We start from the raw sequence: 210293 nt of genomic DNA on the forward strand, positions 1-210293 counted from the left end.
AGCACCGGTTCTAAATTTCTAATAGTTGCCCATCTCCTGCCTTCGGAGGAGGCTTTACAGCCTTGCAATGGAAGGATGGCAGCAAGAATGGCACACCACGACTAAGAGCAGGTCCTTGTATAGATTTATACAGGATCTGTATAAAAATCCGCCTCTCCTTCGTTTTTAAGAGCAACGGGAGCCCGAAAATTTAAAACAATATTTGTTTCAGTTCCACCTGGCAGCTGATGAGCTGTGTGTCTGCGGAGAGGTCCAGTCAAATGAGCATATGATGTTTGACTGCCCTGCTCTTGGGGGGCTAGAGACTGGGCCATCCTGGAACTTAGAGGTTAAGGGGAAAATTGCCCGCTCATAAATGGCGAGTCAGTGTAGCGAGAGCCGCATTGTCAGACCATGTGGGAGTTCCTCGATGAGGTTGCGTTGTTCAACCGACATCAGTAGATTAGTTAAGGGTAAAGTATAATGACTCCTACCATGCTGTTGTGGGAAGCTAATCCAGAGATAATGGCTGGCCACCAGCCAGATAAAGTTCCAAGCGCTTTAAATGGTGGACAGGTACTAGCTGGCATTCAGCAACCGAGGCGTGACAGGAAATTACTGTCTTTTTAATATAATAACAAGGGGTCACCTCCATAGTTTAGTTTTATTGTATGACAAGTGAGCGGTTGGTACACATAAGCAGGTGGTGTATGGCACCTTGCTTAGTCCGCTCACGCTGTTATGTAAGCTCACTAGGAGCTATTAGATTATTGGTCCCTAAACTGTTTTTGAGGTACAGTAGCCGTTTTTGGCACAGACATTTGGTCATATGCTCTAAGGCGACCGAATGGGGTGGAGGCGAGAGAAATGCCAATTAACCAATTAATGACAATAGTGCAACATCATGACACATGTATATTATTTCAAATGATCTAGAATCTTTGCCTGTGTTAATGTTAGTAAATAATTTATTTTGGTACCCATTTTATAATTTTAAACATTTCCTTCTTAGCTTCTGCTATAGGAATTCATTTTATTAGACTCCCTTTTATCAGAATAAGAAATTTTTTTAAGTTAAGAAAATTATATCTTTTAAAAATAAAACAAATTTGTAAAAATCAAGAAAAAATGAATGACAAGAATTTTAGAAAATCATCAGAATTTATTCTATAATAAAATTGCAATAGCATTCAAAATATTGCACCAGATTTTCATTATTTACCTTCATTATTTCCAATAATCTTCTAAGCACACTCAAGTTGTTGAAATACTTGCAAGACAAATAAATACCAGCTTCTGTAATTGCACAATAGTAACTTGTGTATATAAATTGTGGTAATTTCAGTATAATAAATGGTCATTGCTTTGATTTTTTCAGTGGAAAAAATTTATGTTAAGAAACTATTTTTATGATAATTGCATTTAATATTCTCCTTATTTGCATTTATGTATTTGGAATTTATCTTTTTTGTTGTAAGAGAATATTGATGAAATAAAACAGTCATTTTCGGTTATTTTTTTAATGTATACTTTTTAGACTGGATATTTTAATAATTTAATGACCAAAGGCATCACAAAGTATGAGTATATAGTACTGAAATTTTTTCAAATCATATTGCAATTTTTATGGTTTTTAAATTCAAACAAACGTGATAACGAATTTACGATTTATTGTAAGATACAATTTGAAATAAATTTGTGAAAAATTCCACAGTAAATATTCAAACCTTATAAAATTTCCAAACTGGTAAATTTTCATGATTTGTTTATACATTATTTATAATATATTATTTTAAAATCTTACTAATCAGAATATTTTTGATTTATTTTAATTAACATTTTTTAGAGCAAATAAAAATTATATGTTTCCTTGTAGACCCAAGTAAAACACCTTTTCTTAAAATCTATTCCATCTTAATTTTTATACTGCTGCAAAATTTAAACATATTCTTTGACTACCATAAAAAAAAAAAAAATCATAATTAGTAGGCTGAGATCTGACATGAATATTTTGGTAGACAGCAACCTTTTTTATCATTATCTTTGCTCATCAGTTTTTACAGTTTATAGAGACTATTTCGTTAGTGTTGTGCTTCTTACAAATACCTCCTGAACATTTAGAACATCTTGCGGTGTATTTCTTGGACACAGATAACATTTTGCCTTTTTGAAGTGCCTGGATCCTGTTCAGGCTCGCGAGTCTCTGTGTCCTCTTCACCTCTCTCCAGACTCTTTGATATTAGAGATTTAAGTTCTCGAGGTAGGTGTGCTGTTTTTGAGATCGCAGAATCAAATGACTGTTTATGAGTTGTCTTCCAAGTGATAAGAAATTCTCACTTTTCCATACAACAATATGGATTGGCAGCGTTGAATACAATCCTGGAATTGACTCCCGTAGTATTCATTATTGCATACCAAGTAGCCATGGCCCACCTTCTAGTGCGACGACCTACCGAATACACGACGCATTTTTTATCTAGACTATCTACTCCAACTTTGGTCATATTGTAAAAATCTATTATATCTGATTTTCTATGTTCTTGATTCTGGAGAATGGATTTATCATGGTACATTGAAGAAATCAGTATTACAGCGCGATTTTTTTTTTTTTGGCACGTAGGATACAAGTGTTTTATCCGCTGTGAAATCAAACTCACTGGTGTTTTCTTTTTTATCAATAAAAAAACTGCAAGGAGCTGTAAATTACGATTAGTCTGGGTAAATGGATCAGCCAAAGACAGTACCGTTTGGGTTGGGAGTAAAAGGTTCTTTTGGATTTTCAGTGCTTTTTCCACAGTATATAATACCATTTACAAAATAACTTCTCCGTGCATCAGCCAAAATATAGATTTTCAAACCATATTTTGCTGATTTGTTTTGCACGTATACACAGAATCGACAATTACCGCAAAATGGAAGCAACATCTCACTGCTGTTGTGCAATATGAGTAGCATTTTGGGAAAGACGAGTGCGCATCGTACAAAGAACTAACCAAATTAGTTCAGGCTTTATCAGATCAGGTAAAATCCCTCACCTCTGCTATTGCAGCATTGAGTGAAGGATAGTTTTGGCGGAAAGACCAACAATGGTATACCAAAAACCACTTCAATTGGCACACCAAGGCATAAAAACTGCTACTGTACCAACACAGCAAACTACTAAGATCCCAATGAAGGTATCTACAAAAAATTGTCGCCTGGTACGGTGTCTCCGGCCTCCCAGGCTTCCGAATCCCCTCCGCCATCTCGAGATCTCTTCGATGATATCGAGGCGGATGAAGTGCCCGAAGAAGCAAAGCATTCCAAAATGTTATAAAAAACAAAAAGAAAGACCGGATAGTACTTGATAAGTAATCTGCACGCAGAGGTTATAACAAGAAAAAGTTTTTTATGGATACAAATATTATTTAATGGAATGTTTGCGGTCCTGTACTCGCCGTGAAGATATCGTAAACTTTCTAAAAGAAGAAAATCCTTTAGTACTGTGTCTGCAGGAAACTCACCTTCATCCCCAGGATGATGTGTCCTTCCGCGGTTACATCTGCCGAAGATGCGACCATCAAAGTGAGGGAGAAGGACGTGAAGGTGTGTCTGTATTCCTGAAGGAAATCGTATTAGCCACTCGTATTCTGCTAACGAAGAATATCTCTGCATAAATGCAGAGAAACTGTAGAAATGATAATAATTAATAAGAATTGGCCTAATTATTGTGCCTAATAATCGGCAATTTTAATGCCCGTCACTATTCCTGGAACTCATCAGCATGTTCTTTCCGAGGCACTACAGTAGATCGACTGAGGCAGAACTTAGATCTCTCCTTATTGAGAGATGGGTCGTACATGTTTATGTCATCTTCATCAGATAGATACATTTTCGTCCATCGATCTTTTCTTGAAAATAGTCGACGTATTTTCACTATACGTCGACTCCTACGTCTCACCTGGAGCGTTTTCCAAAACTTTTTCGAAAATGATCACGGACCTTTGGAAGTATTACCTCAGTCTGTAGTACTGATTTGCCCAGTCAACCACGCAGATAGGTGATTCGAAAAGCGGGCTGTAACGTTTACAAGTAAACATTTGGCCAAATTGACAGGAGTGGTAGCGCGATTCACCAACTTACTTTGTTTGCACACCTGATACTCGATGGCGTAGGTGAATTTATCCCTCTAACATCTGGAAAGCCAAGGCGGCCTCCTGTTCTTTGGTGGGAAAGATTTCATGTGTCCACTAAGGATTCATCGCAGGGCTTTACGTAAATTCAATCGAAGACATACGACTGAACTCCTCTGCGTCTTCCGCAATGCGAGGACTGTTTGCCGTCGAGTGTTCAGGTGTGCTAGACAAAAATCATGTCTGAATTATGTTGATATCATCTCTCGAATAACTTCTATCACCGATTGTGTGGAGAAAGGTTCGGGCCATATGAGGATCTTCGCAGCCGATTAAACTAGAAAAAAAAACGGCATCCTCATTACGACGCTAATGGATGTGGCGAATACATTTAGAAATATATTTATGTCTGTTTCACTTAGATCATCATATTGCCGTGAGTTTATCAAATAAAAGTTGCAGGTAGAAAGTGTGCCATTTGCTAACGGAGATTCGCAAAATGGATTTAATATTACTTTTTCGCAAAATGAGTTAAATAATAAGCCTTGAATAATTCCCGTAACACTTTCCCTTTAAATGATAATTTCAGTATGTTATTTCACCTTCCAGATACTGCATTACGATATCTTTGTGTACCTATAATAGAATATTTTCTGAACACATTTTTCCGGATTCTTGGAGAAGCGGGTGATTCCCGAGATGAAACCTGGTAAAGATAACTCATGCCCCTGAAGTTATCGCCCTATCCCCTTGACCAGTATCCTGAGGAAGGCGATGGAAAGAATCGTAAACCGTTGTCTAGTGTGGTACTGCAGAGAAATTCCCTAATTGCCCCGGAACAATGCTGTTTCCGCCAAGCTATAGAGTCAGCAAGGTATTTCTCTTAAATCTGCCATTCACAACGCCTTCTTACTTTGCCAGCGCCTCATTGTTGTAAATTTTGATTTGCAAAAGGCGTATGACACGGCTTGGAGGAGACGAATCATAAATAAACACCATGAACGGGGTAAACAAGAGAATCACCTTGCATTTATCAGACAGAGGTTTCCTCAGTAGTCGGTCCTTTCGAGTTCGAGTTGGAACCACGTTAACCGAGAATTCTACCCTAGAAAACGGAATACACAGGGATAAGTGTTATCTTATTTGCCGTAGCAATAAATAGTATAACAAATTGCGTGCGAAAATCCGTAATCGGTTTTTTATTTTTAGATGATTTTTTAATTTATGTTGCATCTACAACTTTAGCTAATGACGAGAGGTTGCTCCAAAACACTTTAATCCATCTAGAATCATGGTATAAATAGGCTAGATTCATGTTTTCTGCTGAGAAAATGAATTGCATTTGCTTTTCCGCTTGAGGGAACATGTTTTCTCAACTGTTTTTAAATGGTGAACCAGTTGAAACATGTACGCGGATAATATTTCTTGATTGTGGTTTGACCAACGACTAACACGGAAATACATATAAAGGAGATTAAGGTAAAATGTCAAAACTGCTAGACATGCTGAGAGTTCTAGTCAATAGTCTTTGCGTAGCCCCGATTGTGTATGCATGTTGCGCTTCTACCGAGCTCTGGTCCGTGCGTTGCTTATTCGTCCACACGAATTACCGCTCTTAAAATGCTCGATGTAGTCCATTGTTCACTTGTCCGTCTTGCTACAAGTACATTTCTTTCAAACCCCGTGGTAAGTCTACTGGTGGACTGTGGTGAGACGTCGCTTTGCAATAGATGAAACCAAATTATCTGCTCCTATGTAGCTAGCATTAAAGACAACTAAATATCCTACCTTTAATGCGGTATTCTCCAACCCACATACTCGTATTAATCGATATTAGGAACATCCGAGATCTACTGCTTCGCTTCGCTAGGCATCAGAGCTAAGCGCCTTTTCTTAACTCTAAATATACAATTACCTTTAGTAACAACTGTTATTACCCCCCCCCCCCCTTGGCGGGCCTTCTGTCGTGAATTATTGCATTAGTCTTGGTCAGTATCAAAAAAAGGTCACGAATCCCGTTATCGTACGAAACAAATTTTTTAATATTGTAAATAGCATGTAATAGCATAATTCTGTTGGCAACAGGACGTACATGTTTGACCTTCCCAGTATCGCCAGTATTTTCATCGGGGAGTTGTTTACGATTAACAAAGCCTTAAATATACTTAGCCCAACATTCCGACACGTACTTGTCTGTTCAAATTCCATGAGTGCCTTGCAAGCCATTAAGGGGATGTACTCCAGACACAATTGTCTGTGATACACAGTCTATCATCTCTGAAATGATTCAACGTAATACAGCTGTGAGCTTCTGCTGGATCCCCAGCCATATTGGAATTTAAGGGAATAAGCCGCTGATCATGCGGCAAAAGAGGCTTGTTTGCAGCCTGCTTTCACTAATCGCGTTATTTCGAATAAAACTATCTGTTTTCTGAAGAGTGTGGTTCTTGATGAGTGGCAGAGTGAATGAAATAAAAAATAAAATAAAATTCGTCCAGTTAAGGACACTGTGTCCTTAAAGCTCTTCATGTACGAAAAACCATCGTGAGGAGGTTATTATTTGCTATTTGCGAATAGGACACACTTTCTTTTTCCTGTTTAGCCTCCGGTAACTACCGTTTAGATAATACTTCAGAGGATGAATGAGGATGATATGTATGAGTGTGAATGAAGTGTAGTCTTGTACATTCTCAGTTCGACCATACCTGAGATGTGTGGTTAATTGAAACCCAACCCACCAAAGAACACCGGTATCCACGATCTAGTATTCAAGTCCGTGTAAAAATAGCTGGCTTTACTAGGACTTGAACGCTGTAACTCTCGACTTCCAAATCAGCTGATTTGGGAAGACGCGTTAACCACTAGACCAACCCGGTGGGTTGAATAGGACACACTAGGCTCACTAATAGATATCTGATGACTCATACTGATGCACCCGTTTGTGTCGCTGCGACTGCCAACTGACGGTACACGACATACTAGTGGACTATCTGTTCTGCGGCACTGCGTCGGAAATTTAAATTTAGGCTAACATTAGAAATATATTAGGTAACGCTATGACTATGTTATCGAATGTCTTACGATTTTTTAAGGCCATACATCTGGAATCAAAATTTCATTATTCATACAATATTTTTCGTTTATTTATAACATTTGGCGTATGCCAGATGGTACTTTTGTTCTTTTAAGTTAAATTTTGAATATTGTATTTAATTGCGTTTAATTCGCTTTCAGCATACAAAAAGGGCTTTTTCCATCTATTCTGTTTATGTATTACTTTTGAATAATTTTTAGGTTAATTTTTTAAATTTAATTTTTTATTATATAAAATCGTGTTTGGGCGCTAACGACGACACTTTGTTTTGCGCTCTGGAAAAAGATTAAATACAATACCCATAAATTCCTGACCAAATTTATCATTGTTGTAATCATTATTGATAATGATATTAATGACAATAAGTAAATAAATAAATTTTTTAATTAAAGCGTAAAAAATTACTATTATACAACAAATTTGTATATTTGCTAGAGTTTGAAATCATTCATTTGCTACCAAAACAGAACTAACATAAGCTTAATTTGGACAAATTAATAAGCTAAGTTTAAATTAGAAAAATTGTTACTGGTGTTGATTTAATAAAAGCTTGAAGAGCTAATTTTGCCATTATATCTTTATAGGCTCTGACAAAATAAAGTATGCTGTTCTTTAGTATCAAATGTAATATATAGTTCACTTCTGAATAACTGAGTTTGTGAAACTTGTGAAGCATAGGGTGTAGGGCCACAATGTAAGGTAATAAGAGTAGAACTAACAAAAGTAACCCTTTAAGAGAGTTTTATCTTTTAGTTTGTGTTATAGCGTTAATTGGAGATTGTTTCTCCAAATGAAACATTGTTTCATTTCAATTATGATTTAAAACAAGTGTCCAAAGCCCTTAATTATTAGTCTAATTTACTCAAAAAGCATCATCACCTTTTAGTTCCAATTCATATATTCAGCTTGATAAGACTGTGTTTAGCTTTCTTTTTAATCATTACTTGTTAGTTTTTTATAATAAGTTTTCTTCATTATGATTACTCAGTAAAATAGAAATTGGAGTTTGTTTGAAATTACCTGCTTGCTTTCAAATTAGAGAAAAGTTGTTATTACTTTTAGAGCCTCTTATTACTGCCCACTAGCCACTTTACCTCAAAAAAGAGCTCCATAAGTTATAAGATGTCCTTTGACAGAATAACTTTCATGGATTATGAAAGTCTATAATTCGTAATTTTCAATAATTTTAAATTATTAACCCAATCTGCCATGATTTTAAGAAATAAATCTTCTATTAACTGAACTAGTACTTTTTTATTTCTCTTTAATATGCAGTACTTGATCTGAAATAATAAATTTCACATAAACATTAAAAATAAAATACTTTCTTCTTTTTGTAAATTAATAAATAGCACTCTCAATTAAGGTATTGTGAATGCCAAATAAGATCACTGAGACAATAAAGGTACACACAAATTCATTAAAATAAAGTTAATTTTTACAGAAAATAATGTAATAGAAATTTACTTTTTATTTTAAAAATTTTCATAGAATCATATTAAAAATAGGTTTACATTATTTATGTTATCAAACTATTTTCAGCTTTTAGTTTGTTGCTCATATTGCTAGATGGTAATTACCATCTGCAAAAGGGTACTGTTATTGAAATTGAGTCAACTCTGTGTATGAGTTTGGTCTTCATCCTACTTAATTTAAGCTTGGTTCTTATGCAACTCATGAAAATGTTTTACAGTTCAGTCATGTTTTCTTCAACTAGAAAACTTCTCTTCCTTATAGAATTCTTTTTCTGCCAGTAATTCAATTTTTATCAAGATGACATGAGAAAACAAATAGGATGGAGCAGTTGTCTGATGACAATTCATATTATGTTTGCTTATCGTAAATTTCCTTAAAAATAATACACCGGGTGCCCGATGAAGAAACTGAGAAATTTTAAGGACATATTTTACTGGTGAGAATAATAAAAAAACATAGACATAAGTCTGGAAATGCTTTGTTTTTTAGTCATGGCTAGCGAAAGATTTCGCCCGGATTTCAACTCTTCTAAAAATAAGTTTTTATTTACTTTTATTGACTGTATTTACATTAATTAATTTTTTCAGAATTAAATTCTTTAAAAGTTTTGTTACCAACTCTTCAACATTTATTGTGTACCTAACTCTTCCTTCATTTAACAAAGTTGTACAACAAACCTAAAAATTCTTGTTTTTTGACACCTGAAATTTGTGTTTTACATAGGATATCATAAAAAATACTGGAGTTACTCTTCTGGGACCTGTTTATATATAGATATAAATTAATAAACATTTTACTAATTTATCTTTTACTAAATATCTTGAAAAAAGATGCTACTCTATATCAAACCAGTCAGAAACAAACAAAACAGTCGTGGCAAGTAAAATGATTATTGTAAGCATGTCAAAACTGAGTTAATACAAGCAGTCAAAATATATGTATACAGATATTGGCAAAAGGTAAAGAAGAACAGAAAGTAATTTTACAAAAAAAGAAAGTACAAAAAATAAAAAAATATACTATGTATATTTATTATTGCAACCACCCAATATAATTACATATTACTTTCAAATTACTTTATATATTATATTTTAGGGTATTCAATAAAATATTCAGTAATAAAAATATAATGCTTATATAAATTTAAAAAAGAACAAACAATAAAATATATATGTATAAATAAAAATAAATAATAATTTTACAATTATCACAATTAATAAAATGAAAGATAATTGTATTTAATGCTAAATAATATTCACAAAAATACATTAAACAAGAATCAATAACTGACTAATAACATCATACTTTGTTGGAAATAACAAATAATAAAAAGGATTAAGATTTAAACTGAAAGATAAGTTATCAATAAACATATTATTCAATAAATAACTCAGTATTGCAAATAGATATTATTTAAGCAGAAAAAAATTATAACAGTTTGCAATGAAATGCATGTTTACAATTTGTAATTTATAAAAAAGAAAAAAGCTTATTATCTATTTTGACATAACTTGTATTATTTTGCATTGTCAGGGTACTTCCATACTATATTGTTTATGTTATTTTCATACATTATTTTTTAGAATATCAGTAGTGTTATCTAAGTAATTTTATTAATATAAAATTTACATTTAAAGATATATAAATATGCATGTACTTTTCAAATTAATTTTTATTAAGCACCTTTAATGGAATTCTGAAAGTACAGACATGTCTTATGACAACAATTTTTTATCTATTTGTTTTTCCAGTCTAAAACTGTAGATATTATCTAGGAATGAAGAATTTAATCTGTTTTCACAAGTTTATAATATACCTTGTGTATTACCAAGTTCAGTCATCATATTTTTTTAAGCACTTTGCTTAAGTGGATAACATCAAGAAGAGCATTCAACATTAAAACACACATCAAGTTATATACGTCCAAATAAAAAAAAAACAACTAAAAGAGATGTATATAAAAAAAGTACATATTACCAAGTTTATTTTGATTTTATTGTATCTTTTTACTTCTACTTTAACTTTTCAACTGTGAAAAATCACTTTTAGTACTCAGAAAGAATTATAAATGTATATATCATATAATAATCTTAAACAAAAAAATATAATATTTTTTGTACAAGCTACTTAACAGTATAAAGTGTAGGGGTTTCATAAAGTTGTACAATAGTAATTATTAGCAAACAAATAATTTTCCAAATGACTAAAAAAAAAAAAAAAATTGTTAGTGTTTGTTATAGAAATATTTACATAACAATCTATTTTATTTTATTTTATTGAAATTAATTTTCTTAAGATTCATATTATTTTTGTGTACTGTTAAATTATATTTAAATTCTATTAAATAAACTAGGCAGTGTAGAATATTGAGCTAAGGCATATCTTACCTTAATTTTTCATGAAAGTACTTTCATTCCAAAAATTAATGTAAGATATGTCTTATCACAATATTCTGTACCAGGTGGTTTGTTTAATAGAATTTAGATTTAAAACAATCTGTTTATATTATATTCAAGAGTATAAGAACTTAGAGCCAAAGTGAATTTCAAATTTCATCTAAAAGTTATTTTACATTCTTCATTATTGGCATTTTCTTGGTTTTAAAATATAAATAACGCAATTTTTTTTATACTGTCATCTATCTAATTCAATAAGCTAATTAATTGTGTTATATAACCTCTACAAGATTTTTGTTCATAGATAAAAAAATTTGAATTTTAAAAAGTAATATCTTTTGTCAGTGGCTATTTTATACTAATTTTGACTTTAGTCATGATTTTGTGTAGAAAAATAAATCAAAAGCAATTTTCTTTCGTGCCGTAACAATTTACATTAATTACATATTTATACAAGTTATGTCATTTATTTTTATCATAAACATATTGGTAACATGTAACCACCCATGGCCTTATTGCAAGGTAGCTTATAAACTAAGTATTTATTTATGATTTTTAAACCTTAAATAATTTTTACGTATATAATATAATATTAATTATTCTTACTACATTATTTTAATGAATGCAATGATAATGATGATGATAACAATGCTGATGATTATAAATTGTTTTTAAATTTAATGTATTCCTTCAAGAGGTGAGTATGATTTATATTGATAGAGATCTGGTCCACCATATCCATAAAGTAATTTTCCACGACCATTTTCATCATAATATGGGTATCTGTATTTAGGTCTGGAAAAGAAAACATATAAGTAATTCAGTTACCTATCAAAAAGCAAAAAAATTAAAAATATGAATTAAATTATTAATTTAATTGTACTGTGTAACTTTTAAACAGTGTGCATATATATACACTGTACACTATATATAAATATATATATATATATATATTTTTTTTTGATATGTATAAAACAGATGGGGATTATAAAATAGTACCCATCTGTTTTATAATCCTAGCTAATCCTAACAAGGATTAGCTGGAATTCATGATAATGAATATTCATTATCATGAAACAATTAAATTTCATGATAATTGGAAATTCATACTGAAAATAAAGTAGCATTTTACTTGTAGTAATAACACTGATAAGAGAAATTTGATTTTTAAAGGAATTGTTTTTTGTGCTTACTAACAGTAGAAAAATGGTATACTTAGTATTCTGAGTCATCATACATTTGCTACAGTGAAAATATTTTCAGTATAACAGATTTAGTTTCAAAACCACAATGTCAGAGTATAACAAAGCAACTAAAAATCAAAACAAGAACTTGAATAGCAGGACAGCCAACATGATTTCTGAAATTGAATCTATCATACTTAGTAGGTCCTTGGCATTATTTCAGAGGAACTGTAGTTATTGTTATCTTTTTAATGGAGTTTACACTTATAATGTAAATGGTTGTTTTAGGTACTTAACCATACCAAATAATTTACTTAGAAATCTTTCTAATATAAATGATACAGTAAACAATATTAAATGTTAATTCCACAGAATGTATTCAAATATTTTTCTGTACTATAATGTAGAAACTGTAATGTTTTTATTTATCTATATATTTTCCTTACTGAGTAAAGGTAGTATGAATTAGGCATTGTTTCGCAACCAAAGAAGTGCATTACTTGTTTCATTGTACTCTTTGCCCCAATCTCTTAATAGCTGCAGTGCACATAAAGCACCTGACGTACTGTACAATGAGTTACGCTTTTGATTAATGATTTAGCACAATGCTGCTATCTACTCAAAGAAGAAGGTAATAAGAAACCTCCTATCTTTTTCTTCAATTTTTTCAGTTTCCATCAATTCAATTACTTGAAATTAATAGACCTTAAAAATGTTGATATTTTTATTATTGTTTTTTTTTAACAATTGAATATTTTTTATGGTGTAGATGAATATTTGATGACTTCAATGCTGATGTGATTGGTCAGTTTTTGTTTCTTTCCTGCTTCTGTCTAGAGACAGATAAAGTGAATTTAATAAAACATATAAAATGGCTTTTTCATCTTAAATATTGATTGTATAATTTAAAACATTTATGTCCTTTTGTCTTCTTTAGGTGAAGTGTTTTATTGACACGAGATGTATTTCTCACAAAATAAACTTTAATCAAATTGATACATTAGTACAAATATTTTGTCAATTAAATGTGATAAAACATTTTTTTTAATGTAATTTGTGAAATTTTTGATAGTGCTCATCTACTATTTTAGTGATTCATAATTTTTGTAATTTTTATTTTCTTTTGCTCAGGTTGCAGTTCAATGAAGAAAAATTGTATCAAATATCATACACATAATATTTTTATACAGCATGCTCATGTTCAGTTGCTTTAGACTAAAACATATTTGAATTTTTAAAGTTATTTCCCCCTCTAATTTTAAGAAATAGTTATTTTTTTGTTTTGCTCATCTTTTCCAAGTTAAAAAAGAGCAGTCACTTAAAGAAATTATTCAACTTGAAAAACTTTTGTTACTCATAAATATTTTCCTAGTTAAAATTAAATAGCAATAAGACTAACTATATTTTATATCACAATAACTGTATATCTAAATTGCTAAAGGATTCACAATGAGATGGCTATCAGTCATACTGTCAGACAATATGACTGATACTCATCACTTCCGTTACAAATGTTTATTGTACTATTTATTATCCATAGATACACTGTTAGCATTTTCTTAATTATCAGAACTTTTGAATTGAATCAACCTAATTTCTGAAAGTCTTAATATTTCTTTCATCATTATCAAGTCCCATTTCACATACTTATTATGTCTTGTAACATATGACAGAAATATTGAGCTGTTTGAAGTTTGATAATCCATATAACTCATACATTTATTTAATTATTTGTTATATAATATGTATAATATAAAATTAGTGGAAGCATTGAATATGTACATAGCCATTGTTTCTCTAGGAAGGTGTACATTAATTTATGCTTTACACTGTTTATTCTAGGGTATCTTATGCAACTAATGTGAGGGATCTGAGAGTAAATGGCATTAGGCAAAATTATCTTATCTAAGAGTAACAATAATGTCTATTATTGAGCCACTCAGTCACTGTGATGAAGAGAGAACAAGTATCCCTTGTAGGCCTTCATACTGTATCCTTTGCATTACTGAGGGCTTAGCATGGTTACATGAAATCATATATTTGATACAATGAAGAAGGTTCAAGAAACTACTTCATTTTTCACTAAGTTATCCAGCAACATGGTATCCAAGTTATTGTCTGGTCACCTACAACTATTAGGTTATTATGCCCAACACAAAAGTATGTGGTATTTATAAGTTTAAATTTGTTCATGGATATTAAATTTTTAGATGTATGAAATGTGCATAATGTTAAGTTCTTTTCAAAATAAATGTAACAGAACACTTTCTTTTTAAATATATGAAAAAATGCCTCTGAAAGATCTTTTCAAAGTTTTTATTTTTGCTGTTTTATTGGTAGTTTTGTTAACGGTACCAACTGAGGATGTTAGAAAACTCCTTTAATATAAGGTAAATAATATTTTTAATCTATATTATGTTTTTATGACAAATATGTTATATGTAAATCTCATATGTACATTTGTTGAATTAATGAATTATAATAAAATTAAAGTTTAATGAAAAATATTCCTCCAAGACAGAATTTATATATTTAAAATAAATTTAAGCACTCCAATCAGCACCAGAAACAATCTTTATAAATTTATTGATAAAACAACTGCAGTTTTCAAAGTTTTCACCTAACAAAAAGCCGTAAATTTAACAAAAATAATATAATAATTACATACAGAAAATTTGTCAAGAAACATATTAAACTGACCCTAAATATTTCAAATTTGTTTTCTAAACATTTGTTAAACAAGTTTCCTAACCACCGCAAATGACTGCCACTAACATCATTGACAAATCAGTTTCTTTTATTCATGTAAAAGCTAAAAAATTATTTTCTGGAAATATTTCAATATACATAGAAACAAATATAGAATTGTTTTGTTAATAATTTTTTTTTAGGAAGTTTACTACATTTCATAATGTACATTTATGAATTAATTTTAGCAGTTATTAAATGATCTGTAAAAAATAGATGTATTAAGTGTAACTGTTGAAAGTATTGTATATTAACACTAAATACTAGGTCATTATTATGTATATAATATATATATATATATAAGTCACAAATTTGTAACTTGGATTTTCTTTTACTTTCCCGCCTAGTGCTACAGCAAAGCTCTACAGCATTAGAAGGAAAAGTAATGTAATTGGTTCAATATGGGCATATGCGTTTTTCAACGGATCTTGATGTTTTGACACCTAAGGAACCCAAAAAACCAGATAGAAATTTTCCGGATGTTCTTATGTACGTTTGTGGGTTTGGTGTCACACTCTAAATCACCTTAAATCTTCAGAACTACTGAACCAATTTTGACCAAACTTGGTCAGATCACTTCTATATATGGGGCATTGATGCCATTAAATTTTCAGCTTAAAAGGTCAAGGGAGTGAGGCTGTAGAGCAAGTCACCCTCAATATCTCAAGATTTCACCTAATTAAGGTCTTATTTTTCTTAGTCATATTTGTTATGATCAAAAAATAGTGATATCTGCAAACAAATTTTTAAAAAAATCATACCCCCACTCCAAAAAAATGGTCTAAACTAGTGGCTAAGTGGGTGTACTGCGGCAATAGTACTCCCTGTCACCACTCCCTGTTACAAGGAGCACTAGTGTAGCACTGATTTGGTAAATTAAGTTATGTGTGTATGCGTGTGTAAGCCAAGTGACTGTGTAGGCTGACAACACAGTCGTACAACCTAACTGTGTTGTCAACTTTTTTAAAAACATATAAAGATAAAATTTTAAGACAACTGTGTAAAATGGTCATTTATAAATAAAAAGTAAGGAGGTTCTGCTGTCAATTCTACAATTTACTAATTAATAAAAATAAAAGTTTAGATTTAGTAAGTTTGAATTCAACTTTTCTATAGATAAGAATGTTTTTTTCTTGTCATAGTTAACATATAACATAATTGAATAATGTTGTTTCTGTTTAATTTGTTAAATGTACTGTTATTTAATTTCATTATTTTCACAGTAACTTAAAGTGTTATCTGTTATAGATGCTTTCATGTTTAGTAATAGTATAGAAACTCAACAATTTTTACCCCAAGAATTTAAATTAAAAATAAATAAATTACTTCTAAGGTTCCAAAGTGTGTACACTACCTTTCTGTATTACATGTTACAAAATACTTTTGAGATGAGCCATTTCAAAATTTATTTTGTTGAAAATTTATTTTTGCCTCTTCAAAAGTATTAAAATATTATGCACAACATTTATATTAGATATTTGTAACTACCACAAACACTTTAGACTTTAGACCTCTCATTCTGTGGTAGCCACTCTACTCTTCTCTGCACACATTTAATAAAATCCAATTACAAAAAAAAATCACTCCAGGTATAATTTCAACTGGCACTGATGCACTGATGCAAAGATCTCAATAGTATGTAAGGGGTTGTAAGTCACACCTCTAAATGAAGCATAGTAATAAAACCATAATTTGTTTATGTTTGCCATAACTATAACAGTTCCAATCAAGTTATATGAGTAATAAATCATTCCTGAGAACAGTAGATCCATTCTCAAAAATAATAAGCATCCCATGTCATACTTACTAGAGAAGTGACAAGTGAAGTGGTTTCTCATTAGCCAAGCAAAATTACTGTTTTATTTCTTCTTGCCTAGTCATCAGAGTATATTTAATACTGCAAATGACATCCTTATTCTGTTCACCAGAGACCAGGTGTATATTTAATATCATTACTCTCAGGGTAAGAGACTCAGTATTTAAAATATCAAAATACTTTACATGAATCAATGTTACATGAAAGAAGTAGGACATAGTGTACAGCAAAAAATTTATGCATCAGTCTTTGTTGTAAAACATTACAATTTCCACATAGCCTCAACTAATTAGGGAATGGAAGCATACTACCCATTTTTTAAAATAATTTGATAGGCATTCAGTTTTTAATTATTATGGATTAAATATATACATTTTTGAGTATAAAAAAGTTGTTATTAGTTATTAAATATATTCTGTTTTTATTATTCTTTTATTAAACATTTTTTATAAGCCCTAAGTTTTTATGTAAACTAGGAAAAAGTGAACAATGCAGAAAAATGTAAATGAAATAGTAATACTAGAATGAATACCTCTCAAAATACTGGAAATTTGGTGCTCTAGGTTGGAGTGTTGCTTCTGTGCTTTGAAATGTGGTAATAACCAACATCAATCCAATGAAAATGAGACCCTGAAAAATAAATTAAGAATTAATTTTTGCTGTTCAGATCATCAATAATTCCGTTCAATACCTATGTTTAATATACACTACCTTCATTTATCATTGATTGTATGTGCAAGTATGCATATCAGTATAATGATTAATTTAATTAATTAATTATTAACCATTAATCCCTAGACACTCCGATCTAAGAGTTATGGGATAATTTAGCTTTTACTTTCCCTACCAGAAACATACTCAACATTACGTTAATAAAAATTTGATACATCGAAAGTTAATGTCCTTGTGCATTATATTTCGTTAGTATTATATTTCTAAGATATGATTTATTAAGGTTGATGCTGTTGTAGGTTCTGTTTGTATATTTTTTATCTGTAGTAAAATTCGCATTTAGTCTACCCAGTGAAATATTTAGTGCAAACCATGTAGGAGTATAATTTCCATATTTCTGGGCTATGATTATCAGTATGATCCATGTCATAATTGTTTTATTAATATTTTCTTGACTGATAAATACGATAACCTAAAAATATATGAATTAAACTGTAATTACTGCACTGACTATTATGTATAGCAGACCAAATTCATATTTAGCTACTGTTTCAAAGATAATAGACAAGCTATACACAGAGCAAATTCAACCTCTAAGAATCTATCATAAAAGAGGATACATATACAATCAATATTAACCATGTAATGTAAATTAACATGTAGCATATAAAAGTGATGTAGGCAATATTGAATGGTTAAAGTAATAAAAGCAATATTGAATTAACTGCTGAAACAGCAGTATTATTTAAGCACATTTAACGGGTTCAAACAGTATTAAATTTAGAAATTGAATTTAATTTGGTGAAAACATATTGGATGAACAATGCAATTCAGATGAAATAATGCTGTTCAACCACATATACTAAGGGGTTTCCATATTAAGGAGTTACTTTAAAGTTTCACTTTAGTTGGCACAGTAGTTCATCTATTCACCAACACTACTGATAAAGGAACTTTTAGAGCTGTAATAGCTCTTTTAAAAGTAATTCTAAAAGATCTTCTAGAATTACATTTATGTTTAATTAAAATAATCAATTTGAAATTTTCAAAAAACTCTGATAGTAATTTAAAGTAATACTTTTTTAATATGTTGACTTCCCAGATCATTTAAAAAAATAATAAAAAATTCAAAAATTATAGTTACATAGAAAAATAGAAATTGTACAGATTGTTTACTGAACTTGATGATGTGTTAGAAGCCATTTTTTTTTTCAAATATGATTTCAACCTTAGACATTTTCTTGTATCTTCCCTTTGATTTATTATCAAATTGTTACTTCTTGAGATATTACAAGTGTAGAACTATCAGATAATAAGGTATGAATGTCAGGACTTGCCCATTATCAGTTTTTATTATCATTTTTTAATTAATCCTATTGATAAGGGTTTAGTATATTTAAAATTCAGTGATCTTACTCTTCTTGTGAGCTGGAAAAATTATATGAATTTTTGCAGAAAACATTTTATTTTAAATACATAGATATACAAATATAAATAAATAATAAAACCTGAAATCTGAATTTGTAACTTGCCTATTGATTAGTCGTTTAGAGTCTACATCTACTACTATAGATGCAGATCTATGGTGTAATTTTGAAAAAATACATGGATAGATTTATTTTACTAATTTATTATATATCATTATCTTATATACACCAAAATAATTTTATAGTTGCTGAAAAAATTGCTTATTAAGAGTATTATCCATTAATGATTAAATACAATTATTTTCTCCCTTACTAAATTTTTTTATACATTTGAAGATTTCTCATATGATTCAATTTTTTTTTATTCTAACCTATGGTGTTGGTATTAAAAATAATGTTTTTTTTTTTCATTTTAAAAACACAGTGGCACATAACTCTAGAAAAACTTTTTCTGGAATTATCATCTTACTAAAATTACTCTTGAGTGAAAGTAACTGGATGATCCTACTCATTTAATTGAAATATTTCAGTGGTGGTGTGTACATATCACAGTAATAAACAGACAGATTTCATTGACTTGGTTATGCAAACATATTAAGTTAAGGTATGCTTAATATTTTTTTTTTTTTATTCATTTACACAGTCCAATACTCTAGAAAAAGTAAGGTAAGAGAATACATTGGTAAATGGCACAGTCTGCCGATGGTACTAGTTTAACCTGCTTTTATTGCTTCTTTTGTCTTTTTATACAAATATTATTTCATCTCTCATATGTTCAGTTCTTTTCACTTCTGTTTACTTTTGGTGTAACACCTACTAATGGTATTAATGCATGACTAATAAAATGTCCCTGCTTTTATTTGCAGATGGCAACTGTAACACAACACTCTGTCTTGTGCATTTGATGTTCAACTATTGTCTGAATTTTCTTAATGTTATGAGTGGTACTTGGGAATTAATGTATCTAAGGTATTAGACTTGGAGATCATATTGAAATCACTGCACTCATATATTAAACTTAAATTTAACTAAAATGAACTTAACTGAATATTTAACTTTATAAAAACTTCCATCAAAGATTTTTATTTGTCTTTTCTAGAATTAATCAAACATTTTTAATAGAATAATAACAAAAATTTAATTATAAATTTCTGTTTGCAACCTAAAATTGTAATGTATTTCTACAAATCTTGGTATTAATTTAACATCCTTAATATACATCTACACAACTAGATGGATTCTTTCTTCCACTTTTCAGCTTACAATTTATTCTGCTTTGGATTTTATTAATTATTATTAAGAGGTTTTTTAACATTAATTACAAAATAATAAGAATCTAAATATAAGAAACATTTATTTTTTATAAGATTTGAGTAATTATTCAGTAAAAAAAAAAGTGTGTGTGTGTGTGTGTGTGTGTGTGTGTGTGTGTGTGTGTGTGTGTGTGTCAGTTGTCATGGGCACCATTCTGCATGATCTAGGAATTGTCTGATTTACAAACAAGAAGTAGCTGTACAAGAGATCAAGAGTTCACAGAAAGTCAACTATTTTATAGCAAGGAAAATTGTGCTTGGCTGAACGTCGAAGACTGTGTCAAATGCACAGGTTGCTGCAGGTCCTTCAGCTTCAATTAAACCAGAGGACGTTGTTTCTAAATTGTCACCAGTTTTAGCGTGCATGGTCAAATGCATCAACAATTAAAAATTTAATAGTTGACTATCAAGAGAAAGCAGCTTAAAATCAACACAGAAGAAAGCAGATGCTTCCAAATGTAAGAGTTCTGTGCAACCCAGCAAACCAGTTGCAAGAATAGTGAAAGTGAGGTTAAAACAGAGAAGAAGGTCGAAGCTAAATCAAAGCAGGTTAAAGTCAAAATAGAGAAAATGCCCATTTTAGCAACAATGAGATCAGAAACTAAACTACTAGAAAAGGAGGACTTTGAATGTCCAACGATGCATCCGAAGGCACAGAGGCCTTTAAATGAGAAGGTAGGCACTTCAGCCATTCCATAAGCTTTAGCAGGCAATGCATCGAATCTTGACTCTGACGCACTGCTGACCGCACAATCAGAGCCAGTATCATCTGATGCTGGCAGCAGGAGATCCTCCGTGATTTACTGCAAAGGATCAGAAGAATCCATCTCCGAGGCCTCAAACACCCTGGAATTCGACATCAAGGCCTTCAGAAAGATGGAAAAAAGAAGAAAGAAAGGATGGCCTAAAGGTAAACCCAGGCAATAGAAATTAAGAAATTAGTTGTCTTGTGATTTGATCTAATTTTGTGATTTAATATTTTAATTTATTTTGTTAGTTTATGACAACACTTCATTGGAAATGGATTGAGAGATTTTAAGAGTTTTCTAACACTAAGTGTTTAGAATTGTTTTTTTATATGTTAAATTATAGTATTTTAAGTGGCAAGAGCTCTTTACACCCTTGTCATCTTGTGTTTTCTTTGGGGTTTTTTAATAACCTTTTGATAAGTCTATTTTTGGATGATCTGTTATGACAAAACTAGTCTACTGACTCTGTGGATAGTGTTTTTAACAGGGAGGAAAGAAATTTTTATTTTTTATTTTTGATGTGGAAAGGGGCTAATGACCACAGCAGTTGATCCCCTAAAACTTCAAAAAATTAAAAATTATAATAATAAGATAAACACACTATCATAGTACATGCCAATATTTTATAAAAAGAGAAACTGATTTAGGATGACCTTGTATGCGACTTAGATATCATTACTCTTTTTAATCAGATTTAGCTAAATCTAATTTAGATGGATACCAACACAAGCCACACAATTCTAGCAATGAGCCATGTTGTTCCTTTAGAAACCCTGAACCTATTCTCAGGTGGCTGTTTAATTTCTAGAAATATAATTATATTCGTTTCTTCAGATATCGTCAACAAAAAACCAGTGATGAGTCATGTCTTCCTCCCATTTTGGGTAAAAATCTGCCAGCCTTTGGAGGAAATATGGATAAGGCCAAAATGGGCCAGTCTAGCCAATGGTAGAATTACCAGTCAGTGTCAGGAGCTACCCTCTTGGGGGATTGCTTTATACTGTAGTCCCTCAGTGAATTGATCACTATCTACCCTTTTCTCCTTATCATTGATTCTTTTTTAATTTTGATTTTTTGGAAATAGATCAGACTATACAAAACTATGCTACCATGCTGAGATGTATAGAGTCAGAGATGTAGAGAGTTCTAGGAATCGACTACTGGCGGGGCCTTCTGTGGATTAATCAAGGTACTCTGTTCTCTATCCAATAACTGCACAAAAACTTAATTGTTAAATAACTATTGTGTAAAGCCAGCTCTCCTAATCCCTCCTACATGCAGTGCACCACAGTGCATAAATAAAATGATAATGTTCTATAAAAAACTATCTTTTAAATAAATTTTTAAGGTTAAAGTAGTTATCTCTTTAGAAGTTACCATCTATGAAAAATTTTCAAAAAATCTACCTTCATTTACATTCACTATAAATCAGAATAATCAAATTATTTTGTAAATTTGATTTTTATACATTTAGCATAAAATTACATTCACACAAGCAGATGTCAAGAGCCTGATCATCACAGTTAATATACTCTATTTATTTATAAACCAATATTGTTAACCACAATAATGAAATATATATTTTATGTTTTAAATATAGCCATGATTTATTTTACTTATTCTTGCTCTAGTAGGCCTAAGCCCAGTTATACCAACCAGGATAGCTGTAACTGGACCACATTTCTTTTCTTTTTTTTTTTATTAATTTTGTAGCAAGTGAAAAAATGTAAAGCCTGATCAGGATTTGACTCCAGAACCTTCCAGATGTTAGGCAGAAGCACTATGTTTGTAGCACAGTGTTAATTAATAGAGTGTAAAATAATACAAACTGTTCAGTAAATGTTACTTGTGTGCACAATTATCTAAGATAACATCATATCTATTTAGATGTAATGATATTGAATGATGTCATACATGAATAGTAATTACACACTAATCAGTTAAATTACTTAACTTTGTGAGCTTACCTATAACCATAATATTTAAGTTGTCAGAATGATATGAGAATACTCATGGTCTAAACATATTACACTGTCATTTTCAAATTGCTTGGTACAGACCTATATGAACGTAAATTACTGATAAGTTATAATTAGTTATAAAATTTTTTTTTGTTAATTTAATTACTAGAATTTAGTAGAGGCAATTAATTTTTTATGTTTTAATTATTTCCTTGGTGATAGTTGTTATAATGAGTAGTTCATTTCAGATACTGCAAAGTTGTGTTCCCTTCTACATTGGATGAATCAGTGATTTCAATAAAGCAAAATCATCTACAGGTTTTATATTTTTAGAATAATGAAGTTAATATGCTAGTTAAATGTAAAAAGGTAAATACTCAGAAAAATTGTAATTATCATTCAAAAAAAAGTTTATGTTTGATAGAATTGTAGCATTTGTCTCTAACAAGTCCAGAAGTGAAAAAAAAAATTATCACAAGTAAGGTAAGTTCAGAAAGCCACAAACTTTTAAAACGCTTACTTTATATTAGAAAGTTTTAATAGACTGGTTGAATTGCAGTTTTACTTCTAAAATAACAAATCACTTGTAAAAGATTTCCACAAAAGATTTCATACTTTACTACATAATGGTTTTTTTAATATTTTTTCTGGAGTTAAATATACTTTGCATATATGTTTTTTTATAATTATCTGAAGAATGACAAAAATTACAGGATCTTTTCCATTAATCAAAAGCATTTTCTATCTTCGAAATTTTAAGTATTGTTTTTAGCCAACATTCCTAAACTTATGTAGCATATGAAAATCAATCGAATAATTCCCATGGAAAGTAACAAGGGCTTATTTTACTTTGATTTAGATTTATTATCTTTTTTCTAATTTATTATGGTAAGTTAGCAGCTGCAACATCGTTTACACTAAATGGATTCAATACCCATCTCTTTGAGAAATCATTTTTATCCTCCAGAAAACTTTCCACCAACTGAATTTTTAGCTCATGCAATGCATCTTCATGCTATCAAACTGTGATAGCAGTTTGATAGCATGAAAAAGCACCAAAGACACTTTGGTGTCTTTTCCATCCAAATTTTTCTCAATATAATAAGAAGTGAGTGAAAGCATATAAAAATTTTTGCTTAGAAGGCGAATAATCCAGTTATCAAGCTTCATAATGAAAGCATGAATTCTGTCTGTAATTAATAAAATGTTTTTATCATGTCCTTGTAAATTCACTTTCAAGTTGTTTAAATGTGAAAATTCATCAGCTAGGTAAGCCAACAACAACACATACTCATTATTCTGCAAAAACATTGAGAATGGCATTTGTGGAAAAATATTAATAATTCATCTTGTAATTCCAGTAACCAGGTTAACACTTTCCCTTGTGATAACCATCTGACTTCTATATGGAAAAGAAGAGATTTTTTTCTTTTCGACCATTTCATCTCATAGTTTTATTGTATAATAATTGACTTTTAATAAAATTTAGAGTTTTACAAAGAATTTGTTCGAGATTTTATGGCATATTTTTTGCTGCAAGAACATGTCTATGAATGAAGCAATGCATCCATTTTCCCCTTTACATAAGACAATCTTTTAATTTTTTCAGAATTCACTGTTCTTTCCTGTTATCGCCCTTGGCACCACCACTACATGCTATAATACATTTTGTCCAATCTATGTTATAGTTTTTAGTACTTCATAAAAAACGTTAAAAAGACATTGTTTTTACATCCGGATCATAAAGCAAATGGACGTTTAGATTCCAAGTGTAAATTAATTTTGACAGCTTCATTCTTTCATTGGAGAGGACTTGAAGGCAAGCAACATACTGTGTCTTTCCATCCAATAAGGTAAAACCATAATTTAAATAAATGTCATTGTACAATAACGTCTTTTTTCCAATCAGTTCACTGGATGAAGATGGCGCGCTTCATTTTTTCACAAATTATTCATTTTGCATAAGAATCTAATTGGAAAAAAAATCAGTTACACCATTTAACAACACACTAAGAATCAAAACCTCAATTATTATTATTATTTTTTGTCTCGGAGATTCACATCCGAAATTTCAGTATGAGGGGCCATTGGGGCACACCTCATTCAATGCTGTGGTGCATTTAACACAGTACATACAATCCTGCACGTTTCCAGAATTACCGATTTTTGGCCTTTTGTAATTATGACTTTAGATCCAGTCCAACCTTTTCTATGTACTTCTTTAAATTTTTGTTAATTAATCCATTTGCTGTTATCACAATGGGAATAACTTCTATTGAGTTCAGTCTGTAAATTTCTTTATATTCTATTGCCAGATGGTTGTATTTGGTTATTTCATCTGTTTCAGCCTTATTAATATTGTGATCTGATGGGTGAGTGACATCAATGAGAAGAGCAGTTTTTTCTCTAATGTTGTGTAGAACCATGTCTTGCCTACTTACTGCAACATATTTGTCAGTATGTATGGGGAGATCATAATACAATCTATAATGCTCATTTTCCGATGTAGGTTTGGCCTTATATTCATTATAAGGATAATGCTTCCTGGCATCTACAAGTCCTAATTTTAATGACAATGCCTGCTGAACAGTGTTTACAGTAAGATTGTGGCGATGCAGATATTCTGTGTTAGCCAAGTTGGAGCATCCAGTTATCAAATTACCAATTGTTTCAGATGGTTTATGGCACTCTGCACTCATCACTGATGTCCTGATTTTGTAACTTTTCTAACTTTTTGTAATTGTTTGTCGCAATGACCTGGTCCTGGAAGGAATGGATAAACTCTTCAGTTTCTCCAAATAGAGACCCATACTATAGCCAACGCGTAGATACATCATAATCAGCATTTTCGAGAGAATGGGGAAATCTACCATGGAGTGCCTTAGATTTCCATGCTTGAATCCTATCACTGGTTGTAATGATATTGGGGTAGAAATTGTCATCATTCAGTTTTAGAGGGGAGTAGTCCTTGTCAGATGTAACTATTGTTTTGTGCAATGACGATGTTTCAGACCTGAAAAGAAAATATCTCTTCATTGATGCAATCTGTCTGTTACAAAGTGACTTCAGGTTGAGGAGGCCTCTACCACCTTCTTTACGAGAGAATGAGCATTATTATTATTTTCAATGAAACTATGCTTTTTAAAACTTAAATAAAGGCAACAGATGCGTGCTTCACATTCAGAACTAAACTGACATTCTGCAATTCCTTACGCCTCTTTTATGCTGCTGAGAGCACGATGTGTTCAAACATATCACACGCATGTTCAAACATGACGCATTCACAATGAATATTATGCAAGCAGACCAAATCACACGGAGCTCGTACACATCAGATTGGAACCTGTAAATTGCTCGTTTGTACACTTCATACATGCATGTTCATACCTGTCGCTACCAATGCAACTAAATAGTTTTAACTAGGTTTCATTGGGTTGGGGTTTAAGGGTGGCGAAGTATTCATTATCATTTTTTTGTTTTACTTTTTGGGGGTCATGGAGTTAAAAAGGTTGAGAATCATTATTCCAATTGTAGTAACACTTTTGTTTTAAGTTCAAGTAAAATATCATACCCAAGATAGTAAAGTGACCTGGAAAATTTTGGGATTCTAACAGAATATTTGATAGCAGTGCTTACTTTGTATTAAAATCTTATATTATTTATTCCTATAAAAACATGTTTAAATTTATTTCTTTACATCAGAAACCGTATAAAAAGTCATGAGGTTTTGAAAATAACTTATATTTAACTAGTTTTTAACCATTGAGTAAATAAAACTACACTGTAAAAATAAAAAATCAAACTGAAAAAATCTATTAAATGGATCTGTAAATCGGAAATTATCAATGAAAGCGAAATTAGCGAAATTAAATGAGATATGTGCTAAAACGTTACAGTTATAGTAGGTCTACATGTAGAACAGGATGTTAATGTCACGCTTAGATGTTTAAAACGGATTTCTACTTTTATTTGATACTGTTACATTTAAAATTAAATGCCACTCCTCAAAATAATTTTAGTTAAAGATAGTTCAGTCGTCCCAGAACAGATCAAAAAACAAACCAAAAAATAAAAACGGGACTTAATTATGTAAATTTATAAAATACCTTTACGTACTCGTAAATCTAAAGAATGTCACGTAGAATAGATACTAAAAAAAGAAAACAATAATTAAATAAATAGAAATCAGCCAAAAAAATATTAAATTATTCCTTTATTCAGATGTCCAGCTAATGGTGTATTTAGTGAAAATATAATTTAAGAAAATTATAACAGATAAAGTTAAAAAAAAATGGGTTCGTAAGCAGCATATTTGTTTCGAAATCGTTTTTTTTTTGTGAATTAGGAAAAAAGGCTAAACTACACAAGAATTTTTTTTTAAACAAGGGGAAAAGATATCTCAAAATTTCATCTTCCTGGAAATCATATTACCGACTTCAAAAAGAAATTCTCGTTCGGCCCAAATGTATATATTTTTTTATTCTTATATATGTTTAATCGTTACTGTTCACCAAGCAGACTGTTGGTTTCGATGATTATTTACTTTGTAAATGTTCCCCAAATTTTTTTTAACTTAAAAAGATGTGATTTTTTTAATCAAAAACTTCAAGTGGAAGACTTTTTTAACGAAAATTACTTTATCTAAATACTGAATGTATAGAAATGTTTTGATTTCGATTTTAAAAGTTATTCACACAAAATGTGTTATAAATTTTGCATTTATTTTTTTACTAACTATATGAAAAGATCGGGAAATAATAGAAAGCTGTATCTCAAAGAATTTGTATTTTAAGAAAATTTTATTCATACCAGTTTTTTTTAACTTGTTATAAGATAATATTCCACCAAAAGGCATCCGTGAAATTGGAGCGTTATAAATTTTCTTAACTTTTTCATGTTTTAATTTAGGCCTCACAATTATTTTGTTATTTTTTTCTCTCTAAATTGTAAATTTAGAAAAAAAAGGGAGAATAAATTATTAATTCTTTTTATGTATTTTTTTATTCAAGTTATCTAAAATACTTCTATTTGAAGTGTTTACTACATTTTATTATGACTTCCTAAAAATGAGTCATTTTCTAGCATACAAAGGAAGTCGTTAAAGTTTTATCTTTTATAACTAATTTAACAAATCAAAGTAGATTTTTTCTTCTATATCTTTTTATTTCCTTGTACGAATCGTACAAGGAAGGATTGTAATCGTGAAAAGTTTCGGTTTTCAGATTTCAACGGAATATCCATTTTGATCACCATGAATTCATTTTCACTAGTTTCGGCGTGACGTCTGTACATACGTATGTAAAATCCAAAAAATTTGGATTTTGGACTTTTTCTTAACTGCAGTAATAAGCCTTCATTGAGAGACGTTCGACAATATATCATAAGTGGTACTTATTTTCATTGGTTCAAGAGTTATAGCCAAATAAAATTTTAATTAATGAAATATTTGTTCTTACAAGGAGAAGGCACATCGGTTCAAATCCGACTTCATTTCTTTTTTTTTAAATTTAAATATATTGATTCATTAATAAAATTATTAATCTCTAATTAATAAATAATACCAATAAAAAAAAGAATATGAAAAAATTAGAAGTTATTAATGAAATAAGATTTTATGTACTTTTAAAAATATGTATATGTAATTTAATAGGCGTACAAGGAAGTCATGTGATGTCTACATCAGATTCTTTTTAATGAGGAAATAACTAAGATTTCCTCATTAAAATCCACATCGCCACATCATCGTCACTTTTTTTATTACATAATGAACTAATGTGTAACTTTTACATGAATGACAAAACAGTAAATGAAAACGTGCGAATGCTTCAGACAAGTTGCTCACTTCACCTCTTACACAATAATATACAAAGTGTCCGAGGAGGATTCTGCTAAACTTCATAGGCGTATTTCATAAAAACTTCAAGTGGAAGACTTTTTTAACGAAAATTACTTTATCTAAATACTGAATGTATAGAAATGTTTTGATTTTGATTTTAAAAGTTATTCACACAAAATGTGTTATAAATTTTGCATTTATTTTTTTACTAACTATATGAAAAGATCGGGAAATAATAGAAAGCTGTATCTCAAAGAATTTGTATTTTAAGAAAATTTTATTCATACCAGTTTTTTTTAACTTGTTATAAGATAATATTCCACCAAAAGGCATCCGTGAAATTGGAGCGTTATAAATTTTCTTAACTTTTTCATGTTTTAATTTAGGCCTCACAATTATTTTGTTATTTTTTTCTCGTACGTACGTATTATGAATAACAAAAACGATTAGGATGTTGAAATTTTGGATTTAGGACTGTTGTAACATCTAGTTGTGTACCTCCTCTTTTGACTGCAATCAACTGCACCAAAAGTGCCCAAAAAAGTCCAAAATCCAAATGTTTTGGATTTTGGACTTTTTCTTAACTTCAGTAATAAGTCTTCATTGAGAGCTTTTCGACGATATATCATAAGTGGTACTTATTTACATTAATTCCAGAGTTATAGTCAAATAAAATTTTTATTAATGGAATAATTATATCTTACAAGGGGAAGGCACATTAGTTCAAATCCGACTTCATCTACTTTTTTTTATTTAAATATATTGATTTATAATTAATTATTAACCTGTTATTGTAAAAACGTTTTACAATAAATAATTATTCAATTATAATAATAAAAAAATGTGGGAATAAAATCAAAAGTTATTAATGAAATAAAATTTTATGTACTTTTAAAAATGTGTATATGTAATTTAATAGGTGTGCAAGGAATTCATGTAGTGTCCACATCAGATTTTTAGCTTTGGCGTAAAATAACTGTTATATTGTCAGTAAAACTTAGTTAAATTGATAGAGAATTTAATTCTGAGAAAATTGATCTAAATAAAGCCAGTAGAAAATAAATAATAATGCAAGAAATTATGTATTTTTTAGTATGGAAGATACTGGATTACAATTTTAAACTAAAACGAACCCTATTGTTGGATAAAATTATAAAAACAAACTAAACTTCTAAAACCAATTAGAATAGCATAAGTTTTTTTGCATTATATTAGCTGTTCAAAATGTCCGTCGTCAACCTGAAAATACATTTCATTACGGCGAGTTACAAATGAGGTAGCATTTTCTAGCATTCTTGGGCTGCTTTTAATTTTTTCAGTGGCCCGCGTGATTATTTGTAAAAGTTCATTTGAATTTTCTGATCTTTGTGCATACACTAACGCTTTCATACATTCCCACAAAAAGAAATCCAAGAGATTCATATCAGGTGACCAAGCTGGTCATAGTTGAGGTCCACCTCATCAAATCCAGTGGTTAGGAAATGTTTCATTTAGATAATGAATAACAGGACCATAAAAATGGGCTGGTGCGCCATTGTGTTGGAAATACATTTCAGTTCTTGTACTATATGGAACATCCTCTAAAAGTATAGGCAGCTCATTTTGAAGAAAGTTCAGGTAACCATTACCTGTGTGAGTCTACCGCTGAAACTGTGAAGTCGGATAAGAACATTACCTGTTATCCCACACCAGACATTTAATGAAAAACGGTGAAGGAAATTTGTTTCGATAGTTTCACAAGAATTGTCATGTATCCAAAACTGTTTGTTTCGTGTATTGTTTATCCTACCTCGTGTAAATGTTGCTTCATCTGTAAATAACATCAACGATGGAAGCGCTTTGTTTTGCAATAACCATTGACAATAATTCAGCCGTAGACTGTAATCACTTTCTTCAAGACACTGATCTGATTGAGGATGATATGGATCGAGACCTTCATTGTGTAATGTCTGTCATTACTGTACGAGTACTACTAAGGACTTCGATCTGTCATATGTAAAATTAGCTCATTCACTTTTGTTTCCCGTTCAGGTGTTACATTAAATGTTCCGCTTTCCCTTAGGTACCAGTGAATATCTGCAAATACTTGCCGATTAGGAATGTTTCGATTAGAAAATCTCCGACGATATTCTTCAATGGCTCGTGCAGCATTGCCGTTACAAAAACCATAGATGAAATGAATCTCGGCATATTCCTGATTTGTAAACTTAAACGGAATTTCTCTTTTATTACAGAACAAATTAATTATTGATTATCATCAATAGCTTTTAAAATCAGTGCAAATAAATTACTTAAATACACATAAATCACAAATACACTCTTTACAAATTAAATAAAATTTTATGTTGAAAATTAACTTCTCAATAACAAATACAGCACACTAGCAGAAATCTTAATCATAACAATGTTTGAAAATTTTGTTTGTAGAGCTTTGCTCTCTGTGAGATTAAACACAGACAACTAATATTGTACTGCATTACAGCGCCCCTAATGGATAATTAATGCATTAATAATTAATAAATATCATAATATGCTGCAGGCAAACAAATATGTATTAATATAATTTTTCTGTTATTGTTTCACATAAAAGTACAACTAAATTGCCGTTGTTGGTGGATAATTGTCATTAATTTTCTCAGAATTAAATTCTCTATCAATTAGTAAGTTTTACTTGTTTATTGACAATTTAACAAGGTTATTTTACGCCAAAGCTAAAAAAAAAATCTGTTTTTCAACTCCATCTTTTTGTTTATTATACCCTACTTCGTAGAATATAATGATAATACAGTTCTGGGACCCATTTTTTAATATTTTTCAGGTCAAAAACCATAAGAAAAAACTAAATTTGCCCCTTAGTTTACTTTCCCAGAATTTCAGTAGAACTTCATTTCAACGGAGGAGCAGAAATCGGGACGAAGTCTTTCCCTAGCCATAACTTGCTAACGAAACGTTTTCGGACCAACGTTTCTATGAACTTTTTTCATTATTTTAATTAAAAAAATACGCCTATGAAGTTTAGCAGAATCCTCTCGGAACACTCTGAATAATTAATGGCACAAATATCTTTAATTTATTTTTATTTATTTTAATGGATGTAGTAAAAATAATTCTAGAAAAAACCATCTCGGAAAATCAAATAATCTATTGTTTTTTGTTTTTTTTAATTACAACTTGGTTGGTGGTAACTTACTAAAAATTTAAGTATTTTGCATAAAAATAATTTTTTTTCTATTTATTAACAGATCAGAAATTTCTAATTACGAAATGGATATTAGAAGTTTTATTAGAGAATATAAAAAGTACATAAAACTTTTGAAAATACGAGTATGTAGAAAACTTTTAACTACTTTGATAACATACGTAGCTTCATAGCTCATTTACGTAAATGTGTTACACAATTTACTATTTAATAACCTATGTGGAAACACGAGTACTAAATTAAATTCACAATACATGAAGCTCCTTCCCAAACAACCGAATGCGATTTTTATCATGCTTCAATAACGTAAATGTACATAAATTGGACTGAAATTTAATAAAATTGTTCTCTTCGTAAACTTTCACACCTTTCTCCTAGATTCACATTAAATAAATTGTACTACGAAACCTAAATCCACAATTCAAAAATACAATGGATGGAGTGGTTCCTATAGTTTCCGAATCGCGGCGCCCTTTTTCAATTAAAATTTTTCTATGGCGCCCTACCCTAAGTAAAAGTATGACTGCTCGTAAGAGATAAAAATAAATAAAACTTGTCTATCTTCATTATTTTTTTTTTTTTTACTTTATTAATATTAAATTATAAATGTCTTGGTTCAATTAATTATGAAGTTTTACAATATTTCGTGGCACACCTATGAAGAGGCCGCGGCGCACATTTTGAGAATCACTGGAATGGATATTGATTTATAAGTAATCAACAACGGATCACAGATATGGTTTCGGTATCTTATACAGCATAGGCCTACATATTTTAATCTTTAGTCGTAGTTTTAAGTGATTATTTAGTCATCATCGAATATGATGTTCATATACGTGTAGCTGCTAACTGTGTCACTTTTCTCGTCATCACTGTCATATTTTTTTGCAAATATCTTTATTTACAATTAGAAAAAATAAGCTTTATAAATAATCAAAATATATATTTAATAACTAATTATTAATATAAAGTGTTCTCTTATTTTAGTATTTTTACTGTATTTATTATCGTGGTACAGTACAACTGTAAAGTGTAACAGTACATATAATTTACGTAATTATCTAATTTGTGTAAAATTTTAAAGAGAAGTTTTTTATTAAAAAAAAAGAAGAATAATATAAAATATTAATTAACGATTTTAAGAATTCTTCTATAGAAATGACAGAGTTATGACAGAGTTGGACGATTGTTCAGTGCAGATATGTTGCATAAAACGGATACTAAACTATAGCAGTCCATTTTAAAAACTATATTAAAAAAAAGTTGTAGCTAACATTATTTTATTTATTTCCTAATTTGGAAAGCTAAAGTTCGGAAGCTCAGATTAACACAATTTTTCTATAATTTAGTTTCTGTACAACCATTTAATATTGCCTGCGTTAAAAGCTAATAATCCTATCTAGCTCCCTGAATGATGTATCCACATACAAATATGCTATAAGCAAGCTTAAAATTGACTGTGAAATCAGCTTTAAGGATTCAACCCATAAATAATGGTATCAACCAGTCAGTCGTACATGTCCAACCTCAATCGGGATTCCTCGATCCTCCCCAGTCATATTAAGTTAATCCTTCTTCAGTGGTGAATGTTAACATTATATTCCTGCATTTATAATTTCTTTCTGTTTATCAAACCGACAAAGTAGTATCTTGATCATATTTTATCCTGCTCGCATCAATATCTGCATAACCCGCATATCTATAGATCTGAATATCACTTCGATAACCCTTGAGATATCGGAGGTTTTGCTACTATACAAAACCTCTTTATACTAAAATACATATTTAAAATACAATATACCTTATTTAAAACTTGTATTCTAAAATCGTAACGAATATTTTTACGTTATAATTTTAGATATTTAAGTTGATATGCTTTAGGTATGGTTCTTAGTGATTCTTAAGACAATTAGAAACAAAAATTCTACATGTTGATACATAATAAGAGTTTATTTGTTTTTATAGATTTTTTTAAAGCATTAGCTCCTTTAGTGACAGTAAAGTTTAAACATTTTTATTATTATGTGGTGATATTTTTGGCTTAATATTTTAAAAAATTGCGCATTACCTAGCAGTTGCAAAATTTATAAGTCATCTGAGTGAAACAAAAATATTGTATTATATTACCACAAAAAGAGAATCTGCGAATTTGTTATTTTGATGACTGATGATTGATGTTTTTCCGCCTTAAGGCAAAAATTGTAAGCTAATTACCTCTTTTTCAGAAGATATCTAAGCAATGAATTGAAATAGGCGCCAAAGTATTTGTTAACAGTAAACTTTTCTTTTGGAAATAATTTCTGTACTAGTTTTATAATAAAATTAAAACGAAAAAAACGGTAAACATACCTTAAACGTATAGCTATTATTATGCAACGTTTTATATCTCTATTAATGAATAAAGACAAAGTTAAGAAATCACTGGAAATGACACATTCGATCTAAAAGCTGTTTCTATTATGTAAATTTTCAAAAGTTATTATCACCGGGTGGGAGGGACCAGCCGATGTGTGTGCGTGTTTATGTAGAGGTAGATAGCGAAGAGAACGCGGTATGAAAATTGAGGACACAGAAACTTTTCCTTTCGATGTTTGATTACTACAGCTCTATAACAGACAAGAAGTCAACGCAGGTAGTGGGGTAAGTTTATCGTAACATTATGGAAGGGGTATAAGGTACACACCAGATGTCTGTATGTAGTGGGGGTATGAGAATTGAGGGCAACAACAACTTTCATCATCTTCAGAGTAGTTTACGCCGCACTACATTTTTCCATCTTTCTCGCTCTTCTTTCCATAACTAAGCCTAAAATACTGTTGTGTTATCTTTTCTTTTTTTCTCTGTCACACCATCTTTCCTTTTTCACTCACACTTCATGAAACTTCACTTTCTTTCTATTCTTTCTTTCGATTCCCATTGCTACTTTCCAATTTTAAGTTTCACAGTACACGATTTTAAACGTATATTTGTACATATTTATTACTTGAAGAATAATTAAATTAATTCTCGACCGAATTAGCTCATAAATGATTGTCAAATCCATCAAATAATTTATATCAAGAAAAACTATTGCTTTTACAAAATTTTAGGAACGGTTCGGAGATCACCAGTGAGTTAGTGAATAGCATTACTGCCAATCAATTTTTACAATAGAAGTTGTATTCTACAAGACTTAGGTTCAAATCTATTACGGCTTAGTTAAATCTATTTAAATTCTAATGACCGTCTTACCGATATAATTTTCATTCAACAACAGCCGTGATACGAAGTGAAGACCTGCATTTAACAGAGTGAATTGGTTCATTGAAATTAAGCTGATTGGTTGTCGTCATACAATGAAATAAAAAGTTTGTAAATATATTTTGATAATTATTCTACGAAATTTCATGAAATTAACATTAAAAAATATTTTTCTACTAAGGAGAGTATACGTTAAAAATACTGAAAAAAAGAATTTTCATAAAAACAATTTTTTTCTATACTTCTTTCTTTAAAATTTCCTGAAAAATTGATATATATATTTTTTTCTAAGTTACCTTTAAATAAATGGAAAATTTTATTATAAACCTAAACATCAAAGTGCCCAACTGGAGAATAATATTGGTGCTTTTATAATAGAGCGAAAGCACATAGTAAAACTCCTGGAAAACATAAAGATAATATGAAAACACCGATCAATTTGTTTATTTTACAGAATATTGCCTCTATATATGAATGACTACTCCTTTCAAGATGTAATGGAGGGCTAACCCAAAATTTTAATGAAAGTTTAAATAACTGCATATGGCGAAGATGTAACAAAACCTGGAGCGTTTCTCGAAAAATCGTTGAGATGGCTGTAGCAGAAGGTATTGGTGAGTAAAATCTTGGAAATATATCAATTTTATCAGCGATGAACAGAGCTGGGGTTTTCCTAGGCCGTTCATCCAGTATTCTTGGACGAAATCAGAGGAAAAAGAAAATATTCTTGGAAGAAAAGAAAACGGAGAATCACTAAAATACAGTCAAACACATACCAAGAAAGAAAGGAAGGTTACATTTAAAGATTTAAAAGATGAAGAAAAACAAGTGCAGAAAGAAGGTGTAACATATGAAGCAGAGCAGTTCTGATTCAGGCTGGGTTTTAGTATTTAATTACTGTTTATATAGTTAATTTTATTTTGTTGTTTTCCGCAAATTTATTTTTTCATGTTTTCATTTGGTAGATCAATAATTTCTGTGGTTCTATACTAGGTAGAAACATTTTTTTCCCCAAGTGTTCAGAATTCCTTGATCTATGATATGGTAAAACCAAATATAGTGTTATTGGAAGAAGGTATTTTTTTTTTTTTTTTTTTTTTTGAAGTAGTTACATCAACGAACTTGAATTTCATTAAGAACAAAAAATCTGATGTAGACACCACATGACTTACTTATTAAATTACATTTACCTTTTTTTACAATTAGAGGTTAATAATTATTAATAAATCAATATATTTAAATTAAAAAAAAAGGAAATGAAGTAGGATTCGAACCGATGTGCCTTCCCCTTGTACGATCCAAATTAATTAATTTCATTAATTAAAAGTTTACTTGGCTATAACTCTGGAACCAGTGAAAATATACCACTTATGGTATATCGTTGAAAAGCTCTCAATGAGGGCTTATTACTGCCGTTAAAAAAGTCCAAAATCCATTTTTTTTTTATTTTGGGCTTTTGTGGACACTTTTTATCCAGACGATTGCAATCAAAAGGGGAGGTACGTACGCATATACATACGTACGTGCAGACGTCACGCCGAAACTAGTCAAAATGTATTCAGGGATGGTCAAAATGGATATTTCCGTTGAAATCTGAAAACCGTAATTTTTCGCGTAATGTTTGAGAAATTTTTATTCATGTTGGAAATCGAATTTAAAATCCCGGTCACTGATGTTAAGAACTTTTATCTGCAATTTGACTGTCTTATAGTTTTTATTATTATTATTCATTAAATGGAGAGGATCATGTTTACCTGATAAATAATGATTTCATTTACTGCTCTAGTTTTTTTTTCTTAGGGCGAAAAACGTTTTCACGTTATCATCGCTCGTGCCCTAGTTTTGGCTAAGCTTCAGTTATATAGCGAAATTCAAACCTTTCTTTTTGGTTATAAGTGCGTTTAGGTTCTCTTGTTAAAAATAATAAAACAATAAACGAATAAAAAATTTTATTCGTGTAACTAAACTTGTATTGAATAACAAAAATACCTATTTAAATAAAAAAGCTTTATCATTTAATTTTCTTCTTTGTTATAACTGAAAAATACATCTATCTAATTATCCGGCAAGTCAATGACGTCAGTTATACAGTAAATATGTATAAATAAATATACAAAATGAAAATAAGTACTACTTATCATATATCGTTGAAAAGCTCTCAATGAGGGCTGATTACTGCAGTTAACAAAAAGTGCAAACTTTTTTTTTGGATTTTGGGTTTTTTGGACACTTCTGGTTCAGTGTCGATTGTAATCAAAAGGGGAGGTGTACAACTAGATGATACAGCAGTCCTAAATCCAAAAATTCAACATTCTACGGCTAATCGTTTTTGAGTAATGCGAGATACATACGTACGTACAGACGTCATGCCGAAACTAGTCAAAATGGATTCAGGGATGGTCAAAATGAATATTTCCGTTGAAATCTGAAAAACTGAAATTTTTCACTATCATAATACTTCCTTTACGTCGTACAAGGAAGTAAAACAAATAAACAAATAGTTTCTTGGAAACAGTATGTATTTTATCTGTTCTTAGAGATCAGAAAACCAAGTTAGGCCTTTTAAACGACACTAGTTTTGCTGTTGTAGGTATAATACCAATGAAATCATGATTTCTCTAGCAAATCACTGTTTTTGCCACTTTAACCCCCACGTCAGGGCTTGTAACTACTGGGGTTAAAAATTATGCTAATCATTGCTCATAACTGTTATAAACTTATGACAAAAAAGTATAACCGTAAGTCTAATACTTTAAAAATGGGTTTTAACGTATACTCCGCTCTTAACGTAATAATATTTCAATAAGTAGGAAGAAAATTATTCTGTAACTATTAATATACTAGAGTATAAATTTTAAATATTCTACAGTATTTCAAGTGAATTTAACCGATGTGTAGCATTTAAAGTAAGTCTTGATAAAAAAAACTATAAATACGTATTTAGGACCGCAATGTGTCTCTTCCGACTTGTATCAATGATCAAATCGTTCGATTTCTTTAACGTAACATAAAAAAACCGCAGAAGTCTTTTTTAATTTGAAACTACAATCACATTATTACTTAGGTATCAATAAAGTATTGAATTATAACTAAAAAGTACCGACTTTCTTTAAAAAAATTCTTATAAAACTTATACGTCATTGAAAACATTACCGTTACAGAATAAAATTAATTTCAGTTTTGTACCGATGCGATTAATTATTATATTCAGATTATCTTTTTTAAATTAGACATATATATATATAAATTTATAAAAAGTTTTTAATTACTCACAAAAAATTAAACCAACACTAGATTATAAAACACCAAACCAATTGAAAAGAGGAGAAGAATGAAAGTAGAAACTTAATCAGAACAATTCAAAATAGGAATTCTTTCTAGTTCGGGTAATATCAGGAAGGAAAAAGAATAATTAAAAATAATGCTGAAAGAATTAGTAGAAGATGCAAAAATGAGAGACCGGAAAAAAGTAAAGTTTTATATTATCTAAAAGAAGAAAAAGCTACAAAAATTTAAAAGCATAAATGGGGATGTCGCTTTCGAACGTATTAAACAAAAACAATAAGATGAGACGATAGAAGAAAAATATCAGAATTTTACTAGGAATCGAACCCTTGACAGGCTGATTTAGAAACCAGCACGCTAATTACTACACCAACCGGTTAGAGATTATTGTACAACTAACCAACCAACCAACCAGTTATGGCACAAATGAGGGAATCATATGAGTTTATCATATGATTATCTCATGATTTTCATATGTAACATTTCTGTGATGAGTTTTTGAATTCCTGTTCCATTGCTTTTATGGTGCATCATGAATAAATATTTTCTGATAACTAGGTGAGTTAAGTACATGATGGTAATCATACATTTTGTCTCATTTAACAGTTTTCAGGATGATTCAAAGTTCCAACTTCTAATTGTGGTTTATCCTCGTTTTAAAAATAGAAAAAAAACTTAAACGCAAAATTCCATAATTAGACCGTTAATTTTTGAGTTCTTAAGAACCTAAAAAAATCATATATGTACACCCTATATATATTTAATTTGAACTCGTTACTGAAGAATTTTTCACTCGGATGGATTCTTCTTATCTTAATTTTGATCGTCTAATCATAAACCGGTTCGATTAATGTTTTTTCAGTCTAAAATGCGCAGAAAATTTCGAATATTCCAATCATTAGATTGTAACAAAAAATTCTTATGATTTTAGTAGCTGCTACCTTAAAATGGTGATGAATATCACTATTCTAATACTGCATATGCGTTTTCTAGGAAATGGTGGTATCATCATCATCAGAAATTATTTAATGATTATATCTTTTTACGGTCAGTTCAAATAAGTAATCGATTAGGAATGTATAGTATTTTAAAGAAAACATTAAAATTAATTGTCAGTCTTTTGTATGTAATAAGCGCCCTTTTTTCATAAATTTTATGTTTTATTGAATACGAAATAAACTTTAAAATTCATGGGGAACATATACTTATTTTGTGAAAGTAATAAAGTATTTGTCTTATCTACTTTCATAAAACCTGTACGTATGAACACAAGTTATCTTTTCTTCTTGCACTAAATAAACAAATATATTTCATAAAGTAACGCTTTTATATTTAGTATAACTTAGGGAACCTGAACCTTGAAACAAATATTTTTTCTCTATTTCTTGTTTAATTTTTTAATTTGTTCTCCAGATTTTCTCTTTTATTTGATATATAATGATTTGTAGAAATTACGTTATTACCCTACAAAAAAAAAAATATTGAACAACACTAACACCTGTAACTTATAATTTTTTTTAAATTTCATTATTGAATATCTTTGGTTTGATTTTAGCTAGAAATGTAAATTTTTTCAGGCGAGATGTAATTTTTTTTCCTTTTTAGAGTAGCATTACTGTCGTTTTGTCCCACGTTATCTGCATTGTTATTGGAGGTTTGTTGGTTTTGTTGTCATGTAATAAAGTAAGATAGTTTCTCTAATCTGATTTAGTATTTTTACTTTTTCCATAAATTTACTTTATCAGGATATAAGGAACATATTTTCCAAAACTATTAAAGTTAATAAGATGAAATCTCCAGGGAACAACCATCAGATTAGAATACAACCTAAGACGAGAAGATATTTTGATAAAGTCAGATCGAATGATTTTATAGTTCATTCAATGATGAAAATTCAGAGTATGGTAACAAATCACAATTTTTTTTTTTAAAGGTATATTTAAATGAATATAATAAAATTCTTCGGTTACAATCTTCAAAACAGAATGAAAAAACACAAATGAAAATTTGAAGCAGATTAGATGAATACAAGCTGAGAAAATGTTCCTTGCATTACAATAGGAAAGTTCAGAAGATCCGGGTCCCCTTAAAAAAATTTATTGTGAATATCTCATGACTTTCATATGTAACATTTCTTTGATGAATTTAATTTTTTTTTTTATAGGGAATTCTGAATAAGTATTTCTCTAATTTATGAAATACATATATTAATTAATGTAAAACACAATAATGCAGTAGGCCAGAATAATTGAATTTTTATCTTATTACGACTTTATTAGGCCAATTGCACTCAACATACAGTTAGAACGTTGTTTTGATAAAAGACGTTACATTGTAAACAACTTTCAATTGGATTGTTTAGTACCATGCTAGCTTGATCACAATTTAGTAACACGCTGCTTGACGCACGTGCGTACACGCGTACATTCACACATTACGTGTATATATAGAAAAGAAAATTAAAAATACGCATAAATCACTAAAGGTGAACTTTATAAAAGTATTAATGTGATTACAATACTTTCTTCCCTTATTGAGAGAGAAAGTAAAAAGAAAAAAAAAATAGAAAATCATTTTGACTGTCATCTTGTCAACTGATTTAAGCCATGGAATCGGGCCATTCCGGTGATCATATCCGGACGTAGCCTTTCCAACTTGTAGAATACTCAAATAAAAGTGAAAATTCTCATTTAAAAACTAAAATGAATATAGTGCTGATAATATCATGCACGTTTATGTAAAAATTAATATACTTATATTTTTATGGTAAAAAGTTTGATTTATGCCTTAAATGTAACGTTAATTATTGTCAAGTAAAAAGCTTGATTTATTTGTTTCTTTAGTCGTATATTTAGTTTAGTATGTTTAACAGTAGGATTATCTAAAATGATAAGTTTTATTATTCCCGTTTATTATTATTATTATTGTTATTACTTTTTGATGTTTTCATTTTTATAAAATAAAAAATACAAAACAATTTTAAGTGTTATATAGTTTTTCACTGGTTTAGGCTTATTTCTATCGATTCATATTTAATTAGTACAATACTTTCATTTACTGCATTTTTTTTAAATTTTCACTTTTAAGCTTTCTTCAATTAATTTCCTTCCGTTTTTATTATCTTTTAGTAACTTAATTGTAAAGACATGTTTCTTCATTTTTCAGCGATTTAAATAGTTCAATATACTTCTATAGCCTTTCTATTTTACGCTAACCTCAACACTCCTGCTATGTCCTACATCTTCATTTAGCTATTTTATATATTCTAATATTTATCTTTTTTTTTTACAGTTTTTACCCTCTACATTATCTCCTACAACTAAATCAACCTTAATATATATGGCCCACCAACCTTGTTCTTTTTGTTACATGATTCTACCATAAAAATTTCACTTCCCCGATCCGTATTAAAACCTTTTCGTTTCGTACTTATCTATCTAATTGTCAACGTTCTATTGTACGACCACATTTCTTAACCCGTGATCTCTGCCTTTCACGTTTTCCTGTTGTCGAAGTTTTATTTATATAAAATATAACATTCCATACAAATATTTTTATGATTTTCATTCCGTTTTCTTAATCTACTTATACAAATGATCTTTTTATTTTGACTGTAAAACTCGCCTGGAGTTTGGGCTAACCTGTTTTGATATTTCATTTACCATCTTTTATAATTTTACTACTAAATATAAAATTTTATATCGTACAGTATTTTATGGTTTCCTCCCTCCTTAATATTTAACTATCATTATCTTTTTACATGTAATTTCATTACTTTTCCTTTATTTTTATTGATTTTCTCTTATAAAAAATTATATCTTGAGATTCATAAAAATTACACCTTCAGCGCAAAATCACAATATTTTTAAGTTTGCTGATTGTTCTTAGACTGTTGTTCATCTCTCAAAAGTTATCATTTCTCAAATTCCCTTATTTCTTTTTCTACATAAAATTTAAAAGTGTGTATGACTTAATACCTAATTTTTCCTCGGAGAAAGGAAGTTATTATTGCCTCAACTTTTATCGTATTTCATAACTACACTAAAACTAAATAATCATAACTGGTTTTAAAACAGTTTATAAACGGATATAGAAATCCTTTTAAGATTGATTTTATATGTCGTATAATATACTTTCCGGGTGGTGGTTAACATTTCGTGGTGGCGGTCTAGTCAGAAATGATAAACTGTTGCTGCTCAATAACATAATTATGCATGAGTATTTATTTTTTTAAATGTATTATAGTATTGCTAGAATATATAATTACTTAAATAAGGAAAATTGACAAAAAAATTGTAATAAAAAAAAATTTGATAACTGATACATAGTAACATTACCATAAAAAGAAACATTTAGTTGCTTATTATCCAGTTAGCTATCTGTTGCAATTTAAACTAATATAAATTACTGGTTAATCAAATTGAAAGGTATTCAAGAAGTATGAATATAAACGTTCAGAGTTAATTTTAATAAAAAAATAATATTACCAACCAACCATTCCTGAGATGTGTGGTTAATTGAAGCCCAACCACCAAAGAACACCGGTATTCACGTTCTATTATTCAAATCCGTATAAAATTAACTACCTTTAGTCAAGGATTTGAACCTTAGAACTTTCAAATAACTACATTAGATCCTTCTAAAGTGCTTCAGTCTTCGGTAACGACTTTCTGTAGCCTGTAATCCAAACTTCAAAAGTTACATCACATTAACTTACAATAATACCTGTTCATTGAAAACGGTTTATTAGATGATATTAACACAAAACTGATGTCTACAAGAAAAAATTTATATGTTTTGTCCCATTTCCACATAATTTTTCCTCACCCTATCCTCATTTCATTAAAAAAATATACCAAAAATTACAATTTTATTCATTTTTTAATAACTTGAAATGAACCCTACTAATAAAAACTATATTTTTACTTAGGAATAAATAATTTGGATTAATCAAAGTAAAACCTATGATATATTCTCGTTGTTGCTAATACGAAAAAACTCGATTCCATATCTTCACCTTTGGTGAACCCTTTTCGCCCTATTACAGGATCTAGAAAGTTCATTAAACATATACTTATACTTAGTGAATGATTGGAAGTCTAACCACGTAATATTGTGAAGTTTTACGCTTAACATGACATTAAAACAGACGAATGATAGTAAGAATAAACAAATTGTAGAATTTGGATGTCATGGTATCAATTGCATAAAAAATATTTTGTAATAGTTATGTGCAAGAATTTCCTTAACGAGTAGAATAATTCCAGTGGGCATTGGTACGCGAGTAGATTTTATAAGTAATTTTTTCAACGATTTCATCATTAAAAATAGACGTGTTACTTTATTGGTATTCATTAAACTCAAAAAACTATTTTCTTAAAAAAATTAATTAATTAAAATAATTTCTTGGTTTTTTACCGTGATAAAATATTGTTAGCAGCTTGTAGTAGATAAATGTTAAAGTACAACTTTCTTATCAGTAGACTACAAAATAATAATAAAAGATAGTATATCTTCATGACAGATAGAAATAGTTCACAACAGGTTGAATAACGCTCTTGCAATAACTGTCCCCATTTTTTGTCGGTCTACAATTCGTTATTAAAAAATATGTTTAAGTTAATTGACAAAATTTTGTAAGATCTATTTTATTTAAATTTAGCGTCTTTCATTTTCAACGCAAAAAGTAAACCTGCAATAAAAAAAAAGTATATGTAGTATCTACAATTTTTTATTTATTTTGAAACAATACAACTTTACATTATGTTCAAAAACCAATATCATTGATATGGCCTCGACAGTTTTGATTGACATAGCCAAGTCTATTAACAAAATGTTGCGCGACTCTATCGCACAAATTAGTTTGAATTCTATCAATAACGCGTCGAATATTTGCTTTCAAGTCATCTATCGTTAGTGATTTATTGGTAAAGAATTGTGTCTTAACAAAACCACACAGAACAAAAAGTCTAAGAAAGTTAAATTTCACGATATAGGTGGTTAATTGGACACCATTTTGTGAAATTATCGAATCATCAAACTTTTGAGACAATAATTGAATTGTTTCAGCAGGTGTATAGCATTTGATACCATCCTGTTGAAAACACATCTAATTCAGATCAATATGTTTTAAATTTGCAAACAAAAAATCAGAAATCATAGCTCGATATCGTTCACCATTTGCTGTAACGGCATGTCCTTGCTCATTTTCAACAAAAAAATGGACCAATGAAACAACCAGCCCATAATTCCCGCAACAAATAGTGATTTTTTTCGAATGTAACACTCGTTGATGAATCACTTGTGGATTGGCGTCATCCTAAATACGGCAATTTTGGTTACAAAACTATCAAGCTAAAAATGAGCCTCATCTGAAAATATGTTGTTTTTTTTTTTTTTATGAAAATTTGGATCAAATACGAACTGCTCTACATTCCAATCAGCAAACCGTTTACGAAAAAAAATGGTCCCGTCACTTTAATTCTTGAGTTAATTGAATCTTATACGGGTCTAGACAAAGATTTTGGCGCAAAATTCAAAGGTCCAATTCTTGTGAAATATTTGAACTAACAAATTTCGATTTTCACGAACACTTGCACTTACAGCAGCAATATTATCTTGACTTCTTGCATTTCTTTTGTGAATTGCTGTTTCAACATTAAGAAGAGAAACTTTTTTTCGATTTTTTTAACCGAACGATGAATTGTGATTTTGTTTGGTCTACTATGCATACCACAAATATCGCGAAGTGAACGATTCGCAGCAGTACCAGATTCCATATTTCGATAATAAATTTTTATAATTTGTAAATTTTTTTGAGACGTGTAGTATTCCATGATGATTTGTGATAAACTACTGAAAACAAATTACGCTTGAAATATTAAAAAAAAATAATCAATGTCGCCACCAAGATCTGTCAATTTTTTGTGCTCAATTTGAAAAAACCCTTACAACATAATTCTACAATAAGCTGCAGATAGAAATTTGCATATCAATATTTTGAAGTATTACAAAAAATAATCAGCAGCAATCATTATGTTGCTATAAATAAATTTGAACCAGAAAAATAACAAAACCACAAAATTTATTTACTGTATAACTGATCTGCCGGATAATTAGATAAATTTATTTTCCAATAATGTATTTTACAGTAATAACAAACAACAAAATTAAATGAAAAAGCTTTTTATTTAAATAGGTATTTTTGTTATTCAATACGAGTTTAGTTATACAAATAAAATTTGTTATTCGCTTATTGTTTTCTTACTTTTAACAACAGAACTCAAACGCACTTATAACCAAAAAGAAAGTTTGAATTTCACTATATAACTGAAGCTTAGTCAAAACTAGAGCACGGGCGATGATAACGTGTAAACATTTTTCGCCCAAAGAAAAATAAAACTAGAGCAGTAAATGAAATCATTTATCAGGTAAACATGATCCTTTCCATCTAATGAATAATAATAACAAAAGCTATAAGACAGTCAAATTGCAGATAAAAGTTCTTGACATCAGTGACCGGGATTTGAAATTCGATTTTCAGTATGAACAAAAAATTCTCAAACAAATATAAAAGAATTTTTTACTTCCTTGTACAAAGTAAAGGAAGTATTGTGACCGCGAAAAATGTCTGTTTTCAGATTTCAACGGAAATATCCATTTTGATCATCCCTGAATCCATTTTGATTAGTTACGGCGTGACGTCTGTATGTACGTATGTATTTCGCATAACTCAAAACCGATTAGCCGTAGATGATGAAATTTTGGATTTAGGACTGTTGTAATATCTAGTTATGCTTCTCCCCTTTTGATTGAAATCGACTGGACTAAAAGTGCCCAAAATCCAATTTTTGGGGTTTTTGGGATTTTTTTAACTGCAGTAATAAGCTCTCAAGGAGAGTTTTTCAACAACATATCATAAGTACTTATTTTCATTGGTTCCAGAGTTATAGCCAAATAAAGTTTTAATCAATGAAATATTTGTATCTTACAAGGGAAAGGCACATCAGTTCGAATTCGACTTCATCTTCTTTTTTTTAACTTTTGTTTCTAATTTAAATATATTGATTTATTAATAATTATTAACCTCTGATTGTAAAAAAATGTTCGCAATAAATAATAATTCTATAAGAACAATAAAAAATATATTAAAAAAATTTCAGTTACTAATAAATAAATCAGGTACATCAGTTATTAATGAAATAAAATTTTATGTACTTTTCATTTTAAAAAAACAAGTATTTTAATTTAATAGGCGTGCAAGGAAATCATGTGGTGTCCACATCAGTTTTTTTTCATTATAATCTGGTTCACCAAGATAGCAGATTTTAATTGTGAGAGTACATGCAGGAAACAACACCTAGTTGAGATTCAAAAATTCTGCAAAAGCAGGAAAGGGATTTTAAAAAATTAGATTAAACTAAAAAAATAGTTCAAGAAGTAACAAATTTGTTAATTTTTAAAAATTTTCAGCCTGAAAATAGTCGAGTGACAAGTACCTTACAATAGATTTTTTCATCTGTTTAGGAAATTTTAAATAACAGACTAGATGAACTCATTAATGAATGAACTAACTGTTAAGTATTACGCATAAAGCTAGTTTAGTATTTCATTAAAATGTATTTCATCGTTTATTTAAATGCAATACAAAGCAACCATCCTGTACTACAATATTTACTTTCACCGTGAGTTTTAGAAAGTGAGAAGAGTTGCGTTACGTTCGATGTAGTTGTATTTTATACTGTACAAGTAAAAATTTATTTTTACTTTTATAAATTGAATTTAATATTATTTATTCAATGTAGAGAAAAATAATATTTTTATAAAAACAGATTTCTCTCTATAATTACCCTAAGTGACAACAAACCAAAATAATAATAATTTTACTGTTAATCAATTTTTTTTTAAATATTCACATTATTTTTAATCCACAGTCCTACCTGTGAACGATACAGATTATTTTATAAGTGCATATTTCCGCTATGAGTTCAAATGAATTTTAATTTATAGATTTCTTATGATCTAGTAATATATTTTTTGAAAAAATTATGTAAGCGATGATGGAACTAACACCGATTGAGTGAAATATTTTTAAAAAATCACACATAATATTTTTAAGAAATTTATAAATATATTTAAAATTATTTTTATTTTCGAATAGATTATAAAAGAATAGTATAAGGGTAAATACAGACCTTAATAAATACAGGATACATATTTAAATAATTAATGGTACTGATAAGTTTTCCAACAGCCTTGTTTTCTCTACTTTCTTATTTATCAGGCGAATATAAGCTTTTCTGAATGTTCCTTAAATAAATAAAAATTTATCTTTATTCAAATTTTTAAATATTTGAAATGCGAAATAAGTAATAACTTTAAAGAAATAACTTTAAAGCATATTCGATTTAATTAATCTTTTTATTATAATTTTAGATATAATTTATTTCCATATAGTTCACTATGTTCAGAATGAGAAAAAATAAAAAAATAATTGAAGTAAAAACAATTTAGAACAAGAAATAAAGTTCAATTTTTTAAATTCGCAATTTACGAAGTATGCATTTTTTATATTTTATGTAAAAACACGTAGTTTTTTTTATTAAATGATTTTCTCATTTAGGTCACGAAGTATTTTATTACATTTATGATATTTCAACACCTTATAGCGTTGGGAATGATTTTTTTTTTGTTTTTTTATTCGCGGAGAGAGGACAGTTAAAAACTTTTAATTATAACTTATTTAAAACTACGTTTATCAATCCTTGCAATACAAAAAATATTTCGCAAGAATCAATCTTTTAAATTCTATTTTCTAATAAGAGGGTCGTGCTTAATTTTGTACTTTCACTGCTAAATTTTTGTCTACCTCCCTCCTGCCTGTCTGTCCGTCTATCTTTCTCTTTCTCTCTCAGACACTCTCTCTTAACCTTTACCTTTCGCCATTTATTTATAGTAATTACATGAAAAGTTGTTAATATAACCAGAATTACAAATTCAACCCTTCAAATTGGAATAGATGTAGGTAACGTATTAATAGATGTAACGTTTACCTGTTGCTCATTACTTTTTTAAAGTCTGAACAACTTAAGTGTAACATACAAAATATAAATCATTTTTTGTTTAGTTTTGGGAATTTATCCCAGTCAACATCCACCGAAGTTTGCATTCATGATAAATCATTGGCTAAAATTTTATCGCATCACCCAAGTAAGTAAATGAATGAAATTTTACGAAAAAATTTTTTTTAGGCTTTTCATTATTCACCATTCGAATAGATCAGGCTAATGGGTGTTTATTGATCGTTAAGGTTTATACCACACAACATCCAATTTTTTTATTCCGCCAGGAAAAAATTAATAATTATATGTAATCTAGCCGATCGGGGACTCCAACCTCAGCACCTCCGATGCGTTCGTTATTCTCATGCTTGTAAGGAACTTTCAATTTATGTGCTCGTTCAACCTCCAGGCACTGATCTCTTTCCTTTTTTATTCTTGTTCTTATGAAACCCGGCTACGCTTAGCGGCATTTGATGATCGTCCCATATTCGATCTCTTCTGAGAGGGCATAATGAAAAAGATTAAAAAAACTGCATGGAATGAAAAAAAAATGAATAATGAAAGGGGACGTTATGTACAAAAAAAAGAGAAGAGAAACCGACAAAGAAGGAAGTACGCAGAATTTACAAATGCTTGAAAAAAATTTTCAAAAGGTAGAATTGTAGTTTCTATATTAGTGAGAATATTAAATATTTTACAGATATTCATTAAAGAAAAATGGATTATCATTTCACTTCAATAAATTACTACTGAAATGGTGACAGAGATATAATGGGGTAAAAGAATTAATTTTTGTTTCTTTAATGAATGTCATTAATTCACTACTTCACTCCCTCGATATATGTCTTAAAACCTTCTCTGGAATAACTTGAATTTATCCTGAAAATTTGAAAGCAATCGATCGGTTGGTTCTCGCGTGATGCGAGAATCAACAGACAAACTTTCGGCTTTACTTATAATTCATGTCTATGATCAATTTTTGTTATTTATCGGGTTTTGAAACGTTTCTTTTGAATAGAATTTTGTAAACGTTATATTTGATAACAAATCGCTGGGATGGTGTCCAGATCTAATATGACCTACTTAAACTATTGCACAAATTATGAAAGTCGTGGAATATCGATTTTTTTAGAATAAAAAGAAAATAGGTTGTAAATACTTATTAATTTATTGGCCTATTGATGTAACAAACATGGAAAATATATTAGGATTCTTTCAATCATTTTAATATTTATCTTTCTCTAAATTTTTGTTCAATTTGTAATCATTTTAGTCAGTTTTCAATGTTGCAAATTTGAAAAATGCTTTAAGCAGAACTTTCATATATTTTTCTCATAGATAGAATAATTATCTATGATATTATCTACGTCACATCTCCTAACGCAAACAGTAGACAATAATTACTGAAAAACCTTAATGGCAGATAAAACAATAGCTAATATAAAAATAATATTAAAAGGTAAAGATGCTGAGTTATGTTATTAGATTTTCTTTTTGTTTTTTTTTTTAATTTAATTTCACTTAATGAAGGTGATAACGTATTTGAATAACTTGTTTTATTTGATAAAAATAAAAAATAAACAAATGTATTTATAGATTTTTAATTATTTTAATTAGAGTCTACGAATAAAAATCAGTTTATATAGCTGTTTAGTTGTTATAATAAAATCTAAGTTTAATGGAAATGTTTTCTTTCCTCCAAATCGACAAGGCTATTTAATAAAATCACAGAAAGAATTTTTACACAACCGTTATACAGTATATATAAAAGTTTTACAAACCGTTTAAAATCAAGATAGTTTATTTATAAAATAATTAAAACATTTATTATTATTACATTTTATATTTTAATATTGAAATCAAAAAAATTACGGGAAATTATAAAAAATTGAACATAAAAAATTCTAATTCTTAAAAATTATGCATATTTGAGTTGTAAATTGTTCAAACGAATAATTCAGGGGTAATATTTACTCTTATAAGCAAACTAAAAATCATATCTAAAAAAAAAAATTTTAGAAAGCTTTGAAATGGATTGCTGGGAAAAAGAGCAAAAAATTGGGAGAGTCAAGAAATAGTATACGAACACTGAAGTTTCTATTGGGTAAAAGTTGATTTAAAAGTAATAAACATCTTTGTATAATCATCATTGAGACTATAGATTACGTTTTATATTTTTTGCAAAGATAACTTTCACAAGGGTTCTGTTTAAACTACATGAATAAGTAATACAATTTTTTTTCACACACACACACACACAACACATACTATACATATCATTTAGGTTATTCATTTAAAAGAATTCTGTATCTTACTTACAATTATTTCAATGTTAAAATTCCGTTCATTTGCAACCCCCATTGCACAAGAATGAAATTTTCCGCTAACAACGATGAACTCCTATTGCGCGCTGAACTAGCAGTGAGCACACGCTGCCTCAGCCGGGCTGGCGAAATGCCGGTCTGCAGACACAGCTTCTGCAGGAACGTTGTCGCTTCTACTGGTAGTCGGGTGCGGTGGGTCTGCGATGAATCGCAGGAGAAAGTTTTACTTTCGACCGGTGGACAATAGAAAGCAAGAGTTTTACCCCTCTCTCTTTTACCTTCTCCCCTCTCTTTTACCTCCAGTATAACATCCCCATCACTTTCAAGTTCAACGCAAGCGTCTCTATTTGGAATATTAGTACTGTATATTAATATTTAAAAAAATTTACAGGGAATATAACTGTATAACGTTCTTATTAAATACGCGACTTGAAATTCAACTTCAGCCTATTTGTTTTTACGCGTGCTATGACTAGTTATTTTCTCTTTACTTCCTGATGTAGAGAAACTATTATTATTAAATCACTTAAATAATTAAATTATTATTTTCAAGTTCGAATGACCGATTTGTCACTACGATGGGATTTTAATACTTTTTACTTTATAAAATTCTCTCTCATGCATCAAGAAATACATTCTTAAAAATCTTTCATTTGATAGCGCATCCAAAAATGGAGACAGTTGCTCACTTCCCCAATTTTTTAATCGCAGAATTTCATTATATAAACTGATACGAATTTTGATTTCTTAATTTTTTAATGCCAAACAAACAAAAAATAAATAACTATCTTTTTCTGTCTTTTATTCAAAGATTATTGGTTTTGATCCCAGTCAGGATGACTTTTTTGGAGAGATGTTACGAAGAATGGTCAGGTTTTGGCATGTTTGACAAACTATAGATTTCCCACGTTCAAGCTTTAAATTTATAGCGTTATACTACTCAGCAAAAGACAGTTATTTTATTATTTTGATATATTTCTATAAAACAAAAAATTACTATTAGGATGCATTTCACGTTTTGTACATCAAAAAATGTTCTTTATCTTTCCCTTCTCCTTTACTTTACATCTTCTTTATTTCTTTCTTGACAACAGACCTTAATTTATTTTATCTAAATATCATTGATTGTTTTTCAAGATTTCTTCTACTTGTTCTGCATTTTACATTTCAACTGGATATTATTATTGTAAATTGTATGATGTCAATGTAAGAAAGGTTTCAAAAGTTGGATTAATCTTACTAGGAATAGAAAAGGATTTTATCACGTTAAAATCAATTTTATTGGCATAGTCATTGAAGAGGCTGGTGATTTGAATGGTTTTAAGGTTTCAAAATTTTATGTGCATAATTTATTCCATCCATCATTGTGATTGATCCAATTTTTCCCTACTTGAATATCCTTTATGATAATTTAATCAGATAGACCTGTACATTTTTTGTTACCAATAATTTAATTTCAGATTGTTATGTAACACTCTACTTGGATAACTATACTTCATTATCTTTCATTTTAAATAGAATTACTGAAGTATTTTAGTGACGTGATTTATTTTCTAATGTTTCAGATTATTATAAGGAATGCTTAGGGCTGTGTCCAGAGGCTCAATTCATGGAAGGTAGAAGGGAGGAAGTATAAAACAATATGTATTTATTGTTAGGTATCGCAGTAGTCAACGGTTGCAGTTGTCCAGGCAAAAATTAAAAGTCACTCCTGGAATGGTTTACCAGATTTTAAAAAACAAGCATCCCTTGCCAAACTTTCTGGAGAAGGTGAGATAAGAAGAGGTTTTTTTCACTGAGCTGAATATGAAGTAGTGCATAAATAAACCAAACCCAGAAAATTATTGATCCTTGATCTTGTAAGTGTCACCAGACTTTATACTCTGTTCATCACAGGAGAGGTCTTATAGTAAATATTTTTACTCACAGAGAAGGCAAATCAGAATAATGTCTTATACCTCATATGTGTTTTATATATATATATATATATATATATGTCAGACCCATAAAAAAACAAGGACAGATAGTGTAAAGCAGAAATGTATCCTTTTTTGTGATACAATGCATTATGTACAATGCCTCATCTCAGTACTGGAACATAAAAATGACAATTGGTCATCCTGCTAATTAACACCCTGGTCAAATGCATCAAGTTCTCTCTCACTGAATATTACTTTTAAAAGTCCTCTATTAACTTCATCACATAAATGTAAAAATAAAATGCAGTAAAAATGTTAACTCTTTCCCTCATGCATATCAAGAAAAAGAAACATATCTCACAAATACACTCTATATTATTAGTGTCAGATAGATTCACACGTGACTTCAAATCATCATCATGCATTATAATAACAATATTTTTATAAATAAAGTGATGCATTTGAGCTGTGGTGCTATCGATGAGTGGTGAATATTTCATGGAAGAAGAAAATAACCAATGAAGAAGCATTACAAAGGATTGATGAGGTGCCATGTTTATGGAGCTTATTAAAGAAACTGTGAGACAACTGGATTAGGACATGTACCACGGCATACCAGTTTGTTGCACACCATAATAGAGGGCACAGTTTAAGGAAACAATGCAAGAAGAAGATCAATACTAGGGTATATTGAAAAAACCACACAGGATGTTGGATTCAAAATGTACATTGAAACAAAGAGATTAGCAGCACAAGATAGAACTACCTGAAGAAGGAAGACTGCTGCAAACCAATCCTAGGATTGATTATTAAAAGAAATAGAATATTATGGTCTTAAAAGTTATCACTTAAAAACAGGTCTAATCTAGGTCTGAGTAATTGATCAAATAAAAAATCAAATTAAGCTACTCTATTAATAGTGCAAAAAAGTTTATAGATCAAATAACCTCTATTTGACATTCTAAAGGTGCCAGTTATTTAAATAGACCCACATCATAATTAGCAAAATTTAGATTTATTATAAAATCAAACTTGAACGAAACTTCACTTTCTTTTTGTCTGGATGGATGAGAAATCTGCATTTTGATAAAAGGAAAAGATTGAATATAGGAAAACTACTTAATTATACTGCTACCAATTGTGGTCTAAGGCTTTCCAGGATGCGGGAATATGCAAGCATTAATTTTTATCCTCACTTTTCTAGCTAATTTTCTTGAATTTCAGAAGAAAAATACTTTGATGAGTAAGATATTGACATAAGCTATACATCATTAGACCACAATAATACAATACTTGTTGATGATGAATAAGTGAGAATATTTTCAAATTGTCTGTACAAAAAATTCATATATATAATTTTTATTTAAAAATCTTCCCCTTGTTATAAGGAAAAAAACTTGCAGTAGAATCACTAGAAATTTCTGCAAAATAAAAAACCATCAAGAAAATTCATCCATTTCATACACAGTGACAATACATAAAAAATGAAAAAAATGTGGAGTGAGTTTAAAGCCTCTTTCATTGTTGAAGTTAATTAAAAACCATCATAAAAATTGATATAACTGATTTTGGACTTCCAATACCAGCAGCAGTATCTACTTAATTTATTTTCAGGATATTGTGCTATTTCGATTATGCTATACATCCAATATTTTATATTTAATTAAGCATTAATAATAGTAAGAGCTAAATTATTAAAAATAGATAGCATTTATCATAAAATATTTGTGGATTTTTACTCCCAGAAAAGTGTAAATCAGTAAAAATAAACACAAAAAATTAGAAAATATTCTTCTTGAAATTAAATTTATGTAAGGAAGGTATAAAAAAATTCTTTGGAAGATATAAAAAAACCTCAGAAGGGATGGGATGGAACTGACTTTTGAAATTTTATAGAAAATTTATAGACATCTAACATCATACTAACCTACACCAGTATGGTAAGTTAATTCCAATATAATTGTTTACCTTGGAAGATCTGAAACAATATTTTCTAAATTTTTAATAGTTTTCTATTTTCTTCATGAATTACTTGAAAATATATTTTTAACGAGTTCTTTGTAGCACTGTACATATATGATAAACTGATTCTGATACCAGAAGAGTATCTATATTTCCACCCACTCCTACATCAATCACCTACCTGTTCCTTATCCTTGATATTAACAAATCAATAGTAGGACATGTCATACAATTAATGTGTGCTGTTGCTAATATTTTCATTAATAGAAATTCTGAGGAAAAGTTTTTGTATGTATGTTTAAAAGTAGACTAAAGCAGTTAACGTTTATCTTGCATGTTTAACATCAGAACCTAGGTTACCTAGGAAAAGGAATTGTGAAAATGTAATTAAAATGTTGAATTTCAAAAAAGTTTGCATTTTGCCATGGAAAAGATGCCATTTACCTACCACCATTCTGGTTTTTACTTCATTTATTCACTATCACTCCTACAGTCGCAGTAAATTGTTTCAGGTGTATAAACATAGAGAACTTACTACGTAGCCTTCTTTGGGTACTGCTGTTGAGTAAAAACAAGTGTTTCATCGTTTCCCTCCTTTTACACAACGATACTGAAATGAAGTTGAATTTAATAAAAAACTAAAATACACTGTATAAGTATCATATGTAATATTATTTAGAACAATACACACTGGATAAAATATGATGCTTTGATACACCGCATATTATATTTTATCATCATTGTATGTTCTATATAATGTAGATAATTTAGGACTAAATACAAATATGAGTACTAATTTTGTTGTAGTTTTTATTTGATGTATGATAAGAGAGGTATACATTTTATGGTGTATATGGCATAAGAATTTCATAAAACAAGAGTACACACTGTTCAACATCACATAAACAAATAAATATATTAACATACATATGTCTATGTATATATATATATATATATATATATATATACATATGTCTATGTATATATATATATATATATATATATATATATATATATATATATACATATGTCTATGTATATATATATATATATATATATATATATATATATATATATGTGTGTGTGTGTAGGTAAGAGTGTGTCATGTGTGTAGATTATTGTCTGTGCCGCATACACAGTTTTGAGAATTATCTCATATATTAATGATATCTTTATGTTTCATACAAAACTATAACATAACAGTTGATTAACTAAATTATCAACTAGTAATCTACATATATTGGTAGTTGCTAAAACATCACACATGAGTGCTGAACTGATTTTTAATGAAGTTTATTTACGAGTATCTTAATCTGAAATCTAAACTTTTCTTTTGGATCAAAATATTAACAGAAGACTTATTTTTCTTAATTAAAAATGGGTTTCTTGGGGTTTGTCGCTAAAATACATTTACAAAAGAAACTTATTTATTTTTAAACTTATTTATCTTTTTTGTGTAAAAGTGAGAACTGATAAAAAAATTAAATATTATAAGATACACTTCTTAGCATTTTTAGTAGGATATTCACCTCTCTCCTGGTTAAAGTAATCCAAATCTTATGAATAAATTTTAATAACTTTTGAAGATCAAAAAGTAAACCAAATATAATTTCAAAAACTTTTCATAGAATATCTTTTAGACCATAATTTCACCTGTTGACAAATTTTTTATGGTTAGACTTAAAATATTTTATAACAATAATAAAATGCTGGCAATTAATAATTAACTTTTTGAGGCAAATTTTTTTCAAAGTTTAACGGGGATTTACCTTCTTGATATATTGCAAAGTTGAAGAATGCTAGATAATTCAGCTGGATTAAAATAAACCAATTAATCATAATTTTAATAAACCCTCAATAATGTTAGACAGAGATCTTATTCATTTTAAAATAATCTAAAATAATACTGTAATGTAGCCGTAATTTTTTATTTATTTAATAATAGATATTTTTCATTCTATCTACATAATATCATATAACTAATTTAAATGCTGGTTTCACTATTGATTTATACATTAACCAAATTTGTATAGGTATCAGTTAAATCCATCCCAAGCCCTTATATATATTCCGAAAGCAATTTTTGACTATAAGACTTCTTCAATAAAAGGATTTGAATAATAATGACTTTGTAGATTTTCACCAACAAAAAGAAAATGAAACAGTCTTTCTCAGAGAACAATTAATTTAATAATTTTTTCTAAAAAAAACTGTTATTTTTCTAACTGAACACCCAAATATTGATCAAATCTGATGTGGTACCTAATGAATTTGGTATAACTCTATCAAAAAATGTTCTGTCTAGGTATGTGTCTCTTTTCGGCTCTGAAAATTCTTTATCTCCCCTTCTTGTGACTACCAGTGTCCAGCCAGTCTAACCCTGTAACATAATTAAACAATTTATGCATACTACTTTTTTTTAGGTATGAAACACTTCTTAGTTATACATAAGTATGTATGAATGAATACGTATATGAAAGTATGAGAACATGTTATGAGTACAAGTCATGTGTAATGAAACTTCATAAAATTAACTCGGTGAATAATACTGTATTCTATGAAATAAGGACTTAAACTTGACATAATACTTGTATTTGTTTTAGATTCATCCATATTAAAATAAACTGGATATTAGCAACTGTTAATCGTTTATAAAATAACTCATTGTTAAAAGTAAATTCCTTGTTTTCATTTTCTTTTTTTTTTGTTTTGTTTGAATATAGGTAGAAAATTTCTTATCTTAACAGTTATTAATCTTTATTAAAACAGCCCTCACAATTAGGATTATTTGGATAGTTCATCACTTACTTTTGTTCTGAATTTTTTTATTATGATTTAATAGCGGGCATGTTGTAAATAAGTAAAATATCTTTTCAAAATTGATTAACAATCTAGTCGAATTTTAATATTTAACCAATTCAATGCTTAAAATAATATCACTTTGCTTTTAGTCTTAACCGATAATATTTATTAATCCCTTAGGGTTAACATTAAAAATTTGTTTAGTGACACTAATCAAAATGCATAATTTCTGCTTATCTAAAAAACTGGAAAAACGGACATTATTCGGTCAATCTTGTATTCTTATACATTGGAGGATGGTTTGTTTTAAGATGATTTATTTAGAAATACCTAGGACTTCTCTTTCCCAATAGTGAGTTATAACTGTGTTAAACCTTTACATAAAAACATTTTTAAAATAATAAATATAGATATATGATTCCGGGGAATGAATACTTTTTAATTACGTCTATACAGAGTATATCGCGAAGTTCTCCCGGGATATTTGAACCTCTTCTACTCGTGAAAATAATGGAAAAAGTTCATATAAACATACGTCCTAAAATGCTTCGTTTGCGAATTACGGCTAGTGAAAGAATTCGCTCGGATTTCAGTTACCCCGGTGAGAAATGAGGTCGTACTGAAATTTTTAGAACTTTAATTAAGAGGCAGAATTAATCATTTATTTTGATTCTTGGTTTAAAAAATCGAATAAAATAGGTTCCATCTCTAATTTTTGAGAAATCTGAGCTGAAAACCAATAAATTGGGGTAAAAACCCATTTTTTATTTTTGACATCAATAACGTTAAATGGGTAATAAACACAGAAAACATTGAACAAATCTTATAGAAAATTTAATTTTGAACATAATGGTGTAAGATAAGTTGAATAAAACAAAAAAAGCTAAAAAATTCATATTTTATTTAAAAATATTACATTACTACATTTGTCATTAAAGTACATATTTAATATCAACAAAAACCAAATTCTTTTTTTGTAATTTGGAAAATTTGTAAAAACAAAATTTACTGTTAAAAATTTCTATTAAAAAATTTAAAAAACTTGAGATTATACAAAAATTGTAAAATAAAAATTACATACATAATAATTTTTTATTAATGAAAAAAGTACAAAAAGAAAATTCGAAAAATTATTTCTAATTCACCGATAAAATAACAACACCTGATCAAAAATGCGTAATACTGTGTAATGTTTAAATCATTCTGTAGGTACATTAATTATATCAGGTACTGTGAACTGTGCTGTTCTTAGCGAAGGTTTTCTGTGAATTTTAGTTTGAACGTGATAGGTTTTCCATTGAAGTAATGCTATACTTATTTACAACAGAGGAATACACAAGTATGGTATTTATTTTCTGTGTAATGGTAATTCTACAGTTGCTACAGTAGAATATGAAATTCGTTTTCCGAATCGAAGGATTCCAGATCCCAAAACAATTAGCGCGACTTTTCGCAGTCTTAGGGAACAAGTTCACTATCTAGTATTCGTACCGTTTACGAAATATCTGTTCAACTCGACACTGTTATTGAAGAAATTATTAACGATGCAGTTTAGCGCAGTTCATGCGTCACTACACGACGTCTTTTTAAGCGGATCGGAATTTTGGATTCGATGGTTTGGAGGACTCTTAAACAAAACAAGTTTTATCTTTATCATAAACAACCAGTTCTACATCTACACCCAGGAAACGGTCCGTTTCTCTAGGAGTTCTGTAACTGGTGGAAAAAAAATCGACAACACTACAAGGATGTTTCATTTACCGAAGAGGCAAATTTCACTCAAAATGGCGTCAACAAGTTACGCAATGAGTATACATAAGCAGAAATAAATCCTCGTGAAACGGTAGAAGGCAATTTTCAACACCGATTTAGCGTCAATGAACGGTGCGGCCTTTTTCACAATTACTGTTTGAACTGTTCATATTACGTGGTCGCTTAAATTCTGAGGTCTATTTGTGTTTTCTTCAAGAAGACTTGCCTCAACTGTTTAAAGATGCTCTAGTACTGCTAGATCCTCTAGTACCGAGATGCAAAGTATACTTCCAGCACGATGGCGCCACCTCCCACCTCTCTTGTGACGTTTCCACTCACGTAAATCACAGTTTTCCTAATAAATGGATCGATCGTGGAAGTCCACGTTCCTGGCCACCAAGATCGCCTGTTCTAAAACCTTTCGATTTTTACGTCTGTGGATGAATGAAAAATATTGTATACAAAACAAAAATACATTCTCATGAGGAATTAGTTGTCCGCATTATGAATGCCGCATTATGGATACGGTTGAGCAACTTAAAGACGGTCATGAAGAACTAAATAGAGCAAAAAAGTAAGTACAAAAGCGTGCCGTTTTCAAAACATGTGTTGAAAATGGCTAGCTCATTTTTGAAAATTTATTTTAAACTAGTACGTATAAATGCATTTTAGTCTAGCACTGTTTCTAAATATTCGATTTAGTTAAATAAATACTCGAATTTTTCTAACTTTTCTTTGTTTTATTAATTTATCTTACACAATTTTATTCAAAATTAAATTCTCTACAAGTTATGTTTAAAATTTTTATGTCTTTATTACCCATTTAACAAAATTATTGTATGTCAAACATAAAGAACAGTGTTATTTACCTTATTTACTTGGATTTAACCCCAGATTCCTCAAAAACTACTGTAGATACGGTTCTGGGACCTATTTTATTCGATTTTTTCAAGTCAAGGACCATCAGAAATTACTAATTCTGCTCCTTTAATTAACGTCCTAAAAATTTCAGTACGACCATATTTCACCGGGGTGACTGAAATCCGAGCGAAATTTTTCAGTAGCCGTAATTAGCAAACGAAGCATTTCAGAACATATGTTTATATGAACTTTTTCCGTTATTTTCCGGGGTTATGAAAATCCCGGGAAAACTTACTTGTAGATTCTGTGTAGTCATTAAAAAATGGCTACTGTAAAGGAACTGTCTAACATGAAGGAGGTTAACATTTTGAGAACAGGCGAGCCAGTTATATTTTAATGTTGTATGCTCATTATAGTCTTCCGACCACAACTTTGTTTTTGTGATCTAATTTATAAAATATCCTTATCTAGGAATGTAGCTAAATACTCATTACAAAAACAAGGACTATCTGCTTATTGGCTAGGATTCAAAAAAATTACTCAAGATATATATATATAGGCTTCCATAGTGTCATACGAATCAATGATTAAAATTTTAAACAATAGAATATAGGTAAAAATAATAAAAATACATAATTTCGGCCATTTTTAAATTAGTCCCTGGTTGTTTACTGCGCCCCCGTTTCATTATTCAGTATATAAATGATACGAAGACTAATACTGGTAATCCCATGAAATTTTACTCCTACTGCTTCATAATAAAAAGTATAACTTTCACCTATTCCTTAGTTGCTCGTTATTATCACAGCTGAAACGTGTTAAAATAAATATAATAATATTATATGTCAACCGACTAAAAACTCCCTCACTTGTACTATTATAACCAACTAGTTTTAAATACACCGTTTAAACCTTTTGACCTACTTATAATTATCATCACCGTTAGATTATTTACGCATTACTTATTTACTTGTATAAGCGGAGGTCTATGTTAACCATTAAATGGTAGTATAGTTCAGTAAGGTTATAATTATATTCATTTCATAATTTATTTTATTTTTTTATTTTCTTTTACAATAAAAACAGTTACTCTTCAATCAGTTTAATGTCAGTTGAGTGTAATTTAAGTAGCTATTTATAGATTAAAATCTTTTTTGTAAGGTGGAAGAGGAGGGCTATTGTACAGTGTAAACTTATAGATGCATTATCCTTACAACCTTTTTTCGGTACATCATACAATGAAATGCATCCTTAAAAATGACCCCAAAAAGTACAAGATAATTGTTCTTAAATGTAAAAAATAATTACTTAAATGTAGATAATTGTTTTTAAATGTAAAATAACAAATTTTAAACAAATCCGTATAAATTGGTTTTTTAACAAGTTTTAATGATTAAAGTGAGAGTAAAGTTTACATTTAAACATTTTTTTAATGAAATTTCATGTTAAAATGGGCTAAGTCGCGGATACTATTTATCATCTGCATCCGCGACTACAAAAAAAAATCATTAATCATTTACGTTACATATTTTATACAGTTAAATTTACAAACGTTGCCTATTATAACTAGGTTTTAACATAAAAACTAGGTATATTTTGCTAAAAGTTATTCTCTAAATATGTTTTGCCATTTTTGTATTTTTGTTAAGTTTATTCCAAGAAAAAATTCAGTTAACGACTTTGATTAAATCCAAATGAACTGGGAATCAATACGAGTAGATGATAGCAGATAAATATTTCCTTATCGATTGTTGTATTCAATTTGTTGCATTTGTATAATGTTAATCTATTATTTAGATGATTAATTTTATTATTTAGATGAATAGATTAATTTCATTATTTAATATTTATTTTGATGTTTTCTTAAATCTTCTTTTTTTTAATTTACTCCAAAACTGAGAAGGATAACCCTGTAAGTGGAAGATACAGACAAATAATTTTTATACCTAAAATATTAAAACAAAGATAGCAATGAACAATGAAAAACCTTTTTTCAAAACACCAGTACCTCAATAACATCGTTTTCAGAATTCGAGGATTCACTGTTATTTTTGCCGGAATATATCAAGTTCCAGGACTGAAGTATCCTTTCGTACGAAAAAACCACATAATTATTGTATCTGAAATGAACTAAGTTCTCTTTCACATGTTTACGTACCATATTTTTTTAAAGTGTTCTTAAAGTGAATTTTACGTGAAATGGATGTCAAACCGAAGTTATACTTCTAAGCTATTAATACGTCAGACCCCTTTCTTGTGTCTGATGTACTCAATCATTGCATAATGCGCAGTCGTTTTCATGAACAATTAAATAAATTTTTATCTAATTCTATTCGAAGGTACTTCTTTTAAAGATGAAATATTGCGAATAATGTCTGCTATCAGTATTACAGCAAGCATAACTGCGCAGCCAATCTTTCTACTGCTCAACTCAGGTATTTTCTGCAGTTTAGCGGGTACGCAGTTGCGTAGATATACCTGGGAATATAATTTTTATTGCCGGTTCTTCGTAGTAAATAGTGTTTTAAAACCATCCTTTATAAATCATCCTCTCAACTAATCTTAATTGAAAACACGAACACAAATTTACAAAACAGAATAAAAATTTTAAAAACCTTATATGTTCATCATTTTAGTGTTCAAATAGTTTCCTGCTAAATTCAAAATTCCATTATTAAAATTATTGAAAAAATTCAACCCTGGCTTTGGAAACGTTTTATTTTCCAATTAAAGCCGCTCAAAAATTTTCCTCTTTTTGGCCTCAGATACCAAATAACGCTGTTCTACTTTAACGTGAACGCAATTTATAAGGCTAAATTTATTATTTTTCAAGTAATTTTATATTAATTCACAAGTCGACCCAATTTCATTCATTGATATTTTTTGAGAAATTCCTGAGATGTATTGAAAAAATAGCCAAAAATATAACTTTTTTACCTTTTTGAGAAAAAAATTCAAAAATGTTTCCAATAAATCTTGTAACTATTTAAATCTGAACAAATTTGTGTAAAAGAAGAATCATATAAAAAACGTTGACTGGTCTTAACTTGAAAATAAAGCATTTTTAGTTCCATGATTAAACAACCTTTGTTACATTAATGTTGAGTAATGCAGAAGTAATGACCATGACCCTGACCAACAAAAATTACATAAGTAATGTTTGGCAAGAAGCTCCTGGAGTAGTCTGATATAACTATATAGAACCATTTTATATGACATGCAGTAATGCAGAGACAAGTTTCTATAAAATAACTACAACATAAACTTTCGTATATGTATCACTTTTTTGTATTAATGGATTTGAGCAAACTACGATAATTTGCTCAAAAAAGTATTGTACTTGCTCAATACAGTCAGTGAGATGTAATTCAAGTTCAATAAGTTTGTTTCAAGATTTAATTTAAATGAACTATTGTATCAAACTAAATACAATAGTAATACATTGGAAACTAAGAAAATGTTGAAAAATAGCTCAAAAAGATTTTACTTAAAACCTAAAACTAGATGGTCAATTTTGTTGTGAAACCATCACCAATAGTAGATAATATGGAAATAATATTCGTAAGAAAATTAATAAATAAATGAAAAAATAAAAAAATAGAAATTTTAATTGACAACTTAACAATACTAATAAGCATAATTGTTCATATTTTATAACTGTCTAATTTTTTAATTTAATTTAATTTAATTGTCTAAATTTACTAATTTTTTCTTACGACTCTTCCATCAGAGTCTACTGATTATTGTTATTTAACAATTAAAATACCTATAAAATTTTAGATTTTAAGTAAAATGTTTGGGCACCGTTTTTGAATTTTCTTGTTTTCCAATTCAATTCAAAAACCTTTCAGCATATTATTAATTGTATTAAATATAGTAAGTTTGAAAAAAGAAATTTATTAAACATTTGTACAAAATTATCCAGTAAAAGAAAAAGAGGTAAATAAGTAAATAAAGGATCAGGTTAGCTAATTTTTGTAAAGGTTGGTTTGGTTTCATTCACAACTCACAGAAAGGAAACATCAGTAAATAATTACTTCCTTAAATATTTGGTCCCTCTCTTATCCTTGCTTTAACTCTTGTTTTATATCTTTGTATTTACAAAAAAAAAATGAGCAGTAAAATAAAATAGATAAAATTAATGACAAATGATAAGATTTTTCCCATCAAATTAGGTATAGCTAAGAATAAATCAGTTTTGTTATGTAATCCCTTGATAATTATTGATAAAAAGATAATGCTACCTATTTACTATAGGGTTATTTTATTTCATAAATTTTTATTTGCAATATAATCAAACAATTTATAATTAAGAAATAATTATACATTCTCATTCATTCTTCGACAAAGATTTAGTTTTTTAATTTTGGACTTTCTACCATTTTGGACATGTTAAGCCTATTGGTAGAAGTAGAGTTAAGGAATTCATTCTTTTGTGCACATCAGTAATGAATCTATTTCCAAATGGAGTAATCCTCTGTTTTTATAATTATTTGACCACTAGCATCATTGTTATTTTGTGCATAATTAACAATCAGTTTATTTATTATGGTACCCATTTATTTGTATTTATAAATTTTTATCAATAACTTGTGTAATCAGATTAAAGTTTACTTGATGTTAGATGTTAATGTTTACCTCTATAAGGAACAGAACAAGAAGGCATACATTTTAAAACACCTACTGATGAATGTCGTAATAATGTAATATTCCATTCTGTTATGAAAAACAATTCCATAATTAACAATTAATTAAAACAGAATATTCAATGCAATATGCATTTTCCTAATATTAATAAATAAAAAAAATTAAGAGCATAAAATTAGATCTAGTAAATATTACATTTTTTGAGAAATAGAAGTATTCATTTTGAGGAATAACCACACACTTCCTTCCGAGTGGTGGATTTTTTATTTTAATCTACCAATGTTTTATTAATACAAACTAAAACAATAGTAGAAAGAAAGTATAAATATATTTTTTTAACAATATATTTTTTATCATAAAAGAAATTAAAATTAGAGTATATTTCATGATAAAAACATGAACTCTACTCATTTCATTTGTTAAATGAAATAATTAAACAGATTAGCAAACAATAGATAAAGAATATAATTTATAATAAAAAGGAATATTTTTTTGTAAAAAGTAACAAATTCAGATTTTTTGGATATTGTAAAATAATTTTTGAAATTTGCTATTCTTTTGATCATAATGATGGGCTGTGATATTAACTTTAAAATGCTATATTGGGTAATGACAAGTCAAAAATCTGTTTAATAATTTATTTCTGCATATTTTAATTTGTTTGTGTAGTTTTTTCAGTGTTATGATTGTTGCAATTATAATCAGTTACTGAATTAATCAATTATAAATAATTAAAAATCTTTTATTATAAAAACTTGATTCATAGTAAAAGTTCATAATTTAAAAAAAAAACTTTCTGACTATGAAATTTCAATTCTGTGAAGGAATAATTCACAATACCAGTAATAAGGATAATCTACCAGCCTTTTATTCATTGTTTTCTTTAAAAAAGAAGAATTTTCTAAATTCCAGATCCTTAGAAAAGAACATTAAAAAACTTAACCCCAGTGATCTAGAAAGACTCCTTGCTCTTATCTAACTAATTATATAGAATCAACCTAATTCTTGAATAGTGATATAAACATCCACACCAGTAGATGTTAAAATAAATTTTTTTATCAGTTAAATTGTATAAATTAATTTTGTTTTTGTAAAATCAAGAAAAAGTATATGACGTTCAAAACAAGATTTTTAGACATTTATCATTTGTTAAACTGATTTTAACAATAAATGAAGTACAACTGGCCCATATTGTTACGGACCAAATATATCTTTGGTAATGTCCAATTATCACAAATATTTTTGGGAATTTTCAGTATATTTTTTCACATCTTAAATATATAAATGACAATGTATAAACTGTGCATTTGAATTGTGAGAGGGCAAGAAAGAATAGTAGGTGATTATTATGAGAAAGGCAGGATTGTGGCATTCGGTATTTGGACATAACACTACAATCCGAATATCCTATCAGCATAATTTTCACCCTTACAAATGAGGACAAAGATCGTGTTCCTTTGAGAAGCAGGTAGATAAAATGTATCTTTAAGTTTACATTGTTTCTCAAACTAGCAATGTAAAAAAATATGCTTGGAAAACACAAAAAAAAAACTGGGAAGCAATGATCATTACACAGGTAAAGAAGAGAATTCATTAATTTTTCCAAATTAAAAAAAAGATTGAAAATTAGAGTACTAGTAACTATATAAAAATTTACTTCTTCAAAGCTTAATTAAAATAATGCCTAATAAGATTTATCCCTATTAGAAACTCTTTATTTCCTGAAAAATGAATTTTGAGCTTTTTGCTTAATGAGTTTTGTTAGCGCATTTCCAAAATCTTTAAAAAAGGGTTGGTTGCTTTGAGAGAAAATTATATTTAAGCTACAAAATTACATTATATATATTTTTTTCAGATGCAAATACATTTTTATATTGAACCAATGCCTTACTATGAATTAATGTTCTTTTATTCTAAAATTATATTTAAGTATTTATCAAATAAAGGTGATAGAAAAATAACTTTTTAAAAACCAATTTTTAAACAGACAGTATGTTTAATAAATATTTGTGAAACCAATCTACATAAATATAAATGAATGAAAGCTGTACATTTGGATATCACTAATGAATGGTTTATTCATTTTTAATTCAACATATATTTTGAATCAAGACTAGTTTGCTTCTGGACTTGACTCAAAATTAGTCTTTGCACCGATTAAAATATTCCGAAGTGTGTGACATCCTCTATTCCTACAATAGGAAAACATTAATAAAAACAAAATAGTCAATGTCTTTTGTTTAGAACACTTTCTGATTTATGAGCAGTTTTTGTTATATAGTTTATGGCAACTGGTTTATATTCAATGTTCATTATTATGAAGGTTTGTAATAAATAATAACGTGATGTTATTGTGTTTATTTCTTATTTTTAATGAAATGTTAGTTTTTTCCTTTTTGTCTGTTTTTTCAATTCAAATTAATCTTAAAAAAGTATATCTTTCATTGAGAGAAAGATTTCCTTTTTGTAATTTGTCCATAGCTCTACCACTTTTTTAAATTTTATTTCCATTTGTTTCTTTCCTTTCTGGAGCTAACATATATATAAATAATCTTAACTGTGGTGAATATAAATTCACACTTATGAGAATATTTTTAATTCCTTAGAACTTCTTCCACATGAATCATTGGGTTTCATTATTAATAATTTGTATAATTTTCTTTTGAATGGCAAAATGCCCAAAAACCTTATAGTATTATTTATTTATGAGTTAATTCAGAAATAGTATAATATTATGAATACTTTTATTCATAATAGTGCATATTAACTTCAGTGACAAATGTGAACTGATTTATTGATCTTGGCTTTTGCTTTTGGTATTTTATTTATACTTCACACCCTTCAATTTATAGATTCCTTGAGAAATTATGATGTTACAGTTTGCAAAAAAGTTGTTATTTTTTTATATAAATTTAACTTCTTTCATAATTTAGCAATAAACCATTAGCTTAAAAATCACTCATTCACTTGGGAAACATTAATTTACTTAGCTTCTAAGACCTGCATCATAGTGAGCTGTTATCATTTTTGTATATCATCTGCAAACATAATTAATTTAGACTGTTTCTTGTATAATGACTATAAACTCCCAACTCATTGCCATGAAAGTAATCCTTCCATGACCTAGTAGGATTGGTTAGCCTCTTATCTTACTGCTCTTTCTTTTCCATATCTAGATGCTGCAGTAATTTTCCCATCACATTCGTTTATAACGATATCTTTGTCATTTTAGTAAAATTTAATTTAAAAGTTTTTTCATTCAATTTTATGATTAAAATTATTTTTTTATTACTTTTTCTATCAATAATTAATCAGACTGATCAATTAAATATTACAATTAATAATGAAAAATATTTAAAATAATTAAACTCTAAGTTTTTCAAAGATTTAAATATGTGTAAATTATATTAAGTAATGTTATGTTTAGAAACAGATGAATTAAAAAAAACATCCAGTTTCATAATCTAAGCTTTATACGTTACTATCTAAAAACTTACACAATTGTCTTTAACACAAAAACAGTATAGTAGACATGTTTATCCATTAAATAACAATTAAGGGAGTGACAATAATGATAAAATGAGCTCCAATAAATAAAATATTGAGCAAAAAGATATTAAGAAGGAAGATTGTTCTTGCCAAATATAAAAATGAATTACTCTTGTTTTAATTACAAACAGGGGGAAAACCTGTAGGAATTGTGATATTAATTATGAAATATTTATATGCACTCTGATAATTTTTTTAAGGAACATTTTAACATTTTTCAATAAAAATATTTATATGCACCCTGATAACAATTTTTTTTAAGGAACTTTTCAAATTTTTCAATAATAATATTTTTTAGTATAAGAAAAACAACTTACTTTCTAAATACTTGGAAATTTTCTTTTAAGAGAATTTTTTATTTATTGTAGCTTTTATTCACTTTCTTCAGTGGTGGGTGTTTGATGATACCAGTTTGAGATAATTAGATTCTCATTTTTAGGAGTTAAAAAGTATGTCATCAATATTAAGAAAATTTATAACATTTTTAATATTATAATATTAATATATTAAATAATTAATTTATAATATTTATATCAGATAATTTGCTTTATATATATATATATATATGTAGTATATTAAAAATAAATTATATTTATTTAGATTGGAACTCTAGGGTACAGAATTTAATGCAAAATATTACTTTAGATAATCCATTAACTTAGTTCATACTACGTAGAAAAAAAAAGGCAGTATTTCTGTATTAAATACTTGTATATATATATATATGCACACTGTAAATGTAATGCATCAAAATTTTGATTGAATTGAATGTTAAAAAAATTTTGATGTAATTGATCTAATTTAGTAGTTTTAGTTAGTTTCTCTAATTTATTTAAAATGTATATTTGTTTGTTCTATAAAGGCAATATATTTTAATAATAAATCCATAAGATAACAATCAGTAATTTATAAAAAAAATAAAAGAAGAATCTAACAAAAAGCAGTGACATCAACAAAAAAAATTACAATGAAATTGTAAACCGTATGGTAAATGTCTCAAAGATCATTTCTTCTGCTCAAAAAAAAAATTCTATAATTTAAATAAAACTGTTTTTAACAAATTGATACTGATATCAAAAAAGGTTAAGAGACTACATTTTTATTATCAGAATTTGTTAAAAAAAATACATATTTAATATATATAATAGACAATAATAGATAATACACAATGTTTAAGCATTCCAAATTTCTGAATTATTTACATGCTGTTTTTTTATTGGTAAATCATATAAAAAACTATCATTCCCTAGAATATAATTAAAAATATGCAATTTCTATAAATTTAAAAAAAATAAAAATAAAATTTTTAGATAATTATAAAATGAATAAATCACTTAAATTATTTTAATAATTTTATGGCAGTCGTAAACTTCATCAAATTATAATTATTTTTTTTACCTTTATCAGTTTGTAAATATCAAAGGTCTTATTGATTAACTAAAAAGCTGTTTACAATGTATTTAATGTAAAAACCATTTACAAATTAACTAACTTAAGAAGATGTATTAATTTAAGAATACAGTGTAAATTCAAGCGAGTCGTGTTACAGTAATATTATTTATATTTAATATATTGATTCTTTTGAATACTGTTGTTGATGTATTAAAAATTACTTAACCTAACATAATTGTATGGAAAAACATTAAGAAATTAATTAAATATAAAATTATTAGTAAATAGTTATTAAAATTAATGCAGAAAATCAGTGTTTCAAGTAAAATTAAAAAAAAAATCTTAATATTAATATCTTAATGTTATTGAATCATGTTTTGTTTCAATATGAAATGTATTGTAATGTTTTAAATCATTATTTTGAAATATTGTGGAGAAATTTTTCATTGAGATACATAACATCGTTAGTTTAAACTATGTTTATATAGTATAAATAGTTTTATACTATGTAAAATAAATTCTTCTTTTGCCATTGAAAGTAATATTGTTAATTATTATTTCAAGCACAATATTTTTTTTATATTTATTTGGTTAATTTCTTTCTGATTTTGTTATGTGTTAAATTTGTATTAAGAAATAATTTATTACTGAAAAACGTTTATTGACTTAATTACTTTTATTATCTTTTATACTATTTATTTATGTAATTATGTTAATTGTTATATCTTTTACAAAAGAAAATCAAAAAATATTTGAAGTATTAATTACAAATATTTTGAAGAAAAACTTTGAACTACTGAAAATATTCCCCTAGGATTGGTTAGATTGAAGTTATTCTAGGTTAACTTTTAGACTTTTAGATCTGGGTATACACCCACCGGGTTGGTCTAGTGGTTAACGCGTCTTCCCAAATCAGCTGATTTGGAAGTCGAGAGTTACAGCGCTCGTCCTAGTAAAGCCAGATATTTTTACATGGATTTGAATACTAGATCGTGGATACCGGTGTTCTTTGGTGGTTGGGTTTCAATTAACCACACATCTCAGGAATGGTCGAACTGAGAATGTACAAGACTACACTTCATTTACACTCATACATATCATCCTCATTCATCCTCTGAAGAATTATCTAAACGGTAGTTACCAGAGGCTACACAGGAAAGAGAAAAGAGATCTGGGTATACAGCCATTTCGGTGAAAATATCATCTACATTTAAAAAAGGTACTCATAAATATAAATTTTTTACATTAATGTTTGTAATTAAGAGGGAAAAATACAAAGAATGGAAGATTAAAATGAAATAAGAACAGAAAAACTAAATTATCATACTGAGGAAGATGAATAAAAATCAGTTTACTTTCGCTCTTTTTCAGTAAATTATTTATTAGTATTTCTGAGTATAAAAGTAACTATTATTTCAGTTAACTTCACTTTATATATTAAAAAATAACACATTTACCAATAGTAATAAGCAAATACTAAAATGTAGCTGAATAATAAGGTTTTTTTACTTAAATTTGTCATTAATTACAAGGTCATTTTTCAGTTAGCAGTAATAGTACTGTGTCTAGGGAAATGGGAGAAAAAAAAATTATTTTTGTGGTTTTTTTAAATTTTGTTTAATAATAATTTAAGTACACATTTTTTATTTTTTTATTTCAGGAAATAAAGAGTTTCTAATAGGGATAAATCTTATTAGGCATTATTTTAATTAAGCTTTGAAGAAGTAAATTTTTATATAGTAATTAGTACTCTAACTTTCAATCTTTTTTTTAATTTGGAAAAATTAATGAATTCTCTTCTTTACCTGTGTAATGATCATTGCTTCCCAGTTTTTTTTTTGTGTTTTGAAAGTAAATGGCAAAAGAAGAATTTATTTTACATAGTATAAAACTATTTATACTATATAAACATAGTTTATACCTATTATTACTTCTACAGTAATCCACCAGTCTTTGGCCATTTGCGTTTGTTCTTTTCTGTACAGGCCATTTACCAATGATATCTTGGTATCTTTTTTTCCTTTCCCAACTGTGCATTGAAATCCCCTAATAGAATTTTGGTATGCCTTTTGTTTATTTTGGTAGTTATCTGGTCCAATAGGTTCCAGAAGTTTTACACTTCCTTAGGGTTAGTCCTGTTTTTAATGTTTGTTGGTGCATGTGCGTTGATTAGTGTGTAGAATTGGTTTGCTGATTTTATCATTAATGTTGCGAATCGGTCTGAGTACGCTTGAAAATCGATGACTGAATCGAGTATTGTATTTTTGACGATGAAACCTGTTCCAAACTGCGGGACATTTTTCATGACTTTTTTGCCAGCAATTCCTTGGTAGATTCTGAACCCTTGTGATTCGTAGTGTTCTTGTGTGGTATTTCTCATTTCTTGTAATGCTAATATTACTATTTTCTGGTGTTCTAGTATGTTTGTGAGGTTTTTGAGTTTCCCTGTTTTCATTAGTGAATTAATGTTTAATGTCGCAAAGTAGTGGAACTGTTTTGTTTTAACTGTTTGTTTTTTGGGTGTATTCCAACGCACCGATTCATCTTTAGAAGTTTCTCTTATTTGTCCAGCTTCCCAATCCGATGGTGAGCTTCTCTGGTTATTACCAGAAGGGATATAGTTAGTAATAAAAGAACTTTCCATACTTGAACTTTCTAGGATGTTTCTTTCCTATGTTGTGGGCAAGCCCATGAGTTTACAACTTTGGAGTTTAGCCAAAGTGGTTTGATTTCAATTTAGTTCACTTATGGATATCTCCAGTTCCCATAAGCTATCCAGACGAACCACGTGGAGGCCCGAACAATTTTAAGAAAATAAGATTTTGTATTTGGAGAAGGTTTTAAAATCGTTCCGAAATCACTTCGTCCAATACGTTCACTCCATTTTGTTACAAACAAAATCAATTTTATCATCAAACAAAATCAATTTTATCATTCCACAAGAATTTATTAAATAAAAAACCTAGAGGTTTTGCTTTACGGACAACAAAAATAGTATCAATATCATTAATGGGAATTCTGGCCATGTTATCTGCAATGTTATGTTAAGTTAGATGGTTACAATCCATCTAGTAAATAATTTTTTAAAGCTGCAATTATGCGATTTTCAATTTTATTTAATAATTATCTTTACAAGTAAGTAGTTGTGTTACCTGTGAGAACAGTTATAATGAACGGCTAAAGATTTTGAGGCACATCATTAATAAACAATAAATCAAGCAAAAACGTTTATCTGAGGTGCTCCACATTCTACATCTTGAAGTTAGAACCTAAATTTACATGTGCATTTTTGTCAAAAGATAAAATTTCTACTACCTGTTGACAATTTGTGAGGTACGACTTGAAAAGAAAGTTTCTCCTCCGATACTGATACCACAACTACTAAGTAGTTTTATGGGTATAAATAAATGTTTTAAAAATATTTCAGAAAATTGAAAATGAAATTTTTTTTATCTTAAAGAATTTAAAATATTTTCCAAAAACTGGGAAATTGCTAAGTCTTGTTAGACGTTTGCTAATGGAAACAAAAATTAAATTACCTTATCAATATACTAGTACACCTGCTGTTAAGCTGGCCTGTCAGTACACTGCACAATAATATTTATCAAGAATAAACACATAGCAATATACGTAAAACATACACTTTCTTTTAATTATCACGCATTTAAGTACATTATAATACATGTCTTTCTCTGTTCAAGTAGCATTTGGATAGGTAATACAGAACATACTTTAAGAACCGATTCAGTATATGAAAAACAGAATAAAAATCCATGTATTACCATCAACCATTCTATCTATCTATATTATCAGTCCCTTTTTATTTTTTAAAAATTTATTTCTAATTAGTAAGTTTTGAGGTATCTTAATAATATTTATTACATTTTCAGATAAACTAGTAGATATGTGACAAATACAGCTTCATTTTGTAGTGAATTGAACAATAAATTATGCTCCAAAAAGAGATAGAATAACTACAGTGAAGATTAAATTAAATTGTAAAATGGAATTATTGTTTGCAATAGTATTGAATTGTAATTTACATATAAATTTATAGCAACAATATATGTTACAACCACTATATCCCCATTTTTTGTGTTTTTGTTTTCTTTTTGATCACAAAAGATATGAAGGTAAAATGAAAAGTAATAAATTTATAAGATTAAGAATTTAATATGGTACTTAGAACAAAGTAATGTTGTATGATAACAGAATGATCTCGGAGACAAATGTTAGATTTGAAGGTGTAATAAATCATGAAAGTGTATTTTATATGATATTGCTGAGAATAGATTGGAAGTGACAAATTATGTTGATGGTAGACTACCTCAACAGCAGCTGTAAGGAGAGTTCATTTTTTTCAGAAATTATAGTTTGGTAACAGAAACTTTCCCACCACTATACCTGTCATGAACAACATTGCAAAATGCCAAAAGTTTGATTTAAAATAGAATTTTTCTTTACTAGTCAATAAATAAACTGCCATGATTACATCAATTTTCAATGATTACCTCTTCATCTCATACGTTCTATTAAAATTATATTTTTTGTTTTAACTGTTAAGAATTTTATTATCACAAAATGATATCATTTATTAAAATATAATCTTAAGTTAAGGCAGAAACTACATGCAAGTGCAGGTACACAAATTTTTAGTGGATAACAAAGTAAATTATTTACTACCATAATTTACAGGTAAGTTGCAATTAAAAATCAAGCCTGAAAGTGAATTAATGATTTAAAGGGTTTTCGTCTCTGTGAGCTTTATTATCTTAACACTTATTCAAAAAAAAATATATATATATAAGTGATCTTTGTATGGTTTGAAAATTATAATACTCTAGCAGATTTAGTAAATTCTGGAAAAGTATATTGGTGGTTATAAATATCATTTCCCAACAGTGAAAGTGGAGATGTCAGTCTTACCCCAAAAAACATAAAAAACTTTCTCATGAAAATTAAACATACGTTTCTCTCTTTGGTAGATATATCAAAACCTGACACAATATGCTTCACCTCTTATATGAAGTAATTTGAAAGACTTAACCTGGAACTTCACATGTTATCCAAATTAATCGCTTCATTACTAATATTGTATTGATTATAAAGACAAATTGTTATTCATACAATGGAATTTAATTACATTCATAAGCCTCTACTTAGAGCTAAGCCTTTAAATATTATAATAAAATAAACAAAGATTAGTAGAATCAAGAATCGATGAGTTAATCCCAAGTTTTCCTAATTCTTTTAAATGTTTTCTCCCAACTTAAAAAAACCTATGAAACTTTTTTTCTTTTTCCTAGAGCCCTTCTAATCTTTCCTTACACACGTCTTCCCCTCTGTAAGAGCTGCTGGACATTCTTAAATGTACATTGATGTTACCGCTTTTCTGCATAAAATTTTTAATGGTTTTTACTTATTGCATTGCACGTTTTATATATTGTAATAAATAAATTGAAAACTCACCGATTACTGTTTCCAATCTAATTTGATGAAAATGACAATTCTATTTATGATTAAATTCTGGGATAAAAGTCCTCCATCTGACATTGCTGAAAAAGAAAACTTATAAATTTAGTTATTATTAAATTACAAATAAGTAACAAAGTCTATAAGTTGTATTGGTATAATTTTTTGTTTAATGATATTTAGTTAACACAAAATTCAATCCACCTTAAAATTATAAAATTTAACTTTATGCTTTTTGTTATGAAGAAATTTGGTGAATTAAATTATAAGTGTAAATTAATTCATCAAGACATCTAATTTTAGTCTGTTGTGCTTTTAATATAATAATTTGCCTGCAATATAAGTCTCATAAGCAGACAGATATCACTCTGTTAAGGGGCCATTAAGAAAGTAGCTATTGCCTCAGCCTAAGAGATAAATCCAGAATTTTATCAAAGACAAAGCTCAAAGATGTAATCAATATTCATGAAATCTATTTGGGCAATAAGGGATTCTAATAGACTCAAGGAATCTAGTTCACTATAATAATTAATATTTTTATGTCTCTGAAGGAGTCATAACTCAACAGATAGCCTGACATGACACATATCTATTTCCAAAAAAACGCCGAGCCAATCTTAATAAAAACTGAACATCAATAGTTAGGCTTTCTGAGGAAAATGGATATTTTAATAGTTTTCCTGATGTCTTTCCCACAAAAATTATTCATACCAGCATGAAGCTGACTAAACTGTAGCTGATATTCAGCCCTGAAATTGGTCCTTTCACAGTGTGTTGTGAAAGTGTATTATGTAAAAAAAAATTATAAATTGTGATAACCAATAATTCCTTAAAAGTAGGTTGTAAGACTCAAATACCTCTTCAAAATAATCCTGTTTTTGGAGTATCTTCGAAATAAAAACAATATGACGCCCCCCCCTCACACAATATTTTATATAACACATTATCAATGTGTTATTATGCAGTCCATGAGTAAATAATATAGATCTGAAAGAACAAGTAGTAAACAGAGAGCAGTATTCTCAGTGGGAAAAGATATCTTAATTTATCCATTACAAACCTTTTTTCCTAATATCTTCTGTATACAGGATTTCTGTCTTAAATTAGAGTCTAAGTGAAACCCAAAAACTGAAATTTAACCCTTCCTAATGTGCTCGGTTAAAAATAATCTTTGGTATTTTTCTCACTGACAACAAGCAATTTACTTTGAACCGCTTGCTTAACATTTGCTCCTATTCACCTAATTTATGCGATTCATAATTTACAGTTAACCGAATTTACATTATCTGCATACAGTGCAGAATCAAAAATCTGCAGTGAAGTGGCAAGTTGTCATTTCAGATTTAACATCTAATGTGACAGTTCAGCCGACAATAAATCAATAGATACGAGTATACCGTTAAATTCGCATAATATCAAATATGTTGCTCTTACCTTCAAATGCATCTGATGTAATGGACTGCTTGTACTAAGAATAGTAAGATTACAATATCACTACGCACAGTAAATAATTTGTCGAGCAAACAAATTCAGCTTTATATTACTGAAGTCAAATTAAGTATGCGATGTTAGTAACTAGAACACCAACTTAAGCGCTAGATATTAATTTTTACCGGTTTATTTATTTGGGAATTTTTTTATTCTTTTTTTTAGTGAAAAATATTTTATTCCCATAAAGACTTGCAAGATGTATTATTCAAAATTATTTATGAATAAATTATAATGTATAACCTATTATTATGTACAGCTTGTTTTATTGTGTTCCATTAGATCAGAATATTACACTATTTTTATACTGGCAACCGAAATGAAATTTTTATCCATTAAGAAACAACACAAGGAATAAAATATGTTAAAAACAAAACAATATCCACACATTTCAGCTAGTATGGTAAAACAAAATAACTGGTTTTTACCTGCCCATTCTACTAATTTGAAAGTGAAGATCACAAAAAAATCTAATTGTAACAACAGAAAATTATACATTAGAACAGTCTGCTGATATCGGTTCATTCATAAAAAAAATACTTTAAGGAAATGTAAGCGAATTTATAAGAAAAAGATTTCAAACATTATAAAACATCCCGTGAAAAATTAGCAAAATGTTACAAACTTAGGAACTTCGATAACATGTTAAGACCGTAAAAAAATGAGATTATTTGGAAAGATATTATAAGTATGAAAATACATAATAATTTAACAAACGATAAGCATTACTTATTTACTGAATCACACCCTCTTCCTTAACTTAATAATGCCTGTTCCTGTTCTTATCCATTTTATCAGAACTTTAAGATTGCTACTCCTACACTTTTTTATCTTCATTCCAATTTCTAGATATCTCAGTTCTCCGATAATTAATACTCATTCTCCTAATTGTACAATATCATCTGTGAATAATTTAGATTTCAATTATTTATTCTAATTTTCAATATTTCATTAGTATGATCTGAGCCCCTTTTTTTTAATCTTAAAAGGTTATGTTTTTAAGAAGCCCAAAAGTTGGACATAATAAATAATCAATAATAATTACAAGCTTAGTGTTTTGTAAAGATGCTTCAGAGAAAAATGGTTCACTCCATTTTATTACAAACAAAATCGGTTTTATCATCCCACAAGAATTTATCAAATAAAAAACCCAGAGGTTTTGCTTTGCGAACAATAAAAATACTATCGATATCATTAATGGGAATTCTGGCCACACAATTTGCAGTGCTATGTCTATCTGAGAAGTACAATGTGACAGTTTTATACATATTCTAAGTTAGATAGTTATAATCCATTGAGTGAATAATTTTTGAAAGCTGCATTGTTGAATTTTTAATTCCATTTTAATAATTATCTTTAGAAATTGAAACGGTTGTGTCATCTATGAAAAGAGTTGTAACGAACGGCTCAAGATTTTGAGGCAGATCATTAATAAACAATGAAGAAAGCAAAAAACTTCTCTCTGAGGTACTCCACATTCTACATCTTGAAGCAAGGACCTAAATTTCATTAGTATTCTTGTCAAATGATAAAATATCTACTACTTGTTCACAATTTGTGAGGTACAGCTTGAAAACCAAGTTTCTCCTCTGATACTGATACCACAGCTACTAAGTTGTTTTATCAGTATAAATAAATGTTTTACAAATACTGCACCAAACTGAAAAAGAAATTTTGTTATCTTAAAGAATTTAAAATATTTTCCAAAAACTGGGAAATGGCTATGTCTTGTTAGACGTGTTTGCTAATGGAAATATAAAAATTAGATTACCTTATCAATGTGATAGTGCACTTGCTGTAACCCTGTCTCATCAGTACACTGCACAATAATATCTATCAAGAATAAACATAGCAGTATAAGTGTACACTTTCTTTTAGTTATCATGCATTTTGAGTATGATATTTTAAGTACGTTATAATACAAATCTTACTCTGTTCAAGTAGCATTTGCATAGGTAATGCAGAACATACTTTAAGAACTGATTCAGTATATGAAAAACAGAATAAAAGTACACATTTATTACCATCAAAAGTTCTATGTATATATCCATATTATGTCCCATTTTTAAACTTATAATATTATAAGTAATATTTGATATACATATTACATTTTCTGATAAACTAGTTGATGTGCGACAAATAAAGCTTAATTTTGTAGTAAATTTAACAATAAATTAAGCTCTAAACATAGATAGAATAACTACAGTAAAGATTAAATTAAATTGTAAAATGAAATTATTGTTTGCAATAATATTGTATTGTAATTTACATATAAATTTATAGTAACAATATTTTAAAAGTTACAACCACCACATCCCCATTTTTTTGTGTTTTTTTTTCTTTTTGTTCACAAAGTTATTTAAAGGTAAAATGAAAAATAATAAATTTGTAAAATTAGGAATTTAACATAATACTAGAACAAAGTAATGCTACATTATAACAGAATGATCTCAGAGACAAATGTTACATTTGAAGGTGTAATAAAAGTATATTTTAAATGATGTTGCCGACAATAGATTGGAAGTGACAGTTTATGTCGATGGTAGGCTACTTCAACAGCAGCTGGAAGGTGAGTTCATTTTTTTTAGAAATTATGGTTTGATAACAGAAACTTTCCCACCACTGTACCTCTCCTGAACAACATTGCAAAATGCCAAAAGTTTGATTTAAAATAGAATTTTTCTGTATTAGTCAGTAAATAAACTGCTATGATTACATTAATTTTCAATGATTACCTCTTCATCTCATATGTTCTATTAAAATTATATTTTTTGGCTTAACTCTTAAGAATTTTATAATGACCAAATGACATTATTTATTAAAATATAATTTTAACCTAATTTAAGGCAGAAACTACATGCAGATGCAGGTACAGAAAGTTTTAATGGATAACAAAGTAAATTATTTACTACCATAATTTACAGATAAGTTGCAATTAGAAATCACACCTGAAAGTGAATTAATGAATTAAAGGTATTTCCATTCGGTGAGCTTTATTCTCTTTAATACTCTTAAAAAAAACAATGAAGAGATTTTTATAGCATTGAAAAATTATAACACTCCAGCAAATTTTTTTAATTCTGCATAAGAATATCGGTGGTTATAAAAATCATTTCCCAACAGTGAAAGTGGATATGTCACGCTTATCTCATAAAAACTTTAAAAATTTCCCTTGAAAATTAATCAGATCATTTCTCTCTTTGGTAGATACATTAAAACCCACCAGGATTTGCTTCTTCTCTTATTCAAAATACTCTATAAGATTTGAAATTAACCTGGAACTTTTGATGTTATCCAAATTAATCACTTCATTACTAATATTGTATTGATCTTAGAGACAAATTATTTTTCATATAATGTAATTTAATTTCATTCATAAGCTATGATATAGTGCTAAGCCTTTAAATATTATAAACAATGATTTGTAGAATCAAGAAGCGATGAATTAATCCTAATTTTTCCTAATCCTTTTAAATGTTTTCTCTGAACTTAAAAAACCTATGGAATTTTTTTTAGTTAGATCCCTTCTAATTTTCTTTACATATGTCTTCTCCTCCCTTAGAGCTGCTGGACGCTCTTAAATGTATGTTGATATTACCATTTTTCTACATAAATTTTTTAATGCTTTTTACTTATTGTATTGCACATTTTATGTATTGTAATAATTACATTAAAAACTCACCTATTACCGTTTCCTTTTCAATCTGATTTGACGAAAATGAAGATTTTATTTCTGATTAAATTCTGGGATAAAAGTCCTTCATATCAGTACTCCTGACATTGCTGAAAAAGAAAACTTACCAGTTTAGTTAGTATTAAATTATTACAAAAAAATAACAAACAAGTCTATAAGTTGTATTAATATAATTATTTGTTTAATGATGTACAGTTCACACATAATTCAATCCACAAATAAATTATAAAATTTATCGTTGTTTGTTGTTATGAAGAAATTCAAAGTGAATTAAATTATAAGAAGTGTAAATTAATTCATCAAGACATCCAAGTCTAGTATGTTGTGCTTTTAATATGATAATTTGCCTGGGAAATAAGTTTCATAAGCAAAGAGATATCACTCTGTTAAGGGGTCATTAAGAAAGCAGCTATTGCCTCAGCCTAAGAGAGAAATCCAGAATTTTATCAAAGATGAAGGTCAAAGATGTAACTGATATTCATGGAATCTATTTGAGGAAAAGGGATTCCAATTGACTCAAGAAGCCTAATTCACTATAATAATAATTAGTATTTATCTGCCTCTGAAGGTGTCATAACTCAACAGATAACCTGACATAACACATATCTATTCCCAAAAAAACGCTGAGCCAGTCTTAATAAAAACTCAACATCATGAGTTAGGGTTACTGAGGAAAATGGATATTTTACTTGTTTTTCTGATGCCTTTCCCACAAAAATTATTGCATACCAGCTCGAAGTTGACTAAACTATAGCTGATATTCAGCCCTGAAATTGGCCCTTTTACTCTGTTCATTACATTGACTGGTTATATAGTGTCATCATAAATTTAAAGAAATCAACTTTATATGGTATCACTTATATCTTGCACGACTTGTATAACATAGAAGTCACAGATCAGCAATTTATAGTGTAATCACTTGTTCAACCACTTCTTCATTCTGTTTAGTGCTGATAAAGGAGCAGTAGATGAAAGACATGATATATCGCTGTTTCCAACTGTGAGATATGTTTTGTAATTCATTTTTTGGGAGCAAGCATACAGTGAAACTAAAATCTGTAGATGATAATCTCATGTTTATACTAATATTATGTGACATAGTCATCATGCCAGAAAATCAGAGAGAAGCAAGCCAAACAGATTCAAATGATATTATTGAACTGAAAAATGATTGCCACAACATTTTGGGAACAACTGATTCTACTAGTGGAATTCATGGAACTTGGGACTGTAACGATATCAGGGTCTTATTATGAATTGAAGGAGGTTAAACAAATCAAACGGTGCAGGCTGCTCTTGATGGCTATTATTCTTCAGAATGGAAATGCATAACCTTACTCTGTAGGCCACGCAAAGGCTTTAGTTGTCAGTTCAAGTTTGACATTTTTATTGTTTGGACACTGCTTGAATACCATCTTTTTATTAAGATAAAGATTTGTCTGTTAATCGGTATAATGAAACTAACAAGGGGTTCAGAAATGGATGGGTAGTAGATTTCTAAAATCATTTCTACAAAAGTTGGTATTGTGGTGCAACAAGTGCCTGAGAGTAAAAACCAACTAGGGTAAAGTCTAGTGCAGATAGTTTATAAGATATAGTGATCCAAATAACAAAATATTTAGACATTGTTTTTTTTCTTAACAAAATTCATGTACATGCCATATTTTTACTAAAGTAAAACTTGGCAGTCTTTATTAATTTATCCTAACATTGCATATGAACAGCTGAACAATGTTTTGCAATCAAGAATTACCTTAAACATGATTGATGTTTAGATATTTATTTTAAAGCATGAAAGAGGAACCATAGCTGTTGTGATAATTTTTTTTTCATTTCTAGTTACTTAGGAAGAAATTGTACTTTGAAAAAATAAATCAATAAAATAATTATAGTTACTTATATATATCATTTACCATAAACAAAAGATTGACTGCAACGAGATATGAGATAGAAGTTCCACAAAACGGCATTGCCATTCTCAAGAAAAAAGCATTTCATGCCAGGCTTATTAAGGAAAGTGAGGGCTGAAATGATTATGAAGTGATTATGGAAAGTGAGGGCTGAAGTGTCTTCTACACAGAGTAGGCCAAGCCCAAAAAAATGCAGGAAATCTTCAGCTCTACAAGCGATGCCTTTACTCTGTTCAACACTGGGACTGGTCGCGTATGAAAATCAAAATTCTTAATTAAAGTGAAAGCAGTTGTATCTCTTGCATCTGTTATGCCTTATATGCATCATCGCATTGTGATTGTGACAAATTATGTAATTCAACAACTTAACATACAACTTCTGCTAGGTCACAGAGAATGAATCACAAAACTTATCTCACAGTTGGGAACAGTAACATCATGTGTTTCATCGACTACTCTTTTACCAGCATTAAATCGAATGAAATGATATCATGAGAAGTATACACATATGATGACATCGTTTAGACATCTATTGTTGCCTACTACAGAGATTAAAATGTCATTCAGTTATGCTTCAATTGTCTAAACTGTGTGGTGTGTTCATACAGTTATTAGTGTTTTGCTATATTTTCATAAATTCATTATAATACTGAAGAGATTTTTTCTCATTCATGTTTGCAGGGGCTACATGGCCTCTGCAACATTTGTGGATGTTCAAATCATCCAGACAATTATTGTTACATTAGAGATAAATTTATGCATAAATCTCAAAGAAAGACTTATTTATGAATCGATAAAAACTGCCTATAAATTTTATTTTGACTGCCCACTCAGGGATCAAGATAAAATATGGGCCCCTAATTTTATTTCTATATTGTGCTCAGTAACTGAACAGTTGAAGGGGAAACGACGACCCCTCCTATTTATTGTAGCGATGGTTTGGTGTGAACCTAAGGGTCACATTTCACAGACTGCTACTTTTGTATAACAAATATATTTTATATATTTTCATTCAAAAAAAGAAAGTTCATAAAATATTCAGATGTATCCTCAGGTCTAAACCTGGTACCAGATGGGTAGAAGTTACTTGTACCTGTACCACCATCTAATCCAACATGGCTAGAAAAACAATCTGAAAATTTAGTGGAAAATTTCTTCCTGTGTTCAATGAGAAATCTCACCTAATTCAACAATATGAACTTAATGATATAGTTTGTGATTTAAAGTTATTAAAACAGCAAGCTGAACGTCTAAGGTCTAGACTACAACAGTGGAATCTTTTACCGGAAAAAACAAAAGTTACTATGGAACACGAAATAAAATTTAATTCAACTTACTTTACTATGAAAAATTCATTGTGCGTTTGTACTGATGTCGATGGCCTGATGAAAGAGCTTGGAATATGGGAAAATAAAAGACCTAGATTCGGCTTGATCTCTCTCTCTTGAGAAGTGGCAAGATAGAGGCAATTTGCAGTTAGAGGCAATTGCAACATAAAAATCAGAGTTCCGGCCTACCGGGTGAGCGACCTCTGTAGGGTACGGCATCGCCGGATCCTGCGGAGTTCCGGAAGGTTAGAGGCGTGGCAACCACTAAGGATGCACAACACAGAATGCTGGTCCATCCTCACTGGCAAGGAAAAAAAGTTGTGGCGAGACCGGTAGCCATACCTCCATCAAAATCAACGTCAACGCTTGTTCCAAGGTCGACTGAGAGATGCACGGCCGTAAGAGAATATGTAAAAACGCGATGTCGAACAAATAGGTCTAAAATTTATTTTTCCTTGCTAGTCATAAAAATGTCCAACCCCAGACAGCACTAAAAACCACGACTGTCCGGACTAATCCTGGACGTGTGGTAAGCTTACCTAAGATCCAAATATTTCATTAATTAAAATTTTATTTGGCTGTAAATCTGGAACCAATGAAAATAAGTACCACTTATGATATATCTTTGAAAAGCTCTCAATAACGGCTTATTACTGCAGTTAAGAAAAAATCCGAAATTTAAATATTTTGGATATTTGGACACTTTTGGTTCAGTCGATTGCAAACAAAAACTAGGTGCACAACTAGATGTTATAATAGTCCTCAATCCAAAATTTCAACATCCTACAGCTAAATCGTTTTTGAGTTATACGTTTTTGAGTTTAAGATACATACGTACATAATACATACAGACGTCACGCCGAAACTAATCAAAATGGATATTTCCGTTGAAATCTGAAAATCGAAATTTTTCGCGATCACAATACTTCCTTTACTTCGTAGAAGGAAGTAAAAATTAAAAAAAAACAAAATAAATAAAAATCAATAAAAATGTATTATTGCACTTCTTTCCACGGGAAACAATGCATTTATATGCACGTTTTCAGAATAATAGCGGATATGTTAAAAATTCTTAACATCCTATAAAAATTATAATATTTATTTTAATAAATTTAATTATTTCTTTCTAAAACAGCCATTCTGTTTTCAGAAATATTAACCTATCTCATCAGATGACCTTTAGCTGTTTGATATAGATGTACTGTACTAAATAATAGATGACAGACAGATCTCAAAACTATTAAAAAAAGAAGTAGATTTTTCTTTTTAAAAAAAATATTTGGAGTAAAATAATCTACAACCGTGTCAATAATCTACAAAAGAAATTTAGGAATTATAATAATGTTAAGGGAAACTTAAAAAATATAATGTATTAAACCAATATTTTCTTATATTTTCACTCTCCGTATAATTAATGATTATAATACTTAATGATTATGATTATAATTAATGATTATAAGATTTCCTTGGCAAATTTCATGGGCTGCAGAACCATACTCATAGGATTAAACGGTGCTAACCCTCAAGAAAAAAAAAATGAACGATTGAGAGAAATGAAAGATTTAATGTTGGAGCTTTAAATAATACATTTAAAGATATTTTACAGTCTCTTCGAAGAAAAGTACGGTATTACTTTCGGTCGCTTGGTGTGATTGGTTGGGGGGGAGTGAAAATTAATTTTCTTTACGTTTTGAGGAAAAAGGAGTACGAAAATACCATTCACATAAATTGTGGTTTCCTTATACAAATGTCCCACGAAGAAACGGAGAAACTTAAGGACATGTTCTACTGGTTAAAATAATGAAAAAGGTTCATGTAAACATAAATCTGGAAACGCTTAGCTTTCGAGTTACGGCTAGCGAAAGATTTCACCCGGTTTTCAACTGTAATTTTTAAGACCTAAATTAAAAAGAAACATTGGTGGTTTTTGTTACGTAATTTGAGCTGGGAAACAGGATAAAACAGGTCCCATAACTGTAACTCTAGTAGTTTTTAAGATATCTGACATAAAATACAAAATTTGGTGTCGAAAAGCAAGTTTTTTTAGGTTTGTAACAATAGCTTTGTTAAATGATTAATAAATGCGGAAAATTTGGTAACAAAACTTCTAGAGAATCTAATTCTGAGAAAATTAATGTAAATACAGCCAGTACATACTTTTAAAATCGGGTTTTTATTGAAGCAAAACAGACGACAAATAGACAGAAAATCGTATTATTCTTTCTGTACCTAATAAACATTCTCTTTCGGTGTATCAGCATTTACGATCGCATTTCCAACGCGATCGTTTTATGTTAACGCCAAATAAATCACGGTGTTAATAATGAACATCATGTGATTCAGCAATTTCAGTGTAGCCTAGGCACTAGTACAAGCCGAATCTCATTTTGTACTGGTTTGACAAAAAACAATGTGTGGCACATCCTACGAAAAGAAAACCTTTATTCTTTCCGCCTGCAGAAAGTTCAAAATTTGCGCAGCCAACAGATTATCCCCAGCTGTTAAACTTCTAACATTGGCTTCCAGACAACGCTGACAAGGTAAATTTAATATTATTTACTGATGAAGCCACTTTTACGAGAAATGACGTCTTCAATTCTAAAAATAGTGAAGACATTCCACATGTTTGGTACTGTGGAAACTAGTTTCCAACATAGATTTCACATTAATGATTGTTGTGGTATTATTTATATTAAAATTCTGGGACAATTTTTCCAATGAAAACCTTACGGGAGATACATACATTCATTTCTTGAAAAACAATATGCCGGCTCTTTTGGGGAGGTTGTACCTTTACAAACTAGATTGCAAATAATGATTTTCCAGCACAATGGTGCAACGCCATTTCTTTAGTAGCTAAAAATTACTTGATTTCCGATTTATTAAACTGGATTGGACGTGGCGGACCGATCGATTGGCCACCACGATCACCTTACTTAACGCCACTAGATTACTTCATGTGGAGCCATATGAAAACGCTAGTACACCGACAAAAAGTTAATACTAAAGAAGAGTTACTCATTAAAATACGAAATGCTATTGAATTGATACGGAACGATCCTGAGATGATACGGAAAGCCATCAGAAATATTTTACGTCGGGTAAAATACTGTGTACATTGTGAATGAGGGAATTTCGTACAATTACTGTAACAGGTTTGATATTCTGTTACCATTTATCGCTTCATATATTTTAATTTTTTGTTTTGCTATATTAAGAACAATGTTTATTAGGTACAAAAAAGAATAATACAATTTTCTGTCTATTTTTCGTTTGTTTTGCTTCAATAAAAAATCGATATTTAAAAGTTTTTATTTACTTTTTATTAGTTGTATTTATTTTTCTTAGTTTATTTTTATTTTTATTTTATTATTTTAGTTTATTATTTTCTTTATTTATTTTTATTAGTTGTGTGTATTTTCTCAGAATTAAATTCTCTACAAGTTTTGCTACCAAATTTTTCGCACTTATGAGTAATATAACAAAGCTACTGTACTACAAACCTAAAAAAACTTGTTTTTCGACACCGAATTTTGTGTTTTACGTCGGATATCTTAAAAACTACTAGAGTTACAGTTTTGGGACCTATTTTATCCTATTTCTCAGGTCAAATTACATAAGAAACCACCAATATTTCTCTTTAATTTGGATCGCAAAAATTACTGTAGGGCTTCTTTTTATTATAAAAGCTGGAATTCGGGTGAAATCTTTTGCTAGCCGTAACTCGAAAAAAAAGCGTTTACAAACAAGCCTATGTTTATATATATATATTTTTCTTTCATTATTTTCACCAGTAGAACATGTCTTCAAAGTTTCTGCGTTTCTTCGTGGGAGATTCTATACTATATATATATATATACTATATATATATATATATATATATATATATATATATATATATATATATATATATACTAGCTGCAAGGCGTTCCTACGGCACACCTTTGTAGCTAGGCCCTCCGGGCGAGTTGCCCTGGCGTCGGCGTCTTGGTCGATTGCAAACAAAAACTAGGTGCACAACTAGATGTTACAACAGTCCTAATTCCAAAATTTCAACATCCTACAGCTAAATCGTTTTTGAGTTATGCAAGATACATACGTACATAATACATACAGATGTCACGCCGAAACTAGTCAAAATGGATTCAGGGATGGTCAAATGTAAATCTCCGTTGAAATCTGTAAACCAACATTTTTTTGCGATCACAATACTTCCTCTACTTCATACAAGGATGTTAAAATCATAGGTACAGGTTCTGCTACTTCCACTTTACCATTTCGACTTAGAAAATAAGGATGATTGGAAACCATATTTTGAACATGTAAAAAAAGCTGAAACTGAGTGTAAGAAGATAGAACTGCTAATCAACAAAATGACAGATAAATTTATTATACATCTAGATGTTTATAGTAATAATAAATATTATGCTTAATACTGTGTGCACATAAGTGGCTTTATAGTTAGTGAGAATAATAAATACATAAATGTACTAACTAAAGATAAAAACTTGCTATTTTTGAAGGTAGTTCTGTTAAAACCTTATATGGTGTTTTTAAAATGATAATAAAGTTTTACTAGATTATTAACACGTAAATACAGTTAAGGACTTCTTGTTTGCAACTCTTCTGACCTTGTCAGAGGGTACTATTAAGATTGCATGATATGACACCATAATTTATTTTTATATATTATACTCAAGAAATGAAATATTGGAATCTATACGACTTAGAACTTACGTTAGTATTAAGAGATACAAAATTTGCAGAATCATGTATGAATGTTCTTTATAAGGGAGTACTTAAATAATCCATAATGTTTTAATAAATTTAATTATTAATTATTTTACTGACTCGCAAAAACTGCCTTTAATTCATATTAATCATTTAATTTTATGTCATCACATGATAATTATAAAATTTGAATTACTTTATGTTGCATGAACCGCAAATAAAATCTAAAACTGATTTGCAGAATAAAGTTATTAATGTTTTATAATAATTTTCAATGTAACATGATTAATTCAATACTAAAACATTTTATGTGTATTTTTATCAGATACAATCCAACTTTTTATTTTTAACTCTAAACTATCCATTGCAAACAAAGATAATAAAATTAGACATTGAATACACATTCAGCCACAATTACAAAAAAAAATCCTAGTATTACCTAAATAATCAGAATCATCCTTTACAAATCTCTTGCAAAAAACAGGATACCTGTAGATATGCAACGATATTAACTAGAACACTGTCATAAATATATGTCACAAAAACACATCACACCAATGAAATTTGAGTCTTTTTCTAACTTTTGGTCCACTCCTACGTCATTTTATATTCTATATCATATCAGCCTCAACACAACTTCTAAGTTTTACATACTCAATAATCTGTTCTGTTTATTCAAATTTTTGTCTTCCTTTACTACTTTTTAAATATCATACTTCTTTTTTCAGTCTTTCAATCAGATTCAGCAACCCTGGATTCTTATAGCTCACTGACATTATTCTTCTTTACAACATTTTTGCAGCACAAACTTCAATTTAACTAATTTCAAATCAATTTAATTTTATCAATCAACCTAATCTTGTACCACGACACAAACCTTTACAGAATTTCCTCTGCCAACCACCCAGTCAGTTGTTAAATGCATTCATAAAATCAACATTTTCAAAGTACTGCGTAATTATGCATGAAAGTCCGCGGTGAAGGTAAGACCTTCATCTTGGTAAGGAGATAGTCATTCACTTCTAGTCTGGATGAAAAAAGGATGATAAAAAATTTCCGGCTTGAAATGCTCAAGTTAAGATTTTGCATGATCTGCAGAGTGGGGATATACAGTGTCATGAAAGCATCTTTCATGAATACCTCCCTTTGCCATGTGTTTTGGAATCACCTCTGTAGCTTCTTCTGCATTTTGTAATAAACTTTTGAGATTGTGATACTAGATTTTATGAATTTAGTCAGAAAAATTCTCTTGCCATCACAAAACAATGATCCCATTATTTTCTAACTGAAGATGCCTGATTACACATGGAAAAAGCCAGGCATTACTGCAAGATATTTATATCATGCAGTTAAGCAAAGATTTAGAAATCAACTTGTCGACTGCAAAGCATATCCAGGAGCAGACATTGATAGCGACCATAATTTAGTAATAATGAAATCAAGGTTGGGGTTTAAATACCTAAAGAAAAGATGTCAGATGAATCTGTGGAATTTAGAAAAAAAGAGGAGGAAGAGGAGGTAAGGAAGATTTTTAAGGAGGACATTGCAAGAGGTCTGAGTAAAAAAATTAGATAGAAAATATAGAAGAAGAATGGGAGAATGTTAAAAAGAAAATTCTTAAATCAGTAGAAGTGGATTTAGATGGAACAAAGAGAACTGGTAGAAAACCTTGCATATCAGAGGATATATGATGGTAGTATGGGTACTGATGGGTGAATGTAGAATGTATAAGAATGTTAGTGATGAAGATGGTAAAACGAATAATCAACAATTAAGAAATGCTGTAAACAGGAAGTGCAAATTAGCGAAAGAAAAGTGTTCAGAAGTGGAAAGAGAAATGATCATTGGTAAAATAGACAGAGCATACAGGAAAGTTAAGGAGAATTTTGTCATACATAAGTTAAAATCTAATAATGTGTTAAATAAAGATGGTAAACCGATTTATAATATGAAAGAAAAGGTAGATAGGGTGGTGAAATATATTGAAGAGTTATACGGAGGAAATGAATTAGAAACTGGTGTTATAGAGGAAGAAGAAGAATTCGAAGAGGATGAAAAGGGAGATACAATACTGAGATCTGAATTTAATAGAGCATTAAAGGATGTGAATGGCAGAAAAACTGCTGGGATAAACGGGATACCTGCAGAATTACTGTGCAGTGCAGGTGAGGAAGCAATAGATAAATTACACAAACTGGTGTGTAATATTTACAAAAAAGGGGAAGTTCCATTAGACTTCAAAAAGAGTTATTGTCATGATACCAAAGAAAGCAGGAGTAGAAAAATGAGAAAATACAGAACAATTAGTTTAAATACTCATGCATCAAAAATCTTAACTAGAATTTTGTACAGAAGAATTGAGAAGAGAGTGAAAGAAGTGTTAAGAGAAGACCAACTTGGTTTCAGGAAACGTTTAGGGGGAAGGGAAGCAATTTTAGCGCTCAGATTAATAATAGAAGAAAGATTAAAGAAAAATATCTAACATGCATGACATTTATAAACTTAGTAAAGACATTTGATAATGTAGACTGGAATAAAATGTTCAGCATTTTAAAAAGTTTAGGGTTCAAGCATAGAGATAGAAGAACAATTGCTAACATTTACAGGAACCAAACTGCAACAGTAATAATTAAAGAACATAAGAAAGAAGTTGTAATAAAAAAAGGAGTCTGACAAAGATGTTCCCTATCCCCATTACTTTTTTATCTTTACGTAGAACTAGCAGTTAATGATGTTAAAGAACACTTTACATCTGGAGTAACAGTGCAAAATGTAAAGATAAAGATGCTATGATTTGCTGATGATGTAGTAATTCTAGTCGAGAATAAAAAAAGATTTAGAAGAAACAATGAATGACATGGCTGATGTCCTTCGTAAGAACTACCACATGAAAATAAAAAAGAACAAAACAAAAGTAATGAAATCTAGTAGAAATAAAATAGATGGACCACTGGATATAAAAATAGGACAAGAAAAGACTACGGAAGTAGAATAACTTTGTTATTTAGAAAGTAGAATTACAGGAGTAAAACAGGAGCGATATAAAATGCCTAACAGCACAGGCGAAATTAGGTTTCAGTCAGAAATATAATTTACTTACATCAAAAATTAATTTAAATATCAGGAAAGCATTTTTGAAATATATGTTTGGAGCATAGCTTTATATGGAAGTGAAACTTGGATGATTGGTGTACTTGAGAAGAAAAGATTAGAAGCTTTTGAAATGTGGTGCTATAGGAGAATGTTAAAGATCAGGTGGGTGGATAAAGTGACAAATGAAGAGGTGTTGCAGCAAATTGATGAAAAACAAAGCATTTAGAAAAATATAGCTAAAAGTAAAGACAGACTTCATAGTTGTTCAGCATGACAGACTTCATCACAGCTGTTACTTATAGCAGTATTAATAAAAACATGACAAAATTGTTATTAATGATTTTAGCAGATATATCTTTCCATCTGCAAAAAATGATAAGAGACAAACTGAAAATGATCTACAAACTGATAGAGATAGGTATAACAGATTCTTCAATATTTCATAGCTGCTGATTTACAAACACTAAACAGAATAGATAGCAAATGAGCATATGAGATTATGGATTGATAGTGTTTGTTATATATACTCTGAACAAACAGATTCATTCTAAACAGCCAATCAAAAATAAGCAAAATAAAATTTTCATTTGATTATATTTTTTTATTAACTTAATTTTTATTGTTATGATATGCTTTATGTTCTGTTATGATAGTTGGACTAAGAAGAATGAATGAATGAATGAAGTAACAGTTAAAAAATGTTACACCCTTGATGAGAATTGAATCAAAAATTGGATTATCTAGAAGGCTGCACATTAACCACTATACCAACATTTATAACCATTACACAACTGGCATTTTCAAGTATTTTATAAATAAATATAGAATAGATTTTTCTAATACGTACATATATTTTCTGTTATCTATAATCTTTTCTTTTCATACAAATTTTTCGCTACCTTCTGTTATCAAATTAATTTCTATGCCAAAACATGAAATCCACAAACTAATTGTTTTATAGATTCAGGTACAAACTGAAAACTCTTTTTCAATTCATTATAAACAATAAATAAATGAATGAAGATAATAAAAATATTTTGAATAGCAAAAGGAAACTCACAGTCATTAAAATTTGAAAAGTATTCATTTTCCTTAGTTATAATGAATTAGTAGATATCTTCTGTGAATTCTACGTAGTAAAAAGCACTTGTTATGTTTGCAATATCTTTGCTCTACATATATATTACAGAGCTTGCCGTTATTCAATCTGTGACAGGTAAAATACCATGTTGAGTTGTTTTTATTAGAATAAATCTGAACAGACCAGCAATTTAAATTTATTTAGATTTTAACCTTTTAGATTCTATTTATTTTCATGACATGAAAATTAAATAATTTTTGTAAAAATTACTTTCAGATGTCCCTTCAACATCTTCAACAGACTTAAGTCAAAAGGATGTGAAGTATGGTTTGTGAAGAGGTTGTATGATAATACTCGCAGCTATTTTAAAGATTTTACATCCCATATTTAATTTATAATTATATTTATTTATTTACAAAAAACTGCTACTCTCAAAGTTATCACTATTTACTACGTACGAGATAAAATAGATTAATTTGAATGAATAAATATAAATGGCTGAGAAGAAATACCTGAATGGAGATCTACTTCAAAGTGGTTGAAGGATTGGCCTTGTCACTTGTTAATAGTAATAACAAAAAAAAAATTCTGGTAAGGTATTGTAGATGTTTAAGTTGAAGTGGTAGATCTGTAGGGGTCATAGGGATTCAAGGAATAAATGCAATTTCTCCTATCACTGGACCACTAAGATAATACAGGTTATAGCAATATGTAAATAATAGATTATAGATAAAAGCTTCAATGACATCGTTATGCATAGCTTTTACCTGTTGCTGGCTAGTAACAATATAGATTCAATGATATTACTCTGATCTATAGTCTGATAATTTTAACAGATTGGAAGGTCACATAACATAATTGTAGAACCAACTTTTAATTTCAGTGTATGAGGTGAAAATCCATAAATTTAGTCAAACATAATAATTTTCTTAAGAAGTCTACATTATTATTGAAATTCAACATTCCTCAGACCATTAAAACTGTTAAATAAGTAAGTAGTCGTCATTCCCTTTAATTTTATTATCAAACTAATTTGTTTTTACATATATTACAATAATAATATAAATTGATCTTTTGTACATAAAGACATTCAATTTAGTAAATAATTAAGTAACTATCTGAAGAAGTCTATATTGACATAGACAACAGTTAATATAGACAGTGACATTTGATATGCATGACATTAATTTTTTTTATTTTCCTAATGTGTACATTGTAATCTGTTCAACTAGTGAATAATAAGTAAACCCCATGGCCCAACAAAATGAGGATGTGATGTAAATGAGATGTAGTCTTATACAGATTCAGGCTGAGCATTCCTGAGATGTGCGGTTAAACATGAGATGAACCCCAAAAACCAAAGTGTCTAATATTCAAATCCATATAAAAGCAACTAACTTTTACTAGGATTTGAACCTCAGAACCTGCGACTTTGAAAATCAGCTGTTAAACAACCGATAAAAGCCTACCAGGCTGGTCTAGTAATAAACTTGTTGTTGCAGACCACTTGTTTAACAGCTGATTTTCAAAATCAAAGGTTCTGAGATTCAAATCCTAGTAAAGGTTAGTTATTTTAATACCAGTTATTATAATACCAGTGTATTTTGGGGATTGGGGTTCAATTAACTGCATGTCTCAGGAATGGTCGACCTGTCTGTATATGACTAAACTCATTTACATGTTATTCATATCATCCTCATCAAAATGGGCTATGGGGGGAGGGGGTTTGTGTATTGTTCACTCGAACAGATTGCAACGTACATATGGGAATAAAAAAAACAATTGATTTGAATTACAATTTAACCAGTAGACCAGCCTGGTGGGATGAAGTTAAATTTAAAAAAAGCAATTACAAGTTATTTGTTTATGAGTTATATGGTAGTGAAACTGGTGAGATTTGAACTGTGGTAAACATTCTGGAACAGGAAGATAATGTGAAATACATATCCCCCTATTCATCCCAGAGCCTAGGTAATAGTCCCTTCCTGATGGTTCTTTCTTATTATCCGGCGTGTATTTGTGCAATAGCGGTTATATATTTCTTTTATTTACGTCCGGAATTGTGGAGTGCATTCCACCCTTACTGATCAACGTGCAACACATTACTTGGGCTAACCTTGGAGATTAGCAATGTGTTTGCGTTTCTCCCGGCGCAGTTCCCTTTCAGTCACTGAAAGCTTTCATCCGCTGAAGGCTTTGAAACATTCCCGGGGGTCATAAGAAAGCTACAGTTAAAATTTCGTAATGATTGGTTCTGTAGTTTTCGCGGTTATCGGATCAGAAAAAAATACAAAAGACGTCTCTTTATATAGTAATGATATTTTCATTACTGCTTTTTGATAATAATAAGAAAAGGAATGAAAAAACAGAGTAAAAAAACTACAAACAAGCAAGATATAAGATTATCTGAAATGCTATAATATAATTTAAAGTAAAACATTTTATCCAGAATTATTTAACTAATTTTCTTGAATTTTTGCGTGGAGATACTTTGAATACTAGAATGATATCAGTCTACACATTATTATCCAATACTATCAATTATGACTACAAAAACAGTTTCAAATAGACAATACTGACAGTAAATTTTATTTACAAAACAAAAATTTTCACTTAACAGTAGAACAACATAAAATGGAACAGCCATAGAAACTGCCTCTAAAATAACGGTTGAAATAAGTCTAATATGATGAACATTAGGGCATTGAACAGATAAAAAATTAAAAATAATAAAATAAATAAAACACGAATCGAATTGAAAATTTCTTCCTTTTTGAAGTCCATTAAAACTACATAACGTTTAAATATTTAAGAATTAAAGATAGAAAGTAGGATGTTCGTTTAGTACTACTTACAATGTTTCTTATTTATATGGCACAGGTGTAAGTGAAGAATAAAGAATCGCTGTAAATTTCGCAATTTAAAATTACAGAATAACAATACTAGTTTTATCTACATCAGCGTTACCAAATTGCATAATTTAATAACAGCATTAAAAATTAACGCAATATTATTACTGCTATTTTTTAATAGTTGGCTTTTACTTCAAATGAATTACAATTACTATGATTAGAGTAATTCTTAGTTCTATTGCGCTATATTTTATTTCCAACAGTAATTAGTAAAATTATTATTTAATCTAATCTAACCTACTTTTTGGCAATAATGTAAATCATGAAATACTCTTTACTAGTAAATAATGTTATTTTTACTGAGGAAACTGTTTAACAGTTATAATTATTATAATTGATTAACTACGTGTATAAAACACATTAAACTATGTGTAGTTATTGAAATCCAAAACTGTGTAGAAAAACTAAAATCTTATTCTTACTTTCTGAAGATAACACTGAAAATCCTAATTTACTATAGTTACAATTTTCTAGTGGTAAAATAAATTCTTGATGAAAAGATAACAACCAAATTAACAAAATGACTGACTCATTTGGAATAAAAAGAATCTTGCGCAATTCTGTGCAAAGAGACCGATTTTTTGTTATTTTATTTTGTTTCCAAGTTCCAGCTTGCAGCATCATAACGAACCATGCTTCTAACTAGCCCCGCTCAAATATTTTCGAACTTAAATTGAGCATAACTCAAGAACAACTCAACAGATTTTCACATACACAACTTCAGATACACTACTACAGTATACATAAATTTCAATGAAATTCTTCAAGTATTTTTGAACGTTTTAGCCATAAAATCTTTTACGTAGGCCTATAAATAAATAAATATTCTACCCTAATAAACGGTATTTGTACAGGTCTGTGTACGTCTCCCTTAACTTAGCACCGAAATGTACCGATCACTAGCGGAAAATCCCGATTTGTTCGTATCAATTTCTAGAGTAAAATTTCTAATTTAACTTTATTTACGATTACTAATTTTACTTTTTATGATGAAAATTGATAAATCAACTTTCATCATTCAAAAAAAAATTTTTACACAAAAGGTAATCAATTTTTAACATCTAACAATCCTATTCCAAGACGCCGACGCCAGGGCAACTCGCCCGGAGGGCCTAGCTACAAAGGTGTGCCGTAGGAACGCCTTGCAGCTAGTATATATATATATATATATATAGTATATATATATATAGTATATATATAGTATATATATATATAGTATAGAATCTCCCACGAAGAAACGCAGAAACTTTGAAGACATGTTCTACTGGTGAAAATAATGAAAGAAAAATATATATATATAAACATAGGCTTGTTTGTAAACGCTTTTTTTTCGAGTTACGGCTAGCAAAAGATTTCACCCGAATTCCAGCTTTTATAATAAAAAGAAGCCCTACAGTAATTTTTGCGATCCAAATTAAAGAGAAATATTGGTGGTTTCTTATGTAATTTGACCTGAGAAATAGGATAAAATAGGTCCCAAAACTGTAACTCTAGTAGTTTTTAAGATATCCGACGTAAAACACAAAATTCGGTGTCGAAAAACAAGTTTTTTTAGGTTTGTAGTACAGTAGCTTTGTTATATTACTCATAAGTGCGAAAAATTTGGTAGCAAAACTTGTAGAGAATTTAATTCTGAGAAAATACATACAACTAATAAAAATAAATAAAGAAAATAATAAACTAAAATAATAAAATAAAAATAAAAATAAACTAAGAAAAATAAATACAACTAATAAAAAGTAAATAAAAACTTTTAAATATCGATTTTTTATTGAAGCAAAACAAACGAAAAATAGACAGAAAATTGTATTATTCTTTTTTGTACCTAATAAACATTGTTCTTAATATAGCAAAACAAAAAATTAAAATATATGAAGCGATAAATGGTAACAGAATATCAAACCTGTTACAGTAATTGTACGAAATTCCCTCATTCACAATGTACACAGTATTTTACCCGACGTAAAATATTTCTGATGGCTTTCCGTATCATCTCAGGATCGTTCCCTATCAATTCAATAGCATTTCGTATTTTAATGAGTAACTCTTCTTTAGTATTAACTTTTTGTCGGTGTACTAGCGTTTTCATATGGCTCCACATGAAGTAATCTAGTGGCGTTAAGTAAGGTGATCGTGGTGGCCAATCGATCGGTCCGCCACGTCCAATCCAGTTTAATAAATCGGAAATCAAGTAATTTTTAGCTACTAAAGAAATGGCGTTGCACCATTGTGCTGGAAAATCATTATTTGCAATCTAGTTTGTAAAGGTACAACCTCCCCAAAAGAGCCGGCATATTGTTTTTCAAGAAATGAATGTATGTATCTCCCGTAAGGTTTTCATTGGAAAAATTGTCCCAGAATTTTAATATAAATAATACCACAACAATCATTAATGTGAAATCTATGTTGGAAACTAGTTTCCACAGTACCAAACATGTGGAATGTCTTCACTATTTTTAGAATTGAAGACGTCATTTCTCTTAAAAGTGGCTTCATCAGTAAATAATATTAAATTTACCTTGTCAGCGTTGTCTGGAAGCCAATGTTAGAAGTTTAACAGCTGGGGATAATCTGTTGGCTGCGCAAATTTTGAACTTTCTGCAGGCGGAAAGAATAAAGGTTTTCTTTCCGTAGGATGTGCCACACATTGTTTTTTGTCAAACCAGTACAAAATGAGATTCGGCTTGTACTAGTGCCTAGGCTACACTGAAATTGCTGAATCACATGATGTTCATTATTAACACCGTGATTTATTTGGCGTTAACATAAAACGATCGCGTTGGAAATGCGATCGTAAATGCTGATACACCGAAAGAGAATGTTTATTAGGTACAGAAAGAATAATACGATTTTCTGTCTATTTGTCGTCTGTTTTGCTTCAATAAAACCCCGATTTTAAAAGTATGTACTGGCTGTATTTACATTAATTTTCTCAGAATTAGATTCTCTAGAAGTTTTGTTACCAAATTTTCCGCATTTATTAATCATTTAACAAAGCTATTGTTACAAACCTAAAAAAACTTGCTTTTCGACACCAAATTTTGTATTTTATGTCAGATATCTTAAAAACTACTAGAGTTACAGTTATGGGACCTGTTTTATCCTGTTTCCCAGCTCAAATTACGTAACAAAAACCACCAATGTTTCTTTTTAATTTAGGTCTTAAAAATTACAGTTGAAAACCGGGTGAAATCTTTCGCTAGCCGTAACTCGAAAGCTAAGCGTTTCCAGACTTATGTTTACATGAACCTTTTTCATTATTTTAACCAGTAGAACATGTCCTTAAGTTTCTCCGTTTCTTCGTGGGACATTTGTATAAGGAAACCACAATTTATGTGAATGGTATTTTCGTACTCCTTTTTCCTCAAAACGTAAAGAAAATTAATTTTCACTCCCCCCTCTAATCACACCAAGCGACCGAAAGTAATACCGTACTTTTCTTCGAAGAGTCTGTAAAATATCTTTTAAATGTATTATTTAAAGCTCCAACATTAAATCTTTCATTTCTCTCAATCGTTCATTTTTTTTTCTTGAGGGTTAGCACCGTTTAATCCTATGAGTATGGTTCTGCAGCCCATGAAATTTGCCAAGGAAATCTTAAAACTTATCTGTATTATAATCATTAATTATACGGAGAGTGAAAATATAAGAAAATATTGGTTTAATACATTATATTTTTTTAAGTTTCCCTTAACATTATTATAATTCCTAAATTTCTTTTGTAGATTATTGACACGGTTGTAGATTATTTTACTCCAAATATTTTTTTTTAAAAAGAAAAATCTACTTCTTTTTTTAATAGTTTTGAGATCTGTCTGTCATCTATTATTTAGTACAGTACATCTATATCAAACAGCTAAAGGTCATCTGATGAGATAGGTTAATATTTCTGAAAACAGAATGGCTGTTTTAGAAAGAAATAATTAAATTTATTAAAATAAATATTATAATTTTTATAGGATGTTAAGAATTTTTAACATATCCGCTATTATTCTGAAAACGTGCATATAAATGCATTGTTTCCCGTGGAAAGAAGTGCAATAATACATTTTTATTGATTTTTATTTATTTTGTTTTTTTTTAATTTTTACTTCCTTCTACGAAGTAAAGGAAGTATTGTGATCGCGAAAAATTTCGATTTTCAGATTTCAACGGAAATATCCATTTTGATTAGTTTCGGCGTGACGTCTGTATGTATTATGTACGTATGTATCTTAAACTCAAAAACGTATAACTCAAAAACGATTTAGCTGTAGGATGTTGAAATTTTGGATTGAGGACTATTATAACATCTAGCTGTGCACCTAGTTTTTGTTTGCAATCGGCTGAACCAAAAGTGTCCAAATATCCAAAATATTTAAATTTTGGATTTTTTCTTAACTGCAGTAATAAGCCGTTATTGAGAGCTTTTCAAAGATATATCATAAGTGGTACTTATTTTCATTGGTTCCAGAATTATAACCAAATAAAATTTTAATTAATAAAATATTTGGATATTTGGGAAGGCACATCGGTTCGAATCAGACTTTATCTTCTTTTTTTAACTTTTTTTTTAATTTAAATATATTGATTTATTAATCAATATATTTATGATATTTAATTATGTATAATATTTAATATATATTTATATTAATCGTTATATTAACCTCATTGTAAAAAAAAATTTACGGTGAATAACAAAGTCAATAACAATAAAAAAAAATATAAAAAAATATCAGAAGTTTTTAATGAAATAAAATTTTATGTACTTTTTATTTTTTTTAAATGTGTATATGTAATTTAATACGCGTACAAGGAAGTCATGTAGTGCCCACATCAGATTTTTTACTGTAATTTTTATTTCTGTGATGAAGTTTTTAGATGAATCTTGAGTTTTGGCTAATTTGGTAAGGTCCTTTCACAATTTTTACAATCCTTAGAGGTTTTCCTTTCACAATTTTTACAATCCTTAGAGGTTTTCCTTTCACAATTTTTTTAAAAATTTAACCGTTTTCTTTTTAAAAGAAAAGAGTTTTTTTTAGTTGAATTCTATTTCATGCACGTTCTTTGTTTTTGAACGGATAAAAATAAACTCTCTGTTATTTACCCCTTTTACAAAAAAAAAAAAAAAAACTTTTCTAATTAATAAGATTTGTATCTATTATGAAGGATTTATAACTATAATTGGTTTTTCTTTGTAATTTTATGTCTATTTTCATTAGTTTTATTTAAATTTTTACATAGGATGCTCTTCCTGACTTCTTAACTTAGTGGTACCACTATACGGATATAAAACTGCAAAAATTTCAATAGAAAATTTCATGAGTTTTTATGTACTGTAGTAGAAATTAAAAATTAGGGTATGATTTATATGTGCACCCAAAAGATTAGCGTTACACAGAACATTTGTTATAAAAATTTAATAGCAATTTTTCGCTGTGCTGTCATTTTACTAACATATTTCCTTAAGATGCATGACCTCTCATTACGTGGATTTACGAACCTTAAAACAGGTTTTGGAAAAAAAATTAGGCTCTACGTAATTTGTTCAAATTAGTTTTGTCGACTCATCTAATCATTTTTCTCTTTATTCAACAGGATAAAATTTTAAAATATTTTATGGTAATATATTTTTAAAAATGCATAAAAATGCTGTTATAATGTTTGAATCGATTATTAGAACGTGACTTTTGACCACAAACACGTTGCTAGTTCGAAAGACTGCCAACAGTAATGCCTGCAACATTCACCGGCTTACGAGTCCTGTTTGTACAACCGGTTCGTTCAACTTGAGCTTCCTGCTTACGCAACTTTTGTTTACAGTCTTACATTTGGAATTCAGGCCATCTGTCAGTATTCGTACTAAATACACAGTCACATACTTAAATACGTGCTTAGTTTTTAGTAGATAAGTGAATAATTAATATATATTAATTTATTGGACACACTTTATACCGTTAACATTTACTAAAATTGAAATATACTGTTTGTTAATTGTTTGGTATCGCTTCTTCTGCGATAAAAGTTACTTAAAAGAAAGAAAACATAAATTATTTGAATGACATTTCAGATATTTTTCCTACCGACATGGCCTATTAACTAGTGTAGGCTAACAATCGGTAACGTTTTTTTAAGCGTCACTGCTTTAAAATTCCTTGCGCTCATTCCTGTTTTTATTTGTGGTAAACAGTTCTTTTTACTTTCATCGGTGATACAATCCGGAATAGCCGAGTAGTTTTGGCTTCTAGTAAAGTTAAGAAATGTGTAATGAATCATGTATATTGACAACTCAATAAAGCACATCGATTATAAAAAATTAATAAAAAGAATAAAGAGCAAAAATATTTCTTAAAAACAATTTTCTTTCCGCCTAAAAATTACTAACTTTACCAATACTAAAATACAGATTTTGGCAATCCTCGATTATCAAAATTTTCCATTTGTTTACAGTTCCACTTATTCTACTAAGATATTCAAAATTTTAATTTCGATATAGTATATCATGTGAAGTTTCATAATTTTCCAAATTTCTTACCAGTTAAAACCCTTCGTGTTTCAGTATCGCTTGACGATAATACACGTTCTATCCAGAGGAAATTGTTTTTAGCAATTTTTTGCTGTTTATTTTTTTTTCAAATCAATCTTTCAGATGCAAGTAAAAATTAATATTCCATTAATAAATTTATCTTCAATTAATTAATTAAGTAAAATTAATTTAAATCTGATTTATTGCAGTGGTAAATTTAAAAGAATAGCTAAATGAATTTACACATATTCCCTTTGAAATTTCAGTTTCACTCTAGATTTAACAGTTATGCTGAAATTCATTATATATAATTATTATTAAATATAAAATGATAAGACAAATAAGTAGAGAAATAAAAGGTAGGAAAGGGGATGACAACATGCCTTCATAAAAAAACATTTTTTTCGTATTAATTATTAAGAAAAAAAACATAATTTTCCATGCACAAAAACATAAATGAAGAGCAACAAATGGCATAGAAACATTTTTATAAAAGATAGGAGGCGCTGGCAATATGTTAATATAAAACATTACTTCTTAATACTTTTTGTTGGGCGTGAACACAAAATAACATTTCATTGGTACAAACAAATAACAATTTTAAAAAAAACCGTTATTTTCTCTATTTTTATGAGAGTAAAATTAAACAAGGGAAACAAATAAAAAATTCACATTATCTGTTTTACGCACGATTAGTAGTATTGTATCATTTCTACTTTGAATCAATAGCTGGCTTTATAAAAAATGTTAAAATATTGAGAATGAATATAAAGCTTATTATTAGATTCATCTGAAAAAGATATGCAATTGGTTCAGTATCTAATATATGCTTGATGTCTACCTTAATTTGTCTTTTGTAATTTTACAATCAAAATAACGAATTTCTGCAAATTGTTAGATCCAACCATTTTTTTTCTTTCCGCAGTGTTTAATTTACAATCGCTTTCAATTTACCGGAAGCATAAATAAATTTGAATATCAAAAACAAATGACATGCAGAGAGAGATTTCCATGAAAATTCCTCAGTGAACTGTATATATATATATATATATATATATATATATATATATATATATATATCTATGCATATCTTATACAGTATACATAAATATATAATAAGTACGAACAAAGATGAGTCCAAAGAACATTGATCAAGTTCAGAACATGAAAAGCAACGAAAACACCAAAAAGTATTCTTATCAATCGCACAAAGAATAACTAATCAAGCAAAGAAACAGTGAAACAAATCAAAGGACCAACAAAAGTAAGTGGCTAAACGAAATGAAGAATTTTCACGATGCACAGTATACTAGGGTACACTAGGGTAGTTGATTCACCTCAATTCTCGGAGAACATACAGATCTAATATGTGCAGTCGCTTTAGACGCCTTACGTCCTCGTTGATATCCAGAAGGTTAACCGCAAGCCAGTTCACATGTATGTCTCATTTTGCATATTGTACTGAATCGCTGTATCTCCTCTCAAACGGTTGGCATTTCTAGATAATCGTGTATTTCAGTGCTTTTCGCAAACCAGACGCTTCTGTTATATTTCCCAATTGTTTTTTTCTGGAATCGCTGTACAACTTGTCGTACCCGACAGTTGGATTCCGTAGGTCCAAATCCGTTTCAAGACCGCTGAGTTCTGTTATTTCTTATTACATAATGACAGTTGCGATCTCCTGCCTAGCAATCAGTACATCTCCCTGAACTTAAGTGTTAAGCTGCATCCTCTTCTCCCTGACATGATTCCTTTACATCAGACGGCCATCCAGATGCAGTCATCGGTATCGCGCGCTGTTAACATGCGGGATGAAAACCCCATTAAATAGAAGTCACGGACAGTCAGCCCTCCTCATCGCAAATGTCACATTCGCAGACTTAGCCGGATTAACCTTCATCTTCCATCGAGCTAGCTACTAGTTTATTAGATCCAATATAGTTAAGCAGAAGCTACGATACGGTCAGCAACCGCAGCCAAACTTTCGTGTCATCCGCAAACGATGCAAGTGTAATCCTTTGGAGACTGGAGGTCCACAGTGAAAACAGAATATAGAACCGGAATCAGAACTGAACCCTGAGAAACACCCGATCCAGTATCAAAGAATACAGGCAAGTCTTGGTTGTACTTCAGCTGCGAAAAACTTCCGTCCATTTAACTGTGTAGGAGCAAGTATTACGGTTGAGGAAAGCTCCTTTTCAATTTATAGGATAGTTTTAATAAGGTTTAAAAATATTGAAAGACAAAGAAGAATTTTCACTAAAACTGCAAGGAATTTTGACCGAATTGTAGAAAATGTGCAATAACTTCATAGTGAAACAAAAGTAAGTAAGATCCTGTACTTCATGTAACCGTAGAACTCTTCAAAAACATGTTTTACTCGTTTTTATCACTTAATATTAAATGTATTATTAAATATATTTTTAAATGAACATTATAATACCAAAATATTATAACTCAAATACCTCAACAATGTCCATTAGCGGAAACTCAGGAGAATTGCCTTGGGTTTTTTTTAACAAATATATCTGTGCTTTAACACAGCTAACAGTTTAATACATTTCATATCATAATATTTTACTATCTGCTTATTTTATGATAGGATATACCTTGCTCAATGTTCCTTAATTTATAAAATGAAAAAATAATTTATGGCAGATGAGGTATAATCTTAAAAATTAAATGATGAGTTGATGTAATTGAATAATTTTCGTTATTTCAGTTCAGTAGGTCTTAATATATTAACTGTTACTGAACACTTCAGTGTTCCTTCAACCACGAAGCCCTAGCCTCGTGGTTGAAGGAACACCCCCCCCCCCCCCATAGTTTTAATTTTACTTAACAACTAAATAAACCATAGTACCTCCAGATAGGCCTGCTGTTGCTAGGAATGTTAATAGAATAAACATGTAATATTTTAATTGCGTAAAACAACATAAATTCGTGTTGTAATTAAGACATCTTTTTAAGTAAAAAAAAAATTTAAATATAAAATAATACGTTTGAATACACGTTCTAAAATAAGTTATAAAATATAAATCTACATTAAAAAATATATATATGACAAAGGAAATAAAAATTCATTTAAAATAAAACTATCATTTATTATTAATAATAATCATAAAACAAAATTAACTTTTATTTTGTTATATAATTTTAAATGATGCAAGTTAGAAAGATTTGTTGAACTAGTTTCAGTCACGGTGCGTTCCATCTAATACTCCTTTGCTGCGCCGTTCACCGGCAATAACCAGACCCGACTATCGACCGTAATCTGGTTGCTTACATCTAGTTCAAGGTCGGACAATCCCCGTACCATTTATACTACAGTCCAACGGGCTGCATTACTTGCGCCGTTATTACTTGCGTATTTTATAATCGATCACGATAATAAGCATCCAAAACTATTTTTTATCATCGCTGTTTCTTCAGTTATTCGTTTATTTCATTGATAACAGCCTCAACACATTGAGTTCAAAATGTATTTGATCTTGAGTTCAGGTTATTATAGCAAGATTATTTTGAGTCATATCTAAACTTGCTATAATGATAGATAAAGATAGGTTATCAGATAGAAACGATTAGAGATATTTAAAAAAAAAAGTATATTGATTAAATGTGTTATTTTATGTAAAGCATATTTAACGTAAAACATATAATTGAAAAAAGGTCCAGAAAACGAAATCGGTGAAAATGTTATGATAACATTTGTGAAAACTTAACATTTATCTAATTTTTTATTCGATTAATTTTTACTTCCGTGTACGAAGTAAAGGAAGTATTTTAATCGCGAAAAATTTCGGTTTACAGATTTCAACGGAAATATCCATTTTGATCATCCCTGAATCCATTATGACTAGTTTCGGCGTGACGTCTGTACGTATGTATCTCGTATAACTGGAAAAACGATTAGCCGTAGGATGTTGACATTTTGGAATTAGGACTGTTGTAGCATTTAGTTACCTTCCCTTTTGTTTGCAATCGACTGAACCAAAAGCGTCCAAAAAAGTTCAAAATTCAAAATATTTGGATTTTGGACTTTTTCTTAACTGGGGTAATAAGCCCTTATTGAGAGCTTTTAAACGATATATCATAAGTGGTTTATTAACATTGGTTCCAGAATTATAGACAAATAAAATTTGAATTAATGAAATATTTGGATATTTGGGAAGGCACATCGGTTCAAATCAAACTTCATCTCCTTTTTTTAACTTTTTTTTTAATTTAAATACTATATTGGTTTATTAATAATTATTAACCTCTGACTGTAAAATAAATTTACAATAAATAATAATTCAATAATAATAAAAAGATATGAAAAAATATCAGAAGTTACTAATAAAATAAAATTTTATATACATTTTATTTAAAAAAAAAAAAATTGTATATGTAATTTAATAGGTGTACAAGGAAGTCATGTGCTCCCATCAGATTTTTTTATTCATTTAATTTTTTACATTCAAGTTTTACCCAACCATATGTGAAGTTTCATTTTAAATTCACCTTATATTTAGTTCGCTCTTCAAAATTTTCGACAAAAATAAATGTAAACTGTACACTGAGTTTGCTTCGCACAACCAAAATAAGTTAAATTTTATTTTAAGAAAGTATAACAAGAAAAAGGTACATGATAATTAATTACTTGAAAAAACGTGCCTCTTTACACGAATAGCACGAAACAAGAGAGAAAAGCGAGAGAGAGAGAGAGAGATAGATAGTTGATTACTTCAGTGTACGAGTAATTTCACAACAACCCGATGAACCTTCTCCCACTTTCCTTTTGTTTATGTGATATACTGATGATAGCTCGCTCTATATCAACACAACTACTACTATTCACAACAGGTATGGATATGCTGTATGTTACTTTCCCGGCGAATACAGCTAAAATAACTAGCTACATTAAGGGGGAAAGTATGGTGATCACTTAAAAAATAGGGTATCGGGGGTTTTGCAAATCTTTACATTTTAGGGAATTTTAGAGAAAAATTTATAATATTTAATTTATCAACTACAATAAACAAACGATTTTTTTCAAAAATCAAGCCCCACCTCTCAAAATTGAAATGTATGTTTTTTATTCTTTTGCTCTATCTCACTTCGGTTTAAATATTTTTTGAAAGTTTGTACATCATGTATAAAACTATCAAGAAATGTCTACATTTTTTCATTTTTTTAAATTATTGACCCGGGATCTAAAATGCAGAAAATATATTTTTTAAATTCTTTCTTTCTTTCTTATTTCAGCCTTTATTAAAGGGTTGTATTAGTTTTAGAGAAATATTTGCCTAAGCAAATTTTCATGACTATTCAGCATACCGTGTTCGGCTATGCTAATGGCTTATCCGAAAATTTACTAATCCGAATTTTTTGAACGATAATTTCTTTACCGATGAAGCCAAATTTACAAGATACGCCGTTTACCCACAAGCACATGGGGTCAACTGAAAACCTTCATGCAATTTCAGAGAACAATCATAAATATGTAAATGTATGGGCTGATATTCTGGATCGCTCCTTATTTATCTGTTTTTTACCTGAAACGCTCAATGGAGAATGACATTTATATTTATTGACGGCTGATCTTCCACTTTTACTCGAATATTTACCATAAAATACGCAACAAAGAGTAATTCATGCTGGATGGGGAGCACCGGCTCATTATAGATTACAAGTTCTAGGTCACCTAAATGAAACATATCCAAACAGATGGAGTGGTGGAGCAGGTCCAGTAGCATGGCCTGCAAGGTATCCAGATCTCAATCCTCTTCACATTTTCTTATGGGCCGTTTAAAGACACTTGTATACGACACCTTCGTGTATACCGTAGAAGAATTGCGCGCAAGAATTCTGAATGGATTGAGAGGATTCGTCAGACATCTGGCATCTTTGAAAGAGTCCGGTAATCAACGAAAAAACGTCTGGATGCATGTATTTTTAATGAGGGTTGCCGTTTTGAACAGGTTCTGTAGTTTTTTTATTAATGTTTTTATTAGCTAACACAATAATTTATTGTTGTTAAATAGATTTTAATTGAAAAAAAACATTATATTTAATAACCGGTGTCCATTCATTATACGAAAAACATGTATTACAAATTATTTTTCAATATTAATATTATTTGTTATAATATTTTCACATTTCAATAATATTTCATTTTATTGTAATATTTCCAATATTATTAAATTATTACAATTTATTACACGATATCATAAATAATACTAATCCAGTTGAGATCCTGTCGAGTTATTTCATTTTATTCGGAAAGAAATGAAATTAGTTTTTAATCTAGACTTACTCTCTTCAAGAAGTTTTGCCATAACTTTGTTATTTATAAACAGATTTGAATATATAAGCTTACAATTTTTTTGTTATAAAACACTTAACATTTTTTGTATAACAAAACATTTAAATAAACTAGCGGTTGCAAAGATATTAACAATTAAAAGGTTTAGATGGCCGCCATTTTCAAGTGGATTGGATTGAGAGATCAGGTTCATTATTTTTATACAAATAAATCTCTACGTACCCTAGAAATATACAAAATTGCAGCTCGATACGATTAATCATTACTGAGAAATACACTTTTATATTAAAAATAAAAAATGGCGGATAGCCGATAAAGTAAAACCTTTCTGGACAGGTGTTGATATAAAGTTTTGTCTTTATTTCGATGAGGGTCACCATCCTCTGCGTTATTGAAATGGTCTTTACGAACATCATATATATATATATATATATATATATATATATATATATTATTGATATCACTCAGTTTGAAGTTAAAAAATAGAAAAGAACAATTACAAAATTTATCTCGCTATAAAATAAGAAATCCAGGGAAACGTCAAATATTAAACAATATCCAGGATAATATGATAATTAATCAAAGCTCTAAACATCAATCAAGCTTTATCTCATGGCACATAATACCCAAAATATCAATAACAAAAATCATCATAATCTTTGGATTTCAAAAATCAGAATTTTAGACAAAATACTGCATTAAAAAGCAAGGAGTTGTTATATAGAGCATAATTTTAAAACCGCTTAAAAATCCATTTCTTTATAAGGTATGAGTTTTTTTAAATATGCTTTTATACACATTAAATTCAGATTTTTGTCGTAAATTACAACTAAATGGGCCTTTATCTACAAAATGTTTCCTTGTAGACGATCAAAAGATTAAACTTTTAAAGAGAAATGCGTAAAACGCTTAGTGCAAATTTTCTAGTCTTTCAGAAAACAACTGGTTATTAAATATAACTTAAGTTTTATTCCTGAATATATTAATTTTATTTATTTTTTTTAACTTTGTAAATATTATGTATTTCTGCAGTTGCACGTTTTTCTAAGTTTACGCAAAAAATGGAAAATAACAGCACTGTTTGCAAGTACAGGATGCAACTCTGTTGTTACGATGCTTGTATGTTATGAAAAAAAGTATTGCTGCAGCTGCTTCGTGTCTAAACATATATTCATTAAATTTCATAGTGTAATAAAGCGAACAGCACACATTATACAGTTCGAAATTGATGTATATTAGGATATGTATGGTAAATTAGAAGGACTAAGAAAGAAATTTATACAATTTTAAACAAAAATACATTCTCACGGTTTATTTACACACACAAATATATATGTTTTTTTAATTAAGTTGTACCCAATGGTACCTAATTAATTATTTGTATTAATTAAACTTTATCTCACAAAACCCTACAGAGAACCATAACTACAGTACGAAGATTCTAATTAAATTTAATTTAGCGCAATCCATCCGAGAACAAACCAATCCCTTTACTTATAACGTATAAAAATGAAGTAAAAATAACTTTTTATACAAAAATTAGAAAAGTATGATAAAATGATGTTTACCTTAAAAAAAATTTAAGAAACTATGTTACCGTTATATTAAAATTTCATCAAATAAAACAAAAAAAATATTTGTCACCTCAATATATTTCTATAATACTCGATAAGCTGCTGTCTGATGAACTATTGTCATCGTTTCCCTAATTTATCACAATAGCTTCAAGGATATTTTCATACAACTGTCAGTTTTCCATATTTTATCATCTTTAATTACATATTGAACACAATTTTTCCAAGCATTTTAAACTTTTTACATCACGTAACTTAAATCTTGTATTATTACTCCCGATGTAGCCTTTGACTTGTGCCCATATCAATTCTATCTGGTTAAAATTGCAGTGGTATGGAGTAAGACGCAACACGAAAAAATTTTTTTATTTTCCGATTTCATCTACTTCATAATGAATATATTCTTGTTAAACTAATTTTACTCTCTAAAAGTTCTACTTTTAACATGTCTTCGGTGTACACGATTTTCTTTGATTTTAACCGTCCGGTAATTTCCGATTTTCGTGTCGAAGCGTTTAGAATTTTTTCGTGTTTTTTCAGTGTTACAGCGCATTATCCATTACTATGACAGACCCTTCAGCAACAGTTTCAACAATTTCTTTTTAAATCATTGTAAAAAATTGTCACCATTTACTTAATTGAGATATTCTTGGAAAGATCTGGGTTCAAATCCCAGGGTTCAAGTTTTGGTCAGACGTGGTATTTTTCATACGCTACAAAATTCCTTTTCCATATCCCACGCTACAAGCTTCAAGCTTTTGTGGCGAATCAAGCCCAAAAAAATAAAATAATACCCATATGCAACCGTTCAAAAACATTTTTAGATTTCCTCTATTAACCTTTTACTTTTTCTAGCCGGGGTTCTCACCCCAGTTGAAAATCCTTTCATAAAAACGCCTTTTGGATTCTTTATTTCTTCATTATCCATAAATTTTTCCCGTACATGTCCCCCGCATTAACCCAAGTTTCATCTAGATAAATTGTTTTACCCTCTTCACGAAATTGCTTAATTTAACTTAAATATTCCCTACGCTATGAAATAATATCTTAGCGTTCAATAAATAAAGAATTATTTTTTCTGGACATGAAACGAAATTCATTAATTTTAAAACACGATGTAATGTATTTCTAGAAAAATTCGGTAGTTCAGAAAAAATTATATTCAGCATTTAATATTTTGTTTAAGTTACAAAGCTCGTTATCGAAATAAAACGAATGAATTTTTTTCTAATAGCGGTTTTAGTAAAATCATCCAACTTTTCAATCGTTTTCACATGCTTTCGAATATTTTTATGCCTAACATGTTTACCGTCAATTTTGTGCTTCATTATTATATTAAAAATTGTTATTTCGCTAATTCCTGTTGCACTACTTGCTTTCCGAGCAATGTCTCTGACTGCAGTTTCAGGGTTGTATATACATTACTGATTTTTTTTTTTGGAGCTACTTAACGGTTTTCCCGGTTCATGTTTCACGACAGTTTCACTCATTGTTAAAACCCAATTGGTACAAAAACACAGGATAAATTAAAATTGATGAAAATAACGCTGAATGAAACTGTTATAAAGATGAATTATAAAACTGTATCGTACCGTACAATGTAACACTAAAATATAGACTGGAATACTTTCTTTCATCGATTTAAATAATGGATGCAACATTACAAATAAAGTTATTGTTATTAAATACCAACAAAAGAGACTCAACAAGCTTTTAATTGCATATCATCGGCATGCCATGCGCAAAATAACTGATAGCTTACAGTATACTATTATGCCCATAAAGTAATAACTATTTTATTTCCACGAGGTAATTACAGAATGACTCGGCCTAAACTACTGAGATATTACTCATACATGCTGAATTCATATTTATATCTGCTGCATGGTTTCGTGAGACAAGGTTTAGTTATTTACTTAGTAAAAAATAATATAACTTTCAATTAATCTGTTAATTTTGAACAAAAAATAAAAATGAAAAATATATCTCAAGTTATTATAGAAACTTAGTTCTTGTGCAAAAATCACAAGTATCGCAAAATTATTATTTTTTTTAATTTAAGTATAATAATAGTTTACAATGTAATTTATAAACGCTACAATATTTTATAATTTTCTGTATATTTTATATTACAAAATTGTACTTATAAAATTACGAGGCTAAACCAAAAAATACAAAATGTTAAATGATATTTACTTTAAAAAATTGGAAATCTTTGATATTCAACGAACTAAACAAACTACATATTTTTACACAAGTGAAGTATCCTATATTTATTCATAATTTTGATCTCAGAATAAAAGTGAAATTTATACGTTGAAAAATAAATTCTACGTAAGCCATATTATTACACAGTAATCAATTTAAAAATAAAATTACTAGAAGCATTTGTTGTTCATCATATTTATTACTATTATTAATCGGTAGCGTAATGAAAATGTGGAGAGTAAAATGTTTATTTCTATACTCAGTTTATTATTATATAATAAATACTATTAAAACTTACGTCGATAAACTATTATTATTTCTTAAAAAAATTATATACAATTAACATTATTATTCATAAAAATCAGTCTTCCATAAACAACAAAGTTTACTCTTAAATAATAATTTGCCTCTCTTATTTTATTTATCCATCATAATAAAATCGATTCATACTTTTAATATGACAAGAAAGAAATTAGGACGCAGTAGAAAATAGATTATTATCTTCCGGATAGACATTTTTGAACCTTTAAGCTTTATTTCTTTACTTTTTGTGATATGTCGATGTTCTGTAATGTCTTTTGTCCAGTAACAAAAAATAATTTGAATTAAGTCAATATTTATAAAGTCTTATTACAATTTTTTTTTATTACTGATAATATTTTTACAAGTTATAACATTTTATGAAAAAAAACCAAACAAATCAAAATATATAATTCTTGAAATTTATTATTTTTATTTTCTGTTAATCCAATCATCCAAATGTTTAGTTATCTGAGCACCATTGTAACTATATTATTGAAGTCATACTGTACAATAGTTATTTGTAAATTAACTAATAGATTTATTCAAAGTCAATTTTTTAAATATTTATCGTGGATGTAAGCCTACGTTTCTGAAAAGTTTTACGTTAACTATATATATAATTCCAAGTAGCGAGACATTACTCCAACTAATTTAAGAGCATGTACATGAGGCTGAAAATTTTATAAATCTAAAATTAAATTTTTTTTTTTAAATCAAAATAATTATTGGAATAACAGGAAAACACAGTGTATGCTCTCAATTTTTATTGCCTTAACAGTCGATTGTGCTTATCTTATCATTGTACTTGGATAACGCAATAAAAAAATATATAAATCATGAAAATTAAAATGAAAGTCTGCAACTACCCGTTCAAATAATTTCAAAATTTATGCCTGTATTGCACTATAAATATGAAGCAACAACCGTTGTATGAATTAAAGTTATTATAATCGGTTAAAAATATATAAAATTGCCTAATCAGTCAAAAGTAAACTGGTACAGTTGATATTCAAAATTGTTACTTTTTTAATCAAATTACTCCTTTTGAAAACTACTCATAAATTACTGATGCTCAGTTTTAATAAATTACACAGGTGACTTTATAGACAATATGATAATTTTATTGATTTATACCATGTTTTGTGCAAATTATTACGAAATCTACTGAATTATCCAAATAGCGTGACAACATTTATAATTGGTTACGTAAATGATTGATCGGTTGAAATTGAAATCGAAAATCAATTATACCACTTTTTTCACCCCTAATATTATATAGCAACTGATAACTGATTTTCATGATCCATATAGATACAACTTTCCATTATTCCTCCACCAAAATGATCAACATTTTCCTCCTCCACTATAATCCGTCTTCTTAATAAAAAAAAACAAAAAAAAACAAGTCTATCATTATAGCCAATAAAGTTGATTTTTTACCCCAATTTTCTGGGCCAATAAATGACTCAGAGGCTACAGGTCTTGTGAGCCAAAGGACCTGTGACTCTTCTTGCATATTATTCTTCCAGCCACTTAAGATGTTAATGTAAATTAGTAAAAGAGCTGTTAAACATTTTATATATGGATAAAAATTTAATTCACCATGAAAATAATAATAATAATGACTTATATTTCATTTTATACAGCAATAATCAGGCTATTTCATTAAAATATGTGTTTGTTAATTGGCAATCCATGGCGCAGTAGCCAACTAACCTTTTAGACATTACTTCTGAATAAAATAAAGTAATCTCTTTTTTCGTTTAATTAAAATGAAATATTCATAAAGATTAGATATACTCTTATTTTACTTTTTATCTCATTTACCCTGAATGTAAAGATTTATTGCCTTGTTTTCTAAGATCTAAGTTTTCTTCCAAAAGAAATGCAGCTAAACTTGCATTTTCTTTATTTTTTCTTATCTTCCTGATTGGTTTTATTTTATTGAAATTAACTAAACGTTTTTAGATTAAAACTTAATAACAATCTTTAAATTTAATGATTAAATCGTTTATTGTGTACAAAATAGTAAATAAAGTCACAAAGAAAAATTCTTGAATTACAATAAAATTACGCTATTAGATTAAAAATAATTCTCAGTCACTCACATTAAAATAACAGAAATTCCCTTGAAAATAACAGAATGTAAGTAATTCTGAGAGAATTGCTACCCGTAAGACTTCTTCAGTGATTATTAAACTTAATGCTCTTTTCTTCATGGAATATTAATGAAAAACAAATGACAAAACATGACTAAAATTAGCTTACTTCATTATAAATGAATAGAACTTCAACAATGAAGGTAATGAGGAAAAAATTACCTTCGGTTAATATTTATGAACAACAATCAAAAGGATTATAAGACAAAAGGATTAAATAAGTAATTCTCTCCCACCTCCACAACTGAAAGACTTTTATCATCTTAATGAAATAACAATTAAGAAAAAAAAGCATAAATTAGTTAATATACATCTTAACAGGAATTATGTATCCAAATTTCATTGTTAGGTTACAGTTTAGATAATTTAATTTTTTTTATTTTATTATTAAAACATAAACTAAAATAAAAATGAATAATAATCCACCGGGTTGGTCTACTGGTAAACTTATGTTCGAATATCAGCTGCTTTAGAAGTCGAGAATTCTCAGGTTCAAATCCGAATAAAGATTGCTTTTATACAGATTTGAATAATAAATTGTGGATACCGGTGTTCTTTGGTGGTTGGGTTTCAATTAACCACATGTCTCAAGACTGGTCAGTCTCAGTTTGTTCAAGACTAGACCTGTACAGTGCATTACACTGATAAGTCGCTATTAAGTTTAATTGTTGATGCGACTATGAAAAAAAAACGCACAACATGAAAAGCAACAAAACTGTTTTCTATGCTATTTTTTAATTTGTTAAACAATAATAACCAAATAATTAACATTATATATATATATATATATATATATATATATATATATATATATAATAACAATTATATAAACTATTTATATAAGGTGAATTTTAATTATATATAATTAATATAATCGCAAATTATATATAAAATCTAATTAATTGTTCCTTTTTCGAATTTTAATTCTTTATAAAAACTGTCACCTAACAATTAAATTTTGATATGTAATCCTTTTTAACATCTATATTAACTAATTTATCTTTTTCAAATTGTTATTTCATTAAGATAATAAAAGTCTTTCATTTGCGGAGGGGGGAGATAATTTTTTATTTAATCTTTTTGTCTTACAATTCTTTGGATTGCTCTCCATAAATATTAACTAAACATAATTTTTTCCTCATTACCTTCATTCTTGAAATTCTAATCATTTATAACGAATTAAACTAATTTTAATTTTTTTTCATTCGTTTTTAATACTCGTAAATAATATTCCACGAAGAAAACATAAATAAAGTTTAGTAATCACTGAAGGAGTCTCATGCATAGCAATTCTCTCAGAATTACTTATATTCTGTTATTTTCAAGGGAATGTTTTAGTGTGACAAAATTATTTTTAATCTAATTCTATCTTACCTCAGGTGTAATTTTATCCTAATTCAAGAATTTTTCTTTGTGACTTTATTTACTATTTTGTATATAATAAATAATTAATCAATAAATTTAAAGAATGTTATTCAATTTTAATTTTTTTAAAAGAATTAAATTTTAATTCAAAATTCACTTTTGTACTTTGTACATCGTATAAATATAATTGCTTACTTGTCACAGTTTAAAATAAATCTTGTCTTGAATAACATTTTACGAAACATGGATAACGTATTTTTCGTTAAAGAAGTTATAAGTTCAGATGAGAAAGGAGGAAACTCTTCATATAATTTTAAATAATTCATTATAGAGTTTCGTATCGTGTACGTCACATCCGTATCTCTGGAAGTCCATAGTACATGAACGAAGATTATATAAATTAAGTATCCTTCTTTTTTTGTTTGTCGTGTAGTTGATACTTGCAAATGACCACTCCAGTGTTCATCCAGGCACATTTCTTTCCACTAATATTCATAGCAATTAATAAAGTTTGTATTCCTTAGAAATCTAAAAGGAAACAAATACACTGATTTTTATTTTACTCGATTTTTTTTTCTAATAAATCGAAGTAATAAGAACTAAAGAATAAGTAAAAAAAATAAAATAAAAATTATAAAAAATTGGATAAAAAATTAAAGGATTAAAAACAAATAAAAATGTAACTCCTAACAGAATAAATAAATCAAAGGAAAAATCGAGTTTATTTCATAACACTCGTTTCAAACTGATCCCACTAGAATATTTGTGGCATAATTTGTCTTGACTACATAACACGAATAAATCCTGCATGATGGAAAATTCTTTAGGCGACTTATTTAGTTTTTGTTCTTTACAACAATCAAAACTTCAATTTGTAGCCTAAATCTCGATTGTATACATTATTTTATATTTATTTTGTATTATTTTTATTCTTGCTTACATCAATTAAGATATGAGGTAGGTGAACGTTAATACAATTCCAAATACATATTAAAAGGTATAAAAATAGGCCTATAGGAAATTATCACTTTAGGTGTTTATTAAAATTAATTTCATGGAAATAACTTATATTGTAAAACAGCTTTTATATTCTGAGGAATGGGTTACGTAGCCTACCCGCATTTCCCTAGAGTTTAGAATTGCTTTAGGGCTGTTGAATAAATCTGTTCTACAGGCCTATCGTGCGCCAAATTTTTGATGCAATATATTATTCATCACCTGAGTCTATTTTCATTTTATACCTGTGATATTCAATATTTGTTTAATTCTGCTTGGCTTTGTTTTAAATAAACTATTATAAAAAATAATTTTTGAAATTTCACAAAGCTATGTATACAGGTTAAGTTCTAATTTACTTAAAACATAGCGTAACCTCGGACTTGATCGTTCATCTTGAATGTTACCGTTGTGGTTATCTTCGTCCAGTAATTGGAATACCCTCATCACGTATCGCCTGCTGAATTCGCCGTTCGTCTTGTCGGCCGTCTTCACCCAATCCTAATCTTTCAATCAGACCCATCGATCTATAACCGTTAATTCTTTCAAAATCCACTCTTCTTCTTGCGGCTACCTCCGGATCGAACGGCCAGCTTTGCTTTCTATGAAATTCAGGTTTACCGGCAAAACTTTCACGAAGCAAATTTATTATTTGTAAAGAACTTCTCGCTAATGTTAAATTCATTAATACCACCAGAACTGCCTGAAAAAATAATACATACATATTAAGAAATTATAATTCTTTTACAATTTACAAAACAGAATTTTTATTTAATATAATTAGTGTTTTATCTACATTGTTCAGAGAATTCTTAAAATAATAATTTATTTTAATTTTTTTGGCCCACTATGAATAAATTTTCATTATAAATTGCTAGAAAAACTACCACCTGTGATCTTAAGCTGTAAGAATTATATTCACCGATAATTTCTCATGCAAATTGAATCGACGTCATTATAACTTTATTATCTTCCACACGAAATCGATGAATGTATTCCTATTATTTCAGCAATAATTGAAATACGCTTTCGTGTTTTTCATTTTTGATTTAATATATACTTATACTGCACGCAGTTGATGATTTCTAATTTAAATATATTGTAACACTTAATGTTTTTTTTAACCGGAGAGAAACGGAAAGTATCATTTTAATTTGCTTCTTTAACTTGTTTTAAAACGGCTGTTCATTAAAAAACAAAAATAAAATTACATTCTCAATAACGAAAGTGTGTTTCAATTTACAACACAATATTATCGATGAGTACATGAAAATCTACCTGATTAAACAACTGTAAGGTTTTTATTACCTAATTTTTAATACGTTAATAAAGAATTAACAATAAGCTCAGTGGTTTAACTTTTAAGTGCTGGTATATCAAGTTTTTTCCTACATAATATTAGTTATACTTACCTCTTTGAAAACATTAAAAAAGCTTTAACAAATAAATCTAGGTTATTACAAAACATTATAAATTATACGAAACCGCATCTTTTAAAATGAGAAATTCAGATTCCAATGTCGCCACACCAACCTTCCAAGAGTATATATATGTAATACAGCAGTGCATATATTGATCAATTTTTAAAAACAAATTTTATTGTATAAAAAAGTGAAATTACCAATACCGGAAAAATTAATACGTAACAAATAGACTAAGGCGTTTTTATGGATATATTTGAGCCTATATGTTTTTGTATGTAAAATAATTACGATGAAATTTAATTTTCTAAGGATGGGTCTAAGGAAGCATTTTTTTTATCAATTGGGCTTATCTAATCAATTACAAAAAAATATACGTTGTAAATTTCATTATAATGTTGATTGATTGAACTTTCAATAAAAAATAATTTATAAAAAATTGTCCGTATATTCACACATCCAGATATATTTTTGAAATTATTAAAGATCAATTCTGGGATAATATAAATAGATCCAACTCTTAAAATCAAAATTGAAAATTTTCAAGATTACAATTTTTTTTATTTTTAATTACCAAAAAAATATTTTTACAATTCACTGATAAGTTTCTTTGCATGAAGAAATGAAGTACGAAGTAAAAAAGGAATTATAAGAAAAAAAATTACTTTAAAAATTTGATAAAATTCCGATATCCAATACCAAAATAAATCATCTTTCAAAAAACTTCTGAGCAATTCTTTGATAATAGTTTGGATCCTATAATTTTTTTATTAAAAATATATCATAAAAATATAGCTCGTATATTTAAAATCAAGTTTTACCTAAAAAATATATTTCCACGAAATTTATTTTGCTTAATTTATCATTAGGATTTTAGTTAGCAGCCAAATTTAAACGAAATCGACGGTTTTTTGGATTTTTTTTTTTTTTTCTCTTAATTGGGATTTTTTATTACGATTATAAAATTGACGTATTGCAGAGGAATTATGTCTTCCGTAGGGATTCACTCGTAAATTTTTCAGTACCGATTTTATATTATAGCGAACCGCAAGAATATGGTCTAGAGCTGCAGGCGGCTGACAGCATGACATTGTTATGAAAAACGCATATTCATTTCTATGTATGTATTAATAAGAAGCAAAACTTATTGTTTTCTTCCCAAACGATTAACTTTTTTCGCGAATTAGATTTTTAACAACTTATTTCGTCGCTGTATGCCTACCGATATCCAAAAGCAAGGACTATTTTCGTGCAGTCCGACTTCTGTAAATTAGGTTATATTTTTTATCGCCTCGTAATTTATTAATAAAACACATCAATAAAAATAAACATAACCTAATGGTTTGGAATATGGCCGGCCTCCGTGGTGCGAGTGGTAGCGTCTCGACCTTTCATCCTGAGGTCCCGGGTTCGAATCCCGGTCAGGCATGGCATTTTCACACGCTACAAAAATCATCATTCATCTCATTCTCTGAAGTAATATATAACGGTGGTCCCGGAAGTTAGAAAAAAAATTGTTTGGAATGACATCAAAGGATTTTAATCCACAAAAAAATTAGTATATGAACATTGGTTACACGAATTCTTCACGTGCCATTTAAAGAAATGATAATATATTTCATTAAGAAATATGATAACAATGATTAATGTTTGACCTGAATAAAATTTGAATACTTAAAAATAAAACAAATTTTATGTGAAAGGAAGAGTTTTTATTTCTCCCAATTAGCAGTACCGGAACTGTGTTCCGGCACTGATTTTTCAGGCTAATTTTCCGTATCCAAAATTTTATCTTATAAAATCGGGGAACTTTCAATGTTTTCCTAGGATAGTGTTATGGGCAGCAGAATCCTCCAGACAAAAACAGATAGATATTTAAAACAATAAAATAGTTCTTCAAAACGTGTAATTTCAACAAAAATATAACAAAACGATAGAAACGTTTTTTGTACTAGTTTTAATAATGTAACTTTATTTATAAAAATTTAAATTAACGATAGATTTTTAAATGAACAAAAAGTGAGTTTAATTTAATATAAGACCTTTAATTATTAAATTAACAATGGTAAATTATAATAGTATAATTGATGCACTTCAGAGAATAAAACAACCTTGACCCATAAACAATTTCGTATTTCCCTTTTACTCAACAAAGGTACAATAATGGTATTTGATTACTATATTGTCTCTTTCAATTATCTTGTTAACTTTTTCTTAGACTAGCCTACTTTTGCTCACACAGGTATTTGAAAACCAGTTCTAGGCTTGGTTTCAATAACTAAAATCAACGTAGAATTATTCAAGAATTTTTTTTTTAATAACTCATCTAAACGTATAAAACAAGAACATGTTAATGTACAAAATTTTGAATTATTCCTATAATTACCATATTATTCTTAATTATTTATTTTCTTGTAATTATTTCATGTGGACAGGTTCGTTTTTCTTTCTGTCAGTTCATCAATTCGCATCTTAAAAGAAAAGAAAACATTTAAAAAAAAAAGAAAAGTCTCTTATTTACAGTCGTCTATATGTTTAAAAAAAAAAACTAGAATAAACTTTTATAAGACGGTAAAATATTAGTTTTTTAAAAAAAATTTACTGCTCGATGTCTTTTGAACATACTACAGCTTTTTATTTGCAACGGTTTTCCCCGCTATATTTAAGAGATATCTGCCGTAATAAGACAGCTTCTATTTTATATGATCTAAGAATTTAGAGAAACTAATAGATACATTCTAAAAAAAGCTCTTTTCGGTCTTGTATTTTTATTAAAAGAAAATTTATGACATCTTTTTCAAAGTAATCTAGCAGATTAACAGATAAACTGGTTTTGTATACAATGTGTTTTCAAATATCATGAGTTATTATTTTTTGTTTTCTTTACAATTTCATAAGAATATTATAATTATGAGTGAAGAATGCTTTAATATAATTAGTTAATGAGAAACAATTTGATGCAACGATTCTATCTTTGTGCTGTCTGAGAAGGTTTTTTTATCTATAAACCATAATCGTTTAATAAAGGTCCATTACTTATAGAAAATTTAATTAATAAAAAATAAATTATATTATAAATAAATAAATGTGGGTAGTTCCATAGTAAGTTTTCTCTCGTAACTTCAGTGGATGAGTTTTAAACGAATAATTACATTACCTACATAGTCGATGAAACGTTTTTCATTATTGCATTATGAAAAATATGTATTGTAATTTTATAGTGTTTCAGTGTGATATTAAAAGTAATTTTCCGCGAAAAATCAAGAATATTAGCTGGGAAATATAGAATAAAAAACTAATATATATTTTCGCATTATATTTAATATTTCATTTTCGAATTCTGAAAACTTCGAAGAGTATATATCATTTCACTTCATTTTATTTTCTTATTTTTATCAAAACGCTAGTTTTTCTTTGTCTTTTCATTATTTTTTTTTAAAACGCCTGTTCTTATCTTTGTACTTCAAACCATTAAAAAAAAATTAAATTATAAAATAAACTTTAAAAATTAAAAAGCCTGGCTTTTTAAAAAACGGACTGAAAAATAACATACTTTTAACTTGTTTCAATTTCGACTTTTGAAGTAGCCGCCAAATTAAGGGGTAATAAATAGTTGTTATTAACTGAGCACCGACCTCGACTAATCGAAATTTAAAAAATAATTAAAACATTGTAATATTTTTAATTTTTATTTATTGCAATTTTTAGGCAGGACCTACTTTTTTTAAATTTATTTTAGAACCGTCAGAAAATATATCCGTTTCCACTGTTAAAAACATTTCAAATAAATTATATTTTTTATACTTTAATAATGTTTTAAAAACCGTTTAAAATATCAAAGAACACTTTATTAATTTTTTTTAATATAGTTTTGTATTCGAATATAACAAATAAAAATGTACAAAAGTTATCAAAATATTAACCATTATGTATATGAAAATACGTGCTGTACAGAAGTATAAATTTCGATTTCGTCATAACCCGGTAAAAATAAACAATGATTAAAACTAAAAAAAAAAAAAAAAAAACTATTTTTTTTATGAATTCAAGATATGAAATTCGGTTAATGGGTTTTTTGAAAATATCTTTTAATTGAGGCGAGTTATTTGTACGATAATTGAAAAGACTGTATGCAATCTGATGAAATTTTATTTAATCGAAATCCAACCCCAGTGTGTATTCTTTGTTCTTGAGGAAATAATGTTGTGTTATAAACGAAAATTACCAAACCAAAGGGAGTTGTTAAATAGAACTCTGAAATAAAGAAAGAATACTATTATACATTAATCTGAATGCATTACACTGAACGAGATAACGATACTTAGGATTTTACATCCTAAGTACCATTTTCCTTATATCTCGAACTGTTAATGACTACATGACTTCATTTCATTGTTTCTCTCTCTCTCTTTTTCCCTCCCCCTATCTCACTACTCTGATGAAGTTCAGTCTTATAACCTTTGTAACTATCACCGTTTATATTTATACATAAATATAAACACAACACAAAACACATCGCTCTAAAAACTACCGCAACGCTATTAAACAAGGGCGTCCCGTCGACGTCGTAATACAAAATAAAAATCAAAGACTTCCAATGTTTGAGGATTTGAATTTTGACCAGATCGCACTTTTCTTACTAAGTATAACAACAAAAAATGGACATTTTTCCAATGTTTAACTTTCTATTAAAGTTTTATGCGAGTTCAAAAAGAATAAAATACTGGTTGCGAGTATGAAATAAAAAATTGAAAGACTACGGATTTAGAAGACTTGAATTAATTGTATTTACTAACTACACAGAGAATTCCTGTCTTGAGAAAAGAAAACCATATCAGCGTGTGATGTAGGTTACAACCAATTTCAATCTCTTCAATTGATCACTACTTGAATTTTTATTTAAACTTGACTAGAATATTGCATTTGAGTTACAGCTTACATTTGTTGATTTTAAACCTAATGCAAAATTTTATTTATTTATTTTTATCTTTCAACCGTTTACTTTTCATCTACTTTGAAGCTTTGTTAACAAATAAAACATTTTCAGACTACAACTATTATAATAAAGAAAATTTTATAATAACTGAAGGACAAATAAAATTGTTCATTCCTTAAGGACGCAGGTTTTGTGTTGCTACAAATGGATTTTGTACGGTTTATAAAGTTAACAAAAAAAATTAGTGCGGGTAATTTAAACAAGGTTACTTATGAACCCTAAATACATTAGTAATATTATCGTAATCATAACTATATGCACGAGCCTGCACAAGTAGCCCGAATTAAATGTAAATAAAAGTTATTTATACCGTTTAAACTCCTTTTTTACATCCTAAGTAACATTTTCCTTATACCTCGAACTGCTAATGACTACATGTCTTCATTTCATTGTTTCTCTCACTCACTCTCTCTCTCTTTCCCTCCCCACTCTCTCTCACTACTCTGATGGTGTTTATTTATATATAAATATAAACACAAAACAAAACACATACATTTTTATGTAGGACTTTCCGTAGGAGAAAAGGCCACATATATATAAAAGAGGGCTTCCCGTAAATATAAATGTAAATATATATATAATCTATTAATATACTTGTATGTAAAACCCTCGCTGACTCACTTATCTCTAATTTTCCTATTTCTTAATTAGCTATAAAGATTAAATTTGACATGATTAACTGTAGACGTCTTTAGATAAGTGTAAGATTTCAAATCTATAGCCATTTACAAACAGTGTTCACATTTCGAATTTCAAACTGACTTGAATTATATATATATATATATGAATTCCATATAAAACTATAGATGACAGATGTTTCCTTGAGCTCAAAAGAGGACATATGTAAAAAGAAAAGCTTAAAAATATATTATTTGCTCTTTTAAAGAATGGGAATTTCACGTACCTTTTCCATGTAGCGATGGATACAATAGTCGCTAAATTTATAACTCTAAAAACTGTGTATTATTCTCATCTATCCTTTTTCTTATAATAGCAGATTAGAGTACGGGAGTACCTGGTGGTGGAAAGCAGCGATACTGTTGTTGCATTCAAAAACTCAAATGTATTGTGAGTTGTGTGGGCTGAAGCGTCGTAGTAATGGGGCACCCGATTGCCCTCGCGACATACCTCTATGATAGTAATAAATATCTTCATTCAGACGCTTTAGAATCCAATAATAAAACTCGGCGTTGACAGTTAAACCTTGGAAATTTTGTCCACATTTTTTGAGAATTGAACAGAGTCATCCTCATCTCGCTTTATTCTCCACCGTAGTTCTGCCTTCTTACTAGACTCATTCTTCATCACTGTCATTCCATTGGATCATTCCAAAGGTCTTTGACGCAGATTTACCGAGTTACACAAAATCTGATGTTGACACAAAATCTGATACTATTTCTCTGTTCTTCCTTACGATCACAGTCAAATCACAGTTTCAAATCAATGTTTCCGTGCACTTGATACAAAAATGCGTGTAGGTCAAACCCCTAAGCAGATTTATTTATTCGGCATGCAGATTTATGGTCACTGCTCGCTTCCGCTGTGCTAAATAATCGTGCTGTTCTCTGTATACTTTACAGGAATGTAATAATAATTTAAAAAGACAAAGCTTTTTTTTGATCCAATAATCGAAAAATTTAAGTTCTGTATCTTGTTATTTCTGCATTTTTCTTAATTTTCAATTTTTTTTAAAAGAAAAACTAGGAATTATGGCAAATTACGCAATAAAGTTGACTTTTTTGCCCGTTTTTGTGGAAATTCTTTTTCAATGTTCCATAACTTCTTTAATACGTTTTTATTTCTTTAAGTTCTTTAATTTTTTAATTTGTATTATCGAGTTTAAAAATTAGTGTTTATTTAGGAACAAACTTTCATTTGCCGAAACTTTCATTAATATATTTTAATTTTGGTTTCAACATAGAGGCCAATTTAAAAAATAAAACAATTTAAAACTGGCGAAAATCTCCGCAGGTTATAAGAAAAGAGTTCATGCAATCGATCTCTTCACCTAATGCAGAAATGGCATTGTACTCGACTGAATAACATTTTTCTGTAGAATTATGAGAATCAACTATAACTTTTCTAACAGAAAGCCGAGATTGCCATTAATTAAAATTCTTCTATCGAATTCCTTGTTAATTAAAAATTCTTACTAAACTAGTATAACTAAAACATCTAGTTTATTAACTTTTTTGTTAATATTTAAGAAGAGTTACTCACTAAAATAAGAAACGGTATTGAATTGATACAAAACGATCCTCAGATGATACGGAAAGTCATCGGAAATATTTTACGTCGGGCAAAATGCTGTGTACATTGTGAAGGAGGGAATTTCGAACAATTACTGTAACTGAGGTTTGATATTCTGTTACCATTTATCATTTCATACATTTTATTTTTTTGTTTTGCTACATTAAGAACAATATTTATTAGGTACAAAAAAGAATAATACGATTTTCTGTCTATTTTTCGTCTGTTTTACTTCAATAAAAACCGATATTTAAACGTTTTTATTTACTTTTTATTAGTTATATTTATATTAATTTTCTCAGAATTAAATCTTCTAAAAGTTTTGTTACTAAATCTTCCGCATTTATTAGTCATTTAACAAAGCTATAGTACTACAAACCTAAAAAGTTGTTTTTCGACACAGAATTTTGTGTTTTACGCCGGATATGTTAAAAACTACAAGTTATAGTTCTGGGACCTTGTTTGGCCCAACTCAAATTACGTAAGAAACCACTAACTATATTCCTCAATTTGGATCCCAAAGATTAGAGTAGGGCTTGTTTTTTATTAGAAGAACCGAAATCCGGGCGAAATTTTTCGCCAGCTGTAACTCGAAAGCAAAGCGTTTCGGGACCTATGTCTACTGAACTTTTTTCATCATTTTCACCAGTAGAACGAGTCCTGAAAGTTTCTCCGTGGTATACTCTGTATCTGTTCTTTTGCAGTGATTTCTTCAGATTTTTACTTATCACAATACTCTCACAAATGTTTTGTTGAACCTCGTATTTCATAAATTATTACTATTCATCTAAAAAGCCTGCTTATATTTTTAAAGATTACGTGTAAAATGTGTTATTGCTCACTTATTTACTTCTTAAAATAGCCCGATTACTTTTCTGACCGGAAGGTTAATGTTTACATTTTGTCGCAATGAGAAATTATTATTACGTGGTATTTTGATGAAGAGACAGGTCTTTACATGGAGACAGCAAGCTACAATTTTTCTCTGTATCCTGCTAGCTTCCTATGTGTTTTCTTTCCTTCTATCTTGATACTGTGAATATTTTACTTTGAAACAATGGTTTTCTTATCTACAGATAACCAAATCATTTGTTACGATCAAAATCGTGGAAAAAGAGTAACTCGCCTTTCATTCAATTCATGATTTGAACTACTCATAAAAATAACAACGAAACACATGTTATTGTAACAACTTTATTCAATAACCTAGTTAATTTATTTTATCAGCACAAATATTATTTTGATGATGCGATCCTACCATTAACAGCTACTCAAACATTAGATAACACCAAAAATGTATCTTAATCCATGAGATAGGATGTTTGACCGGATTCCTTTCCTTTATAAGCATAAATTTCAAACAAAATGGTGAATTAGGAAAATAAAAGTGCAAAAAGACATTACGTGCGTCCATTACGTTTCAGAGAATTATTCAATCAGTAAATATACGATTAAAATCAACTTAAAATAGTTATTTTTATTTAATTAGTTCTTAGGCCAATTTCAAAGTAATTTAAGTGAAATAATCATTATTCATAAAGACATCAGTAACAGAATTAACTAGTTTTAAACGGGTGTATATTTAACTTTTGTTTTCGAATGTCGGATGTTGCGGGGATTAATCGTACAATTTAGATACGTCAACTTTCTTTATAAATCTTTATCGACCTCTCGACTATTTGTTTATAAGATGTAGCTATTAAATAACGAGACTAATGCTGCTACAGAAGAACTGCGCATGCGCCAAATTCGTAAGACCGACAGCTGTATAGCACGAAGCATTCTCTTTCGATTGTTGCCATTCCAGTTTATGTACACATATTATTCTGGCCGTGGCCTTCGTTTGGATAACATCTGTTTTTTTTTTGTTTTGCCGAAAAAATGATGAGTGTTTTATTAGAGCAAAGAATTGTCGTGAAATTTTATATGAAACTTGGAAAAACGTCTACTGAACCTTATCTGTTATCAAAAAATGTATATGGCAATGAATGTCTATCACGTCGCGGGTTTCCAGTAGTTTAAGCGTTTCCAAGATAGTCGAGAAGACGTCGAAAATGATATTCCCCCGGGTCGCCCTTCTACGTCAAAAACGGATAAAAATAATGACAAAATTTGGTAATCTGATCCGATCTGATCGTCGGTTAACTATTCTTGTCTTTATTAAAGGTGCTCGGTCATCTCCGTGAAAAGATAAGAAAAAAACTACCCGAATTGTGGAAGAACAAACTACAGGTTCTCTTCATCAGGACAACGCACCGGCTCACACCGCATTGTCTATCAAGACGTTCTAGCCAAGTATAAAATCCAAGTGTTAGACCATTCGCCTTGTTCGCCTGACCTGACACCATGTGACTTTTATCTGTTGCCAAAGGTCAAATCCTGTATTTAAAGGAATAAGATTTCAGACCGGTGAACCTGTGAAAGAAAAAGCGGCATGCGTCATGAAACAACTCGCAGAAGACTTCCAGCACTGTTTCGAACAATGGAAAATTCGCATGGAGCGTTGTAGGAGTAGAGGAGGGGTGGTGTATATTGAAGGGGATAATAACTAAATATATATACATTTAAAATAAAATATTTTACAGCATTAGTCTCGTTATTTAATAGATATTACCTCGTATACTATTAACATTTTTTTTTGTGTTGGCTCACTAAATTTTAACGAGCCCAATAACGTTTTACCAAACTCGAAGAGTAGTATTCTTGTAATCGTGTTCTGTTTTTCCGTAACACAATAAAAGGTTTTGTGAGAATATAATGGATTTTTTAATTTCTCATTTATGACAAATTCTACAGAAAATTTTATATTGTCAAAAATTCAACTTTATCATTTTACAACATTTATCAAAATATTTTTATCGAAATTTTATACTCTCACGGGGATTTTTCATTTATATTTTTCTCTTCGAATGGATTTAATAATTTAAAAAATGATTAATATATATATATATATATATATATTTTAAAGCATTTTATTCACCAAATTTCTGAAATTTTAGCCTAAATCTCTCTCTTAATGAGACGTATGTTTCTACATTTATTTATATTTTAATTTTCGAGATTTTTAGACATAAAAAATTAATTTAAAACATAATTAGGAATATTTGAATCTATACTAAATCCAAACCAATTCTGTTTTAGTAATTTTTTCATAGGAATAACTTTTTACTGGCTCTATAAGGAGGTAAAGTTAATGATACAGTAAGAAGAACTCATCTAAATAAAACTAGTTAATAAGAAATTTAAATGATAATTTATCACTAGACTATACTATAACTACAGAATTAGTTATAGAAACCGTATAAAATATTCTTTTCCTTGGAGCAAAAGACCTTCTTAAAAATGCCGCTACTAAACGATCGGTAAACTGAAGTCTGTAAATATTTAATTTTTTTTTTTTTTATGGGAGAGACAGTTTATAAAATCATAATAAAGAAATATTTTCACAAATTAAAATTACATATTAAAAAAAAAAGAGATTTTTTACTTACCATAAACAGTGTGATGAGATTCATTTTAACAGATAATAAAATTGTTTTATCAGCTGCGAACCGAAGGTAGATTATTTATAATCCGTTTTCAGCACTTAAGTTCATAAAAAAAAAAACTACAGTAAAGCACTACATACACTAACGATTGGAGTATATATTATGCGAGTTGATAAATGACCGAGATGTACTCGGATCGTTAAAGTGAATGCAGGTAAACGAAAGAAACCCACCCGACCCACTGCACTGCGCAATAATAAACAAACACAACTCAGAAAAAATGGAAGGGGAAAGAGGACGTCCTTGCAACTTGCATAATACAAGTTTGTGTTATTTATCAGTAATCAGTCTATTCCCCTGATAATCAATTTGCTTTATTGCAATCTATGTCAGTCCACCCACACTATCTGATACACTTTGTGAAAGAAAAAATACTTTTTGGGGTTTTTCTTTCTTTGTAATATAATTAAAAATTTCATAAATATTAAATTACAATCAAATTATGTTAGAATGATATTCCTAAACAAGTTATTTATTTTATCTGTACTAGATCACAATAACATTTTTGGCATTTTCTGTATAAGTAATCAGTCATAATAAGATTAAAAAAATTATTTACATTTTTATCTTATTATACATGGTTCCATATAATAACAAAAAAAAATTATTTACCTCAAAGTTTGACTTTAAAGGAATATTATTTACCTATGGTTAAAAAAGTACATACATATATGGCCTTGAAATAAGACTAACCAATTCTTGCTGTTAACCCTCAAAGGTTTTTTTTTAATCTGCATAAGTAAATATCCTCACCCAATCAGCCTCATCAAATAGAGACCATCACGACTTCTGATACTAGAAATTTAATTTAAATATAATTTCCATTTTAGTTTTTTCTTTGCTTAAGTAGAATTAAAAAATGATTAAAAAGTAGGTTTCTTGATGAAACATTTAACAAGTTTTTGGGTGATTCTTTTTATTATAATTATGTTTAATCAAAAAGACAATCTTTCTACAGTAGTGGAGAACAAGTATGAAAATTATTGTAACTAATAAAATAAAACAAATATAAATAGATATTTCTCTAAATTATGATGATGATGGCTCACTTCAGGATCTAATACAATATCTGTCTAAAAAGTAACCATTCACCTTGAACGTCTTCTAATACTCACGAGAAAATTTGGTTGAAGTTCTCACTCAAATATTTACATTCACTCTATGCCACATCTGAATTAGAAATTACTGAAGAAGTACATTCTTCTTGCAATTTGAAAAAACTGTTTTGCTTTAAACTGCAGAAAAACATCCAAAATGATTAAGAAAATTCTGAATATAACTCAATCAGTGAAGCTAGGTATAAAATTGTGATACCAACAATTTAAGGATGGTTGCAAACCTGTTGTAAGTGGTTGAAATGTTGGAAGGCTTTCAACAAGCAAAACATCTAAAAATGTTCAAAGCATGTGATTGCAATAAAAATTTTTAAAAAATCAGTGAGCAATAGTAGGAACTGGATCTAGGATCGTAGATTATTGTTTTTGACAGTGTATATAAGCATAATATATGTTACACCAATATTTATTCCACAGCTTATCATAAATTCAAAGGAAATTTCTAGATAATTTTTTATGGGATTTATTAAAAACTGCTTGCAACAATCCAGATTTCTTGAAAGAGAACCCACTGAATTATCTAGTGATGAATTCATCATCGCAAATCAATCAGCTGATTTCAAGGTAGAGAGTTCTAAGGTTCAAATCCTAGTAAAGGCTAGGTTATACTATATGCATTTGAATACTAGATCTTACCGGTGGATCTTTGTGTTCCAGACATCGGTGTTCTTTGGTGGTTAGGTTTTAATTAGCTACCCATCTCAGGAATGGTCAAACTGGGACTGTACAAGACTACACTTCACTTACCTTCATACATATCATTCTCTGAGGTAATACCTTACAATGGTTCCGGAGGCTTAACAGAAAATGAGAGACTTCTTGAAAGAAGTTACAGCCAGAAACAAATCACGGTTATAACCATTAGTATGGTTTTATTATATGACTTGAGAACATGCCATAAACTTGAAACAAAGCCCCAGTCTTCCACTGAATGTGACCACTAACACAATCCTCCAAATAAGGCAACCAAAATCATTTAAGATATTCATAATTACAAAATAAATACTAAAAATTGATAATTACTAAAAAAGGTGTTCTAAAAAGAAGAAAATGAGTACAGCTTTGGGGATTAACTTAGGACTTTTTCAAAAACTAAAATTTCTTTTGATTGATCTTAAACCATGCACAAGATTAAGCACAATGAGATAGCATATACTGACTCATTATTAGACAATGAACACAAAGACAATTTTTAGATTGTTTTGAAAAGTGGAAAGAACACTGGAATAAATTTGTTGGATCTGAAAAACAACTTTTTTAATATGACTAAATGATTATAGTCCTTGGCAGGTTTTATTTTAATTATGTAGTTTACACTCCAGAACAAACACATTCATTAAAATTCTGGAGGTACACTCAATCTGCAGCAGTTTTAGATTTAAACAAAGAACAAGGTAAAGTAAAATATAAAACTTTTAATCCTAAATTAATTTTAGTTCAGGATTCATTTATACTTTTATTCTTTTTCAACTACTTCCATCCCAGCAGATAGTACTATTTAATTTATACTTGGTAATGTATGCTTTAAATAAGTTAACAAAATAATTCCAAGAATGACTAATATTCTGGTTTTATTCAACTGAATAATTTTTCAAGATTAGTTTTTGCAAGAATTTAAGGTAAGCAAAAATCCCACCAAAGCAATTATTCATCCTCAGTAAAAATGTAAACAAAGTAAAACATGATAAAACACTGTAATTAATAGTACTGTAACATAAATAATATCATAAGAAAACATTTACATATACTGTATTCATGGAGGAACTTGTAAACAGATACAGTTAAATATATTTATTTACTTCACACTATGCACACCATTATTTTGTAAAAGATAATCATCAAAATCTTCTGATTCTCTCTCCAATGTTTCCTTAGGTCAGACCTTCTAGTATGCTTCTTCACCTCTTTATCCATGAACTGCTGTTTATCCTTTGCTCTCTCCATATTTTATCCTTTCATCAGATCTTTCATTTTACTCTTCGACTACTTGGTTTTTACTTATTTTCCAGACAAAAACTGTTCTTAAACTTTACTTCAGTCATCACCAATACCACAATTTCTCTCATAACAAATATCACTCGTATTTTCTCTTAAAACAGCAACTTACATAATTTTTTTTAAAGCTGATTACCTAATAAAGTACAGATATTTGATCATATAAATGTAATGTGATGATTAATAAAGCAATTACACATGCCATAAAATTTATGTATAATCAATTCTAGACTTCGTGAACATTTTGCTGCAGTGAAACCAGTCATTTTTCCTGATCCAGACCAGGAATTTGTATTACGAATACAATAACTCAGTTACAGAGAAACCTTAACTTAGATTTTAGTGAGCCTAAAGACCCAAATTTTCAACAACAAATGCCAGTAATTAACTAGCAATGCCTTCTTACGTAAAAAAAATGTTACTACAAAAAAGCTCGAAAAGTAAAATGTTTATCAAGGTTTATTTTTATATTTGTACTTACAGTGATAGAAATACAGAAATTCCAAGGGTAAAAGCAGAGTAATTTTATCTAGAGATATTATTCGGTGTGGATTCAATAACTGGATATTATATAACTTAAATGCAATCATAAAAAGAAATATTTGAAGATGTGAAAATCTGTCCAGCAGGGAAATATAAAAGAGTAAGAAAGAGGCTTTGGATTTTTAGACTGCAATAAAATTTTTAGAATGTATGGATGTGAGAATCATCAATGCAAACTGCACAAATTTTTGAAATTATAATGAGAAAGTATTAATTTGAGCAGTAAGCAGCATCAAACGACAGACTATTTCAGCATTCACTGAGATCCTGTTAAAATGCACTTATAAATATTAATTATCAATTACTAGATGCTATTTTAATCAAATATAAGTTTTAAATACAGTAAAATATTTTATATCATCTATCACCGATCAATTAAAAAAAATATCATTTCTGGCTCTGTAAATAGGTAAACCAAACAGCTATTGCCACAAAAAACACAATTATTATGATACACAAGGTTTTCCTTAGCAAAGACAGTCAATTCTCTACAGTTCTTCATCACATGAAGGAAAATCAATTTATTGCAAAATTAATTTAATAACATCTAAGTAATGATGCATAGATCCAAAGAACTGTTCTGGCTTGGATTTGCATTAAAGAGAAATTGAAGCACCACTCCCTATTGGTTGGTTAGTCTAACAATTTTTTTTACTCCTCCTTCTGGGTTGATCATCTCGCTCTTACTATCCACTCTTTCCCTGAATCTCAATTCCCTTATTCTAAAGATATATATTCTTAATCTAAGAATGTTTCATAGATTTTTATTTGTGGTTTATAAGAATGGATCAATCAAAAAACTCAGTTTCTTACCTCGGTTATACAGAAGCCAACCCAAACCTGAAATGTAAGTGTGTAAATTGTAAAGAAAAATCTTATTTTTTCTATTAAATAAATGTTTTATGAGTAAACACTTAATAACATATTTTAGTTCATTAAACTTCAGTCATAACTCTGCTACTTATTACAGAACAATATACAACAATGCACCATTTCATGATAAGAAGGAGGTATGTTACTTTGTTGTTTTAAATTCACTACTTTTCCAACACGTATTATAGCTAGATACATAAAAAGCACCTTTGGTCCAACATACACCACTGAAAGCTATTTTCTCTAAAATTTTGATATTTACCATATAGCCATCCCGCTCATGAACAGAATGATATATCATATGTAAGCCTGATAACAAACTATACTTTGGTGGACTTACAATGATTTGTAACAGTGTATTTGTTTCAGTGAAAAAGGTTATCTCTTATCACTTATCTCTTTACACAGTAGTAAGCTGTGGCACAGGAGCTAGTTATTGGGCAGAAATTTACCATTCCAGAAATAACTTTTTTCTCATGTCAGGAGCATATAATGGATACAATTAAATGATTGTAATCATTTACAACCCTTGTTTATGAGCAAGATGGCTATATGGTAAATATCAATATTTTAGAGAAAATAGCTTTCAGTGGTGTATCTTGAACCAATTTACTTGTATCATTTACTCCCATTTTCATCCATTAATCCTGAGTTTGAATTATAATATTAAATTAAACAGCTTACCTATAAAATGTACAGTGCCCATGAAATTACTGAAGGTAGACAATACCATATGTAAATAAATAGATAGTTATCAAAAATGTGTGTTTCTGATGCTGGCTACAAAGCCCATAAAAATCTTATCTTTGTCCAGGAAAACTGAGAATAAATAACACATAAAAGGGGTATTATACATAACATTTTTTTAATTGATATGACATCACAACTCCTGAAATTTCTCCAAATTAAACAAAAACATAAGGTAATGATGCAGGAAAAATATACCTAATGTTTCTTATTTATATGTTGGAATGCCAACCAAAAACACCTAGACACGGTTACACCATTCCTGTACTTGTGCAATATGCTCCAGTATTTTTTTTTAATAAATAATCTACCAGATTAGGCAGAACAAAGGTTTATAAACAAAATAGAAAAATAACACATTTTTTAATTTTATTTATTAGTATTCATAAATCATCAGATATATATTTTTTAACGGTATTTCTAAAATAATCAAACAAGAACTGACTGGCCAATTTACACCTCAATAAACCTTGCTGATACTGAACTTGAGTGATAACACCATCTGTGTGCGATGATACAACTTTGTAATTTGAGTTTTCAAATGCAAACGTCATTATACCTTTATTGTTCTAAACATTACAAAAAAAAAACAAATTAAATTAGCTACTTTGCATAAGCAATGTGACATCTAAAAATATTAAAATTAATTTCTGTTCTAGTGAATATGAGAACAAACAGGTCTATACCAGACTCCAACCAATCACTGAGAAAGTGCATTACTGAAGCCATACTGAAATAATTTTTATAACTATGCAATCAATGTCTATATAATCTGGGATTTAAAATGCAGTTTTAATTAACAACATAACATCTATAAAATTACTGATTTATACATTCTAAAACATTTAAGAACTACAAGACATGTTTAAAACATTTTATGTAGACCAGATCAGTTGGCAACATTTTTTCAAAGAATAAGCCAAAAGAATTAAAATTAAAAATGACCCAGTATTATTTTTCTTGCTCATTTTTTGCTGAACAAAATATTTCTTCTAACTTATAACATTTTAAACTGAAACATTACACCAAAAATAAACAAACTAACAACAAATCTAAAGAAAATTGATTAGAAACAAAAATTTAATTTCAATTTAATGAAATAAAAATATTTATTTGCAATCACACCAAACTAAATTTTAAAAATGAGTTGATTTTTTATTCTCACTTTTCTCAGTTGTAAATTGTAATTTTAATCTGCAATCACTGATTAATAATTTTTAGTAAATGGAAGTCAATATTAATAATTTGAATTTGTATTCAGCATAAACATAAGAAAAAAAAATGATTAGTATGAAGGAAGTTAGAAGGAAAACATATTTCCCAAATTAACTGCTGCCTACTTACTACTTGTAGAAGGATAATTTTTAGTTTTAACTGAAATGTAGTTAACAACTTAACTGCTACATAAAACTACCCTAATAAAACCCAACTTCTACCCTTTTCCTGAAATCTGTCTGTAAAAATCGTTTCCTAATGATCTATCTGTAAACAAAAATAGAGTTATTTGGTTTTCCCAAGTAAAAAAGGAAGATCATCACTTAAAATTGATCATCCACTTAATAGGTGTGAAGCCCTCGACGAAAACTATACAATATATGCTGTAATATACAATATAACTGTAATATATGTGCAAATAAGTCATGATCTTAACTGCTTATCTTCCATAACAGCAGGTCCTGTCAGTGCAAGTGAAGTAGATCTACGCAATAACACTTAAAATATAGTTCATAACCATTTAAAATATCAAAAATTATCCAACAAATGATTACTTGGCAACTAACATTACCACAAAAAAACCTTATTTTCACTAAGCTCAAGGAAATATGAAATAGGTATTCCAATACTGTACTGAGAAAAGCACAAGAGTAAGAAACATTCTGAGTTACTCACTTGAAAATAATTCAAGATATTAAACCAGCCCCAGCAAAATTTCTGACAGTGAATCTTTTTGAAAGCTAGGACTGGAAAATGTTCAGCATTTGGTTTACAACTGTGTGAAACCTAACAATTACATATCTTTGCAGTAATGAAAAATGACTTCTGCAGTGATGATTCCAGTCAAATGATGAAGCCATACATTAAGTATAAAAATGTCTACACCACCAAGGTTTGTTTTGTTTCATGAATTCCCTTATACAAGTCCACCAACAAATTGATGACTATGCTGAGTAAAGATTGTATTACGATGTATCTTTTAAACATTTCTATATTCCAGTATTAATGACAAGGAGCTCAAACCTTTTTTTATATTTCAATGTTAAAATAATTTTGATAAGTTAAGAAATGAATAACATTATTTAGTAATTGCATTAATCTTATTCAGATTATTTTATTATCTAACTATTAAAATTTATTTAATATACATATTTACACATACATATTTAATGCATCTAAAAAATTCAAATCATTAGAAAATATCTTATTTTCATTTAAATCTACCCGTAAAAGTACAAATCACTTTTAACAGCACCAGTAAAATAACCAGAAAACAACAATGTATCTATAAAAAGAAATGCTTAACATGAAAAGACTAATCTATAAAAATAAAATTGTTAACTTTATGATTTACCAATGAGAACTTTTATTAAACTAAATTACAATCTACAATTCAAGCAATGATATTACAAACCTGCAACTTTATATGATCTGGATCAACAACAATATTATCTTGATCATCAACCATGCATGAAACAGCAGCAACAACATATTTCATTTCAATGCCAGAATTAATGAGTGCTAAAGAAGTAGCATTCACCATACATGCCAGTAACTATAAACAAAGATACTAAACCATTAAAATTATTTTTTTAAATTATATTTCTATTACATGATGAAACGTGAAAAATGTTAATAATGCATGCCCAAATCAAATAACGCAAAAAAAAGGCTCAACTTTTCACAACGGGTAGAAATAAATGTAACTTTATTATGTAATCAAGTACAAAAAAACTATGGGTAGAATAATAACTTAAGTTATGAACATACTCTTATATAAGTGGATACTGTAAAGAGTCGACTGACATGGCAATAACCGCTTGATGCAAGATTCTTAAAACAGTTGTTTAAAATAATATTCATGTTTCCTTTACTATTTTCAACATATTCTGCATAAACTAGTGCGCACATACTTTTACAACATTTTCGTCATGAACAGCTGTTGACGGCCTCCTGTTTCGTTCCTTGTCATCCAATGACTCTGTACTGTCATTAAACCGCTTCTACCATATGTTTATTGTAGTAAGAGATGGAGCTTCATCACCAAATGCTTGCTGTATCATAGAATAAGTTTCAACAAAAGATTTTTGAAGTTGAACACAAAATTTTACTGCGCTTCTCTGTTCCATGTTGCAAGCTCGCACGAGATTACATGAACACAATGTACGTGGCCGAATATAACTTGAGACTGGAGTAACTGAACGTGATGAAATTTTGTACACACACTCATCAGACATCATACTACATAGTTCCTTGGTTGTCTGAGAGATGGTGCTACTTGTATCGGCTACAGAAATTTAGTTCAGGAACTTTTCAGACATACTATGTATGTAAATCTCATTAAAAAAAGATTACATTTATCCAAAAAGGTCAAATCTATCTCATCTAACTAAATGTAGAAAGGCCAGTGATTTTCATGAGAAAAAACAGAATTATAGCATCATTACACCTAAATTCCTTCCTTATCTTTCAAAATCTTTTAACCCCACAAGTGCCTATACAGTTTCTTTAAAATGCCAAGACTTTTTTGAACTTTTTGTAGTCTTACATTCAAAATCCTTCAGAAAATTAACCATTATGTTCAGCTATATCATATTACATCATTTTGATCAGAAAGCTTTGAAAATTTTATGTCTTATTGTTATTGCGTTTTCATTTATTGTGAAAAAATAAAGTAAAATATATGTAAATTTTCTTACCTGTTATTTTTGGTTGTAGAAGTTTTGGCTCATTTATATCAGACTAAATAATAAATAATTGAAATTCTGAGGTACAAAATAAGCAGAATTTTATGATGAAGAAATACAAATAAAAATCTTATTATTTATCACATTAAAAAAAATATTTACACACAAAAAAGTATCACTTGTCCCTTCATTTGTAGTTTTCTACCAATATTATAGTTACACAAAGACAAAGTATACACAAAAACAAAAACTAATCTATAACTAAACATTTTTCAACTAATAAAATATTCCTTTTTTATGAAATTATTCTGAATTGCTGCTCTCTCTTTGCTTTCTCTTGCTCTGCTATAGAAGCCTCCAGAAGTGCTCCAGTTTATGAAAACAGGCTGGGTGAACACAACAATTACAATCAGGCCACCGATAACAACACTTTCCCCTTTCTTTGTAGGCCCACAAATTGCATATGGCCATTCCTTAAGACCTGGAAAATGGGTCAACTCATGCCAGGAACCGGCTGCTTGAGGAATCAGATCAACTACTGGTTCTGAATTCTCAACTAATGTTTTTAAAATATTTATCATAAACTGTCTTCTTTCTAGTGGTTTTATCGTGTTAATTTTTTACAAACATTTACAAGAGGCATGTCAAGAATATTATAAAATATTTTTTTCCAGTAATGAAGAGCTGCCCTCATACAAGTTAAATGATAAATAATTTTGTCTTTGATGTCAACACCTCCCATAAACATATATTTATTTAATAGTACTAGTTTCACCACCTCTTTTTAACTTTTACTCCTTTTTTCTTTTTCCTGTTTAGCCTCCGGTAACTACCGTTTAGATAATTCTTCAGAGAATAAATGAGGATGAAGTGTAGTCTTGTACATTCTCAGTTCGACCATTCCTGAGATGTGTGGTTAATTGAAATCCAACCACCAAATAACACCGGTATCCACGATCTAGTATTCAAATTCGTGTAAAAATAACTGGCTTTACTAGGACTTGAATGCTGGAAATCTCTTAATAGTAAATCTCTAAATAGTAAATAGTAAATTCGTGTTTATCATTAGACCAACCCAGTGGGTTAACTTTTACTCCTAATTAATTTATCTTCTGCATGGCATGCTGATGTTATCAAATAAACAGGCTTCTAGATTTTCTTCACCTTATAACCTACTAAAAGAGTTTCTTGTTGTCTGGAATAAATGCTCTCAGTTATCCCTAATTTTGTCTGAACGACAGTTTTAGACAAATCTTTAATATTTTTATTTACAGTTCCAGTCAGGTAAGTGGACCTTTCCAGCAGCAATTTGCACAAAGGTAATTTCAAATAACAATTGTCACAAAAGAGATGGTAACCTTTATCTAACAATCTTGCTTTAGTCATGAGATCCATAACAACCTTTTGAGTGAAACGACTTTCAACATTAGCCAAAATGTTTTTCCCGCTGTAAATTTCAGTGAGAACATAACTACCAACACTGTCATTCAAATTTTGAACTTTTTTATCCTCAATCTCACAAGGCGTTTGTTAAGCTTGTATTGAATATACAAAGGCCATTCTGAAAGTAATGATAAAAACGCTCTACAGAAAAAAAATTTATTCAATATTCCAAATCTATAGGCGCTTTTTCAAAGTAACCTCCCTCACTTCTAATACACTTTTCCCTGTTGCCTCCACAGCTATAATAACCTCATGGCTGGTCTTCAATTTCTGTCCCCCGAGTGGAAACTTGACTTTGGGGAATAGCCAGAAGTTGCAAGGGGCCAAATCCGGACTGTATGGTGGGTGGGGCACAGTTGCGATGCCATGAGCGTTCAAGAAATAAAGTAGTGTGAGCGACATGGGGCAGCACATTGTCATGATGCAGTAAAATTTTGTTAATATTCTTGTGCAGTTGTTTTTTTCTGAAAATGACACATTATAATCAAAACCGATTTGTAATAATCTGCCATGACGGTCTGGCCTTGAGGGACAGCATGTTGGTACAAAAAACCCTCGAAACCAAAGAAGATTATCATCATAACCTTATCGGCGCTGCAACTCACCTTTGCTTTTTTCAGAGGTGGCGACTGCACCCTTTTCCATTGGGAACTTTGTTGTTTCAGTTCCGGATTGTGGTGATACATCCAAGATTCATCTACAGTTATGATTTGATTCATTTCTTCATTTGCTTCCCACCAAACCATGGTAACAAGTCGACACATAGAGACATGATGTTGCATTTGCTCTGATGTGAGCAGGTACGGCACCCATCTGCAAGATACATATTCCACGGCCAAAACATTATGCAAAATCAAAATTGCACTACCAACTACATGGTAATTTTTTAATTAGCTCGCCGCATGTCTACACATGCGGCGAGCTCTCTAACAGTAATTTGTCATTCTTCATGGATGATAGCAGCAGTATTCTTTATAACCTTGGCACAATATGTTGAAGGGCACCCCCATGTGGCTCGTTGGCGATGCTCTCTCTACCCTCCTCAAACACTTTATACTGCTTGTAGAAGAAGGTCACAGTTTTTTTTTTTACCTCTGGGACTGCCATTAGGTACTGCTTCAGAAGATGAGATGAATGACAAGTAGCATGTGAAAATGCCATGACTGAACAGAAATCTTACCCAGGATCTGGATGGTCAACTGGTTCATAACATCTTCACCATACACCATAGTTAATTCATACGCATCTTTAAGATTCTTCCCAAATTTCACTAAAAATTTTACGTTACAACATAGCTCTTACTTTTTAAGTCCATGGTGGACTTGGTAGGTGAATAACACACATTACATGAATCGTCACATACGTCCACTCACTGCATTGATCAACTTGAAACTGATCGTTATAGATGGCTAAAAGAATGGGCTACACCATGTATGCAGTGTTACCACCCTTCACAATACATTTTTCCTCAGGAAAAATTATCATTACTTTTTTAACAACCCTCATATATACACCAATTTTTCATGCTAATCATGTTTTCATCAAGAGACATATTTTCCTGAGGGATACAATGCATTTTGAATCCCTCACTCATTGCATCTAAAAATTTTCTGAACCATACCATGGATCATAATCCAGATGATCCTTTGGTACACCTGCTTCACTGTTAAGTGACAGCACAGAAGATATTGCTTGAAACCTGTTGTGAAACATTGCTTCATGAAAAAATGGCAATACCTGTGATTTACTTGTAACCCATTAATCTGCAACATTGTTTCTGTAATTCAGTCCATTTACATTTTTATAATTATATAATAATAACAATATACTTTATTCTGAGAACAGTTACATCAACCCATTCAACAACCTGAAGTGGCTGTTTTAAACAGCCGCTTCATTGAACCTTGTCTTCTTTTCAAATTAATTTTTTTCTCAGCATACAAATTAGTTTACTTGGCTAAAAGATTCCAAATATTATTTGTAAAAAAAAAGATAAAAATAATCTGAAGGCTTACTGTCTTTAGCTGGTAGGTTTCTTGAACCAGTAAAATTGAACCATTAAAGTTAGCTGCAATATCATTTTTGGGTTCCGGTGGATAAACAAATGCCCATTTAGGGGAAACATCAACAAAAAGTGCACATGTTGGAACATTATCGTTGGGTATTCTGACTCTCAGCTATGTATATTAATAACAAATGATCGCAGCACTGTATTAACATCGCAATAGTGAATTTGGCATTACACGATGGTGTATTAAAGTAGCTATTATATTTCTGAAATAAATGATTCAATTATGGTTTTTCAACTTGGGAATTCAGGTGTGATATTTTCCAATACAATCAATACAAAATTACTCAATGTAATATGAGAATATATTTCACAGTGAAGTATTTTATCTTGATCAAGAAAATAACTGGGGATAAAGAATACAAGTCTTAAAATATTTTTCAGTAAAACTTTTTTAGATACTTGTCTCTACTCGATCCTAAAATTCACAACTTGGCTCAAAAATTACTCCAAAACTTTGAGTACTCGCATACCCATAATATATGTACATTACCAGCATGAATACTTAGTTATTCATAGTGCAAATTGTTAGATACATATTTTAAATTCTGCCTAGGGCTATACAACTGTTCATAAAATAATAATATTTAAAAATGTTTAAAAGATCAATAAAATGAATCTCTTATAGCAAATTCAACTTACTGCACTGGGGATATATTTGTCCTTTTTTCAATTAACAATGATCCATTACAGATAACCCCAGTGCTCCCCACAGTAGTATTTCGAATTCACTATTATTATTGTTGATTTAGAGCATTCTTCTTTATCACTCTAATTGTGGAGTAAAAGTAAGAGAAAAAATGTCACACTGACATTTCTAATGTAGTTGCAGCTTTATAAAAAGTTGACAAAAATCATTATTGAATCAAACCCTAAACATTTTCCTAAATTTAGAAAAGGCTGGAAAGTAAGACAAGATCATGAGAAAAGACATGCTCTCCAAAAGCTGGGCATCTGGTCAGACTGATTGTGAATGGATTTGGATTTTTTGAAACCACTTGAAATTAAAAGATATGATTAAAATAACTTTTAATATTTGAAGGTTATAAATTGAAAAACTGGTTTTTGATGTTCAAAAATCTCTTATGAATCCAAATTGTGTACAAAGCTCAATCTCAAATATAGACTTAACTATTATACATTTCAAACTTGAATAAGATGTATAATTTATGAAGAGTTTCTATGAAATTTTCATTGTTTTTTCCTATGACTGAAGGTCTCTTCAGTGAGGAAGACACATAAGTTACCTTTTAGTAATTTTTCTGCTGAAATTTAATTTTTCAAGTTTTTCCTGATATTTTACCAATTTTAATAATATCCCTGACTAAATCAAAATTAGCTGACTTTCAAGGCCTGAGGAACCCTGCAATGATTCTTTTCACCCTTTACAACATAGGATTTTAATGTGATGTTTACAGAGCAAGCAGATGTCATTAGGTATGGAAACTTATGGTAGGGAAATTAATTTTACCAAAAAAAAATCTGAGATCAATAGTTTCACTAGAGAAAATCCATTGCCAACATAATACCTACAAACAATTTTGCATAAAGGTTACTTTACTTAAAGGCACAAAAATTACTAATTTTCTTTTATCTAACAGCAAGATAAAAGATATTTTTAAAAACGATCTTAATATTGCCATGGCTACATCTTGAAAATCGGCTTCTGTCTAAAGAAGTACTAAAGTTAAGATAAAATGCTAAAGACTGTCTCAAAAGAGTAGGCATTTATAGACTGATTTGTAGATACAAAAACTGCAGTTAGGAAACATAAGACACCTGAAATAAGGACTGAAACTAGAATAAGGGAGCACAAGGTAATTATAATTATAGACCAGAGAAACTGGCACAGCTCAACATTTTCTGGAAACCACTTAACCAGTCAACTAAAATGTACTAATTAAAACAAAAATGTTGAACTTACACTACCAAAATTCTGCACTTCCTGTATTGTTATAGTCACACCAGTTCTTGGGTAAGATGAAGTTGATATAACAGCATCACATGTGTTTCTCATGAACGCCTCTCTTTGTCTATCAATAATATCTGAGAAATTAAGATGTAAAAATTTAGCAAAAAACTATTGTTAAATAAGTAAAAACAAGGGGTTTGTTGTGCCCAGTCTGGCTGCACAATGCTGTGAAACTCCACAAATAAAAAAAAGTATAAAAACTCATGTTTTTTTACAAATGAAGTCGTCATACTCCAAATTTTTTTGGATTTTATGCTTTTTTTGGACACTTTTGGTTCAGTCGATTGCAATCAAAAGGGGAGGTGCACAAATAGATGTTACAACAGTCCTAAATCCAAAATTTCAACATACTATAGCTAATCGTTTTTGATTTATGCGAGATACACGTGTACAGACGTCACACTGAAATTTGTCAAAATGGATTCAAGGATAGTCAAAATGGATATTTCTGTTGAAATCTGAAAACCGACATTTTTTACTATCACAACACTTCCTTTACTTCGTACAAGGAAGTAAAAACCTTCTAAAAATAATTAAATTAAACCACTTTCAAGTAAAAATTACTGATATTATATGTTTCACAAAAATCATTTGTGCACTTATCTGTTACATAGTCACATTTACTATTATTATTAAGTTCCAACTGAAAAATGTTTAACAAGGATTAAAAAATGTTGTGTTAAGAAATCTAATATTTATCTTATACCTACATAAGATGTATATACAAAGTTGTAGGGTAATACATGGCACTACTACTAAGTACGTGGTAAATAAATTAAAACAGACATAATAAATCCAATCTTTTAAGACAGTAGATAATAATACAGTTAAGAAATTCAATAAATTAAAACTAAACTCTGAATATGGATTTAGTCACTCGGGACAGTTATTTTAAAATGAATCAAAGATTCTACTGCAAAAAACATGTAAGGGAGTTAGAGCCAACTTATTTCATAGTCAATAGTACACATCAATCTGAGTATATCTTTGAATGAAATTAATGAGGGGAGCAGGGTAGGACATTACATAATACAACATATTAAATAGTCTTAACATAGACACACTAAGCATATAAACATGATAAGAACAATAAACAACAACAATAATAATAATAAACAACAAGCAAGACATGCCACTTGTGAGTAAAACCAAAATCAATTTATAACATTACCATCAAGCTTGATATAATAATCTTAACTACTATAACTTCAAATTAAAGTTGATATAAAAACCAGTACCCACTTACTATAAGCAGCCTTGGTACAACTCTAAAACAACTTAAGTTAAGAAAAAAAAATCTGATGTGGACACCACATGACTTCCTTGTACGCCTATTAAATTACATATACACATTTTTAAAAAAATGGAAAGTACATAAAATTTCATTAATAACTTCAGATATTTTTTTCATACATTTTTTTTTATTGTTATTATTGAATTATATATTGTAAAACTTTTTTTTTGAATTATATTGGTTTATTAATAATTTATTAATTAACCAATATATTTAAATAAAAAAAGGAGATTAAGTCAGATTCGAACCGATGGCGATGATATCCAAATGATGGTCCCAATGAGATCCAAGGGAATGGGCCTTGTGGGATCCAAATATTTCATTAATTAAAATTTTATTTGGCTATAATACTAGAACCACTGAAAATACGTAACACTTATGATATATCTTTGAAATGAGGGCTTATTACTGCAGTTAAGAAAAAGTCCGAAATCCAAATTTTTTGGATTTTGGGCTTTTTTGGTCACTTTTGGTTCAGTCAATTGTAATCAAAAGGGGAGGTGTACAACTAGATGTTACAACAGTCCTAAATCCAAAATTTCAACATTCTATGTTAATCATTTTTGAGTTATGTAAGATACATACGTACGTACAAACATCATGCCGAAACTAGTCAAAATGGATTCAGGGATTGTCAAAATGGATATTACATTCAAATCTGAAAACCGAAATTTTTTGCAATCACAAAACTTCCTTTACTTCGTACAAGGAAGTAATAAAATCAAAGCATGATCTAAGAGGAATAAAAAATTGTTTTCAAAATGTTTAGCAATATAATAAACTACATAACAAAAAAAAGTGTGAACTTACATGATAACCCTGTCTTTGGAACGAAAATGGTTTCTATTGAAGCTTTATCATTCCTAATTTTTTGGGGTTTAATCTCTGCTGGACCAAACACACTTGCAATTACAACAGTTTCTCCTAAAAAAAAAATATTACAAATTTATTAAATTGACCTGTTTAATAAATAATTATTAACATGTAGAAAAACAAAGGCAGATTTTGAAAGAATTATTTTGGATACTCAAGACCAAAAATATATACAATTATTTTATAAAACAAGATTTCCCCTATAAGTGCAATCTAGATTGCACTATGGGGGTACAAATATAATAAAATATTAGAGAAATTATATTTGTCCAAATTACATATGTATTAAAAAAAAATTCCTTTTGGCACACCGAAAGGCAGAGGTAGATTTCATCGGTGCTAAGTAGGGGATAAAAAAGATTTCCACCTTAAAGTTAAGAAAAACTTCAAATTTACTCAATATGACAATGGTTGCATGTGATAAAAAAGTTTCAAATGTTTAGCATATGACAAGCCCCATCTTACAATTCCAGCAACATTCTGGTCATCCCTTCCTGTAAGGGCTGATCATATCAAAAATTGTTTCAGACAAATGCTTTAGGTAATGTTTAGAGGACTAATGACCACTTGAAACCAACTCAATACTGCACCTCTTAAGAGAGGTATGATTCTTTTTTGTCTTCGAAACCCCATTTTTTCAACCCCCTGGGCTAATGATTGGCGATATAAAAAAAAATTACTTTGATAAGTTTTAGGCCCTTATCAAAAGAATAGTAGGAACTTTAAACAAATTTGATACTTTACTTAATAATACAGTTTTAGCGATATTTTGTTTTTTTTTTAAAAAGCCCCGCCCCCATTTTCAATTTTGGCCAATAATGAACTCGACCAAGATTTTGGGATGAATTATTTTTAAGGAACAATTTGAAAGTGATTGGTTCAAAATTACAACAGTTATTATGACCACAAGAAAGTGAAAAAAAAAAAATATATATATATATAAACCTCTGAGTTGACGGTGGTTTTGAAGTCTGGGGGATTTGAAACACATAGATATGTCGAAATTTTCCAGAAGTCGAATCATAGTACCAATTACAATGGGTAGCTTTCTTATGAAATCTACCTAATACTTGAAACAGATTACTGAAAATAATTTTAAGCAGTTTAACAATATTTGAGACGCTTTAAACTGTACTTGTTACAAGTACTTTATCGAATCCAATCTGAAAGTGAAATCCAATAAGTAAAGAGACAAACATATGGTAGCTAATAATTAATCTAAATGAGTAGTATGTTATTTTGTTGGGATCTGTAACATCAGTTTAACACAGCTGACTGATAACAATTGTTAGATCCTTACGAAAAATCTACTTTTTAAGTAACACAGCTAATTGATACAATATTAACATAACAAACAACACTCGTTCAACAAATTATGAGCAATCTATAAAGAACAAATTTCGGTGATTTTTTTTTTTTAATGAAAAAACGAACCTGAAATTTATTCCAATACACAATCAATATATTAAATGTTGTATGAATTGTGTAAGTTTTTATACGGTATTGAACAACTCAAAAGTGACCCAATAACTATTCTTTACCACACTTAGGTTTTCACTCTAGCTCTGAAATGTCACATCAATGAACTTATTCAGGGAAATCGGCTGGTTACATTAGAAACTTTGGTATAGAGGGAATATCCCATATCCCCAAGCAAAAGCCTTGTTTATGATGGCTTCAAATTTCATTCTCCTAAAAAAAGCTGTTGATCTCACCTTAAAAATAAATGAAATCATAAAAACGCAAAGTGTGTTTTAGCTAAATATAATCGAAGCCTCTACATTACTTAACCAACTACCAGAAAAATTCCCTACACCACAAAAAAATTTCCAAGTGTTTGTAAAACTTAATATTAAATAAAACAGCCATAAGGTGGATTTGGTGCTGCATAAGTCATTTAATGGATAATTTTAGTACAATGACACATCTTACAAAGATTTTTTTTCTTTTCTATATATATATATATATATATATATATATATAGGGGTATAACTTATGAAGTTACGAGTAAGCTCGAAACCTCATAAGTTATACTCGTTTTAGATTTACGTCCTTCGTAAGTTACACAGTACCTGACAAAAAATGTCATAATTCAACACTGCACACATTTAAAATACATTATTTACTCCATAAATAACTTGGTTTAAGAGAAATTATGTTAAGTAAGGTTAGTTAAGTAGGTGGGTCCTAGGTTCAAATCCCAGTCGGGCATGACATTTTCACACACGCTACAAATCATTCATCTCATCCTCTGAAGCAATACCTAACGATAGAACTGGAGATTAAAAAAAAAGTACGTTTAGGTTAGGTATAATGATTTCAACCCACCGGGTTGGTCTAGTGGAGAACGTGTCTTCCCAAATCAGCTGATTTGAAAGTCGAGAGTTTCAGCAGTTACTTTTGTATGGATTTGAATACTAGATCGTGGATATTGGGGTGTTCTTTGGCAGCTGGGTTTCATTCAATTAACATACATCTCAGGAATGGTTGAACTGAGACTGTACAAGACTACACTACATTGACACGCATACATATCATCCTCTGAAGTAATACCTGAACGGTAAAAAAATGTATCTTACACTTGTGCAATGTTGAATTACAAAATTTTTGGCAAGAGTACTGTAATTTACAAAGGATGTAACTCATGTAAAAGATGTTTCCAATGAAACATTTTAATTTTAACATATAACTTAGGTCCTAAATAAGGTATATTACAATTGCAAATCTCATCAAAATTGGAGGACTTATCAAAATCAAAGGTGAATCCCTAACTAACCATGAGCAATATCATCTGATTTACCTCACACTTCACTGACTGACAGGAATCAAATCATATCCTCAACCACTTTTTTTCAATTAGACAGTTATTGTAACTATTACAATATTACAAGATACACTTTAAAGTTTCGTTTTGGAAACAAAAACAAATAAGTGCAATACTCAAAATTAGATTGCAGACAACCTAATTATGGTAATCGAATCTGAACCTCCAAAAGTCTTCTAAACAAACCTAACAGTTGGGAATCGTACATTTTAGTTTTCAGAAATAATTCATAATTAGTTATTCTTTTCATGACAATTAGTTTTCATGTGCTTACTTTTTTAAATAAAGCAGTGAATATAAATCTAAACTGATTATCAAATGATGCAGACAATTCAAACCAATGGATTCACCCTCACTTACAGTTTTGCTAATACTGTTTAAAATATTTGTCCTAAACTACTGTGTTCCAATAAAAATTTATTGCACACTAATTTTTTTTTCAGTTGTTTTGCTGAAAATACTTATGCAGTAGTCCATCTGCTTACTGTTCATAAGCAAATTTACATATTTAAATAAGATACATATGATTTCAATACATTATGATTACTAATCATATGATTTTATTTCATTTTATTTATAATGTAAGAAATTTTATTTTATTTATCATACAATTATTATACTTCTTATTTAAACAAACTAAATTATTTTTATAAAGTAATACTTCGGCTCGGTATAAACTGTACTTCATAAGCTCAAACAATGTTTCTCCAACAGAGTATGCAGGTAAATAGTAAGTAGACAGGAACTTTGGTAGAGCGGCAAAACCACACATTTATCTTGCAGTAAAAATTACACAGTTAGATCAAAATTTTACAAATGTAAAGCAGGTTATCCATCTACAAGTAACAGTAACAAAATAACTCAAAAGAAATTAGTTTAAAGATGCTCCAACAAGGAGCATCCTTTACATCATAACAACATCCTTATACATCATAACAGTTCACATGTAATTTGATGTTTATATGTTATACATTCTTGAACTAAAGAAATTACTCATTAAATTCTACTTTTCTATAAACATAAGACACTATGGCTTTCAACAAGATTGATTATTTTTTTTAAAGGCCACATGGAATGACGGATTGCAGAACGACTAATTAATTAAAAAAGTAACATGTTTCAAATTTTTAGTTAATAAGACTATACTACAAACATTTAAGCTGGACGAGAAAAACGTTAATATAAATGAGAAAAATGGTGGCCATTAAGAGTTTTATTAATATACACTACAAAAACTTTACTAACCTTGCGAAAAACATGCGGAACCATCAGGCTTTGACAAAACATTTAATTCACATCTTACTGGCCTCAGTACGTCCTTTTCTTCCATATTATCATCCATAATATTAGCACACCGCACCTTTCAAAGACCACCCAAAAACTTCACAGATTAATTCGTGCCAAACCATTACGAATAAACATAACCTCTAATATAAAAGTCATGTGTGCAATATCAACTTATCCAAAGCAACTGTTCATTCTTTCACCAAAGGCTCTCTTGGGTCTACTTTTTATATCTATATTATACTTTACATTAATTACATATAACTCAGCTGAAGGAATTTCTTAGTACGTCTTGCTTTTTTCTAAATTAAGTACAGTATTACAAAAAGTCCTTTCCTTTCACCCCACTCAGTCCTAAAGAACAGAAAGGAGCTCCAGAAATATATATTTTTAAAGCAGAAAGCCTTACTATATCACTTTTCAGCAACTTTCTTTTTTCCCCGAGTGGCCAGAGAATTTAAATTTGCCGTAGTTACTCCAAGAGGTTCCTAGGATTAAGTACTTAATAAAAGCGTCCTACAAACATTACTATGATTAAAACCCCAAGGGACCAAGGGAGTAAATAGGGATGTCGAAACCAGAAGAGGTGAAAATTGAAAACTTTCAATTGAATCTTTGGATATCCCGGAAGTAATAGCTACCGATTTTTTTTTAAATTAATCACCAAGAAAAAGCAAAGCGATTTTTCAAAAGTAGCGTATTATCATTTCACTTCAATTGAGATGAGACAGAAAAATTTCAATAATACATAGCAAAATATTTACTCTTAAGTTTCGGTTAAACCCTCCTTAAAGGATTGTTTGCTAATCCATGCTTACTTAGATTAAATGTTTGTTTCATTTATAGATAACTTTAAATTCGCTTTGTAGATTAGATATGTTAATATTCACTGTGAAGAAAACAATTAGTTTGTAGGGCCACTCAGATTCTGAAAATAACAAAAAAATCACTAATTACGTAGGAGTGAGATTATTAATAGTGTAAAAAATCTTATTTTTTAACATGCCTGTAATGAATTCTGTTGTTTTTTTAAAAGATACTGTAGATGTTCGAATCCCTTGTGATTATTTTAAATTAAATTATTAAGAAAAATCCAGTGTTATTTTCAAAGAGTATATTAAAGATGAGCAATAAGTTAAGATATGCAGTAAATATGACATCATGACAAAGGTTGAATGAATCATGCTTTTATTTATACAGCTTTTTCTAATATTTTTAATTACTTTTCTTTTATAACAATGGATTTTTATGTATTATTGTTAACATATACTGAAAAAAAAAATAGTAGTGAAACTGTATCAGGCATAAAGCTAAATCCATGCATTTTCATTCAGTATCTCTATCTTTTGCTAAAAAAATAACTCGGTAGACTTGTAAATAGGAATTTGGTGTGTCAGTCATTATTCACTGACGGTTTTTAATAGTTGACGGATATAATTAATACCGAATGAATCATAATAGTGGCAAGAGTTTTGCAGTACCAACTGAAAGTTTACTCATTCTAGCAATGCTTCGTCAAGCATATACAAGTAGCGTCAATCATTTACAAGTAGTCTTATTTTACCACTATTTTTTTAACATAACTGTTCACTTTCATCTGAATTAAAATCATTCACTCAGGGTAACGCTCATAGCTAATTAAACATTCTCTCCTTCAGTGGGGCTACTTTTTTTTTGCTCAATAATAATTATAATTACAATCGGCTGTCCTACGGAGCCATAAGTAAGTTTTCTGACAAAAGCACGTGATAAGGAGGTTCTTAAGGAACCCCCAAAATAAATAATACACAATAAATAGTTGCAAGTAAACTTAAAGTCCAATATGAAATTTCAAGCTCAGTCATACAACACAAACCATTAATTTCAGCACCATATAGTCCACAAAACAAACATTAATAACAAATAAAAAAAAAAGAGAAGTAACAAGAAATTAGATATGACACCACTAAACTTGACGATGTTAGATTCCAAAATGTTACACAGACCCGAAGTCAAGTACATGGACACGTTTCAACCGTCAGACGTCTCTGCTGTTATCGAATAGATTAAATGCAAAGTGGTTTACATGATTCTCAAGCCTCTGCAGGTATTTGACATTGCGCTGTTGTGCAATCTCACGAACCAACGGGAGCTCCAGATAATCGTGAATCTCATCATTCCGTGTGAACCACGGCGCGTTTACCCTCGCTACTTTGTTCTGAAATCGTTGTATAATTTCCACATTACTAGTACTAGCCGTTCCCCACAATTCTACACCGTATGTCCAGATTGGGCGCAGGATAGCCTTATAAATTAAGATCTTGTTGAACAACGTGAGGCCTGAGTTCCTCCGTAGCAGCCAATGAAGTGCGTTTAGCTGTTTCCTCTTCATCCTCACGTGACACTTCCAGGTCAAACGCCGATCCAGGTGTAGTCCCAGACAGCGCACAGTCTCCGTTTGCGGGATCGAAGTACACACTGGGACAGTCACCTTTCCGCATGGTAAATGTGACGTGCCTCGACTTACCTTGATTAACCTCAATCCTCCACTTTTTCTGCGACACGCAGACACGATCTAGCGCCATTTGTAGGTTAGGCCAGGGTTTTCATTAACGGCCAGGATAGCAGTGTCATCAGCGAACGTGGCGACGATGCAATCATCCAGGACCGGGATGTCCGCAGCGAATATGGAATACAACAAAGCGTCCAGCACAAAGCCCCGAGGGACACCCGACACAACCTCAAAGAACCTTGAAAACTTATTACATTTCACCTGAGATACCTTCCATTCTGGAAAGTAAGAGGTCCGCAGAACAGCGTTTAACTGATTCCTGATGTACCCGATGCCTTTAAGGTGTAGCATGACAAGCATTTTGGCGTCACTAAGTCAAAGCCTGGGGCCTTTCTTAATCGTCTTCCTTGGTTGACTAATTTCAGTATATCCCTTACAGAGATCGATTTAATCGGGAAGCTGATTGGCATCGGGCTCTCAAGGAAGTCGTTAACATCCACATCACCGGGGCCCTCTGCATCGTGGGGTCGGAACGTTACCTCTAGGTGTGAAGCAAACAAATCGGTCTTTTCTTTGTCAGTCCTCGCCCACGACCCAGTACACCTCTGTAGGGCGGAGAGCGTTCCTGATGATAATTGCGGCCCCTTTGTAGCCTTCCATAAGGAGCATCCGTCCACATTCAGGTGAGAAAGATTTCCTATGTACTCCTTGAATGTCTCGTCCCTGATAGTCCTCAACAACCTCCTCAGCCTTCGCGCAGTCCTATTAAGAAGAGTCCTATCTTCTGGCCTTCTGAAACGCTGCCAATTCCGCCGAAGACGCCGCTTCGAGAAAATTAGTTCTGTCACTTCCCTCGGATAAGTATTGTCTCTGGCTGGATGCAAATCATCAGGTGTAGACCGCCATGCTCCCTCCTGCATGACCGACGTCAAAAAGTACGTCGCGTAATCAATATCCCCAGGGGTATCGAATGGAAACGGGTCAGTCAGTTTCTCTTCAAACCAATCCTGGTAAGAAACCTAATCCGTTCGTCTCGTATGAAGAATAGGCCTCTCTTTCCTTCTTAGCACCGTCGTGATCAATGTAAGTAAAACGGGCGAGTGATCGGATGATGAATCATAGTTGTTCTCCACCAGAGTGTATGCAGATGATATACCCGAGGTAACAAAAAAGTCAAGCAAATGCGGAATCTTCCTCAGGTCTGTAGGCCAGTATGTCGGCTGGAATCCCGATACCACGTCCAGGCGCAGATTTTGAACACACCTCCTTAGCGATCTACCCCCGCTGATAGTTAAGCCGGAACCTCACAATGGGTCTTTCACGTTCCAGTCTCCTCCGACAATAAACCTAGAACCTAGAGTTGCAAAGAAATCAGAAAACAACTCATCAGTTACAGTATGCCGCGGAGGGCAGTACACAGCGGACAGCCTAATAGGCCCCAATCAGTCTGTAATTTCAACCGTGGTTGCCTGAATCTGGTCAGTGCAGAAGCTCGGAAGTTGATGATGCCAAAGAGAACTCCGAATTAGAATCGCGGTTCCTCCATGGGCCCTCCCATTTGGGTGATTTGTCACATACATAGAATAACCTTGAGCCTGAGGTAGTTCCGGTCAGTAAAGTGCGTTTCCGATATCAAAATGACGTCCAGGGAATTTGAAACTCCCATAACGCCTAGCTCCTCACACCTAAAAAGTAGAACGTTAATGTTCCATGCAGCGATTCCTAGAAATCTGGACATCAACAGATTTTGGAGAGCACCTGGGTGAGCAAGGCTATCAGACTTCCAATCTGTTAAACCAGGAAGTCTATAGTTGATGAAAGCCTGTCCAGCTTGTCCACACTGCCCTCATTAGCACGCCCAGCTGCCGCAGCATACGTTTTATGGAGAGAATCAGGCTCCGCGTTGACTGTCCTCGGCACCCCACGACCCAACGAAGGGAAGTTCTTATCAGTGGGGCTACCGAAGGCAGGATTGTTAATGGCACCCATCTTAAAATGGGGGTTAAAAGGGAACCCTTAAATAAGTTTGAAATTTTCTTGTCGAATAAGAATGCTGAGAGCTTAGTTTTTATATGAATGTTATAATATTTATTGTTTTTTTATTAATGTCGTGGTAATTAGTACACAATTATTTTTTAATTGGTATAGTGTCATCATGTTTAGTTTAATGGACTACTTTATTAGTCATAAACATATTTTTCCTAGGACAAATATTTATTGACTTATCTCTGTACTATTTGTAGCTAACTTTCCATATAGTGCATTTTCAATTGATTTACATGTTTATATGTTAGTAACGTTGGACTACATAAAATACAAAAACAGACAAGTGGAAAACGCAAAATTAGGTTGTAGATAATCCTTTTCATGATAAGTTTTCATGTGCTTACTCTTTTAAATATAGCGGCGAATATAAATCTCGGTTGATTATCAAATGTGCAGACGATTCATCAATGGATTCATTCGCTTACAGTTTGCTAATTTGGTTTATAGTAGCTGTCCTAAAGTACTCTTTGATCCGATAAAAATTTATCACGAATTTTGATTTCAGTTGTTTTGCTGCGAATACTGGTGCAGTAGTTCATCTGCTTAATGTTCATAAGCAAATTAAAATTTAAATGCAATTCGTTGAAGTCATCAAATAATTTTATTTTATTTATCAAGTCGGAAATAAAATTATATTCTCAGTAGGTTAGCTTTATCATAGACTCATATAAAAAATTCGTTTGAGTTGACGTCATTGTTTGTTAATCACGCAAAATGCATAACTAAGTGGTAAAACTGAAAGCAGGAGAAATCAGCTGACAAGAATACAAATAAACATATGGAAGGAAGTGTAGACTAATAATTAGAAGCAGTTTTTTTTTGTTTGTATTAGGTCGTGTTTGTCAATCACACTTTTTTTTGTTTTAAACGTAAATCGTATAACCTAGTGTAATGTAGGAGAATTGTTAAAACAGTAACCTATAATTTGTTTGCATGGCGCGGGATAAACCTTGAAAGTCCTATTTGTTAATAGGATTATTTTAATTTTTATGTAGAACGAGGTAATTCATTTCTTATTTTGGTGAACTTTTGTGTGTGATTTTTAAGTTTCATTCAACTTTGTTTTTTTATACTAATGCTAGCTAGGTATGTATAATATTTGTGGCAATAAAACTTATTCATGGTAGAAAAGTTTGTATATTGTCTACATTTGTCTGTACATTTTAAACCCACCATAGTACAGACATAAATAAATCTTAGTAATTTGCTGATAATTTATTCAAATTAGTTGTAGGACCTAGTTTCAAGAAAGTTATTGTTTATTAAGCATAAATTGTTAGTTATTTTTAAATTTTTCATAAAATTTTTTAAACTAGATCATAAAAAAATTGTGCACGTGTAAATTGCATATCTTATAAGATTTTTTTATTACTACTGTATAAAAAAATATTCCCATACAAAAATTATTCAGTTACAGTTGAGTGTTTTGGATATTAAAAATTGTACATCTGTTTATTTTCATGTAGGTTTATTTAGTGCAGACAAGGTTTTCTGCTACACATTTGCATTTGTGCGTGACAGAAGAAAAATAAAACTGTTGTGAGATTAACGGGATTCTATTTTGTCGATAATCTGTTGATTTAAGTCGTTTTTTTTTTTTATACAAGGGTGTTCAAAATATTGATATAAAAATATAATTATAAAATTGAAACTATTAGCTTGCATTATATGGAATTATACTAGTTTGCATTTAGTTTTTATTGTAATTTTTCTTTTTTTTTGCTTTCTCATGGTTATGTTATTTAATACAAACATCAGTAAAGTATGATCTTTTCCAGTTTTATTGGCTTGAATATTTTTCATGTTCAAAGTAAGCTACAATTAATTTTTCAATGTTTACTGCAGAAATGCTAAGTTATTTAATAAAAAAATCATAAATTCAGTAATAATGAATATAATCCATTATTAAATTAAATAAAGTTAAACTTAATGTTTTGTGACTAATTTTCTCCCTCGTGAAAGTTTTACATCATTATTTAACCTAAAATTTAGATTTTTTCTTTTATGTTAATTTGACCAAAATTAACTTTTTTAAATCAAAATTGTCATATCGAAATAAGCAATGATTGCTAGAATTAAGCATTTACCCAATGCATATTGCTTAAGATGTATTGGTTAATAAGGTATATCATAGCAGGGCTATAAATAAGATCTTTGATTGGCTTTGTTCATAAGCATATCTTTTGCAATCTTCTGATAGGTTGACAGCATTCATGTAAATGGTTACAAGCCACTCTTTTTATTGGTGATTTAACTGTCGGCATCTTTTTTCATGATGACTTGCTTCAAACATTATGTTCAAGGCATTCTTGTATGTTATTCTAAATATTACTGTATAATATATGTATACCTAAATAAGTAAATTGTATGTAAATATATAAAAGTTTTTTTGAAATTCTGGATTCTTTAAACCAGAAGTGTCAAACTGCCTAATTGATGTAACAACATGTTGGTTCCTCAGTCTCCTTTCTGTGTGGTAATAGGTAGTTGGTAAAAAAAGATAATATTTCCTGCCACTTTGGTGCAGTGCCGATGTTTAAGATTGATATGCTTGGAGCCTAAACAAGATTGATATTTGTAAAGTTCATAACACTGCTAATTAACACATCATATACTTCTATCAATGACTGACATTATTGCAGTTTAACATGTTGAATTATTCTAATGCCTGTTTTAAAACTTGTAGCTGAATATACAGCATTTGAGGAAGATAGACCCAGTTGTAAGTTATGATCTTTGAGTAATGATGTTCTCCATTTAGCCAGTCCCCCTTGGGTATAAAGTGATTTATAAAGTCACTTACAAATCCCATTATATTAACTAATTCCTGCTTTCCATGAATACCTGGTATGGGTTGCTTATCATTCTAGTTAGTATTTTAAAAGCAAAAGCTTATAAGATACAGGTGTCATGTAATGAACCAATGGGAACAAAACACTGGACAGTGGGGAACTCTAAATGCACAGAAATGACATGCATTAAATAAAAAATAATAAATAGCCAATATGAAGAATTTATTGTAAAATAATAATAGCCAATATAATAACTAAAATATAAGTTTCTTACAGGTTAGTATTAGATTAAAATTTTTTTGATATACTTTCAAGATATGAGAATAAAATAACTTGCAAATACTGTATTTATTTTCTCCTTGTTTTTGGATTATAAGAAATTTTCCCCTGTAGTTATCCATTTCCAATTATAATGAATGGTCTAATGAAGATTCCAAGAAGTCTTGCGCCCAGCCAATCTTCATTACAAGAATGATCCTTTCTGATTTTGCTTGTTTCTTGAAACATTGGTTGGAGAGTACGGCAATGTGAGTGGTTGGCTGTTGTGGATGGTAGACTGATTCTCATTAGTGTGAGGTAGTTGTTATAAAAAGGTTCTTCTTTGGCATTTATGTTTAAGGCACAGCAAGTTACAGATTCTCTGTGTTGCCAGGTGATGCTGCAATTTGTCCCCTATATTACTTCTATATCATTGCATTAACTCTGCCTGATTGTATATGTTATGTGACATTTCATTGTAGGTTTGAACTACTATGCAGAACAGCCACTGTTGAGGACAGCAGTTTGGCTGAATTGATACATTTTTTGAAATCAGATTTTTCTCTGAGGTTAGGTTTTTACTCTTGCTTCCTATCTATTTATTTATTTATACTTGCTTCATACATTGGTGGATTAGAATGTTTTTACTTATTTTTTAATATTATTGCTTTGGATTTTGTCATTTGGTTTTAAAAATTTATTTTTTTAGTTTGTTTCCTTTTACAACTGCTGTTATTTATGCGGAGTACAGTCTCTGCACTGTACAAAATTATTTGAATGTATTTGCTTTATATTTTTATATGCTATGTTTTGGTAATTTATTTTCTTGTTTTTACCCTTCATAACTTTTCTTCCAAGTCTTATTAATAGTTTTTATAGGTTGACCCAGTGTGGCATTCTGTTATTTGTATCTTAGGTGATAATAACTTGTCTGGTTATTTTTTAGATTCTAAAACAAAATATTCTTAATTGTAAAATGATCATCATAATTATAAAATATCATCGTAGCATTTGAACTCCAGACCCCTAGTAACTGGTTATTTTGTACCCAGTGTATTACCTTTTACATTTTCTTTCCTGATAAGATATTTAATTATACAAGATAAGATATGTGTAGATAATGTTTATAATAATGATAATAACACTTTTTCATTTGCTTTAATAAAAAACAATTATAAAAAAAAATCATTTTTATTTTTATGTGTGGGTAGCAATAAATGCACTGCACATTAACTCAGCAATCAATGAATAACAGTATATGACTCATTGGTTATCCATGTGACACATTCTGGATATGATATATGGGACAATCAAAATCTTAAAATTACTTTGATTAATTAATCTTTAAAAAAAATGTTATCACATTTAAGGTGCTTTGCAAAATTAAAAACATGAAACTAAAATTACATAACTAGTAGATAGTAAATCATGTACCTACCATTAATCCTTTTTTTTTATAATGTTGCAACTTATTTTCTTCTTAATTATAAATAATATATTACCAAAATAAAGTAGCCTATTTTAACTAAAAAATTTCTATAATTGAGTTTCAGATTTTTTTGTTTGTTGGTTACTGTTTGAATATAACATTACTTAACAATATTCTTTATTAAAATAGGTCATTAGTCACTTTGCATAAGGAGGTGATAATCTGTTTATCTCCAGTCATTTGAAAGAAAAAAAATTAAAAAAATAGCTTTAATAATAATTTCTGAATTTAATGACATTTTACTGGCTAGCATGACAGAATATAATTTTAACTTAAAAAATAATTTTATCTTCTGTTGCTTTGAGGCAAGGTGTTATGCATTTCTAATGTGTTGCTTTACATTGTTGCATTATTTTAATGGATATTTTAAAGTTTGTAGCTGAATATAAAGCATCTGAGGAAGATGGACGGACACCAGTTGTAAGATATGCTCTCTGAGTAATGATGTTCTCCATTTAGACGACCTTCTTATGTACAAAGTGATGATTCACTTGTAGATCTCTAACTAACTCCTCACTTTCCATGTAAACCTGGTTTTTTTTTTTTTTTTTGTCTTCAGTCACTTGACTGGTTTGATGCAGCTCTCCAAGATTCCCTATCTAGTGCTAGTCGTTTCATTTCAGTATACCCTCTACATCCTACATCCCTAACAATTTGTTTTACATATTCCAAACGTGGCCTGCCTACACAATTTTTCCCTTCTACCTGTCCTTCCAAAATTAAAGCGACTATTCCAGGATGCCTTAGTATGTGGCCTATAAGTCTGTCTCTTCTTTTAACTATATTTTTCCAAATGCTTCTTTCTTCATCTATTTGCCGCAATACCTCCTCATTTGTCACTTTATCCACCCATCTGATTTTTAACATTCTCCTATAGCACCACATTTCAAAAGCTTCTAACCTTTTCTTCTCAGATACTCCGATTGTCCAAGTTTCACTTCCATATAAAGCGACACTCCAAACATACACTTTCAAAAATCTTTTCCTGACATTTAAATTAATTTTTGATGTAAACAACTTATATTTCTTACTGAAGGCTCGTTTAGCTTGTGCTATTCGGCATTTTATATCGCTCCTGCTTCGTCCATCTTTAGTAATTCTACTTCCCAAATAACAAAATTCTTCTACCTCCATAATCTTTTCTCCTCCTATTTTCACATTCAGTGGTCCATCTTTGTTATTTCTACTACATTTCCACATACCAGTAAACCTGGTATAGATTGCTTAATCATTCTAGAGAATAAATATACCATTTCTGGAAGTGGCTTATGATTTAAATAAGAGTTACAACCATTAGGCTTATGAAACGTAACAAAGAAAAGAAAAATAATTTAAAATTAATATCTTCATCATCACTAAGAATGACCTGATCTGAAAGTGAATGCTATAAAAATAAATTAAAGAAAGCCAAAAAAGGCTAAAGGAAAAATAATGTTTTCCCCACTTTTTTTTTAAAAAAAAAGACTTTCTTTTTCCATTTACCCTTTCAGATTTTTTCATTCTCACTTTTCTAGAATACAGAAAAAGTTGTTAAACATTAATAAAATAAGTTAAATTAAGTAGTTGTCCAAAAATAAAAATGGGGCCAAATATGTCTTGCAATCTAGCCCATTGCTATTTTTAATAAATAACTGACTCGTTTACCCCATCCATTTAAAAAAATTAAATAAAATTTTTCTTTTTACAAAAATAATATTAATCTTGAAGAGTTTTAAAATAAAACTCATAATATTAATTAAAATGAAATAGATAAAAGGTAATTATATATTTGATTTTCTTATTTTAACTTGGATAATTTAAAATTTTGATTTGTGATATCCAAGATCTGTATGCCTTTAAGTAATCTCAGTTAACTCCTTACAAACTGATATGTAAATAATTAATCATTTAGTTATTGCCCCATATTTACTATTATTTTCATACATTTTATGGTTTGTATTAATATTATACCACGTCTTCTTTTTATTAGTATTATTTATTTTTTGTATTTCATTTAATTACAACTTTTTTACATGTTCTTAATCATTCCAGATAAATACTAGGGCAGTTCTTTCTTTTTTCCATATTGTAACTCACCTACCCATTCTTAATGTTATTCCTGTAATCTGTAATTCACCATGATGAAACATTAATTTCTGATATCATTAAGATTTTCTGCATCAGTAAAGTAAATGTACTGTTTTATCGTAATAATTATATATTAATTTAAAATAAATCAGTTTTTATTATCAACATTTATATTTGAATTAGTATTTTTTCGTTTATTTTTTTTTTCAAAATTAGTTCAACAATTGACAAGCTGTTACAGTCAGGGTATTTGTGAGGTAGTTGTTATACAGGCTAATCACATGAGAAAGTTGTCATTTGAATTTGGGCAGTACACACTAATAATGTATGGATATTTAATATTCACTGATGTTCCTCTATGCCCCATTTATAATGGGGTAATTTTTCCATTATCTTTTTATTTACGTTTCTTTAAAATTACAAATAATTTTTAAATTCAGAAAGAATATTAAAACAATTCTCAAACAAAAGAGAAACTGTATGTAGTTGTGAAATAAAAATCTGTTAACTTGTGATAATGATGTAAGTAGTGCTGTATTTTTTCACAAATTATTGTGTGTGTATGTATATATATATATATATATATATATATACTACATTATTTTATAAATTTTGTCTGTAAAGTGGCATATGCACTTCTCTACAAGACAGTGGCATATGCACAGAATAAAAAATATAGGAAAAGTAATGGAATATAAAAATGGTGAGTACAGAGTTGAGAGATATTGTAATATCATGATGTGTTTTTTGTGACAAAAGGTGGCAAATCATTTTAGTTAAATAATTTGCTACATTGTCATCAAGAAATTTTAAAAGATGAATTATCTGTATGGGACAAGTGGATTAAATGTATGAAGTTAAAAAGAGCAAACGTTTATAGTATTTACTAACTACACAACTTTCCTGCACACAAAGAGTTGCTGCTCAGTCTACAAGGGTGAATCAAATATAAAGGATAATTTTTTATTGTAAATTTATTAATTAACATGAACATTTATGAACATTCCTTGTTCATAAAAAGTTTGAGGATGAGTCGTCAGCTAAAATTGTGCATGCACTCCTAGATGTCATCATTGTTTTTGAATCATATCAGGGATAAATCTGGACTGTAGGGAGGGTGGTCGAGGGTTTTCCAGTACATTTTTTCTGATTTATTCCTTGTCAAAATCACAGTGTGTGGTCTGGCATTATCATGGAGAATGATGACATCTCTGATGGCATACCCCGTCCATTGTTTTGATAGGTGGCTTTTGTTGATGGTAGCAGCTGGTGGCAGTAGTAAGCCGCATTCACCATTCATTGATTGTGGAGAGAACCAATGAGTAAAACTCCCCTTGAGTAAAAAAAAATCATTGCAAGACCTTTTCCTGCTGACAGATGGGTTTTGGTCTTTACTGGGCAGCCCTCATTCTTCCTTCATCACTCCTTAGTCACCATTTTTGACTCCGGAGTATAATGATGGACCCATGTCTCATCACATGTGACAATGCATCCCAAAAAATTGTCTCTCTTCTTGCCAAAATTGATTCAGAAGTTTCTCACAGATCTATGACCTGATCTGTTTTTGATTTTCGGTCAACAACCTCAGAACCCATCAAGCACTAATTTTTCTAAAGCCAAGATGATCTGTAATAATAGATTGAGCACTCTCATAGCCTACATCCCTTCTGATGTGATTTCTTCAGCACTGAACTGGCAATCACCTTCAATAAGCTCTTTTATGGCACAGTTTTGTTAGCTGTGGGGCTTGACCTTGGATGTTGATCATGACTTTCGTTTTCTACACTTTCTAGCCCACGCTTAAATTATCTGGACCATGAACACTTGGTTCTGAGACAGTGTAGTGTCCCCAAACTCTACCTTTAAAGGAGTTAAAATTTCTGCAGGTTTAACACCTTCATAACCTTTATGATTATACATTGTGCAACAGATGACAGAACCTCTTGCTCACTCATGGCTGTACTAGCGACAGAACAGATGGGAGGAACTAACCAAGCTGGATCCCCCTCTTAAACTCGCCAAACATTAACCTCCCACTCCACCATCCAGCTCAGAACTGCTTGCTGCGTAGAATAACAAAATTACCTTTTAAATTTGATTCACCCTTGTATTCTCACATCAATTCTTTTAAAAGAACTGATTAATGTCATCCAAATTCTTGATTTCTGGACTGCAGTTTTTTCAGTCTTGAATGTTCACCAATCCATTCCAAAAGTCTGAAGCATTGTTTTCAGAATATATGTTAAAACATCAATTTTCATTAATAGTAAGTGACCATATTGAAAGAGGTTTTCCCTTTTGATCATATCCAGTAACTTCCATCTTGAAACTCATTCATGTCTATTCTAGTGAATGAAGTATGTTGCTAAATGTTTTCTAATGATACGTTTTAAACAGATTACCAACAACAGTGATGTTTTTTTGCGAAACCTTTATTGATTCACTCACTGCATTCATTGCCTTTACCCAATTTTTCTTTTTGAAATTTACATTTTATTTAAAAATGTTTGAACTGGTCAAGGCTGAATTGCTGTAAGACTTGACTATTTCACTATCTCTGTGACCCATAAACCAGCTTTACAAGTAAATTTTTTTTGTTGACTTGTTCTTTGAACATCTATTTCACTTTTTTGACGTAGTATAACAAATATGAATTTCACAAAACATCAAAAGAGTTTGAAAATAATTGTAATACCAAACCCCACTATACCATTTGGACAGTCTTGCTGAGTTTGTTGTTTATGTAGTTCCACTCTTTACTGCAGTCACAGTAAAAATTCACTGTTAAAATGTTTGAATAATTTTTAGAAAAACTTTTAGGAAGTGAGTTATATTTATATTTGATTTTCAAAAGCAATGTTGTTTTTTTATGGCCATGAGTGATAGTTTACTGTTATTTTGATAAAAAACATTTATTACAATTAATTATGGATTATCAAATGTAGTAATGTAGGGTTTTTTGCTTCTCCTTTTTCCATTATTGTTTTTTATTAATCATTAAGAGTTATGCCAAAAAAAATTAAAACATGAAAATAAAAACTGTACTATTAGTTCTTCATCCAACAAAAATTCAAATGTTAAACAAATGTACCAGTTGCATAACTTATAGTATCATGAATTAAAGGCATGATCACTTTAAAAAGGCTTTGCAACCATTGTAAAACAGCTACCATTAACTGTGTCGTAAATTATGTATTAATCTACACTTGTGGCAGCACACATTTCTGCAAATTTAGAAAGCGCATTTTTTTATCTACATTTGATTTTCAAAAACAGTATTGTTTTTTCCAAACTTTATTGTTTCCATTAATAGGTAGTTAAAGACACTGATTGATGCTTAATTAAATTTTTTGTCAAAAATGTATTGCTGCATACAGCTTGAATGTTAGATTGAACCCATTTTTATCATTGTAGATAATATTTTTGTATCTTATTAGAACTATTTTTTTATAAACTTTATTTTCTGTTTTTATTTAGGTAGTCTTGGTACGTTGAATCAGTATGGTGGTGCCAGGGCAAGAATCCAGCATAGATCCAAAAGTAACCTCTGAGGCTCCCTCTGATGTAATAGTTAATTTACAGACTAATACTACATCACAACCTTATCAACCAGCTGATGAAGAAAACCTTTGTAAATTAATTCTATACACTGAAATACCTAACTCAAGGTATTTATGTTTATCTGTATTTACGAGAGTGAAATACTACTTTGCTTATTTATTTGCTTACCATTTGCTTATCTCCCAAACTCATGGTCTTGGGAAATTTTAATTTTTCAGGGAAGCCCCCTAGAAGTTCTTATCATAAGCTAGAAAATTCCAAAGAATATAAATAAACTAAACTGACTGACCAAATTATGTTAATTTTCTTCTTGCGTAGTAGTAAGAAAGGAGAAATTGTGACTTTTTGATTATTTTACATGTTTTCAACAAACAGAATTTTTAATAAATTTTGATCCTTTGGGAAAGAAGACACTCAGTTTCTCCTGTACATTATGTGTATATTATGTTTTTAATAGTTTAAGGCTAGAAAATAACAACTCATATTTGTTAACCAACAATTAATTGTGTTGTTTGTAATTTTATGTTAGTTTTTCTGTTTTTCTAATACAGGTAACCCTACAATACTTGCTTACATTCATTTCTGAAAAGGATGTATTTTCACTGGGAAAATATGTCTGCTATAGTCCATAATTCTAAAAAAAAGTATTTATATCATACATGTGTATATAATGATTTTTTTTTCTCTTCTAGTTATGAAAATTAAAAAGGTTATCAAAAATTTATTTTACTTAGGCAATATACATAAATTACATTTCTCAAATTGAAAATGTAATCATTCAAAAGAAATACTTTAAAAAATATATAAAATTTATTTACACTGTTTATAAAATAGTAAAATTAATGTTGAATAATATCTCCAAAAGAATTAATCCACTAACAAACAATAGCTGAATTTGCTTTTAAAGTTCCTTTAGAATTCACAAAACTTTAACTTTAAAAAAATTAAAAATGTAAAAAATGATGAAACTGAAATAGTTAAAACAATATGTTGCTTGTCAAATAATCTGCAAATAAGTGATTGAATTTCAATCACTTTGTTTATGAAACTTTGTTTATGAATTTTTATTTTGTCCCTTGAACCCTAGTTGGAAGAAACTTTTTAGAGCCAAAAAATTACCAAAGGACCTTACTAAGACTAGGCCTGAAATCTTTCACACCTCAGCAAAGATAGTGTATATAATTATTAGAAGTTCTGTCCACCAGGTATTAATGTTTGTTAGATTATGATGGAAGTATTCCTAATTGTATTAATGGTTCATTATTCTTTTTTTTATTTATTTTAGTTTTCTGAATAAATTCTCTTCCATTAAAATGTAAAAGGTTTTTTTTCAGATTGATACATCCTTATTTATAAGATTTCATATTGTAAAATATTTATGGAGAGTTGTTGAACATCTAATTACAATTTGTTTTTATTGATTAAAAGCTTAAAAAGCTAGAAACATTTCTTACCATTTTAAAATTAACTGATTTCTGTGGACCTGTGCAATTCTTGATTTTAGTGATTTCCTCTCAGAACCCAGGTTGAAAGTTGCAGTTTCTGTGTTACATGGTTAGTTTTTATTGATTTGTTTGATCATCTCTCAACTTAAGAATATAATGTTTTGTATGCTAAGGTTTTTATATGTTAAGTATATTTGTTTTGTGCTTATAGAAATAATATTGTAAAATAGTCATTTTTTTTTATTTTTCTTAGTAAAATGGTTTATAAATAGAAAAATAATTAATGGATGTCATAATTTTTGTGTTTCAGGATCAGAATTTGGGATGTTGTAATCTTAGTTCCAAATTTATTATTTCTCTTATTCTTAATAGTAAGATTTAACAGAGCTAGACTGAAATTGAGAGCAACCAGCAGCCCAATCTTTTTTGCATTTTATGGCCTTGTCAGTATTTATTTATTATCATTATTATTTTCTATTAAACTCTTTTATCTTAGTTTTATTTGATTTAAGTAGAATGATGTAAGTGGTGGTAGATGTTAATGCATTGAACATTCAGAATGAGTCATATAAAATCTTGTAATATACAACTGGGTTACACGACTTTTTTTTTCGTTAGAGGAGGGGATAAGCACAACACAATTTCTGGTGGGAATTGTAGGGTCATCAGAAAGGGGATGGCAAGGAGCTCAGTGAAGCCCCACGTGCATTATGGAACATGTATGTCTACCTAATTCTGGTCTATTCTAACGTAATCTAATATAACTGATGCTGATAGATGCTGCCCTATCCTGCAGGCTGGCTCCCATCCTATTCTTCACCCCCTTCCCTGCAGTGATGCTCTTCACCATCTCGGAGACCGCATTCCACTTCTCGATGTTAAGGAGCATGATACCGATTATATTGTTTGTGTCTCGCAGGCTCATTACTGCCGCACACTGCACCCTTGGACTTTTCCACCTATCGCACATGAAAATCATGTGCTTAACATCATCAAGGGAACCAAAATATGGGTACAAGTCATCTTCACTGTGCTCCCTTGCATACATAGAATAACTGACACAGCCATGGCCTGACAGAAACTGAGTAAGAAAATAGTCTACCTTTCAAAATCTCCACAAAGTGCCATTTACTATGCTACAGGTTTTTTTGTAGCAATCAATAAATTTACATGAGTTCTTATCCAAAAAATCCAAGAACTTTGTAGCAGACTTATAAAGGAATGAAGGTATTGCATGTGAAGATCAGTGCTCAGTGGTTGTCATTTTTGGTTAAAACAGGTTCAAAGTATAGGAACAGATTTTTTTATCATGTGTTATCTATGGGCTTCATCGCATATAAAATGAGCTATATCTGTATGATATAAAATATATATATACATTTCTATATGAATTACTTTTGAAACTTTCCCATTGATATACCAAGAGAATGTTTTAATGTGTGCTTAAATTGATAAAATTACTTGAAATTCATTTTAAGTGATGTGTTTAAAATTAATTTTTATAAAATATTACCTGTTAAAAAAATTTAGTTTGTTAAAATTGATGTTTTTGGATTTTTGCTTAGGGAGTATGAATATTTAAAATTACATAATGTAGTAATATAAATAGTATAATTATTTTTAAAAGATAGAAATGAAGGATATATATATATATATAATATTAAATAAAATATAAACCACCAAAACATGGTAAATAGATAAGTTAAACTTACCATATTAATTCTAATTATTGATTTTCACAGTATCCCACATCTTCATTTGGCAGTTAATTCTATAATTACATTAAAATAAATTGTTTCTATAGTTTGTCAAAATTGTTACTGTTTTTTGAATATTGAGATTTATTATGGACAAATATGCAAATTTTGCTGTTTAGAATTGGCCAGCAGAATTTTTTCAGTACTGCATTATTAATTATATTAAAATGTAATAATTCTGTAATTACAAAATTAAATACCAACTGAAGATGCTGCGAGATCTTATGAAAATCAGTTCTTCAAAAAAATATGGTAACTTATCTATTTACTCTGTTTTGGTGGTTTATATATCATTTAATATTAAATTTTATTAGCAAAGTGGTCAATATGTTAATAAATTTTCAAAAAAAAAAAAATATATATATGTATATATATTACATACACGTTGAGCAACATAAAACCGAACCCATAACGTAACCATTACAGAATCGGTTAGGTTATGTTAAAATGAAATTTTATGAATGATACGGATAAATTAAATAAGAAAAACATAAAATGTAATTTAAATATTGCATTTATTTACCTTATTGTTAACAAGAGATGTTCAAAATAACTACCTTGAGCATCAGTGCACTTTTGTGCTAGACGATCATATTGAGAGTCGTCTTACGCAAAATGTTGACAATTGCATTGATTATAGTCAATTGTGTTTATTTCTCGTTGAATCTTCACCTTTAGTTCGTCAATGTTGTGGGATTAGATGGATAAAATCTCTCCTTTAAGTAGACCCAAAGAAAAAAATTGCCAGTAAACTCTGGGGAATGTGTAAGCCTTTGTCCTCTGTTGAACAGCTTGTTCATTTGTGAAAGCTGCATAAATGTGATTCAGTGAAATGTTTGGTGTATTACACATTGCTCCGTCTTGTTGGAAGAAGCTTATTCTTTTTCATTATCAGTTAATTGCGCATAGAATTCTTCGAAAATTGTGAGATAAACTTGTGAATGGACAGTCCGGTCAAATACGATTACTGAAAGCAATACACCAAACACCAATTTTCTCATTTTGAAGTGGACACTCAAATATCTTGTGAGGATTCCTTGCCATCCAATGCCTGATGTTCTGCAAATTAACATAGCCGGATAAATGAAACCATGCCTCATCTGACATGAAATACGATGTTGGGTCTATCTGTCCACCAACAATGCTTTCGAGAAGCCACTTAAAATAAAGTCGTTTCAGTTTGTTTGTTTCCTTCAGTTGTTGCAGAGATGTAATGCAGTATAGTTTCAGTTTTAATTCACGAAGAATTTTACGACACGATGTATTTAACACCAGATTGTTAGGATAACTTGTGTGGTGAATTTTTTGGACTGGCAGTAATTCTTATTTCAGTATTGGCAATGGCTTGTGGGATCCTAATGGAAGGTTGCCTATTTTGTTTTGCATTTGAAACCAACTGTTGTATGCCACTTTTTAACTACATCATGTATGCATGATACTCTTTGCTGGGATACAGACATTTGGAAATTTTTCTACAAATATTTGACGTGATTTTTCTAACGATCAAGAACAAATATAGACATCAACTAAAGCTATCCTCTCCTGGATTGAATAAATCATTTCACACAAACACAACTGCACTCACAACACTGCACTGATATGTAACCACCTGACAAACGGTAGCAACAATCAGTAGTAATATATACATACACTAGTCGCACTAGTGTGTGAGAGTCTATAAATAATGTTTGGTAGCGGTTTCATTATGGGTCCGGTTTTATGTTGCTCACCCTGTATATACATGTAAATAAAAAGTCTATGCTTGTTATTAATCAAAAGAGAAATATTTTAAATTATAGGTATTTCAAATTATTGAACATAAATTTAATTTTAACAAAAATTCATTATAATAAAAATGTATTTACATTATGTATTATTTTATACACTTATTAACAGCACAGCAAAAGTACATTTTACTCTTTATCTAAATAACAATCTAACCTAGTAAATTGCTAAATGAAATAAATACTTTATCTAGTGAGTGTGCCTTATGTTATAAATGTGGGCACATTACAGCATTCTACTACATACATTAGTAGATTACGATTTGATCATAAAACTTGAACCCAAGGGAATTATTTTTATCTGATTTTTAAATAAACATATAGTTTAAAAAAATAAGATCTCATTTTATCTCATATTGTTCATGTGATCTTCCATGATTTCAGTTGCTAAATTTTCAAAAATATTATGCTGTTTTTTCTTTGCAGTGCATTGTTAGCAGCAAAATAACTTTTAAAATAATTCCAGAAATGTTTAAATTAAAATAAAATAAAGACAAAGTGGCTTTTCTTATAAGCTGGTCGAATTAAAAAAATATACTCTGATCATTTATATAAACACATGATTTTGTTTAATTATCTATAAAAACTCTAGGTTTGGAAGAATCCCCCATCAGTTTTATTTTTATCAAAATGAAAATAAAAATCAATTTACTTAAAAAAAAAAAAAAAAAAACAATTCAGTTTATATTCTAAACTGTAATGCACTAGTGCATTCCTTTTTTATAAAAAAAAGAGCACCAAAAAATACCATGATAACCCTAATCCATTTCTTATTTAATACACCATCAACCTCTTTTTATCATTATATTTTTGTTGTGTATAGTGTTAGAAGTTATCATGAAAAAAGGATAGACACGTATCAGTTATTAAAATAAATGAATAAGTGATTTTATGTGTATATGTACAATATTCATTTTATTTTCTATTTAACTGAAGAAGATAATTTTTTACTTCCTTTATAAATTATTATTTCTATGTAATTTATTTTTATTAAAATGAATCACATTTTATCAAATAAATACTGTTGGCCATAAATATGATATTCATAAACTTATTTATATAATTAATTATAACTTTTGTTAATATGAAAAATACATTTAACTTAAATATTTTTTTATTTATATTATTATCTCTTAGGTGAACAATAATGAATCTTAATGAAAATTAAAGAATACCACTTTTTGGCGTTTCTTAACAAGTATGATTCTATTGTAGCCGCATTATTCTGTTCTAACTGCTCCCAAAAAAATATTTTGGTGCTGGAGGTGACAAGATTTTTTTTTTAAGTGTTCAGTGTAGCAAGAATGATTACTAAAATGATCTGAAATTTAATGAACATAAAAGAAAAAATTAACTGACTTGTTTTGTCAAGTTAAAAAGGAGTTAGAAAATTCACAGGCCTAAAAAAGGGTGGAAAAACGATGTTTCCCCCAATTTTTACAAATATAAATATAAACTGAATGTTTATTGCTGTCTAATGAGTTAATAGAATAATGTAATACAGACAGATTTCTATTTAGTATAAATAAGGGAATTTTTTTCCATTAGCCAGATTACAGAGTCAGTCAAAAGTATGGAAATTCCTCAACAAATTTGAAACTGTTCTAGATAGAATACTGTAATTTTCAGGATAAGGTATCGTTCAACTACTTTACATTTGACGAGAAGTAGAATTTTTACCTCTTCTTGGGGGATGGCCCAGGGGTGGTTAACTCAAGTTTTATTTTAAATGGTAACACCCTTTGTGTGATAGATCATTTTAAAGGTCTCTTTAAGACAAGAAAAATGGTATAAATAAAAAGTAGGTATGATGTCTGTACCCAAAATGGCGACGGGATAAATTAAAAAAATTACTAAATTTAGTTAGTTCAAATAATAATATTAAATAAAAATAAATTAATCCGAATTAAATTATAATTTATTTTTAAACTTAAATTTAAATATTTTAAAATTACCAGATTTATATTTCTTAACATGAAAGATTGTTTTTGGTTTCAATTTAATTAAATAAATAAATATATTGTCACCAAATCATGCTGATCAGCTAATCATTGATGGTCTCTTATTATTGTTGCAAAGAATGATAACGCTTACTTCATTTGTTGTGTAATATTCCATTTAGAGTGTTTTATTATTACACTGTTGTTTCTTATGAGAATTTATTGTGATGGGTTGGCTAATTAATTTATTTTGTTTACCTTTATCACATTGTAACCCACTTTTGTTATTTACATATTTTTTTTATCTTTTTTGAAATTATTTTTTACTAAATTAATTTTTTCTGTGTTACCTAACATTGCTATACAACATGTCACTTAGTGAACAGGAAAGGGTCACACTTTTAATGATGAGGAGCTTTGGTGATATAGTTAGGTTATATAATAACGTTTATGAATTGTTCATTGCAAAATTTAATAATCGTAACCTTATTTCAAAAGGTATAGAGTCAAAAACCATCAATCTGAAGAAACAGGGAGCATTAATAGTAGGGGAAAACCAGGGAGGCCTAAATCTGCAACAAATAGTAATAAATTATTAGAGATTATGCAAGAATTTATTGAGAATTCTCATTCTTTGCCTGTAACAGCAGCACAAGAACATAACATTAGTCAAAATTCAGTGATTCAAACATTAATAAAAGGAAAATGTCAAACGCTTCAAAATTCGTCCAGTGCAAGAACTTAATGAAGATGACTATGGTCAAAGACTTGAGTATCCTAATTTATTAAACAATGTACTTTTTATTGATAAGGCAACTTTTTTTTAAAATGGCAATGTAAATTGCCATAATTGTCAATACTGGACTGATATTAATCCACACTAGTATTGTGAGGCACATACGTAGTATCCAATCAAAATAAATTTATGGTTAGGTATTGTTGGTGGACAATTGATACAGCCTATATTTATTGATGGGAATTTAAACACAGTGAAATATGAGGCTTTGCTTCTTGACCATATCATTTTAAACATTCAAAACATTTGTTTTCAACAACATCCCCACCTCATTTTGGTCTTCAGGTTTATGAAATTTTAAACGCACTTTTCCTGGAAGATGGATTAGCTGAATGAGTCAAATAGAATGGCCAGCGAGATCATCTGACTTGTCACCATTGGAATTCTTTCTATGGGATTACTAAAAAAGTATTGTTTATTATAATAAGACCAAGATATTGATAATTTACAAATTAGAATTCGAAAATCAGCACAAAATATCTCGGGAATTATTTAATAACTCAGTATCAACCTTTTACAACTGACTGGCACCCTGACAAACAAGTGAAGGAGAATATTTTTAGCATTTATTAAATGGAAATGTAAATAAGCACATTATTGCTTAATAATTTTTTTTTAATAAATTTATTTTAAAATATCCATTTAATCAATTTTTTTATAAATTTATGTCTGCTGTAACAGTTCCTTAAATTAATCAATGTAATTTTTTTCAAAATCCAAATTTATCCTGCTGCCATTTTGGGTACAGACATCATCCCAAATTTTTATTTATACCATTTTTCTGGTCTTTAAAATGATGCATCATACAAAGGGTGTTACCATTTAATGATTAAAACCAAGACTGTTGTCTTGGTTCATCATCTAATGTTTTAATTTACACTTTGCTTTTATTCCCTTATGAATCTTCTGCATGACTACTGTTGATCCATCCATTGCTTTGATTTTGATTTTATATAAATTTATTTGTATGTATTAAAGGCATGAAATTTACAATTTTTTCTTTTTGATATTCTTTTCAGGTAGTGGTTAATGTATTGATCAGCGTTGTAAGGTGTGTTGTATCAATGTCGGTTAATGCAGCTGCACTAATTGGGGGTTATGTTGATACAATATTATGGGTTACTGTAAGATTTTTTCTGCTATCAACTGAAATGAGTGTTCTGATATTTGGCCTCGCATTTGGTAAGAACTGTATTCATTATTTATAATTGTTTCTTTTATTATTTTTTGCTTAATATAATAAAACTTCCTCAATCCCTTCTCTTGATTAATCTGATTTTGTACTTATTTTATTTATTTGTTAGTATTTTAATTCTTTTTAATATTTTATTTCTTTTATTTATGTATTAATTTTATCTTTTTGTATTTAATTGTAAAAATCACTTTCTGTATTTTTTTGTAGTAGGGTTGGTAAAACTAAGCTAACAAGTCAATATTGCAAATGTAAATATTTTTTAGAATAACTTAGTAAAATGTTGATTGATTGTTTACTATTTATTTGCAGGTCATCTAGATAGCAGGAGTAGTATTAGGTATGTTCTGTTGGCAACATCATTAATATCTCTTGCATTCTCAATATCACAAGGAGTACTTGAGGTATTTGCACCAGATGAACATTTTAGAATCGATTCCAAAGATTATATATTATTTGGTCATGGCGGTATGCTGTTTTGGTTTATCAGCTCTATAGTATTTGCATTGGTAATTAATTAATCATTCATTCACTTGATCTTGTAACTTTTGTTTTAGAAAAAAAAAACAATCTAGATTAATTAGAGTATAATATAAACAAATGCTGAAACTTCTATTTTCCTGATGCATTAAAATGCTTAAGTGAATTGGCCATTATTGTTAATTTAAAATGCTAGAATTGTGGACTCAAGTAAGATTCTAAATCAGTTCTTTGCAAAAGTTTTACAAATTAAACTTCCCATTTACAGTTTAAATACAGTTTCAGTTAACAGTTAAAGTTTTAGTACAGTTTAGTATTTACAGTTAAAGTTTTATATAAAAAAATCTGTTTTGGTTATTTTGATTACTCTATGACTGGTCTTTTCAAATAAGCATTTATTTATCTTTTTATTTTTTAGGTTTACTATAATTATATGATGGTAAAATTTGTTTTACTTGGTGGTATTGTTTCCTGATTATAAAAAGCTCATTGTTAAAAAAATGTCAAATTAAGAATAAATAAATAATTATTTGTTATATATATATATATATATATATACACACATACACATACACACACACAGGTGTATTATGAATGTATTCTGGGACTTTAATGACCTATTATTATTCCTCCTCTATGAATCATGAGACCTTGCCGTTGGTGAGGGGGCTTGAGTGCTCAGGGATACAGAGCAGCTGGACCGAAGGTGCAACCATATCGGAGAGGTATCTGTTGAGAGCCAGACTAAGGAATGATTCCTGAAAGAGGGCAGCAGCTCTTTCAGTAGTTGTTAGGGGCGTAAGTCACAACGACTTAAACGGCCATATCAACATCACTCAGTCCTCTGAGTACTGCGCAGCTGAAAGCAATGGAAAACTACAGCTGTTTTTTTTTCCAAGAAAATGTGGCTCTGCATTTTCAAAAGCAATAATGGAGGCGCCTTCCTTGGTAAAATATTCCGGAGGTAAAATAGTCCCCCGTTCGGATCTCCGGGTGGGGACTACTAAGGAAGGGGTCACCAGAAAAGTAAAAAATAACATTCTACGAGTCGGAGCGTGGAATGTTAGAAGCTTAAAAAAGGTTGGTAGGCTAGAGAATTTAAAAAGGGAAATGGATAGGGTAAACGTGGATATAGTAGGAATTAGTGAGGTTCGGTGGGAAGAGGAAGGCGACTTTTGGTCGGGTGACTTTAGAGTAATTAACTCAGCGTCAAATAATGGGCAGGCAGGAGTAGGTTTCGTGATGAACAAGAAAATAGGGAGGAGAGTGGAGTATTTCAAAACGCATAGCGATAGAGTCATTGTAATAAGGATAAATTCAAAACCTAAACCGACAACGATTGTTAACGTCTATATGCCTACAAGCGCCCATGATGATGATGAGGTAGAATGTGTATACGAAGAGATTGATGAAGCAATTAAACACGTAAAAGGAGATGAAAATTTAATAATAGTTGGAGATTGGAATGCAAGCATTGGAAAAGGCAAGGAAGGAAATATAGTGGGTGAATACGGGCTGGGCAAAAGGAATGAAAGAGGGGACCGACTTATAGAGTTTTGCACGAAGTATAATTTAGTAATTTAAATTGCCAATTTAAAAATCATAATAGAAGAATATACACTTGGAAAAAGCCAGGCGATACTGCAAGGTATCAGATAGATTATATCATGGTTAAGCAAAGATTTAGAAATCAACTCGTGGACTGCAAAACTTACCCTGGAGCAGACATTGATAGCGACCATAATTTGGTGATAATGAAATGTAGATTGGGGTTTAAAAACCTGAAGAAAAGGTGTCAGATGAATCGGTGGAATTTAGAGAAGCTTGAGGAAGAGGAGGTAAAGAAGATTTTTGAGGAGGACATCGCAAGAGGTCTGAGTAAAAAAGATAAGATAGAAAATGTAGAAGAAGAATGGGAGAATGTTAAAAAGGAAATTCTTAAATCAGCAGAAGCAAACTTAGGCGGAATAAAGAGAACTGGTAGAAAACCTTGGGTTTCAGACGATATATTGCAGCTGATGGATGAACGTAGAAAATATAAGAATGCTAGTGATGAAGAAAGTAAAAGGAACTATCGGCAATTAAGAAATGCTATAAACAGGAAGTGCAAACTGGCGAAAGAAGAGTGGATTAAAGAAAAGTGTTCAGAAGTGGAAAGAGAAATGAACATTGGTAAAATAGACGGAGCATACAGGAAAGTTAAGGAAAATTTTGGGGTACATAAATTAAAATGTAATAATGTGTTAAACAAAGATGGTACACCTATATATAATACGAAAGGTAAAGTCGATAGATGGGTGGAATATATTGAAGAGTTATACGGAGGAAATGAATTAGAAAATGGTGTTATAGAGGAAGAAGAGGAAGTTGAGGAGGATGAAATGGGAGAAACAATACTGAGATCTGAATTTAAGAGAGCATTAAAAGATTTAAATGGCAGAAAGGCTCCTGGAATAGACGGAATACCTGTAGAATTACTGCGCAATGCAGGGGAGGAGGCGATTGATAGATTATACAAACTGGTGTGTAATATTTATGAAAAAGGGGAATTTCCGTCAGACTTCAAAAAAAGTGTTATAGTAATGATACCAAAGAAATCAGGGGCAGATAAATGTGAAGAATACAGAACAATTAGTTTAACTAGTCATGCATCAAAAATCTTAACTAGAATTCTATACAGAAGAATTGAGAGGAGAGTGGAGGAAGTGTTAGGAGAAGACCAATTTGGTTTCAGGAAAAGTATAGGGACAAGGGAAGCAATTTTAGGCCTCAGATTAATAGTAGAAGGAAGATTAAAGAAATACAAACCAACATACTTGGCGTTTATAGACCTAGAAAAGGCATTCGATAACGTAGACTGGAATAAAATGTTCAGCATTTTAAAAAAATTAGGGTTCAAATACAGAGATAGAAGAACAATTGCTAACATGTACAGGAACCAAACAGCAACAGTAGCAATTGAAGAACATAAGAAAGAAGCCATAATAAGAAAGTGAGTCCGACAAGGATGTTCTCTATCTCCGTTACTTTTTAATCTTTACATGGAACTAGCAGTTAATGATGTTAAAGAACAATTTAGATTCGGAGTAACAGTACAAGGTGAAAAGATAAAGATGCTACGATTTGCTGATGATATAGTAATTCTAGCCGAGAATAAAAAGGACTTGGAAGAAACAATGAACGGCATAGATGAAGTCCTACGCAAGAACTATCGCATGAAAATAAACAAGAACAAAACAAAAGTAATGAAATGTAGTAGAAATAACAAAGATGGACCGCTGAATGTGAAAATAGGAGGAGAAAAGATTATGGAGGTAGAAGAATTTTGTTATTTGGGAAGTAGAATTACTAAAGATGGACGAAGCAGGAGCGATATAAAATGCCGAATAGCACAAGCTAAACGAGCCTTCAGTAAGAAATATAAGTTGTTTACATCAAAAATTAATTTAAATGTCAGGAAAAGATTTTTGAAAGTGTATGTTTGGAGTGTCGCTTTATATGGAAGTGAAACTTGGACAATCGGAGTATCTGAGAAGAAAAGGTTAGAAGCTTTTGAAATGTGGTGCTATAGGAGAATGTTAAAAATCAGATGGGTGGATAAAGTGACAAATGAGGAGGTATTGCGGCAAATAGATGAAGAAAGAAGCATTTGGAAAAATATAGTTAAAAGAAGAGACAGACTTATAGGCCACATACTAAGGCATCCTGGAATAGTCGCTTTAATTTTGGAAGGACAGGTAGAAGGGAAAAATTGTGTAGGCAGGCCACGTTTGGAATATGTAAAACAAATTGTTAGGGATGTAGGATGTAGAGGGTATACTGAAATGAAACGACTAGCACTAGATAGGGAATCTTGGAGAGCTGCATCAAACCAGTCAAATGACTGAAGACAAAAAAAAAAAAAAAAAATGACCTATTCTAATTGTGAAAATAGTGTAAAAAGTTCATATAAACATATCTTCTAAAAGGCTTCGTTTGGGAGTTACAGCTAATGGAAGATTTCGCTTGGATTTCAGCTACCCTGGTGAATAAGGTTGTACTCAAATTTTTAGGATGTTGATGAAAGGGCAGAATTAGTGATTTCTTATGGTTTTTTAACTCAGAAATCATGTAAAGTAGGTCCCCGAACCTTATCTGCAATAGTCTTTGAGGAATCTGGAGTGAAAAACAATATATTTTGGTTAAAAACCCTGCTTTTTATGTTTGATACAATAACTTTGTTAAATGGGTAATAAAAGCATAAAACTTTTAAACAAAACTTGTAGAGAATTATATTCTAAACAAAATGATTTAGATACGTTGAATAAAACAAAGAAAAGTTAGAAAAATTTGAATTTTATTTAGAAGTAGTAAGTTTTGTTTAAAAGTTTTATGTGTTTATTACCCATGTTTTTTATCATTTGCTATTTATCTTTTCAAAAATTTGTTTTACATTAGCACTCGCAGTGCGGATTGATTCATCAGTTATATTAAAATTTTTAAAACTTAAAAATTTAAAAAGAAGGATGTTACTCCTCCTTAGAATATTAAAAAACTACAGTTGTGTGTTAATGTTATTACATGTATATCAAGTTAAATATAAACTGTATCAATCCATTGAAATCCAATTTGGTTTTTCACGAGCAGATAATCTACACAAATAATGCAATAAAATGGAAATTTTCAATTGATATGTATTTTTTTTCAAAGCTAAAAATTTATTTATACTTAGGTTCATCTTTCTTATTATTAAAAATATGATTGTGGCAATTTTAGAAATGTTGGCACTAATAAGAGAATGGTTGTTTAGATTTGATTTAAAAAAACCGAGTTTCTGTTATATTGCAAGAATTCTTATGTAAATTTCTACAATATGTAGTAATTTATACAGTTTGAACAGAATTCATGAGAGTAGGTAATTTGATTGCTTAGAAGCTTTGCTTTTTTGACATTAGGCAGAAAATTCACTACCTTTTGTGATTAATTCATGAAGCTTAATTGTGTTCATGACTTCAGTGAGCCATTCAGTATTGTGGCTTATGTGTAGATTTAGTATAAAAGCAGATTTAGTATTCTGAAAGCATTTGCATTAGCGTAAACAACCATATTTGTTTTTTGTTTGCAGTTTACCCAAGAAAATTAATGTTATTTTGTTATCACTAGTCTTCTGTAAACATATGAAACATTAATTTTAAAATAGTTTTTCTGCCTAAAAGTTTTAAAGGAATATTCTGTAAATTTTTATTATTATATTCTATATGTAACTCTTGTTATGTAAAATATTTTGTCAATATTAACAGAACAGTTTAATAATTCCATTTATTTCAGATTATGTATAGTAGTGACTTACTGTTGAATGAAAAAATTAAACTACATTAACAAAAAGAAATTGGATTTTTTAAAAAACAAATTAGTAAAGTATTAAAATAAAAACTTAGTGAAAGATAAAATTAGTAAATACCGTAAATAAATCAGTAGTTTTAATGCTGTATGAAATTATTAAAATGATTGATTGTATTTGAAAATCATCCTGTGTATGCAAACTAACTGTGTATGCAAGCAAACTAAATTATTAAATAGTTATGTTTTATGTAGCATTATATAGTTAATAGATATATTTACTATTTTGATATTAATCCCATGAATACAATTCTTATAAAGTAAAATTAAATTATCTCATGCCAAATTAATAAAAATTATTTACTTTTTACTCTGTATAATCTACCATAATTGAATTTATTGTATTAGATAAACCCATGAATTATATCACCAGTTTTCATAATTACAAATATTAATATTTTTTCATAATTACAAAAGAAAAATTACTGGAGATTATGAGACATGAGTCTTGACATTTTGTGTAGTTGGTTTACATTTCTTTTGTTTTTCACTTTGACTAGTTGAACTTTTTTTAGTTTATTTTTTCATCCCATATATTTAAAAGTTTATTCTATGTAATCTAAAACATTTTATTCATAATTTTAAAATGATAATAGAGCTGATATATGTGTGTTTATATATACACACACACAAGATTATAAGTGAATATAAGTTTCCTACTATGATGTGTGGGATAACTACACCTCTGACAACAGGTTGTTCAAGCTCAGAGGTAATAGGGTAAAATCCTAACAAATTGATGAATATTTGTTCAGAGTAATAGAAGTTTGTTGAAAAAAGATTATTATTCCTCTTTTATAAAATTCTATCTAACAATCCATTGTATTACTCCTGACAAATGCCAATTATCCAACTATGAATATAAAAAATACTTTTTTTGAGCAAAACTACGTGCAAGTGGTCAGTTATCTACCCCAGCCCTTGATAAGCACAACAAGTAGTCAGTTAATATAATTGAAAACTAAGATCTTTAAATTCAATTTACTTTTTACTCTTTAGTTAAATAAACTCAATTATTGTAATAGTTATTAGTTTTTGTGATTATGTTTTGATTTTTTTTCATTTCAGATATATTTAACAATTCTAATATTACCATGGACTAGGTTAAGGGAGCGTTTAGCTTTACCAAGTAAGTAATAACTGATGTTATTATGATTTTATTATCTTAATTATTATGTTTAAATGCAGTTGCATTTAAAAATTAGCAGATATTGATAACTATCTTTAGAATATATATTTAATAATATATTTTCATACTTAGAATTCGTAGAATAAATGATAGTTCTTGATATTACAGAAACAAGTTCTTTACAAACATTTTTGACAATATTGCAGAATAAGAGCTAATTTAAATTGTATATTTGAAAAAATTGGGTCAGTATATCTGTTTTTTAGATAGTTCATAGTTTTTAGTGCGATTGTTGTAATTTATTTATCATTTATTTTTTATTTTTTTTAAGAAAATAAATTTTAAATGAAAATTAACTAACGTAAATTTTGAAATATGATGAAGTATTAAGTTTTTGTTTTGTTTTTATATAGTTTGTTTTTTTTTTAAATCAAGAATCTTCTCTCAAATTTTGCATTTTTTTCTCCTGACAGCTGAAAAAGTCACTGGATACTTGTAGATAGATTATAAATTATTACATCTAAATCTTATTTTAGAACGTATAATATTATGTTTAAGAAATAAACTGTAAAGTGAAACTCAAAAAAATAAAATAAAATAATGAAATACAGTTTGACCAAGAGTGAGTATAACAATTCAAAATACCAGTTAGGTATTGCAAATACAAGAAAGAAATTTGTTGCAGAAAGTACAACTTCTGTACCAGTATTTAAATTATGGTGTAATATATATTAAAAAATGCACATTTTAAAGTGTGTTATTTTAAAGTTGTGTTCTTTTTTCTTGAATATAATAAAAAGTTGTATAAGAATGTTGACTGTCATTACTTTTTGTGTTTGACTTAATATTATAAGTTGTTTTTTTGTTTAATATTTTAATTTCATTTTTATTAACTTTTGTGTGGTTGTAGTTTTTGTATATTAATTCATGATAGTAAGAATTTATGTATGGCTATAGACTGTCAATGAGCATCATATAAGAAAAAATCAAGAATCAATATTAACATACACTTTACTTGGGCATATTTTAGAATACTAGATTATGGATACCGGTGTTCTTTGATAGTTGGGTTTCAGTTAACCACACATCTCAGGAATGGTCAACCTGAGACTGGACTGCACAAGACTAACATTTACATTCATATACATCATCCTTTAAAGTAATAGTTTATGGCAGTTCCAGAGGTAAGAAAAAAAAAGAGCAGCATATTTTAGAGAGCATCTTATTGCCTTTATAAAATGTATAGATTTATCACTGTAACTATTGGACAGCAGATGAATTTCAAATAATTATAGTATAATGAATAAACATTTTTCGTCTGACTATGTGCATCTGCACATCAGTCAGCTGTAGAAAGTTAATGTTTTAATATTTTATAGTGGTGTTTGACATATGCTGATGTAATTTTTTTTTTCAGGTAAAAGATCATTCTACGTTTATATCATCTTGCTAGTGTTGCTAAACATTGGCCAGTCTGTTGGTAGCGGATTATTGTTATACAGTATATGGCAAGGGCTTTGTGTTGTTGATGTTACTACTTGTCTTTATTTTACTTTATTCACTCCTCTTGTGTATCACACATTTCTCAGCGAGTTTTTTGGGTAAGGAAATCTATGTTTCTTTGAACACATTCATTATTATCAGGATGTGTAGTTTTATGAGGTAAAATTTCTTACATGTAATGCAAAGTTTTTTATATCAGGCTATTTTATTTTTCTAGGCTTTATTTTTAGGTGCTTTTATACAATGATTGCAGTATTCAGAATCTGTTCACAGGCTAAGAGTGTAATCAGTTATTCTGTGCTATTAATAGCAGTAAATAGTTGTAGACTGAATCTGCAGTATAGTTCATTAATGGTTTTAAACACTCTTATGAAAGTTTAAATTTTATATCTAATCATCACTGTTGGGTTAAGTTGTCAGCATTATTACTGATCAAATATTCTGTGATGCTGCAGATTGAGTTGAAGGTGTTTAGGTTGTATTTGGTTTTTACAGTCCACCAAAACATCCATCCACCAAACATTTAGCTTTAGGTTTCATACTTTTCTGGCTTGTATTTTTTTTATATTTTACTCTCATTGTGTGCTAACACTCATCTGACACCCAGGAATAGATGGGATGATGTATATCACTCAGTTATTTAGATTGCAACTTCTTATTAATCTAAAATTTGTTGTTAATTAGAGCCTAACAGCAAAATACTGGCTGGAAGATAATATATAGATATATATATAAGTGATAAAATATAAATGGTTCAAGCCCAGCTTTCATAAGAAGATAAGCACTAACCCGTGCAGTGCCTATATTGATATTAGCAGGGCATAGGTTTATGAAGTACAAACCTAAAATGTAATGGACAAAACAACACATCTATTGATGACAAATGAACAATAAAATTTGTTTAATATAATTAGTCAGAACAACTACAAACTAGTTCATAATAAGAAGATTCTGTTTAAGATCCGAAATTCTCTTCGTGTACAAAATTATACACTTATTCATTCATAGGCAACTTCAATCCTAGTCGGCACAAATATGCAGTCAGTATCAGCTCCATAGCATCAGAACTGATTATTGATACAAAATGAAATGAAATGGAGACTAAAATCACACCATATACAGTTTCTGCTTCTTTGTTTTCTTGGTAGTGTTAATGAGGACAGTTTTACTCATTTCAATAAAAAGGAAAGAAGTGTTAAAAAAGAAATGGCATCAAAAGCCAAATATAAAATGTGTATAGATTTGCTTAACCACACAAAATTTATTGTCGGTAATTAGGTGATTAGTAAGATAATTATTTCATTAATCTGATAATTTATTATGTAATTAATTATGTCTTTAGTGTAGTCAATATTAGATCATAGGACAACAAGCAATTCAGAAGAGTAACACAAAATATAAAAAGGACAATTTTAACATAATTATAAAAAAAAAATAATAATATGAATAAATTGATTATAATTAAAAGAAGCTGACTTTATATTTTATGATGGAGATTTTAAACAATTATTACCATGTATAAGTTTTAAATTTAATTATATTATACAATAGGAAGGTTCTTCTTAATATTGAATAAATAAATATGTTCAGAAAATAAATTAATAAGTTTTTAAAATTGATTTTTTGATAACTCATGTTATAAGGTCTGTCTTGAGAATCCTTATAAGGTCTGTCTTGAGAATCCCTTAAACCCAGTCCATTTCAATGCGGTGTATGGAACTTTACATTTTACAACTTTTTTATATACTTATACGATTTTTTCATTAGTCTGTCTGATCATGTATACAGAAATGGAATACTTTTGTCATGTGTTAGTCCATACACCAAATACACCAGCAACACCTAACCAGATAGTCATCTGACAATTTTTAAAATTCTTATGGAGCTGTTTTTCGTGCAGATGAAAATTTATATTTATAATAAATAAAGTACTGACTATTTTAACTGGCTGTTTGGTATACTTCCAAAGGTCTTCGCTTTTTGTAATAGCATTAGTTTATAGTTATTTTTATGTTTATAGTTATAGTTTATAGTTATTAGTTTATGTTTATAATTTATAGTTATTTATTTTTTATGTTTTACAAAATATAATGTCTGCATGAATTTGTTTGCAGTTTCTTTTATAGTTATGTTTATGTAAATGATGTTATTTGTACTTTTTGTTTAATTTTTCAATTATAAATTATTAGAATGAAAATCTATTATACTAAGAATGTAGTTTATATTAGAATACAGCTAGAGTTATGTGAATGAATGTTTGAAAAAATGTTCAAACTGTATGTATAGGGTGTCCCATATAAAACGCAGCCTATCAATCACTCATCCATGAAATTTCAAAAGTCAAGCTTACTCCCTTACTCGTTACTGAAATGGACTCGTCCAACATCTGAACATCGCGGCGACGCAGTAGAACACTACCGATAGTAACAACAATGCCATCATAACGTTCAGTGTATTGCTAGAGACAAAATGGTGTTTTCGCTAGATGAACGTGTTTTCATTGTTGAGTCGTACTTCAGTACGAAATCAGTGGTTGCAGTGCAAGATTTTTTTCGCCATAAGTACCCAGATAAACCAGCTCCTAACAAAACATCAGTGTTATGGTTAGTTGCAAAATTTAGAGAGACTGGTCCTGCTAATAACAAGGAACACAAAAGATCTGCGTCAGTGTTGAATACAGATACAGTCACTGAAATCAAAGACCAATTACTTGCCTCGCCAAATAAGTCGATCAGACGTTTGTCTGCTGAATTAATTTGTCTAAATCAACTGTTCATCGGGCGATCAAACAATTACAATTACGACCTTATCGCATTCAAATGGTTCATCAACTTCTTGAGCCCACGAAGAAAAACGGCTACAATATTGTCAATGGTTCCGTCGATTTCTGCGTGAGGGAATTAATGTTAAGGATTCATTATTTTTCACAGATGAAGCACGGTTTCATTTGGATGGCTACGTAAACAGCCAAAACAGTAGAATTTGGAGTGCTGAAAATCCCCACGTTTATCGCGAAAAACAATTACACCCGCAGAAGTTGGACGTGTGGTGCGCGATATCGTGGAGGAAAATAATCGATCCTATTTTTTTCAATTACACCATTAATGCAGAACGATATCAGGATATTTTATTTCAGTTCATCGCACTCTTGGAAGAGGAAGACAGACACTGCTGGCTACAACATGACAGTGCGACATCACACTATGCAGGTTCAACTTCTGATTTTGTTGAGGAATTCTTTGGTAATCGTGTTATCGGTCGAGGCTTGTGGCCACCAAGATCTCCAGATTTGACTGCGGTGGATTTTTTTCTATGGGGTTACCTCAAAGAAAAAGCCTACATCAACATACCACGAACACTTGAAAGTCAATATTGAATAAGCTGTATTAAATATCCAGCCACAAACTTTGAAAAAAGTTGCAAGAAACGCTGTAAAAAGAATTGAAGCTTGTATTAAGTAGATGGCGGCCACTTCCAACATTTACTCTAAATGTAAGGTAATGGATGGTAATAATAAAAATTACATTTACATTTACACATGCCTTTTTATTATTTCAATACCTACCAATATAAGGTTGGGTTGCATTTTATATGGGACACTCTGTATGTGCGAGTATGAGATAGAGTATCATGTAGTAACTACTGTACTGAAACAGAAAAATAAATTATGGTTTGATTAAAATGAAAAATGTATTTTACATAGATCAGTAGTGGATTAAAAATGTAATAGAGTGCATGCTAAATGTAATATTAACTGGCAAGAACATTTGTGTAGCAATCATCATAAGTCTGTCTATGCAATGTTCATAAGTCTATCTGTATATGACTTGTTGAAGGATTAATGCATTTTTTTTTTTTTGTAAAAGTTATTGTTCTTTTAAGAGACATTACTTACTTTATTCATTTACTACTAAATTCCAATGTCATACAGCTATAGACTCAAACGGCAACTTCATCTAGAATGGTTTTTATTTGGATTTAATCTGTTACAACAGTTTGCATTTTATCCATCCTAAATTTTTTTTTTTTTTTGCTTGATATCATTTCATAAGTTTGAAGCTTGTGCGTGTAAATGTTTATATTAGTTATTTGTAGTTTCCTAATTGGTAGATTTATACTTATTATTTTAATTCTAGTGTCTCCCAGCCAAGTATAATGTTTTCATATAAAGCACAAGTTGATGATACTATGGAGGAAGATACAGTGTCATTACCGCATCAGCAGTCATTTTCATCATTAAAAACAGACTCTGATTATATATATCAGGTAATTATATGATCATGTTTAATAATTTCATTTGTAGACATTGTAGTCTTGTCTCTTTCTTTTATTCTGTCAATTCCTACCCCTCAGAGAATAGGTCAATAATGCAATTTGAAATTTTTTGAGGTTTCCATCAGTAAGATGATTGTACTAGTAGCTAGAGCTGGAAATTGGCGACTATAGCATTTGATATTTTTTATATTTAATTCAATTTAATGAGCCTGTATTTAACAACCAAAATGTTTTACATTTTGGTTGTTAAAAATTCAGTACACATTATATCATTACATTTGTTATTTATTAATTTTACTAAATATGTTACACACTTCACATAATTATTTGGCTGCTGTATGTTAGTTTTATTATTATCATGTTTATTTCTGCAGTATTTTATTATCCTATATTCTTTCTTTTTTTTACTGTTTTCTGTACTTTGTCACTATTTTACTTCCAGAATTATTTTCACAACTCTTATGAAGTAGTTCACATGCATGCAGCTGTTTAGTTAGGTGATAGAATAATTTGTTTTCTTCAAACTCTTGAATGTAAGCCATAACAGTTACACAGTCAGTATATCTATATGTGTTTATAATAAGAAAGGATTAGTATAAGTTACAATTAGAATTTCTTTTAAAATTTATTGTTATGAAAAAACATCTAAGAGAACCTATAATGTTAAAAAAAAGTAAGCTATGTAAAATTAATGCTGTAATATTGTGGATATTTAACATCAACCCTGTATTGTATTGACATTATATCATTTGAATATTATCAAATTAAAAATAGATTGTCATTTTATAAATCTTGTATTTTTTATCAAATTTTATACCACTAGCTTTGAGGTCACTCTTAAGTTTAAAATTATATAATATTTTATCTTTTTATTAATATTAGTCATTCTATTAATCTGGGAATAAGAATATTGAGTTTCTAGTTTTAAAAGATTTAATGAACATACGCTTATAAAAAGAACAATTAAAAGCAATTTAAGTGCAACTAAAAATAGATATAAAGTATACTATATATCACATATATAAACAGTTTTATATATTTTTAAACAATTTTGAACCTTTATTTATAAGTAAATTAAATATTGAACTGGTTGGTTCTTCATCAATATTGTTCAGCTGTATAAAATTGTTCTGTACTAAATAATTATAGAGCCAATTTTTTTAGTTTTCAGTAAGCAGAGGTGAAATACAATCAGGAGTTAAAAGAAAAAGCATTGCCAAGTATTTCCCCTTTCCGCCTAGAGTAGAGATTTGAAAAACTGCAACTGGATTCCCCATAATATTAATTTTACCTTATGTCTAGCGTTTTATTATTGAGCTGAGAATTGAGGATGGGATTAAAATACAAAGACAGTTAAACCATTTTCATTACATATAAATTAATCAAAGTCCCACGGGGGTTAACTAAAACTTAACATCTTTTATAAACAGTAAATTTTATATGAAATTTCAACTACTATCTATACTTGTTAATCTGACCCAGCTCTCTTATAGCCTATGTATTACTCAATCTAAAAATGATTTATCTCTTCAAGTAATCCTGAAATTCTTTAATGGTGGTTCCTCTTTATATTGGCATAATTGTTATGATTCAAAAAAATTTATTTTATTAATGTATAATTTTGGTATTCATTAGTAATCTAGGAAAGAATTTTTTTTAATAATATTTTAATTATTTATACAATTTGAGAAATTTCTTTTTATATCCTTGCTAGGATTGGAGTGACGATTAAGTGGGATATACTTTTGTCAATCAAAGTACTTAATAATCTTTTTGAATTTAAAACATTCTCATTCTCATTCCCTCTATGTCATCCATCTTCTTCTGACATTAATGTACATGTACAGGACAAAAGAGTAAATCTTGTAATTCTGTATTCATGTACACATGTTTGTTGATAGACCATCAGTTGATTTTCTAATCAGGTTAAGTTGCTAAAAATTACATTTCATCACTTAAGATTGATTATTTAAAAAAAAAATGAATAGCGTTTGATCACCCTTGCATGAATTTTAAATTTGTTATAAGACAAAAAAAAAATAATAAAATCAAATTTATAAAGGAATTAATTTTTAATCTAGAAATACTGTTTTCTTTTTTCAGAGTTATTTGATTTATATTTCAAAACGGCGTGACCAAACCAGTTTTGATTAGTTTGATCTTATGTATTCTTATTGGTTTCTTACACATATTCATACAATTAGGATCTTTTAAGGAATCATTGAAATAGTAATATACTTCATAATTAAAAATGTGAAATTTTGAAGTAAATAATAATGTTTTGTTGTTGACTAAAAAAAGGAGGTTTATGTTTTTGATAATAAAATGTATAAGATGACGCCAGTATATTCTCAAATTGTGCTTTTTCATGGATTGTCTCCTGCTAACTTAAGCTGTGTACTGCTGTACACTCTGTCAAATTGAATTTATACTGGGTACTGTGGAAGTAGGATTATTCATGAGTTCACCAAAGACGGTGTCTGAAAGTCAAATCAAATTTAAAACAAAATAAATTACTTGAAAATGTAATAAAAGTATTTAAGAAAATGCTGTTGTTGCTCAAACAGAATTGAAACAAAGACAACTATATAAATCGTGTAGTCTTGGACTTTAGGTAGTAGAGAAGATTACTTAAAAAATTTTCAACCATTTCAGTTAAATGTTCAATTAATCAATTTTTTTTATAAGCATTTAAAAATACTTGAGCTATATTCTTTTAAAATAAATAGAATGATCTGTTTTGATTTTAGCTAAAAAAATAACTTATTTTTTTAACCCTAAAATCATATTCTTACAAATTTTTTTATTCTAAATCAGCACATTGAAAACCAAACTGAATTTTGATAAAACATACTTGCTAATGTCTGGCATGCTGTTTGAAGTATTTATCCTTAAACTTATATAACAATTTTTGAAACCAGTAATTTGCTATCAGTTTTTGATATTGTTTGTAAGTTTTACTCCCACTGTCAATCATTCTATACTTTTATACAGATATTCTGCTGTCATCTCTACATATGCATATGTGTGAAGTGTAGTTACAAAATGTTTTTACCAGTTTTCATTAGTAAGATCATAAAAATTGATCATAACCAGTTTTTATTAGTAAGATTATAAAAATTGGATCATAACAGCTTTTCTTTTTCTCTGAGTGAGTCATAGCAATCGGTACAATTAATAAAGACTTTTAAACTATTATTTGTAATTTTTCCCCAAGAGCGATTTCAATTTAATAGGATCCTGTCATGAGGAATTATTCTTTTAGTTTATAGTAAATTTTTTTTGTCTCTTTTTAAGGTGTGTTGATATAATTTAGTAGAGTATAATTTTAGATTTTATTTTATAATTTTACAGTAGCTTTTAATTCCAATTTTGTTCAGTTGTTAGCAAGCATATTTTAGTATGTCTGGTTAATCTAGTTAGATAATTTGGTTTTTAGTATATTTTACTAGTCTATATAGTAGTATGTTTTATATGTATCTTTTATGTAATATTTACTGATATTTTAGTATTTTATCCCAAACCTCACTCCAACATTTTTTCTCAATTATCCATTTACAAGAGAACTAATTTTATTCATAAAATTAGATAGAGAAGTTCTTTAACTTTGAAAAAATGAATTTCAGTTAATGTGGATTTAATTTGTTGTTTCCTTTATGATAAAACTGAATCAAGAAAAGAGCATAACTCCTCCCCTATCAGAGAGATTAAATGGTCTGAATAAAAACTTTTGCAATGTGGGCTATAATTTCTGTTACAAAGTCTGTTAAATACATTATGACTAAGGGTAAAAATTGGGTTTAGTTACAATGATTATTTAAATTATTAATTTTGTTCTAGAAGACCTTTCATCTAGTAATATTTTCTTTGTTCAGCAAAGCATGCTTTTATTTATTGGTAGATTTCACTAACTTACTGAATTTTGTAATGTACTATTAAATGTTTGATGTAGCTGTAGCTTCATTTGATACTAAAGTTATTTAATTTTATATTTCATTATTTGTGTTTATTTATTTGTTTATTCTTATATTATTATTTGTATTTATTTAATGTATAGGATTTTGGTTCATGGTTTATTAATGATGCTGTTTGTACACCCGAGGAACCTCCTACTGGTTCAACTGAACCTCCTTCTTTTACGAATCCTCCAAATGGTTGGTCATCCTAGTTTGTTTGTTTATTTGCTTTGTTTGTAACTGCATTTATTATTTGTTATTGTATTCTCTTTTTTTATTATAAATGTTCAAATATTGAACTCAGTTTTAATGTCATTAAATATTGTACTGTTTAAATTTCTTTGACTGATATAATTCTCAAAAATATCTGTTAAGAGTAGAAATGTAAAAAGCATTGAGATATAAATTAGTTTAGTCCATTTAATATAAATTTAAGCGCAACCATCTTAGGTAAAGTGTTATAGTTATTGATTACTATGCTTTGACTCAGAAAGTATGATGTACATAATGAATTAAAAATTGTAAAAAATGTAAGCCGAAAATAAAATCATAGGTGGATTTTGTCAATCATTGACCGCATTAATTGGCATTTATTAACCCATTAATGTATTAGTTTCCTTAGTGGTTGTGTGGTGTAGAAGAGGAAATGTTTTATACTATTATTTTAACTAAGATTTAATATCTGAATTTCCAATTAAAAAATATCATTACTTACTCAAACTGATTGTTATGCCACCATACTTGCTATTCAGAGCATTGTTTAGTTCATATGATCTAGTATTTATTAAGTAGTTTGTGTATTATGTATCTGGAAAATGTCAAGAATTATAATCTCTTCCCACATTGATGTGTTGTTTCCGACTTGAATTTTGCATTACTGCAGGTAGCATAGTCCAACATAGTCCTGATTTGAATACTAGATCACAGATACCAGTGTTCTTTGGTGGTTGGGTTTCAATTAACCACACATCTCAGGAATGGTCGAACTGAGAATGTACAAGACTACACTTCATTTACACTCATACATATCATCCTCATTCATCCTTTGAAGAATTATCTAAACGGTAGTTACTGGAGACTAAACAGGAAAAATGAAAAAGAAAGAGAGTCCCTGTTCTGGGAAATACAATTCTTTTAAAAGTTTTGTAAAAAAAAAATCTTATGTAAAATGTTTAGTTTTTCCTGTCCCCAACCAATTAAATATATTATAAATTTTCCTAGGTATTATTTTAGGTAATATCAGAAAAGATTTTTATAGTCTCATTTATATCCTTATGACAAAAATGGTAACACTTATTGATAATTTTATTCCGCTTTATCCATATTTTTTATAATCTACCTGTGCATTATTTTTGTTTTTTTTTTCTTATCAAAACTTCTACATACAAGGTTCATTCAAATATAAATTGGAATTTGTTTATTGGTATTAGATATATTATCTTATTTTTCTACATAGTTTTCTTCAGCAGAAATACATTTTCTCCACCAGACAGGTAGCTTCTTGATCCCCTTCAAAAGAACAAGATGGCTGCCCCAACAAACAATTGCGCACATAATGCTTGACTGCAGCATCGTTTTCAAATATTTTCCTTCTTTTAGTAAACCAAACATGTGAAAATCTGTGGGACAAGTGATCTGTAGGACAATTTGTGTGACAAGTCTGTGGGTGTTCGAGGTGTCCAATGAATTTTAGAGATTTTTCAAGAGTATGAGCTGCTGTATGTGGCCATGCATTATCGTGGAGAAGGAGTACTTTATGAATTGGTTACCAGCATTGTTTGTTGCAATAAGCAACCCTGACATCATCCATCAACTAGCAGTAGTATGCTGCAGGTAATCAATCACAGCCTACTTTTACGTCCCAAAACATAGATGCCAGAACTTTTCCAGCTGACAAGTGTTTCTTGGCCTTGGTTGGTCCTCTCCCCACTTTTCCACCACCCATACTTGTTCTCTTGCTTTCAAAGGTGTAGTGGTGGACCCACATTTTATCACAAGTCACAATACAGTCAAAAAATGCTTCTCCCCCTTCCTCAAACTGATTCAGAAGCCTGAATCAGATAGATGTCTGATAGATATTCAGATAAATGTCTTTCTAGACATTTCTCTTTACCTCTGTGAGAAGATGTAGAACCCACCTCGCCAACACTTTGCTGTATCCAGAGTGTCTGACAATATTGTACGCACACTCCCAACACTTACGCCCATTTCTGTTGCAGTTTCAGCAAGAGTTTTGCAACTGTCCCTTTCACAAGGTCACGAACAGCTTGATTGTTGTCATCATTGATGCTCGTCTGCAGATGACATTCATGACTTTTATTCTCCATTGTTTCACAGCCTTCAAGATGTTTTTCCCAGTCAAACACTTAAGTTTTTGACAGTACAGATCTCCAAACTTGTGCCTGGAGTTGAGTCAAAATTTCAGAGGGATTTAACACCTTCATTGGCGAGAAATCTGATTATAATTTGTCACATAAGGGATGATGATACCTTCTGCTCAAAAGTTCTGCTACTGATGGAAGAACATGACTATATGAACATGGCTGGTCAATTGCTCCCTTCACAAGTATCCAACTAACTGCGCCACAGCGCCCCACCACATTCATTGCTCTTCCTCAGTTCACATGGCAAAATTCCGGTTTATATTTGAATGGCCCTTGTAATTGGAGCAGTTATAGTATTGAAGGATCATTTTCTCTTTTCTATTTTTTTAGTTGAGCATGGAATATCATTTCAACTATTAAAATGAAAGTTTATTTCTTATTAATTTTTCACTGGTTGGTATTATTTGTACAGCTCATGCAGCATAAATACCTGTATTTTTATAATTTCCTGGAGTAAGCTGGGAAAATTACCAATTTTCCATTTATAGTTTTTTGCCTTCAGCAAATAGATAATTCTTTATAAACTCTTAAACAATATTTTCATGGCTAAAAGTTTATTACTGCTTAGAGGACCTTTTCTTCATAATGCCATATTCGAAATGGCATTAGACTTCTTCTATACAAATCTGTTTCCCTGTGCAAAATATTTGTTGAAAATATTGTTTCATCACAACTACAACCAGCATAATGTTTTTTTTTTTTTTATCTTATCACTATTGTCCATATCTTTGAGAGAAAATTAAGATTTTTCTTGCGGTTTGAAAATCATTTGTATTGGCTCTTTCTTTTAACAACATAAGCTTTTAAGTTATTCATCTAGAAACACATAGACCATTTATCTAATTTATTACTTTAGCAGAAATAGTTTACTTGTTAGTTTCATTTTAATTTGTGACTATAAATTGCCACTAAAAAATGTATTCCTTATGCTTAGTTTTGATGAAACCAGTAGATTCTCAAGAAGTTCCTGGGTTTATTTTTGTATTGCTTACAGGCAATTTATTTTTCTTTTGTTATTTTCATGTATTTTCAAGTATTTAGTGTCTTGTTTACTTGCAACAACTGTCATCACTATTTTTATAGTATGTAGATTATCAATCTCTGTATTTGTATTATCATTGTTGTTATTTAATTCACCAGCACTGCTATTCAAATTATGTACAAATGATAACATTATTCAAGTTCAAAAAAGACTTATCTGTTTTCCTTATTACCTTATTACCTGTTTTCCTTATTAGTTAATGTACTTAGTATCAAGGAGTACTTGTGTAGTAAATGCCAAAAAAAAAAAAATAAATTTATAAAAATTGAGCTAAAACTAACAGAGAAGTGTGAGTGAGGTAAAGTGATGTTTTTGTATTAAAAGTTTGACTGAAATCTTTTGAGGTTCTATTATGCTTCATTAATGTCTTAAGAATTTTCATGTTAAAAAAAGATATGAAATAAAATTAGTTTTATATTTATTTAAAATAGTAGTTTGTTGACTTCAAGCAGTCTGCATTAAAACTGAGTTCACTTTTTTTTGGAACACAATTAAGAAGCTTTGTAATTTTATTTAATCCTTCATTTCTGACTAATTATTATTTTGAATTCATTCTTTTGAAACTCCATCATTTTTTATGAGATATGTAAATTCAAATATGTTATAATTTTTTTTTTTAGATTGTAATGAAATTATTTTCAGATATAATGTAGTTAATTACTACAGTTTTGCGTTTGGTTAATTGTCTATGCAAAACATATTTATTTATTGAAGTAAAAGATTATGTTTGTTTGTTATGTTACGCTCTACTTATAAAAATTACACTCAAAAGTAGTTATTTTAGACATTTATCATTGGCCTTAAAAAGTATGTAAGAATCTATGGTCTTATGAGTCATAATGTACTTTCATACCTGCTAAGTTTCCTGATGTGGTTATATTTAGTAATTTCTTTAAAGTTCTTCAGAATTTTTAAAATTACAATATTTCTAACAAGATCTTTGAACGAATTTTGAAAATTTTATTGTCTTAATAGCAAGTAATCTTCTCTAAGATAGTTTTCTGAATTGAAATCTTGGTTTTGTGTTAGTATATTCTCTAAAGAGCACAGTGTTTTGAAAACTATTGGTTGCATAATTTTAACAAGTTGTCAGGTATGATCATTTTAATTAAAATCAGTCTTATAATACATTACCTCTATAAATCTGTATTTCTACATGTATCCAGTGAAACACTCTTGTGCAAAATTTTATGTAGAGCTGTGATCTTTAATTTATAAAACTGTTTTAATCTCTTTTATTTGAGTAAAAGTAATAAAAATTCTGACAGCTTCATTAAAAAAATTATTTTTGATTTATGATATAATTACAAATAAAATTGAAAATATTTAAAATAATTTCAGATGTATGGAAATTCTTTGTTTTAAGATTCAATTTAATATTATTAATTACCGATCTCTTTTGGAATGTTTTTTTTATTGTACTGTACTTCTTTCATTTTTTTTTCAGAGTAACAGCGTTTATGACAGTACACAATTTGAGGGAGCTGGAGGTGCAAATGCTGCTCCAGTTAATCCTCTATATGCAGCCTCTCTACAGAGCCCTGATAGTATCACAGGTTATAGTCTTGATAGTCAAACTATAGACTTACCGAAACAGCAGTGACACTTCTACTTTATTTCCCTTCTGTGATATTGCTCCTGTTTATAGTAATGTGTTATTTATTATATAAATATATATAATAATACTAATATTAGTAATAATTATTATTACTATTATACTATTAATTTATTGTAATAAGTTAATATTTTTAAGTTTTATTTATTATTATTTTATATGTTCCTATATGTGTATTTATGGTTATAATCATTGAATACTAGCACTATTAATTTAATAATGACAAAATACTGTCTGAGTGTGTTTGTATAAAAGCATAGAATAGGAATGATGAGAATTACAGAAGAATTTTCTGAAAATGTTTTGAACGAAATAGAAGTTTTCTTTTCTTGATTATCTGGGACCAAAAGGGAATCATACAACTAAAAACAGTTATTTCAGGTTAGAAAGAGAATGAGATTATACTGTGTAATTTGAATTTTCAGTTTTCTTTTTCAATACAAAATACACTATCTGATAATAAATAGGAAATTTTTTCTTTATCAACCTGTTGCACTTGCTGATTTATTAAACATTATTCTCTGTACAGTCATATCTTCCTGGTACTGTTCTTGCTATTTATAACGGAAAGATCTCTTTTCACCACTATATAGATAAAACAGCTCTTACTAAAACACTTGAATAGTGCTTCTCATTTTATTTCTCAGCAATGCTTTCCAACACAAGAAAGATTCGTTATACAGTTTCCACAATATTATAATTTAAAATTGCATTAAATTTAACAAAAATTAAAGAACCCATAGAATTTTCATCAAATGTAACTACTACTAAATCTTTACTAATATGTGATCAATTTAATTTCATCCCAAAAAAGTTTTTATTCTTTTCAAGAAGGGTATCATTAACCCTATCAGATGCTAAATTTTCTAGAAAATGGTGACTTTTTTTTCAAAAGTATCACATGCCTACAAACAGTTCGTATTTTAGTGTTAAAACGAATATTTTAACATTAAAATATTACATATGGGAATCCACATGTAAACTTATTATTAAAAGATAGTTTTCTTATTTTAAAATATTTAGAATAATTGTAGGCAGTTAAAATAATTTACTACAAATAGCACATGTAAATTTTGAAGATTTTTTTAATAGGAAAATTGACTGAAACGTATGATTAACAGGTATTCAGATGACTTACAAAATTAAAATAAAAAAAGCTTTTATCATCATTGTTAACATCATATGGATTACTGCTTCAATAACATTAGTGCCGTAAGAATAAAGCATTTATGCAGTTGGAAACAATATCAACAGAGGGAAAAAATACCCAATAATACAGTATTTTTTGTCCCTAACATGTTATTTAAAGTATTAACTACAGGGGAAGCTTTAAACTAAGCAAATTTTCAAACCTACACAAACATGTCTCACATTTTAGTTTTCATTCAAAATTTTCAGGATGGGAGACCGACCATTCATTAAAATTACCAAATGGATGAACAACACCACTGATGCATTCCATGTATAGTTTTGGAAGCACAGTTTTTAACATAGAAGATATTTGTTTTCAAACATTTTTTCTCATACTTAAGTTGCTTATGTTTATCTAATGGTCTTACTTCTCGTATAATGTAAATTTAGTGTTTCAAGATGTCTACTGAGGTTTAAATTTTAAATTAATAACATATCAAACTGCAAGTACTGAATTTTAATCATATCTTTCACCTATCTTTAAAACATGTAGAAACTATGGTAGATATTTTTCCCTACACACAAAGCTCAACCCAAGTAACATGTTTGGTAGGGGTTTTTTAGCTCTTTGTTGTAGTTCTGTTTATCATTGATTTCATAAACAAGCAATAGAATTATTTTGAATTTATGAAGTTCGATTTGAATAAAAACAAAAAGCACTTTGAGATTTCATATATTTATGAAATCCACCTTTTAAGTGTTTTTTTGCAACATAATTTATGCATGAAAACTGGTGATAAAATTAGAAAACTTGCGTTTTTTTTTTTTTTATTAGATTTGTTTATTTAGATTAATTGCAAAGAAACGTTTATTTAGAATTGTTTTTTTTTATTGTTTTTTATACATATCTTGAGGTGAATGTAGATATATTTTGTTATAAAGACTATTTTGACAGTCTTATAAAAATTACCACTTTTTGAACATCACAGACAGGATTTCAACCATTTGGAAATGAATTTCATTGAATTTTAAAAATTTTGAACTCAGAAAAGTGCGATTGGTTTGGTCCCTTAATGAACTTTTTCTTTTTTTTTTATAATGTAATTGTTTTTGTCTGAATTGAACCTAACTATAACTATATATCTGCTGAACCTGAACTTCATGAAGTACCAAAAAGTGTCTTAATTATGAAAGTGAAAAGAGATTGACAAAATATATTAATTTTCTTCGAACTTTTCTAATTTTATCTATTTTTATGTCCTTTCTATTTTTTGTCATTTATTTTCTGTTTAATCTCTTAATGATTTAAAGATTAATGCTAATCTTATACATTCATTAAATACTACTTGTTTTATCATAATTATGTGTTATTTGTACCAATATTTATGTGTTTTTGGCTTGCTAAATTTTTATTGCATTTAGCAACTTCAGATTCATAATCTTGAGCAGTGCTTAGAACTGTTTCATTTCTTATGCGCTTCAGTTATGTATTGCTACTGTAATTTTGTGTCTCAGTTCACTTATGTATATTAGCCATTACTTTACAATATAATTTCATCATTGCTATTATAACCTCATTATTACATCATAGCAAAATATTTACTTTTTTTACAATTTCAGCTTATTACCGAGATGTATTTTCCAACCCCACTTGAATTTATTATTCAGATTATTTGACCAGTTTGTACCCCAGTAACTAGTTCATTGTTACAAATAAATGCAAGCTAGTAACCATTTATTAGTTTTTTTTTTATTAAACAAAATTAATTACTAAATATATTATACTTGTGTAATAAAATTCATTAATTTAATTTTTGTTCTGTTCATAGGAATAGAATTTGTAATATTTTCTATGTGCTGTACTTTTAAATAAACTGCTTATTAGATTGTGTCATAAGTTACAAATTTAATATTTCAGCTATCGTTTTACTTTATTCATAAAAGATTATTTAATGTTGTTTTGACAAATGATAATTTATTCCTGAATCACTTTTAATTTGATAGCTTAGATCCTTATAGTTTTAATTTTAAGGTATTTTATTAAATTATGTTTGAAAAATATTATATTAGAAAAATATTAATGCTGCTAATCTATTATTATTTTATGATTAATAATTATGTTTTAGTTTTTGGATACAAACTTTCTTGTTAGTTTTAACTGAAGACAACTTTTATTAAAAAATATTATTGTTCATGATTTACAATTACTTATTAATTTATTTTAATAAAAAAGTTAGCATTATTCTGTGATAATGTGTATGTTTTCAGTTGTAATTTATATTCTTTTTTAAGTATGTGTATTATTTAATTTACTAAAAAGAAAGAAGTAATTTTTTTATTACTGTAAAATCCTTTTGAAGGGCTTATAGTTTAGTTGATTAAGATAACGATAATTTTTAAAAGTATCTGTATAAACATTAAAATAAATTGTAATTATTAGTGGATGAACAAATAGCAATTTTCTCAAATTTCAATATTTCTTGGGTTTTTTAATGTTTGAATATCTTAGTTATTCAAATAACCAAGTTGTTAGTTTTATGTTTTTGTATAATGTAGTTCAATAACAGAGTAGTGTTATGAATAAATATATCTAATTTATTGCAGATTTTTATTTAAGAAAAGAGGCATTCAAAGAAATTCAGGTTCAAGTCTGATCTTTTCATTTTGCTAGTTAAACTAGAGCTCCTAGTAGTTAGGCTGTTAGTAGTATTAGGCTGTTGACAGCAGCGTGATTAAATATTTTAAAGAGATATCTCTTAAGCAAGAATGCAAGCTGTTGTTTTTTCAGTATTTGAATATGTTTTAGGAACTTTAGGAGAGAGTGGTGTTGCTGCTCTGTTGAATGTAATATTTACCACACCAAAGATAAAATAATGTATGGAATGATATTCGAGATATGGAATTTATATATAATATTATATTTGAGTATTCGCCCATCATTAATGTTTATTTAAAACATTACTAATCCAGATTAAATTATAAAAGTTTTTTATGGCAGCAGATTAATAAGTATTGCTATTAAAAATATCACGACTAGATTAGTGGGTGATTTCATTTCAGTCTGTTTGGAATGTAAAATGGATTTAAAATCTAGATTGATTATTTGCATCATGTATTAGAGTTTGGTTACACTATCAGGTTATACCAGACTTAATTTTATCTGATTACTAAATCTTTCTCATGTCTCATGATTACTGGCCCAATTCAGTGCCATTGCTTATTCCTAGTAGTGCTGCTGTATTATTACATCTGCCTGTTAATGTGAATTCATTGATTTATATCGGCATATCCAAAAAAACAGCTGACAGTATAGTGTTAAATAAATTTGTACTAATTTCAATGTTTAAACTTTTGGTGATCTATTGATGTAGTTTTTATTTTTTAAATCAAACAATTGATATTGTATTCTTATTTTTAAATCTTTGTATTTTCAAGATTTTTCTTCTAAATATAGTATCTGTTGTGAAATAATGAAGTGCTTAACGGTAGTTAAATCCTTCTGCTCGGGAAGAACATAGTTTATTAAAAAAGTAGGTTTCTGTTCCCATTAGACATTCAGGAAGCATCCTAATTATGAATGCCATAAGAGTACTGGGCAGGACCTCCATTCAACCTCAACTAAAATATCAAATATAACAGATTCAATTTGTTTCCTGAAGTTTGAAGTTTTGTATATTACACATTTTCAATTATTTTAATTTATAGTTGACAATAATAAGAAAACAGATTTTCTAATTCATTAGAACTGTAGATTTAAAAAGGATCAAACTTGGAGAATTTCAACTAAGGACTGATGAAACCATAATTTATTTGAAGGAATTGAGGACTCTTGTATATTCTACAATTTCATTGATTGTAATTTAAAAATGTTTTTTTACTAATGACAGAATTTACCAAAAACAAATAATTGAGAAAAAGTTAATTTTGATGTAAAATAGTTTTAAATTTTAAATCGTAGTATTATATCCTGCATAACCCTGTTTTCTTACAGTTGATGATATAAGATTGTAACGCTGTAGTTATAATCATTAAACCTTCAGAAAGGCTGCTACTAAGGAAATGTTACCACACCTATTGATGCCTTTCCATTAGGTCCATTAAGTAACATCCATTACTTAACATTCCATCAATTTATTATAATTTATTTTAATTTTTTGTATATTTAGCCTTAGCATTCTTATATGCAAAATCTTAATTTTCTTTTATGTGTTCACTTTAATGCTATGAGCTTACTCTTAAAATTCATTGTACCCATTAGAAAAACCTACGATTTTTTATTTTTATTTTTTCAATATCTTTCTTTACATGTCAGAAGGTATAACAAATATTGCCAACCAATTTTAAAGAATTCATTTATGTAAGTCTGATAACATTATCTAAAAAATGTTTAACCAGAATTTCTGAATAAATTTTTTTATCTGTTACTATGTACTTGCCACATATCTGTAAATGTAAACTTGTCTCTTTTACTTTTATAAGTTTTAATATCAATTTAAAGAATAGATTTCAATAAATCATTTAATTGTAATTAGATTTTAATGATTATTAACAGAATTACAAGAAATTGAAATCAATAAAAAGTACATGGTTGAATATTTGCTTATATGTTGTACAATAGTAGTTTTTTAGTATTTGAAGTATGGTACTAATATATTGTGAAATGTGCTGTGGATTAATTTTTTACAGTGTATTAGTATTATTAATTTTAGAGAATAAAAAGAAAAACGTATGAGATATAGATTAACCTTTGCTATTTGTATGCAACTTTTTATTGAAATCAGTTTTTGTTTTGAGTATTGTAATTTATTTTTAATAAATGTAAATTTAATTCTGTATGGGTTATTGTTTTTTAACAACCAAATTTGGTAATGATTAAATAGCTTTAAAGTTAATTACACGTAAAAACAAGAAATTCTATTTTGAATCAAAGTAATAAATAATCAATATATAGACATTATAACATTAAATAAGTAAATTCTAAAAGTGTATTTTATTTATTTTTTTTAATACTATTTAAGAATTGTAAACCATATTCAAATTGAATACATTACGAAATAATCAGTTATGTTGTTACAATTATTTTGTTACATGTACTCTGTTTGAAACAGATTAAAATGCAGCTCGCTTATAAGCTTCTCATAAATGAAAGTCACCAACATCTATATCACCTGATTTAAATGGTTGATGGGATTCTATCGTATCTAATCTAATATGTTAAGTACCAAAGTAAGTAAACTATATGTAGATTGCAACAGAATATATGAATATGTTTCTATTATTTACATGACCATCTTTGATGCAGAATTTAAGCAGCTTGTGATATTTTGTAAGTTATTTTTATTGAACTTTTATTTTAGATGTTCATATTATTTATTTGTTCTTTCATGCTGAAAATCCTTATGCAGCTTGAAATGTTTTATACATAATTAAGTTATTTATGTAGAATATTTGTTACTAAGTATATTTGTTAAGTAGTATACTAACTGATATTATAATTTAAGGACATTATTGAAAGCTATTTTAATTGGAATTGGTATTAAATTTGATTACAGTTAAATTTAATCCAAAGTCTGTAAAATAAATATCAATAAAGTATGTATGAATTCATTCCCTCCACCACTGTTTTGTTATTTCTTATTGTAATATTATTAATGAAAAACTGATCTAAAAATTTCAGATGTTTACAAATGATGTACATTATTATAATAGTATATTACTGAATTTATTGTATATTTTTATTATTGTTTTTTTAATCTTGCTTCATTTGTGGTAACATAATGTTTTTGTATTTTGTATAGTATACATTCACACCCTGCTGTTTAGTTTTAAGTAAATGCTGTTGAAGAAGTGGATATAGAACAAGGGAATGAATAAATTGTTTAAAAATTGTTACATTTTCTTCAGTAATGTTCAAAGATATTATTTATTTTTTCTGTAATTTAGATGAAAAATGTTTTCACTGTTTTCAGTGAATTCTCTTGTTTGCTAATTTTTCCTATTTTATCCTGAAGATTTCTCTGTTAATTACTTATTCCTCATATTTTCCTGAAAAAAAAATCTTCTTTGTAATCGTTACGTGATTTACTTTAAAATTAATAAATTTGTCTACCTTAAGAACTGTCAAATTGAAGCAGCTGTTACAACAAGATTCAGGTTCAAATTCTATTGAATTTACTTTTAATTGGATTGGAATGCTCAATGTATTGAAGTACTTTTGTCGTAAAATTTCATCATCAATTTCATCACTGCCATACTGTATATTACTTATAGTAATTGAATGGTAATATCAATTATAGTAAATAACACTGTTGTTCACTCTTTAATGTATATTAAAAAAAATTTGTATTCCACATAGTAAAAGTTTCAATCACACGTTCAATATACTCGTATAATAATTATAAATGCTTGAATAACTGGATAGAAGTATGTAAGGCAGAATTAATTTATTTTCATATAACATGATTATATTTATTAATTACCAGGATCATGGTTCATGAACTAATTTGGAATTAAGATATTTTTATTATAGTGTCAAGTTAATTTGTTCATATTCGAGTACATTTATCGTATTTTTTCACTAAGAAAATCTTAATGATTTTTAATTTTTCCAAAAGTTGGCAATAAATATTTTTGTGTTAATTTTGACTAATCAATATTCTTTCCTGACTTTGTATTAATATTTCATTTATCAATCCTTAGAATATAGTATTTATACAAATTAATTGCTTAACTGAAAATTGGATGTTTTAATTTTTTATTAATGTAATTCTAATTTATAATCATTTAAGTTTTTTAACTTTCTTTCTAAGATTATTAAGACACTAATAATTCAAAAAAACTGATCTCTTATCAAAGCATGGATTTCAATATTTTTAGAAAATATATTATTGAAAGTTTCAATCTACTCATGGCCTAGGTCATTTTAGACTTCTAATAACCGTATAGAAATATTCATTACTACTGCGACTTCTAATATCAGAAATATTTATTACTACTGCATAAGTATTTAGTACCCCAGATATAATGTGATGTACAGTATTAAAGAAAAAAATAAGAAAACTTAAAAACTAATTTTAATTAGGTTACAGTTAAGTAGTTAGTGGAATAAATTATTTTTAAATGAAGAATGATTACATATGAATATATATCATTGAACCAGTAATATAAAAAAAAAGAAAAAATGTAAGTATGTATATACCAATTATTCAATTAATCAGAAGTGGTAAGATAGGCGAATGTATCGTGGTACATAATTCACCTCCATTTTTAAATTGATGTTATAAAAATTAATTTTTCCAACCGTCCTACATAAACTAGCCATAACCTAGGTCATGAAACAATTAAAAAACTTTTCTTATAGCAATTACCATGTACCACAACAATTTTGTATATGTTAAAACTGCTGGTGAAGTGTTTTAGTTGTATTTCTTGTCAGTTTCTTCCTTCCTTCTAACTGTTTTAAAATAATTTTTGTATTAATTAATATGATAGAGGAAATATAAACTTACCAGATTATTTTTGTAATTAAATGTTGCATAATGGTAATAATATAAATAAATATTGTAAGAATAAAGTATATTGTTATTAATGCTATTATATTAAAATTGCTGTTATTAATTACTAGTCAGTAGTAGTATTCAACTTGCCGCAGTTTTAAGTATAATTATTAGATATTTTGTAAATATTTGTGTAAGTCTTTTGTTTTGTTTTGCTGCATTTTATCATAACTTCACTATTTTATTGTATAATTAATCAATTTTTAATTGATGAGTATAAAAATAAGGATAATATGTCTAAAAGTAATAATACTTATATATTTTTTTGTATTATTTGAAAATAAATTTTAAATAAATAAATGTCATTGGTTTATTTTGATCTTTTATTTTTTTAATAATAGGGGATTTAAAAATTACCTACCTGCGTATTACGTTTTTTCATCTTATATTCCTTCTGATATCGTATTTAATTCTCTTCTAATTTATTTGTTTCAATGACATTTTCAATTACTTTTTGTACAAGTATTCTAACCTTTGTTTTCCGTATGGTTTTTACCTTTTACATTTCATTCAGTTATTAAACATATGAACAAATCTATTTTTTCTCGCATTCTTCCTAGACCACCTGTCTGTATATCCTTCTATAACTCTACATTTTAAAAGTCTGTATGGAACTTGCCCATCTTTGCTGAACGGGTTTGAATCCTGTTCAGGCTTGGCATTTTTCGTATGCTATAAAATTCAGTTTCCTTATCCCACAGAAGCATAAAGCTTATGTGGTGATATAAAAAAAAAATTACCAGCATTCTGTGATTATATGAATTTTTTTTTTTTTTTTTTCAATTTCCGAATCTATGTGTGATACTGATAGAACGATTTGGATAATGATGTCTTACCACCATTTCCATTCTTTATAACTTGGCTGACTGAATAAAAAAATTCTTTTTATACTTATGTATTATTTTCTGTATTTTTATATTTTACTTTTAAATTAATTTCATCTGAATTTGAATCCATACCATTCAGGTTTTTTTCTATTATCTGAAAATATATTTTTTGAGATATGTTCTTGTCTATTCAATAAATAAGTTGAAGAGCAAAGGGCAGACTACATTCTCGTTTCATTGCTTTCTGCACTGCAGCTTCTTCTTCTTGGTGTTCTACACAAATTTCAGATTCCTGATTTTAATACTATCTATAATTTTCTCTATGTTTCAGTCTATTTTTTAAAAGGTTTTTTCTGTTTAGCCTCCAGGAATTGCCATTCAGGTATTACTACAGAAGATGAATGAGGATGATATGTGTGAGTGTAAATAAACTTTAGTCTTGTACAGTCTCAGTTCAGCCATTCCTAAGATGTGTGGTTAATTAAAATCTTAAAAGTTTTAACATTTAATTACATAACTGAATGCTGGTTCAGACTTTACAAATCCCCTATATAGGGAACTGTGTTTTTCTACAACCTGTCTTCCAATATTAATCTGTTAAAATTCCATTTCTTATAGTCATGATTTTTCTGAATCTGTCTTCGTCGAATAGCCTCCAACTTGAGTTCAATCAAGTACAAATTATTGTAATTAGTATTATAGACACATAAAATATTGAACTGATAGTTTGGTAATTTTCATTATCAGTTCCCTGCCATCTTATACAATTTACATATTAAATTGTGGAGTGTATTCAGTTGTACTTCAACTATGCAGCATATGAAAGATTATGACGTATCATAGTTTATTTTTCTCATTTATGTCATTTAAGGCTCTATAAAACTGATCTTATACAAGGTATATTTTTCAAGTAAGTGCTGTTTTGATATGTTCGCTGCAGTGCTCCTATCACCGCTTTGTGCATGTACACTGAGTAACTATAACTATTGTCTTGCTACAGACATCATTATGTGATTGTTAGTTTCCTGTGCATATTAAAATACAACCTTTAAATTCCTATGAATATACACAGTGTTGCTGATTGTGAAATACTGATTAATAATTGATTGTTATTAATTTGTTAAATGCAAGAGGTATGAAAGTGGCTAAAATTCAATGCAAGTGGGAAAGTGTATAAGGAAAATGCTAAGTTCAAAGGAGTGGTAAGAAAATGAATTAGGACATTTAAAGATGGCTGTACAAATGTACACAATGTAGAGTCTCTCATTACTAATGACCTAGTGTAGAGATTTAATGGAAAAATCCATAGAAGTAGACTATATGATTTCATCACCATGTTATGAACTTCCTTTAATTTAACAAAGTGTTCTCTGTGAAATTGTGTTGCAATGCTTAAATTATTGGAAGATGTGGTCAGGCTACATACTACAAATGCTACCGAGATGCACAAAACAAGCATTTAGCTAGTGGTCTGAATTTTCTCTTGAGATATAGCAATGAAGGCAATCCATTTTTAAGCTGAATTGTTACTGGTAACAAGACATGGATATGTCACTTTACACTGGAATCAAAACATCAGTTCATAAAATTAATTAAAATATCTTGGTTAAACATTGTCAAAAATGGTTATCTTCTTAGGTGTTAGATTTCTATGAAGCTGATCACTATACAAGTGCCTTAATGTAAATGGAAATTATGTAGAATAAATTTCAGACTTTAAAGTGAATATAAATTTGTCCATAAAAAATTTCTTTTTATTTTGTATGAAAATGGTACTTACTTAAAATATGCCTCATAGAATTACCTCTGAATTCAATTTATTTCTCTTCCTAAAACACTTCAGTTAGTTTTTCCTTCTTTTAAAGGGAAGGAAAGTTAGTTGCTGACCTCCATAACAGAGTGGTAATGATCTCAACCTTTTTTCTAGAAAGTCTGGGTTAAATCAAAAGTTGGTATAGAATTTTTCATATGCTACAAAAATGTCTGTTCCATACTCCCAAGCACAAAGTGAACTTATTTGGTAAATTACATTAACCAATAGAAAAAAAATTCTCTTTTCTATTTAGACCTAATTTTTCTTGTCTATTAACTCTGTTTACTTTCAAAAAGTGATTTTTTATCTGTGCTTATCATATAACTAATCTGATAAAAAAATGTACTAATCTGAGAAAAAGTATAATAATAGATGGATAAAATATTCTCAAAGTGAGATTCCTAAAGATTGCATATAAAAAATATTAGATGAAGTTAAAGAAAAAGCTACAAATAACTAATATTTAGCAATTTTATACTATTCTTCAGAGTAACTTTGAGTTTTGTTCACCACTGGCTACAGAGGCAAATTCTTCCTTCTTGGCACTTGACTCTAATACACTTTGAATATCTTCTCTTACATAAAAGAGAATGTCCATGACTGATTCACTGACTCATATTCAATGTACAACCAAAACTATTATAGGTAGAAACTTGAAATTTTCAGGGTACCTTCATATCTTTAAGTAGGCGAGCATTGATAAAGGATTTTGCAAAATTTTGATATTAAGGGGTTCATATCGATAAAAAACTAAATTTCATATTAACAGCGCTATCTGTTGAACGTAAAAGCAACATACGCTATACTAAATATTTTACGATTCCATTGCAACGTTTCCGATATGTGTGTCCACTATAGACTAAAAAACTACTGGACCGATTTATGCGCGGGGAAAAAGGGATAAAGGGAAATAGGAAAAAATCAAAGAAGGGGAAAATGGAAAAAAGAAAAAGGAAAAAGAGGAAGAGGATTAAATAAATTTAAAATAAATATAATTAAATTAAAATGGAATTAAAAAATTAGAATATGTAAAGCAAATAATTGAAGATGTCAGATGCAATAAAATTGGTTGAGATTAAAAGCGTAGCTAAAACATGGAAATGAAGTAATTCATTACACCTGTCAATTAAGTAATATTAATTCATCATGTGCGCGCGCAGAGCGATAGAATGAGTATGTGAGTGCTTCAGAAGAATGCCGTTAAATTTTACAGCTGTATTTCTCTTTTTAAAATAATGAATAACGTTCTTAATAAACATGTGTTAAAAGGCTTTCTTTTTAAATTAGGAATAACAAAGAATTTTACCATGATTTCTGCTTAGCAGAAAATGAACCTATACCGAAACTCATCGAAAACCGGGGAAGAAGGGAGAAAGGGAAAATCGGAAATAGGAAAAAAATTGAAAAAGAGAAGAGGGTAAAAATGGAAAAAATAAAAACGGGAAAAGGTAAATAGAAACAGGAGAAGGAAAGGGAAGGGAGAGCAAAGTGAGCCATGACCCTCTGATCGTAACGGGAAGTGCAAGTAACCATAGAGCATGGGCGAAGCCGCGATGAGGATGATAAATTTGTTTGTTTATCCTTATTGGACTTTTATATTGAACTATTTTAATCCATTCATAAAATGGATTGGTCTAACAAATATTGTTCAGTTTTCTTATATTCCTTTTTTTGTTTTCCTGTATTTAAGTTTTGGGTAACAATTCATTGTTTATCGTATATTTCTTCAGTATTTTTCATAAAAAATTTTTATTTACTGCTTTATCAGGATTTAATGAAAATCGAGTATAATATTGTTGATTAAATATTTTTTATTTATAAAAAAATAAGTTTGCTATTAATAAAGCATTGCAAGTAAAACTACATCTATATTGTGGGGGAAGTCGTGACGGGGTACGCTAGTTATATGTATAAAATGTATGTGTGTGTGTGTGTGCTACATCATCAATGTTTATTTTTCAAGATTTAAAGACAAAAAATTTCTCTTGTTTGCTTTTTTCAATTTTAGAAATCAATCTTGCAGTATTATTAAAAGAAAATATTTATGTAAATAATAAATATCATTACTTTATTATGACTAATTTTGACTTAAATACATATACTTGATAATTAATAAAAAATATTCTGTTAAATAAAATTACAGTTACATATCTTATTTGTTGTTCTGCCTGTTGGCAACTCCCTTACACCACCGCTGTCTCCATCCATTTTTGTCCCAAGCCTTCTCCTTCATCCCCTTGTAATTTCTAATCTTCATCTCATCTATTAACTTCGTCCTTCTTCTTCCTCACTTCCTTTCTCTTTCAACTTACTTTTTCCATGCAGTTATCAAGATTTCATTTTTCCTAGCCAGTTTCCTTTTCTTTTGGGTAAGCATAAGTGCTCCTTCATTTTTAATACTGTTCATTACTTATTCCTAACTTTATCCATTCATTTGACTTTTTCCATATCCACATTTAAAGTCTCAGTCTAGTTCCTTTACCTCTTCCTCAACATCCATGCTTCATTTCTACATATTAGAATACTTCATACAGATTAAATAATTATTTAATTTTAATAATAAATGTTATATTAATTTTATAATAAATAAACTAGTATCCCTTTAGCAGCTTCTCCCCACTCTATATGGTTACTTGTGTTTCCTGTTGCAGTCAGGGGATATTTAGCCAGTCAGGGCTCTAACCTCCTGTGTTCATTAAATTAATGCTTGTGAGAATAATATGGAAAAATAAAATTAAGTCTGTTCAATTTATAAAAACTTATCAGTGTATTGTAATTTCTTCAGGGCAACAGTTCAGTCAGAACAGGACCCACTAATTGGTTTTTATATTTTCCATAGCGGCTTCATCGCAAAATACATAATCAGAATTTCAAACAGAAAGTACCATTGCATTTATAAAATTTCATCAAGATTGGTCCAATAATGGTGGCATAAAATGATAAAAAATACATTGTTTTTTTACAATTTTGCCATTACATGCTACCTTACCCCTGCGCTGCTAGGGTATGGTAGCATAAAATGTAAAGAAACAATGTATTTTTTACCCTTAAAAATCTAAATTGAAAAAACCCGAAAATGGTTTAAGAGTATGTGCAAGTCCAAATTGATGAATATCTCACTTAGTACATTCAGAAATGGGGAAACTTGCAATCACTTTCCAAGGTCAGATTTCATAAAATCTAGAAATTTGTTTTTAGATGTTAACAGGAAGATTATACCCACCAAAAATCAAGTTGATATCTTCATTTGTTACCTAGAAATTAAAAAAGTAGTAAATCTACTGTTACTCCATTTTAAACTCGAAATTTCAAAAATTCCTTTCTTAGTGTGCACTTACATATAATACAAATTTTCATCAATTTATCTTCAGTAGTTTTTGCTGGGCATTGATTATGAATCACTTGCATGTTATTTTATATATTGTAACAAGACCGGTATAGCGAGCCTGAGTTACGAATTCCTACCAATTATCATGAAAGTAATATAAAGTATAATAATGGGAGGAATCCAGAAAGGGACAAAAAGGAGAACCCTTTTGTAATCGTCTTTTGTTA

The 210293-nt window shown here is 29.2% G+C and overlaps 4 protein-coding genes across 7 annotated transcripts; 1 reads left to right on the top strand and 3 right to left on the bottom strand.

Annotated features, from left to right (window-relative positions):
• Positions 1 to 9668: 9668 nt before the first annotated feature.
• Positions 9669 to 51193, bottom strand: LOC142321038 (uncharacterized). Its single transcript, XM_075359037.1, has 3 exons — positions 50868 to 51193; positions 17338 to 17435; positions 9669 to 11852 (listed from the first exon to the last, which is right to left on the bottom strand). Exons 1-3 carry the CDS (start codon positions 50907 to 50909, stop codon positions 11735 to 11737), a joined length of 258 nt encoding a protein of 85 aa, XP_075215152.1. The 5' UTR covers positions 50910 to 51193; the 3' UTR covers positions 9669 to 11734.
• Positions 51194 to 56480: 5287 nt separating this feature from the next.
• LOC142322221 (uncharacterized) lies at positions 56481 to 129262 on the bottom strand. 2 transcript variants are annotated; one of them, XR_012755808.1, is made up of 5 exons: positions 129041 to 129262; positions 117290 to 117585; positions 80399 to 80499; positions 75226 to 75311; positions 56481 to 57133 (listed from the first exon to the last, which is right to left on the bottom strand). XR_012755808.1 is itself a non-coding variant. In XM_075361041.1 (2 exons), the coding sequence occupies exons 1-2, from the start codon at positions 129062 to 129064 to the stop codon at positions 117298 to 117300; spliced, it is 312 nt and encodes a 103-aa protein (XP_075217156.1). In that variant the 5' UTR covers positions 129065 to 129262; the 3' UTR covers positions 115376 to 117297. The 2 variants fall into 2 exon arrangements, 1 of the variants encoding a protein (XP_075217156.1); XM_075361041.1 differs by lacking the exons at positions 56481 to 57133; positions 75226 to 75311; positions 80399 to 80499 and having other exon boundaries at positions 115376 to 117585.
• Positions 129263 to 134727: 5465 nt separating this feature from the next.
• Rrp46 (exosome complex component Rrp46) lies at positions 134728 to 150472 on the bottom strand. Its single transcript, XM_075361042.1, has 5 exons — positions 149992 to 150472; positions 145860 to 145973; positions 143708 to 143829; positions 137000 to 137140; positions 134728 to 134939 (listed from the first exon to the last, which is right to left on the bottom strand). The coding sequence occupies exons 1-5, from the start codon at positions 150086 to 150088 to the stop codon at positions 134754 to 134756; spliced, it is 660 nt and encodes a 219-aa protein (XP_075217157.1). The 5' UTR covers positions 150089 to 150472; the 3' UTR covers positions 134728 to 134753.
• A 4809-nt stretch (positions 150473 to 155281) lies between these two features.
• LOC142322223 (transmembrane protein adipocyte-associated 1-like) lies at positions 155282 to 204411 on the top strand. 3 transcript variants are annotated; one of them, XM_075361045.1, is made up of 10 exons: positions 155283 to 155568; positions 164651 to 164841; positions 166490 to 166622; positions 173476 to 173638; positions 173961 to 174157; positions 180576 to 180636; positions 182054 to 182237; positions 186276 to 186405; positions 190472 to 190568; positions 195244 to 195380. In XM_075361045.1, the coding sequence occupies exons 2-10, from the start codon at positions 164675 to 164677 to the stop codon at positions 195246 to 195248; spliced, it is 1137 nt and encodes a 378-aa protein (XP_075217160.1). In that variant the 5' UTR covers positions 155283 to 155568; positions 164651 to 164674; the 3' UTR covers positions 195249 to 195380. The 3 variants fall into 3 exon arrangements, with proteins under 3 accessions (XP_075217158.1, XP_075217160.1, XP_075217159.1); XM_075361043.1 differs by lacking the exon at positions 190472 to 190568 and having other exon boundaries at positions 155282 to 155568; positions 195244 to 204411; XM_075361044.1 differs by lacking the exons at positions 155283 to 155568; positions 190472 to 190568 and adding an exon at positions 155571 to 155653 and having other exon boundaries at positions 195244 to 204411.
• The last annotated feature ends 5882 nt before the right edge of the window (positions 204412 to 210293 follow it).

The sequence above is a fragment of the Lycorma delicatula genome, chromosome 3 (genome assembly GCF_047948215.1).
Source record: "Lycorma delicatula isolate Av1 chromosome 3, ASM4794821v1, whole genome shotgun sequence".
Classification (NCBI taxonomy): domain Eukaryota; kingdom Metazoa; phylum Arthropoda; class Insecta; order Hemiptera; family Fulgoridae; genus Lycorma; species Lycorma delicatula.

Bases quoted from the DNA above. Each gene is read 5' to 3' on its own strand.
- LOC142321038 (XM_075359037.1), bottom strand. From the start codon at position 50,909: ATGGGGGTTGCAAATGAACGGAATTTTAACATTGAAATAATT. The intron at 17,436-50,867 runs GTAAGTAAGATA...TTTATTTTTCAG, and splicing joins ATTTTAACATTGAAATAATT to GGTCTCATTTTCATTGGATT. The intron at 11,853-17,337 runs GTATTCATTCTA...TTTCTTTTCCAG, and splicing joins AATTTCCAGTATTTTGAGAG to ACCTAAATACAGATACCCAT.
- LOC142322221 (XM_075361041.1), bottom strand. From the start codon at position 129,064: ATGAATCTCATCACACTGTTTATG. The intron at 117,586-129,040 runs GTAAGTAAAAAA...TTATTTTTTCAG, and splicing joins ATCTCATCACACTGTTTATG to GCAGTTCTGGTGGTATTAAT.
- Rrp46 (XM_075361042.1), bottom strand. From the start codon at position 150,088: ATGGATGATAATATGGAAGAAAAGGACGTACTGAGGCCAGTAAGATGT. The intron at 145,974-149,991 runs GTTAGTAAAGTT...TTTTTTTTTTAG, and splicing joins TTCCGCATGTTTTTCGCAAG to GAGAAACTGTTGTAATTGCA. The intron at 134,940-136,999 runs GTTTGTAATATC...TGTAATGTTTAG, and splicing joins CAGATCATATAAAGTTGCAG to AACAATAAAGGTATAATGAC.
- LOC142322223 (XM_075361043.1), top strand. From the start codon at position 164,675: ATGGTGGTGCCAGGGCAAGAATCCAGCATAGATCCAAAAGTAACCTCT. The intron at 166,623-173,475 runs GTCAGTATTTAT...TATTCTTTTCAG, and splicing joins TTTTTGCATTTTATGGCCTT to GTAGTGGTTAATGTATTGAT. The intron at 186,406-195,243 runs GTAATTATATGA...TTTTTTTTTCAG, and splicing joins ACTCTGATTATATATATCAG to AGTAACAGCGTTTATGACAG.